This window comes from Rhamphochromis sp. 'chilingali', assembly GCF_963969265.1.
Source record: "Rhamphochromis sp. 'chilingali' genome assembly, chromosome: 10".
Taxonomy (NCBI): Eukaryota; Metazoa; Chordata; class Actinopteri; order Cichliformes; family Cichlidae; genus Rhamphochromis; species Rhamphochromis sp. 'chilingali'.
In genome coordinates this window covers 28,934,615-29,186,412 of record NC_137937.1, presented here as the reverse complement: position 1 = coordinate 29,186,412, position 251,798 = coordinate 28,934,615, and the positions used below count along the sequence as shown (strand labels likewise).

At 40.2% G+C, this 251,798-nt stretch overlaps 6 protein-coding genes across 11 annotated transcripts; 5 read left to right on the top strand and 1 right to left on the bottom strand.

The window, feature by feature from the left end:
• The first annotated feature begins 3,021 nt into the window (after window positions 1-3,021).
• lipg (lipase, endothelial) lies at window positions 3,022-8,989 on the top strand. Its single transcript, XM_080893281.1, has 10 exons — window positions 3,022-3,938; window positions 4,857-5,047; window positions 5,260-5,439; window positions 6,178-6,289; window positions 6,382-6,600; window positions 6,730-6,972; window positions 7,180-7,300; window positions 7,746-7,973; window positions 8,074-8,178; window positions 8,288-8,989. The coding sequence occupies exons 1-10, from the start codon at window positions 3,848-3,850 to the stop codon at window positions 8,298-8,300; spliced, it is 1,503 nt and encodes a 500-aa protein (XP_080749407.1). The 5' UTR covers window positions 3,022-3,847; the 3' UTR covers window positions 8,301-8,989.
• Window positions 8,990-46,898: 37,909 nt separating this feature from the next.
• Window positions 46,899-58,130, top strand: LOC308404038 (uncharacterized protein). 5 transcript variants are annotated; one of them, XM_080893873.1, is made up of 11 exons: window positions 46,899-47,088; window positions 52,039-52,161; window positions 52,284-52,416; window positions 54,369-54,398; window positions 54,487-54,636; window positions 54,750-54,870; window positions 54,959-55,171; window positions 55,282-55,365; window positions 56,971-57,112; window positions 57,312-57,474; window positions 57,604-58,130. In XM_080893873.1, coding segments are annotated over exons 4-11 (1,149 nt in total). In that variant the 5' UTR covers window positions 46,899-47,088; window positions 52,039-52,161; window positions 52,284-52,416; window positions 54,369-54,396; the 3' UTR covers window positions 57,878-58,130. The 5 variants fall into 5 exon arrangements, with proteins under 5 accessions (XP_080749999.1, XP_080750000.1, XP_080749998.1 ...); XM_080893874.1 differs by having other exon boundaries at window positions 52,039-52,411; XM_080893872.1 differs by having other exon boundaries at window positions 52,039-52,416.
• A 1,053-nt stretch (window positions 58,131-59,183) lies between these two features.
• On the top strand, window positions 59,184-67,655 carry LOC308404360 (uncharacterized protein; the record flags this gene model as incomplete). The annotated part of the gene is made up of 9 exons (XM_080894387.1): window positions 59,184-59,189; window positions 62,755-62,791; window positions 64,778-64,847; window positions 64,977-65,097; window positions 65,230-65,433; window positions 65,667-65,750; window positions 66,412-66,553; window positions 67,045-67,207; window positions 67,333-67,655. 9 exons carry the CDS (start codon window positions 59,184-59,186, stop codon window positions 67,565-67,567), a joined length of 1,062 nt encoding a protein of 353 aa, XP_080750513.1. The 3' UTR covers window positions 67,568-67,655.
• A 1,365-nt stretch (window positions 67,656-69,020) lies between these two features.
• cspg4ba (chondroitin sulfate proteoglycan 4ba) lies at window positions 69,021-96,173 on the top strand. Its single transcript, XM_080893064.1, has 10 exons — window positions 69,021-69,293; window positions 72,732-72,895; window positions 76,626-80,195; window positions 80,474-80,947; window positions 81,436-81,612; window positions 87,217-87,415; window positions 88,624-88,755; window positions 91,227-91,399; window positions 91,816-91,999; window positions 92,461-96,173. Exons 1-10 carry the CDS (start codon window positions 69,203-69,205, stop codon window positions 94,500-94,502), a joined length of 7,206 nt encoding a protein of 2,401 aa, XP_080749190.1. The 5' UTR covers window positions 69,021-69,202; the 3' UTR covers window positions 94,503-96,173.
• Window positions 96,174-118,037: 21,864 nt separating this feature from the next.
• snx18a (sorting nexin 18a) lies at window positions 118,038-140,806 on the bottom strand. Its single transcript, XM_080894662.1, has 2 exons — window positions 138,948-140,806; window positions 118,038-119,781 (listed from the first exon to the last, which is right to left on the bottom strand). The coding sequence occupies exons 1-2, from the start codon at window positions 140,455-140,457 to the stop codon at window positions 119,528-119,530; spliced, it is 1,764 nt and encodes a 587-aa protein (XP_080750788.1). The 5' UTR covers window positions 140,458-140,806; the 3' UTR covers window positions 118,038-119,527.
• A 6,785-nt stretch (window positions 140,807-147,591) lies between these two features.
• On the top strand, window positions 147,592-251,299 carry LOC308404561 (ADP-ribosylation factor-like protein 15). Of its 2 annotated transcripts, none has more exons than XM_080894663.1 (5): window positions 147,592-148,001; window positions 188,723-188,867; window positions 190,268-190,327; window positions 204,948-205,156; window positions 250,613-251,299. In XM_080894663.1, the coding sequence occupies exons 1-5, from the start codon at window positions 147,990-147,992 to the stop codon at window positions 250,763-250,765; spliced, it is 579 nt and encodes a 192-aa protein (XP_080750789.1). In that variant the 5' UTR covers window positions 147,592-147,989; the 3' UTR covers window positions 250,766-251,299. The 2 variants fall into 2 exon arrangements, with proteins under 2 accessions (XP_080750789.1, XP_080750790.1); XM_080894664.1 differs by lacking the exon at window positions 147,592-148,001 and adding an exon at window positions 157,808-157,876.
• The last annotated feature ends 499 nt before the right edge of the window (window positions 251,300-251,798 follow it).

Below are 251,798 nucleotides of genomic sequence, written 5' to 3'. Positions count from 1 at the left end.
TGTAGTAAAGGACAACATTGAGCGGGTTGGTGTGACAGATGACTGGGTGTTAGGGATAGTTTGAGATGGATGCAGATGAGGTGTCGTGACCTCTAATTATTGCTCATTCCAGTTCTACCCACTTTATTTAATTTTTAGCATCATCAAACAGCCACAGCATTAGAATAACTGACAGATTAGGTGAATTTTCATCATTGCCTTACAATGAAATGTTATGCTGGGTCAGGATATCAGGTGGAATAATCTGCTCCCACCAAACCAGATCCAAATCTCAAAGGATCCTCTTCCAACGCCCCCAGATCCCGGGCCATCAGGATCACTAACGACTCCAGCCATCCTGCTTACAAACTGTTCAGGCCACTGAGGTCAGGGAAACGCCTCTGTAGCCTGAAAACAAGAACTGAAAGGTTCAGGAGGAGTTTTTACCCACAAACAGTGAGACTCCTCAATCAAAACACAAATCGGACAACATGATGGACAATTCCATACACAGTATATAATTTTCCTTTGAGTTTTATCCTTATTTTTATTTGTACTTTATCATATACATCTGTATTTATGTAAATACGTACACTATAGCTCTTAACTATTACAGCGTGCGTAATATTTTGCACGATATTATACATTTTTATACTTTTATATAGATATTTTTTATTATAAGTTTAGTAAGATGCACAGTCGGGGGGGGGGGGGGGGGGGGGGGGAGTACTTTTTAGCCGGAAAAAACATTTCACTGTGTGTTGTACTAGTTATAACTACATGTGACAAATAAATAAAGAATTGAATTGAGATCATACATCCCTGTCCTGGTGCCAAAGCTTGTTTGGTGGGTGCCCATACAATATTAGTTGGGAGGCTTGATTTGATCATGTCAGCTACTGTCAGATGCTCCCTTATTCACAAATGGTCACCACAGCGGGTTGCTCAGCATGATGATTTGGCAGACGTTTATACACCAGGTGTTGTTCCTGATGCAACTCTAAAGGGATCTACTCCCCAGACCAAACCAAGGATGACCACACATAACGTCAAAAGGTATTTAATCTTGGAAGTTTGTTATTTAGTCATTTATTTTTATTCAACACACCAAGACTGAGACATCTAAAAGCTTTGTGTGTGAGTTCTGCTGAGAAGCTGCTGCTGCCAGGATGTCATCTCAGTGGTCTGCCAACACTGCAAGCTTTGTTCTAACTTCATGGCTCAAAATTGAAGTTTTTGACAGTAATTTAAGGAAGGAGTAACGGCTGCACTAGATGAAGATGTTTAAATTATACTGGAGAACTGCTGATTATTTTTGTATTTCACAGTGCCTCATTGTTGCTTCTTGCCAGGCAGACCTTGTAGAGCGAAATCAAGACAGGTCAGCAAAGTGCAGAATCAAACTGGCTCACACATTTGGCAGCTTGCTGAGGTATGTGGATGGAAAGAATAACTTTAATTGTGCATGCAAAGCTATTTTAAATTTGACGCAAATGTCCAACATCAGCTTGATTCTGGGAAGTCCACAAGCTTTTCTTTTCTTTTTTTTTAATTTTTAATAAGAAGCAGAAAAAAATAAGTTTATCTGGTAAAACATATGTTGACCTCTAAACTACAATCTTTCTAATTTTATTATTTCCACAGCATACAGAGAAATGTTTAGTTTTAGACCTCAAACACCTTGGGGAACTCTATAATACCCCATGAAATTGTATCTCATATTTACTTATTTGCCAGAGGTGAAAGAACACAGGGCAATGCTCTACTACTGGAAAGTTTCCAAACATGCACAGACGTCACAGAGGTAATCATCTGACCCACGCCTTTTTTTCCACATAGATCTCACACAGCACAGTGTGATACCTATATTAGCACAGTATATGGGCTTGGAAAGTAAATAAATACTTTGCAGATCTGCATATCTATGTCTCCAGTCTTACCAAACAACTTAACAACATAATTCCAGCCAGACTCATCACATGCACCTGAAGTCCACCAATCATATTATATCTATTCACATCCAGCGTTGCTGGCTCCCCATTCCCGAACGCATCCAATACAAGATTCTGCTCCTAAACTTCAGACCATTTTGGCCTTGTCTTTTTAACTTTGTCATCAAAGCGCTCAACTTAAGCTATAGCCCTCTGATATAATCATTTCTGATCCTGTACATTCTGGTCATTTTCAGGTGAAATCTTAGCATCTTCAGCTTTGCCACCTCCAGGTTTACTCCTCAATTTACGACTCACAAAGACAGTGAATTTTTTTTGTTATAAGGCAACCTTGAATGTTTTGAAAGGCACCTGGAACCCTCAGGGGATCAAGTAATGTAGTATTGAGTCAGTCAGGTGCATTGTCTCATCTTATCACTTGAACTTTAGTGCCCTACTGAAATCAAAACATATACTTTCCTATACATTTTTATATAAATGGGTGTTAAAAATACGAAAAGTTACTTTGGACTGCCCTTTGTCACACAGTGTCACGCTCCTCCATTCAAGAATACATTTTAGTGTGTCTTCTGATTTTTTTCAAAATTGTAAAAAAAAAATTCAAAAAGGACATAATTTCTTGGTCAATTTGTGCAGTGAAGCACTATGAAGGATATGGGTTATTGGCATTTCCATCACTGCTTGTTTCAGTGCACTGATGGCTCATTGTTAGTTTTTCATTAACGTAAAGCTGTACTGTGTGTACCCTCATTTGATTGCACGATGTGATAGATTACACACGCAGTGACATCTTAGACAGACAGACAGACAGACAGACAGATAGGATCTGTGTAGTTATAGTGCCTTAAGGTAGTGAAAAAAGCAAAATAAAACATAAGAAATTGCGCTGTAACTATTTGCAGAGATGCGTAAAAACTTTTTTAGATGTCAGGTATCAGGCGCTGTTGGGGTAGCAGATGACACTTCCAGCTGGTGATGTGTGCACACAAAAAACAGTGGTGTCACTTTAACAGGGACCTTTGCGTGAGTGCACCCATTCTTCGTCTCATCAACTGAAACTGGCTTGCGAGCTAAGCTGATGATTTGGCAGCATGCCAGGCAGGGGGAGAGAGACCCCTTCCTTCTCCATACAACCAGCAGCCTTTTAAATATTCCTATAAGAGCTCCCATTGGATATTCTTTGTATGACTGGATTTTTTTTTAATGTTGGTATTGTAAAAACGCCGTCTCGTTTCAGTGCGTCTTTCAGCGTTCAACTGTTTTTTGGTTTTTGTTTGCTTGTTTCTTTTTTGAGAAGTAGCGCCTCCTGGATTCCTGGAACATTTCTATTTGAAGTGCTCTCTGGATGAGCAAAACATAAAAAATAATTTAAAAAAGAAAGAAAGCGTATTTTCGCATTCTCTTTGGGTGTCTTGGAGTTTTCTTGAATTTTTGTCTGCATATTCCTTTCGCGTCTTTTGTCATATGTTGCCTATTTTTACCCTCATCTGTCCGGTAAGAAAACAAAGACGGGAATTGTATGATCTTCAGACCAATACAAAACAATTAATTGCGTCTGACGCCTATACACCCTTTAAGGGTTAAAGTGAGATAGGCTACTACGATTCATTCAACCTTTCCACGCCCTCAACGTAAACAAATGGGGGCTTGACCAATAAGATCCGCCATAGATCAGCCGATGATCAGATGACCGAAAGGAGAAACTATTTAAAACTGTAATGACACGCTTCATTCACAGCTTACACATTTCTGGAGCCGGTTCGTAACAGGCGCACACGAAAACGCATCACCGGCTCTTTTGTTACCACTGAATTTCAATCGCTCACCAGCGCACCTCGTTGCCGGCAGTACTACCAAAAAATATTTTATATCCTAAGAAAGCTTTCATTTCGTCCACACTCATCTGTGGCTGAGAAATGAATCATAAAAGCGTTTTAATCAGGATTTTCCTACTATGTGCTTATCCGCTTTTTTCATCAGCAACTGAGGAAAACGCCGTTCTTAAAGGTAAGAAATGGCTTTTTTGTCTATTCATTCGCTAATTGCTCTCTAAAATAAAGGGAGAGGGTGAAAACCTCACGTCTAGCATACAGCGGGGTATATATCATACGCCTGAGAAAATCCTAAAATTCTCCCACGTCTCGCTTGATTAATGCGCGTCATTTTTAGACTAAATTACACATTTGAACAAGTGTGGCGGGCAGAGCAAAGCAGAAAAACTGGAATGGATTTAAAGGACACGAGGGCGACGTGTCCTTTTTGGAAGGAGTCTTCAAGTAGAGCCAGGACACAACGCCACGTCTGTGCGCTGCCCTTGGAAAGATGTCCTGCTGAATCCGCGTTTTACTGCAGACTTCACGAGATCGTTTTTATTACCCAGCTCAGCTGAAATCATTTTGGTCTGTGTGGCCCATTGGGGCGTTGAGTTCATGTTGAGCACACTGTGAAGTTCCTTGACACAATGTGCGATGTTGGCTATAACTAAAACTGATCTTTACTTGCTGCGAGGGTAAACCAGACTTCATTCGATTCATTAAGAGCGTAACACAATGAGACTAAATTAAAAGTCCTATTCAAAACCAATTCGGACTGTACATCTTTAAAATCAAGCACGGCTGCAATTATTTTTAAACTTGGAAACAGTCGGCTTCTTTCACCAGGCGTCTTAATCTCAGGCTTGAGACAGGTATGCTAAGTTGTGGCATAATTATGAGCTGTAGCTGCAGATTTGTGAAAAAGATGAACTGAAGAAGCATAGCGATGACTTTACTGCTTCTTGAGTCCAGCTTGCACCTAACCGTTGTTCAAGAGCAAATCTTGGCAGCAAAAGCAGGTTTATTTTGTTTTTCAGCCCCTAAAGGCTGAAAATAAAGACAATATAAACAGTCGATTTTTATATTTATTATTGTGCATTTTTCTCCTCAGGTGAAGACAGTGGGCAGAATGACTTGTCAACAGACAGCCACTCTGTTGCTGGCATCATCAAGTACAACATGAGAAAGAGCTTAGATCTGGAGCAGGAGGGCTGCTACCTGAAAACTGGCAAGAATGACTGTCTAGAGAAATGTGGCTTCAATGCTACAGCCAAGACTATCTTCATCATCCATGGCTGGACGGTACATATGAATGATAATTTATATCTATCTGTTAATAAGCATCTGTGTAGTTTAGGTTATTTCTTTGGCTTCCTAGGTCACTTTCTTGACTTCAGAGTGAATCAAGCTTAAATGTTTTAACTATTTATTTTTGATTGTTGGGGGTAGCAGAAAGATGCTTACATAGTTAACAGTCTGACCAATGACTGACTTCTGCTGTCCTTTCCTCTTAGATGAGCGGGATGTTTGAACACTGGATGCACAAGCTCGTCTCTGCATTAATGCAACGTGAAAGTGAAGCCAACGTGGTGATTGTTGATTGGATATCAAGGGCCCAGCAGCTATACCCTGATGCAGTCAACCACACTTATGGTGTTGGCCTTGATATTGCAGCGCTGCTCAACTGGCTTCAGGTATGTACAGTAATTTAAAGAAGCTCCCACCCACCCAGAGTACCAAAACTAAACATTCAAATATTAGTAATGCTTCAGTGGGTTTCTATTCAGCCTTTTCTTTTTTTAAACTATAGAAAGTGAAAACTGATGTGCAACTACTTAATTGTAACATCCCAGTGGACACCAAGGTGCACTCGTGCATAACTTTATCAAAGGCAAAATGGCTTCATTTGCAGAACTGATGTATAAATGGCTTTCATCATAGCCTTAAAGTGTAACATTGTGCTTCTGATATAGTACAACATGGTTGCTCCATTTCTGAAATCTCTTTTTTTTTTTTTTTTTAGCGTAATATACTTGTTTTGTTTTTTTGCTTTGAGTACCTTTTTGTTTGTATGGTTCGTTTTCCCAATTTCCAAATAAGATCAGTGCATTTAGCACTTCTAAGGCAAAGACAACAATTCCCATTCAGTGGGACTGTTACAAAATTTTATCAGTAAATAAAAGGCAATTCAGAAAGCGTTCAGGCATCTTGCCATGTAGTTGTAAATGTAGACAAAGAGTGTCACTGAGACAGAGGGTGGAGGCGCTGCTCCATGGAAGGAACTATCAGTGGATTCTGTTCGGGTTAACTGAGCCTGGCTCAGCTGCAGGCACAACTCATCATTGGCTGAAATCCAGGCTCTGTCCATTTTAGGCCACTGTGGCAGCAGCTGACATCTTTATATATATTTTTTTTATTGTTTCCTGAAACAGGATGAGCACCAGCTCCCTCTGGAGAATGTCCACCTGATTGGTTATAGTTTAGGTGCTCATGTGGCAGGCTACGCAGGAATGCATGTACGAGGGACCATTGGCAGAATCACTGGTAAGTTGGAAGTAATATGAGCCAGAAAAAATAGCCCTTTAATTTGAGGGTTGCCTCATTTGCTTGACCTTTCTAATCTTTGTTCTTCATAGGTCTAGACCCAGCAGGACCGATGTTTGAGGGCGTGGAGAAGGAGAAGCGCCTCTCACCAGATGATGCCGACTTTGTGGATGTTCTGCACACATACACTCGGGAGGCTTTGGGTGTGAGCATTGGAATCCAGCAGCCAATTGGGGACATTGATATCTATCCTAATGGCGGTGACGTGCAGCCGGGCTGTGGACTTGGGGACGTGCTGGCAGTGGCAGGAAGTAAGTGGCTGAAAGTCTTTACTTTTGCATGTATCCCCTATGTTTAAAAAAAAAAAAAAAAAAAAAAAGAAGAAGAAAAAGAATCCTACTGACCTTTAAACTATAATCTACTATACTCAACTTTTCTAGATTTCATGGAGGTGATGAAGTGTGAACACGAGCGCGCTGTGCACTTGTTTGTGGACTCTCTGATGAACAAGGAGCACCTGAGCTATGCCTTCCAGTGCACTGGGCCCGACCGCTTCAAGAAGGGAATCTGTCTGAGCTGTCGCAAAAACCGCTGCAACAAAATTGGCTACAATGCCACAAAAATGCGCAAGAGGCGTAACAGTAAAATGTATCTGAAAACCCGGGCTGACACACCTTTCGCAGGTGAGATACAAGAAGAATGAAATGTGTGAAATGTTATGATGTGTACTTCCTAGAGCAAAAGTGATAAGCAAGTACTATAACCCAATCTGTTTTCATATCTTTAACCTCTATATCTAACTTGTTTTATGATTTTACAGTTGCAGTGTAAACTACTACTGTACACACACCTACACTCGATCAAGTATTAACTCTTGCTTTTTGTTCAAGGCTACCACTACCAGATGAAGATGCACGTGTTCAACAAAAAACAGTCTGATGATGCTGATCCCATCTTCAATGTCAAGTTGTATGGCGAGCACAAGGACACAGCTGATATGTTTGTTGACGTGTAAGTTCAAAACCTAAACCCTTCCTGCCAAACCAGTCTTCTTTCACAATGTCTCAACATGACAACGTGTAAATCGCTAACGGCTCAGTTACAGTCCTTCTGTATGCACAGTGTGGTAGTTGTTTTTGACTGAATGTTGTACTGAGAAACAATCAGATTATTTCTATACACTTAGAATTTTCAACTCGAGTGCTTGTTCTGAATTTTTTCAAAGTGGTCTTGGGCTGTACAACAAATTTGGTGGCAGACTGAAGCGAACAGCAGTTTTCATAAATATACAAGCGTGCCAGGGCAATATGACAGCTCTCTGAAGACTGTTTATTTTAGAGGTCTACTTTAGTTGCAAATGCTTGATCTTAAAAAATGGTGGACTTAAACACAGCTTCCTTTTAACGTGGTTTTTTTTTTTTTTTTTTTTTAAACAAATTTCTTACTACTTGTGCAGCCGCGATAACACCATTGGTCTGAACATGACAAACACCTTCCTGGTTTTTGCCGAGGAAGAGATCGGTGAAGTGCTCAGGATCCGTCTGAGTTGGGAAGGAGAATCCGACTCCTGGAGCTCTATGTGGAAAAACATCAAGAAGAATTTCTGGGGCTGGAACGCCAACCCTTCCAAACCCGTGCTTGAAGTTCGTCGGATGCGTGTGAAAGCTGGAGAATCACAGAAAAAGTGAGCTGAAGGGTCAAAACTGCAGTTGCCAGTCTTAATGGTGCAGAATTAATTTTAATTAATCTGTTCAGACACTGACTGATGCTTTGTGGTGTTACAGGTATGCTTTCTGTGCCGAAGACTCTTCAAAAACAGAAATCTCTCCAGGGGAATATATCAATTTTATTAAATGCCCTGATGGCTGGGATGCGAAACCGAGAAAACGGTATGAAAAGTTGAAAAACTGGAAAAATTCAAATTTATCATTACCTGGTCCTGTAACTTAAAGTTGTGTTTATGGTGTATGTAATTATTCTGCTCTTTCTGATCAACAGGGTGCCCATGTAACAATTCGGCTCTCCCAACAACCAATGCACCATCACCATGGGGGAATCCAACATGAATCAGGAAGAAGCTGTGCCCTCTGTATTTGAGCACTTAGGCTTAATCAGCACGTGGTGAAGGGGGAAGTGGGCGGGGGGGTTCAGCTCTAGTGGAAGGTTTCCACTGACTTCTGAAAATAAGAACGATGGGTTTCTCTCAGCATGCGGCGGTTGCAAAACGGTGCACAGCCTGGAAGTGGTGGCACTCTCAACTGTGTGGGTTGCCTGAGAAGTTACAGAAAGTTCCTCTGTGTGGACTAGTGAAGTAGAGATTTCTGCCAGTGGACACACCAGCAGTTATAGTCACTGTACTGTACAATTTTTAAAATATTTATTTATGAATAAATGAAAGCACTGCAAGACAACCTTATTTATCAGAGCACACCCCATAATGGAGCGCATGTTGAATGAGTTTCTTCGAGATGCAGTATTTGTGTATTAATGTGCGTGTTTGTACCTGTGAAGTGTGCCTTTCTGCTGAAAGAGATTACTGATACACTGTTTAATTGAAGGAGATGTCAGTCTTATTGGATCCTACCTTTCTGTGCTTTTGTGTGTAGTTACTGTATGTGACTGACTTTTGAGGGGATGTGTCTGTACATAATGTAAATACATTTGTTTCTTTTGGAGAAATAAATTCACACTTTGTTTGTAGCAGCTTGTGCCTTGTCCATCATTTCAAGATTAAATCGGTGTTGTGGCCTACTCACAACATAGAAGATGAAACTATTTAACCTGAAGATTCACTTTGATTTTTCAGTAATCAGAGCATGTATATTTGTCACACTGTCATGTTCATGTGACATTTCTGTATGACTCAACTTTAGAAGAACGCTGAAAGTGAATGTTTTCTGAAAAAGACTCCACTACTGCTTGTGAGAACATGCTTTTACAGCTCACACTGCAACTGATGCTTGAACTTCAAGTGCGCCTGTTACCTCCTGTGAGGATTCACTTTATATTTGAAATATGCTGAACACCTTTCATTATAAAAGGAGTTTGATGCTATTCTGAGAAACTAGAAGAAATGGCTAAATGTCATGGGGTAAATTTGCAGTGTAGTACACTCTGATTTCTGCTCTGCTTGTAAAATTAGTTTTTTTTTCTCAGGCCTTGAAAGATGTCAGGAGAAACGTCAGCATTGCTTCCTCTAAGCTATAGTTTCTGAATAAACAGGAAAACCTATGACACTTCATGGTTCATAGCATACAGTGGCATGGTTCAACCATGGCATAGGTTGAGCTGAGCAGAATTTTTTTTTTGTTTGTTTGTTTCTTGTATACATGTTGACTCACTTTATTCTGCTGTAACACAACACGCAGTTAATATCCAACTGGATGTGTTCCTTCCACAAGCTTTTCCAGTCTTTAATGAGACATCCATTTACTGGAGCAGGACCCCCCACCCACCCCAAACACACACACACACACTCACTCACTTTTTTCCCATCATATTACTCCTTCACAAACATCTACGTCACAACTGCTATCCTGTGATGTTTCACTGAAATTCTTTGAATACATTTAGACCCTTGATATCACTCGGTTGCCTTGACTAAACATGGGAAAAGAGTGTAATAAGCTGACAGATGTGTGTGAAATAGTGTACTTGAAGATTTCTAGGTCTAGTAATGCCTTCAGATGTGCTGTATGTAACGTGAGATGGGTCCTTGTGATCGTCGCTGCTGCCTGGCAGCTATTTACGTATGATCTATATCAAGACTTCCTATCTCTGTCAAAGTTTTAATTGTTTTCCTGTTCTGCTGTCTGATTGCTATCTTCAGTGGTTACTTTTGCCTGTGTACAACTCTGCTGACCCATTTTCACCAAGACAAACAAACATCTGCTCAGAAAATGTCTGTGGTTAAAGGCATGAAGCTGGTTTTACCACCACGCTAAGCTGACCACACAATATTGTTTCAGTGACTCACTCCAGTTTCATAGTCATAGGGTATTTTAATGCCATTAATGTCCTCTGCCTCCAGAATGGAAAACAAGCCATAGCCTTTAGCTTTTAGTCACTGTTTGAAACATGTCTTTTCTATAACTGGAACTTATTGGCATCTTGACTTATTCAGAAATGATGAAAATGCAAAGGAATCTTAACCTCAGTACAGACAGAACATTTTCAAAACCTCTGATGGTTAAATATAAAATGCCAAACAAACCTTGCGGTGGTTAAACTTCTGCTTTCTTGGTGTTTTGTAAACTGATGTGTTTTATTAAATTTTTATTTAATTTAATGATAAAAAACTGTCAGTTTTGTCATTTTGTGTCCACCAATTTTCACCATCACACCATCACCATGGTGGAGCCATAACAACCCATGATATAGAAGTTTTAAAACAATTGAACCTGAGGATTCTCTTTGATGTTTTGTTAATTCAGATATTTTCTGTTCATGTTTGGATTAAGGCATCGAAACAAGTACTTCGCACGCACATTTGAAACTCCTGCACGACCCATCGTTATGAGAAATTTGCAAACGAAAGTCATCTTGAAAAGTGAATCTGCTACCATATAATGCACTTGTGAGTGTATGCACGTGCCAACTAGCAAAAAAGAAATTGTCTTTTTCTTTGAAGTTTATCATCTTTGTCTGTAGATTCTGTTTCTGAAAGTATCAAGTGTTTACAATTTCCATGAAATGTATTTAACGTTAGCATGCTTGTACCCGATATCGTCAAATAAATACCACAATTCAGGGGATTTTCCACTTACAAAACTGAAACCATTATTCTCAGAACACGAAACTCCCAATAAGCCACTTCCATGCAGTGAGTGTTTTGCAATGATGTTTTTGAGACTTTATACAGGACTATTGAGAAAAAGTTCTGGATCCATACTGTTTCCACAAAGTATAAGTTACAGAAACATTCAGACACAGCTTCCCCACAGCTATTTGACATCGGTCATGGCCTTCCAAATAAGCATACAGGCAGATTACATACTACCTCACAAAGCCACTTTAACTGGTTAAAGTAGCGAGAAAATGAAAAATTGCTTTTCATTTCCTCATACACCTTCTCTCCTCTACACCAAAACAAAATAATGTGCTTGGCAGCTAAGCACATTATGCTGTGACAGATATTAAACCCTCTCTGGGTTTGATATCTGTCACATCTAAGCAGTGACAGATATCAAGCTGGTTTCTTCAAAAGTGCAGAAATGTAACCAAGCATGATCACAGTGACAGTGGTACCAGGTTAATGTTATGTCAGTGAACACCTTATTAAGCATGTTGGCATGTTTCCCGGCATTTGGATGAGAACATCAATGTATGCACCAAGTTTGTGTTTATCCACTCTCAAACTATTAAAAACTCTCACTCACAACCTTGAACGTAAAGTCAGAGGATTACCAAAGTCAGCGGGATTTGGGGGAATCTCTTCCAAATTTCACGTCATTTTTAAATACAAAGCTGTTCTACTGTCATGAAATTAAAAGACTCAACAAGAAATAGCAGAACAAGATGAATAATCAGCCACAGACCACATGCTTTATGTGTGTGTTTATATTTCGCCAGTGTATGCTTGTTTAAATGGGGCCTGGTCTCTGAAGCAGAAATGTGATTAAAATAGGTTTTAGGCAAACCTGTCCTACATCTGCAGTCCAGCTGTAATTCATTTGTGCATGTCCTGGAAAATCTAAATCTAAATATTTTTATTGCAAGGTCCTGCAAGCAGTGGCTCTGTAGTTTCTCCCAGCAACACAACATGAGCTGTCCTGTGTTGTTGGTTGCCCTGGAGCCACGTGCCTTGCAGATTAAAGGGTGGCTGTGCGTACATTGCCACATGTTATGTTGTTGGCAGTGACTGCAGTGCGATCAATAGCACAGAGTGGTGGCGGGAAGCGGGGGAGTTCACCTCACATGACCCTATAGCCAGGAGGGAGGAACCACTTTAACCTTGTTTCTAGGGCGTTCAATGACATCACAGTGGTCAATTAGAGACACTTTGAGCAGAAATGAATGTTGACCTCTCTGGGTTTACGGTACAAAGTGTGCTGACGGCTCACTGGTTTTGGCAAGCCAGCCTGGCATGAGCGGAAAGCACTCTGAGGTCACATGTACTAACTCTGTTTCCAAGGAAGACATCTGCTACATTTTCTAGGAGATGTTACAAAGTTGGTGAAGTTGGGCCTAAAGCTGTACCATCTCCGAACAAGTAATTGTCTACACATTGAAGATGCTATAATAAAAGGCTGGCAGGTTAAACTAGATTAGACAGCCATAAAATATTCTTTACTTTACCTGTGACAAACTTGCAGTTTATTTTCACTTTTGGCCATAATACAACAAAGTGAAGTGAAGATGGAGGGATATTTACTTGATTACAGCTGCTGCCTTGTATGAAAGACACTTTTTTTGTTTGTTTGTTATGAAATAGGCTAAATTTTATTTTCCCACCCCACCTTATCAAACAGAAAATCAAGATTATTCTCAAGTGCTATGCTAAGCAATGAGGGGAAGCTGTGACTGGGCATTCATTGCAACTTTTTGAACTGCTTTTAACCCCTTTTCTTGTTACAGTGTTCTTGCAGGTTCACAGAGACAATGAACTCTGATATCCCTGAACCAAATCCCAGATCAACCCCAGAAAAAAAACCAATTACCTTACTGTGTCTCAAGAAGAGGTTATGGACAAAGTTGCTGAAATGTACAACACAAATAACTCTTTTTTTGTTTATGTTTTTGCTGCCAGTTGACCTGATAGAAAGCTGACATTCTGAAGTGACACTGCAAACACAACAAAGCTGATTTGTGTTAGATCGTTACCATCTTTGTTTCTATGGTGACATAGACACTGTAGTTATGAGGTGGATTATGAAGACTGTGGTCCAGACTTTAGGTTGTCTTTTATGATTTTAGTGACCTTTGGTTTTTTGCATTTAGTGCCATCTTCAGGTTACAGTAGTAGATACTAGGATTGACATGTTTAATGTCAAAGTTATTGACATGGTTATTAGCATTACGATAATGGCTGCTGTAATTTTATTTACAAAACCTCACTGTAAATGAATTAACAGCAACACTTTTTGATGTAAATGATATTGCAGAAAAGTTGCTGTAAATTATTTTTACATAAACTTCATCTAGCTGCTAGTATTTAAAAATGACAAATTTGATGGAATGTCCACTCCCAGGAATGTTGCAGTATTGTCATACATGAATGCTCCAGACCAGCAAAGTGCAAAAACCTCTGCTTTTATAGTGCAAGGAGCAATGTGGCACAGCAACCGGCTTCTACTTACTTTCAAATTAACATGCAGTGGTGTTCTTCACAGGACTGTACAGGACTTCATATGATCATATCTTTAATGCTGGAAGAGAACGCAAATATTTGTAAATTGTTTTCATTGAGATTTATCGGATGATTTTTTTTATGTATAAAATTTTGTAAAACAGTAATTTCCCAACTTTTGTGGTAAATAAAGTGTTTTTACTTATTTCTCCTTCTTCTTATTCTCCTTCAGTAATAAATGTGATCTTGCTTGGTTCCAGTTTAGAGCATTATGACAGTCAGCAGAATTCTGGTGACAATAAGTACAAAGCTACTTTCCCCAAAATCGTCTTCTTGCTGTATTTATTGTTTTGCCCATGGACAGTGGTGCGTGTTGTGCACATGCTAAATATATTGACGTCAGATGGAAAAATGTGTTCACATACAAGAGGAAAGTGTTGTTTGTGGGTGGGAAGGTGCCACCCACTATGACTGTCATTAGCCTATCATAAATTGCCCGAGCACCCAGAGGCTACATGGTTTAAGTTCAGTGTTTATGCTTTGCAGGTACATAACAAGTTTGTTTAAGAGGCTGTAATTATATACCCTGGTCCCTATGTTGATATGTGTGTGTGTGTGTGTGTGTGTGTAGGATGGGGCTGGTGTGATGGGGGGAATTTTCCACAAGTCTCCTTCTAGTACTTGAGAATGTGTGGGTGGCATCAGCACCGTTATGCCATGTTGTGACAGACCAAGAGCGTTTTGAGGGTTATTAATCACCTGTGATTTCAAGTGATTTTCAGTAAATTTATGTGGGCAGGTTTTATCTCCAGGATCATTTTACTCTTTTTAAAGATGTTTTTACACTCACTAATTTCAAATAAAAGTGAGTTGCACACCATTCAAATCTTATTTGGATCATTCTGTCCACTTTTGAGAGCTTTCCCCATGAAACCATCTCCAATTTATATAAAAATGTTATGGTACAAAGAAATTTTAGCTTCATATAAATACTTTTCAAGATGTATTTTTTGAGAAGTGGTGCGAGAAAGACCAGGGAAAACCTGGAAAGTTTCACAATAATCATAAATGTTCAAATTTTCATCCTGTCACAGTGTGCCAAAGCAGACTGTATGAATAGTGAATAGTGGACCCAGAATGCAGACACGAAGGAACGTGGAACAAAAACTTGAATTTGCAAAAAGGGAGCCGTTTAATGTCCCTGATGCAGAAATACAAAATAATGCATAAGGCAAGCAAAGACGAGAATAAACAATCTAAACTGAGGAATCTAAAGATACACAAAACCCTAAACATGAAACCTGGCGTTGCTACAAAGACACCTTGTACATGGAGACATAGCGCAAAAGACAACAGACGATTTGACACTGAACAAAGGAGGACAGAGGACTTAAGTACACAGAAAGATAATAAGGGGATGGGGAACAGGTGGGAACATAGCTGGGACAAATCAGACCCAACGAGACAAGAGGAAGCAAAACTAGACACTGCACACAGGACAGGGACTTTCACAATAAAACAGGAAACAGCATGGAACCCAGACACGACAACACAAACTCGACAATATAAGACATAAGATATGAAACACATAACAGGCAAGGGAAAATTAAACACAGGGGTAGAAGACACAAGCGGAATCTAAGAAACTATAATGGTAACTTGGGCATAATAGAATGAACTTAACTATGGACTTAACTATAAACCAAAAACATCAAAATAAACTAAAACTCAAAACGCTGGGTCAACAGACCCAGGATTGTGACATGGCCTGGCTGATTAAAATCAGAATAACCAATTTGTAAAAATAAGATATTACTTTTTTAAAATACAAAATTTGCCAAAGTCTTGAGCCATCCACCATTTCTTTATATTTTGTTTCTAATAGTATTTTTGCACCAGCAAATTGATTTCGCTAGAGCTATTAGCTGCAGTGCAGTGTGTCCTTAAACAATTTTTGCAACCTGGACAAGTGGGGAACACTTGTATTATTTGCAAAGTCATGTCCTTAAGAAATAGGAAATAATCCAGCAAATACCTGACACAAAGCTTAAAAGCTGCATGTGGCCCTTCAACTGATCTATCTACTGTTTGGAGATGTAATTCAGTCAGGTGCACATGGAGAGCTTGTGAAAATTGATGGAATTATGGTCATCATACCAAATATTGACTTTTAAGCTTGTTACATTTGTGCAAACTCTGTTATTGCCTTATGTACTGTGTTTTCATGTTTGCAGATGTTTCGATATATGTTTGCAACTATTTCCCATTTTTTAAGAAAATACATGGCTCAAGGATTTTGACCAGTACTTTATAGTATATGCTCCCTTTTTATTTAATACCAGCAGCACATCTAAACAAAATTGTGAAGTGGCATTTTGTGCTGCATCATCACTTCTTTTAAAAGCACTCTTTTCCTTTTCAGGAACTGATGAGACTTTAAATGTCCATCTCTTGCTTGATATAATATTTTGGCTCCTCAACAATTCAGTCCCACTGTGTATTTTAGCTAAAACCATTCTGTAATCAGATTTGTAGTAAAAATATATATATACTGATGGAAACAATTAAGAGAACACTCAAATCAGTAATTGGGTTTTGAAGAACAAAATAATCAAGTTGACAATCTTTCTGCCGTGCATGTTTGTTAAGAACAAAATCCCATAACAATGGCCAGTGGATACCAAAATAATCTATCCTCAGAGTGCTCTATTCTAAATCCCACCAGAAGTCAAGGTTAGATTGTCAGAGTATTCCCCTAACTGTTTTTGAGCAGTACATATTTCTGGAATCATCACTCATCAGTTATATGAAACGGAAACGGACTAAGATTGTCAGGTCAGGCTTCGGGTCATTGTCCTAATGCAGAGCTCCAACACAGCTGGACTTGTGTCCTCACTGCCCTCTCAGATGATGACTTACTAAGTAAACAATGTGCAGTTATCACCATGATCCTACAATGACAAAAAGGGCATGTTGGATTTACTTAATTCAATAGTGTACATTGGTTGCACACAAATGTTTTGCTTTGGCAGAAACTTAAACAACTGAGTTAAATCAATATAACTTTTCCGTATTAACAAACCTGTGCATTTTGTGTTCATAAAACGTGATTGAAACATGTTTAGATGAAGTAAGTTGAGCTCTTGGAATATTTTAATCCTTCACAATTTTGTCATTTTATTTCAACACTATTCAATAGCTTTTATCCCAGGTCACTTAAATATTACATGTTGTCTTCATATTACATAATGTTCAGCAAAATCTAGAGTCTGGTTACTATAAAAATCAAATGGATCTACAACAGCTAATCCTCCTATCTTTATCCTGGTTGCAGGGAAATAACCCTGAAGTGATAAGTTACTTGGTTATCACAGAGACAAACAACCATTGGCCACTTACATTCACAGGTAATTTAGAATCACCAATTAACCTAACTCTAATAACTGCATGACTTTTAACTGTGGGAGGAAACCAGAATGCCCAGAGAGAAACCTGCAAACTAGCCGAGATTGTGGATTTGAACACAGGACCTTCTTAATGTGAAGCAACAGCATTAACCGCCACCAATCCATGCCTTTGTCGTTGACAGGTTAAACCACAATAAATAGCAATAGCATACACATAGTGTGTGTGTGTAGTTGTCTGCCTCTTATAACTCCAGTGATTTTCCTGAAGTTTGACATCTCGTGCGATCTTGTGAATTTCATGAGTTCAGCAACTAACCACTCTTACTAGATTGTATCATGTAATCTAAACAAGAACAAATTAAGTTGTTGAATTTGTTACAGATCCTTCATGATTTAATTAGGTTCATAGAAACATGAAATTATTGTGTTCAAATTACAAGTTAGACTTTTTTAATGTAACAACCACCAAATTTATTTACCAAGAAAAGTAGAGGAGGCTGCTCGACTTGACTGAGGGGGATGCCTTCCTGAAACCACGATCCAAAGCGCGCGAAACTGAAATACCGTGCGGTGTCGCGAGATTTAACATTGCTATATTATTGACTTACTTCACTCAAACATGATATAAACAATTTACAGTTTTTCTCAAATGCTAAAACACATTTCACAAACGTTACCACCAGGTCCCCCAATGTCCAAACACAACACCCTTCTCTAAAGCTACATAAACACAACCACACCTTCCCACTGCAAAACTCAAACTCCCACACCAAGAGAGCAGCTCGAAGCTGTCAAAACTGTAAACACTATACACAGCATTACACACTACAGCAAAACAATTGAAAACACAATGCTCAATTTGTGAGAAGGTTCTTTGTTTCATAACTGCCAATGCATATTTTAGAAACTATACAGTAACGGATCGTCGTAGATCCCTGCAGAGGATTAGGCATTTAGATTTGTGAGTTTCATATGAGTAGTATAAATCTATAGAAAATCCTGCATGTACGTACACTACTGTAACACAACTCAATGCAAAAACAGAATCTATTGCACACAACAGTAATCTTGAAAACATGAACAGGGTGTGAAGTTTTTTTATTTACGTTATTCACACCACACACACACCACAATCACTGTGCGGCATCATGTCGCTGAGCTGTTGCTCGCATCTCGTCCGTAATGATGGTGCGAGGTTGTCTTGCTCTCCCTCCTGGACCTTCTCCTCTCCCATGTTGGCCTTCTCCTCTTCCTCGTTGGTCGCTCCTCTTCCTCCTCTCATTTGAACTCCTCTTCCTCATTGGCCTGCTCCTCTTCTTCCAGGGCCAGCTCTTCTCCCTCCTCTGCATCAAATTCCTCTTCCCCTGACTCTGCCTTCATCCATTGTGTTTGTTTGGAACCTTCAGCATACTGTGCACTCTGAACTTGCTTTTACATGTGGGTACAGCATTAGCAACAAGTGTCTTCAATTTTGAGTCATTGTGTGTAGTGAATGACGCCAGGTGTGTTCCCTGTGTTCAAAGATTGGTGACTGTGGCAAGCATTTTGCATCACATGGGCTTTCATTTGAGGATATGAGCAGAGTTGTTTTGCAACATGTGTTTTAGCAAGGAAAAATGTGTTTAGATTTATGAGTACAGAGGGTTGTGTTTTGTGAATTGTGTCTTCATGTGACATGTGTTTATGGTACTGGAATATGGTGGCTACATTTAGTAAATGTGTTTAGACTACTGGTCATTTGGGTTACAGGATTGGCTTTTGTGTTTTAACATTTGAGAAAAACTGTAATCTACCCTCTCTGCATATCATGTAGTTTCTACACTATATAGTTACACTTAACTTTAAAGCATGAGGCACATGTGTTAAATACACGCAAGATGCTTACATAAATCCAAGAGCTGGCCAATCCCTTTTTTTCAGTGTACCACTAAGTGCCAACATAAGCAAAAATGGAGAGACCGGTGAGCCAGCGGCGTTGGAATGGACATCAATGAACTCTTCCGACCTCGTCAACTGTGAGCCGAATCAGCTTCAGTTCTCATCCCCTTTTCTCATGGAAACTCCCTTTGGAAAGAAAATAATAATCGGCTGTGTCTGAATGTCACATATTTGCCACGACTTCTGAAGTAGTGCCAAATCATCTTGCAAACAGGATCTTGAACAATGGAAAGATATAATAAACAATGGGACTGGATCAGTTTTACAGTGAAACATCTTAATGACTAAATTGCAGGCCTTTCTTTTTTAAGGGGAAATCCAACATCAGAGGTCATTTACTGTTAAAGCTCAGTGTCAGCAAAGCTGTTTCAAGCGTTCTAATGAACCAGGAAGTTATATCTGTTGTATGCTTATTTCTGCTGATTTGCGCATCTTCGTAAAGTTCCATTTTCTTTTCTCGTTTAAAGAGTTCTCTCCCTGCTGTCTTCTGTTCCCCCTCATTCCCAAACTGCAATGGCAGATGGCTGCCTCTCCCTGAACGTGGTTCTGCCAAAGGTTTCTTCCTGTTAAAAGGGAGTTTTTCCTTCCCACTGTCTCCAGGTTCTTGCAGGGGTTGTATGATTGTTTGGGTTTCTTTCTAATATTGTAGCATCTTTACCCTACAATATAAAGCGCTTTGAGAAAGCTGTTGTTATGAATTTTTGCCATATAAATTGAATTGAACTGAACTGAACTGAACTGAACTGAATTGAATTGAATTGAATTGAATTGAATTGAATTGAATTGAATTGAATTGAATTGAAGTGAATTGAATTGAACTGGTTAACTTAGATCACTATATCTGTCTTCCAGGATTAGTTGGTGTGGCTTAACATAAAAACTGATAAAAATCGGCTTAACATGCAGCCAAATTTAGCCATAACCAATCCCAACAGGTTCTAATGCTACTGCTTCCAAAACATGAATGTAAATGGACTGGTACTTTTATAGTACATTTCTGCACAGTACTTGTAGTAAGCATGTCCAATGTTCCACAAGTCTCATCAATAATTCACAAAACATTCATAAAACATTCTTTAAAAGGCAATGTTTCGATATGATGAAGCACTTGCCTGAAAACATCTCTCAATTCAAATGTTGCCTTTATAAGGATTCAATTATTAAACCAGACCCGAGTAGAATATGGAACATAAATGTAATGTGATCTGTGTAAAACACACATACACACAAACACACATTTAAGCTAACAATATGCGTGTTAATGTTGTTCCTACAGCTCATAATGTATGTTATTCAGAGCTTTGTGAGTCAGTGTAGTTAACCTTCAAGGTTATCTGCCTCATATCCTTTCTGATAGAAATATTTCTGAACCTTACTCACACAGGATTAGTGTTACCAGGGGAACGACTCTCTCATGAGCAGAATTCTCATGAAGTAAGAAAAATCTGTTTTATTTCACTGACATCTGTGACTGGTAGTTACAAACATAGCTGTTACATCTGCTACATAACATTTGTTCTGTTGAAGTTAATATCATTAATGACATTTGAAATCTTTTACAAATGACTGGAATCAACACTAGTCCTGCGTGCGTAATACTTAACACATGGTGGCTTGTGCAAGAGTCTAATTTAATCTAAACCTTGATATTATCCCAAATCAAAAGAAATACTTTTGTTGTCTAAATCTAGCCAAACTGTGAATGAAAACCTAAAATAAGGAAAAGGAGAGAAAAATGTAGGAGTCTAAAAATATCTGAGCCTTTAGTTTTGGTTTAACACTGAACAGAAATCCCAACCACCACATGTGCTTCTGGGTAAAGTCCCATGTTTCAACTGTTTCTCTGCAGCAACTTCATCATAATGTCATGGGTCAAGGATCAGTGATATCTTTATTATCGCAGATCAGCAAATTATTGTACAGTCAGCAAAACACACACAGCCATTAAGCAAACATGTATAAATAAACAACAATTGTTACACAAGGACACACTGAGTCCAGATTTCAAACAGTAACTTTATTAGTTATTTAAAATGTCAATGGGAGCCTGCAGAAATGATGTAGACTTTATCTTTCTTCATATCAGTTAGTCATATTAAGAGCAACCAAAGCATGATGCTGTAGGATTAACACAAATACATTTAAATCAAATACTCTTTACACATAATCCTTCAAGTCTTTACTGAACACACCATCACCAGTGTTGCTGATAAAAGTAAGTGAACCCTTGAATTTGAAAACTGGTTTTAGCTCTTCTGGCCGCAAACCGCTTCCAGTAACTACAGATGAGACGTGTGCAACATTCACAAGGAATTTTGAATCTCTACAAATCTGTTTAATCTCAGCCATATTTTTATGACATCTAATATGAACAGCTAATTGATTTAGGTTTGTTTTTGTTCATGTTTGCGGTCTAACCGCCATCATGCAATAGTTTTATTTTGATGCTTATGATTATTGTCGTGCAGCATCATCACGTTCCGTTATGCTGCATCTGATAAACTTTGGAGCTAATTTTTCTTTTGATGAAACACCTCCAGACTCAAAAACATTTTTAAGCTATTCGGACTGCAAAGAACTTGACAATATCAATCACAATAAATGACTATTCTATTCTGTTCTATTCTGAAGAGTCTAAATACACACACAAGCCTTTTAGGTTGACTAAGATTAAGCCTTTACCGCACCACTGCAACTACAGGTCCAACTAAAAACGTTTTAACCTTAGTGGAATTCTAATCTTAATCATTTTAAATTTAACCAGGTCTTAACCTCTTTGAAGAAGGAAGTACAAGTGCAGATCTTGACCTTTCTAGATTTGCATCAGTAAGGCAATATATTTCAGTGAAACTGGTCTTTTCCAGAACACACATGCTTCTTTCTTTCAATTTCTGCCGATTTCCAACAGTTAAAAACTAACAACCTGATTACCCCACATACATATTTTATGAGTTTGTTTTAGTCAGAAGTACCACTGCAGGACTTGGTTGTGCATTAGCAACAAAAAGTTTAATTTGAGCCTGAGAGGGTTAATTGAATTGTATTTGATTAAAAACACAGATTCACTCTGTTGGGACACACAGTGCCACACAAAGAGCCTCTGAAGCTGGTCGTTTCTTGTGTTCCCATATTTTATGGTGTCAGAAGTGTAGGCTCACAAGTTCTCGTGGGAATGAGCCAGACAAGTGTGACGGAGCCACAAAAATACCCTTCTAGCTGAAGGAACGTAGAAAAACAACCATAATCTGCAGACAATGGGACTTATGTAATTCTTTCATGTTACAAAAGGATATAAGCTCTGAATGTTAAGAATCAACATTCTGATTTGGCCTTATTTCTCAGACAACGTCTGGGATCGGTTTATACAGTTAAAGTCACAAATGACATATGGATATGATAAAGCAGTTAGTTTTGTTTATAATCAAACTACATGGCAAAATCATTATTTTTGACTGTGGCAATACTCATGGTTTTTCTTTTGAAGGTTTTTGGGTATTTTCTAGATTTATATACTTATTGTTTTGGGAAGACAAGCTGCAGTTGGACTTATCTAAGTGGGTGTGTATCCACACATCAGCCGTATCAGCTTTCTAACTGTTGGTCACTCGTAGAATAATGTCACTGATGCCACAAGTTTGCTATATAGTTATACAACAGTGCTTGGGTTATTTAAGACCAGTCACTTCTTTTAATAGCTGTGTGCACATGACCTGTTCACTGCTTACATGATTACCACACCTCTTTGCCTGCATAACACAATCAAACATGACACCTAAAAGACCCTTTAGTTTTCTACTTTAATATAATCAGCATTGGTAGGCAAGTTAAATAACACATGCATCACATTGCTCTATATTAAAAACAAACAAACAAACAAACAATCAAACAAGCATTTTGGAAAATGCTTTTTGGTGTTTTATTGTAAAGATTTCGGCCATCGTGTTGTTGCTGAGCCGAGTCCTTGTATTGTATGTGAAGGTATTTGGCTTTGAAGTCACATGGTTTGAATCATATGATTTGAAGATTGATTTGTACAGTAGATCAAATACATTACACTGTCTCAGCTGAGCTCACTGCAGCAGCAGACAAAACCAACCTCAAAGGGAGCGTCACTTTTCATCAGAGCTGCCCTGCTGTGGAATGAGGATTTACTGTTAATCTTTTAATACCAATGAATCACGTTTTTTTTTCTCTTGGGGAAGACAGTCCGCAGGGGCACTAAATCCATCTATAAAAGGCAAAATCCTTAGCATGTGGATGTTAATGCATTTAATGTATGGCTCCACCTTCCTATTGTTTATTTAGGTTTGTACAGTTAGTTTTACACTTTGTTTCAGCGTCCTTCTGAGTGAACATAACATAACAGACCTTACAATATATAGTGTTGTTTTCTAACAATTACTATATAATTACTCTTAAATTATGGGGGAATTTGTAATGAGTCAGTAAAATGCCTTGTGGTTCTTACATCACAGCAACTATACTAAACTACACTATGCAATGCTAGACTATAGGACAAAAAGCTACACAAATGCTCTGCCTAACCACGTTATTAGGTACACTTTGGTAGAACTGGGTTTCACACAGTTGATCCAGATCCAGCCCAGAACCAGTTTTATTGTCGGGATAACTATGGGAAAGTCAGTGTTGTCCTTTAGAGTCTGTGGGAAAGGACCCGACAACAGCAGCGTTGCAGGTTTACACATTTTTATTGACTGGCTTTCCAACGTGCAGCTTTCCAGCTGCTCCTCTTCTGTGGCGGACACAACACAACCCTCTCAGGTGCCAGCAACATCTTTGACAGGGGAGACATGATTAGATGATGGGGTCAGGTGTGTGAGTCAGACACCACACCCTCAACCCACTGCTCCACCCCTCCCCTGCAGCTGAGCCACAAACCACACCACGCCATAGAGTCATTTACAGATGCTCTTCTTGGTTATTCAAGCAGTTATTTGAATTGCTGTAACCATCCCATCAGGCCGAAGCAGTCTGGCCATTTTCTTCTGACATCAACAAGGCATTTAGTTTCACCCCGAGAACTCCAGCTCATGGTCATGTGATTGGCTGATTGGATATTTGCATTAACAATCAGTTTTTAACATGTGTACACAATGAAGTAGCAAGTGTGAGTCTGTTTATGAAGGTTGATCAAAACTGACATATAAAGGGTAGGACACTGTATTTATTTAGTAGAAATGTCATAAAAAGAAAGTTAAGCTATTGAGGCTAAATTTCACAAAATGCAATAGAAACTCACTTGCATAAATCCTCACAGCAAACATATGAACTAAAAAACACATTAACAAATATTACATGTGAATCAGCAGACAGAGACAGATGGCTATTTTCAGCTGCTCCCTTATTTCCCAAGGAGTCACCACAGTGGACTGATGTGCATGGTGACCTCTACCCAGATGCCTTTCCTGACACAACCAACTCATTGAGTCAGGCTTGAGACCAGCATGAGGAGTAGACTAGCTTGTGACCCCTGAGGTTGTGTTTTTGTCTCAAACTAATTAATAACTGATTTAGGACATTTTAAAAGAGGCTGTCTGTTCAGACTGTTCTGTGCGAGGAATTTAAACAGATGTAAAATAAAGTAATTTACTAAGGGATGTTAGATACAAGGTTTTCTGTTCTCCCAAAGAAACGACTGTCTTTCCAAACATCCTCTTATCGTGAAGTGAGGTCATATATTTTACCAACAGTAATTCTTATTAGTCCATAACGGATGAGCAATAGCCCAACAGCCAAAAAACAAGATTAGTATTAGTATCAGTTTCACAAGAACTTAATCTTATTTGTTGGTTTCACAGCAGATCAAACAAGAAAGAAAAGGCCATGTAAAGGGTACCTTTGATGATAAAATGGTAACAATTATCACTGAATTAAAGAAGAAAAAAACATCTGCTCTAAATTTCTCCCCCCAAAAATTAATCACTATCATCCCGTATTTCCTGGGCTGCTTGCCTTAATCAGAAGCATAGGAACATGGGGGAAACTCATGATCAAAATGTGTTTTTGCCATTATAAACACAATTCTTGGTGCTGCTCACTCAGGCTTTTGTTCTTTTATATATACCCATCAGCCAGGTCATTAAAAGTCCAAAGACAGACAGGGTGTGGACCCAAATTCAGGACTCCAAAGCAGAACTAAACTCAGAATCTTTATTGCTGGAACTTATCAAAATAAAGCTGGGCTGAAGACACACTAGGAAATTAAAGGGGAAACCAGAATACCGGGACACAAGAAAAACCTGAGACAACTGAGGGTTAAATATGTGCATGAGGTATTTAAAGAGAGAAGACACAGTTGGGGAAAACAAGACACAGGTGAACAGAATCTAATTACCGACTGCCAAAATACAATAGGAAGTAACAGAACACAGGAACAGAAATGCAGACTTGACACAAAGACAGAAAGTAAAACACACAGAGACAAGACTGACTTCATACAGGAGACACAAGGGTCAACCGCAGAGATAAGACCAGGACAGTCTGGACACAAAAGAGAATTCACATTAACCAAGAACTGAGAACTAGAAACGCAATTAGCAAAACTCAGAAGTGCTGGGAAATAGTACTATACTCATATACTCAAAGGATGAAAGGATATAGAAGTAGAACATAAATGACTTCATAAACCCAAAAATAAATCATGAACACACAAAACTCAAACCTTGTTTATGGAGCACAGACACACTGAGTACCTACCCTATAAAAACTGTGGAATTTGCTGTCTTATCTGTTGTCTTATTAAAATTTTTTTACGAGACTCAAAATGAATTATCAGTTTAACCTAAGGCATTTCTAGGAGGGCAGACACTGCAGTTTTGGAACTCATGGAAGAGTGGCATTTTTGGAGCTGTCTTGACATGAAAAGCTGAAGTTTTGAAGATGAATTAAAGCTCATTGTTTGCTTTCCAGTGAATCTTCTTCATCAATATTCACAACGTATTTTAGAGCCGCATTTTACATACACTAATATTTTTGTAAATGGGTATTTTGTAATGATGACTTTGAATTATCAAAGAAGAAAAGACACCAAAAAACAAACATATATATGGAGTTTTACAGTGATATTTTTCTTAATTAAAAACCCATTTCCTTCTGACACCAACTATTTATGGTATGACATACACATCAAAAGTGAAAAGGAATAGGGATGAAGCAGAAAATGTGGCAACCTCTGACTCCATCTCACCCTTACAACAACCCTCTGCATTTCTTCCTTCACTACATTCATTTCTCTTATCTGTGGTGTTTCTCTTTTTTCCTCCTGCCTGGCAACTAATCCACCTTCCTTACCTTTGCTGCTTCAGAGAAACTTTCATTCAGGCACACATATTCTGTCGTGTTTCTCCTGACTTTCATTGCTCTTCTCTCCAGAGTATATCTCCACCTCTCCAAGCCCTCTTCCAGCTGCTCTTACTACAGGTCATCTGCAAACATCATAACCCACATAATCCACCCTGCCTGATCTCCCCAGTCAATTTGTCCATGATCATTGGAAATAAGCAGGGACTCAGAGCACATCCCTGACGTAAGCCACTGTCTCACTGACCTCATACATGTCCTGCACAACCTCACAAACTTCTCTGCAACTCGAGACTTCCTCATGCATTCCCACCGTTCCTCTCTTGGCACGCTATCAAATGCGCTCTCTAAACAGATACACAAAGTCACAGCATAACTCCCTTTGATCTTCTCTTACTTTACAATCAACACTCTCAACCCAAACGTCACATCTATAGCATGAAGCCATACTGCTGCTTACTGCTTGTCAGCACTCTTCTTAGCCTAGTTTTAAAAAGACTTCCCCTTATGGCCTATGGTATGGCTCATCAACTTTATCCTCTTGTAGTTACTACAGCTCTGCACATCTCCCTTGTTCTCAAAAACTGGTACCAGTACACTCCTTCTCCATTCCTCAAGCATTTTCTCACTGTCCCAGAATGTCTTAACCTCCTAGGACCTGGCGTCCACATATGTGGACATCACATTTTGGGATGTCTAGACCAAAATACTTAATTTTTCTTTACAAGGACCTGATATCCACTTACGAGGGCATTATACTGCCACTGTTCTATCAAAATTAATGCAACACCATTGCATTAATCTTGCTAAGTGTAAATAACAGTAAATACTTAATATTGAATGTTGTTGTGCAGCGCGCAAGACTGACAGCGCACAATGTGCTTTGAGGTAGCAGCCAAGAAAAATGTAGTTTGTGTCTATGAACAGTGAACACCTGTGTGCACACCCATGTGGATCAGCGTGCTTGTATTCAAAAGGTTTCTCCATGTATCTGCTAGAGCAGGGGTAGGGAACTCCAGGCCTTGAGAGTCCCCAGACATCCAGAGGCCCCAGAGTGTGAGAGCCCAAGAAGGACCACCAGAGGGGCATCACCCTCCTGGGAAGAGCTGAGGAGAGCCCCAGATCACCCAGCAGCCATGGGGCAGAAGCCAGAGGGGGCTGCAGTGACGTGCCCGTGGGCTCTGCCGGCAGCCAGCACATGCAGTTTTTTAAGAAATGAGTTTCAAAGGAATGTCCAAATTGGAGGAGTCTGTAGATCATGGTTGGAACTGGCAAGACAAAACAATACCCATCTGTCACTCAAAGGTCAGACGCCTTCTATTATTATGCATAAATCAAAGCTGAAATACAGTTGAAACAGTGTATAAAAATTTATTTCACTTGCAGCAGTACAGTTGTCATGAAATGGAAATAAGATACAGAGACCAAAGACCCTTTTTTTAAATTACTATTATTATCAGATTTTGTTTATTTCTGCTGTAAAGCTTCTGTAACATGGGAACCTTCAATGCTTGACTAGCTTTGGAGAAAAACTATAAAGCCTGCATTTTTTGGCACTTTATTGCAGGCTTCAGTTTTCTACCCTGTAGCATTATCTCTTTCTCTACTGTGCTCATCCATGACCAGAGTATCCAACAGTGCATCCCGAGTTGAAGAATTTCATCAGATTAGATTTCACTTAAAAAAAAAAAAAAAAAACTAAAAAAAAAAAGAAATCACTCACCCAAGCAGTACACCAAGGTCATTATAGTTTACTAAAACTGCGGGGGGAGGGGGGGGGATTAAATAAAAAGGTGTGGAAAAAACATTGTAGTTAACTTAAATGAAAATAGGATGTAGACTTTTGGAAAAGTAATTGTGGTCTTTTTGGAAAAGATCACAATTACCAGAGGTTATACAGTATGCTTAAAAAGTAAACTATGAATGAATACAAGCAAATGCAAGATGTATTTTTCAAATTGTAAAGCTTTAAGGCAAATGTATATCTTGCAAATCTCATTAAGTAAACCAGACTCGGCTTTTTCTATGTTCTTATTTTTCCCCACCACAGGTTCTTGCATCTGTATCAGATTAAAATACTTATTACAAAAACATTATTTTATCCCAAAGAGCTCCTTCAACTAAAACAATGACTTATTATTAGGAGGAGCTCATCTTACAACATTCCCATCATCCTGACATATGGGAACAGACCACCTGAGCTTTCACTGCATGTTATGGTATTCTGTGGGAATCTGTGCAGAGTAAGAAGCAGTCGTGTCTTTACTTGACATGGTTTATGCAACGGCTGATGTCAGATGACGGTGTCCCAGCCTCAAATTACACTTTACTAAGGACGTCTGCACACATGCCTCTGTACACTCGCACTCACACACAGCTCCCAAACTTCTCCAAAAACGAAATGATCAAATGGGATAAATGTCTGTCCACTGAAAACACAGACATGGTCATCAGCAACAGACTTAGGGATTTCCCCTTTGTATTGTCTACTTTGTCAATGAATGAGTAGCAGAGACCATACAATGGCATGCAAGCTTAAGAGGCATAAGAACAAGGAGAAAAAAAACTGCCTGAGTGGCAGACACCAACAAAATGGTAACGATTTCCGCTAGGGCGTTTAGTTGTTAGTCATAAAATACTATTTCTAAAAGAATGACAAAGAACCAGAGAAAAGTGGGGGAGAAAAAAACACAAGCGTGTTGATTGGCTGAGTCCAGGGTGCCTGATCCTAGACCCACTGTGATTGGCTGAGAGGTATGGCCTCACCTTGAAAGAGGGTTACTCCAGTTCATTGACACTGAGATTTCGTGTGTGTTGGTGTGGCTGAGAACCTACATTCACTACAAAGACATGCCATTCTCATAAGCAACAATCATTGTGGCATGTGCAAACGTTGATCAGTTCATACCTGAATATTTACTCACTATTATATGCCCGTCTTGTTTCATCATACATCCAGTACAAACAGTTACTTATTTCCCTGAAACTCTGATTAAGTAATAAAATAATAATAAAAAAATAAAAAATCACATTAATCTTTAGATTAAGGCAGTGTGATGCCCCCTGTTCTCTTGTTTCACAGACAACCTCTCTCTCATCTGCCCTATCAGGCACTCAAACGTGACTGACCATGTGTCAGAGAGATCAGTAATGGCAAGGAAGCTAATCACTAGGAAAACACTACCAAGGAACCATAAAAACAGCATTCAGGCTAAATTCATTTGTAGGCATATACGCATTCCTGCTCTGTGTAGTTGAGCCAACCCCCCATGCCAATTCTAACCTTAACCCCCTTAACCCTCTCGCTCCTCCATCCAACTTTTGAAATGACCCTAATCCGGGAGCTGTGACACCGTGCTCCCTCTGAATTTTAGCCATTGAATATGTGGCACTTGGTCAAACAAAGGGACTTTGTGTTATATCTAGCTGGAGTGCGTGGTGGGAAAGTGGCTGTGATCAGTTATTTCCCCACAGAACCTTTTTTTTTTTATCTCAAAACTTACAGAAAAATGTAGCGTGACTGCTCGAGAAAGAAGTTCAACAATGAATCACTGGGCACTGTTTCAGAGTAAAACCTTTGTCCTCGGTCGTTAAACTTTTAGTTCACATTGTGAACAGAGCATATAACAACAGCACAGCAAAGACGTCAGCTGCTGTCAAGATGTTCTTGAGCGCATTGTTTTGTTGTTTTTGGGGGACCTTTTAACAATGGAAATATGATCATTTTATATTGCAGATGATGAACACTTGAGACCACAATGACTTGACATTACTACGTACGAAAAACAGATGGCAAGCTAGTATCCGAATAACAAACAACATAACAGCTGTTTACTCTTTAAAAAATAATACTTTACATGTGCGATGAAAACTAAAATAAAAAACACATTTCAAACAAAAAAATGTCCTGATATGTTGATATCGATGCCCATCAACCTGCCTGCCTTTTTATAAATATATAAATTATATAAAAATATATTTTTATTGTTTTATGAACTTTGTAAGGAATCTGTTGTCAGTCTCTTCATCCTTTTTGAGAATTGCTTTATGATAGGTGGACTATCAAAAAGGCTTCTTGCTGTGTTTGTTGTTTGGCTTTTTCTTTCTTCCTTGTTTTTCTGGTAGGGGTGGGTTTGGGGGGTGGGTAGCAAAAGATTGCAGTCAGAAAAAAACTACACACACATCTAGATTACAGTAGTAGCTACTCAAACAGTGTTTTTCTGTTTTTTGGTGGTGATGATAATTTAATAAGATTCTAATTATCCTTGGCTAAAGGTGCCCTTAAAAAATGCCCAATTCTTATACAATATTTGGAAATCTGGTTTTCCTGCCAGTTGAAACCTGCATTGTTTACTTGCATGTGAACTAGTTTGTAGCCTTCTTCTGACCTACTTCTACTGGCACAGTGCTGTATTTTGATGCAGTGCCAGATGCCACAGAAATTGTGCGACACTATTGGTGAGAAACTGTGTTGCATCAGCTGTGTGCACATATACGTGCATTTGCAATGTGGGGGGCTTGAACAAGCAAAGCAAAATAGGAGCTCTACTGTTGAGAAACATCTCAGTGGTGTATTATAGGGTGAAGCTTTTGCCTTGCAAGGTAGCTACATTCTTCTGCAAATTGCGAGATCACCATTATCCAACAGCACATCTTTACCAAAGATGACATGCTATTCTACCCACAATTATCTCAGATCAGAACTATTAGTCAATAAATTTGCAGTTACAGGCATGTTTTAGGTGTGACCATGTAGTGCTCATCAAATCGCTTTCACAATTCTTTTAACGTGACCGTTTGTAAAAACTTCTTATGCCATGAGTAAGCCATAGATAGTGGATCTCTTCCAAACACCTGTGCTGCATTTTAATGTAGCATTATATGCGTTTTGGGTAACTTCAGGTTAGGGGAAGAACTTAAACCACAGGTTTGCAGATTTTCAGACTTCCTGACATGTCTATGAAGGCTTCACATCCTTAAAAAGTGAAGCTTGTCCGACCATGCTTCACACATGAAGACTCTGAAGTGGACTATGTCTCAAAAGCAACAGGAACATAGTCCACTTCAGATGGATCTTCTCCAAGATGCTTGTAAAATGGGTCTGAAATAACACAATCTTCAATGCAAGCTGAATCATGCCAACAGTTGCAAAGAAAAAATTTACTTGCCTGAAGCCATGCTATCAAACATCAATGTTTCCTTCAAAACTGAAAGCGAACACTGAAGCATAGGCTCAAATTTACCCAAGGCTTATTTTTATTAGATAATAAACACACCCTAATCTGAAAAGATAACCCTTGAAATAATCCATAATTAGGTTTATTGCCCCCCTCCTCAAGTTACCAAAGAAAATCACTGTTTTACACACATCTTGGTCTAGGGTATTTCCCATGATACACAAGAAGCCCACACAAACAGGATGTCTTTACAATGACTTTGCTCGTGCAGGCAAACGTGATCCTGTAGTGTAGCATTCATACCCAGTGATTCAAACATCAACACACCTATGTGTGAAAATGCGAAGAGTGTTTGATGTCAGGATGTCATCTGAAGTTTAGAGAGAGCTGCAGGACCTTTCAGGGGGAGCTAGACAGCACAGTTAGACAGCCTGCTGCTGCCGATCTCTGCATATGAATGATCCCCACATTTCACACACGAACACACACTTCAACAAACAGATGGTGCTAAAAAAAAAAAAAAGCAGTACGAAAAGGATCAGCTATTTGCAGCTTTCCTTCTGGGCATGCGGAAAGGGGACTAGCTGAGCTTTCTGCATGCCCAGAAGGAAATGTTCTTACATGATTAAAGCATTACTTTAGCATTACATCCATCTTTACTGTGAAAGCCCCATGTATGCAACAAAAGAAACATAGTAAGGAAATAAAGTTACACTCACAGCTGCTTAGGTGGGATAACGAGTCAGGAAACTGAACTTCATTCAGCATTTTATTCATTCATTTACAATGGGGAGACCCTTAAACACACTGAATGACGTCAGAAATTATTGTTTGAGAGCAATTCAGTCACAGACTTGGACTTCACAACCCTTTGGATCCACTTCGGGAGCCAGTATTGCAGGAAGATGTCTTAGCTTGTCCAAGAATGCAAACAAACACACAATAAGGTGTCAAAGCTCTATTCAGAAAAGCCTTTTGTCATGAAAGGGGCCACTTTAGTTTGAAGTTGAATCAGGTACTTAGACCCTGTCACTCCTATCTGCTAGTGTAGCTGTAGGTCAATACACAACCAGTGCTTCAGTCCTTATCATGCCGTTGAATGGCGATTAACAGTTCTAATCACTTCCACAGATACAGAAAATAAACACCCTTTTCTAATTAACGATTAACAGAAAGCTTCCCAGATAATGCAAATGAATACAGTTGTTGTGTGATATGTGTGAATATGGGGATTATTATAATTGATAATGGCCAATTAGTAAGTTGCTAACATTTTAAAACATTTTAAAGGGTTGGGGGGGAAAAGTAATAGGCATTACTGGAATGCCTACTGAATTAGTCTAACTTTGCCATCTTCCTAGCTGCATGGAGAAGAAACAATAGTCAAAATACTCAAGTAGTAACAACATGTAAAAAAAAACTTGATTGTCATAAATGTTCTGGCTTCTTTGGAAATCCACAGAATGTAACTGATCCACCCTGTTTAGTGAAACACTACAAGTTTATATTTATACAAAGTTTTATGTCATTTGAAACAGAAACAAACCAAAATAAAATGCAAATGTTTTAGACAGGCTGACTCACAGCAAGTCATATCAGATGTCAGATAATTCAAAGAAACTGCTCCAAAACGAGATGATCTGAAATGGGGATCCAGTTCAGTGAGTCCAGTTATCAGAGATCAGGGCTAGCAGACCAGCTGCATCTGTTAGCATGCTTGAACACCTCTAGAGGAAGTAGTTTCTGGCATGTCCGCATTGGCTTTATTTTCCATTCCTGTAGAGGTACTGCTTGTAAATGACAGAAATATCTCGAAGTCATGAGTAAAAAAAGTTACCAAATGTTTAACTGGAACGAAAGACTGAAAATAGTGGCAGAGCGAGTAACACTGGATCTTCATGTGCAGCAAAAAAAAATCTTTCAGCACACATTCACACATACAACCACAAACCTGTGAACATTCAGAATGTTAAAAAATGTTACCAGTTACTTTTGAAGTATTATCCTTTTAATGTTGATTTTACAAATGTCACTACGTGTTTAGAGATGCCAACATAGGCTGCAAGTGTAAAGTGAATGAGATAAACTGAGAGGGTTTATATGGAGTGTAGAGTTCATTCTGGGGTCATGCACTATCACATACATGTAGATCTAACCAGAATGCAAACACACAGACGACAGACCTCATTAAGGTTAATGCATGCACTTTGAGCTCCTGGTGTTTTCTTCAGTGCTATAATACACAGGAGAGGAATTTCACAATAACTGCATGGTAAACAAAGCCTGGCTACTTCTGCCTGAAGGAAAGGTGACATTTGCCATGTGGACCAAAGGACAGTCACTTTGGTTTTAGATCACCTGAAACACAGCTGAGAAAGCTCAAACATCCTTTTCCCCAATCAACTTCCTGTCCTCTTCCTGGGGAGACTAAAGACAAACAGGAAAAATGCAGCACTAAAGGGATGGAGCAACCATGCTCAGGCTATCAGCTCAGCTCTTGCAGGAACTGACTTAGTTGCGCTAAAAAGAGAGCATTCAAATATAAAATATAAGACAGTGTATTAAAAAAAAGAATTCTCTTGTAGAGGCATGAAATGCATTAATATATATAAACACACAATAGGTAGAGGTGTTACAGTCAGCCGTCCTTTGTTTTTGTGTTAATGACCACGTGTTCTAATTGAAGAGCCCGTGACCCAAAGACGACCACGTGGCCTAATGGATAAGGCGTCTGACTTCGGATCAGAAGATTGAGGGTTCGAGTCCCTTCGTGGTTATTTATATGTCTACAAATTTTCCCGGAGGAACCTACCCGACGCATTATTAAAACTTTATCAAATTTAATGGGTTAATTTCCTTCTCTTTTCTCGTACTCTTCTATATCATTGTCTATAGTTCCTTGTTCTATTGTGGGATTAAATTGTTTGAAAACTTTGCTCATGTGTCTCCTTTCACAGTGAATATAAATGAACAATGTAATTAATGGCGTAATCAGCTAAGGTTAGAACATTCCACAATCCACAAACACTAAATAACTGCTAATTAGTGCTAAGTAACATACTAATGCAGCAGCAGAATTTCACCAAGCAAAACGGAAACAGAAACTGACAAATTTTTAGATTCAGCCATGTACCCAGAGGAACTGCAGTTTTTGACACTTCAACTGAATGGCTTCACTTTTTCAGCCCCAGCAGCTGCTGCTTGGTTCATTATTTGTTTAATATTCTGTGTTCTTATTCAGTGCTTACCTTGTTGCTTGTTATCGGTTTGTTCCTCCCTCACTGACCTCGTAACACATTCCTGTAGCATCCTCGGACGTGTAACACGTCGCTGAATAATCATCTGGTGATATAAGTCAGCTTAACCTTCCATAAACATGTTATTATCTATTCTGTACTTTAAAAAAAGAAAGCTTATCACTTTCCAACCTTGCAGTCAGCCTTTTTTGTCTGCATTTGGGTTCTGCTTGAATTTCCGATAACAGTATGTCTCCGTTATTAAAGATAAGCAAGATATAGGTAGACAGAAAAAAAGACGATGAATTTAATAATCACACTGCAGACTTTTATAAGTTAATTTGTCCTCAGTAATATAGTGAAGGCAGTAACCGCAGCAGAAAGGAATGTACTCATCAGATCAGACTGTTCTGGCTTACACTTTTGTTTTGTGCGACAAAAAGTTTGGCTTCGGACGAGAGTTCCCAGGAGGCTGGTTATCAGAGCAAGCAAATGGGTGTGAGTGTGTTCACCCATCTGAAAGATAGGCTTGATATCACACCACTGTCTCTGTCTGCCCTTTAATTAGATAATGCAAAAGCCCGTCTGAAAACACACACTGCAGTCACCTCATCCACATCACGCCACCTCTCACCAGTTGGAAGTCAGGAAGTCCCCAACAACAGCTGCACCACTGTATTGAGCCGTTGTACTACAACACATATCAGAGATGAATAATACACAGCTTTGCTTTTGTACTTGACACTCTGGATAAGACCAGCCTGAAACTATTGATTTCAATTTACATGGTGTGGTTCTTGTGGTTTTTCTTGTTATGATGATTACTGTGTTCATTAAACCTTTAATCTGCCCATATCGTTTAATCCCTCTTTGGAAATATTTATACACTTTTGTTTTTAATTTTGTGAAACTTCAAGCTCCTCCAGCATTTCTGAGATGTTATGTGTAGAAAAAAACCCATCTTGCTAGTATCACTGTTAAATTCTCAGAAATTGACTCAGTCTGTAACCACAGTTGAGACAACAGCGTCATCATTGTCCTCATGTGGTTGCAGACAATAGCTGGACTTAGAATTCCTTTTAATATAGTTCCAAGCGCTCATGTCTATTGTCTGGAGGTAAACTTTTATATTCAAGTAAATTAAAGAAATTAAAAAAGAAATCATCAGCCTAGCATCTCGTAGTTTTTCGAAACAACAATAATATTTCAAATTAGTTCTTTAAAATGTTCCCAGAACACAGATTACATAATTCAGAGGGGCCGATTGGAAATCATTGACAGTTAAGAAACAAATAATTCAAAGGAAGGGAGTGGTGCACACATGGTGAAATGGAGAGAACGAGCGGCAGTTGGGCAAGAAGAAGGATGAGGTGATGGGCTGGGGCGGAGTTCTTCCAGACCGACGAGGTGTACTGTTTCTACCAACAAGAGATGACCTAATGTGAATGACAATCTGATCACGTGATGCTGCCGAGAAAAGCCCCTTTTTTAAGTTTCAAACTTTGGGTTTGAAACAAGAAAAAAAGACCTAAAAAAAAAAGGTGTTAAAAGCCTAATACAGTTATACAGGTTTTTCTAACACAACTTCATTGAGCTGATTGTTCTGGGTGAGTAAACCTCTGCAGGAATGGAAAGGATGTAATGGTTGAGTAAGATGTAATGAAGCTAAAATCAAACTGAGGTAAATGTCTGTCATGTGCAGTCAGAACAAGAGGTGCAATCAAACATAATAATTGAAATCTTTTAGGGAGGTTTTCATGCAGAAGCTTAAATTGTTCTGCCTAGATGCTCCTTTGGACATTTTTTTGTTGTGGAACAACATTTGCATGCACACAGTGGTCTGGAAAGTTCATAATAAATGCAAAGTGAGAGTGGCAGTCACATAATAAAAACAAAGGGCATAATGACTGATCGCAGAGTAAATGAACTACTGGTCTTGGCAAACTAACAGTTGTCTGGACGAGTTCATATTTACTGTTCATTCTGATCTGTCTGGACATCTTATCACTGTGAATCTGTCAGCAAAGTTCCCCAGAGTCCCCCAAAGTTTCCGTGTTGCAGGATCAAGCTTATAATGGTGCTTTAAGATCCTTTAAGATCCTGCTGTGAGGGACAGCGACACTGTCCACCACAGTGGTGGTAATAGTATAGAGTAGGACTGTAGTTACTTCTTTTGATTTGTTTTACAGTGTGTTTGTTCCTCTCCCCATGTTCACACCACCTCCACTGGCACTTCACAAGTGCACCTGTGATGGGGATGTGGAATCCGACTGAACGTTCCTGTCTTGTATCACCTTTAAAAAAGAAATTGAAACATTTTGGTTTCAGATCTTTGTTTTTCATTTATTTTTCCACCTGTGAAAAAACAACCCATTCTGCAGGCTTGTATTATGTGTAGTGATATATTTCCATCAGTTAAACTGGGAAGATTTCACTGACTGCGATAAAGGAATTGTTGAAAAAATGTTGCTATAACAGCGACAGTTAAGCCACATTGGGAGAGTTGAGATGACAGAGACATGGAGTTGATCCCATTTCACATTTACTTTTTAGTGGCCTTTAGCTGACACACATCCAGAACAGTTCAAGTGAGTGAAAGGTAAGTGGGGACCTCAAAATGGTCTCGTTAATGACCGAAGTTCAAACTTATAAATGGGGCAAAGGGGATATTTTATCAAAAGGCTAAGCTGTGCTGGATGTGTGTCAACTGAAGGTCAAAATAACTGGAGGCAAAGTTTAGAGAGGCAGAGTTGAGAGGGTTTGGACACATGCAGAGGAAGGATAGTGGTTATACTAGACAAAAGATATTAAAGATGGAAATCCCAGGCAGGGGGTACAAGACAAAAACCACAGAGGACCTTCATGGATGTGGTAATGGAGGACATGCAGAGGCCTGGTGATAGGGTGAGACGCTGTGGTGACCCCTAAAGGGAGCATCCAAAGAAAGAAGATGGCCTTTGATAAAACAATAAACAAATCAAATGAGTGGCAATGCAAACACCTCAAATAAGCTCGTATAAATATTTCTTTTTTCATTTACATTTAATTTATAATTGATATTCAAATTTTGTTTTCACTGTATTATTTCTCCATATTTACAGTTTTTCTCAGTCGCTTTGGTGCGTTTCTCAGAACACCATTAACATTTGCACAGCAGTTAGTGCATTTCCCAAAACAATTAGTGCAAACTGCAAAACCTAGTGGATAGCCTGCAAAAGCACGTCACATGCACAGAATTGATTATCCATACCTCAAAAGCAAGTATCCATGTCAATGAAACTGTCAGTGCCATCAAAATGAAAAGTCTTGACACCATCTTTATGAACAAGATAGTCAAATGGCATTGTCATGTTTCCACTATGACAGTTTATAATTTCAGTGTTTCCCATTGCAAAAACAATTGGTGACACCTGAAAATGCTGACGACAGCACTATGGCCTACCTGTACAGCCATCTGAAATGTGCAGTAAAGTCACTGTAGATGTTATGGGAGTCTTGGGAGTAACTGAGACACTGAATACGTACGTTTCACATTTCCATTGTGTAGAAGTGTTTGTAATCCTACAGAATTGTGCAAAAGAAAAATATGCTACAGTCACTTGTGCACTGTATGTAAACATAAAATCACCCATTTGGTAGAGCTGTGCACTAATGTGAACAATAAACAGCACATGTAACAGTACAGTAAATCATTCTGGCACATCCAGACGTTCCTGTCTGTCTGGCCACATATTTTCATCTACATCACAACAGATGTTATCCCTCGCAATGCAGCGAGGAAAGTATCTCCTGGAGTGGCGAATCCATCCTCTGCAGGACCCTGCTGTGATGTCGTCACATGCTGCATCCATGGCTGCTAGCAGGGCCATTTGCTCATGTGGATTTCATTTTTCTTGAGTACTCTGTCAATTGTTGAAATTGGAACAGATTCAATATTGCCAAATACCGTGTAATTCTCTATGACAGCGCTTTGTATGTCTCTCAGCTTTATTGCATTGTTTACAATGACCATTGCACAAATGGCTTCTTCTTGCTGTGGGGTAAAAAGGGGCCCTCTTCCGCCTCCGCGAGGTTGTCTTACAATCCTATGTGGTGCAGAGTAAACTTTTTGTGAAATTGCAAATACAGTACAGTAACATGTGATGTGTCTGAGATGGCACAGTACAGTACAGTGTATTACTGTTTGCATACCTGTTTTCCCTACGGAATGTTTGAATGATTGAACTGACAGTAGTTCTTCCAATATTGGGTTGCACCCTTCGACCAGCCTCCTCCATGGTGAGGCCGTGATTGACAACATGGTCCACAATTGTAGCCCTTATTTCATTAGGAATCCGCCTATATCTGCCTCTTCTCCCTCTTCCCCTTCCCCTTCCTCCCCTCATCCTCACCCCTCTTCCATGGTGCTGACCTTCCATTTTGTGTCACAGAAGTGTAGAAATGGTACACACTAGCTCCTGCGCAGTTTATATATGCTTGCCAATTGGGGATTCACAGGATTCATCCATAATTGACAGTGAACAAGTTGTTTGTCATTGGTTACAACTAAACTTTCACACGCCTCCTCATGAGTGACAGCTGTAATTCACCTGAGATCAATTTTTCAATTTCGGAGACATTTCCAGGAAAAATGATACAGAAAGGTATAGGATTTGCTTGACAGATGGCCAATATTTGGCATGTGATAACTAGTTCAACAATTTTGTGTGTGATGACTCAAGCAATGGATGTATGACTATTAGTTTTATTGGGAACGACTATTCAGCATCCATAGGTATGATTACTTTTGACTGACATGACATAAGCAAATGGAAATGTCAGAAAGCAGCAGGGAAATGTATGGAAGCAACTGATTCATGTCCAAAATCATTTGCAGTTTGTTCAGAGAGAGGAGAAATTGCTACTATGATGTGCACAAATGACTGAGTGTTGTGGAGGTTGAACTAATAGTTATGAGAATTTCAATTCTGATCTGAGAAACGCACCAAAGCGACTGAGAAAAACTGTATCTTCCCAAGCTAATTTCTGTTTTGTTTTCCTTTTTCTTTATTCTTTATCCACATCATTCCCTTATAAGAAGAATAACTGCCCCCAGACAGGAACTGAGTCTCATAATTCAGTAGACTAAACAACTAGTGAGTCATTCATTTGTTTATTTATCCATAAGGATGTCTTGGTCCTTCATACTACATTCTTTGTGGCAAAGAATGTAAAGTTTAACCTGTGAGCTATTATGAGTCAAACATGTTTATACAAATCAAACAGATAGATAGATAGATAGATAGATAGATAGATAGATAGATAGATAGATAGATAGATAGATAGATAGATAGATAGATAGATAGATAGATAGATAGATAGATAGATAGATAGATAGATAGATAGATAGATAGATAGATAGATAGATAGATAGATAGATAGATAGATAGATAGATAGATAGATAGATGTGTCATCAGAGAACTTCTGCAGGTGGCCTCTCTGATAGTGAGTGAGTTTGCTGCAGAAGACAGCTAACAGCATCATCTATCCCCACAAGAGGCTTGTAAACAAACTGAAGAGGGTCGAGAGCATGTTTCACCTGCAAGCTGAACCAGGCAAGAACCAGTCTCTTCAGCATCCATCGTCAAACTCATCCTTAAATCTCATCTTAATCACATGCGATTACGTTTTTTTGACTGCAACTCCGTTTTGATTGACAATTGTGACATACCGCATAGACACACGTCAAAGTACTCAAATGTGCCTCAGTTGTTCGTACAGCAAGCATCTCCAATAAATATTTTGTTTCAGTGACGCACACAGATATGCACAACACATAAACATTGTGTTTACACCCCAGATGGATTCACGAGGAGAAAAAAATGTAGAAAGAAGCCACACGGGCCTCTTTCTACCTTCCTGTCTTTACAAAAACACAGGTTACACCCATCTTTGATCTCTTCATTTTTTTTCTTCACCACTTTTTTTTTGTTTTTTTGTACATTTGTGATTTTGTTATTTTTATAAAAACCTGTCTGTAAACATTTAAAAACATCCCAAAGAACTACAAGGAAAGTAGTGATACTTACCCGCAGCCTCCAGATTAACATGCCTTGTAATCTTAGATAAGAATGTTGCAAAACATTTAAAAAAACATGCAGGTAACTATTTAATCTGGGAAGTGAACTCGCTGTGACATTTCCAGAGGTTTCTCAGAGCTTTGGAATTTTACACAATTACTCAAGGCCACACATTAAAGGGAGCGTTATTGAGTCCTGCATGTGCTTGGTAATGTTCTAGTTAATTAGGAGTGAGAATGTTACAGAGCTGCTTCTAAGTACCTTTATGTGTTTCACATAGTTAATAACACAACAAGTGTACAATGGTGTTAACATGAATCGGGTTATGTCATTCTCTACAGTATGGGCAGTGCCTGCAGTGAGAATATCAGAGCAGTTCACAGATGGTGCTGTAGTGAAGCTTGCTGGATTAATTAAAAACAGAAACATTTAGTGAGTCAGAAAATAGTCTTAATTGTTTAGTTTTATCTTTGTTAATAGAACTCAAAATATTAACACAAAGATGAAATGATCCAGTGGCTGATGTTTTGCATTATACTGATATTGAAGCATTTGCCCTTTGATCTGCTACACATTGTCTTTCTGTTAAATAAATGGTGTAGATTTGTTTTACCTACTGATCTAGAGAACTGGACCTCCATAGGAAAATGAAGCATCTATAATCTATTATCCCTCTTGTGAATTGGATCAATGTGTATTTTCTGACCTATAAGTACACTAGTGCAGTAATCATTAGTGCAGTATTACTAGAAGTTGCAGCTTACCTGGTATTGCTTTAAGATCACAAGTCTGTGCATGTGTGCGTCACTGAAGCCTTGGGACACCTACAGTAGCAGGAACTGTTTCACAAGTAGGTTTATAAACATGCAGGTTTTCCTAAACAGGCAGGAGTTATAGAACTATAACTAATGGGTAAACTGAGCCCTGGCCCTTTCATAGATGATCATCCACATCAGGAAAGTTGTGCACATGATGAGTCTGTTCTGGCATAAAATGCACCCAGACATGTTGGTCTGAGGTAGTATTGGTTATTTAATATCATTTATTTCTAATGTATCTCAGTGTTTGGCCAACTTGGCTCGTCATATATGCACAGTGGCACATTCACCACTGACATATCAGGTCCATAAGGGTGAGAGGTTGGGTCACGCTGGCCCTTTAGGTTACAGCAATTTTATGAACGCTTCTGATGGTGTTCATATTAGCAATGTATGCACAACACGAGCCGGTCTGATGTGTTGCCTAACAGTCATATCAGATACGGTCAGCTTGTGGAGCATAATTTATCCTGCAAATTGGTTTCCTATTATATCGAGATTGAACCCTCAGCTGACGATCAACAATGCAGTTCCTCCCATTTTGTAAATATCACCAAAGGTTCTTCACATCCACTTCCACACCTTCTAATTGCCACAAACGCCAGCCTGTCGCTCACCAACCGACTATACAAACCTGCTTGCAAGAGCCACTTCTCGTTTCCCCGTTGTGCTATCGTTTTCTTCCAGTGCAGTGCAATTACAAACATTCATACTTGTGGTTGAGGCTGTTTACATTTTTTTATCACTTGAAACTTTGATTAAAAGCTGTATCTTTTAATCAGAGTTGTTCATTTTTAATGAGTCGCTGAGTTTCTTCTCTACTCTGAAGGGATTTCATGTATCTAAATGTCGGCACACCTGAGGCAGTACACAGTCAGTGAATTGCTAGCGCTGCCTCTCATTGTTGACCTGCCTTTGCCATAGTGATGTACAGTTGATTAACGAGTACCGTGCTGGAGTCATTAACTTGCTCCTTCTGTGCACCTCCCTAAGGTTTCTGTTCCTTTGTGGTTCAACAAGGAATCTACTTGACTGATCAACATTTAGTAATAATAACTTTATTTATTTAGCACTTTAAAACGGTCACAAAGTGCTGGACAGTCTGGATAAAACACATTAAAAATAAGTGTTCATATCTGAACATACAAACACACAGTCAGGCATATGGTACTGCATTCTTTTATTGAGACACACTTCCATATGCACATTTGCTATGAACTATATCCAGAAATAAGGAAAAGCCGGCAGCTATTTAAAATAAACCACTGATTCAGCCAACCCAATGGGCTGACAGAGGCTGTTCCCAAGTTTAAGAGCCACGACCTCAAAGGCTCGATTGAAGTGAAGCCTCAGCAGGTCTGCTACCATGTAGGGTTTTACACATAATAATACAACTTTCAAATTCATCTTAGCTGCTGCATTCTGAACCAAATGAAGACAGGCTAACGAGGACAGAGAGGTGCACACGAAGAATTGTTTAAAGTAATTGAGACAGGAGAAAAGGTCTAACTTTATTGTTACTTAGATGAAAGAAACAAAGCTGGATGAGCCTAGAGAAGAGAGATTCAAAATTCAAATGGTGGTTGAAAATAATTGCAGATGATTTGATATTGCTGACAAGGAGGTCTAAGTAATTAGTCACTACCCCAGAGAAGCAGTCAGTATGGTTTGAAATAAATTACTGGATTTGAGGCCATTTGCTAGCCAAGCCCAAACTGTTTTTTCTGGACGTAAAACCGGTATTCAAAGAAAAATTATATTCACAAAAAAACTCTTAAATACATTAGCTTAGCCAAGAGTGAGAACCAATGTTTATATACCTGTATTCCAGTCCAGTAGGATCTGATACTGGTACAGGTTGTGGAAAGGATTATCATAGCTTCACACTGCATGGAGAGAAACAAAAGGTTCTGAATTGTAAACAAGCCAAGTTATCCTTTTGATTTTCTCAAATTATTATTAAACCCAGTGTGAGTGTGTAAAACTAAATCTCTCAGAAATGCTGGCAGTGTCTTGGTGGGGTGAGGAAAGGGGCTGGATTTATTCCCAGTATAATGAAGCAAGCAGCGGGGTCATCATTTTTTTTATTTTTACCCTGGGCAACCAGTTCAGTCTCCAAATACTTGGCTGTATGCAGTAACATGCTGCTGCTTCCATGTGAGGCTAGAGTTAATGGCCATATTCCTGTCACACAGAAAGGTGTTTTACTTCATAAACAGCTCGATGATGAACTATCATATTTCATATTGCAGCTATAATAAAGCTTTACACCAGTAAGTGAGCTCTTAAATGGGCAGTAGTCCTTAAATCTAGTGTATAAACTCTGGTTTGTTTTTCTGTTTATCCATCAGAATCATTATGGCGTGAGTTCCTCTGTGTTCAATACCTCAGCTGTAGAGAAATCTGCCTTCTCATTAAAATATTGGAGCTACAGTGGGGCAAAAAAGTATTTAGTCAGCCACCGATTGTGCAAGTTCCCCCACTTAAAATGATGACAGAGGTCAGTAATTTGCACCAGAGGTACACTTCAACTGTGAGAGACAGAATGTGAAAAAAAAATCCATGAATTCACATGGTAGGATTTGTAAAGAATTTATTCGTAAATCAGGGTGGAAAATAAGTATTTGGTCACCTCAAACAAGGAAAATCTCTGGCTCTCACAGACCTGTAACGTCTTCTGTAAGAAGCTTTTCTGTCCCCCACTCGTTACCTGTATGAATGGCACCTGTTTGAACTCATCATCTGTATAAAAGACACCTGTCCACAGCCTCAAACAGTCAGACTCCAAACTCCGCCATGGCCAAGACCAAAGAGCTTTCGAAGGACACCAGGAAAAGTATTGTAGACCTGCACCAGACTGGGAAGAGTGAATCTACAATAGGCAAGCAGCTTGGTGTGAAAAAATCAACTGTGGGAGCAATCATCAGAAAATGGAAGACATACAAGACCACTGATAATCTCCCTCGATCTGGGGCTCCACGCAAGATCTCATCCCGTGGGGTCAAAATGATCATGAGAACGGTGAGCAAAGATCCCAGAACCACACGGGGGGACCTGGTGAATGACCTGCAGAGAGCTGGGACCAAAGTAACAAAGGTCACCATCAGTAACACACTACAACGGCAGGGAATCAAATCCCTCAGTGCCAGACGTGTTCCGCTGCTGAAGCCAGTGCATGTCCAGGCCCGTCTGAAGTTTGCCAGAGAGCACATGGATGATACAGCAGAGGATTGGGAGAATGTCATGTGGTCAGATGAAACCAAAGTAGAACTTTTTGGTATAAACTCAACTCGTCGTGTTTGGAGGAAGAAGAATACTGAGTTGCATCCCAAGAACACCATACCTACTGTGAAGCATGGGGGTGGAAACATCATGCTATGGGGCTGTTTTTCTGCCAAGGGGACAGGACGACTGATCCATGTTAAGGACAGAATGAATGGGGCCATGTATCGTCAGATTTTGAGCCAAAACCTCCTTCCATCAGTGAGAACTTTGAAGATGAAACGAGGCTGGGTCTTCCAACATGACAATGATCCAAAACACACCGCCCGGGCAACAAAGGAGTGGCTCCGTAAGAAGCATTTGAAAGTCCTGGAGTGGCCTAGCCAGTCTCCAGACCTCAACCCCATAGAAAATCTGTGGCGGGAGTTGAAAGTCCGTGTTGCTCGGCGACAGCCCCAAAACATCACTGCTCTCGAGAAGATCTGCATGGAGGAATGGGCCAAAATACCAGCTACTGTGTGTGCAAACCTGGTAAAGACCTATAGTAAACGTTTGACCTCTGTTATTGCCAACAAAGGTTATGTTACAAAGTATTGAGTTGTATTTTTGTTATTGACCAAATACTTATTTTCCACCCTGATTTACGAATAAATTCTTTACAAATCCTACCATGTGGATTCATGGATTTTTTTTTTCACATTCTGTCTCTCACAGTTGAAGTGTACCTCTGGTGCAAATTACTGACCTCTGTCATCATTTTAGGTGGGGGAACTTGCACAATCGGTGGCTGACTAAATACTTTTTTGCCCCACTGTACATCTCATCATATGATGCTCAAAATGCCAGCAAACTAGAAAAAACAAAACCCAGCAGTCTCTTATTAGAAACTGTGACCCAGATGCTTAAAAATATCCAGAAACCTTGATGTGAGTAGTTTCGTGCAGGAACAGTATTCTTCCTGCTGTCTACATCCAAAGTAAACATACAGGTTGATATCCTCACAGCTCAGTCAAGAGGGGATGCGTAAATGTCTACATCAAGTTACGCTTTGACTAGCGTGACCATATCATCACGGATGGGCGGAGGCTGTCTTCTGCAGTGCGATGCTTTTGCCACACGTAATTCAGAAGTTCTTATATGAGCTGTTATATCTGCCTTTCATTTTCTAGTTTACAGGCTTTTGATCTTGTGAAAATACACATAGCTGTTTTGGGGGTTTTCTCAGTTTTATGTGGTTATGTCATCCAGAGAGAAACCACATGCTGAGCTGACTAACATTTCTCACAGGGGGTCAAGACAAATGCAATAGCACCAGCGAGACATGTTTCAGTTTGAGCACAGAGCAGACCTGTGATCTTAAACCTATAAACAACCCAACTGACTGTAGTGGCTTATTTATGGCGCGCAGTCACTGTTTTTATTTGCAGCAGCTTAACTTTTTCGTGAAGACTGTGAGAGTTTACAGTAAGTGAGGAAAACAGGTGTGAATGCAAGTGGACCATCACATTACACACTAATAAAGTTTCCCCTCAGCGCTTGAGTCAGGGCTTTGTCAGCCCAGCTTGTGCAAAATTATCTTTTTTGTTTTCATTTTTTTCATGTAATGACTTGACATCCATCTAGCTTGTTATGCAACAGATACTTCCATGGTTAAGCTGCACTGCTTTACAAGCAGTTTCTAAGGTTTTTTTTAACCTCCTGTTAGCTCAGTCGGTGAAGGAAAGAGGCATGACGCACTGACACTCGACTCTTCGGTCTCTACGCCGATCTGGGACTATATAAAGACCAAACTGTACAGGCGGAAGGACCAACTGAAGTTCCCCCAGGCTGTGCACACAGACACGTGCATGGCCACACATCGTTTATTTTCTTTGCCAGTTTCCCCATCAAATACTTTTCTTTCTTTCTGGCAACCCTCGGCATTCTTTTTCTAAAGCAGTGGTTCCCAAACTTTTTTTTGCTAGGCCCAAAGGGGCCTACCAAAGGGGTTTTACAAGAAAAATGTTCGCGCCCCCGCCCCCTGCGCGCGTGCACGCACACGCACAAACACATCCTCCAACCACACACACCCTTCTTTTGCTCCATTGCGGTTTATTTCACACCTCAGACATTTAGTAAACAATTAAGCAAATACAAGTAATCTGCAATAAATTACAGGTAGTAAGTAAGTAAACTCCTAACTCTTTTATGCTATGTCCGCACCTGGTATTTTTGACAGCTGTTTCGTCCACACGTAAACGGCGCTTTGAATCACCGAAAACGGAGATTTTTTAAAACTCCTTTTTTGCGTTTACGTGTGGGAGGAATACAGAGTTTGTCACCCAACGTCAAAGGTATGTGCCTTTTTTCACATCACGCTATGCGCCACGTTATTGTTTCCGTGAGATGAATAGCAGAATGGCTGATAGAGACGAAATACTGTTACTGTTAATCTGACTATCTTCAGGTTTTACACGCTTACATATATGCACGCAGTTACTGTCCCTCCATTTACAAAGGCAGAGGCGTCACGGTGTGATTATTTTACGTGTAGTTGGGTTTTTTTTCCTGTGTAATAATATTCAACATTGCTATCAATACATTTTTGCCAAAAAATGCCTCTCTGTGCAAAATGGGTTTAAAAACATAAACAACTGTGGGATACTGTTTGTCCCTGATTTAGACAGGGGGAACAAATCCTGGCAGGATCAACCTGATATTATTTGTATCCTGCTGTAACTTTACTGTGTAAAGAGCTAACATCTCCAAAATGTCAGGAGTAGTTAGTCATTACAACAAGTGTTTGTGAACTAAAAATCAAGAATGTGGGATACTGTTTGTCCGTGATGTGGAGAGCCCAGCGCTGCTCCTGACAGGGGACTCTAATTATGCAGGGGAGACCTACCTTGGATCTTGTATAGGTGAAGCCAAAGGGAAGACCATATTTTCTAGTGTTTGGCTTAGAATGAAGTTGGTTTGGAAACATATTCAGCTATGCTTCATCTTCTGCTTTGCGTTTCTGTGGCCGCCCCGTGCTAGCAGTGTCCGAGCGTTTTTGGGTTTTTTCCCCCCCTTTTCATACCGCGCCTAACCCTGCAATGGGGGCGGGCCCCACACTTTGGGAAGAATGCTGTCTTGAGCATCCTCACAAACTTGTTAACATTCATCCGATGCATCTGACAAGAATGGTCACTCTGTTTCTCTCCAGTCAGTCAGAGGGCCCACTGAAAATGTGCATGAATGCCAGCACCTCTGTCTTCAGTGCTCGTCTGGCGTCTGTGGGATTCCGGGTGTATTTCCAGGTTCTGGGATACCTAGAAACTGGACCTTATGGTCAGTGCCAGTTTCCATGGTTCCCACTGTGAAAGGGATGTTCTTTTGGGGCCCTGGCATGTTTGTGAAATCCCAGTGAAAAGATGGCTCTGAGTCTGGAGGTCCTGAGCCCACTGAGAGCACGTTTCGGAAGGAAAAGCAAGCGAGAGAAACACAGAAGTGGCACGTTTGGGTCCCGGCTCAGTGCCGCACATCGGTTAGGAGCTCAAGGGACTGGGTCAGAGCAAGGGTTCACTGGCGGGATATAAACATACTGGTTTATCCAAATTTACAGCAGTAAACACAAGTTCAGCTAAAGATATACACAGAGAGACACGCACATACAAACATTTAATGAGGAAAACTAAATGTTATCCCTAGTCTCCTTTTTTTTTTCTTTTTTTTTTTACTGAATTTCACAAACAACATCCTGTTTTCATTATTAGAACTCACCCTAAGGTGATTTGCACACATTGAATGTTCTTATTTTCATATTTTAGACATAAGCTAAGAAATTTGAAAATGGCCTGTTTAGTTTACATGTTTCAGACACTTAGTTTACACGTGACTCATCTTTTGAAAATCCTCCCAACACTCCCTGTGCAAACAATCATATACACAAAGAAACTTCTGTTTATTGAGGAACACCAACAATGACAAACACAATACTGGTTTTGCCATGAAAATATGAAATTAGTTCAAATGTAACCGGTAAACTGAACTTCACTGCTGTGACACTGTGAGAAAAAGTAATTAGCTGTAGCCTTCCATCGAAACACAAAGTCAGTCATCAGCAATGAACATCAGTGTTAGCAATGTATGTGCTACAAATACAGAAGAGTGATTGGCTGTATTTTTAGATTTGAAGTGAATAGACTGTGAGAACATGTGTGAAAAGGACAGATGGGATTTCAAAGGTACATCCAGTACTACAAGCCTTTCCAGTTATAATGTGGACAAACCCTTCTGACTATGACTCAGCACCGGTAGCACTTGTCACAGTAATGAGCTGATCACGTCTTTTAAAATGCATGGGGTTATTATTTTCTCTATACATCTGAAATGTTAGAGATTTATCTATCCTGCTTTTACAACACGTTTAAAAACTGCTTGAGATTTTTGCGATGCTTTTGCGACACTCTGGACAGGCACTCAAAAGCATAACGTCATAAATCCTCGGGCTGCTGACAGATCAATCAATCAATCAATCAATCAATTAATTAATCAAGGCTTTATTCACCACGTGCAGGTTGCCCTGCAGTGAAATAGTGCCTGAGACAGTGACAGTTGCAGTGGAAATATCTGATGATCACATTTTTTATTTTGGCATCCTGTCTCGTTGCTGTACCTGAGTTACCTGGAAACAGCAGGTCTTCTTCTCCAGCATGGTCACGAAGCAGCTGTCTCCTCATTCCCTTTGGAGATTTCATTTACAGATAAACAAAAATGCGCCAATTATGTATTTCAAAAACAGCAATAGAAATATTTATGAAAATAAAAGCACTGATATAATTTAAAGGAAAAGAGGCAGACTACACATTCCTGCTACAGAGCAGTTTCCATGCGGATGGTAGAGATTCAGCATTTTGCACTGAATTGTAATTCTGTGGCATGACAGGTGTGAGGTATTAATTTCTTGTGGAAGGAATGCAGTGAGATGGTGCATTGTGCCTCCCCGCGCCATCATAGAAATCACAGAGCTGGTTTGATCTGAAAAAAAAAAGTGATGACTCTGGCATTTTGCAACTGGTTTCACCATTTTTACATTCCCCTTGAATTCAGGTCAGCAAAAATTTACAAAAATTAAAATATATCAAATCCAGCTTTCCCCCACAGAATCAGGAATGAATGTCAGGTGTTATTATCTTAATATCGCTCTGCATGAAATAATTACTTTCTTGAGGATAATGCAATTGTTAACCAGTAAAAGGAAAATGTTGTGAATAGTTACCACAGCATTCAGAATGGGCTGACTGTGCTCTCAGTGCAGCTGAATGGCTCACATTCACTAAGTGGCTTCATTTCCACTGCGGCTTTACAAAAAGCACCTGGGACTCCCCACATCGTGGCAGACGGAGGAAGAACCACACGTCAACTCAAGGCTTGAGACTCCGCTCTGTGTGGCCAACTATAACAATAACCCTCAGGCTGGACAGTACTCGTATGTAGCTCTGCTTTCCACGAATTGGCAGTGCTGAAGCCAAGGTTTTCCATGGTCAGGGCCAGCAAAACCCCTGAATTTATAGAATTTATGTTGGTTTAGATATGCTAGATGGACATTAATACAACACAGAGGTGTAACAATTGGTTGCATTTGTAGGGATAATTATACTGCTGGACTGCATGTTTTCAAACCATTTACTACAGACATATTACATTAGCGCAGAGCATTTCTGACAGAGCATAGCATGATCATTTAAATGCATTTGGGGCTTCAGTTGGTTTCATTGATTTTATACATTGAATGCTGCAAGAACAGATAAATTATATCACTATCCGAGATTTGTGAAGTACTTAAAAGTTCAAAACACTAATATTGATCCTAAAAGCATTTTATCTTTGCATCTTAACTCACTGCTGTCTCATAGCTTTAGAGTCCTTGAACAGATTTGATAATGTCTGGGCGATAATTAGCAGCAATATGTTAAAAATCAATGAAACAGTTCAGGATGGAAGTGACAGAATTCTTCCTCCCCCTGGTGGCCATACACTGCCAGTGCTACTATTTTATACACTATAAAGTTACTCATGGACTGGTCTCTAATTGTTGTAATGAGAGCAATGTGATTATGAAGTGATGGCTCCGGAATAATGTATAGTCAAAAGCACTGCATCGAGTTGGATAGCGTCCAATAAATACTGAAGTTATAAAACACTGTTTAAAAAAAAATGTTTATAATGGACGTTCTTTAGTAATCTGAGAGCTGTGGGATTGCTGTGGGATTTGGTATTTTGGCCATAACACACAAACTGGAACTGGAACCAGGGGCATATCAGTTTTGAGCAAAGAAATACCTTTGTAAGCTTCATTTTCATTGTGAAAAAGTCTCCAAGTCAAGATTTTAATGCCAGGCGCCCCATAATCATCCTATCAAAATCGTCGCAAATTATTAGTTCAAAAAACCGCCTAAGGGGAGTAAGTAATGCACTAAAATTATATGGGCAGATTTTATCACTGTCACCGTATCCCGTATCTGAAATGGAGAGAAAAAACAATATAATTAGTGTGTGTGGTGTTATGGGTTGAAGCGCGCGCGCGCGGGGGCGGGGGGTATCCACGAGTTACATTAATACAAACTATTTCAGCATATAACCCTGAAATCTGGTGAAACAGCTGACCGGAACCATCTGTAGAATAAAATCCGTATTTACCGTCAGATCATGAGTCTAATAAAATCCCGTTACTCTGCCACACGCATGCGTAAACGCCCTCGCCGTTTTCCCTTTAGGTAGCATACTGTTGACATACTGTATTGGTCTGACATTAATCAATCACAGTAGCACCGCTCGATCACAGCTCAGCGACCTTCTCAACAAATGGATTATGAAAAGATAAAATAAAATAAATCTATGAAAGATCAACAAAGCCCTTCCGCTGAATCACGGTTGAAAGCTTCGAGAAAATACATTTTATTGTATTGTATTGTATTTTATCACCAAACTATTTTAGCATGTGTTTCCGGAGTATCACTGCAGAGATGTTGACAATGAAGAGATAGAAATCCTCCATGTCCGCCATCGGTACGTCAAAAAATGTATGCATGCAAGAAGCTTCACGTGTAAGAAAATAAATAAATAATTAAAACGTTAGAGTAACAAATGACCTGCTATCTCTATTTTGCTGACATATAACGTTATCAATGTCACAAATTAACTATAAAATGGTACTTTCAAACATCAACGGACGCTCTTTGGTTATCATCGCAAAACCGGAAGTTAATAGCAGACTATTTCCACTTCGCCGTATTTATCTTTGTGTGTTTGGTTGTCAGGACAAGCCCCAGGACAAGAGGGCAGAACACCGGTCCTTTGGAAGCTCGCTTCATAAGCGGCTACACTGCAGTTACATGATGTACATACAGCCCGGCCTTTTACAGAAAGTACCCTTTTATTTGGTATGTTTGTTTTGATAGTCGTTTATTATTATTATTCTTTTTTAAATAAAGATATATGCTAGCTTATTAGCAACCAACATACTATTGCTACAAAGAGTCAAACGGTAGGAAACCGTTGTCAGAACTGTTGTCTTCTAGCAACTTAAAGAAGTCCAGACGCTTTTCTTTGCAAGCTCCTTTGACTACGATGACCTGGATGACTGAGAACCTTCACAGACACACCGTTGTCTTCATTATCTTCACGATTCAAGTTGAGTAAGTGGTACTGCTAACTTTACGTCAAAGCTCTCTAAGAAAGAAAGAAAAAGGGGGCACAATTTTGCTTAGCTGTCTAGGGTGATTAGATGTCTGCACAACATTTTTTTATTCCTTGTCCTCCTGCCCGTCTCACATCTAAAGACAGTGTCACACATTTTGACTGTATCTGCAGGACAAGCACTTTGTAAAGTCTATTTTTTACTCAGAAGGAAAGGCTTTTTTGTATTTATTGTAATTCTAGTCAGAACCAAGAAGACATTGTCTTGAATACAGTGGAAACAACCACATAGAAATTGAAGCAGCCAGTATATTCTAAGAAACAGAGGTTTTCTCTTTTTTTGCTAGTTATTTTTTAATTTTGCACAGAGAGGGAAATATGGTGGTAACAAAAAAGTTAAAATTGTCAGATACAACAGGTATCTGACAATCAGGAAAACAGGTATGCCAATCCACCAGTACATATGAACTGAAAACCAAAAAACAATTAGCAGCTGCAACGATGGTGAAATTGAAAAGAATACGACATTAAGCATCCTTTTATCTTCATCTTTTATCAAGAGAGTTGAAACTATAATATATTTAGCATATACATGATAAATGCCAGTGTTGTAAAATTGTTTTTTCCATTTGTTTGTTTTTTATTATTATCATTTTAAATTTAGATATGAACATTTCAAGCTACAAAGCTGACATGTCCCACTTTGTCCCACACAACAAACCCCATGTCTGCCCAACAACCAGTTTGGCGGGATCTGGTCAACCAAAGTGCTGATATTTTTACTTATATAAAAATAATAATAATACACTTATCTTCTGTTCAGGTATGTAAGTAAATAACTATAATTTGGAATCATAATAAAAACAAATAATACTATTTAATAGTAAACAGCAAATTTGTAAATTCATCGATAACATTGATAATTACATTTTAACGTTAAAGTATAATTTTACTTAAATAGCTTGCACATGCTGGTGGATAAACCATTACAGAAACATAATTACCAACACTGTTAATTTTGGATTGGGTGGTGGTCTAATAAATCTTTTAAGCCGTTTATATGTAAAAATCATTTGATAAATGAAGTATTTCTCAATGCATTTCAACCTATGATCTAATGTTTATACATGGTCATATGATTTTAATGTTCCAGTGTGGGTGACACTCAATATATTTGATATACTGACTTATTAAATGGCTAAAAAAAAGATTTTAAACACGCCTTTCTGAATGGTGGCGCTATTGCATAAACATGCCATTAGAGGGCGCTTTGGTAGAAATTCTTGATACTCAGGCATGACGTCGAAGTTTTTTTTAATGTATTTATTAGTGACCTACACGAGTCACGACCATGTGCTAATGTTCTATGTATAAGTCATAAGCTATCGTTCTAAATGGCCAGTCTTGTCCAGAAATGTCCTAGTTTCTAACTGACTTTCAATAAGGCATTTATAAATTCTAATGTAGTTTATTACATAGGTGAGGAACATTAATCGTCTCATTACCACGTGATTTTCTGCTGTCAAAATATGGGTCCTGGCACTCATGTGGACGTTATTTTGGCACGTATCACTCACTTAAACCTTGTTCTGAGACACACAGATGACTTTGCTTTTGTGGGTGATGGGTGTAAGTGCAATGTTAGCGAGAAACTTGTTTTATCCAGATGTTCTGCACCATGTTTTTTCTCTAAAGCTGGAGCAGGATGAAGGCAGCCTTCCGACTTAACATTGTCAATTATTACTCACTTATACAAGTTCTAAAACAGTATTAAGCATTAATTAAATTAGGCCAGTGGTTACAACTGAAAGGGCTTTACAAAATGAGCCTTTATATGAAATGCTTCTGAAAACGACATAATCATATCTTTGTCCTGTTGTGTAACTGAAAACAATTTATGCTGTTTCCTGTTGCTTATATTATGTTACTTATAATCTTTCTATGCTTGCAGGTAAGACAGACAGACTGAGACTAAAATAATGTAAGAGTCTGTCCAGTATATCCTCTTGAAGAACACTATCTGACATTACTTTTAATGAATTCTAACCTGATATATGTTCATGTTGAAGGTCTGATCTAAAATACTACATGTCACTGTCTGTGACTGTGGGTGTCATGTTGGTGGGCCTGTCGTACACAATCTGTTTAGCCTCCCAGTGGATTTATGGTTGGCCTGACAAGCCTGGGTATAAGAAGTACATAGAAGCTCTTAATCCAAGGTAACTTTTAAAATACTTTAGATGTGTTCTCTGTTTTTATTTTGCATTTTTGTTCCACTCATTGAGCAGAGTCTGTTTTTAAGGTTTGTTTATGTGTTTGTGTTCTTAATCAGGCGAATATATCGTCTCAGCTTTGTTACGCTGGATCTTCTCAAATACCTGCGGTATGCCAGACTTTACTTTCAACTGAAGTCATGGTATAACGATGAGAGGAACCTTAAGTATTACGAAAAGGTATTTTAAGGATAACTTGCTGAGAAAATCTACCTGTTTTGTTGAAAAATTTGTCAGTAATCAGTTTGTTTGTGTGGACACTTAATAGGGCATCACATTTGGTCGCAGAGGCAACAAGCTGGACTTGTACCACCCTCCAAATGTAGACAAGTTAGAAGATATGCCATCACCAGTTGTAATATTTATCTATGGAGGTGCTTGGAGTTCAGGAGAAAGGTCCACTTACTGTTTACTGAGCAGGCAGATGGCTGAAGAACTGAAAGCAACTGTAATTTGTCCTGATTACTGCACATATCCAAAGGTGAGAGCTTCTGAACAACACAGTAAAAGCGGGGGGGGGGGGGGGGGGGGGGGGGGGGGTTATTCAAATATTAAACTTCTAAACTACGCTTGGCTGACTCTCATCAACAGGGGAATGTTTTAGGGATGGTCCAAGATATCGCTGACTGCTTGATTTGGGTCCACGAGAATGGAGAGAAATTCAACTTTGACAAAGTAAGACAGCTTAGTATTATTTAAGTATTCTTTGGAACATGAATAATAAGCTGCCTATATCTGTACAATCAAACAAACCTCCTGAAATATAATTAATCAATAACAATAGCTACCATGACCCAAAATACTGACTTTTACAAATGTTACATATTCATATACATGCGTTTTTACAGATTAAGTAAATGTTTTATTTATTTTGTAGAATAATTCTGACAGCTTCTGCATCATGTCTTTTCCTATTTTTTAATTTTTGACACTGTTTTGGATTGTGACTGGTGGTTGAAGTGAAGTAATGTAACTTATTTATCATTATTTATTCAACATAAACTGGAAACAGATTTTTAGGTCTTGTTTAACCCTCTGAGCAGTAAAAATCTTCTTTTTGGTGTCGTTTCCACATGTTGATTAAAAACCACATCATCATACAGAAGTAGTTTGAATGATTTCCCGACCCTAGAAACTGAGCCGTGTAAGGAGGATTCAGCAAAATCTCAGGAGGGACACTCAGACCTTTCTCTCCATGCAAACGGCCCCAGTACAAGCTGGAGACTGTGGTTTGATAAAGTTAACAGAACCAAATTAATCTGACACCGTCCACCCCTTGGCTGTGTCCAATACCTACTGGTAATGATTTATTGCCAGCAAACCAAACCAAACTCTCGATATGGTTGTAAAGGGTTTGGATAACCTGGGCCAGATACACCATACTCCCAAAACAAACCCAAGAAAGACACCATGAGGAATGTGGTTGAACATGGTGAAATCTCATAAAACACTTCTAGGCTAGTTGGGCAAACTCCCACATTACTTTCAGTCCTCAAGAGAATAAAGAGCTCTTCTAGTCTTCACAATCAGGATCAAAACCACATTGTTCCTGTAACCAAGGTCCACCTAACTGGCTCTCCTCTCTAATACCCTGGGACAGTCCTTCCAAGAAGCCTGACGGGTGTGATCCAGCAAGACAATTGCATAACCTGCAAAGCCTTAGGGAATCGTGGGTGAATCTCTACCACCAATGAGTTTTTTTTAACTACATCAGTGACCTTGCCCTCATTAATGTCTGAGTCCTCCTCTTCATTCCCAAACTCTGCTTTCAGCACCGAAGCAGTCAGTGGGATTGAGGAGGTCCCACAAGTCAACCAAGCTTCGGACTGCTTCTTCAGCTTGACTGGATTAAGGGTTATTCCTGTGACAGGTATCAGCCACCTTACAGCTGAAACCCTTTACAGCAGCTTCAGCAATGGTTTTGCAGAGCGTGGTTCACTTGGACTCAGTGTCCTTAGCATCTCTCAGAATGTTGTCGAAGTTCTGAAGTTGCCCCCAACGTACCTTCACTACACAAAGCGTGTGCAGCATGCTCCTGCATCACCTGATCCTAGTCATCACCAGGTGATCAGCTAATAGCTCAGTTTCCCTCCTCACCTATACGGCATGCTGCCACAGATCTGATGATACGATTACAAAATAAATCGCAGCGCGACCTAGGATGTCCTGGGACTAAGTGCATATATGAATGCTTTTATACTCATTCACAAATTGTTTGTTATAAACGTTAAAAAATACATATATCTAATCACATACAGCATGCTGTTCTGTTTTTTATAGGATAACATTGTATTAATTGGGCATTCAGCAGGTGCACATTTGTGTACACTCACCACACTGTTTCTTGTTGATACAAGAGAGGAGCTTTCCATAGAGCCAGACAAGCAGCAGGAAGTCTTCCTGTTAATAAGAGGAATTATTGGTAAGAAATGAAGTTCATCATCTAAAGAAATGTTTTTTAATTTTATACTAAACTTTCATGATGTAATATTTGCCACATACATAGCTAAATTATTGATGGAGATTGTAAAACACATTTTGAGCATTTTTAGCTAATCTGTGGTTCCTCTTCCTTTATTTATACTTTATAAGTTAGGTTAACTGTTTTATATTCTGGACAGGTCTGAGTGGCGTCTACAACACTGTGGAACATTATGAACATGAACAGAAACGAGGAATCGAATACCTCTCTGACATGCACAGAGCAATGACTGGTGTGGAAAACCTTCCATTCTACTCACCAACACACTTACTGAAGAAGCTCAGCCAAGACAAAGTCAGCAGGTGAAGAGAAAAGGATAAAAAATGGGTTTAAAACCAATTATAATTCTAAAATCTAGTGCATCAGTTATTTATTTGAAATGCAAACACACTACAGACATTTATTTACTACAGTCCTTTTTATTCTGACAGATTGCCTCCATTCGCCTTGCTCCATGGGACCAATGACATTGTCGTTCCTGCTGAATCTACCATGAGATTCTCTGAGCTTCTCACTTCGCGCTCTGTTAAGTTGTCATTGAATCTGCTTCCCAGAGCGAGCCACACTGATATCCCCGTTGACCTCATGGTGTCAAACAGACGCCTCTACCATCCAATCTACGGATACATCAACGAAGAGTTCAGAAAACTTCGGGGTACTTGCACATCATTAGAAAAACATTCAAAAATCTGTAATACATACTGAATGATCCATACATTTACGTTTTAGATACTTGTTCTTATACCTCAAATGAACCATTTAACTTTGAGTTTGATTTAACACTTTCTGAGTTAATAACACTGTCATTATATTTTAACAATACTGTGATTGTGTGGGAGAGTTGTTCTCTACGATGCTTTCAAATAAATAATCACAAAGTAAAATAAGTTGTGGAGAAATGTGCGCTAGTAAGAATTGCACTGATACACAGTATTAAAAGTTGAATACAGTTAACAAATCTGTAGCTGTTGTTTAATTATCAAATTTGAGAATTTTCAAGTGTTTTATTTGATACTCTAAAAGTACGTGTATAATATATTGTAACAGCACATTAATAACCCAAGTTTTATTGACAAATGAAGTACAGTCATCATTTTTACACCTACTTGAAATTATTATGCCTAATATTCCAAAATTCAATGTTGTTACATCTTGTGATAGTGTTAAAATCTAACCCGTCACTCTTTTTGATATACATGTATTTACAGAGAGCAAAATATTTTGGGAAGTCTTGAATGATTAGCAATTTTTGAGCCAGTATAACTTTGAAACAGTACATAAATACCATCAGATTTTCACTGCAGAACAATAGTAACCATGTTCTGTAAAACTTAATTGCTTTAAAATGTTTGAATTTTGAGCATTATTTACAAAAAATGTGTGTCAAATGTTTGTACTGCAAGTAGAATAGAATAAAACTTTGGTCTGTATCAACTGTGCAGGAAATCAAAATAGTAAGACAAGGGGAATAAATAACCAACAAGAGGAATATGTACAAAACAAGGGGAAGGAGTTGGTTGGTGTATGGAGTCTGTGTGTGAGTGACCTGAGGGATGAGGCCACTCAGATCATGAATCAGACCATAGCTCAGATTGGTGGGTGGGTGGGGTGGAGGTGTGGGACTTGATTCACCTGAGGTATGAAATCTCTACACATCATATTCACTGTCTGGCCTTTGACGAGATAAACTGATCACGTTCTTGTGTTTGCAAAAAAACTACTCGAAAAAACACCTAAAGAAATAAAAGCTGTTGTGAGAAACTCCTGCCAAATATCAATGTCCTATAGTTTCAGCTGGTTTGGGAATATCAGATGACCTCAGGAGCTGGCTTGATTAATCCCTTGTTGGAGGGAGTTAAGTAATGCCAGTACTGTGCCAAGCAAGCTAAAAGGGCAATTAAAAAACAAAAAGCACCTTTTGAGAAAGACTTTGCCTTCTTCAAAATAATAATAATAATAATTGCTGGATCTGAACCACCAGAGGCAGCAAGACTGTTTTCAGATTGTGTGAATGGAGGTAAGTTTTGGGCTAGTAGAGCGTAGCTCACAAAGATGGCTTCATCTGAAGTGTAATCTGAAAAAAAAAAAACTTTCCAGGTTACATAGTATATTCCTGGTAGATATGAATAAAACTGTAACATATCAAATTTCTTGCCTCAAGGTGCATTGTAAGGTAAGGTAGACCCTACAATAATAGATACAGAGAAAAACCCAACAATCAAATGACCCCCTATGAGCAGGCACTTTGGCGACAGTGGGAAGGAAAAACTCCCTTTCAACAGGAAGAAACCTCCAGCAGAACCAGGCTCAGCGAGGAGGGGCCATCTGCTGCGACATGCTGTGGACAAGAGCCAGAAATTAACAACAAGTGTGACTTAATGCAGAGAGGTCTATTAATGTTGAGTGAGAAAGGTGACTGAAAAGGAACTACTTGATGCAGCGTGGAAATCCCCCACCAATCTACACCTATTGCAGCATAACTAAGGGAGGATTCAGGGTCACCTGATCCAGCTCTAACTATATGCTTTAGCAAAAAGGAACGTTTTAAGCCTAATCTTAAAAGTAGAGTCTCTAGAGTGTCTGTCTCCTGAATCCAAACTGGAAGGTGGTTCCATAGAAGAGGGGCCTGAATTCTAAATCAGTTGTGGTAATGGACTATATATAGTTCTTTTTTTTTTTCTTTTTTTCTTTTTTTTTTCTTTTTTTTTTTCTTTTCTTTTCATTTAAGATAAGACTATATATAGTTCTACTATCATGAGCATTTTCCAGAATAATAATTGTAAATCCTATTTTAGTTCAAATAGATCCCCCCGGGTTCCTGTATTTGGCTACCTGGTATGTCATTCTACTAATAATAAAAGACCAATAATTTTAATGGACTTAATGACAAAACAAAAGCTAATGTATTCAGCTTACACCCACACAGAATCAGGAATGAATGTCAGGTGTTAATATGTTTATATCACTCTACATGACATAATTCAATTGATGATAGTGTTAAACTGTAAGTGACAAATGCTGTGAATAGTTAACCACAGCATTCAGAATGGGCTGACTGTGCGCTCAGTGCAGCTGAATGGCTCTCATTCACTAAGTGGCTTCATTTCCACTGCGGCTTTACAAAAAGCACCTGGGACTCCCCACATTGTGGCAGACGGAGGAAGAACCACACACCAACTCAAGGCTTGAGGCTCCGCTCTGTGTGGCCAACTATAACAATAACCCTCAGGTTGGACAGTAGCTCTGCTTTCCTTGAATTGGCAGTGCTGAAGCGAAGGTTTTCCATGGTCAGGGCCAGCAAAACCCCTTAATTTATAGAGAATGTCTCTGATGCTAGATGGACATTAATACAACACAGAGGTGTAATAAATAGTTGCATTTGTAGGGATAATTTACTACAAACATATTACATTAGCACCGAACATTTCTGACAAAGCACTTTTATACAAGTACTCCCCCCCACGTCTAATTACTTCCTCTCTAACGGATCAGAGAGTAAGGCAGGGTTCAGTGTTTTGCCCGGTACTTTGGCTAGAATATCCCTGATTTGTGTAGTCCTTAAAGCTTTAAACCACTAATGATGATACTTCCTTTTATCTTTCCATCTTAACTCACTATCGTCTTCTAGCTTCAGTCTCTGAACAGATTTGACTGAAAATTTTTTGTTGCAAGTGACATAATTCTACCCCCCTCTAGTGGCCATACACTGCCAGTGCTCATATTTTATGTACTGATAAATTACTTATGGACAGTGGCCGATTAATGTAGGAAAGTTACCACAAATACCTCTGATCTTTATTATGAGTTATTGTATGGTTATTAAATGGCACCTGCAAGATAATTATACTTCTGCTCTCACTACTTTATTTTGGGATTTAGTATTTTGTCCAACAAACAAAGGACACATTTAGGATCATTAAAAGCTGTATCAGTTTTGAAGAAAGACCACAGATTTTTTTTTCTAATTGTCAAATATATTCATTCAATTTAATTTCAATTTTATTTTATTTATAAAGTATACATATACTCTTCATAGTAAACATTTGCCAGTCGTTTACGTGAATCAGCATTGATTCACACAGAAATGAAGAATGAAAGTTGATGAATGAATAAAAAACTGGATAAATTAGCCAAACATTACCAAACCAAAGCCAGCTCCAGCAGTTTGGAATGGTTGGAGCTGCAGATGGAAGAAAATACATTAAAATTTGAAATGAAACACCCTTAATGAATTTCCAACAGCCTTTTAGGGAGGAACCAACCATTTAAAAGTGGCTGTTCTCACACCCCAAACAGCACTGGAAATGAATACATTTCAATGTTATGATGTGTGATGTGAAAAAACAACAACATTTTAGTGACCTAAAGTAAAAATTAAAAAATAGACCTTCGGAAAAAATATAACTGAAATCATTTTGAGAACTTAAGAAACTAACTAAAATAAAGTAAATTAAAATAAAGATGGCGTATCCTCAGTTTTGATATTTGTTCATTTGGAAAAATTTGTTTTCACAAACTGCAAGATTAGGGTTTTATTGATATTTCAAGTGAGGCTTTGGGTGTCTAAACGCCTGTGAGCCAACTGCTTTCTAAAATTCTGCTTAAACTGTAATATCTATGCTCATTTATCTTGCCTCTGGTATTTGTTAGAAATAAAATAATAAGTAATAAAGACTAAAACTAAGTAAAGAAACAAAAAGTCAAAATAAGATTAAAATAATGGTAGGAACATGCAAAAACTATAATGCCTTTTGTTTTTTATATTAAAATAATTTAATTGTTGTCTGAAGATAATATTGATCCATTTGGGCAGGAGATGGGGACCTTTTTTATTTTTATTTAATGCCTAAGTCTTTAATCTTGTCAAACTGAATGACGCACTGGCAGACAGACAGAGCTGACCGCTCAGTGAAAATGACGAATCTGCGGATGCAACATCTGGAGCACGGGGAGTGGAATCTGTAAATAAATCTAACGACCAAAAACCAGTTAACGTGGAACACCCTGCGTGAAAACGGGGCACAAACGTGGGGCAGGTCTGTAAATGTAAATATGAATTGTAACACTTTTCCCATTTCCATAATCTGCTGATATGATATGATTGGGCTGTTAAACCTACAGGGGAACTACGAACATTATGGTGCTGTACTATCGAGTTGTCTTGCATGAAGACCACAGATAAGCGCAATAAATCAAACTCATGTCAGGTCTAATGGGTCGAAGTGCGTTTAAGGTTCGCTTACATTACCCTTTCTAAAATCTGTTGCCGTGTTGCGAGCCTTTTGAATTGTCGTGAATTGATTTACACTTCGGGTAAGCTGGGACAAGAAATGGAATTTCAACTTTTGCATTGAAGTTGTTTGTTTTTCTTCTGTGGTTCTCGTTTACTTGACCTGCATGAAACAACACAGTATGAACGTTGACATGTGCTTCAGTCATCCGCAGTGACATTATTAAGTGCAGGTGGGTTCTCTTCACTGCTCTTCTTCTTTTTTTATATATATATAGAGAGATATATATATTTAGTTTTTGTTTGCATTTGTCCTCCACCTCTACTCATTCGCCCAACGAGGTCGTGACAGAGAAGACAAACGTACTTTGGCAACAAAACGTCCAACGGTAGGAGAACTGCGAAAATACGTGACAGAAAACTTATATTAAATTCCATACCAGAACTATTTGATATACAGATCGCGTTTATCAGTTTATTATCAAGAGTTATTAAGTGCTCATATGATTTTTAAAATTATTCTCGAGTGAAAGCGCCTTTCTGAATGCTGGTACGTCCTATAAAACCCCACTAGAGAGTGCTGTGGTACAATTTTAAGGACAACCATCACTAAGCTATTCCAATTCTTTATGAAAGCTATTCATAAGTAAATGGTTTTGTGTTTGTGAATTATGTAAAAAGCCATGTACTAATGTTCTGAAAGTCCTAAGCCATTAAATACAAATATACACATCAGCCAACTTTAATAAGTGCCTTCAAATTTGCCTTCAAATGGACCAAGCAGCCAAGAACGTCCAAGCACAGATATAATCTTTAAATTATGTTTTTTTTTATTATATCCCAGAAAAGATAAGAGGTTATTTCAAAAATACACAATAATAGAAATAAGCTATTTTAAGAACTATGTAGGCCTATAAAAGAGGTAAACTAAACAGACTTCTACTCAAAAAATATCATAACTCAACAAACTGACCTATTTAGTAACTGAATAAACCTTCTTTTAGCATCAGATTTTGTTTTGGGGTATTTCGGTGGGCCTATGTGAAATGTAGCTTCAGTTTCCTGTTCTTAACTTATGTGGTCTGCTGCTGCTGTAGCTCATCTGCTTCAAGTTTCAACCTGCTGTGCTCTTCTGCATACCTTGGCTATAATGAGTGGCTATTTGAATTACTGTTGTCTTCCTATCAACTCAAAGCAGTCTGTCCATTCTTCTTTGACCTCTGACATCAAGTAGACATTTTCACCCAGAGAAACTCAAGACTTTCAGTCTGCCTTGAAGCATTCCAAGGGTGTATAGTATACCCAGAACATGGTTGAGACACATCTCTTGGCTGGCCTGGGAACAACTCAGCGTTTCTCCGGATAAGCTGAAGAAGGTGGCTGGGGAGGGGGAAGTTTGTGCTCTCTGCTTAGGCTACTGTCCCCACAACTTGACCCTGACTAAGCAGAAGAGGATGGATGGACGAACAGATGGAAAAATATTCTCTGCAAACTCCAGAGAAACCCGAGAGATTGTTGTGTGGAAAAATCCCAGTAAATCCCAGTGAGTCCCCGGAGTTTTTGAACTTCTCAGACCAGTCCTTCTGGCACCAATAACCAAGCCGCATTCAAAGTCACTTAAATCACTTTTCTTCTTCATTCTGATGCCCAGTTTTAATGTTGTGGCTCACTTCATGAGCCACAACATTAATTAAAACCCTGTGAAAGATGTAGTGAAAAATGTCATCATCATCATCACATCACGATGCAGTTTTCTGGTGTCAAAATTTTGGTCCTGTCATTTATGTGGATTTTTCTTTGAATGTCCACTCCACTCATCATGCACTCAAGCCTTTTTGCCTCTGATGCTTAGTTTGATCCTTTGTGCACAGAAGGAGGGTGAATGAAGCATCAAATAACTCGTTTTTATGTGCATGTGAAATGAGACTAAAGCAGAAAGCCTGGGTTAACAGAAAAAGACCTAATATTGTTAATAATTACGGCTTAAGTAAAACATTATTAAATTAAGTAGTTACAACTAAAAGTCTTTACAAAATGAGCTTTAATATGACACACTTCTGAAAACTGCAATCGTAACTTTGTGCCATCATTTCTCTGAAAACAATTTATACTGTTTTCTATTACTTATGTTTTGTTACTTATAATTTATATTTTTTATGTTTGCAGGTAGGAAAGATAAAGCCATAAAGAATGTAAGATCCTAAGTATAATGCAAAAGTTAAGTATATCCTCTTGAAGATCACAAACTAAGTGTACTTTTAATGAATCTTAACATAATATATGTTGCTTTTAAAGGTCTGATATAAAATATTACATGTCACTGTCTGTGACTGTGGGTGTCATGTTGGTGGGCCTGCTCTACTCCATCTGTTTAGCCTGTCAGTGGATTTATGGTTGGCCTGACAAGCCTGGGTATAAGAAGTACATAGAAGCTCTTAATCCAAGGTAACTTTTAAAATAATTTACACATGTTCCTTTATTGTCTTTTGTTTTGTTTGATGTTTTTGTTTTATTGGCCCACTCATTGAGCAGTATGTTTGTAATTTTCATTTACGCTTTTGGCCTCTTCGTCAGGCGAATATATCGTCTGACCCTCACTACACTGGATCTTCTCAAATACCTGCAGTATTGGAAAGTTTACTTTCAGCTGAAGTCATGGTATAACGATGAGAGGAATCTAAAGTATTATGAAAAGGTAGGTTAAGGATAACTCACTGAGAAAATCTACCTGTTTTCTTGATTATTATTTACAATCAATGACGTTATCAGTTGAGTTAGTGCTGAAGAACGTGTGAATAATCAGTTTGTTTGTGTGGACGCTTGACAGGGCATCACGTTTGGCCGCAGAGGCAACAAGCTGGACTTATACCACCCTCCAAATGTAAGGAAGCTGCCATCACCGGCGGTAGTATTTGTCTACGGAGGTGCATGGGGCACAGGAGAAAGGTCCACTTACTGTTTACTGGGGAGTCGGATGGCTGAAGAACTGAAAGCAACTGTAATTTGTCCTGATTACTGCACATATCCAAAGGTGAGAGATTTTAAACAACACACAGTAATCACAAGGATGTTATGAGTCATAACATCCTTGAATCACAACTTATGAATGATAATATTTTATCGCATATGTGTGTTAGTTGATAAAATACATATTGAATTTAAATTAGGTAAACCAAAAATGTAAATTTACAGGACAAAGATCAACTTTCATTTTAAATAATAAAGTTGTTTCTAAACTGACTCTTGGTTGACTGTGATTGTCAGGGGAATGTTTTAGGGATGGTCCAAGATATCACTGACTGCTTGATTTGGGCCCACCAGAATGGAGAGAAATTCAACTTTGACAAAGTAAGACAGCTTAGTATTATTTAACCTCCTAGGACCTGGTGTCCACATATGTGGACATCACATTTTGGGTTATTTAGACCAAAATACTTAATTTTGCTCTACAAGCGCCTGATATCCACTTACAAGGACATTATACTGCTACTGTTCTATCAAGATTTTAAATGAATATCCTCATATGCGGCTCTTATTTTTCTTAAAAACAAAAATAAGGTAAAAAAAAAAATCTGGTAATTCTTTGTTTTTACATTCATTGGGCCCCAATATGCCCAAATATCAAAGAAAAATTAAAAATGCATGTCGTGGAAGAGTTCGGGTCTTAGGAGGTTAAGGATTCTTTATAAAAATTAATAGTGAACCAGTTACCTCTGTGCTAGGCACAGAGCTAGGCATGCAAGGACTCCTGATATTCTGATATTTACCAACTTCCTCACTGCCCAGGGAAAACTCTAAAACACTGCTGCTCAGCTGTGTCGGTCTAGAATTAAAGCAGTGCTAAGTTTTGAGCCCCTGTATACAGACTAATCATGCTTGTACTTTATCTTCGTCAGAGCCTTTTTAAAAATAAAATCATTGTGTATCTGTGCATTAACTTAATCTTCAGTAGGTAAAAATGTATAATCACGTACAGCATGCTGTTCTGTGTTGTATTTTTTTTTTATAGGACAACATTGTATTAATTGGGCATTCAGCAGGTGCACATTTGTGTACACTCACCACACTGTTTCTTGTTGATACAAGAGAGGAGCTTTCCATAGAGCCAGGCAAGCAGCAGGAAGTCTTGCTCTCGATAAGAGGAATTATTGGTAAGAAATGAAGTTCATCATTTAATATTAGTATTTGTTTTCCATAATGGTCTTCCCCTACAGTGATTCAATATATACACATTTCAATATTGTGATGTTTGTCTCACTCTTTGTATATTACCAGATTGTATTATAGTCTACCTGAGCACTCAAAGACTTTGTGTAACTTGCCTCATTCAAGCACTCCCACAAACATTATTTTTCTATGTCTAAGTGCTTTTTTATCTAATATTCACACTGTGATGAACGCATCAGAGATATTTGTGCAGACTGAGCCAACCAGGGATCAAACCACCAACTATCTGATTAGCAGATGACCTGTTCTGTCTCCTAAGCTACAGACACATTTACTCATATTACTATTTTATTATAAGTACTTCATATTTTCACTTTTAATAAATATGAAAATTAACAACTTAATCAAAAAATGACCTTTTTCTTTCCTGTTATTCTTAATAAGGTAGACTAATTGTTTTATATCCACCGGACAGGTCTGAGCGGCGTCTACAACATCGTGGACCATTATGAGCATGAACAGAAACGAGGAGTTGAACGAGTGTCCCCCATGCACAAAGCGATGAATGGTGTGGAAAACCTTCCATACTACTCACCAACACACTTACTAAAGAAGCTCAGCCAGGACAAAGTCAACAGGTAAGTGGAAAAGGATAAAAAAAATGGGTTTAACACCAGTTCTGAAATCTAATACGTCAATTCTTTATTGGAAACACAAACACACTACAGACATTTATTTACTACAGTCCTTTTTATTCTGACAGATTGCCTCCATTCGCTTTGCTCCATGGGACCAATGACATTATGGTTCCTGCTGAATCTACCATAAGATTCTCTGAGCTTCTCACTTTGCGCTCTGTTAAGATGTCATTGAATGTTCTTCATGGAGTCGCCCACACTGAGACTGCTGTTGATCTCATGGTGTTAAACAGACGCCTCTACCGTCCAATCTACAGATACATCAAAGAAGAGTTTAGAAAATTTCTGGGTACCTGCTGACTGCATGTGATTAGAAAAGTATTCACACAGCTCCAGTATGTGCTGAATTGTACTGTACTGTAAATTAAAATCAACCATTTAATTATGAGTTTGACTTGATTCTCTGAAGCTCTGATTTTATAAAACTAATATGATATTTTTAACAGTACTTTAATTATTTTGGAGAGATGCTCTTTATAGTGCTGTCAAATAAGTAATCACAAAGTGAAATCAATTATAGAACAGTAGGGTTTATTAGGAAGCTACACACAATATTCAAATCCAGTTACAAAATACCTATTATTGAATTAAATATTACATTCAAATGTTATCTTGTGTTAACATGTCATTACTTATTATTATTGCTTCACTTGCAACCAAAAACATCATAAATGTTTTAAGATCTTCAATGCAGACTAAAAAACCCAAACTTGATTGCCTTAAAATGTAAAAGTTCTAAATCTTATTTACAAAGATTGAATGCTAGATGTATATTATGTGTGTATTTACATGTAAGGACAGTAACAAGCACTTGTTACATTCATGCTTAACAGCCTTACAAACATTTGAATCTCACTGAGTAAAAACCGGGAAAGAAAACACAGAGATGATGTGTGCTAAACTGCACATTTTACAACATTCAAAGTTTTTTTTTTCTATGGACTCATGCTTGGAATACCAAATAGCCATAATTTCCCTCAATAGTTTATGATGTTTAAGTGTGTCTGCCTAGTGTTATGTTAAGCTGAGTCTTGTGAGCTAGTCAAACAAAGAAATGATTTAGAGTAGCTGTTCCCAAATACTGTGCCATAAGGGAAGTCCAGGTGTTCTCTGGGATTCTTCTGTCAACCAAATATTATTATACATGGGGAAAAAAGTAATAACTGGCATTTAAACACACTATATTAGTACACCAGATTCCCTGACATATAACCAGGAGGTAAAACTGATCACCTCCTCCTGTCTGTAAACACGCACACAAGCACAAGTAAAACACCTGAAAACTGTCAACAGAAAACACTTGGCCATATTAAGCCAATTTTCTTTAGATATTAAAACAGTTGTGCCTTGAAACTTTTAGCCCTTTAAGGTGGCTTGGGCACAAATGTTTAAAACAAACAAACAAACTGATTCCAAGCGCTTTGCAAATGCTTTCCCCCTTTTGGCAATGGTCATTTAATTCTTTAGTTCTCTTATCAGCAGCATTTTCCCCAATAATTAGTTTAAATTAGGCTTTGGTTAAAATAGATTCCCAGATATTGGGTTAAACGTGACTGCATTTTAATAACGGCGAATGACTCTAATTCAGCTTCACTGTGTGCTCACCAAATGTCTGTTTACATTTTCAATCTTTGTTTCCACTTGCCGCCGTTTGCTTGAATAACCCTGCAGCGTTTACCCTCGCTCCTGGCTTTTATTTTGAAATTCCCCGTGCACGCACGCGCACGAGGCGGAGTTTGGCGAGGGTCAGTTGGAGCTTCAGTTCGGGATCTCCTGCTGACTGTCCGGGCAGTGCACACATTCTCTGACTGGTCGGACGACCAGCTTCTAGTCGCTTTATGTCGCGTTAGCGAAGCGCGAAGAAGTGAAAACCAGTCTGTAAATATGTGACTCCACTGCCGGCTAAACATTAGCGTTTCTACCGAGACGAGGAAGATGGACTCTGTTGGGAAAAACACCCAGAAGAAGAAGTTGTGGCTCTGTGGTCTGCTTTGGTGGTCGCTTCTTGTCCATTTGGCGTCAGGAGGTAACAACTGCAACTTCTCTGACTTTATCAAATGAAAACGACAGCGATACATTTATTTAATGATGCGTTCAGTGGCAGGGTGTTTTAATCTTTCCCTTGTTAAATTTGAAGAGTTGTTTCGCTGTTTTTAGTTTGTAGTCTCTGGCTGTGATTAACAGTTTATAAATACCTCGTACTTGTGCGTGCAGTTCACCATATTTGTTGGCGGTGATAAACTACAGCACTAATGCTTATTATCACTTAACAATAATTTGTTGACGGATTTCGGTACATAATATTGCGTTACTCTGCATCACAGGTCCTAAAATGTTGACCTGAGTTTAACAGGATTAAACACGATGTGATAGAGGGTAGGCTGCAGGGTCTTTTGGCTGCAGTGTCACGATTACTCCCAGCAACAATAGCAGCTCGTTTAGTCTTTAAACAGCACAACCCTGTGATTACCTTTATATTAACTCAGCTGAAAACATCAGTATACCTCTCATTTAAGTAACCCCCACCCATTCTTATAATCTGTTTCTGTATGGACGCCCACAGTAGTCTGATATGATCAGAGACAGCAGCAGAAATAGGACTGTGATGCCCACTGCAGTGGAAGAACTATCAGACTGTGACAGTAACACACTCAATTAAATTCAAAGAAATGGACAGTTGTTGCTGCCTTAGGAGACCTAAAGGGAGGGAGATGTGATTTTCAGTTTAGCTGTACATTATTTGCATTCATGTGAGCATTCCTTAGCCCATTTGAATAATTTGATCCCAGACATGTGTCATCTAAATTCAGAGTTCATCCAGGCTTTGGCCTCAGGAATTATTTCAGAGTGACTCTCACTTACTATATCCTTCTTTGCACATGACTACTGTATAGATATTTGCCTTACTTCAGTGGATTTCTGGATGTTTTCTTTTTTTTTTTTCATCTCTACTGTCTTTGCATTATGAAACAAGCAAGGGCAACAGAGAGTCCACAAAAAACCCAAACAGGCACTTCAGTCAAGTTGCATTTCTGATTTGTTGTATAAACTGAGCACACAGGCAGTGACAAGCACTGCTGTCGCCCCTAAAATTAACTGTTAGGTGTTCTCTGGCTTTGTTGTTGAAAAAGCAGTTTGTGAAATCTCTTAGAAAATGTCCTTAATGCACAGAAACTAACCCTGCTGAAATCTAGATTATAGAGCAACATTCAAAACATGGGAATTGTTTTCTGGTTAGTCTGCAGTGCTCTTTAATTAACATTCCCTCAAAAATTCAAACTTTTGGTCATGTCAGAATGCTTGTTTACTTTTTTTGGGGGGGGGGGGCATCATTCTTCATCTGATCCAGAATCCACTTCCTCACAAGCAAACTGGGAGATGCAGCGATGGGGAGGTTCTGACCCTTTTGTTTTAACCAAACATGACTTTCAGTCATATGACTTAAACGTCATCTTGATGACGCTAAAATACAATTGAGCATGCATGTCCATCCTTGTGAATTTAAGAGAAAAATGTTCGTGCATTCCTCTTGAACAGTTTTGGGAAGTGCTTATTCCTTGTTATGTACACAGAACCATGAAGATGAATGGCACGGGACAAATAAATAGAGATAAGTAAGGCTGGATGCCTTTGTGGATATCAGTTTTTGTTTACTTCCAGCTACATTTAACAGTTCCATCTAAACAGGGTTTCAAACTTAGGTTGGTTACTGGTCAGTTAATTTCATTTCAGCTTTGGAATTTCTGCGTGCTTTGGAATTTGTAAGTGTTTTGGAGTTTGTACGTGCTATTTGGAACTTGTACGTGCTTTGTCTCTAGGGGCCACCGTAGTTCTGGCTTCACAATAGGGACAATCATTTTAGTTTCTTTTGAGCTATTAAATAATAAGTAAGTATATCGTGGTTGTTTGTTTTGGTTAAACGAAAAAGTGTTTTTTTAATTACTAGACATTATATTAACCAGATGATTTAGCTCATGGTTGACAAAATAGCATTAGTTGACACTTAAAGTCTGGACTTTTGTTTGCGGGGAGTAAATAAGAGTTGGCTGTTAACATGTGAAGCAAGCCAAAATTGTATAAATTTAGGTTAACAAAATAAGAATGTGTATGATTTTAAATATATCTATGTATAGAATTTCTAAATGAAGCAACAGCACGTATGGCCTAGATGTGTTAAAGCTCCATCTCAGTTATACAAACTAAGTTTTATTTTGTTTTCCTTTCTCTAGTTGTTTATATTTTAAATTCATTCTCATTGATTATTGTATCTTAATGTGCCTCAAGGGCTTATTAACATGCTTAACTGATCGAATTGCTTAAAAAGAAAATATTGCACGGTCCACACAGAGTGGATCAGTTTAAGCAAACTGCACATTAGTGCATTAACCCTTTTAGGAGGCGGAGTAATGCATGAGCAGACATTAACTTTATCTAGCTTCCCCCACTGAGCACTTTTAGCTCATTAGCAGCAGGGGGGGGGGGGGGGGGGGAAATCAAATGTAGAATGGGCACATTTCTTCAGTTTGTTAACCATTCAATATGCTGGGGACTCTGGAGCTCATTAAAAACTGAACTGGTGGTGCCCGGGCATGGAGGCTCAGACAAAAACGCTTCAGAGCATGTTAGCCCAGATTACAGGGTGATGTGAAATGGCAGGGAGGTGATGTAGAAGAAACAGCTGGGTCCGTCCGCCACGCTGTTTCTGGAACATGGGGCCACAGACAATGTGGGGACGTCAGAGCCTTTCATGTTCAGGTTGAAGGTTCCTGTTAGGGCAGGGCATGCCCGAACATGACGGACTTCCCGCAAGCCTCCTCCACATCCACTGCCTCAGTTGGTACACTGCTGTTATGGCATTAAAGTCAACATATGTAACTGCTACACATTTAAGAGAAACCATGAACAACTTTCTCCTACAGCTACTAACGAGAGATAAACCTGCAGTTCTGCAGGCTTGAGTTTAGTTTCGTCTTAAAGGTGGTTATTATTCTATAGGTAAAGCTTTAAAGCTACAATAATTGTATTCTTGTTGTAATTGAATGCATGGAGCCTTTTAAGTGTAACTAGCCCACCGCGAAGGCTAAACTCAGTAGATCCAGAGAATCTGACAAGTCTTTGAAATCAGGTGAGGTATAATTTGTGCGCAGCGTGTGGTGTAAAGCTCTGTGTGTGCCCTTCCCACTTATACACAGTCTGCTCACTTGTAAAGAACAGCTTTGATGATAATTATGCTGGCTTTTATATCTAAATGTCACATGTCGACTATATTGAGACCACAATGCTTGACTTGACTTGCTCTGTTTGTTGTAGTCACTGCTACTCTACTTCCTGTCCCAGTTCTCTCTTGTACTCGTCTCAGTTTAAATAATTGTGAGTTAGCCTGAAAAAAGACACCAAAATTGAGGACATGTACTCTTCCTCTAAGTCTCTAGGTTTTTTTTTCCAATCCCTTTTCCTCTCGCAGCTTCCTTCTATGGTGACGGCTTTGTACAGCTCAAGGCGAGACAGTCGTCCGACCGTAACGTGCTCCGCATTCGCTTCAGAACCTCGAGCACAAATGGCCTGCTGTTTCTCGCCGCTGGACAGACCCACTACTTTTTACTAGAGCTCCACACAGGTCGCCTGCAGGTGGGTACATCCATGGCTCCAGGACATGAGCATATGTGTTCAGGCATATAATTTCACACGTTCACGCACACACACACACACACACACACACACACACACACACACACACACACACACACACACACACACACACACACACACACACACACACACACACACACAGTATGCTATATGCACAACATCCAGTTTTTACTTTTTGTGTCTGACTACATGTATGTGCATTTTGGACAAACAAACATTCGTCACCATTAGCTGTGGCTCTGTCTCTGTTGACAGTGTCAGTCTCTGAACACGTTGACACAAGCTGACAAGCCTGTGTGGTGTGAGCTGAGTCTTAATGCCATACCAGTCACTTCTTGTCACAGTGAACACAACGAGATGAAAGATTTTTGAGATCATGGACAGATTAGTCACTCAAACCACATGATTGAGAGGCTGGATGACAGTGAAACACACGTCTGTTACAATTGTGGATGCTCATATTAAACATGGCCAAAGTAATGAGGCCAATATATGTGCAAGTAATCTCTGTGAGCCAAAAGTTCAGACTTCAGACTCCTTTAAATTCCCCATTTCAGACAGTTTTATTCCCTCTTCTTATAGCTCTTCATGATATACCCCCAAAAATCTACTTCCAACTGCTTCCATGTAACAAAGGACCAAAGGCACCAAAGCCCAATATGTAATAAATATGGATTATTTTAAACCATCAATCATGCAGACCTATAGTAGAGTCCAAGAATAAAACATGAAATATCACAAAATTGTTTGTCATTGCAACTATTGAATGAGTTAGTCATCCCATCTCTAAGTAGTGTATTGTTCTTTACCTGATGTTCTACAGTATAATAACTAATGTAATGTAATATAGAAGGTATGCACAGTTAAATGACCTAAACATTGTTGTTCAAATATTGTCATCAGTCTAATCTTAAACTTATATATCTACACTCCAGTGGCTTTTGTTCTGTTCAATCATGAGCTGTCCTCTTAAACTCAGCCTACAAAGCTCAGTCTGTTCAAAATCAAACGCTTTTATAAATAAATTTGTGTAAACTGTGAATGAAAGTCAAATGTATTCAAACATGTATCATACAGATTTTTTTTCACTAATCTGTTATTGTAATAATGATTATTTCACAAAGTTTATTGGTTCCTGTTTATCTGGGTTCTGAATTTCATACTAGAATGAGCCTTAATTAATGGAGTGGAAAACAATGAAATATCATGTTTCAGCAACAGTTTTATATTAAAAGGAAGCTGTATGTGGTTAAATATAGCATTCACTGCCACCTTTTGAGATTTATTTTGTATTTATCAAAATGTAGGTGTACAGTAGGTTTACACAGGAATTTAGTAATTAAAGATAAGCTTGTGCCACAAGCATTAAAGTCCTGTAACAGAAGCTTTGCATGGAGAATTTAAAGGTAAATCAAAATGTCCATTGAAGATAGCTTCTAAAGCATAGGTGTCAAACTCTGGCCCGCGGGCCAAATTTGGCCCGCAGTCTAATTACATTTGGCCCGCGAAGCCATACCAAATTACTATTAGAGCTGGCCTACTGGTATTATACAGCTAATATATATATTGTTTAGTATTAAACTTTGCTTGTTCCATATTCAGTTTTTCAGCTAAACTTGTTTGAGTCCATAAGAAAAGATTCATTCTTATATCTGGAGGAAGAATTTTTTTTCAATAAATATTAATGTTAGCCTGCGACTTTGTTTCATTTTGAATTTTGGCCCACTGTGTATTTGAGTTTGACACCCCTGTTCTAAAGCATCTTGTAAGCAGCCCTGCCAGGCTAAATCAGCACACAGAATGCACAGATATACTGCCAGAAGACTTTTTTGTAAGTAGACACATTCATAGGAAACATAGGAAGTCATCAGATATGCATTAGAGCTTTTCTGCTTCAGACTAGAGAAATCCCTGTGACTAAGCATCTATTTGTGTTAGACTTTTGCTGCTGGGAATGAATCACACTGACAACTGTGTTGCAGAGTTGTACCTTAGTAAGCACGAGGAGTGAACTCCGTGTTCATAAACTGGCACTGGTTACCATTTTAGGGTTTTGTTTTGTTTTATTTCTTCCGTCACACAAGTTTTCCTCTGGCTTGGGGTCTCATTTCGTGTGAGTCAGGCATGAGCGTCGCTTCCCGGAAACCAGTCCATGAATAGTGGCGACTGAACAGCAAGCCTTGACAAGCACATCATCTAAATGGTGCATTAGTTTGAGAAGGTGATGTGATTCTCTGAGGACATAGCTGAAGGCAAAAAGATAATAGTGCTCTTCCTGCTTTAAACGACAGACAAAGCTCACTGTTATAATCACAGGTGACATCATGGAAAATAAGCAATTTAAATCTTGCTTCTCCTTCGGGGTTCTCTACTTTTGCTTGTACAATGAAAATATTTCAAGAATTATTATTTTACATGTGTACCACTGTATAAACAATTTTAGATTGTATTAAAATTATATTTTCTGTATGATCATACCAAATAACATGTACTTGAGCACAAAAGTGGTTTTGCATTACTGGATAAAAAATTAAGGAGTCACTAAAGTTATCAAAGTTCATCCATGAATGTCTGTTTAATTTATGTTAAACTCCTGATGGTGTTCAATTTACCAAAGTATTCTGGATATCACTAAATATATCAAGATCCTTGTTTTAAGAACCAACAATGTTGGTTCTGTTCTGTCAATCTGTTGTTGGGTCATTAAAGTTAAGACTTTATATGCTGTAAGTGTTTGTGTCACAGTGATGTCAAACTGTGTTAAACTAAACAAACATAAAATAAAGTCCTTAGAGAAAAGTTGATAGGTCTTCACAGTCGCTGAAGTCCGTAGTGTCAACCTTCGGGGACCATAAACCAAATTTTCATGGCAGTGCATTCAGTATTTCCTGAGGTAATCGGTCTGGAGCCACATGCTGGACCTGCATACTACTACTAGCATTCCTAGCAATGAGTCATATTTAATGTGGGATATATTTTTTTTAAAGGGTATTGGAAAAAGTGAAAAGTTAGAAAAAGTATTTTATACCCATCCAACTTTTTTTTTTTGCATATTTGTCACACTTAGATGTTTGATGTCATCTAATATTAGATAAAGATAGCCTGAGTAAATGCATAATGCTGTCTTTAATTAATGGTTTTATTTAAAAAGCTATCCAAGCCATATGTGATAAAGTAATCGCCCCCTAAACCTAATAACTGGTTGTGCCACCCTTGCCAGCAAAAAGTACAATCAAGCATTTGCAGTAACTGGCAATGAGTCACATCATTCTGGGGGAATTTTTGCCCACTCTTCTTTGCCGAATTGTGTTAATTCAGCCACATTGAAGAGGGGTTTTTTTTTATTTAGTTTTGTTTTCTTTAGCTATTTCTGAGGTAATATGCTTCCAATCATTGTCCTGCTATATTATGCAATTATTTTTTAACATAGGCCCATGTAAGTTTGAATATTTTTTCCCCTTAAATTATCAAGATTTTCATTTAAAAACTGCATTCTATTTATCTAATAGAAAATACTGTTTGATCAGGAACATTAAAGTATAGCAAATATTTAAAAAAGAAATCAGGGTGGGAGCAAATACTTTTTTATTGTTATGTAATAATAAGCCTAAATTTACTTAATTTCCTCCTTAAGTTGCTCTGTGCATTTGCATAATATTTTATAAAATATCATATTTTGTAATCCAGTTGTTTTTGTTCTTTCTCCCAGCTGAAATTGGATCTTGGATCGGGGGAGCAGATGTTAGAATCAGACCGGGGAACCCATCTCAACGATCTGGCCTGGCACCATGTGGAAGTCCATCATGTGCAGCTCAACATCACTCTTACTGTTGACTCAAACTCTCACAGCAGTGTAAAGGTGCCAGGTCCCCATTACAGTCTCAACACAGATGGTCTCTATGTTGGAGGCTCAGGGGGCTTGGATAGACCTTACCTGCCCAGAGACCCAGTTTGCTTCCGAGGCTGCATGGATGATGTACTTTTCAATGAACGTGACTTGCTGTCATCACTGAGACCATATACCGGATACAAGAATGTTCATGAAGTGTCTTTAGGCTGCAGTCCCCAGTTCTTTGCCACTGAAGAGGACCCTATCAGTTTCTTCAGCTCGAGGGCTTACATTTCTCTTCCAACCTGGATTACTGAGCAGGAGGCTGCATTTGAGTGTGTTATGCACACTTCAGCTAAAGAGGGAATTATCCTGTACAATGCAGCCAGAGAGGAGAAGTTTGTGGCTCTGGAGATTCAGGACGGTTTGCTTGTGGCTGTTGTTGGAACAGGTGAAACCAAAACTGAGCTTCGTTCACTCACGCTCATCAATGACAGAAAATGGCATTCCATCAAGTTATATTTCAGTTCCAAAAGCCTTGAACTAACTATTGATGGAGAGATGGTGAAATCTGGCATTATCCCTCACCCAAAAGCGCTCCAGCTTAAAGGTTATCTTTTTGTTGGAGGCATCGATGATGGCACAAGATCTGAAGTCAAAAAGATGGGGCTTGTCTCTATATCTGGAAAGCGTGCCAGGGGAGGTTCCTTCAAAGGATGTCTAAAGAACATTGCAGTTAACAGAGTTAAGATGGGTCTCTCTAATGCTGTAGTCACCAAAGATATATCAGTTGGTTGTGAGCCAGAGAAAGAATCAGATCCACCAACTGCTTTGAATCCAACAAATACTCCAGGATCTCTTTTTCACTTGATAACACCAACACCATCGATTGATATGTCCACACTTGCATGGGGCTTGGACAGAAGGTATGGTTTCAATTTTGTGCAGCTTAAGAACCTTATAGTCCAAGAGGGTGGTCGAGCATCTCTTGAAGCCAAACACATCAAGGTTCTCTTGGACTTTAGAAAACTTGGCATTCGACAGTCTCAAATTATGTTTCGGATAGAGGAGCAACCACTTCGAGGTCAGATAAGGCTTGATGTCGATCAGGACCAAGAGGAGAATACTTTCAGCATGTTGGACCTTTGGCATGAGCGAGTAATGTACATCCACGGAGGCTCAGAGGAACCGGATGATTTCTTCATGTTTTCAATTTTTTCTAGTAGTCGAAAGCAAGTTCCTGATTATTTAAAGGGCACCAAACTGTACCGCTACAATATTTCAGTGACATCCACTAATGATGCACCTGAGTTGAGTCTACCTCAAGGAAATCTCTTTGTTCTGCTGGAGAACTCAAAGAAACGCCTCACCACTGATGTTTTGATGGCAACAGACATTGACAGCAATTACACAGACCTTTTCTTTTCTGTACTTGGGAACTTGAATGCTGATGCAGGATACTTGGAAGTTGAAAGCAACCCAGGCAAGGCAGTGACCTCATTTTCATATATAGACTTAGACGAACTGAGGGTATACTACGTTCACACAGGGGTTCGAAATTCAAGGATAGTTCTGAGAGTTAGTGATGGGGAAAAGGTCAGCAACACTGTAGTTTTACGAATTATGGCTGTAGCACTCGAGTATAAGATTGCTAACAACACAGGCCTTGATATCATTCAAGGAGAAACTGCTATTATTGGCTCAAAGCAGCTGGCTCTGCAAACAAATGCTGTGAACCAGGTTGTAGACATTCGATACGATGTCATTGAACCACCTCAGTATGGAGAACTCCAGAGACTTCACTCAAGTGGTGAATGGAGGCATACTGATTCATTTTCACAAAGGCTTTTAGAAAAGGAGCGCTTGAGATATGTTAGTACTTTCCAAGACATCCAGACATCTAATCCCACTGATTACTTCAAGTGTAAAGTTAATGTGGCTGCAAGGGAAACCACTGAAATCTTGTTCCCAATCACTGTGAAGTGGGTAAAGTACCACCTGGTGAGAAACACTATGATAGATTTGGATAAAGTGAGGAAAGTGACACTAAACTCAGAGTGTCTTTTTGCCACAACTGAAGGTGTGACTCTCTCAGAGGATGACCTATATTTTCGGGTTCTCACTACACCAAAGAAAGGGAAATTACTTCTCAACACCATAGTCTTAAAGAAGAACTCCACCTTTAGCCAAAGAGATGTAACAGATCTAAAAGTGCATTACGAGCTAGTTGACAGACCTTACCAAGATACAACTGACAGATTCAAATTTCATCTGGTTTCTAAACATGCTCAGTCACAGAACTATGATTTTCAGTTTTCTATTAAGGCTGATGTTAACAGCGTGTTTATTAGAAATGCAGGACTCTCACTTCAGGAGGGAGAAAGTAAGCTTATCACCAAAGATGAGCTCTTTGCAGAGACTCTGAGCACGAAGGATATGTTTTATACAGTTATAAACAGCCCAAAACATGGAAAGCTAGTCCGTATAAGTCAGTCAAATTCCAATGCTAGCTATGACAACATCTTAACCTTTAGTAATAAAGATATTTTAGAGGAACGTATAATATATGTCCATGATGACAGTGAAACGACTCAAGATGAATTCACTTTCATAGCCTCCACCACCCAAGGATTCAAACCTTTTATTGCAGAAGATGAACCTGGCTCCAAGGAAAGTGTTTTTAACATATCCATTCAGCTGCTAAATGACCAAAAACCAGTACGTGTAATTGATAAAGTTTTCCACGTAGTAAGGGATGGACAGAAGTTACTCACTACAGAAGATCTGCAATATCAAGATGCCGACTCTGACTTTGATGACGGTCAATTGGTTTACACTCGACGTGGTATCCCAATGGGAGACCTCGTGCTGGTAAATGACACCACTTATCGGCTGTTCCAGTTTCGACAGAAGGATTTGGAAGAAAAGCGGGTGCTGTTCATTCACAAAGGTGTGAGCTCTGGCAGATTTGTACTTTTTGTCTCCGATGGAAAACATTTTGTGTCAGGCCTTTTACACATCAGTGCACATGACCCTTTCTTGAAAGTCGACAATAACACCGGCCTGCTGGTCCAGAAAGGTCATTCAGTGGTCTTTTCCACCAGCAATTATAGTGTAATGTCAAATCTGGACATCCGAGATGACAAGGAGGTTATCTTCAAGTTAGACGATGGTCCAAAGCATGGAAGTCTTTACTGCAATGAAACAACCGTTGTGACATTCACACAAGCTGACTTAAAAGCAGGGCTGATCCGCTATCGGCACAATGACAGCAAATATCTGACAGACTATTTCAACATAACGGTGAAAGCTAAAAGTCTTCAGCTCACAAGCAGGGTCAATGTGAAGGTTTACCTGGAAAGTCATCAGAGACCTCCCATTGTACAGCATCATGATACTTTATTGGTGGAAGAGGGAAAACCAGCAAAGATTGATGAAACTAAACTAGAGGTGAGTATTTTCATTTAAAGAACTTTAATTTCTTTGAAGCATTCAATTAAAGTTTTTTTTTGATAAATGAGTGAAATAAGTACCGTAATCTGAATTGAAGGAAATATTACATCAACTGCTTGTATGCTGCTGAAAGGCTTAAAACAAATCTTTGACCAGTTTTTGTTTTTATGTTTTACTATTTTGCCAGTTTTTGTTGAGAATCACACGACAACTAAACCTCAGTGACACAAGAGACATTTCAAATTTAAGGACCAAATGTTTTCTGATTCTTGCAGGTCACCCACGAGGACAACCTGCCATCTGAGATTGTGTTCACCGTAAAGGTAGCCCCATCTTATGGCTTTCTCAGGCGTTTTGTTGAAGCGGAAGAGCGCTACATCGGAACCAAACAGTCCCCTGTCAACACATTTACCCAAAATGACATCAACAGCGGGAACATTCAGTATGTGCAGGTGGAGCCAAACAAAGTCAACGACACCTTCATCCTTGATGCCACCAACGGGGTCACTGATGTCACTAACATTAAAATGTTTGTAGACATCATCCCCCTGCTCATCCCACTTCAAGTCTCCAATATCACACTGAACGAAGGTGCGGCCAAAGCACTGACGCAGGATGTGCTCAAAGTCACCAATCGACACTTTTTGGGAATCAACTTCTTTTATAATTTGACTCAGCCCCCGCAGCATGGTCACATCGAGCACTCACGACATCCTGGTGTGGCCATAACCACTTTCACCAGGAGGCAGGTGAGATATTCTGACAAACTCTCTTACAGTTACCACAGAAAATAGCATTAGACTGGCAGTTGGGTGGGTATAAAACTGCTTTGATTTAGTGTCGCAGTGACATTTATTTTATTTTTTTTGTTTGGTTTTTTTTGTTTGCATCAAGTGTTTAGAATTTAGAGGATGCATCCATCAATTACTCATTAATTGACTGGACTAATTATTTTAAGTAACCTTCGTAACCTTCGATTTGGTTCTCATTAAATGCTTTAAAGAAAAATCTTTCCCACCCTATCCCAATAGGAATATCATCATTTTCCTAGTTTTTTTTTTTAATCTTGTCATTATGCCCTTAAGTATTTTCTGAGAGGTTTCACATTATTATCATGTGGAAATTATATGCAAGAGAAGAGATTGTGACCTAAGCATCATAAGGTAGTTTTATGCACTGCTGTGTTTTGGAAGACCCTTTGCTATGCCAGTCTATCCTTTCTGTGATCATTATTCAGGTGGAGCATGAGTTCATTTACTACGTCCACGACAGCAGTGAAACCTTAGCTGACAATTTCACTTTGGTGGCCAATGATACGAGCTTGAGGAAGCAGAGTGCAGCTCAGATGGTGCACATCCAGGTTATACCCGCCAACGACGAGCCTCCTGTTATTATAACCAACAGGGTCCTCAGGGTGAGTCTGCTCTATATTTAAACTTCAGACACTTTTTTTTTTACTAGGAGGTCTGGCACTAGAGCTTACTGTCATGTGGGCAGTGTTACAAGTTGCCATGGCTGGCTGGCAGGGTGGATGGGGGAAACTATGTTTGCTATGTGGAAGAGGGTCCATAGGGGTTTGCAGCATAGAATAGCAACTTAAATCAAGCATAAAAAGAACTTGCAGGAAAGTCTGGTATGATGTTCAGAAGTTAAATTTTCAAACAACTCTAACCAGTATTGAGATATATCACAATGACTTGAACAATGAGCTGCTATTTTTGGGGGATCTGGAGTGGCTGGAAATGATTTCTTAGGCTTATTATAAAAACTTTTAATTAAGTCAAGGATTATTTCCGAGCATTACAGAGACAGTAGATCCAATGGTGAAAATAAATTTCCATAAATAAAATCTGTTCAACAATATTCAAGTGTTGAGTGTTTAAAAATGGTAAACATTGTGACCACGCTGCCTCATTTTGGTCCACTTTTGCTCTACTTCACCTTTATTTTTGTCCTTTTCTTACCAAAGGAAAATGTTCTGGTTATTTAATATATGTTTAGTATACTGTATGTGAAAAGCAATCCCTACTCAGATATGTTATACATATCTATACTTATAAATTAAACAAGTTGTCTTTTGTGTATATTTGCTGAGCAGTGCTGTCTTGTGCTACTCTGTAATACAAATACAACTCTGGCTGGAGTTGGAGGAGATCCAGCTGTAAGGAGAGTTTGAAGTATAGGTCTTTGTAGTCTGTGCCCCAAATGCCTCAAATTCCTCTGGGATCCTGCAGACACAGAGAGGAGCAACTTCTAACATTTACTGTGCTAAAGAGTAGCTGGCAAGTTTTACATTTTGGTGATGTTGACTGACAAACTGATCTGCATGTGTGCTCTGTTAAATTTAAATCAAATGAGCCATTTTTTCTTTTCTTTTTTCTTTTTTAAATATGTGTTAAGTTGGAGGTCAAGGCTTTTAAGTCTAGGGAGCTGATTCATCAGTGGCCACAAGGTGGCCCTGTCTTACCTCTAATCATTGGTCTTAAAAATGCCCTGCACATGATTTTAAGAGAGTGAACTTTTTTCTTGCAATCATGTGTGTATATGCATTTGAATTATTTTAGAAAAAACACTTTTTATGCAAATATTACATTCTCTGTTTCAGTTTTTTAAAAAGACTTGCTATATTTCTTTTTGCAAGCTGGAATTATCAGTACACGTTACCTGCCCTTGGAAATACTCCAGTATTTCCAGAGAGAGAGAGATGGTGGCTGAGTGGTTAGGGCACATATCACATGGTAAATGTGTACCCGATGTGACATTAGCTGCTGGCTGTTTGCTACAGGTCATAGCCCCTACTCCTTTTGCCACATTTCAACTCTTTATTTACAGAAATAAAGACCAACAATTGTTTCTTGAAAATATCTTGTGTAACTGAAACCAGTATTGTTCATGGCGATGCTGCACTGAGTTGTGAGGACTCTTTCTCATAGTGCAGCGTTCCACCTTTTGAACTTGCCAAGAGAATAAAGGCTAAGACAGACACATGATTAAATAAAAGAAGACATCTTATTAAAAACATGTTAAAAAGAAGCATCAAGCAGTTTAGGTTTTGCACTAATGACTCAAATAAATTTGTCTAATCTGTCATCTCTATTACTAAAGCTGTAGCCTGATAAGCAGCAGCATGAGGTCTATCATATCTCATGTGTGCTGTTCATCAGTCCTGCTGTGACTTCCTGTTAAATAGGGGATTATTGGAGGTGGAGTCATTTCACACCAGAAGAACGCACACTCACCTAAGATGTTCTGCTGCAGGGCTGATGTGGAGTGTGTGTTGTCCCATTCCAGAGGCTTCTATTTGATTGGTATACATTATGATCCATTTAAATAATGTAACAATTTAAAGTATAAGGCCAGCTCATTGCTAATTATCATTTGAGCTTTTCAGGTCCATTCACCAGTGTTTAGTGTTTTATTTAAGTTCAGATCCAACTTGACATATTTAGTTCTATATTTTTAAAGTAAGGAATGCATTTTTTTTCTTTTTGTTTTTCTTTCTTTTTTTGTTTCACTCTTGTTCAAAATTCTCTCTTCTGCAAACTGTGATAATTGTTCACTTTGCCCACCTTTCACCAAGCACAAACCTGCCAATAAACAAGAGTCTGCTCGGTAAGTGTGTGAAAACAACAGTGATCACACCTTCAACACAAAAAAGCACATGATGAAACTTAATTCTGTAAAACATACAAAAAATATTTTTTAACAGGAAGTGTTTACTTGTTCTCTTTTTAGAACGTTATATCTGTTGATTAAGTAGAAACCTAACTTTTTTTTCTTTCTTTCTTTTTTTTTTTTTTTTTTAACTCATTTAGAAATGCTGTGATCATGTAGTTTGTGTGATTTGAAAAAAACAATTTATAGAAACTCAAGTTTGGAAGAGTGTGCATCACGTGTAGCATTTTTAGCGTCTCAGCTGAACAGACAGTAGTGCAAGGTGAAGTGATGTCTTCACGCTAAGTTGTTTACTGATTAATAATTACGTGGTAAATAATGAATCCACTACTATCCACTGCCCCTAAAATTAATGTTTTTACTTTCTGGCTCAGCTTTGGTTGTTTGGTTCTCAGCATTCATACCAAAAGCTAAAAGTATGAATCTTGGTCCGTATAGAGTTATGTAGATACTCGCTGACAGTTTTCTAGTACTAGTAGTAATTTTCACATTTGATGCGATAGGAGCTTTGTGTCATGGTGCGTTATCCTGCTGGAAGCAGTCATGAGAAAATGGGTACACTGTAGCTATTAAGAGATGGACATGTGGTGTTTAAATGATGCTCATTTGTACCTAACGAGTCCAAAGTGTGCTAAGAAAATATCCCCATTACCATTACAGCATCATCACCTACCATACTTGTTGGTACAAGTCAGAATGGATTCATTCTTTAATGACACCAAATTCTGGCCCTGTTATCTAAACGTTGCTGCAGAAATCAAGACTCATCACTCCAATCTTCTGACATCAACATGGGCTTTCCACCCAGAGAACTGTTGCTCACTGAATATTTTCTTTCTTAATGACCATTCTCTGAGAAAATCCCAGTGTTCAACAGTTTTTGAAATACACATTTAGAGTCGCTTAAATCAGGTTTTCTTGACCATGTATAAACCTAAATGCAGAGTTGTTGCCGTATGATAAGTTGATTAAATATTTATGTTAGGGAGAAGTTGAGGAGGTGTCCCAAACAAAGTGGGCAGTGAGTTTGTCAGCACTGCTATTTACTGATTCTGTTGTTAATATACAGTTTAGCTATAATCTGTTTTCTTTTTGAAACTGTTGTATTGGATGATTTTTGACATTTTGTTTGGCCTATTTTTGTGCTCTGTCATTAAAGATTCAGCTCTGTAAACAAACAAGTTCAACACAATTGCCCAATAGCTCCATGGCACCCCAGTGTGTTGAGCTAATGTAGATGGTTGAACACAAACACTGCTATGGAGATCTGGCATTTTAGGGTTGATGCTAGATATTATAGAACTGCAGTCCCCAACCTTTTTTGCGCCACAGACCAGTTTAATGTCAGACAATGTTTTCACGGATTGGCCTTTAAGGCGTCACAGAAAAATACAACAAAATAAAATGATACAGCCAAGACAAAAACTGTGGTATTTTGTAAATATAATAATAAATGCGAATTCACTGTGTAATTGTGTAACTTTATTAGCGGCATCCTCCTGAAATGCGCCAACAACATTTCAGAGTAGCATCCTCCTCTCTACCCCTTAATGCTCTCTGGTCGGTATGGTAACGCATAAATATTTCTTTCAAAATAAGACACACAACTACAACACGGGAAAAGACCCAGGGAAACCAAGTTAACGATAAACACCCGAGCCTCAACTCTCGCAGCCCGGTACTGGTCTGTGGCCCGGGGGTTGAGGACTGCTGGTATAGAACAAAGCACCAACCTCTGACAAATTTCTGAGCTTGCAAGCTATCCTGAAACTTTGGATAAGCAAGCTTACTTACAAGGGACTAGTTTTTCCACCATTACCAAAAGATACAGGCTGTGCACCCTGAACACACCTACCCAGATGTATCAGCCACTGCTGGTTATTAGACTGAGGGTGGCCAGTGGGAAAATAATAAAAAAAACACCCAACCCTAGTTTGTATCAGCGGAATGTTTAAACCTTTTACTTATAGGTAATCTATACGGACTTTTACAGTTGTGAATGTTTAGGGAATAACAAGATAACATTTAATTTCATAAAATCATCGTTTTATGATTTTCTTTTTGTAGCATTTGACACAAGACTAAATAAAAATAAAATTTATTTTTGTCCTAGGAAGTACACACAACACAATTATCATCTTTAATATTGCTGGCATTGATCTTCTCATCACAGAAGACAGGTTTGTGCCAATATAAAAAGCACAGATGTTAATAGAATTAATGATGGCTGTATTCCTTTGAGCTGCTTCAGTTTCAGGGATCTGTTATTGCTGCTGCTGGTGACCTGACATGTTATAAAAGCAGAGGTGTTGTTAATATCATATGTGACACGTGTTCTTTGACAGCTCAAAATGTCTTACAAGGAAAAGGTTTGTGCAGTTCATCGCATTTTACAGGCCATACATTCACATCATTCTGATCACAACATTGCATTAATTACTGTGGAATGACAACCTGTCCTAACAACAATTGCTTGTTATGCAATCGTTCTTCTGGACTGGACTGTAGAAGCTCATCTTTTGTTGTCAAGTGTCTGCACGGTTCAGTAGTTTCGTGTTCTGTGTGTGAATGAGATCCTCTGTTTCTTCGTGTTAGCCTTGAGCTTTTGAATTTACATGGAAGCAATACTTCACTGTACCAAACCAACACTCTGCAGAACACCTAACTGTGTATAAAGTTTACATGGCTATATTTAGTCTTGAAATGTCCTTGGTTTGAGTGACAGTTTTCCTGAGGTTTTTATTGTATTACCACCTATATTTGCCTGAGTTAGAACATTTTTTGTAGCAGTCCTTCTGTGGATGTTATGTTGCACAGAAGCAAGACAAAAGAAAGAAGAAGAAAGCCTGTGAAATAGCCTTATAGCTGGATTCGCACTCAAAGCATCTTTGTCAGTTGCATTAGCTAATGAATGACAGGAACACATGAGCTAATTCTGTGGTCTTTTATGTGCCTGGCTTTTATTTCATTTGTATGCTATTATATTTTTGCAGAAAGTAGGTGTAGCTTAGCTGTGGTGCAGATACTTTTAATTCATAAAATGGCACATAATTTTGCTCTACCTTACAGACTTTGTACTGCATACTTCTTCTACACTGCCTAGATTAAATGGGAAAAGATTGGCATTTACAAATGTAAATAAGCTTTATTTTAGCAAGTTTTGTGCCCCAGTTTCATGATCAGATGTGGCAGCTTTTTATTCCAAATACCACAATAAATGTCAAACTTGGGTTTAGCTGTCATGCACTGTGAGCCTCTACATTATGAGCCCTGTCAAACAAAATCTTGTAGATTCCTTGAGGTCAGATGGTCTCTGCTCTGTCCTTGTCTGCCCCCTGTCCAGGTGTGGGTGTCCTCAGTGACAGAAATCACTTTGGATGATCTGAGTGTGCAGGACCAAGACACACCACCAGAGGAGCTCCACTTCATGGTGACTCCACCCAGCAATGGACACCTGGCCCTGAAGAGCGCCCCGATGAAGGCAGTGCTCAACTTCACCCAGGCCCACATAGACCAGGGGCAGCTGGTGTTTGTTCACAAAGGTAAATGTATTTTCCATGCTATATCAGAGAGAGGACTACTGAATTTAATATTTTAATTTGAATTATTTAAATATTTAACTAGAAATAGCAAACTTTGTCCAGCCAATTTCATATTAAAATAATTTTGATAAATGCTAACTACCAAACAGGAATGTAATTAATAATTATTCAGCCAGATTACCATCATAATATTATTCAGTATGTAATTTTTTATAGTCTGCTGCCCAAATTAATTTGTATAGTCTTTAATCAGGTTCTATTTCATCAGTTAAAAGGAACATTTTGTATTAAAATTGTGTTTTTAAACACAAACTCACACACAAATATAAAGGTCATACACTAAGAATGAGTGAACACAATATTTAGCTCATAGGCAATACAAGCTCAAGGTCTAAACAAGTACAGTTTCAGGTCCTTCATGTTCTAGAAGTAACTCAACCCAGAGTCGATACTCTAAACTGGAAATTTCCAAACAAAAGCTAATGTTCTGTGATGGACACTGGAGTAGTTTCTGTTGCTATAGGGTATTCAGCAGATATACTGTGATATATTATATTCTTTTCATTCTCTTGCATGGTTTAAATGAAATAATTCCAAATATTTTTAAATCTTTTATTTTTGCCATTCCTTTTTGTACCCACTAGAAGGTGCTGTTAGCAATTGCTACAGTTTGATGTTCTCTCCAGTTTCTCTGTGAATTAGAGTAATCTGTAGGAACGGTGTGCAACCTTCTTTCTTATCCATTGGCTTGATTGCATAAATGAGACCGGCCAAGTGGGCTGAAAGTCAGATTGAAGGTGATAATACTTGATAGTCTGGAACTGCTGTGACGTAGTGAATAACTTTTGTCAACATTTAATGGTGACTCAGATCAGGGTTCTGCTTACTGTTTTGATTTTTATCTACCTTTTTCTTTGTTTTGTGCCACCATGAAAGCTTGTCATAACAGCGTGCAAGACTAAAAGAAAGTGTTCTTTTTACATGCGTGTACCCACACGTACATTATAATATTTATGTTCTATACTCAGAGGTTACTTAGACGTTTGGAATTGTTACATTTTCTTGAGCTCTTTTATATGTCTGTGCCAAGAATAAAGTAAAAACTTGTACATACAAAACTAAATGAAGGCTGTTTTTTCTTGAGTAAAGGAAATGCCACTTATCCTTTGATCTGTTAATATTAGTGTTTTGTTTAATTATGTTTCCAGGTGCTATGTCAGGAGGATTCAACTTCCAGGCCAATGATGGTGTGAACTTCACTCCCAGACAAATCTTCAGTATTACTGCTAAAGCCCTAGCTCTCAGTTTGGAGAAGAGTCAACCACTAAAGGTCTTTCCAGGTAAACCTGTTCTTTGAGAAGCTTGTGATTATTAAAGTCTAAAACTGGCTATATATTTTTAATACTGTTAAAAAAAAAAACTATTTGTTTATTTTTTAATATTTGTCCTCTTCCCTCTTCCTTGGTGCTCAGCTCTCAGACAAAGGGTATGAAATATCTGACTTTAAGATGTCCTAAAACTTACGAACAGTGCAATTCTAAAAGAAAAGCAGACCCAGATTTGTACATCAGTGCTGTGTTATTTTTGAGAATAATGGAGCTCAGTGGAACAGTGAACCAGTATGTGGTCTCACTGCATACTTCCACCAAGCAAGAAAAGTCCCTTCACTCTTTACACGAAGCAACTCCCTTGATCCAGAAGCAAATCTGGATTGAGGTTATTTTGATATTTTCTTGAACTGAGCTGTTGTCTTATGTAACTTTGATGTGTTTTACAAAAATATTAAATTCTATTAAATGTTATGCTAAATGTTGAATTTTACCCTCCTTGCATCAGTAAGGAATTCTTCCAGAAATCCTTGGATCTGGATCTAGGTTTAGATCAAATCCATCCATAAGTTTCTGGGTCATCCTCCTAACAAACAAACCAAAACCAGCTGTATCACCTCCTTGACAGAAGTAATGAGCTTCATCTGGCCGTGGTTAAAACCAAATAGCTTTTTTTTCACATGATTTGTTGACAGCAAGAAACAAAAAGACTTGAGTCTAAACTACTAACTATGCTTCCCATTGTTTTATTTTCCCTTCTAATAATATGAGGTTTTTTAAAAGTATTTGTGTCATGATCAAGTGTACAGCTGCTTCCTGAAAAGAACTGAAACGGCATATTTTTATTCGCCTCAGTCATCAACTCATACAAGTTTTCTGTGGTACTAGTAAGAACCATGAGCACAGTATTGGTTTCCTCTTTTTATTTTAGGATTTTTTTGGGGGTGGGGAATTTTTTTTTCTATGAAACATTAACTGTTTCTGACACCATCAGTCTCTACTTAACTGTATTTTGCATCAAAATTTGCTTGTATGCTCAGCCTGACCGCTACCAAACACCACTGAATTCCTTTAGTTAAATAATTCAGCACATCTACAACAGCTGCAGCAAGCACTTTTATCCCCGAATACCAGACCAGTGAATCAGCTTTTGCCATGTCCTAATGTTTTGATATTTTTTACTGTTAATATTTTGGAGATAAAAATAGGCCAGCTGGGTGTTAACTGTGTCTGCAAACATGTTTAGTTTTCTGAGATTTTCAGTAGTCTGTCAGTGGTGGAGATTTTCAGTGTGAATTAGAAGGAACGGATATGGTGAGGATAGAATACAGCCAACTGGCACGCTCTGCTGAGCTTCCCAGCCACAGGGTGAGTGGGTACTTGAAAAGCTGTGCCACTGTCTGCCTGAGACAGCCCTGTTTGTGCTTCGTGCCAGGCAAGCCGGAGAGAGAGAGTGAGATACAGAAAGGGCGGGATGGGAGCTTTAACTGACAATGAAGGGTTTTGATGGGGTGAGGGGTGACATGAAACACTTTCACAGTGTGGAGGGAAGATAGATTTATTTATTTTTCCTCTTTCCTCACAGACACCTTAAATGTCTTGGTGCTTTCTGGGAAACTGTGCAAACACTTCTTGCTAAATGGTTGCAAATGCTGAATTTAGAAACCACATTTACCTGAAAGCATTCTTACGGATAGTCGTAGTGCCAGTAAAGACATTTACACTTTTATTTTATTACACAAAGCTAATTATCTAATTGGCCGATACAGTTACTTAATGGTGGGAATACTGGATATTATTAGAAGCTTGTTTTTTGTCGTTAAAAGATAAGAAACTTGTTGCTCTCTCTTCTTCCAGGCAGGAAATTTCCCATGATAGATATGGATGGTGGGAGCACTGCTTAAAAAAAGTGATGAATGGGTTACACTGTGCTTTCACCCCTCTGTCTCTCTATCTTTGATTTCCATCATTCATCACCAGACTTTTAGGATCCCAACAATATCCACAGTGACAGGAGGACTGTGGAAATCTATGTAATCCATCTTAAGAAGAAAGAATTCCTTAGAAGTCACCTATTACTCTCAGTGGACACTTCTTTTTACATTTTCCCCGAGCGGAAGATTTACGTCTGCAAGGAGCCGATCTACTTTTAAATTCTTGTTTGGATTTTATGTAACACCCGCACTGCAGTTGGATGTGCTGTAAAAATGTCTCTGATGTCTGCAGTGCTGCTTTAATTTGACACATCAAAGGAATCTCATCGGTCTATTCCAGACCTTGTTTTGCATAATTTGGAGTCAAAAAGATGTGGAACGCATTCAAAGGGGAAAACTTACAAAATGTAGAAAAAAAGGTTTTAACTGCGTGGTTTCAGCTAACTTGATACTCAATTCAATAAAACAATCTTTTTGTTGACGGATGCTGAAGCAGGCCACTTTATCAGTAAAGCTACTATTCTTATTTAATTTCTCATTTCTGTACAGGCTCTTCGAGACCAATCACAAATGAGTATTTACAAGCAGTGACCAATGACATGAGCAACACCTCAAACCGTGTAATAACATTCAGTGTGACACGGCATCCTAAACTGGGGCGTCTGGTGATGAGGCAGCCTAATAATTCAACAGCAGACATCTCCACTTTCACACAAGATATGGTAAGTGTGAGGAGCCAGAGGTCATGCCCATACTTATCACCCTTATGTGCTATGTAATATGAAACAGAGAAAGACTAAACAATAGGCTTTCTCCGCTGATGTGGAACACTGCCAGATTTCCTCTGTATGAATAAAACATGTAATGCTTTTATGTAATCAATTATTACTGGTGGATTATTATGTGACACAGACACAGTTGTGATGGTTGTCCTATATTTACCGCTGAGCAGAGCAGATTTAAAGTAATGAATAAATATTATGCAGACTGCAGAAACATCTTTAAGAATGAGGCCGCTGCACAGATTACACAGTTGATTATGTTCATTTTGAGGATGGCTGATTTCAGTAACTTCATAGATGTACATTTCTTTTGTAACTTGGCTTGCCTGACTCTTTGGAGTGTGTGTGTACCACAGGTGGACAGGAAAGAGGTTTTTTACATTCAAACTCCTGTTGAGTCAGTTGGCTGGGAAGCCATGGACTCGATGACCTTCTCTGTAGCATCACCACCTGCTTCAGTGGACAGTCTGACCTTCAGATTTGACATCTCATATGAGAATACTGGACCAGAACACAACACAATCCTGCTTGCAAACACAGGTATGAATATGACTCTACAGCTGTGTTAGCAGCTCTGGTCAGACACGCTGCTGCTTTGAGGTAAAAAAAAAAAATTAACTTCATCATGTGAGCATCCTTACAATATGTGTGTTCTGAACCGGTGTAAAATTCAGATGAAATTGGGAGACGGCACAGATAACAGAGTTTAAGAGAACCAACATTTGTTTAATTAAATGAAAGTGGGAGGAGAAAAAGTCAGTGCCTAAGTGTTTAAAAGAAAGAAAAGTAAACCAGAAAAACACCCAGACAAGCCACACGCTTGCCTGCTGGGGAGAAGCAAGAGAATATTAGCTACCAAGCCCTCCTTTTTTAAAACAATTAGTCAAGTGGCAGGTGTGCTTTCTCCTAGGACCCACCTCTCAAACTCTTAAAACTGTAGATGATGGCACTAACATTAGCACATTGTTGGGACTGACTAATTGAAGTTTGCTTGGTGACAGGTGCTGAGGTGACAGAAGGGGAGAGTGTCATCATTGACGAGTCCAAGCTCGATGCCACTAACCTGATGTCCAAGCTGCCTACACCTCAGCGTAGCTCCTATGAGGTGTGGTTTCAGGTAACATCTCTGCCTCAACATGGTGTCATCGTGGTTGGTGAGAGAAACCTAACCAAGGAGAAACCTAATTTCTCACAATTCATTATTAAAAAATATGGTATCACCTATAAACACGACAACTCGGAGACAACTCAGGATTCTTTTATATTCAGCGCTTGGCTTAATCCTAAGGGAAAAACTGCGCAACGCCCTGAAGATGACAGTGATGTTGTTGTGGAGCATTTTAATATTACAGTCATCCCTGTGAATGACCAGCCACCTTTGCTAAAAACCAAAGCTCCAAGTCTGAAGGTGGTACAAGGAGATACAATAGCCCTTGGGCCAGAAAATCTCAAAATTGAAGACTTGGACAATCCTCCTGATGATATTAAGTTCTCCGTGATAAGCAAGCCAAGCAATGGTTACTTGGCTCTCAAAGGAAGTTTGAATGAGTCAATAGTGGCCTTTACCCAAGCTCAAATCAATAACAGAAGTGTCTGTTTCGTCCATGATGGAAGTTCTGTCTCTGGAGCGTTCTACTTCAGTGTTACAGATGGCTATCATAAACCAATATACAAACTCTTTAACCTAGAAGTGTCAGAAATTACCATCACTCTTGTCAAAAATACTGGATTAGAACTCCAGCAAGGTAGGACTTTAGTATCTCTGACCGAGGACAACCTTGCTGCTGAGACCAATGGGAAAAATGTCACAGTTTACTACCAGATTACAAGGCCTCTGAGATTTGGCAAACTTTTGAGAGACAACCGAGAGGTTACGCTGTTTGACCAGGAAGATCTCCAGACAGGAAGGTTGTCCTACCATATGATCTCCCTTTCTTCTGTCGAAGACAGCTTTGAGTTCACTGCTTTCACTTCAGAGGCAAATCTGACTGACCAAGTGCTTAACATAACTGTGAAACCTTTACTCCAGACTGGTAAAGGTTTAAGGATTCCCAATGGGATTACGGTCAAATTCAATGTAAACTTTCTCAATGCATCTGAACTGGCTAATATAAGTGACAGTGACCCCGTCTTTGAAGTATTATCCCATCCTAGGTATGGGAAAGTGGTTCGACCAAAATTAAAAATGACCATAAAAGCTATCCCAGTGGAGTCCTTCACCTTTCAAGAGATCATGCAGGCGAAGGTAGCCCTAGAGCTGAATGCTAACATGACTGGAGTTGAAGAGCTAAACGATTCAGTAGTATTTGTTCTGAAAGCTGATAGCGTCCAACCTGCTAAAGGGGAATTACATTTTACAGTTGTGCCATATGATCCAGCATTTTTTCCACCCACAAAGAGTCCTGTTTCAGCTACATCATCTGTGCCTCAGGCATCAATCAAGACTGCTTTTCCAGTCCTGTCTACAGTTTTCCTCTCCACCCAACAACCAAGCATAAACCAGCAAAAGTTCAGAGGACGCAACCGCTGGGGAAACTCCAACAGAACTAGCGTTTTTGGTACAACTCTGGGCAAACCATCTCAAACAGAGGAGTTTCTCTTCAAAAACACACCAGTTCGTGTCGAGTCCTACCCTCAAAAAACGTCTAATCCACTCCTGATTATCTTACCACTGCTTGCTCTGCTGCTGCTTGTAATCATCTTTGTGGTGCTGGTTGTCTTTCTTCGACACCACAGGCAAAGAAAGCAGAGCACTGCTACAGCACAGGAGCAAACATCCACCGGTCTTCCAAACAGTTCATCTTACCAAGGCCAAACCCAAAGGAGCCCAGCAGTTCCCACTGTGACTGTCACTCCTCTAAACCATAACTGCCCAGGCAGCCCAGTGCTTGATCGGTTATTGACACCAAACCAGGGCACAACTTATAACGCAATAGATTCAAACATGGTTGTAAGTTCATGGAGTAATGGCTCCCCTGTTACATCATGTCAAATGATTAGAACCGCTACTCCCACTTTGCAGAAGAATCAATACTGGGTATGATCTTTTATAGCAGAAGTTGTCACTATTCAGGTTTTAGAGTTACATGACCACTGACGGTGTGACAATAACTTGTTCACCATTTTGGATGTATGACGCAATTTGATGAAATGAATAAGGCCCTAGTCACACAGGCTGCAAAGGAAAAATATTTGTTCCCTAGCTGGTTGTCGAATGGTTGCTGGCTGTTACCTTGAATCCAATAGCTACAGTCCCAGTCACACGGGCCTAGAGACCAGTCAGCAACCATCTTGGGTTGGCAGAAGGAGAATAATTTAGCAAGGAAAATTTCAAGAGTTTTTGTAAAGAGCTAAACAAGAGTTAAAACATGCCCTTAAATGCTGTCCCAACAAGGTGATAACAATATTCTGTGTCTGCTGGATGTGAAACGTCCTTTGCGATATATTTATCAGAAGCAGGACAGCTCATTAACTCATTGTCCATCACCACAACCACTGCTGCACATTCAGTTAGTGGGACAGAATCTGTTCACTAGAGCATTTACAAAGTGGTAATTGTAGAGAATTATAAACAATGTTTGTGCCTCATGTATATGTAACCAACAATGTCCTCATGCATGTTGCAGTTTCTCCCATTAAGAGTTATGAACAGCAGAGTGGAAGATGATTCTAATAACTGTGAATTACTAAGACTGACACTGGCATTTCAACTGATTGTGCAGATTTTGTGTAGATATTATAGTTTAGAAATGTTGTAAACTCAGGAAGTTTGTCATTCACCTTTATTGAGGGTTACATGTGTTGTTGATAACTGAGGTCCATTTAAAATTATGGGACATAACATAAAGGAAAATCTGCCCGAAATGTTTCCCAGCATGGCTTTGTACCACTCTCTTCATAGACCCGATCAAGTCATTGATAACACATTTGGTTAAATGATGTAATTTTATTTTACTCTTTCCAGTATTTTTATATTTAAAGAAGTGCATACAAAAAAATCAAGGTAGAAATCTTTTAAATTATACAACTCTACTCTTACTCTTCACATCTTTACCTCAGTTATTAAATATAAAACACAAGGATTATTCTATAATTTATTAATAGGCTCATTGATCTACAACTCACCTGAGGTGTAGCATGTTTGCTTTTTATTGAGGAGTGACTTTTGTGTACAAAACGTCACTGTACTACAGCTGCTGACAGGGCTTTCCTAGAAAAAGAGCAGATTTTCTGTGACTGAAATGAGTCCTTGAACGATATATAATTATTATTTATCACTGATAAACCAGTTCTAACTTATGTGGTCAAATTATTGAATACGTCTGGTGTACACTGTAATGTAACTGCTGCAAATGAATGGTACTGCTCTGGGGGATGAGACTGCGGTCAGATAAAATTACCATTGGCATGAAATTATTTTATACTGAAGAGAATTGTCCTTTTATTTTATGCTAGTCTCGACTCAGTTGTGTAACTTGCCATGTAACAGAAGTGTCATATTTATTTATACCATATTTTAAATAAACCTAATGTTTGTAAACAGCTTATTTTTATTTTAGTTTCTGCAGTAGCAGTGTAATATGCGTGTGCAGTCGTTGTGGTCAATTATTAGTTTACTTCTCCTCATAAAAAAATGTTTAGCAACCAAATTATCACTTATTTCTTTCCTTCCTAAATGGGTTTTTGGCAGTTTCCGCTATCACTGTAATTTAAACTATCTTGCTGCTTGTTACCCTCCACTTTGTGGCACTATGCTTGCTACAAAAAAGACGAATTACACCATTAGATAAAGATGTGTTGTGATCATGAATTCTCACAGTTTCCTGCAATTACTTTAATGAATGTTCATGCGATGTTATCTGCACTAAGATGTGTTTGTCCCCTCCATAAGAATGTCTGTTCAAATACCTAATATGTTCACAGCAAATGCCAGTGAATCTGAGTGGCTGCAAACCTGGTTGCCATGTAGTGTGATTTGCAAAACCAAGTGAGTCTTTTTTTTTTCTAGCTGAAGCTTCCCTGCTGTGAGTCAGTCCACATGGCTGATGGTATCATGTGAAGAAAGCAATTACTTGTTTTCTTGACCCGAAGCACACAAACACAGGGGACGTTACAGGTGTTAATTAAAGATGACAGTGAGTTCATGAAGTATGCAAGAAACACATTCAGCTCAAGACTCGTACACAATCAGTGCTGGGCAGCTGGGGGTGTCTTGTTGACTGTAAATGAGCTAATGGCGCTCATTTACAGAAAGCAGTGAGCAGCTGCATCACATGCGAGCTGGAAAATTAACACAGTGATGTCAACTGCCCTTCACGGGGATACTGTTGCTAACCACAATAATGACATTCAGAAAGTGAAAGTGCAACAAAGCACAGGAAGACCTGAGTTTATTGTTGCCATGGCCGTGTGTAGGGTCCTTAGAAAAATAGAGAATGTACGCCTAAGCATAAATAAGTTCTGCTGTAAATTGAAAACGTCTTGCATCGTTTCACCAACAGATACATAGCTGCACGATGTTCTATACTGCAAAGTGAATACTTTAAAAAAGGTAAATGAAACTTTAAATGTATTTTTATTTTTTTGCATTCCACAGCTTTTGCAATTTAGAAAAAAATTAGACACGATGGAGGAAAAAAACGGGACCAAAGGCACTGTAAAAACAAAGAATTCACTTTATCTTTTCTTGGTGTTTGACTGCTTTTCGACAAAGAGGAGCTGCCTTTGCAACTGCAAAATGAATACAAGATGGAAGCTGCAAGAAGTGCAGTTTGTCGGGACTGCAGAAGGGAAGCAGTCCCCACAGGCTCGTATTGAAATGTCCAACTTTACAACATTAAAAAGCATGTTTAGATCCTCGTAGCAACTGTCCTTGGGCTGATGATGATGATTGTTATTATTATTTTAATAATAACTCATATACCTGGATAATTAAAGGGGGTATGATAGCTTTGATTGTCAGGTGTTCTGACTGGCAGCTGGAGCCACTGTCTGCTAGGCCTCATGCCCCACTTAGTTATTAAACTGGAGCTCTTCAGTCTGTCTTTAATGTATTATCTGTCTTGTATTACGGCTTGCTTTGTATTGCTGACCATCCCAGAAGTTTGTGCTTCAGTTTTGATGACTGATCTTTTACTGTTTTATTAGTCCTTCAGTTACCACTAACTACCCAGTGTTTGTGTCTGTATGTTGCACATTTATAACTTATGAATGCAGCTTGGTAACCAAGTATAGCTAAAGTCAGCTGTAAAACTAATAATGTGACCCAAAAGTCCAAAATCAGTGGGAGGCAAATCCATATTTTATACTCTGTTTTTGACACAAGCAAGGTGTCACACGCTTTTGACCAGGAGATCTTCAGGAATAATTTTGGCTCCCTTGGATGTTATCTTTGGATTAGGTAAGATGGTCTTTCTTGGCTAAGATGTATTCTTGTATTATTTAGAAATGCTGCCTTCACCACTTACTGCTTTCAGCTAGGAGCCGTAGCATACTGTGACCTAGTCAAATAATGTCAGAGCGAAGGATTGGCATGATTTGCAGGCTAGCATTTGTTTCCATATAGAGTAAGCTTTAACCGTGAAATAGTTTTACATTTCACTAATCCAAGGTACCTGAGTTTTATTACATTCTTAAAGTCTTCTATTTCAACTGACCATTTATTGTGTTATTATTCCATTGACATTTATCCTTTCTTCTTGCTGCCCAGCCCTAATCTGTTTTCATTTAGCCAGTTCTTTTATTGATGTGACAACAATTGCGTCCTTAGATGTGGTCTTTGAATATCAGTTGTGATCCGGTTCATGCAGAGTTTAGACCGCAGGAGCACAAAAGCCAAACTTTTTCAGGACACCAACACGTGTCGTGAAGAACAATAAGAGTCAAACATGGTTTGTACCGTGTTGATGGCACTCCTGTTGAGGAGTTGGATTCTGTATACATAAGCTTCTCGGAATGCTTTACCAGATTAGCTCAAGTGAAATCCTGTCCTGAACACATTCTTGTTATTTAAATTAATTAAACATCTGGATGGGGCAATAGTAGGAGAACTCAAAAATATCCCCTTTTCCTCTCCAGATTGGTACATTAATGCTGGGAATCCTTGCCTTGGACTCTCATTTGGACCGTTTGTTTCCATGCATAGTTTATAACATTTTTCAGAAATTCCAAGAAGGTGTGACAATAAGAGTGTTCCAGGGGAAAAGAAGACAAAGAGCAAACATTGCATATTACATATTACAAATATTATTTGAAAGAAATGACTAGGACAACAGAAAAACTTGTGTTCTAGGCAGGAAGGGTTTAAGTGGAAATTAAAAAGGTAAAGCAAACCCACTCCTTTACCCAGAGAAGTAAACAACGGCACACACTACCCAAACGCTGCCAGGATAATGACACAGGAGTCGGGGTGTCTGCCTCTCCCCACCGCAGGGAAAAGGGTAACACCACCTGGGTCTGGGTGCAATTCCCCCCTCCAGGGGCAAGGGTACCTAGACCCGGTTTGTAGAGTACGCTTGGGGAGTGTGATTGTGTGTACAGCGTCTCTTTATGTCTGTCTCCACGTTGGTTGAGTGTGGAGTGAGTGCATATGAGAGCATGAGGGTGGGAATGGATGTTTGTGTCTGTGTGTGCCTGTATGTCTGTGTCTATATGTCAGGTTGGGTATCAGACGCCACCTCTCTGGGGACACCTCAGGCCCTCCAAGGTTTGGAGGCCTATCTCCACCCACCACCACTTCCCCTGCCGGTGGCGGACTCCCTCAGGTGTCGGTGTGTTGGTGGTTCTTTGTGTCTGGGGGTGGGCGTCCGGGTACACACCGGCTCACTCCTTGGCGGCCGCTTGTCGGGGCCTGGGGCCTGGGGCTCGCTCGGGCCCCTTTGGAGGTGGGGTGCCCCCGGCCTCTCGGCCTAGGGCTCGGTCACTCAGGCGCAGCTGGGGGCCGGCGGAGCTCACGGGCGCGTCACTGCAACTCCCCCTGACTTCTGCTCCGCGGCTGCTGGGCGAGCCCTCATCTGGGACTCTCCTCAGCTCTTACTGGGACAGTGGCGCGGCTGCCCCTCTGTTGGTCTTCCATGGTCTCTTGTGTTCTGGGGGCCTCTGGATGTCTGGAGTTTTGATCTCCTCCATACCCGCTTCACACCCTGGAGGACGGGGCTGTGGCCCCCCCACACTCCCTAGCAGATCATTACATGGAGAAACCTTTGGAATGCAAGCATGCTGATCCACACAGGTATGCACACATGGGTATTCACAGACGCGGACTAAAGCTTTCTTGGCTGCTGCCTCAAAGCACACTGCGCGCTGTCTATCTTGCGTGCTGCACAATATCGTTTATTATTTAGTAAATATTGATATCTATGACTAGCTAGTTTATTGTGATGGTGCTTTGTTTTCTCTATTATTATGTTGCTCTTTGTTGTTTGCTGTCTCCTCTGTTTGTTTTTGTTTGTTTGTTTTTTTTTTTTTTCTCCATACAGGTGACCCAGGAGTTTTTTTTTTTTTTCTCTCTCTTCCCCCCCCTTCTCACCGTCTCTTCTCCCCTTTGGTTTTCTTTCTTTCTCTCCCCCTCTCTCTCTCATTCATTCCCCCTGTCCTATTTATTTAAAAAAAAAAAAAAAAAAAAAGACAAAGGATGAACTGAAGCTCTGCCATCACGTAATGTCGCATACTGCTGTTTCTGATGTCATTTAAAAAAAAAAAAAAAAAAAAAAAAAAGGATAATGACACAGGGGAACTAGATACTTCCTCTCACTCCTAGACTTTGCACTCCTAGGGTGTTTTGCCAAGTAGAGTCAGCTGTGTGCAAATCATTGCTCCACAGGAAGAGTGGTGGTACCTAACTCAGAAGAGGAAGTGAGAGAGCAACACTACACAGAGATGCACAACAACCCACAGTGGACCTGCTGGGACTGTAACACCCCCACTCATGGTGTAAAGCAGGGTTAGATTCTGCTTGCAGAGGGACGTGTTGGTTAAAGCAGCCGTCCAAACACTCGGTCAGCTGAGGCCTGTCGCTGTCGAGTTTACATGGTCTCCCTGGGAGTGTTTGGATTCTCTCCAGCCTCTTGGGTAATTGGTGAATCTAAACTGACATAATCAGAGAGTGTGAGGTTGCCACTCAGTGTTAACCCTGTAATGGACGAGTGACCTGTCTGGGGTGGACAGCTCTGGATTGAAAAAGCAGAATGGCTTAAAAGATGTTTAAAGGATTATTATTAACTCACCACACACTGTGCCAACAATTAGGAGTCATCAGAAGCGCCCAGTACTTTTTTAGTAGGTCCACCATACTGATAAAAATGACTGAACCAGTTTCAAGTGTCACAATGTAACAAATCTCACATTTTCCCAGGACCAGCTCTGAGCAACAGTATCATGGGTTATAGTCTGTAATATAAAGTAACAGAAACGGGCACAGGCACCTTGTATTTTCTATTTATTTTTATTTATTCATTTATTTTGTGTTTTGATAATTCAATAGAGAAAACTTGAATTTTGGGTAAACTTCCAAAGGTCACATCATGTCGTGGGAGAGTAGGCTGCTCAAAACAAGTTGATATGTGAAAGGTTTTCTATATAACTGAATTTCGATATTAGGATAATCCCCTAGCTGTGCAGCTTTCACAATAAAAGCACCATTCACGATACTTATTAAACTGGGACCACAGTACTAGGAGTTGTTGAGGAAGTTTGAAAAATACTAGCGTAATGGTTTTTCAGTAGAGACGGGGGTAAACAGCGGACACACACACAAACATAAACAAACACACAGGCATGTCATTGTCCTTTCCTGTACTTCCCCGTATTTTAATCCAAACCTCCAACCTCAGTCCCAAACTGTCAAGCCAACATTTTTTGTGCCAAAACCACTTTGTTTGAATTCTTTCATCATCACAAAAACCAAAGATAAATCATATAAACACACATATTCATAGTGAGACCACCCGCAAGTGTTATATATGATTAGATTGCCTGTTTGGTTTAGGAATGCAGACGATAGGAAGGACTGAAGTAGCTGTTAACAAACCACTCTGCCTATATTGTCTGGAATAATTTGCATGGTTTGTTTTGTGATTTACACAAATGATTTACAATCTTTTGTTTGGCAGAGCCGAGCAGGGTGTTAAAAAAGAGAGGATACTGAGACACATGTGAAGTTGGTTGGATATAAAGTCAGTGTTTAACCATTAATCTCACTTTTAAAAAATATTAAAATTATTAAATTACAGTAGTGTCCAAAAGTCTTGAGCTGCCCTCATTTTCTTTTTATTTTCATAGTAAAATGGAAAATATTTTCAGCATTTTATTAAAACTTTCCAAAATGCAACCAAATCTATTATGAAAGTTAAAAAGTGCTACTGAGCTTAAATGTCGATATTTTATCTGAATACCTTAATTCTTCTCTTAGGCAGCTTTCCTGTAGTTTCTTTAAGTAGTAGTTCTCTGGGCTTCATGGAAAACTTTTAAAGTCTTGAAGGACTTTAAAAGCTTTTCTTTGATTTTTTTTTTTTTTCCCCAGCTTTTTTTCTGTTCAAAATGATTGCACACAGCTTCAGCAATGTTGAGGTACAGGCTCTGGGGAGGCCAATCCTTGATTGATAGTCCTCAATTTTCTGTTTTTTGTCCAGGTATGCTCTTGCTGCCCAAGCTATTGCCAATAAGACACATTCCAGATAGTACTCTGTGGTGAATCAAAATCGGATCGTACTTTTCTGCATTCATAAATCCATACATTTTGAAAAGATCCCCAACACGCCTAACTGTAGTGTAAACCCAAACCATGACCAAGCCTCCACCGTGTTTCATAGATGGCCATAGACACTCACTGTTCTACTTTTCTCTTGATGTCTTCCATACATGCTGAACCAAGAATTTTAAATTTGGATTCATCACTCTTATCAGACCTGTTGCCAGTGATTTTCAGTCCAGTTGTTGTGTAATTTGGCATGCATCAGCCTTTCCTCCCTGCTTCCCTTTCCTTTTCATCTTTTAGGTCCTGTGTCAGTTCTTTACTTACTTTACTTTTTCCTATTTTTCCTATTTCTTAAGTGCATGACTTTCAAATGCTGTTCATCTGTTGCTTTTTAGACCTGCCACTTCTTAGGGGAGTAGTTCTCGAGATCATTTAAAATATAACCTCATTGCCCCAGAGTTGTTGCTGCCTGTTTGAATTATGTACAGTGGATGATCCAATCAAATTATACTTTGTAATTAGGAGTAATTTGGTATTTTAGATGACATGTTATCAGAATAAATTGGGGCTATTCAGAAGAGAACAACATACAGATTTTGATTGGGCGAAAGGTTTTTGTGTATCAGTTACTGTTGCATATCCTTTCAAACGTGTGTGTCCCAGTTTATGAGAGGATTCTGTGGTGTGATGAGATTGATCCAGTTTTGCAAATGAAAGCCAGGTGGTTCCATGACAGAAAAAACACATGTGACTTTAAACTCACAATTAGTTTTTATTTGCAAATGTATCACTTTATAATCTCAAAGAATAATTAGGATTTTTCATGAAAACATGTAAATGTTTTTTGTTTTTTCTATTTACCACTTTTATCTCAGGGATATCATATATATGTAAACTAGTAAACTGTCAGAGAAAATAATGGACAAGGAGCTTTCTTTTACAGTTTCCCAGTGGCTCTGTACGGTTGTATTTTAGAGTTTCTTTATCCTTGCTGCTAGTGTTGTTGTGTTAAGAATGATAGTGTTAATACTGGCACTAAATCACAGTTCAGTGTTCCTAAAATTCCCCTGGAACAAAGGTCTACAAAAGTATGTTCCAGCATTCATGCATCGATCAGGTCAAGGGATTATCTGAGGAACTGTGAGTTGGAGACAAAGAATCTGCCCCAGTTTATTTAATTGTTAAGTTTCAGTGGGGAACAAAATGGTGGAGTAACGTCGCTACCCCAGTCATGCCTCTAGCAAGTCTCATGGGGTTGAGAAAAGAATGAGTGTGACATGCCACGTCACTATTGACTGCTTGTCATGCACGTGTCATCAGTTCTAATCTCCCTTTGACTAACTTTAACACTGATGTACCTATTAGAAGTTTGAGCTAGTTTAACCCTATAAAGCCCGAACCATGAAATAATTGCCAAAAAATTACATTGTTGCTTGTTTTGTCCTCCCTGAATTGCCACCTCATCATGGTGGAGGAGTTTGTGTGTCCCAGGGATGCCAGAGGATATGTTATCAGGGGGCTTTTACCCCCTGGTAGGGTCTCATGCCAAATTGATCCTGGGTGAGGGACCAGACAAAGAGTAATTCATAAACCCCCATGAATCACGACATTCGAGCTTCAATAGCATTCCGAGGGAGATTGGAGACACTCAGTCCGAATGGACCATATTCAGCACCTCCGTTGCTGAAGCTGCTGCACTGAGCTGCGGCCACAAGGTGGTTGGTACCTGTCATGGTGGTAACCCCCAAACCAGATGGTCGACACCGGAGGTGAAAAGAACTATCAGGCTGAAGAAGGAGTCCTATCGGGCTTGGTTAGCCTCTGGGATTTTGGACGCATCCAATAAGTACTGACAGGCCAAGCAGCGCGCACCTCAGGCAGCGGCTGAAGCAATAAAAATTTTGGTGTGGGAGTTTGGAGAGGCCACAGAAAAAGAGTTTCAGACTGCCTTGAAGAGATTCTGGCAAACGGTTTGACAGGTTACGGTAGGAAATCTGTGCTCTGTATAGTGCTGGTGGAGCACTGCTGACTTCGACTGAGGCTATTGTTGGGAGGTGGAAGAAATACTTCAAGGACCTCCGTAACACACCAGCACCAGGAGGAGGCCCCGTGGCAAACCCAAAACACACCGGAGAGATTATATCTCTCTCCTGGCTTGGGAACGCATTGGTGTTCTCCTGAACAAGCTGGGGGAGTTGGCTGGGGAGGTGGAGGTCTCAGCTTCTCTGCATAGGTTGCTACCCCCATAACCCAGTCCCAAGTAGGCAGAAGAAAATGGATGGATGTTTTTATAAATAGTTTTTGTTTATTGAACCTTATGGCAAATTAAAAGAAAAAGTGGAATATCAGTTTGCATCTCGAATAAACATGACACTGTCTCTCTTAACTGTGCCAAAGTTGCAACAGTACAGTTCAGTGCAGTACTAAAATTGCAGCTCTGGGAAGTAAAAGTGAGCTAATGCCGATAACATATTGTCCCTTTGTACTTATGGGCAACTAAATGGAGCGATTGAGACTCTGAGATGATGGGTTCTTGCCCTCTGATATTAGATCTCAGAGTAATCATTGTAATTTAAGGGTTGGAAATTATGGGGCTGAAGGTTAAAGAACAATAGCACCCTGTAAGACAAGACTAAGAGAGACAATGGTGTCTTGGCTCATTTGGCTTAATAAGGTTCCACATAGACAAACCCAGATGGTTAATTGAGTCTCTTCCCTTTACAGTTGGATTTTACAAAGACTGTGTTGCAGTTTTGAAAAAGACTGAATATTCTCTCTAGAGTAACAATGTCGCTGCCTTGAAAAAGCCACAAAGTGTCATTTAGTGTATTCGTAAAAGCTAATCAAGGCATGTAAAATACTGCAAAAGCTTTCAGAATCTATCATGCTGGTGCCGAAAGCCAAGATGGTTTTCTTTTAGGAGAAAGCACTGCTGTGCAAATGATGGGGTAAAACAAAAAGGCCTCGCTGCAAGTGATCTAATTTTTTCCTTCCCAGAGTTCTTTACCCATGTGGGATGAGTATCAGGCGCCCTTTTTTTAATCTGGGCGCTTATACATTTCTCCTCTGCTGGGGAAGAGATTAGCTGCTTGATCCACAGACATGACAGGCTTTTTCCTCCCTATGTTTTGGCATTGAGTGGTGCTTTTCTCCCTTCTCTGCACATGGCTGATGTGATCTGAAGTGGCACTGAAAGCAAATAGATGCACACTTTAAAAGAAATCCCTGGCCAGGAAAACTGTACTGTGTAATCGTGTAATTTACATTGATGTCAAAAATAAAGTGTGTGTGAACCACTTAGCAGACCCGTATTGCTGGCATAGAAATGAACAATTTGAAGTCTTTAATTGTGGAAAATATTCAAGACACTTGCCAATATTCCCAGGAGTAAATGGTTCTAGGTTCTTGGTTCTTTATTATTTGTCACATGCATAGTTATACAAGTATAACACACAGTGAAATGTAGCCTGACACGCTCCTCGACATGTGCAAAAATATGTGTATATATATATATATATATTAGGGGTGCAACGATATTCGTATCGATATTGAACCGTTCGATACAGTGCTTTCGGTTCGGTACGCATATGTATGAACAATACAACATTTGTAATTTATTTTATCAACTTTCCTTCTGACGATGCTGTCTGTGTTGAGCGCTCAGTGAATCTGCGTTCGACTACTCCGCCTAGGCTGCACTGTCGAGCGCAGATCCACTGAGTGCTCAACACAGACAGCATAGTCAGAAGGAAGAGCGCAGGGCAAGCTAGCAAGACAGAAGTTAAGCTCTCCAGATCTGGCGTTTGGAATTATTTTGGTTTTCATGTGACGTATGACCCTGAAGGTAAGCGAGTCATGGACTAAAGTAAAACAGTATGTTGGATGTGCCGTGCAATGCTCAATTACATGGGTGGGAGCTAGTGTGTTAGCGCAGTTAGCTCGTTAACGTGTTGGCCGTCTAGCCCCATGCACGGGGCGATCGGCGGTAGCTCGTTAACGGAGATTTGCCGTGTTGTGGCGTTAAGGTCATTTCAACGAGATTAACCTGAAATCACTAGTGGGAACACAACGAATATGACTGCACATTTACGCCGACATCATCCTAGTGCAAAGACAAAAACAACAAGCATGCTACTAACTTTAGCCGAGTCATTTAGACAGCTGTTAGCACATGATTCTCCTTATGCTGCTGAGAATATAGCCCGGAAGAAGCGGATAGTATAGCTTTTATTTTGGAAAGAGACATTTCTCTGTAATAAACTCTCTTTTCCAAAGATGAGTGATTCCTCAATCAGATACAGGGCTTGCAATATCGCTAGCCCGACGTCCTGGGGCTAGCGATTTTTTTCAGTCGGGCTACCAAAATCTATCTCTTCCCTGCCCGTCGGGCTATTGTAGGAAGAAAAATATATGTCAATGCTTTTGCATTCTTTCAGAAATGTAGCTGGGTAATTATGTCATTGGCATCGCTGAGCCACTGTCAATATGTGACATATTGAAGTCGCGTTTGAATTTGCGCTTGTTTTTTTGCTTTCACTTTGCAATCGCGCGAACTGTGTATAGAGAGCGACAGCACTGATCTGTGAGTGATGAAAATTTGTGCACCAATTCCTCTGACATCGTCTTATTAATCATTAGCTCACTATGCAAACATGACAAGTGAAATCTCCCGCAGCAAGCTTAAACATGTGAGAGGTTGATCGCGCAGAGAATCGCTGAGCTTATGTGAGTGCGTGTGTAAAAGCAGGAGGATATATATTTCATTTCTTCTGAGCCAAATAAGACAGGTCAGGGTGAAGAAGTGACAGCCAAAGAAAAGCTTACCACAAAACGGAGAAGTTATGACAAATCAGACTATAAGGCAAAAAGAAAGTGCAGCTTCATGGTTTCATGGACAAAAGAATTTCTGTGGCTGCAATATGACGAGCTAAATAACCAGGGCTGCACATAAGTGGTCCGCAGGTGCGCATTCGCTGTCAAAATAAAAAACACGCACAAGGGTTAGGGTTAAATTTAAAAACTGTACTTTTGAGTTAAAATATATATTTATAATTTTAATAAATGACAAATTAAAAAGCCATGAACATTTTTTTTGTATCGAAAAAATATCCAACCGTGACACCAAAGTATCGAACCGAACCGAACCGTGAATTTTGTGTATCGTTGCACCCCTAATATATATATATATATATATATATATATACACACACATATAGTATATACACTGGGTGAATGTGCAGTAGTAGCAGCAAGCAGGTGAATTCTGTACATTAATATGAATAGACATCTGACTATTTTACAGGATAGACAATATAAACATATTTAAAATTAAAGGAATTGAAATGTACATTGTGCCTTGGTTTAGTGTCTGGAAGAGAGTCCTGTCTCAGTCAATTATAGATGATGTGAGAGGGCGGGTGTGTGTGTTTAGGTGTGTGTTTAGGGCACGGATGGCTTGGGGATAGAAGCTCCTCTTGAGTCTCTCTGTCCTTGCCCGGAAGATGCGGAACCTTCTACCAGATTGCAGAAGTTGGAACAGTTTGTTGCCAGGATGGGACGGGTCCTTCAGTATCTGCGCTGCTCTAGTCCGGCATCTCCTGGTGTAGGTGTCCTGAAGCGGGGGGAGAGCAATCCTGCAGCAGCGTTCTGCTGTACGGATCACTCTCTGGAGAGCTTTTTGGTCCTTCACACAGCTGTTCCCGAACCACGATGTCATGTTCTGTGTGAGGATGCTCTCCACAGCGCCTGTATAGAAAATCCTGAGGATCTTTGGAGAGACCCTGAACTTCCTCAGTTGTCGTAGGTGATACAGGTGCTGCCTAGCCTTTTTGGTCTGGACCTGAATGTGGGCAGCCCATGTCAGGTCTGAGGAGATGTGGACACCAAGATACTTGAAGGACTGCACCCTCTCCACTGGAGCTCCATTGATGATAATGGGCTTGTAATGCCCCAACATATTCAGGCCTCAGTTAGCATGTTAAATTTTAAAGTTTAGAAAACAGCTGCCAGGAGAAAACCACTTCTCTCTTAAAAGAACATGGCAGCACAATGGCCTTTGGACGCATGAGACAAAAATGGATATGTTTGGTCACCTTTCATGAAAACCAAACATCATATCAGCACAAACACCTCAAGCCAACCGTTAAGCATGGTGGTGGGGGGATGATGATTTGGGCTGTGACTTGGGCACCATGCAGTCACTGAGTCATCGATGAACTCTTCTGCATACCAAAGTATTCTGAAGTCAAATGTGAGGCTATCGGTCCAACAGATAAAGCCTGGCTAAAACTGGGTCATGCAACAAGCTCACCAGCAAGCTGAACAGCAAACATAACAGAATGGCTGAAAAAGAAAGAATCAAAGTGTTGCAATGACCCTGTCAGAGTGCCTCATCTGATTGAAATGCGGTGGCAGGAACTTAAGAGAGCTGTCTATTAACAAACACCTGCAGAGGTCATCCAGAAAATTTTCAGCAACTGCTAAATCATTCAGGAAATGATTACTACCGTACAAGTTATTGCAGCTAAAGGTGATTCTGCAGTCTACTGACTCATGGGGTGTGCTGCTTTTTTTCATAGCACCTCATAAAATCCTGTTAAAAGTTTCTTTTTTCTCTGAGTGTCTGTAAGGATGGCTCTGCATGTGTAGTGATTTTTCTTGGACATACATGCGTTGCTCTTCTATAAATTTGTCAACACTTATGCTTAATAAATAGCATATGAGAGCACTTTGGGGCATGTGTGTATTTTCGTTCCTTTTTACTTGTCATTGAATGGCTGCATTCTTTGCCAAATAAGCCAGCACCGATTTTAACTTATTAGATTTAACCAAAAGCTGCTTGAATTGTTGATGATTAAGCTGCAGGACATTTTGTTTTTAATATGATCTAAATAACATTTTTTTCTGTGTCAAATTTAAGGCTACATTTTAGTGATTTGGTCCTGCGAGTATGACCTGATTTGGATCATCAGCTTTTAAAACTTTTTGGGATTCCAACAACAACAACAACAGTATCTCTATGCAAACACACGCTCATGCGGACAATTCCCACGAGTCCGACTGTCCACTGACAGGACGACTCCCTGTCAAATCTTGTCAGTAGATTCAGCCACAGTGGGATATTATCACATGTCATGCAACAGATCTTTGGCCTCAAATGCTCTCTCTCTCTGTAATACCCCGAGGAGCATGTTCTCGACATTAAATCATTTTTGAACAGTATGGAGAGGATGTGATAAATCTGTAGTCATCTTGAAACTGATTCACTGGTCACACACATTCACTTTTTCCTCCCATTAACACGTATGCTTAGGCGCTGATCTTGGTCAACTGTCAATCAGTTAATTTCTGAGCAGTGAACACGTACAATGGGAGGAGTGTACGTGCTGAATTTAAGCTAAGTCAGACCACCAGTAGTCACTCGGTAGGCCAGTTTCCTGTCAACTGAGGTCTGTGGGTAGCAGTGGACAAAGATGGTCAAACTGATGGGGTTGTTGTGTGAGAGTAAGAGGGTGGAAAGGAAAAAAATAACCTACGATTTTCCAGTTTTTACTTCAAAGTTACATTTGAAGTTTTTGAAATGTGCAAACTCAGTGAAGACAGACACGCCCCGCCCTGAATCCTGTGACGTTATCAAAAAGTATGCAGGGAAATGTAATTTGTTTTTAGTTTTTATAATCCAGCTTGTGTAAAAACTGGCAAATGCAACTTGAAAACCTATGTTTGCTACAGGAAACATTACCGAAAAACCCCCGCCTAATTCAGAGCAGACAAGAAATATTAAAAATGCATATTAAAACTTGTGAGCTAGTATTTGATTAACTGCTATCACTGAGAAAATCGTTGTTTAAGCTGCCTCTTTCCCCAGTTCTTCTTGCTTGTTTATTGTAATTAGAGCTATAAATGAAACTCTCTGATGGGGGTGGGGGAGGGGAGAATCCACTGTGGCCCACAACTACAAAAATGCATGTTGTGTGTTGTCTGGTGTGTGTGTGCATGCATGCGTGTGTGTGTGTGTGTCTTGGAGAGCGGCCAGAGAGGTGGGGGTGGGATGGCAGTCAGCGTTTTTCAGACAACATGAATGAGGCCCTGCTGCAGTGAGCTTCCTGTGTGAGGGCTATAAAAACAAAACCGGGGCTAAAGAATGCAGAGTGCTCCCACATTCCTGAACCTTCTGCCAGGTACAGGACATACAGCATGTCCTCCACTCTTCCCTTGTATCAGCTGAGAAATAAAACAATTCCCATGTTGCATTTGTATGGATACACGCACATGTATACCCCTAAGGAAAAACAAAAAACCCTACATATTTTTATCCAGGGCTTAACTTAAAATCTCGGCTGGTGGTCCATGAAGGTTGTCACAGTCATTAGAGACTGCAATAAGAAAATGTTGCACACAGCAGAGAAGAAAAAGATTCTTTTTCTGTTTTTGTGGCGCTACATGTGGTTTAAACAAGCCCATCAGAAAACGCGTTGTCTTTCGTGTCGGTTTTACTCAAGCTTTCATGCAAGAGGTAAACTATGAGGAAGCAAAATAGGAAATGTTCATCATCAGGTCCCCAAGTATTTATGTGGGCTGATGGTAGCAATAGAGGACAGGTCAGAGAGGTCGCCAAAATGGGGGTGAAATTTAAAATGCGATTCTGTATTAAGCTGCTGACTGATGAAAGGCAGCTCTAAACGTTTTTGGATAACAGTTCCGACCCTGCAAGCTCTCTAGTACAAATCTGAGTGATGTCCACATATGAAGATAGTGCAGGTTTTTGTCCAATGGCTTACAAAGAGGTGCTCGGTTTCTTCCTGCCTCCTCCGTGCACTATACAGGCGCCTCCATTGCTTAAACCAAACACAGTATTTTAAGTAGCAAGAACAGATCTAAACTGCATCATGTCCTGCTGTGTGTTACATGAGTGACTTAACATGTTTCTTCAAACAATATCAAGAGTTTCTAACTTTTTTCTGTCCTAAGAAAGAGAAAAAGAGCACCTCAGAAAATAATTCCACAAGCTGGTCTCTTTAAGTCTTTTTAGCACGTAGTATTTGGACATTTTCCAGTGGGTGTGCCTCTGGCAGGATGTTCATTTCATGATACCAGTACTAAACAAACCCAAAAATGAAATATTTTGTTGTGCTTCTAGTGCTATTTCAGACCATAGCCACCTACAGAAACTATACTGTGTTCATTCCAAATCAGATTAGGAACAGTGAAAGATTTAGAAACAGCAAATGCGATTTTTAGCCTACAATAATGTTTTATAAGCAGGGTGTAGCAAATCTGAGCCTTTTCCAGGAGGACTAGCCTCGCCCTAGCAGTGGGCAGGGTGCTGCTTGTTGCTGAGGTCAGTGGATGATCTCATGGGAGCTGTTGGCATGTTTGTCTAATCACACTTCCTGCACAAAAAAGAACTGCTTGCATTGGATTTGAGCAAAATAACATTAAACCACGAAAATCTCTAAGCACAAACAGATCTACTTGTAGAGTTAACCGTAATAGATAAACAAAGAAGAGAAAAGTTTTCTACTGTCAGCTTGATTGGGAAGAAGTTGAGAAGATAAAGACTTTAATTAAAATCAGAAAATTCCTTTGGTTTATTCCGCCAATGTTCTCTGAGTTCAAGTATGTGAGCAGTATCCCTGTGGGCTAAACAATCAGACTCCTGGGAGTAACACAAGCGCTTGATAGACTTAATTAACACCTCATTAATCATTCACACCAATAGCTCATCCTGTACTCTCAAACTGTTTTCATAAAAATTAGGTGCTTTCGTTTTCTTTCAAAAATACGACAGGGTGTAAATATTCCAGGCACGTTGCACGATGAGCTAACAAAACAGGACGGTATTCAGATGTAGTGTTTGTTGAAAGGGAACAAGTTATACGTCATCCTGCCATCTACCTTCAGATATTTAAAGCTGTGGGAACAACCCTACTTAACAACCTTTCCAGCCGAGTGATGTCACCACGTCTCACGAGACACTGACAGCAAAGAATGTAATTGTAATTTTCCACTGCCACTGAATATGCAGTAAGTGAATAAAAATAACATGTGGATGGTTTTGATTTTATTTTTGTGAGAAATAGCAGAGGTGTTGAAGTCTATACACTTAGGGTTCAGTTTAAAAGAGAAAAAAGAACTCCCAGGCGAACATGAAACATGCTTCTTTGATCTTCATTCACACTTTTTCATGTAGACATTGTTCCACTGAGACTGCGATATGAATCCTGTGCTGGGAGGAGTGGTTGTCTGTTTTTCCCTGGAGAAAGAGAATCGGTTTATCCCCGAGATTCGGTGCTCGATATCGCCTTTGCACCTGAATCTGCCGGCTGTGTCAGGACAGGATCTCTCCCCTGTGTCAGATCAAAGACCAGTAACTGAAAACAGATCCAGCTCGAATCCCCCCCCACCTCCAGCTAGAATATGCTGAGTACAAGCAAACACATCGCATTCCAAAAGCATGAACTCTACAAGAAAGAAAGATGTTCAGCTACGCAGGCAAAGAAGCTGCAGGGTGATGCAGACGCGCGATTTTATAAGCAATAAAATTTACAGAGCTGAAATTTCTGAAATGAGATCATCATTTTCAAGAAGGTAAAATTGACTGCAGTACACCTGATAGAGTCAAGCCTGAGGAAACACTGAAGTGTGCAGAAGTGATCTTTTCTATCTATGTGTATTTCTTTCTCTATGCAGACTTGGAGAATTGATATCTTTTATATCATTTTCATGACATAAATTCTACTCTGGCTATTAAGAAAAGTAGTTTGGCGTTTTGGGAAAATCACATAAGCTAGTGGCTAGAACTGCTTATTGATGAGGTGTTTGTAGTGATAAACTTGAAGAGTTAGGATCCAACTGTGTCAACAACTAAATGTCACGGCAGGGTGCGCCGGTGTGACAACGAGGTAGACCCAGATGCAGACACGGTGGAGACAAAACGAAGTTTAAAAATAAAGCGAACCTTTATTGTGGCTGATGGCACAAGAAACATGAAACTAGGGAAACTAAGGAGACTATAAACCAGGGGTGCCCAATCCCGGTCCTCGAGAGCTACCGTCCTGCAGCTTTTAGATGCATCCTTGTTCCCACACACCCGAATCAAATGAATGGCTTGTTATCAGGCCTTTGCCAAACATGATGGCATGCTGAAGAGGTAATTAAACCATTTGATTCAGCTGTGTTGGAGTAGGGATGCATCTAAAAGCTGCAGGATAGTAGCTCTCGAGGACTGGGATTGGGGAGCCCTGCTATAAACACTGTGTTAACAAAGGGCTGTGACACCCAGTGAAAAAACTATGAACACTGAGTAAACTAGGAAACACAGTGAAACAATGAGGCACACCTATGAAATCTGCGGTGAGGATAACAGACGATCTGACACTGACTGAGCGGAAACACACAGACTAAATACACATAAGAATGAACAAGGGAAGAGGAATCACATGGGGAAAACAGCTGACAACAATTAACATAATGACAGGACAGGGGACGTGAAACTAAATAAAAAATAAATAAAAAACACAGGGCTCTTTCAAAATAAAATGGGAAACATAACGAGACCCAGAAATGACTCGAACTTGACAAACAAAGAAAACTTGGACATGAAACATGACAGATAGACACACGAAGACTTAACATGACAATCTGACACAGAAAGCTTCACACAGGGATGAGACAAATGGGGAGCTTGATAAATCATGAACTAAAAGTGTAACCTAGGCATGACAGAATGTAACTAGATAAACTGAAATGAAACTAGACTGAAAAGAATAACAAAAACATCAAGAAACTCAGAATACTGGGTCACATGACCCAGGACCTTGACAGTAAAAGCATGCAAAGCAAAAGACTGAACGCATATGGCTTGCTTAGAAGGGCTATCAGAAGAAACCCTCTCTAAAAAGAGTGTGGCAGAACTGTTGGGTTTGCAAAGTTGCATCTGGACAAAGCACAAGACCTCTGGAAAAATGTCCTTTGGACAGACTGAAACAAAGTCTAGATGCTTGACCATAATGGACAGTGCTATGTTTAGTTAAAACCAAACACAGCATATCAGCACAAACACCTCAAACCAACTGTCAAACACGGCGGTGAACGTGTGATATTTAGGCTTGTTTTTTGCAGCCATTTAGTAGATCATGAACTCTGTATACCAAAATATTCCCGAGTCAAAAGTGAGGCCATCTGTCCGACAGCTAAATCTTGGCTGAAATTGGGTCGTCCAACAGGACAATTTTCCCAAACACTCCGAGGAATGCCCGGCAGGATGATTCTTTTCCATTTCAGCCAACGTGTTGAAGTGGCCCAGTCAGAATCCAGACCTCAACCTGACTGAAATGCTGTGGTGGGACCTTAAGAGAGCTGTGCATAAACAATTGATCACAAACCTAAATGAACTGAAGGAAGAGTGTAAAGCTGAGTGGGTCAAAAATACCCCACAGTGATGTGAAAGACTGATAAAGTCATACAGAAAATATTAGCTTCAAATTATTGCTGCTAAAGCAGGTTCTACAAGCTACTGACTCACAGGTTATACTACATTTTTCACACAACTCTACATTCATGGCAGTTAATGAGACACCCACAAGGATGGGTTGGGTTTATGGTCTTGTAGTTTTAAACCAAGTTAAACTGAACTAATCTTTTAAAATGTTTTCTGTATATGCTGCACCTGATGAAGAGAAAAAAACTATTTTCTATCCTATAAGCATTAGTTGGAGTGTTAAAATCTTCACAAGTTGTCCTGTTCTCTGTGCACATTTGCAGAAGATGAAATTATACCAGAAACCTTTTGCCAAGTACAAGCGCACAGTCCTGGATTACACAGATGAGATCATACGTTACTGAAACAACTGAAGCCACAAAAGCAGTTTCAACAGGCAAGCAGGAACAACATGTTCTGTTATTTCAAAGTCGCACCTTAGCTTCAAAATATTGTACTGCCATTTGAAACAAGCCATTTCCTTAAACAGAAATCCGGTGTTTGGTTTTGTTGTTCCTCTTTGAATTCTGTAATATCACAAGAGGAAATATAAGGGATGAAATCATTGCGGTTTGCCTTAGGGCATTTCCTGGTATTATAATGTAACTTTTGGAAGCCTTTAATGAGCTGGAGTAATAAGAGGAAGCCAGGGTCAAACTCACAATGGCACTCAGGGTGAAATTATGTCATATGAGTGCAAGAGCTCTCAAGAAGGAAGTGATCCATTCAGTTCGTACGAGTTAAGAGTAGCAGATGTGAAACGTTGCACAGGTTTTTAGGGTAAGTTCCAGTTATGGAGGATTCATTGAAGAGGGTTGTGTTTCAGTGTTTTTTGTCTCAATTGAATCAGTAGAATCTGACCTGAATATTGAAAGATATCATTTACACAAGCAAGGACCTCGAGACACTGATTCAGTTTTAATGACATTAATGTGGTTAAATGCAGCGCCGGTGCCGGCTCATATGCAGGAGAAATGCCTTTTAATTAACTGATACTCTTCCTCCTGTCAGCATTACTAAAAATCTGACAGAGTAATATGGTTTTTTTTAATAAAAATACATTTAAAAAGGTGAAAACAGCTGTTCGCTGATGAAAAAGGTGAAAGCATGCTAAGTATTTCTTTTTTCCTTGTGTGAGAGCAGCTGGAAAGGGTGCCGAATATATTTGGGGTTACATTCAGAGAATTCCAGAGATCCACTGCAAATCCAAAAGGAAGACAGCCAAGTCTCAGAGGAGCAGCGCTAACTTATTTCGGACACATGATGTTTTTCATTAGTGTTGAAATGCAGCGACTCTTGCTCCGTGTTTTTTACTCACCAGCATTTACGCTTGCACCGTGCTATGCTGTAACCCCTTAACCCCCCCGGCCGGTATTTCCGGCGCTGCTCTGCTTGTTGTTGGTTTTGCACACTTGATGTTTTTTCTCTGTGGAATGTGGCCAGCTGCTGACACTGTTCTGTCTCACAAGCAATCCAAGTGTCAGTTAAGAGCTGTTTGTTTCCTGCAGTGGCTAGACTGCGGTGAGTGAAACACCGTCACCGCCCACCAGCGCCACCAACCCTTTTCTTCAGATCACATTTGCAGACTTTACGATGACATTAGACAAAGACACACTCTTGCAAATACACGATACAATCGTGTGATGATAAATGTGTGTGTACGGAGGATTTGAAATCATGCCAGTTTGTACTTTTCACAATCACAGGTAAAAAGAGTAGAAGTGCTTAAGCTTACTCAACGAACCTCTTTTGCCTAATATTTGTGAGTTTTACACACTGAGAAACCCCAAAGCTTCAGGCCAGCCAGAACACAAATGTAAAAACAGGAGCACCCATTTCCTCAGGCATTGGCAGACTGACAGAACGCCTGAAGGATGAGCTTTCCAAAGGCTGAACGGATCTTGTTGAGTTTGTGCTGGAGAGGAAAGCGATTTCAACAGAAACTAAAGAAAACAGGAAAAGAGAAGGCGAGTGCTCCCACATGTCATTTTGTCCCTCACTTTGAAGTGAATTGTCTCAACAATTGTTTTGAAGCATCACCACAAAAACCTCAGAAGAGGAAGTCATGTTTTAATTCCTACTTCAGTATGACCAGTATCTTGATAAGGACTCTTGTAAATCTGGATAAGATATTCTACTATGTGAGGATGAAACCTTCAGCGATCCTCTGATTTTTCATCTATCAACATCATTTTTTTAAAATATAAATCTAACTTTTATATAATGTCTTGTAGCTGGGATACAACCAGCTAAGACCCTGATAAGAATAAGCAGTACAGAATGGATGCAATGGGGTGGGATATCGAACTGAATTGGCAGAAATATCCACGCCGCGTTCATGCGGTTATGGCGTTAACATCATTTTAACGAGATTAACGCTGACAGCACCAGTATATCTGTAGATTTTGAGAGAATGTTTCAAGACTTTGTAGACAGAAGTTAGACATTTATGTCATGAACAGTATAAAAGATGGATGTCGCCCACTGGTTACTAAAGTCAAATTGTGACGCATTTGTTGAGCATTTTCAGCGCCATCATTTTGAGGTCTCGAAACCAGAAACTGAAAAGTTGTTAGCCAGCAGTCACACCCTGGATAATTCCCCTTTCAAACTCTAATGAGGCAGCTACTTTTGGCCGCTCCGGTGTCACAAGGGGTTTCATTTGCTAAAGTTTTACATCGGATGATCTCCTTCCGCAACCCCAAAGTGGATTTTGATCACCAGATTTTAACTATCAAACATGAGGTTGCTAAACAAACATGCAGGTAGTTCCCTTTGCACAGACCGTAATTTGCAATTTAAACTTCATGTTTTTGCAAGTGTGACCTGAAACTAGCAGCTGAACCCATCAGCTCATCAGAAAATTGACACAGAGAAAGGGAAGCGGGGGCTGTTTTTCCACAGACTTCTATAAAAGCACGTGCCCTTTTGCAACCAGAGAAGTCGCCACCCGCTGGCTGCTAAACATATTGATGAACAAATATTACATCGTGAACATGTTATCGCAGGGAGCAATTACAGTAGAGCACAGTGACACAGCTGCTGGCACGGCTGCAGACACTTTTAAAAGTGGCCAGATGTCCCATATGGCCACCCAGGCTCCTGTGCTGTCAGCAGATCTGTCTGTGAGCTGAGCATGAGCTTAGCATAAAACAAACACAGCAGCGGTCCTCCGGGGACGCGGCCAAGGAAACGTACAGAGCCGTGCAGTTCGCTCCCTTTGTTATTTTGCTGTTGTGAAATGCTAAGCCGGATACATGACACTTGTCTGACCTGTCTGTCGACGAAGGACCGCTGGCAGCTAACTGTCAGGACATACACCATTATCTGCTGGCTTTTAACCAAGTAAGATTAAATGATTGAGTTTTGTCAAGTACTTGAGAAATGCAAAGAACCAAACAATATTTCTGTGAAGAAGGAATTTATTTTTGCCTCTCTGCTTCTACATTTATCTCCTTACGATGCAGCCAGCATCGTAAATGTTAAAAACATCAGTGTGCTATCAAAAGGACTGCATTATTAAAACAGGTGAGGAACCCCCGAACCCCCTTACAGCCTGCCTATGAACACTACGCCCAAAAACTAAGGTTGAAAACCGGTGTTGTGCCAAAAAGTGATTGCCTGCCAAAAAGTGATTTCCAATGTTTCCGTGTATTTTTTATGTGTAATATCTTTACGTATGTTGGTAAATAGACTTCGGTGAACAGCGTTTACAAAGGGGTTATATATAGAATTAAAAGATTATCTGTTTTTTCGCTGCCAAAAACTGATTGCGGCTTCTACCTTGTTACACGAATGTTGTTTGTGGCTCAATATGACTTTGTGTCATCCATGAGGGATGCATTTGACATATGTTTCACATATTATATGCCAACAAGTTACTTATAGCAGTTTAAATACGAGCAATCAGTTTTTGGCAAATACCGGAAATCAGTTTTTGGCAGACAATCACTTTTTGGCACAACACCGGCATCCGGCATGGTTACAGTAAGTGTCCATCATCATCCTCCCCTAAAATCAGCTTGCTGTGTAGGTAAGTAAAGCATGATCATTATCAGAGCAGGTAATCTTTGATCCTGATGTCGTCACACTGCAAGTGTTAAGAAACAAGTCCTCAAATAATCATCTGATATCATTTCCCAACAAAGACTGCAAAATTTGTAGCTTTATAATAACAAATACAATATATTTCTACACAATCAGTATATAAAGCTTTGAAGTAGCTATTAACAAAAATAACCAGAGATACATGATCAGAAGGCACAGCGACACAGTGGTGACAGTGAGGAGACTGTAAACATTTTGTCCTGTTTGTCCAAGAAGAAGTGTAGCAGGAAGGGCTCGAGTGTTTCCAGAAGGCAGTGTGTTGGCCACGACAGCACCGCTGCTGCTGACGCGGCAGCCACTCCAACAGTTCAAACCTCAGTTTTAAGGCTAAAAACACTTAATGTAGGAAATCTCGCACCAGATGTTTAGGCAGCAGTGAATACAAGGTTATTTAATTCACCCACATACCAAACTGGTGCACCATCATTTTTATTGATTCTCAAGAAATCTAAAAGAATTTGAGTGTTTTTTTTAATGAATTAACCCAACTCCCAAGTACCCATCGTCTCTAAAACAAGGACATCCAGTGCCCAAGAAAATGTGGCCCAACATACACTGAAACCTGGATTTGGTTGAAATTTTGCTGTTACTGGACCATAATCTCCTTTAAAATCCCTCCCTGCTGGATAAGCAGCATCAGCAGTGTGTCTGTGTTTGTGTGTATGTGTGTGTTTGTGTGTGTGTGAGGAACTGGCTGTTGTTTGCCAAGATGCCGCAGGCTGGCCAAAGGGAGCGCTTGGCCATTAATCAGCGAGGTCTAAACCGACGGATCGAGACGAACGATCCGTTACGCGTTGTCGTACTTCTGCAGAGCCTCTTCTAGCTTGCCCGTGATCTTTTGGAAGAAGGTGATCTGCTGCTGTAGGTAGTGCTGCATCTGCGCCTTGAAGTCTCGCACGCGGATCTGATGGAAATGCTGGATCTCAGCCAGCGTAGCGAAGGAGATGATGTTGCAGCGCTCGTTGATTCCTTCTGCCTGTGCCCGATCCATTTTTCCCTCCTCCACGTGCTTTTGGCTCTCTTTCACCTTTGTCAGCGCTCCTGTATGGGGGATTAAAAAGAGCAGGAATTTTTGAATTTCTTTTCTAATCAAACTAATACATATTTTTCTGTTTTCTAGTCCACGAAAAGCACCCACACCACTAAACCTGCAGTACAAAATTAACAAGTGGAGCATTAACTGACCTACTTGTGTTGTAGAACAAAATATGAAAGTGTCTAAATCACCTCAAAACCCACCGACTTCAACATGAGGAAACCAGAACTGCAAAATGCAAATTTCTGGCCACTATATATCCCACTTTGAATATTTACAGCCTGGAACAAGGAAGTAGTTTCAGTATTTATAGCAAATGTTCACCTTTGTGACATCAGCACTTGGGGTAATATTTTTTAAATAAATGTATTCAAGGTTAGGGGTGTGTCTGTTTTGAGTCACTGTGTGCCACATCTGGGCACATTTAACCACAGGACTGGGAACTCCTGCAGCGCGATCCCTAGAAGTACCCAAGAAGGAAGTCCAGTGGTTCCCCTATGACTGTTACCTCAGCGAAAAATCACAGTTAAAGCACGTGACAGGACCATATGAATGACTTCATGTACAATACAAGTGCAGACCAGAGGTGGAGTTGGGATGATTGTGCTTGGTGACTGTGCCTACAGAGTGTACACTTAAAAAAAAAAAAAAAAAAACACTCAAAGGAGTTGGTTATTCAGTTTCTCTGGTAGGCCCGTTTTATTTCAATCCTGTTGTTTGCTACCCATAGTTAGTGTCCCTTTTAATAGTCACAATAGAAAGGATGAATCACTGGGTGATGTCATGGTAGCGTCTATGGGTTTTCCACCAAGTTCCAAGTTGCTGTTGTCACTACCTGATATTGGCCACACCTGTAGCCTGGCTCTCTGTTGCTATATTTGGGCAGTTATTTATTCTTCAGCAATGGAAAAACAATAATTGGTAGTTGATGTAATATGCTGCTCAGTGAGCAAATATGTTGCTAGAAATAAAATGTAGAGAGAGCATGTATTTAAAACTTCACAGCACGGAGGTCTGTTAAGTTAACTGGTGATAATGGTGGTCTATGTTAGCCCTGTGACAGGAGGGTTACCTATCCAGGGTCCACCCCATCTGAATCGGATGAGAAGATAGATGGAATAAAAGAAATTCAATTTCAGTGTTAACCTTCATTTTTCCTACCATTCTGAACTAATAAGAGTTCAACCGCTGTACAAATTGTTTATTTACACAAAACTCCAGAAAGTCCCAGATTTTTGTTAGCATACACTGCACATATAAGTTTTCCAGTCAAGTTAAAAAAAAAAAAAAAAAACCCATGCAGACACAACCAGACAAAACAAAACCACAAGTTTCTTTTTTTTCTAACTCTTTTTTTTTTTTTAGCACAAGCCCCCCTAAAAAAACAAAACAAAACATGACCTATCTTATTTGGTCAAGCTTAACCTTTAACTTATCAAACTGACCAAAAATAGTGGGAACACTTATGAGCAAGACAGGCTCTCTGTATCTATATTTAGGAGCACAACTCTAAAAATATCTATTAAGTCATTTCAAAGCCTCGAACCATTTAAGGGATTTTTCTGGCAGTTTCTCTCAACTACCAGGGCTATTTAGGAGTGCACTCATTTTAATAACTGTTTGACATCAACTGTTGGATGTTTGCAGTGCATTCGTGTAAAGCGTAAAAAACTAAGATTGCACCTTTACTAAACTCCTAACGAAAACCCACTGCAACAAATCCACAGAATCATACTCATACTGAAAGTTGCACAAATGCCTGCTCGAGTTTGTCACACATGCACAAAGAGCTACTTTCTATCATCGCTGTGGTGGGGTCTTGTGGCATTAGAGCACCAGAAATGATGGTTTACAGCCCTGCATTTCTGCATTTCATGCTTAACTGACACTTCCTTTACAAGAAAGTACTACCTTTTCAGTGCCACAAAACAAGCCTTCAGTCAAAAGAGACAAAACATAAGAAATTAGCCTCCGGCTTTCCAGACAGATGGTTCAATGAGAGCGGAAAGCAGAGTCACAACAACAGGAGCTCGTGGCTGATGACTTATCAAACTGCTGACCAGCTGAAAGGAATGAATGTCGTGAGAAATTGATGTTAAGCTGCACGGCGCGAGAAAGTGGTGGGAAATGATGTTCTCTCTGAACTCCCTACTTAAATATGGTCACATATCACAGCTGGTAGCAAACAGGAAAGCCACAGACCATGGACCCACTGGTGAGGATGCGGACATGAAAGTTATGTGTGCGTACATCATTTTTTGATTCCTGGTTCTTAGAATTTGGCCCCAATGTTTCAGTTAGACTTTTAAACAGCATGAAATCAGCTTTACAGCTGAAGTATGCTGTCAAAAATCCCTGAATGTGGTTCAGGTCTCTGATTGTGAAGACTTGCTCGTTCCCTGTGTTTTCTATGGATTGTTGAGTGGACAAAATATGATGCTGTGTTTGGAATTTTTGTTCGGGCATTTGATGGACCAAACACTTAAGAAAATTATTCACAAAGTAACTTAGCCCTGAATAGTTTGAAGTAATAATGTGCTCTAAACATGTGTTTCACTGGTCCTTGCTGAAACACTGGTTTGCCCCATGCTTTAAAACGTGGGAAACCAGTGTAAGACGTACTATATGTGGAAGTTACTGAGTGTTGACACTGAAGAGATGTAGCAAGAGCGGTGAAATAGCGTGAACAGCATGGCCAATTATAATCCTGGCTTCAGAGCAGAGTCTGGAGGTGTGATTTGTGGCCTTAAGGCATGCAAAACGTCCTGTGTTGTTGTGTCATGGGAATTTTTTTTGTCATTATATGAGCTGAGTCACCAGCACTCAGCAAGAACTCAGAGGCAGCCTACTTGTTTCCTGAAATGTGACACCACAAAGGGCACACTGACCTAAGTCACTACCTTTTGTGTTTCCATTAAGTTTCTTTTCTTAGACTCGAGTTGTAAGACCAAAGACCAAACTTGATCACACTGAGAAAAAAAATGCTGAAAATCCTCCCTCAAAAAAGACAACGCGTTGCCCTTCCCCCCACCAAAATCTGCTCAGTTTGCCTTCTGGCTATAGTTCCTTCAGCTGAAGTTTAACCCAGATCTTTGACATTAGTGTGATGTACAGCGGACTGAATATGACAGAAAGAGAGGTGAAAGGGTATGAGAAAAAAAAAAAAAACAGATCAAGTTAACCACAGATGTTGAAAGTATGGATGCTTGTTTCCACCACTGAAAAAAATGTTTGCAATCTATAGGTCAAAATTCCAGGTCGTGATCTCAATTTTGAAACATTTTAAATAAGTAAACTGAACATTTGACTGATGGACGGCATGATAGCGGAAACATGGTGTTTACCTGCACCTTAAAGGTCTCCGGCTTCCTTTGTTTTAAAGCCCACTTATGGATTAAGACAGAATAACTGTTACCATGGAGACTTTGAAAAAGACAAGAGTTTGATCACAGAGATATGGTGTCAATAGAGTGTAATATGGAAAGCTACATGATTTTCACAGCTGCAAGTAAGTTTTGCAGACCTGTTGCACAAACAGAGCTGCTGATCACAGAGAGAAGCTTTTTTTCAGGTGTGGAAGATGCAACATTGCAAACTTCATAGGTCTTACAATAACGTTGGTACGCTGGGAAAATTTGGGCTTGATAAACTTTGACCCAATCATGCAACAAGTCTATAAATGTGACTGTATGCAGTTCAGGCTAATACTGTGTTAAAAATGATATGAAAATGTTAAGCAGGTCCAACTTAATGGGGATCTATGCTTCAGTGCAAAACCCCTCTGAAACCCTACCCTGTAAACTCTGCCACCTACTTAGAAATGTCAGGTCAGGTTGGGTGGATGCAGCCGGATGTAGGAGGGGGAAAAAACCTGGAATTTCATTTCCTTCTCTGACTGGCATCCTATATAAAACACTGGGACATGACCTTGAGGCAATCTGCATTTAATGTATCAGCACAAGCATAAATGCTGGCGGCGACGTGGGCCACTTCCTTAGGTTACATCGTAGGCTTTACAAAGCTTCCCCGCAGAAATAAAAATCAGGTCTTAGTGTGATTGCTGCACGACTCAGACAGAAAAGTCAGCAGGTTCTCAATCAGACATGAGGCTGGCATGCTGAAATGCCATCAGATTAATGGAAAGCCATGCATGTCTCAAGGAGTCTTGAGCAGTCTTCATGTGACTCATTATTATTGCTCTTAATCTGTCTTTTTATTGCCAGCACTCATACACTGGCTACTTATTTAAGTGCTATAAGTTACACCGGGTAAAATGAGTCAATCATTAAAAACCTGAGAATTTCTTTCAACGCATCAACATTTTTATGAAGCTTATTTGCTTCTTATAGTTGAATCTCAACCTTTCCTCTTTAACTTTTTCTTCAAAGCACTCGACCTGAGCTGTCTCTCTGATATACTCATATCTAATCCTGTCTATTCTGATCACGCCCAATGAAAACTTGGCCACCTCCAGCTCGGCCTCCTGTCCTGTTTATCAGTGCTACCACCTCCAAACTATACACCACAGTAGCTCTCACTACCATTTCCCTCTTGCTGCAACCCTTCTGTCATGCATCACCCCTAATACTCGTCTCCACCCACTCCACCCTGCACGCACACTCTTCTTCATTTGTCTTGTGCTCGGTCTGCTGCTCTGGTTGACCCCAATTTGTGGTTGTACATATAGTGTATTTATTGGAACAAAAATAGTGAGCAGGATGATCTTTCTTTAGTTATTTCTTCAACACTCGGTTTAGTTCTAAACTCTAATATTCAAATTGTATGTGATGTCTTAGTTCTCATTAGTTCTTATTACTTCCTTCTCCTTATGGCTTCTTTACCTTCCAGTTTTAAAATCTACTCATTATATTTGAGCTGAAGCTTATTTTATATTTGCTAGATATATAAATACAAATAGATGCACAAACCCAACATCACAGATAGTGATGAACGAGGTTAGTCCTGATATTCGCTTGTGTAGAAGTCCTCCCCGCATGGAGGTGGCACCCAGCCCTCCTGGGCTCATTGCAGGAAGCCGTTTCAGGTCTTATATAATCACCAGTTACACAACACCAAGCTACAGCGAGCCTGTGACCTGCACAACCAGCTGCAATGCCCATCTCATCACTCTGTCACCCACTTGCACATCAGAGGACATTTAAATAGGCTTTAACAATATATCAGAACAGACCCGCAGAGTTTGCACAGGAGTGCACGCTGAAAGGCTGACTCAGCAGGAAAGCCTGACATCCTTGTAAATCTATGCTTTCCTTTGCACGCCTGCCATTGTTTTATAACACCATGTGGTGATAAAAACTGATGAGAGCAGAGAAAATACTGATCTTAAGGATGTGCTGAACTGGTAAAATTAAGGAGGGAATAAAATGCATAAATAAAAAAATGTGAATAAGGATAAGGAGGCAAAAGAAAATGTATTAAGGGTTCAGCTTGACTTCTAGGTTCTCCCTTACTGAATTTGTGCTCTGCAAACAGTCTGTGGGATTTAATATAGATAGATAGCATACACCAGTAAACTTCCTCTTTACATCGAAATACAACGATGTGTTATCTATAGTACTACTCCTCCTTCATAAACATGATCAAAACTTTGTGACTGAGCATTTTTACTGACTTATTACTGACTATATCACTGTGACTACACAGCTCAGAGCATAAAGTTGTGCTCTTTTGTGTTTTCCTTAAAGAAGCACCAATTACAAGATCACTTTTTTTCACACCAAGCTTTATCTGAACAGAAACTTTCAGCAGCAGAAGCGTCTTCTGTTTAAATTTGGCTAATGCAGAAGGTCAGCACACAAGAAAAAAAAAAAAGATGTGCTTTCACTTCTACATACTGGTGGCAGCTGAACCAAATTTAGACTGAAACATATGCAGTCAAAAGTTGGGTTTTTTTCTTTGTTAATATTAATATTCATGTTTCCTCTATTTTGATGTTATTTAAACTGATCAAAAACATTTGAATTGTTCTGTCTTTGTCATGAATCGCTGTGTGGCAGGCAAGCAGGAGTGGTGGACCCAAAATGCAGAACTCAGACACGGAAGTGAAACTTAAGGCGCAGCTTTATTGCTGGAAAAAACCTCGTACAAACTAAACTCACCAAAAGAAAACCAAAAGTCAGAACAGAGGAACCAAGGACTGAAACACTGGAAAGAAACACTAAACTGGAGCAGGAGACCAAACACTGGGAACATAGAAGCAGAACACACAGCTAGTTGAGGGTACGACGCGACAGAGAGCACAGGAAAACACAGGGCTTAAGTACACGGGGAGTAATCAGGGAATGGGCCACAGGAGGGAGACACAGCTGGGAGCAATAAGGCTAACGAGACAGGGGAGAGGTAAAACTGAACACACTGACATGAGACATGAACTTTCAGAATAAAACAGGAAACTGACACAGAGAATCAGACAGGACACTGAACATGACAGGCAGACTCATGAGCAGACACAATAACACCATGGACAGACAGAGGGAACACAGAGAAGTGGGAGCAGGCAGGCAAAGAACAGAAACCTAACAAATGGCAAAATCACAACAGAATACACACTCGGAATGAACAAAAGCATAAGGAAACACAAAACACTGAGTCCTCAGACTCAGGACCATGACAGTACCCCCCCCTCAAGGGCTGGCACCAGACAGCCCAACAGAAACACAAAAACGGACCAAAACCAAAAAAACCCCCCACGAACCAAAAAACAGAAAACGACCCGACCAGGGCGGGTGGTGGGGGTCCAGGACGGAGGGACACAGTCCGAAAAGGCCCAGACGGACAAGGTCAGGGGGCCGACCCGGAGGCCAAAACAGTTCAGTTCCGGGGGCCGACCGTGTGAAAGGCAGCGGCAGTGGGGCAGGTCCGGAGGCCGGCCACGCAGTAGGCAGTGGTGTGGAAACAGTTCTGGGGGCCGACCGTGCAGACGGCAACAACGGCGTGGAAACAGCTCCGGGGGCCGACCGTGCGGACGGCAACGGCGGCGTGGAAACAGCTCCGGGGGCCGACCGTGCGGACGGCAACGGCGGCGTGGAAACAAGTCCGGAGGCCGGCCACGCGGAAGGCAGTGGCGGCGTTCAGGAGGGCGTCCACGGTGGCGGAGATGCCCAACAAGCGGCCTGGCAGATGACCGACGATGTGGAGGTGGTAGTAGGGGACCTGAAGGCTGCGTGGCCCCTGCAGCCCCAGGCGAGGCGCAAGCTGAGGCCGGACCAGACGAGGCGCAAGCTGAGGCCGGACCAGACGAGGCGCAAGCTGAGGCCGGACCAGACGAGGCGCAAGCTGAGGCCGGACCAGACGAGGCGCAAGCTGAGGCCGGACCAGACGAGGCGGATGAGGATGCGGAGGCCGGACCAGACGAGGCGGATGAGGATGCGGAGGCCGGACCAGACGAGGCGGATGAGGATGCGGAGGCCGGACCAGACGAGGCTGATGAGGATGCGGAGGCCGGACCAGACGAGGCTGATGAGGATGCGGAGGCCGGACCAGGCAAAGCAGCTGACGAGGATGCTGAAGCCGGACCAGGCAAAGCAGCTGACGAGGATGCTGAAGCCGGACCAGGCAAAGCAGCTGACGAGGATGCTGAAGCTGGACCAGGCAAAGCAGCTGACGAGGATGCTGAAGAGGAGGCCACTGCAGGTGATGCGGAGGCTGGACCAGGCGAGGATGAAGACACGGGGGCTGGACCAGGCGAGGATGAAGACACGGGGGCTGGACCAGGCGAGGATGAAGACACGGGGGCTGGACCAGGTGAAGCGGATGAAGCCGAAGCATGCGCTGGACCAGGCGACGCTGAGGATGCTGAATCCGGACCAGGCGACGGCGTGGAGGATGCAGCAGAGGCCGGGCCAGGCAACGGCGTGGAGGATGCAGACGGAGGCGCTGCAGCAGGTGGCGGCATGGATGAAACTGCTGCTGCAAGCGTGGATGAGGCTGCTGGTGGAGCAGCTGGAGGCTGGATGGGCTCCTCGGGCCCCCCAGCTGACGAGAAAGGAGGCTGGACGGGCTCCTCGGGCCCCCCAGCAAAAACAGTCTCAGAACCAGTGGGCACTGGAGCCCCTGGCACACACAGAACAGAACCAGCAGGTGCGGAGACTTCTGGCAGGAACGCAACAGAACCAACAGGCGCGGGGGCCTCTGGCAGGAACGCAACAGGACCAGCAGGCGCGGGGGCCTCTGGCAGGAACGCAACAGGACCAGCAGGCGCGGGGGCCTCTGGCAGGGACAGAACAGGACCAGCAGGCACACGGGCCTCTGGCAGGGACAGAACAGGACCAGCAGGCACACGGGCCTCTGGCAGGGACAGAACAGGACCAGCAGGCACACGGGCCTCTGGCAAACACATGGCAGACTGCAGCTGCACAGAGCATTGAGTCTGCTCAGGCAGCAACGGCCGGGTGCGGTCCTCAGCTGGCTTCCTAACCGCCAGGGGTCCAGAGTCTGCTGGGGGCTGAAACCCAGCCTCTGGGGAGGCCCTGGAGTGAATCTCAGTCTCAGAGCTGGCCAGCTTTTGAGGACTGATAACAATATTGTTTGGTTTGTCTCTCTGATTAGAATTCAAGGTTGTGGAACAGTTCTGTAAGGGTTGGATAGACATAGCTTGCTGTACCGGAGGTGTAGGTGAAGATGATGGCTGTATAGGTGGCTGAGCTGAGGGCAACTGAGGAAAAGGTCGGGAAAATGATGGTTGTGAAGTTTGAAACCGAGCTGACGATAAGGCTGATGATTCCTCTACCAACTGAGCTATTGACTGGGCTAAGGATTGAAATAAGGTTTGTAGTAAGTCAGGCTGTGGATGTGACTGTGCTATGGGAAGCGAGGCTGAATGTGGTGGAGGTGGCGACTGAGCTTCGGGCCGGGCGGCTAACAGAGCTTCGGGCCGGGCGGCTAACAGAGCTTCGGGCCGGGCGGCTAACAGAGCTTGGGGCGAAAATGGTGGTGGTGGAGTTGGTGTCTGGGCTACAGGCGGCTTCTGAGCAGGAAACACAGGACACTGAGCTACAGGTGGCTGCTGAGCAGGTGACACTGGAGACTGAGCTACAGACGGCTGCTGAGCAGGGGACTGAGCTGAAAGCGGACGGGCAGCTGACTGAATAAACATAGCTCCAGAATAAACAGTTCCAGATGAAACAGTCTTAACTCCTGGGTCCGAAGGAGCATCAGAAGCACAGTCTTTTGAACCAAAGTGGAAACGATCGCTCTCAAAATGAATACTGTCATTTTCTGGAACAGGAGGAACAGAAGATCTAGAGTTCATGAAGCCGACGTTAGCGGCCTTGGGGGAAACGGTACGTTTATCCCTCGACACAGAAGGCGAATGTAGGGGGACTTTGTCACTCACCCTAGGCGGTTGGTCGAGAAGAGTCCCAGGCTCCTGCTGTGAAGTGGAAACGCTGGGTGAGTCGGGCGGCACGATAATAATCCCTAACATCTTGTAGAAGGCTTGTGCAGGCGTGAGCTGATTGCTTGCAGGCTCGTAGTAATCCTCCCGGGACCGGCTGGAGCGTTTTCTGCGAGACCTGGGCGTCCGCGGAGAGGAAGCAGGTGAGTGGACCGAAGGGTAAGCAGCTAGTGAGGAGCGGCAGCACGGAGGCCCTCCAAGCGCTAGCCGAGTCCCGTCAAAACGGGAGCTGCGCTTCCACGGTGAGTCCGCTGGATCCATTACTGGTCGCGTCGTTCTGTCATGAATCGCTGTGTGGCAGGCAAGCAGGAGTGGTGGACCCAAAATGCAGAACTCAGACACGGAAGTGAAACTTAAGGCGCAGCTTTATTGCTGGAAAAAACCTCGTACAAACTAAACTCACCAAAAGAAAACCAAAAGTCAGAACAGAGGAACCAAGGACTGAAACACTGGAAAGAAACACTAAACTGGAGCAGGAGACCAAACACTGGGAACATAGAAGCAGAACACACAGCTAGTTGAGGGTACGACGCGACAGAGAGCACAGGAAAACACAGGGCTTAAGTACACGGGGAGTAATCAGGGAATGGGCCACAGGAGGGAGACACAGCTGGGAGCAATAAGGCTAACGAGACAGGGGAGAGGTAAAACTGAACACACTGACATGAGACATGAACTTTCAGAATAAAACAGGAAACTGACACAGAGAATCAGACAGGACACTGAACATGACAGGCAGACTCATGAGCAGACACAATAACACCATGGACAGACAGAGGGAACACAGAGAAGTGGGAGCAGGCAGGCAAAGAACAGAAACCTAACAAATGGCAAAATCACAACAGAATACACACTCGGAATGAACAAAAGCATAAGGAAACACAAAACACTGAGTCCTCAGACTCAGGACCATGACAGTACCCCCCCCTCAAGGGCTGGCACCAGACAGCCCAACAGAAACACAAAAACGGACCAAAACCAAAAAACCCCCCCACGAACCAAAAAACAGAAAACGACCCGACCAGGGCGGGCGGTGGGGGTCCAGGACGGAGGGACACAGTCCGAAAAGGCCCAGACGGACAAGGTCAGGGGGCCGACCCGGAGGCCAAAACAGTTCAGTTCCGGGGGCCGACCGTGTGAAAGGCAGCGGCAGTGGGGCAGGTCCGGAGGCCGGCCACGCAGTAGGCAGTGGTGTGGAAACAGTTCTGGGGGCCGACCGTGCAGACGGCAACAACGGCGTGGAAACAGCTCCGGGGGCCGACCGTGCGGACGGCAACGGCGGCGTGGAAACAGCTCCGGGGGCCGACCGTGCGGACGGCAACGGCGGCGTGGAAACAAGTCCGGAGGCCGGCCACGGTGGCGGAGATGCCCAACAAGCGGCCTGGCAGATGACCGACGATGTGGAGGTGGTAGTAGGGGACCTGAAGGCTGCGTGGCCCCTGCAGCCCCAGGCGAGGCGCAAGCTGAGGCCGGACCAGACGAGGCGCAAGCTGAGGCCGGACCAGACGAGGCGCAAGCTGAGGCCGGACCAGACGAGGCGGATGAGGATGCGGAGGCCGGACCAGACGAGGCTGATGAGGATGCGGAGGCCGGACCAGACGAGGCTGATGAGGATGCGGAGGCCGGACCAGGCAAAGCAGCTGACGAGGATGCTGAAGCCGGACCAGGCAAAGCAGCTGACGAGGATGCTGAAGCTGGACCAGGCAAAGCAGCTGACGAGGATGCTGAAGAGGAGGCCACTGCAGGTGATGCGGAGGCTGGACCAGGCGAGGATGAAGACACGGGGGCTGGACCAGGCGAGGATGAAGACACGGGGGCTGGACCAGGCGAGGATGAAGACACGGGGGCTGGACCAGGTGAAGCGGATGAAGCCGAAGCATGCGCTGGACCAGGCGACGCTGAGGATGCTGAATCCGGACCAGGCGACGGCGTGGAGGATGCAGCAGAGGCCGGGCCAGGCAACGGCGTGGAGGATGCAGACGGAGGCGCTGCAGCAGGTGGCGGCATGGATGAAACTGCTGCTGCAAGCGTGGATGAGGCTGCTGGTGGAGCAGCTGGAGGCTGGATGGGCTCCTCGGGCCCCCCAGCTGACGAGAAAGGAGGCTGGACGGGCTCCTCGGGCCCCCCAGCAAAAACAGTCTCAGAACCAGTGGGCACTGGAGCCCCTGGCACACACAGAACAGAACCAGCAGGTGCGGAGACTTCTGGCAGGAACGCAACAGAACCAACAGGCGCGGGGGCCTCTGGCAGGAACGCAACAGGACCAGCAGGCGCGGGGGCCTCTGGCAGGAACGCAACAGGACCAGCAGGCGCGGGGGCCTCTGGCAGGAACGCAACAGGACCAGCAGGCACACGGGCCTCTGGCAGGGACAGAACAGGACCAGCAGGCACACGGGCCTCTGGCAAACACATGGCAGACTGCAGCTGCACAGAGCATTGAGTCTGCTCAGGCAGCAACGGCCGGGTGCGGTCCTCAGCTGGCTTCCTAACCGCCAGGGGTCCAGAGTCTGCTGGGGGCTGAAACCCAGCCTCTGGGGAGGCCCTGGAGTGAATCTCAGTCTCAGAGCTGGCCAGCTTTTGAGGACTGATAACAATATTGTTTGGTTTGTCTCTCTGATTAGAATTCAAGGTTGTGGAACAGTTCTGTAAGGGTTGGATAGACATAGCTTGCTGTACCGGAGGTGTAGGTGAAGATGATGGCTGTATAGGTGGCTGAGCTGAGGGCAACTGAGGAAAAGGTCGGGAAAATGATGGTTGTGAAGTTTGAAACCGAGCTGACGATAAGGCTGATGATTCCTCTACCAACTGAGCTATTGACTGGGCTAAGGATTGAAATAAGGTTTGTAGTAAGTCAGGCTGTGGATGTGACTGTGCTATGGGAAGCGAGGCTGAATGTGGTGGAGGTGGCGACTGAGCTTCGGGCCGGGCGGCTAACAGAGCTTCGGGCCGGGCGGCTAACAGAGCTTCGGGCCGGGCGGCTAACAGAGCTTGGGGCGAAAATGGTGGTGGTGGAGTTGGTGTCTGGGCTACAGGCGGCTTCTGAGCAGGAAACACAGGACACTGAGCTACAGGTGGCTGCTGAGCAGGTGACACTGGAGACTGAGCTACAGACGGCTGCTGAGCAGGGGACTGAGCTGAAAGCGGACGGGCAGCTGACTGAATAAACATAGCTCCAGAATAAACAGTTCCAGATGAAACAGTCTTAACTCCTGGGTCCGAAGGAGCATCAGAAGCACAGTCTTTTGAACCAAAGTGGAAACGATCGCTCTCAAAATGAATACTGTCATTTTCTGGAACAGGAGGAACAGAAGATCTAGAGTTCATGAAGCCGACGTTAGCGGCCTTGGGGGAAACGGTACGTTTATCCCTCGACACAGAAGGCGAATGTAGGGGGACTTTGTCACTCACCCTAGGCGGTTGGTCGAGAAGAGTCCCAGGCTCCTGCTGTGAAGTGGAAACGCTGGGTGAGTCGGGCGGCACGATAATAATCCCTAACATCTTGTAGAAGGCTTGTGCAGGCGTGAGCTGATTGCTTGCAGGCTCGTAGTAATCCTCCCGGGACCGGCTGGAGCGTTTTCTGCGAGACCTGGGCGTCCGCGGAGAGGAAGCAGGTGAGTGGACCGAAGGGTAAGCAGCTAGTGAGGAGCGGCAGCACGGAGGCCCTCCAAGCGCTAGCCGAGTCCCGTCAAAACGGGAGCTGCGCTTCCACGGTGAGTCCGCTGGATCCATTACTGGTCGCGTCGTTCTGTCATGAATCGCTGTGTGGCAGGCAAGCAGGAGTGGTGGACCCAAAATGCAGAACTCAGACACGGAAGTGAAACTTAAGGCGCAGCTTTATTGCTGGAAAAAACCTCGTACAAACTAAACTCACCAAAAGAAAACCAAAAGTCAGAACAGAGGAACCAAGGACTGAAACACTGGAAAGAAACACTAAACTGGAGCAGGAGACCAAACACTGGGAACATAGAAGCAGAACACACAGCTAGTTGAGGGTACGACGCGACAGAGAGCACAGGAAAACACAGGGCTTAAGTACACGGGGAGTAATCAGGGAATGGGCCACAGGAGGGAGACACAGCTGGGAGCAATAAGGCTAACGAGACAGGGGAGAGGTAAAACTGAACACACTGACATGAGACATGAACTTTCAGAATAAAACAGGAAACTGACACAGAGAATCAGACAGGACACTGAACATGACAGGCAGACTCATGAGCAGACACAATAACACCATGGACAGACAGAGGGAACACAGAGAAGTGGGAGCAGGCAGGCAAAGAACAGAAACCTAACAAATGGCAAAATCACAACAGAATACACACTCGGAATGAACAAAAGCATAAGGAAACACAAAACACTGAGTCCTCAGACTCAGGACCATGACAGTACCCCCCCCTCAAGGGCTGGCACCAGACAGCCCAACAGAAACACAAAAACGGACCAAAACCAAAAAACCCCCCCACGAACCAAAAAACAGAAAACGACCCGACCAGGGCGGGCGGTGGGGGTCCAGGACGGAGGGACACAGTCCGAAAAGGCCCAGACGGACAAGGTCAGGGGGCCGACCCGGAGGCCAAAACAGTTCAGTTCCGGGGGCCGACCGTGTGAAAGGCAGCGGCAGTGGGGCAGGTCCGGAGGCCGGCCACGCAGTAGGCAGTGGTGTGGAAACAGTTCTGGGGGCCGACCGTGCAGACGGCAACAACGGCGTGGAAACAGCTCCGGGGGCCGACCGTGCGGACGGCAACGGCGGCGTGGAAACAGCTCCGGGGGCCGACCGTGCGGACGGCAACGGCGGCGTGGAAACAAGTCCGGAGGCCGGCCACGGTGGCGGAGATGCCCAACAAGCGGCCTGGCAGATGACCGACGATGTGGAGGTGGTAGTAGGGGACCTGAAGGCTGCGTGGCCCCTGCAGCCCCAGGCGAGGCGCAAGCTGAGGCCGGACCAGACGAGGCGCAAGCTGAGGCCGGACCAGACGAGGCGCAAGCTGAGGCCGGACCAGACGAGGCGGATGAGGATGCGGAGGCCGGACCAGACGAGGCTGATGAGGATGCGGAGGCCGGACCAGACGAGGCTGATGAGGATGCGGAGGCCGGACCAGACGAGGCTGATGAGGATGCGGAGGCCGGACCAGGCAAAGCAGCTGACGAGGATGCGGAGGCCGGACCAGGCAAAGCAGCTGACGAGGATGCTGAAGCCGGACCAGGCAAAGCAGCTGACGAGGATGCTGAAGCTGGACCAGGCAAAGCAGCTGACGAGGATGCTGAAGAGGAGGCCACTGCAGGTGATGCGGAGGCTGGACCAGGCGAGGATGAAGACACGGGGGCTGGACCAGGCGAGGATGAAGACACGGGGGCTGGACCAGGCGAGGATGAAGACACGGGGGCTGGACCAGGTGAAGCGGATGAAGCCGAAGCATGCGCTGGACCAGGCGACGCTGAGGATGCTGAATCCGGACCAGGCGACGGCGTGGAGGATGCAGCAGAGGCCGGGCCAGGCAACGGCGTGGAGGATGCAGACGGAGGCGCTGCAGCAGGTGGCGGCATGGATGAAACTGCTGCTGCAAGCGTGGATGAGGCTGCTGGTGGAGCAGCTGGAGGCTGGATGGGCTCCTCGGGCCCCCCAGCTGACGAGAAAGGAGGCTGGACGGGCTCCTCGGGCCCCCCAGCAAAAACAGTCTCAGAACCAGTGGGCACTGGAGCCCCTGGCACACACAGAACAGAACCAGCAGGTGCGGAGACTTCTGGCAGGAACGCAACAGAACCAACAGGTGCGGGGGCCTCTGGCAGGAACGCAACAGGACCAGCAGGCGCGGGGGCCTCTGGCAGGAACAGAACAGGACCAGCAGGCACACGGGCCTCTGGCAGGGACAGAACAGGACCAGCAGGCACACGGGCCTCTGGCAAACACATGGCAGACTGAGACAGACTGAGACAGAGAGCACAGGAAAACACAGGGCTTAAGTACACGGGGAGTAATCAGGGAATGGGCCACAGATGGGAGACACAGCTGGGAGCAATAAGGCTAACGAGACAGGGGAGAGGTAAAACTGAACACACTGACATGAGACATGAACTTTCAGAATAAAACAGGAAACTGACACAGAGAATCAGACAGGACACTGAACATGACAGGCAGACTCATGAGCAGACACAATAACACCATGGACAGACAGAGGGAACACAGAGAAGTGGGAGCAGGCAGGCAAAGAACAGAAACCTAACAAATGGCAAAATCACAACAGAATACACACTCGGAATGAACAAAAGCATAAGGAAACACAAAACACTGAGTCCTCAGACTCAGGACCATGACAGTCTTTGCTTAAAAAAACAGCTGCAGATTCTTTGATAATCAACACAAATTGTACTCACTGCTAATCCTGCATGGTAAGACCCTAAACAATAAACTTTCTAACAATAAACTTTCTGACAATAAACATTTTCTTCTCTCAAGAGGTTCAAGTTATTAGAAACAACACAATACTTAGGGTGTCAATATTAGATTACAGTAAAGCTAAACAACTTTGGAAAGCAAAGCCATATATGATGTCAATAGTGTGAGCTAGCATTATAGCTGCCAGGCTGCACTCTAACAGCTAATCTGGTCCCTGCGGAGGTGGAGATCAATAGGGTGGTGGTCAATGTCCCTCTGTGGGAAAGCTCACATTTCACAAGTCACTTGCATCCAAACCTGTCTGGAGTCTCTGGCCACAGTGAGACAGGAACAGGAGGCTAAAAATGGAATGCAGGTATTGATAAAGTCTGACAAGCAGCTGCTTTGGTATGCTTCATTTCGAGATAGAAACCATCATATCAGTGCAAGACTACCTCTGGAGATAAGCTTCCAAAAAGGGAGTCAAGACACTGTGATTTGTCTCTCTGTGTGCGATTTAAAGTTTACATGTCATTATTTCCCTAAGCTGTTATCATGTGGATGCTCATAAATATGTCTAAAATTTCAAATAATGGGGTTAGCGTATGTTCAAATAATCCCTGTGTGGCATAAGCTCAGGCTTCACCGTGTTCTAGACACTCTATTTCAGAGTTCACTTCAGCCTCTTATATGCTATAACTTTGCCTTTCTCCATGGCTGGCTGATGGACCAATAACACTGCAGACTGTTTGCACCATATACTTTGTATACTGCCTCCATCTGACAGCAGAGCTCTCTGCAGGTAGACAGGCCATCCCCACACTGCCAACAGACTGAACATGCTGAACCATAAATTCTGCTTAATACGGATATACCAGGCATAAAACGTCTGCAAGCACAGAGGTGTTTTAACCTTCTGTTTACAAAATCCAGCCAATCAGAAGAGAGCGGGCTTTAAAGGAAGTAGAAAGGAGATCAAATGCGTTGCTTCAGACAGAGGACGAAGAGAAGGGGCTGGACAAAAGAATTATTTTGAACATGTGAAGCTACTCTAGTGGAGTCTACACAGAAAAATGCAAACAGGAAATGAACATGATATAGATCCTCTTTTAACTTTTTGTCTTTCAATCCCAGCCAATTTCACTTGTGCACCACTTCTCCAGAAACGTGCAGTTTGGCTTCAGACAACAAAGGATGTGGTCAGTCCTCTTTTCAGGTGTGGAGAGAGGCTAACGGGAAAGAAGAAGCACACTTCCTCTACATGTGGTGACGATGGTTGTAAACAGAGCAATAGATAGAAATGAAAAATTGAAAAATTATTAAAGAGTATTACTAATGAGTATGTATGTGGCTGGTGTACCTTTATGTTCCCAGCCCCACAGCTGTGTCTTCAAACAGTGATATGACAGTGAAACCTAAGCCCCCAGTTTTTATACCATATATATATATATATATATATATATATATATATATATATATATATATATATATATAGACAGACACACATATATGTGTGTGTATAGATAGATAGATTTTTAATTTTTTAATTTTAGTGCTTTGCTGCAGCAGTAGCAGTTGCCATGTGATGGAAAATTATAAAAGATACTAAAGTGAGTAGACATAAATATACACTGGAGGCTGAATATAATGATACCTGCGTGAATACTTTTGCAGTAGATATTTGCATTTAATGCTCCTCAGGCAGTCTGAGTGACAGGCTTCAATTCAGGTGTCATAAACAAGCACACGTTTGGAAATACTGGCTGTACAGTAAGCACGTCAACTGTTCTTCTATGTAGGATTATAAATGTTTACAGCCTCTAACAGGTATGATAAACTGGAACAGACTTGTAATTTTGTTTGAAATTGATTATTGGCTTAAAGAATGATTACAAGGAAATGAAAGCTCATGTGGAAGAAAAACCCAAAAAAACTGGCTGAACTGGACTCAGAATAAAGGAACAAGATGAGATCAAAGCAATTTTAGATTCAATATGCTCTTCCTTTAATCTCCTGCATATCGCGGGTTTTCCTTCAGCTTTATTTTTCGTCTACCGCTGTGTGTTTGTACTACTCCTTGATCTTTTCTCAACATTGTGCCTGCAGCAAGGTCTTCCAAATATCTTATCTGTGGAATTGGGCTGGGCTTATCACACCAGACTGTGTGAATGGCTGTCGCCTTATTTGGAGCTGTATGTGGCCTACGTGGTGATCTTGATTTGAAGTGACTGGGATGTTTGTAACCCACTGCAGCCACTACAAAGTCTGTCCTGTTTCCTCACTCTCTGTCATCGACTGTGGAGTGAAAGGGCCCAGTGGTTTGGGGGCACAGGCAGTGGCACTGGCAAAATGCCATTTTTAGCATCTTTTGTAAAATTGTATGTCTTATCAATGAAGCACAAGTAAGATGTTTTTAGTGGGATTGTGGAGAAAAATGAGAAGGATTAGCCTGTGAGAGCACACTAGCCCGTGTCCTCTGTCATGTCCCACATTGCACTGTTTGAGGCAGGACTTTCAGTTTGTATCTACAAAGGCGGAAAGCAGTCTGTCAGGTATGACCTACAGACCAAAGGTGTGGTTTGCTTTTTGTTTTTCTCTTGCATTAACTGTACCGCATATATGGCAGCGATTGTGAGAGCAGTTCCACAGTTTCTTTTGTATAACAGTGTATCCTCTCATGAGTGACATTTTGCCACACAATGAACAATTGCTGGGCCAGGGTACTGTAGGAGGATGGCCTAGATTAGTCTAACAATTTACTTAATCTGTGCAAAGACTGACGAGGCTTCACCGTGGAAGGACATTCTCTCCGTCCACTAACACGTGATGCTTCACCAGCAATGGAAACTCAAACATAGGCCGAAGGGTTCCACCCAATCAACAGGTGGGACAAACAGAGGCAGCAGCATGTAAGCCAATTTCCAAATGCAAACAACGGCTATTTGTTTTGCAAAGTGCAATAGCCTGTGTAGTAACCTGACTGCAGTTTAACAACAGCAAATATGCCTCAGACAAAATGACCCTGTTTATCTTGTCACAGCAAGAAAAGATGCTTATTTCTCTACTTTGAAACCTCAGAAAAACTTGTGGTTGAAACTGAAGTCTTAATGATCCCACAGCTGCCATATTGCTTTACTTTAAGTGTATATGTGGGTCACTGGGATTATGAAACATTTTAAGCACATTCTTCTGAATTTGAATTGTGTGTATTTGATAATTTTCTGCCTTTGTAGTTCAGTTTGGTCTTTATGCTTACTGCGTAAAATTCATTTGTAATCATCATAAATTCCCCACTGACGTCTCAAGGATCCAAAGACGTAAAGCAAAATAGCTGAGGCTCCTCAGAGGGCACAAATCTAGTAAATGTGTATGACTGTGGTTACCTTTCTGAACATGGATGATGTCTGGGTAGTTTGCCAGATGTCCTTGGTAAAGAGCTAACAAATCCATGATTGGGTCGAGATCCTTGTTGGGCTGCTCGGCGAAATATTCTCCGATGGTTTCAAATGTGTCCCCAGTGAAGGAGATCGCCTGGTTGAGTCCTGCAGAATACATCTGCTGGTCGATTTCGAAGGCTTGACTGAGGACCTTAAATGACATCCCTACTTTTTGATACTCCTTCTTGAAGCCACTGATCTGCTTTCGGGCAAACTCACTGACAGTGGCATTGAGCTGCAAGGTGCTGTCGTCCATTCTTTTAGTAAAAGTCTTGAATCCATCTATTTTGCTCTCCACCTCCTGGAAGTCTAACGGAACCGGCGGGGGGCTGATGGTGAGGAAAAAGTTGGCTCCGACCATCTCGTCCTTCTCTGCCTTCCTCTTCCCCTGCTTCCAAGCCTTCTCGTCTGCGCTGTTGCACGTGAGGAAGTGCTGGAAAACATCACACCTGGCCAGGACAGGATGACTGGTCATGTGGTTCATCCACCATATGAGGCCTTTCCTCCTCTTGGAGATAAAATCCTCTTCAAACCGCCCCGTGGCCTGCTTCTCTGGAATGTGTGGCACCGAGATTACGGGAAACTTCTCCACTAGCCGAGCATACAGCCAGTCAAAGTGCTTATACCTCCTGTTCACCGGGTTCTGTGTGTGGGTGGGTGTCAGTTTATAGGAAATGTAGCTTTTCATGCCCTTGAACTTGGTCTGTTTAGTGGGGTCATCAATCGCACAGTTGAATGGGTAAGGGTTCTCTTGCCACTCTGGACCATAATTACCCATCACCACGCAGATTTTATCCCCATCCTTCACAAAGCCGGACGCCTCTCCGAGCACAAACGCCTCTCCCCCTGACTTCACAAAGGTCGAAAACCTGTTCAGGTTCCTGCTCACTGTAGCAGAGCTCTTGGCTTGCTGAGCATTACCTCGTGGCACTGATGATGTTGTCACTCTGTAAGTGGACGGTCCATTGCCTTCATAGTCATGGTACCGTCCCCCTACAGTACCTGGCTCATCTGCCACAGTAGAGCTGTCATCCCAGTCATCATCCCAGTCATCATCGCTGCCTTGGCTGGGCTGCTGGTAGCCGTGCTGCTGCTGCTGTAGCGGCTGTGAGAAAGCGGGGAAACCAGGAGGAGACGGTTTAGAAAAGTTCTCAACTTTAGGTTTATAAGAGCCGTCAAAACCTCCGGATGGGATGTTGGCGTATCTAAAGTCCGGGTTAGCGTCCCCAGATGTGTTGCAGCTGTTGTTGTTGACAGTGGTGCAGGCGGCATCGTTCCGCAGGATCTCCACGTACGAAGCGGGGAACAGTCCCCTTTCCCCTTTGCTGTTCACCCCTTCGAACCAGCCCTCGATGTCCTTTTCGCTGTACACAGTCAGGATCTCATTCTCCTTCACCGACACCTCTCCGGGGTTTTCAGAGTTGAAGTCGTACAGCGCTCTGGCTCTGAGCGCCATGATTCACCACAGCTGGAAGGAGAGCAGGACAGCGGGCTCACTTACGGCTGGCTGGCCGGGACAGAGGAAGGCACAGCGGGCAGCCGGGCTAGCTCGGTCAGTCCAACAGTAACTACTCTCAAAACTCCGAGCACAAACTTCTACAACAGCGTCTTCAAGCAGATCCTCTCAGCGCGGTCCTCCGTGTTGGGGAAAAAAAGCACTGGGGTGTTTGTAATCCTGCAGCGTGCAAACCTGGATTAGTGGGTTTTTTTTCTTTCCTCTCTACAACAACACTAATCTGAGCTCCAGCAGTCACCCTCCGATCCCTCTCGTACGCTTCTGTCTTCACAAGCTGCGCAGCAACCGCACGTCAACCAGGCTGAATAATCGAGGGTGGAGCAACAGCACGCCGCGATCCGCCCAGACGACACAAATCAACCTGCCGTGAGCGCTGCGAGTTTCTCTAGACTCGATGACTGATTGATTCCAATCGGAAACAAACCGTTGCGCCTGCGGGGAGCAACGGCAGAGACATAACAGCTGATAAGATGAAGCCTCAGCACATGATTTAAGGCTTAAAGTATTCGCTGAGGTCACAGTCAGGAGTTTTACATATTGTGTTAGTGAATAAGAGGCGTTCCATACGGTTATAACGCTCTAAATGCAGTCTACAAATTCCAGAAAAGTAATGACTATTATAGGCATCAAATCCCAGAGCTTCACTGCATAATTACTTCAAATTAAGATTATACATAATTATTAATGATTTTTTTTAAAGAGGCCTGACTGTTGATGATGTTGACTCTAGTTAATAATTAACAGTGCAGCGCAAGAAGAAGAAAGGGGTCATTCTCCTGCATCAATTCACATTTCATAAGTACTTTGATCCATTTCTGTATATGAAAATACAGCAGGAGTCTTAGTTCTGCATGTTTTTATGGCATACAGCTTAAGCTTAAGCTGTATCTTATTGTCAGTGATTATAAATACAAAGTGTTCCCAGCAAAACTATAAGTTTTACTTATTTCTCAAAATATTAAGGAATTAACTTCACTATCCTTAATCGTAGCTATAATCGAGAACAAACCAAGGAGTCATTGAATTTTCCAATGCTTAAAATTTTACAGTCTTATCAAAGGAAATGGCAAATATTTGCACACAACAAGACCCGCTAGTCTGAGATAAGACCGCAAATGATGTTCGGATATCAGGAGTCAGGCTCGGATTTCGGTGGTTTCTCAGTCAAAAGTAATGCCAGCAAAATACTGATATCATCCTGACTTTGTTCGCATTCTAAACACTCATACTTTCAGTTAAAGGCTCAATGGGGAAATTACTTCTGTGTATTTTAAGTCAGTTTAATGTCCAACTTATAAGTTAATAAACTACAAAAAATACAATAAGTCTTTGGATAATTTAACCGAGACATAAATGGTAAAATTTCCTCTATTTTCTCCACTGATAACCTTGCATGCCTCAACATAGCCACCTATAAAGGACACAGACAATAAAGTGTGGGAGAGACGGGATTCCATTATTCTGATGATTAATAACGCGATTATCGAACTTATATTCCTAGTATCAGAAAATTGTTACATGCGGTCGCTCCACTTTCCATCCCAAGTACTGTTTATCGATTCAAAATTGAATAAAAGCTGAAAAGCTTTGTTTAAATGGTGTTACATATAGCAGGTAAGCATTTCCTTGGGAAAGAGGTCCATAAATTCACTTTGCCTGGTAGACACTGCCCCCATGTGGCACATTTTTGTTTTGTCTCTCAGTGAAAGTGTGTGAATTCTTTACATTACCCAAAGTGCTATTGGTACAAATAATATAAATGAAAACGATTAAACATCGGGGGGTTCTTAATAATAAGTAGCAAAGATAAGGGGATGTTTTTTAAAGTGTGCATCTGTGTCACAACTCAATTCACTCAACATGAAATGAAAATAATACTATTTTAGTGAATGGCCTTATAATAAAACAAATGACTTTTTTTTTAGTTCAAAGTACGGTAAGTTAATCATACGTGCGGGTTTATGTGGGACTACACAGCATTTTTATCCCTTGTTCTCCTGTCCCACATTTTGACTCGTCTCATATTTGGACTGACTCTGCAGGACACTTTTCTGAAGTCTGACTACTACCCAACGCGTGTGAAGAAAGCAGGGACAGCCTTTTTAAATTACATTCAAGTGAAGGATAGCATATCTGATGCTATATCCATCAAAACAGTCACCCAATCCACAAGCTTTGCAGATGCTGATGAATATAATGGCATTTACCAGAAAGAAAATAAAATGCCAGCATTTACTTTTTCAGCTTTTCACTGAAAACACAACATCCAGATGAAACGAATCAGCGTTTGGTTCATCTGGCACAGAGTTTTCTTCTCTTTTTCTAGAACGTTTTCAAAATTTTGAGAAAAGAGATGGATGGATACGAAAATATGGTGTTAAGTGACAGTACGCGTCTGTCATAAGCAGTGTTGGGTAAGTTACTTTAAAATAGTAACTTAGTTACATTACTAGTTACTTCTCTCAAAAGTAACTCAGTTACTTCAAGTTACTCGTTACTTTCAAAGTAACTAGTTACTAGGGAAAGTAACTTTGGTTTTACTCAGAATTCTCTTGTTAATGTGTTTCTTCCATAACTTTGCCAGTCTTCTAGCTTGCTCACTTGCCACAAGTGCACTGTGCCACCTACCAATAGAAAGGAAAAGATAATGTGCATATTTCCACGAGAGAAATCCCACGCCTGGACCGTTGACCGCCGCCATGATTCTAGCCTACGTCACAGCGTCATGTGCGCCTTTTACATCCAACACAAAAACTGCAGTCGTGATGCTTTTGATTGTACTCAGAACTCGGAAATTCTGCCTTCTGAACAGGAAGATGTAGGTAACACCAGACTGCAGATGAGCTGCTTACAGAGCTGGACTGGGACAAAAAAATCGTCCCGGGCATTTTGACTAGAGACCGGCCGCCATTATAGCAAAAATCATAAAGCCTTTGAATGAAAACAAACACTGCTGTGACAGTGATGTTCACTGTTTTGATGCTATATATGTATCAATCTATCAATCGTTTGTTGTAAGATTCAGATAATTATTTTTTAAAAGCGAGACATTTTAAATGAGAATAAGAAAGAAAAGTATTTCTTTGTGCCCCCCTTTCCCTGTTAGTGCCCTACATGCCCCCCTGGCCACACTTTGCTAGACCCGCCCCTGCACAGTTACCAGCTGTCAGCTACTTAGAAAAGGATCCTGGTGTTATTTGTCTCTCAGAAACAATTCATAACTTCAACTCATCCATGTCACCTAAAGGGTAAACCTGTTTCTCCATCACCTGTTCAGCTCTGATGATTCAGTAAGGACATCTCCTGGTTTCATCTTCATGTTTCCCTCTCACCAGATAACCAAACCATATCATGACCAGCAGCTTTACAGCTGTGGCTCCAGCAAACATCAGCTGATACTAGAAATTAACCCTCTGATGCATAGTGGTCACTGGAGTGGACAGCTACTAAAACGTACATATCTCTTTAATGCATTGGTTTCTATGGTGGAACTGCATATTAGCCTCTAGAGTGCTCTCTGCTGCCATGCTCCATTGAGGTCAATTCAGTGTTCAGTTAGTGCAACTGCAAGTAAATTTCCTCTGAATCAAAGATGGCAGGCAAACTGTCACCCCTGCCGACCACTGCTGGCATATCCTGTCAATCCTTCTATGCTAAAAGAGCCCAACAGGTAAAAAAAATATGATGATATGCAGTAACATCTAGGGAAGGATATTATCTGTTTGGAATAAGAAATTGTTATGTCTAATATGTAGAAAACTACGATTAACCATGTGTCCACTGTAGTGGACATCATGCATTACCCACTATATTTTTTTAACATAAGTCATAAATTGTCTCACTGTTTTTTGGGACTGTTTTGGTTATAAGTAAGCATATAATTGTTACATTTATAAGCTACTCATTTAAAATGTATATTTCTGTGCAGATCAGCTGTAGTTTGAGTTACTATAATAATTATTTTATCATATTTTGTAGACTTCAAATGCAGCAAAGAATAAGGCAGCGTACAGAATAGTCCAGGAAATTCCATCCAGCTCCAGTGATGATGATTTCATTGATGAGTGCAGTGATGATGAGTTCAGTGATAAGTCCAGTGATGATGAGAGTGGCTGCCAGAGCAGAACAGAGACATAGGAACTACGGACAGCCTAGGTGTGATGAACACAGAAGTGTTTGGAGATGCAGAGACTAAGATGTCAGTTTGTGTTTTCTTCCAGCATGCTACTAAGGGCTTGGTAATACTGTCCTGCATCGTTATAGAACTGTGTAGACTCAAAAATGTTGCTCTTGTTGGAGATAGTTTGCCATATTCAGGTGTAGGATTCACAGCTAGGACTGTTGATTGGTTTTGTTATTTACGTCTAAACATTGGGGCCTTATGAGTTGAAAGTTCCAAAAAAATTGCTGAGATGTTTTTCAAAGGATACAAGCAAACAAGTGTTTGTATATTTACAATAGAACACAAGGTAATTAATTTTTATAGTAAATTCACAGTATTTCATGCTAAGTGCTCAGGCGCATGTAGTCCACTGGAGTGGACAAGTTTATAACTTTATAAAAAAACATATTTTTGGGGAAAAAAAGAGTTGAACATTTTTTTTCATGTCCTGAGAAGAATAAAAGCACTTAAGAAAAAAATCTTGACCAAGGCTTTCATAATTCATGCATCAGAGGGTTAATATTAAATAAATTCTAACAACAGCTGATCAAGCTTAAACGTGCTGCTGTTGTTTAGCGCGACATCCGCTGGTTTCCTCTTTCTGGGCAAAGTGAGCGATAAATAAACAAGAGAGCCGATCAGCTGATCATTGATCAGTTTTCATGATTGAAGTAAAAACGGGAGAAGGAGGGGGAGAGAATGAGAGAAGAAGAGGCAGCTGTGCAGCGTAAACACAGAATAACTCCAGCTTTGTGCCTTTTTCATTGTAGCTGAATTACGGGACAAACTGTTCCTTTTCACCCCAATAAGAAACGCGTAATATTTTCTCTGAATACCAGACGGGACGGTTGACAACTCTAATAACTTATGAACAAAATAAAGTTAAACATCATTAACTTCATAGCACCACCCAGCTGTATAGAAACTCCGTCATGCTAGCTAGCACGCAGTACGGAAAAAGTCAGAATAACGAAAATAAACTAAACTTGGTTCATATCTGACCCAGAGAGACTGCAGGTCATAACTTCTTACCTGAAGTTCAGTTCACACTTGGACCGGCGGCCGCCTCGGGTCTCTTTTCCTTCTGCATCCCCTTTCCTTCATCCACCTGCTGCCCTCCACCACTTGCTAATGTTACTGAATCTGTGGAAGCTCTGCGACAGCCACCACACGAAGTAACGACCCTATCTAAATCCCAGTAACGACTAACGCGTTCCTGATTTTGGCATAATAACTAGTTACCGTGCTCGTTACCACAATAATAACGTAGTTACTGTAACGCGTTATTTAATAACGCGTTAGTCCCAACACTGGTCATAAGTGGCTAAATATCCCTAATATTGACACATAAGCCTCACAAAAGGTATGAAAATCTGATAACCTGCAAAGTTTGTTGTCTTTTTATTTTAAAATGAGAATTCAAAACTCGGACTTGTCCCATATTGTCTTTCACAAGCAGTGCTTGTTCCACATTTAGATTTTTGATCACTCTGAGCTCAGGTAGTAGAGTAAGTCTGTTTGTGATTCTGGGTTTCTCTCCTGGATGTGGATATGGATAGGTGTCCTTGAAAGTCCTGATGGGCTTTACTTCTGGTGCTGTGTTATCTCAACCACTATATACCTACAGGCCACCAGGGGTCTCTCCACTGACATTTGAGTGAGCCAAATTCCAGAAAAAAAGAACATTACTAGACACGTAGCCTATACGTTTACACGTTTGAAATTCTCTGTAGATGAGTTCAAAAGCAATGTTATCCTTTGGACTCTTCTTACCACTTTTCCACAATTTACAGACTTGTCCACGGGATATCCATTTCACCTTACTTTACTGACTTCAGGGAGGTTTCCTTAATAGCACATCACATTAAATATTGAAGAAGGATGTGGTCTCCAGAGATATAAATAACTTCAGTATTCAGCTTCCATCACATAAGCAGACTTTTTACATTGATATAACATAACTGCATTGCGTGAGCTCTAATCGTGCTTTGCTCTAATCTAGAGCAAAACACGATTAGAGCTTCATTAGAGCTTCAAATTAGCGGGATAAAAGTAGTAAGAACTATCTAGAGTCTAGATAGTTCTTACTACTTTTATCCCGCTAATTTGAAGTTTTGCCCACGGATAGTTTTCTTTGCAGTCTTTTTGGGGAAGGTGATGAGATGAAACCATATTTGCATAGGGTGCCATAGTAGTAGCTAGCAATACTCTGAGGCTTCTTGATCAAAGTTGTTTTTTTTTGTCACCCTTTGCGTGAAAGCTGTTATGCACCTGCATATGCATTCTTTCTTGTTCTTCTTCGGATTAATAGCCACGTTTAGGAACCAGTCTTTCACTCTCATGTATGCTTATCATGTGATCTCTTCTCGTTCATTATGCATAGTGTGCTATATTATGCCAGAGTTTGTTTTAGTCTGCTCGAAAGCTCGATAACATTGTAGAAAACTGCAGCTGAAGCTGAAAGATGTGTTAGATCTGCGTGAACACCAGTAATCTGGTGGAATGTAAATAAGTACAGGATGTTTTTTTTTTCCAGTTGACATGACATTAATATTCCATGCTCGATGCTGCCAGAACTGTCCGCTTCCTTTGAAAAGGACATGTGAGCCAAATGTTTAATGTTACATAATGATTTAATAATCTATATCTCTCTGTATATTCCATAATCCTTACTTTGGCGTGTGGCTGTAACGCAGATTATGTGAGAAAATCTATTCATCTTCAGTGTCAGGGGAGTATTTACTATTAAATCATATGATTCGGAGTGAAAACATAAACAGAAATCATCTCTGAAATCTACTTAAAAGTAAATAATAATAAAGAAACAAAAAGGCAAATTTAGCGACATTCAGCCTCACAGTGAAAATAGACAACCCATGTGTTTGGTCATGTGACCGCGATGCGTGCGCAAAACGACGTGCGTGACGTAGCGTGGAAGGCTTCGTAACAGTTTCCTCAACCAAACACTCAACTGATATTGTGTGATAAAAACTGGAAGTCTGCCGGTGGAAGAAGGAGCTGTTTGTTGAGAAATACACTCACCAACCCGGCGACCCTCGTCTTCTGAAACAACCGGAGACTCTGCTGCACTGAAAGTTGGTTCAGTGGCGAAGAAGGCGGCTACATTCTGCCTGTAAACCCTCCGAAAAGGACTGGTTTTTATTTTGCTTTGACTGTCGAAAGGCGGGGGATACGAAGCGACGTACGGTGAAAATCCGTAACATTTTCGACTCACTGAAGAAAACAGAAAACAAAAAACGGAATTGCTACAGAGCCAGTTCGTGCTGCTGTGACTGGTCAGCGATAGTACATGGATTATCTGGTAAGCACGTGAAATGAAATGCCGTGGGGTTCCTTGTGCCAATAAGAGACCGCTTTGAACGTTTGTTTTCCTGGCAGTTGGGCTCCCAGTGAAGCTGTTGGTGTCACGCAGGTGTGTGACCTTTTAACAGCCAGGTGTTTGTTACTATTAACTAATTTTGTGTTTAACTATAGGCGTGGTGACATGTGTTGTTTTATGCTAATGTCAGGTTTCTGTTGTAGCCTCTAGGTTTTGCCTGGTAGCGGTTTCTAGCTGTTCGACACAAGTCTAGGCATCTAGGTACACTCTTCAGGTGTTTCTAATGTGCCACGAAGCTGCCATGCTTCACACAACTCGCTGCTGCTGGGGATAAAGCTGCACTATGTTGGATTTGGAGTCAAACTGTCACTCGAAGTGACAGTTTGTCACTGGGTTGAGAAATTAGTTCCCCTGCATACTTTTAATATTTGTGATTAAAAACAAAAAGAAGAGATTTATTTCAATCCGGACTAGTGCACCAGCTTTAAACCGTGAGATTATGTTTTTTGGGTCTTTGCCCACATTGTAGGAATGGGATGGGTGCTGGTGAAACAGTGCAACAATGGAGAGGAAGCTGTAACTGAAGGCTTTCCCTGGGAATTTATGAAGCCGGAGGAAAAAGTGTACACAAACAATGTGCTGTCATCTCACATGGGGGACATGACAGTGTGAAATGCAAAGGAACTTGCCCACCCAGTGTTATCAGCTTGTTTATAGTGGGCCTCCCAAGATGTGACCGAAGAGGAACTTCGAACTTTGGCTTCGCTGGGACATTTCTTGAGCAAAGATGACAAAGTCTTATCCAGCAGCTGCCACCACAACAGCTGTACTGTTAATGTCTACCTTGCTTGTGGCTTCTGTGACACACTTTTAGTTTACTTGGGTTATACTGTAAACTCTGTTAGATGGTAATGGAAAGTTCTTGGTATCAAAGGGTGAAGGTACAGTTGTCAAAAATAGCAACTGTGTGTCATGAAATTAATGTAATCTGACTTTCCTTAGCCTCCTTTGTTTTTCTGATGTAAGGTTTTTTCTGCAAATAAGCGTTTTTAAGTGCTGTTTAATGTACTAAAGCTTAAAATACACTTTTTTTTTTAAATCAAATGTGCAGACTCCTCTGAAGTCAGGTAACACAGACTCCTTGCCTCAGCTATATGAGGACCAGTCATCCTTGTATGTGTAGTAATCCCCTCAAAATGACCATTTTGAGCCAACAAAAACCCAGCAGGTGCTTCACAGACATGACAGCATTTACAACGATTTCAAATCATTTTGTAACAACTGCACAAAAAACAGGCTGCCATATATTCTCCTCATCATAAAGCACAAAGTAAAATTACCCCTATGTACATATTGACAGGAATGTAAACACTTTCCAGCTTACGTGCTTGAAGGATTTAAGATTTGGTGTGACAAATAGTTTTGTGCAGAAAGCACAGCTGTAACTGTGGGCTGTTGGAGCTGAGTGCTTGGCTGTCCTCTGAGGTCAGGCACTCAATAGGCGCAGGGCCTCCTTTCCTGCTGTGCAACACTGGAAACCTGGCTCAAGCCTAGGCCAGAACTGCGTCTCTTTCGCTTTCCTATATTAATTTGAATGTGTTGCTAAACTTTTAATAAGTTATTCTAGTCTTGCTTCCTGTTCAGGCTTTTTGGTAAGGTTTTGCATCAGGTTTCGTGCAGAGCGGTAGCACAAATAGGAATGGAAGCTGACAGTTACTGCACATTGCTGGGAAATAACTGTGGTTTGAGCTTTGACAGTAGTTGAGATGTGGTGTATTCAGTTGGGAGCTGGAGCATGTTGAAGAGGCTGTACTTCTGCGAGGTCAGCATTGTGTTTTTAAAAAAAGGCCATACTGACCTGCTGCATCCATGTAGGAATTTGGTGCTAGTTGTTGCCATGACGCAGTCTTACCATGGTACATTTGTAGTGTTTGGCAATGTCTTTGGTTTGATTGTACAGCATATGTCTTTAATTACTTTAAAATTGAGAATTTCATGGACAAGTTGGAGTTTATTTTGGATTTTCTCTAATCCACACATGTTTAAAAAGTAAACATGCACTCTCAAATAAATACGTATCCCCACTAATATTTGGTTAAATGTCCCTTAGCAAGTTGTACCTTAACCAGAGGCTTTTGGAGCCATTAACAAGCTTGTGGCATAATTGTGGCATAATTCTAGATGTATATTTAATCACTTTTCTTGGCACATTCGATAGAGTTCATTTAAATCTAGGACCCCCCCCCCCCCCCCCCCCCCCCCAAAAAAAAAAAAATTAAAAAAAATTAAAGTGCATAATAAAAATCCTAACATTACCGTGACATTCATTCCCACGATGAGTGTGTGGAAAGTTTTGACCACAGCTGTCTGTGAAAACACAAACATGGCAGTACTGTTAGTTGGTTCATTTCTATAGCTCACACAAGAACATATAGGGTTATTTATAATGGTATTCTAGCAGACATGACCTTTTTAAATAGAAATTTGCTTATTAGACTGTAAGGCTTTATGTATTATTCATATAAGAAATATTTTATCCCAAAAGTTGGGAAATTGTTGTGTTACATCAGCCAGCACATTAAATACAACTTTTAACAACAAAGCTCAAATAAAGTATATTGGCTCAAAAAAATTAAATGTATAATAAGGCAAAGTAGCTCAAAAAAGGGTTTAATGAAGAAAACTCTTAATATAACGAACTAGGGAATAATGGAGAAAAATCAAAATATGTGGTGTGAGGTAAGAATTATTTTTCTGTTTTTGTCCTTGTGACAGCGGTCTGAGTGCTCATTCGTCTCATTTATGGGTGTGGTGAGATTTACAGCTTACACATTTTCCCTCAGTCTTACACAATATTTGCCTTTTGTGATGACGTATTTACTTCCTGTACACGAATGAATAAACCCTCATGGACTGACCTTCTGGTGAAAACCTTGCTGTGTACTTTACAAAGACAGATCTGTAATGTTGTAATAAATATCGACGTTGTTTAATGTCAAACAACCAGCACTTAAAAAAAAAATTTAAGTTATGCAAAGACTCTGTGACAGTGACTGCCAGACATTCATCCAATATTTTATCCTTTCATATATGTAATGTTGTTAATGTTATGTTGTTGAGCTGATATGATTTTGACACAATTGGATTTAAAAAAAAAAAAAAAAAAAAAATCTGTAAATTAATTGTGATGGTTGTCGTTAAACAGTTGTTGCTTACCATCCTTATCAAATGGAAAGCCTTGATGCTTGAGTCATACAGTCCTGATCCAAAGTAACAACGTGCCAAGTAGAGCTTCAATGTGAAACAAGAAGAAATGGGAGTGAGAAAAATATATATATATTTTTTTAAGCATGCAGTTTATCGAAAGCAATGCTTGAACCGAAACAGGCTGTTTTATAGCCTTCAAACGTTTAAGACCACATGCCTTTAAAAGGCCAAATTTGTGCAAAAATGTGGATTCATTGTCATTTTCTGTCAGGTAGTCACACTGTCATGACTTTCTGATGGCAAAGGCAAAGAAAGTTCCCTTTTTGAACATAGTTGGGCTATTAAACTGCATAAGCGCCTGTGCGCCATCGCTGCTGAGGTGGGATGCAGTAAGACAGTCATTTTTAATTTTAATTTTTTTATTTTTATTTTTTTAAATGATCCTGAAGGTTATGGAACAAAAAAAAGTCAAGTGGAAGACACCCAAAAAATTTTACCAGCACAGAGCCAGAGGATGCAATTGGCTATCCGTCAAGACATTGGACGTTCCTCGACCCAAATTAAGGCCGGTACTGGTGCCAATTGCAGCCCCATAACCATCAGACGGCATCTGAGACTGAAGGGCTTCAAAAACAAAAACGTCTTCAAAGGCCTCGTCTCCTCGAACACCACAGAACTGACCGTTTGGCCTTTACAAGAGAGCACCAAACATGCGACATTGAAAGGTGGAAGAAAGTTTTATTCTCTGATGAAAACATTTTTATCTTGATGGTCCTGATGGTTTCCAATGCACGACAAGCAGATCCCACCTGAGATGTTTTCTACGCGCCACATTGGAAGAGGCGCCATAACGGTGGGGTGCTTTTTCCTTCAGTGAAACAATGGAGCTTCAGGAGGTGCAGGGACATCAAACCGAACGGCTGCTGGCTATGTCCAGATATTGCAGAGAGCATCCCTAATGACTGAGGGCCCTTGTCTGTGTGGTAACGACTGAGTCTTTCACCAGGACAAGGCTACAGTACATAATGCCCACAGGACAAGGGACTTCTTCCAGGAGAATAACATCACTCTTTAGGACCATCCTGCATATTCCCCTGATCTAAATCCAATTGAGAACCTTTGGGAGGGAAGGGAAGTTTACAAAAATGGACAACAGTTCCAGACAGTAGATGCCTTTTGTGCGGCAGTTTTCACCACATGGAGAAATGTTTCCACTCACCTCATGGAAATGTTTGCATCAAGCATGCCGCAACAAATTTTTGAAGTGATCAACAATAACAGTGGAGCTACTCATTACTGAGTTCATGTTTGGAACTTCGATTTCTGTTTTGGGGGGGTTTACGGTTTTTTTGGAGGTGTGGTCTTAAACTTTTGATCGGCTGTAAAACAGCCTGTTTCAGTTTAAGCGTTGTTTTCAATAAACCACATGCTCAAAAAATGTTTTGTCCCACTCCTGTTTCTTCTTGTTGCATGTTGAAGCTCTACTTGGAACCTTGTTTTAAAATTTGTTTGTTTGTTTGTTTCTTTTTTTTCTTTTCTTTTTTTCCCAAGTGGTCTTACACTTTTGATCGGGACTGTATTTGGTTCTTACCATAATTAGAAGGTAACACAAAGTAAAACTTAAGGCCTTAGTAGTAGTATTTGCAGTTTGTAAAACTAAACTACTTGTGAGATGGGCACAGTGGCATGGGAAAGTTTCTATGAATACATAACCTATAAAAGATGACTTCATGGAATAACCTTTGTCTTTTACGATCTCAAAATAAAAAATGTTAAGGTTTGGTCGCCCTACACTTGAACTGGCAAGTGTCATACAGTTTGAAAAGAGTTTTTGTAAATCAGCTAAGAAGCTCTCTGTTTGGGCAAAAATCCATTAAAAACAATCTTCATGGAAAAGACTTCAAGTTATGTGAAACCTTCCCGCTATCTTAGATGCACTCCTCTTTAGAGGCCTGTCTATATACTTCTGATAATATTTAGGTCAGGGGACTGTGGGGGCCATGACAAAACTTTAAGCCACTTGTGATGCGTTTAAGATCATTATCCCGCTTTATAAAACATACTGTTGTGATGTTTGCTTCCATAGTTAGCTGGTATTTAACCGAATACATTCTTCCAACTACCAGTAAAACATTGTCTGTACTACTAGCTGCAACACAAGCTTAAACTATAATCGATTGTAAGCTCACTCTTAAAAGTTGAAGAAGTGTTCTTATTTCAGCCACTAAATTCTGTTTTAATTTCATCAGTGCACAGGAATTACTTCCTGTATGCATCAGTCTTGTGTAAATGTTAATTTCCACCCTTTAATGTTTAATTTTGCAGTGAGATGCCTTCTACTTAATGGGTATACACGACATTATATATAATATAAAGTCATGTATAATATTGTATTTATAAAGCTTTGAAATGTTCATGCATTTGCCTTTCCTTGTGTAAATTCATTTCTTAATGTCTCACAGTTTATTAAGAGTTACCCACAGGGTACTTTTTCCATTCATTTTTCATTCAAAAATTCTGTGAGAATTTTTTTCTTCTTCCTTTTTACCTTTTGGAGATCACTTCATCTTATGCTTAGAAATTTTGAGCAAACGTTTGCATTTTACTGTTAATACACTAAAGGATTTACTGAAGGACTAAACACCTGTATCCATGTTTTGTTCGCAGTCCGACCCACTGCCATTATCTTTCCCTGACAAGTTACTATTTGACATGCATAGCCACAACTGCAACCTGGTGAGTGAGCCAGTCAGTAGGGAAATGGTGTGTGTGTGCATGTGACATGGACATTAACTTTTATTTTTCTTGTATTAAAGGTCTAGGGAGTAATGGATATGACAGAAACAACCACATTATACTGCTAACACAACTGGCTCTTTGCAAGCATGTGCACAAACAGCATGCTAACGCAAAGCTAGTGAAGAACGCGAGTAATGATAACTGAGTGGATGCCATCCCTAGCCTAGCAGTCAGAATCTAAACTTCCACAGGCTTGTAGCATTGTAGCCTCCGTTTCTAACTGTGTGTGTCAGTTCTGCTTTGTGTCGTTGGCTTTTCAAACAAACGCTAAAATAAAAATCGATTGTACGTCCTTCAAAGGATAGGGACTTCTGTCGGTGTGTCTGACTGAAGCATAAGGTTTATATTCTGAGATGGTCATAAACAAGACAGTAATGTTTAACTGTGTAACTGATTACTTTCTCTGGGGAGTAATGAAGTAAAATGCTGCATTACTTTTAGGAAAGTTAATGTATAATATGTTAATTTTTGGTCTGGAATAAAATATCGATACGATATATATATATTTCCTGTCACATGTTGGGTAGGTAGAAGGGAGAGCAGGTCATCTGTTAATTGGAAGGTTGGTGGTTTGATCCCTGGCTGCTTCAGTTCAGGCCAAGATACCAACCCTAAGTTGCTTTCCAATGCATCAGTTGGTATATAAGTGTGTTTAAATGTTAGATAGAAAGCACTTCTCCAGAGAAAAAGTGCTTGTATGAATGGGTGTGAATGAGGCATGTTATATAAAGTGCTGTATAAGTATCAGCCCATTTAGATGTTTTTGTAAACTTTTCCAGAGTTATAATGACTCCTCCAAGTCACTGAGGTTAACTAACCTGCAGTGAAGAACACGAAACTCACAAATGCAGGCTTAAGGGAAAGCTATACTTCCTGTTCATTGTATTGTGATACCATGGATCACATGAGATGTCTTCTGATGATTGCTATCGTTACACTGAAAGCATTTTGGTACATGATCCCACTAGCTTACAGGAATTAAAAGCTCAAATGATGCCTTGGGTGTTTTGGAGATTTCACCAGGGTACAACAGGCAACATTTTTGAATAAAACATTTAAAATAGCCATGCTTTTGTTGACGCAGTCAGCATTAGGATCACACCTTTGTGAAAATATATTGAAGCTTGCATGTGTTTTGGCTCAGAAGAGCTCCTTTCCAAGGGCACACAGCAGGTGCTGGCAGATTGACATCTCACAGCAGAAGCACAGAGGAAAGAGAGCTGATGGGAAGTTGTTGGCAGAATGAATATATCTTGTTGGCATATGGGACACAAGGCTGATGTTTTGTCCCCTGTCTGACCGTGTTACACACCTCACTGGCGCTGGCAAAGATCTGTGCCAAGTTTTTTTTCTTTTCTTCTCCAGAGGCAAACAAAAAATGACCTATTGTATCCAGATAAGAAAACTCAAAATGTTTCAGTAGGGTATATGCTTCTTTTATTGTTTGGTCGATATTAGGCTAATCATTTACTTGAGCCAACAAGTTTGAGTCAGGTTTCACTTGGAGGGTTTAAGTTTGATTACGGTGTTCACTGATTGTAAACCTGCATGTTTTTTGTCCTTCCCATCTGCTGTTTAGCTCATTGTGTTATGGAGAGGACCACTGATCAGTATCTTGGAATGGATCAAGATCAGTGTTGCTGTTAAGATAATGGATCATAATCCAATACTGGCACTTTGACTTCCTTTTTTATCTTGACTTCCACTGATATGTTGTCTTGAGTTCCACTTCCTTTACTCTGTCTCAGTCCATAAATGATATCATAGCGTTGGGTACGACGAAACATTTCTTTACTGGGGAAAATACGCTCCTGGATTAAGGAAATGCAAATGAGTTTGTTGTTTGATTTATACTCATTTTACTTGAAAAATAAAAAAAATGGCTTGGTCTATCAAACCATTAAATACAGCTTTATTACCAAGATTTCGATTGTACAGTTCATCTTACTGACCTACAATCATTGGATAAAGTGCTTTACAATGGGCCATCATAGACTGTCATATAACTAATCCCAATACAGAAGGTGGTGTCTGCTATAAAAATTGTGACATGAATATGATTTGAATATACTGTATTCAATAGGATTTTGATTTATTTATTTAGCACTTTTTGAAACACTTTACAAAAAATCCGATTTCTGATCTAAAGTTGCACCATTGCTTTGGTTTTTAAATTAATGAAGAAAAAGGACATTGTAATTTGAGAACAACTAGATGAAAAGTTGTTTTGTTGACTTTGGGATTGTTTGTAGGCTTAAAAAAAATTCCATGACAAAATCAGCCAGCCACTACTTGACCCTCTAAAATTGATTATTTTTGTACAATAACTTCATGTTATGAAGCCATGCAAAATTTTGCCTTGAAAGTAAGATATTTTTTTTAGTTTGTTTGAATGGCAGGACCTTGAAGTACAGATGTGGGTCATTCTTAAATTTGACAGCATCTTTTATTTTTTCCAGAATTTGTGAACCCTCCTAACCTCGTAGCCGTGTTACATTTTCAGGGCTGAAAAACATTTCTTTCTTTTGAAAGAAATCCAGTCTAAGCAGTTTTACTCCAAATACCACAGTCTAATGCCAGAATCTTTTCCTCAGCAGAATTATTTATCTATAATCCCTTTTACACGTCAAAATGAAAGGATATATCATCGTTTTTCTTGAAAAACTGCACCAGTTTATCGTTGTGAAAAAAAAACACTGTTGCTCACTCTGCTGTTTCACAATATGAACTTTGCATGATTTGATAGGTATGCTAAAATGATTGTGCTAAGAATCAGATGATTTTTGAGAAGGTCAGGTGGAAACAGTTTTCAGATTTTGTTGACTTTAAATGGAATGACCCAGAAATTCTCAGATTATATAAATCAGTGTTTGTTCCCAAGACGCACTAAAGAGCATGGCAAAAATTTCTATTCATAACTGCAGAAAAAACATTATATGGAATAATTGGAATTACAGTTTTGATTGTCACTTTTAAGTGTAACACTTGCAATTTTATACTTGGCAATAAGTTCCCCAGACATGACTTTTCTTCACTCCTATATCAGATACTTTCACTCAATTCAATAAGTGTTCCTGCCTCCTCCTGGTGAAATTATTCATCATGTAGCGTATTGAATTAATATTGAGCATTTTATATTTTAACTACAAATTTGTGTCAGTTGATAGTGGCAGCAGCTAGAACTAGACTGCCGAGCTGACCAAAGCAAGCAATTTGAAGATGACTCACAGTTAACAGACTTCCAACAAAACGTTCCTCAACAATGATTGAAATCCCCACGACCGCTGCAGACTCAAGTGGTCGATCCTTTTATCCTCCTCCATGCATGGAAAGCAATATATTCTCTTCTCCGTAAAGCTGTGCGTACAGTATGGCCATAGTGTGTGGGTGTGTAATGGTGACTAATCCAATTTGCAGTCTTATTCTGGATCCCTAGTTGTCAGAGAGTCCTTAATCTCTGTGGAGAGAGAGATCCTCACAAACTAATCTTAAGCTTGTGTCAGTCTGCTGATCCTTGTGGTAATAGTTTTTTTCTTTTCTTTCTATGAATGACTGTAGGGAGTAAACACTGGACAACCGTCAGTCTTGCTCATCTGCAGTCTTTCAAAACTCAATCTCAAGTGTTAAAAAAAAGAATTGAACTGTGGCTTTGGGCTGCTGAACGTGACACGGTGAAGAACAGGACTCATGGTGTTGACCTGGCACCGCTCAGCTATCCCTGATCCTCCTCCACCCATTCACTTACTCCAGAGGCTTGGGTTGTTTGTTGCCGCGGGTTACACTTGTTGTTGAACGCAATGTCGGAGCACATGCAGCTGTCCCTTGCCTTGTGCAGGATTGGGCTTTACACGGTAAGAAGATGCAAACATGCTGGTATTTGTTTGCTGGAGAACAGGAGGGATGCGGTCTGTGTGTTTATGTGTTAGATTGAACATACTACTACTAGTTTTAGTATGCTTTTAATCTTTCCTTGCAGTGCTTTACAGCTGGTTGATCACTGAATATAGAGTGCGCTCTAATGTGTATGTTGGCATAATATTAAGCTGGAAAAGGTGGATACAAGCAAAAAGACAGATTATTGTCTCTTTTTCTACCTGAGCTCCTAGCAACTGGCTTCAGGCAGTCTTAAGTGCATCATAGTTTTAAACGAATCCATCCATATTATTCAAATAGTGATAACTGTCAAATTTGTTTTTGAGTTTCTACTGCCATGTGACTTGTAAGAGAGATATTGGTTAACATAAATAGACAAATAGACGTATTTTTAGAAGCACTGCAGTATTTGGTACATGTTTTGAAATAGTTGTATTTTAACAGCAGCTGATGACTCACATTGCATTTTGTCTGCTCCTCTGTTACTCTCTCACCAGCTGGTAAAGCCTTTTCAATGAACATAAACAGAAAGGCTGATTCTGAAATAAGTGTTTAACAGTAAGCGTTTGTTTGATTAAAACGTCGTGCCTCATCGTTGACTCATCGTTTCAGCCATTCTTGAATCAAATGAGTGGGAATAAGTAGATGGGTATTAGGTGTATTGGAATTAAACTAATAGACCTTGTAAATTAAAATGTAGCAACTGTTGCTGATAATACTTTTTTATTGCTGTTTGACTGGCTTTTAATGTTTTCTTCTGTCAGTTTGCTTAATTCTTGAGGCACCATCAACATCCAAACAACAATAACAATGCTGCTGGGCTCTTAGATCTCTAGTTATATTAAGTGGTGCAAATTGTCCGTTGTACTCTTAGTTATTCCTGTAACACAGATTATGAAAAGTTTTTATTATATTATTGACTGAGTGGGTTGGGACTAACAAAGGGAAATCTGTAGCAAAATGAAGTAAACTGCTGCTTTGTTTTGTTTTTTTCCCACACAGATTCAGCTACATGTAAATTAAATATTTCAATAAATAATGCCACTTGCAATATATTTTATTTGCGAAGTAATTGGAGGAATGTAATCAGCTGCCTCCTCAATAAAGCTGTTCTCATATAAAGCGTTTATCTCGTCACAAATCACTTTGCAGCTGATTGTTAGATAAGCTGTACTTATCTCAAAATTTGAGCATTTACTGGGTCGCAGCAATCAAAACATTAAATATAACCCATAACAAAATAGCCTAAATATAGTAGCTCAGTAAAAATGATGCAATATGAAATGAAGAAATCGCTCAGTTAGGTTAAAAAAAATGGCCAATAACAAAGAGGAGTTACATAAAAAAACAAAAATTCTGAAATAGTGTAAATTAGTTGAATAAAGTTCTTAATAAATAAAAGACTATCTGGATGGGTGGATGAATAAACCACTAGGAAAATAAATACAGGTATTGTAGTGTGACAAGAAAAGATTTCTTGGATCTAACCAAGATCATGAACCACCCTGCACACGACCCCCACAGCCACCATGCTTCAGTCCTTGTTCTGCTCTGGAGAACTGAGCATAGCAGCTCCAAAGCCAGAATTCAACAGACGTAGCTTTCAGGTCAGAAAAACAAAGCCATTTCGGAAGCGCTTCAAACCTGCATTCTGTGACAAATCCACTAGGTGGCAAAAGCTAAGTCCTGTCAAAGTCTTTGGGGAAATTGTGTCCGTTTCTGTCTTTTGGGTCATTCTGAGTCTATTTTGTAAATCTGTCATATTGTGCTTTAAAAAGGATGATTATCAGTGGTATGGTCATTGGCTAATGATTAGTGATTGATAAGCTGTGAGCAGTCAGACCTGCCCTTTCTTGTCATATCTACTTTTTAGAAACCAAGAGGGAGATAATGAAAACGCTGATCTCAAGGCTTCAAAGTGCAACTTAAGAAACCAGTGATTGATGTCTCAATAGCTACGCCCTCGTCTTATACTGTCTGTGAGCGGCACATGAACTCGTCCAAGTAAAATCGAGCTGTGAGAAAGGTTGAACTGAGGTTAAACTATTGTTCTGGGTCGCAGAGTTTATGTGTTGGGTTGTATCTCCTTGGGAAAGTTAGTCCGATGATCCCCTTCCTCTGTCAACACCGCTGTCCTGCTTTGTACCTGAACTTGAACCTGCTGTTGCTGTCAGCAGGGCGATTATGTTGAACCAAAATGTTTTAGTTAGGCCAACAAAAAAGCGAAGAAGCTGACTCCAAATCACAAAATGTGGGAAGATAACAAATTAGAGCAGCTGCACTTTAATAAGAAATGTACTCATTGTATTTCATTAACCAACAGTTGTTTTTTTTTCTTATTGATCTTGATGGAAAATCAGGAGTACTAACACATCTCACACAAAAAAGGAAAAAACACATTTATGTAGTAGGCTTAGCAATTCTACAGACAGTAAGTTGGTTCGTGCCATCATGGATACTTGGAGCATATTGTTTGGCAAAATTTGTTAATATAGCCCCATCTGCCTTGGTCTATGGGGGCTGTGTGGTGGGACAGGAAAAACTGACTCCTTGGACTGTGTGTGTGTGTCTGTGTGTTGATAAAGGAATAATAAAGCATGTAGAATTATTTTGATTAGGGAAACAGTTGTTCTGTTTTCTCCTTTTTTTTTTTTTTTTTTTTTTTTTTTTTTTTGCATCCACAGCTGATAAGCTGATAAGAGATGGCTGATGTGAAATGCTACTAATAGAGTTGACAGTGCATTATGTTATTGTAATCATAAATGCTCCTCAACAAGTATTACATCTACCCAATGTCCTCATAGCTTCTGCTGTCTCTCACTAAACACGAGAGGTAAAAAGAGAGGGAGAGAAGCCCACAGTCATCATCTGATCTTTTCAGTCTTGTCAAAGAGGTCGTTGGCATGGCAGGCATGAAATACCTCCAAACTGCTGACCCTTTGCTGTTCTCTTCCTCCATGCTTTGCTAGGTCTCCCACTGGCATCTTGTGCACAACTGCTGATGTGTGAGCAGTTAAAAGAGAATAACAGAGAATTTCACAGAATCAGCATGTTGTCACTGATACCGGATTCATCTATTTGAGAACAGGTTTAGACCGATATCACCCAGCTATCAGCTCACGCCTTCCTTATCTCGAGTTACCTGTTTCTTTTGAATTGGACACATTTTCACTGAAACCTCTGTGCTGAGTCACTCTATGTCCATCTGCTTATTCAGTCAAACTTTTCCAATACAAACCATGTATCTATTCTGTTTTTATTACAGCAGTGCAGGTAGATGTTGGTTAGGTTCTCTGTAGCAGCAGGTGCCCTGGGATATTAGTATGTGGCCACGTGCTATGGGTACCATAGCTACTGCTCTTTGGACCCTTAACCATTAAGGGTCTAAGTGATCGCATTAGTCACTTCGTGGCTAACTCATTATGTTTTTAATGGAGTGGAAAAGTGTTTCTCATACATGCTGCTTCTAATTTTCAGACTCAGGTCACACTATTTAGATCAAGATGCTCAAGACTGCTTTGAGCTTAATTTGGAAAGAAAGGCTAGAGAGTGTGCACAAGATAATGGCAGCTTTACACCCAAGGTGGCCCATATAAGAAACCTGAAGCAGCATACTAATTCTTTCACATTAATGCAGGACTCACTGAACCAAAGTCAGAAAATAAGTCTTTTTATTGGATAGTAGTGAAAACTGTTTAAGGTGCTGTGTAAGAGATGTCTTTGTAAGACGCAGTAGATACGTTCAGTTGTTCAGAATCAAAGTAAATAACTTTATAAAGGCAGATAAATATCAGAAAAACATCACTATTTAAAGAGGGGTTTCTCTTAAACTTTACTGATTTGTGCAGCTGTCACCACACTGGTAACACATGCATCGTTTTTGTCCCGGTAAAGATGAAATATTTTTTTTGAGTATTTTTTCCCCATAAACCAAAAGTACTTTTCTTATGGTAATATCATTTAAGTTATCTGCTTTGTGTTTTTATGCACAGCAGCACATTGGCTCAGTAAACAGCACATGCACATCATAGAAAGAAGGTTTTAGGTTTAAACCCTCCTGGGATCTTTTCTGTATTAGGGCTGCCACAAACGATTATTTTGATAGTCGACTAGTCACCGATTATTTTTGCGATTAGTAGACTAATCGGATCGTGCATCCATTGGACGTAAAACGTACAGCTTATTGCACCAGCATGCGTCTGCTCTTATATAACTATCATTAGCTTACAGCTTTAAGTGTGTAAGGTATGTGCTAACTAAAAATAAAGACAAGATGATAGTTTGTTAAATTTTAATGAAATTTGTAGATTGTTTCGGTGAAGTTTAATAAACTCCTTGCTATCTAAAATATAACGGGACACCGGAGTATATTCTCGAGCATCTCATACTTCTGATAATCAGTTGTCTTCTTGATGTTTATTCAGCTGTGTAAAAACTATAACTTTAATCTCAGCCAAACCGATTTACTCAGGAACAAATAAAATACAAAAAAAAAAAAAGCCAAACAATAGCATTTTGAAGTTCTCTAAGTGACTTATATATATTTAACCTGAGTAGTGAAAGATTGCAGTGGGTTTGAAAACGATTTGCAGGGAGTCCGGTGTTCTCACGGGCTCCAGTGAGCCTTGCCCCGGGCTAGCTATCGAGCTAGTGGGTAACAGACGTCTCTGAAAATATGTGGTGTCTTGATAAACTGAGCAGATATTTTCAGTTTCCATAGCTACATTCTCGCCTGAAAATATGTTAAACGTTTATTTTGTGACCCAGAAATAATAATAAGAGTAATATTAAAACTAACTAGCTGCCGCCATTGTTGTAAACTGAGCTGGGCTGCGCTATGAATTCTGGGACACAGCTTCTTCTTCTTCGGGGTTTAACGGCAGCTGGCATCCTTGTACATGCAGTGCTGCCATCTTCTGTTTCAGTCCGTTATTACACTCTTAAATCCTACTACTTATTCCTGCGTCTTTTGTGATCTTACAAAGCTTCAAACGACGCGTCGACTATTAAATCAGTCGTCGACGATTTTGATAGTCGATGTAATCGTGACTAGTTGACTAATCGTGGCAGCCCTATTCTGTATGGCGTTTCTATTTTCCTTATATTTGCTTGGGTGCTCTGGTTTGCTTGACACAGTCAAAAGGCATCCACATTAGGCTGGCATTCCTAAATTGGCTGAAAGTGAGGATGTGAGTTAGATTTATCATCATTAAAAATGATTGAAAATCTTGTTGTGTGGTTTTTGTTTTTTTTTTTAAATTCTTCCTTTTCCTACCTCTGTACTAGGGCGATTATTTTGATAGTCGACTAGTCACCGATTATTTATGCGATTAGTCGACTAATCAGATCATCATCCACTGGACGTAAAACTACAGCTTATTGCACCAGCAGCATCTGCTCTTATATAACTATCATTAGCTTACAGCTTTAAGCTTTTAAGGTGCTAACTAAAAATAAAGACAAGATGATAGTTTATTCAATTTTAATGAAATTTGCAGATTGTTTCGGTAAAGTTTAATAAACTCCTTGCTATCTAAAATATAACAGGACACCGGAGTATATTCTCCAGCATCTCACACTTCTGATAATCAGCTGTCTGCTTGACGTTTATTCAGCTGTGTAAAAACTATAACTTTAATCTCAGCCAAACCGATTTACTCAGGAACAAATAAAATACTAAAAAAAAGCCAAACAATAACATTTTTAATTTATCTAAGTGTCTCATATATATTTAACCTGAGTCGCAAAAGACGGCGGTGGGTTTGAAAACAATTTGCCGGGAGTCCGGTGTTCTCACGGCGCTAGTGACCTAGCCCCCGGCTAGCTATCGAGCTAGTGGGTAACAGACGTCTCCGAAAACGTCGGAGCGCTTTTGAAAATATGTGGTGTCCTGATAAACTGAGCAGATATTTGAGGTTTACACAGCTACATTCTCGCCTGAAAATATGTTAAACGTTTATTTTGTGACCCAGAAAGAATACTAAGAGTAATATTAAAACTAACTAGCTACCGCCATTGTTGGAAACTAATAGTGATGGGACGTTCTGTATCGAGGCTTCGGAGCGTGTGTCGAGTAATGGAGGGGGCGTTTCCGCGAAGCGCGTATCGAGGCTTGCTTCATTTATGGGAGGAGCTGAAAATGATGACGTCCGAAGCCTCGCTGCCCGGCTGTACCACGTGACTGGTTCATGAAGCGGTTCGAACTTTGCCGCAAATAATCATTTTCCATACTGCCAGCATAAATATACACAGTATACTGCCATCACTACACTATAGGTGTTTTACACACTCCTTTTGTTGTTGACATTTACAGGCTGTGTGCAAAATGCCACACTCTTCAAATTCATGCCAGCTATTATTTTTACGTCCAGTAGGTGTCCTGCTAGAGCAAATGAAGCTTCATGAAGCTTCGCGTTGGGGTGAACCAATTGGATGAAAAGCTTCAGTGCTTCATGGGGCTTCATCTGCCCATCACTAGAAACTAAGCTGGGCCGCGCTATGAATTCTGGGACACAGCTGCTTCTTCTTCTTCGGGGTTTAACGGCAGCTGGCATCCTTGTACATGCTGTGCTGCCATCTTCTGTTTCAGTCCGTTATTACACTCTTAAATCCTGCTATTATTCCTGCGTCTTTTGCGATCTTACAAAGCTTCAAACGACACGTCGACTATTAAATCAGTCGTCGACGATTTTGATAGTCGACGTAATCGTGACTAGTCGACAAATCGTGGCAGCCCTACTCTGTACTTAGATGTACTTTCTTTTGCATCCTTTGTCTTCTGGCTTTTTGTTGGTTCAGTGCTGACAGGTTGATCTGGCAAGGGTAAACAGCATTATTTCTTTTTTTCCACAAGGCTATATTAATGTAAATGAAGTAAGTGAATTGACACACAATGAATAAACCTAAGCAGAGTTGGCGCTTTTCTATGTAACATTTATTCTCCAAATTTATTTTGAAGAGCAGATTTTAGGGGGAAAAATAATTCCCATCTTGCAGGAAATCCCAATTCACATCTTAGTTCTGGAGAAAAAGTCATCCTGTTTTCTGGAAGACATATTTTAAGCTCTCTTATCTTGAGATATCTTACTTTTGGATGCAATCAACTTGTGCAGCAGTTAACATAATTTCATAACATATATTTTCACGTTTTGTTTTTTGAATTTATTTGAATTGTGTCAGAGTGAATGAGAAACTTTTAAAAGTTGCTTTGACCTTTTTAGAATTCATTGCAATAAGTTTCAGGATTAACAAAACAAAACAATTTCTTGAAATGTGTATTGTGTCATATGCCAGACAGATTTATTTTACCATAAATAAACCTTTCTTAACACAGGGTGTTCGCAGTGTAAATTTCCATACTGCTTCCGTCCTTTTAAAAAGGCAGGATGGGAGCAGCTATTGCCCCAGACTGGGCCATGAATACACTTTAAAATAACCACAGTACCTACTGGTCACTCCCCAATGATCAAGTACCATTTCCTAAAAACGGTCTGCCAGTCCTTATTAGTTTGTTTTGTTTTTGTCAAGGACGTTTTGGGCAGGAATTTGGCTGCACATGTTTGAGAAACAACAAAGAAAAACTTCCTGTATGAGATGTATTGGCTGACAGAGCAGGGCGATGCCGCATTCGGCCTTTGTGTACCATGTGCATCAGGAACTAGAAGAATTTTTTTTCAGGCTCACATTCCTTTTGAAGCTGGGGTGGTTCAGGAATGTTTTGAATATTGTTTGTTTTTTAAACATAATTTAAAAAGAGTAAAAAGAAATAGCAGTTCCACAAAAGTAAAATTATAGCCCTCCACCTCACTGGCAACACCCTAAAATGGACAAGTGAAAGAAAATGGGTGGATGTAATATCAGTTCACACAATTGGATAAAAAGTGCTCGTCATAAAGTCTGATAACATGCAGCTAAAGTATGTTTATTTGAATTACTAAATTATTTATTCTCATGTATCTGTTTTTCTTCACCACATAAATCTGTTCTGTTGGCCTATATTTGCAGAAGCCTCCCTTACATCGCCCTTGAATCTGAAAACACTCCCCGTGGGCTTTTTGTTAAGGGACGCCTTAAAGCGTCTTTCTGTTACACAATAGTCTTTGTCCACCTCACATGACAAGGACCCATCTTTAGCCCCAGCTCAGACCCTAAAGCACATATTGTAATATGCTTATCCGCAAGACATTGTAATACACGAATGGGTTGCAAATTCCTAATCCAAGCCAGAAGGGCGCTTTCTCTTCTATCATTTTTTTTATCTAGTATGCATCATTGTTACTCCAAGTGAATTCAAGAATCTCTACATGCAGACTGTAAATTCAACAGGACATATTTTTCTTAATCCTTCCACAGCTGGAGTAATTTGTGTTTTGTCTAGTGTAGTGGAACTATTTAGTTTAGCTACAGGGTGTTGTTGGTAGTGATGTATTTGTCTAAGTTTTGCATTGCTTTATTTATTTTGTTTTGTTTCCTTCCCCCCCCACCTTTTCCCCCAAGTCAATCATACTGACTGATGATGTTGATGATCATGATGATGAAGGTGTTATGGCATTTTTAGTCACTCAATGCATTACTAGGTCAATACATTGAGTTTTTTACCTTTAATTTGCAACAGGTCTGCATGTGTCATTCATAGTTCAGCTCGTGATTGACAAAGATGTGCCATCTCAAGCTGGATGTAAATCTAGCCCACTCCTTTCCATCAGTTGGATTAAGCGTCCCATAGTTGTATCCCTGCCACCCACTTCTGGTGCTTCCATTTATAGCTGTGTTGTTTTCCAAATGCTTTGTAGATTTTTCAATACAAGTGATTTATTTAGAAGACATTAACTTAGACTTTTGCTCAGTCTTTTTTACAGAGACTTCAGGTACATTCACAATGCGAGAAGAAGTTTCACCGTGATTATCAGCATCACAGTCTGTGGAATCTCTGAGGGATTCCTTATAATGAAAATTGCGCTCCATTTACTATTTCTGACGACTCTTTTATTGCAGCAGCAGCTTAAACAGGACATCTCTCCTTGAGCAATGAAATCAGTTACTGCTATACCACAAAAGTGAAATTAGGTCATCGTTTTGCCAACCCCACAGTTGTTGCTGAGGGGCTTCTGTATTGTTCGCTATCAAGTCTGTGAAATGAAGATATTAGACAACACTTGTAACAAACAAATGTTGTGTCCACTGAAGCCTTATCGGCCTCAGATGTAATCCTCTTTTATATGAGTGATGAAAGCGGCACAATCCCATAAAAAGGGGTTTCCTGTTCCAATTTTTTTTTTTCTTTGAGGACAGATATTTCTGTCCTCATGTGGAGGAAGTGTCAAGTGATTTTGGTAGCTGTGTCTTTTTTTCTTTTTCTTTTTTCTTTGTCTATGTGGGCATACACATATGCAAAAACCCACATTTGATCATTTGTAAAGACAGAAAGCTTCCCTCTATAGGTAAAAATCTTAAAAATAAACTCTGGACTGACAGCTGAAATATTCACACAGTGATCTGGAGGGACAGCCTGCTCCTTGGCCACATCTTAGGACATTCATGCTGACTAAGGCCAAAATAAATCTGTAGCACGGTTTTCAAAACTGGTAACAGACCAAATTTGGAGATACTGAGATGTTTTTCTGTTTTGATGTAATTTCAAAAGAATTAATGAAAGGAAAAAACATGCTTTATTTCTTCAAACATTGCAGTACAAAACTGTTTACCCATTTTAAGTGGAAAAAATGGAACTAAATACATGTACAGTGTTTGGGATGGGTCTTTAGGTCATTCAAATGTAATGCTAGTGGAACCCATGTGACCACAACATATGTCAGCTGATCTCAAATCATCCTATGGTTTTGTGCTGGTGAAACAATGCTGTAGATCCAGGATCCATTCTTTGGTCACACGGGTATCTGACTTGTACAAGATCAGTGCACTTTTTCACCAAGCTTTATGCTTTCCACCAGTGATGTGAAAAAGAGGTAAAGGACTCTTGTCTGGACATGCTGTTTGCTTGAGTTGAAGAAAGGGTAATGGCGCCCTCTATTGCTATTGAGCAGACATTGCTGTGGTTGACAAAGACTATCCAGGGATCTGCTTTTGGACAGACCCTCTCTCTCTTAGACATTCTTTAAAACGCACTGCATATGCTCAGGACACTTTACTAAAGTTAAGTTGGGTTATAGCTTGACTTGCACGTCTCTCTGAACTCACAATACAAATAATTTATTGGTCTTTGTTTTTGCACTACCACATGATAAAAGGACAACCTTTGTAGTAACTACTTCGCTGTTACAAAAAGAGTAATCTATTGACCTTTTTACTCAGTGTTGGCACATGTGATAGTTATCACTTTTTTGTTGTTTTTGTTGTTGTGTTTTATTGTAAGAAGATGGCAGTTAACAGTTCAGTGGTCAAACCCACATTGTTGCTTTTCCGGAGACTAATGTTCCAAAGCTGTTTCACATAGCGAGGTGGTTTGCAAAGTTAACACTGCATTTTATAGTGAGGTATTGAAACAGAATAGTACAGCTTAATGAAGACTAACTGCAACAACATGAAAACCTCAGAAGATAATGACTTAAAAACAAGTCTATAAAAGTCTGCCTTTGAGTGATTAAAAGGAATGCTCTGCTGTTTTCTGTAGGAAACTCTCAAAGACAGCGGAGACAGAGACATTCTAACTCACTTAATTTTTCAGGTCTCATTGCAAAAGTACTCTGTTTGTGTCCATTCATGCATTTTGTCACTTTTGTTCATGACAGGTAGCATGGTTTATGTTGACTAATGTATTTTAATAGGAAGCCTATTTTGTGTCCTCTTTCCTGTTGGGCGAGTTTCCTGTTGGAGTGTTTAACAGGGATGTATCCCCCTGGCAACCAAGAAATTAGATCCATAAAAGAAGTGGCTACTGTTGTTAACCTAAATCACCAGCCTCTGCAGCCTCCAGCTGTGAATGTTGTTGCCCTTTAAAAGTGAAGCAAAAATACCCATTTGTGTATGTGGGCATAAATCATAGTAAGGGTTGAATATTTGTGTCCATGAATATGACAAATTGGGGAACTGGAGATTCTGATGATGTCACTGTACTGCTATGAGATACAGTTTGAAGGTGATTACTAAACACTGAACTATAAGACTGAAAATTAGCTTGAAACTTCATTAACTGTGAACCAGAGCTAACAAAAAAAGTTTGAAGACTTTTTACCCAATCCTGATAGACTTCCGCAACCTGGTGTATGAAGCATAAAACCGGCATGTTTAACAAGTTGCATTGCTTGAAGAGTCATTTTCAAAGCTTCTTCATGGAAATCATGTCAAATGCTGCTTTGGAGCCATAATGTCTAATTGTGCTTGCAGTCATTTATTAAGTTGGTGTAACATGACTCCCTGCTTGGTCCGTGTAACTGCCTAATAAATGCCATAAATATGAGCCCACTGTGAGGACTCTCTTCATGATATTTTAGTTTTTTAGGTTGAACATTTTTCCTTAAATGTGAGTAGAGGAAATCAGTATTGTTTTTATGAGACTTCCCAAATATCTTTAAGAAGACTGGATCTGCTCTTCACAGAAATCTTCAGGAATATAGTTTTGCACAACACATTTACTGTCCAAATCATTTTCACCTATCAAAAGATGATTTCTTGTGGGAAAATTGTGAAATATCCCAACAGAAGACACAAGTCGACCCATGAATAGCAGCATCTCAGCGTATATTTCAACCTTGTTTTTGGAAGCTGCTGCTGCTTTGTCATCCAGAATAGGATTCAATAGGAATGCATTAATGTATTAATAATAGAAATCACAGGACATGCTTATATTTGAAAAACTACTTATCTTGCTTGACAAACAAATTATTTACTTTAAGCCAACAAACCTACAAATAAAATAAACATACAGTCAGAATTAAAAATATATTTAGAGAATTGTGTTCCTGTTGACCTGAAATACAATTTAAATGTTCTTTGCCTTATATCTGTTGAAATCTGAAAGTAAGTAAAGTTTATTAATATAGTGTCTTTGACAGACACCCAAGAGAGAGTCGGCCATTGCTTTTGAAATTGCACGTTTTGATGGGTTTGTAAAAAAAAAAAAAAAAAAAAATGACACGTTGTTGTTGTTTTTGTTTTTTTAATATATTATTTAAACACAAAAAATCTGTTAAATTCATTTGAGACTCAAGATTCAATTCATAAAAATTTACTGCTGTGTCCTCTGGGTGGAGCCATGCAGTCACTCTTGTATTAGCTCAATTGCAGATTTACTACTATTGAGTTTGTTATGGTAATTTCCCCTGATACTATTATTTCTGAATATGAAATACACTACATCCTACTTTATCATTAAATAGACACATAAGCATGAGCTTCTGAGTAGCTCATTTGCTATTACCTGAATTTATACTAATAATAATATGGAAAGCAAAGGACAGGTTATTAAAGTAGTATTTAAAGGGGGACCTGGGGTTATTAAACTTATTCTTTTGATTAATATTTTAAAGAAAACACTTGACTTTGATTTCCTTGAAGAGAAAATTGGTTTTAAGAGGATACATGGAAAACCTCTGGGCTGCGGAGGGCAAACTGACAGGGTCACTTTTTTGAGGTGTTTGTGGCAAGATGTAACAGCATGCGAAACCACACCAAAGACGTGTGCTATTCAAGAAGTTTCATCTATTACACACACTGTCTTTTGTTCTTATTTATTTATTTGTGTGCAATCGTTTTCACTCATTTAAAGCAGAAGTGAAAAGTTCCAAAAACACGTTTTCATGACCTGTTGGATGTATTTGCCAAGACTCTACTCAAACCATTACCCATGCTTTGTGTGTGTGGGTGTGCATGGGTGGGTAGACTGTTTTTTTGTCTTGTTAATGTTTTCCTTTCCTGTTAATGTGTTCCTTTCCATCTTAAGCCCCTTTCACACTGGACTTAAAGCCCACTAACACTCAATAACATCTGGCTTTTGTCTTCGAGGAAAGGGTACACTTGTCTTTCATTCTCTGGTTAAATGACTCCGCTGTAGTTGCGTGTATGTAGAGCTGGGCGATATATCGAGTTTTTAAAACATATCGATATATTTTTATACGAGATATAAGATGTGACAATATCCTTTATATCGATATAGTCTATGTTACGTTATAACTATAGTTGTGGAGCCGCAAGTTTGCCTCTCTTTCGTCCACTTTTGTCTCTACGCAACGTTACTCCGCCTCGCCTTCACTGAAGACAACTCCCCCTCCTCCCCCATCGCTTCACGTGCAGGCAGCGACAAGACGGACACGGCAAATCTCCGTTAACGAGTTACTGCGCATCGCCCCATGCGTGGGGCTGGACGGCGTCAACGTGCTAACGAGCTAAACATGCTAACGAGCTAACCGCGCTAACCCTAAAATCCTTTCATTCTCTCAAAAGTTGATAGCGCGCCTTATGTATGAATTCTGGTTGTGCTTGATGGCCGCGAACCGATTTTATGTGGTACACGGCGCTCAGCAATCTGTCAAAAATGTTTGAGTACGACTTTGGTAAGCTACGGAGCTGCACCGCTTGATAGATTGTCGGCGCATTACGGCTACCGAGGAGCTTCGCGGAGTGATACGTACTGTGCATCAACGTAATATTACCGTATTGTGTGTGTATAAGGACCATAAATGGCACCTGTAAGAGACGTGGTTATGAAGCGGATTTCAAACTCCAGGCTATCAGTCACACAGTAAAACTTGGGAACAGAGCAGCTGTAAAATCTGTCTGTCTTTGTTATTACGCTCAGCGTCTTTTAGTTTACATTTTGACTGCACAATTGTGAGCTCTTTGTTTAGCACAAAAACAACCTTGTTTTCTTTTATTTATGGAGCATTATTATTTAATGAATTCTCATAATTTAATTTTGAGTAATTTTTCATGTACATCTGTGCTGTATGTTAATAAAAGTGCCTGTGTGACATCTGGGACACAGCTTTGACTAAGAACTATTTTTGTTCTTACTTTATGGCTTAAAAAAAAAATCGAGATATATATCTTATATCGCCATCCAGCTAAAAAATATCGAGATATGAATTTTGGGTCATATCGCCCAGCCCTACGTGTATGTATCAGCTGCCGCTCTGATCGGAGGTGATGGAAATTTCCTCTTTCCTAGTGTGATGCTGTGGCGCATTTTAAGTTTCACCTCCATCTGTAGTTTCTCAGACTCCTGTGTCTTTTTCGTGACAATGTCATATGTTCTGTCTGCATTTGAAAAGACTGAAGTGAAAGAAGTGTGTTTACATTTGTTTATGGGGCATTTTTGACAAGCAAGATAAAGAAAAGTATTAAAATCTGCTTCCTTGCACTCGGTTTTCTGAAGACTTTACAAAAGCGAGCACTTGAAGAGTTAGATGACCTGACCTGGAAAATGATTTAATAATCTCTTCAAGATTATTTAGCATCTACAGTCTGAAATCTATTCCCATACTGTTCAAAATTAGAAACACCTTGAATTCCTCCCATCTTTCCTGTGGCAGGTTAACATAAGGTGATTTCTTTCAAGTCGGACCCTTTAGATCTTTGCAGTATTTTCTGACATGCTGATGTTTTCCCTGTCCTTTGTCATACACATTCATCCAAAATTGGTAGGTTGGATGTTCTCTCTTCTGGGGGCCAGTCTCAGGAAGGGCTTAGGCTACCTTTGAATCAGGTTGCACTGTCATACGCAGGCCTGTGATGGATCGTGGCACAGTTGGCCTCTGACTGTTCTTTCCTGCCTTTGACTAAGTAAACGTTTCCCTCTGTGCACAGTCATTTATGAAAGCTTCTTTGCGCAATACTTCCATACGCACAACATCTGTCCATCAGCCTTGGCTCTTAGTGTGTGTGTGTGTGTGTGTGTCTTTTCCTTCTTCCGGTAAAGTCTGATTTTATTAGTAATGCTGAAACATTCTTGATCAAAGCAAGATGTTGCACAGTCTTTTAACTGGCTTTGCTTTTATGAAATTATTTATTAGCCATTTACCAGGGGCAATTCTTCAATGATTGCTCACAATTTAGTTGCAAGGAAAAAGATTCTCGTTTGTCTGATTAACCCAATTACTAGACTTATCAGTAATAGCAGAGAAAATCTTTGAGCCTAAATATGATGACTGCTTATCCAGGTGACCCCAGACTTGACGTTGCACTCTAAGCGTGCAGAGGACTGGATGAACAGAAAGTAACTCAAGCATATAGAGCGTCCTGATTTTGTTTAATCACTATGTGTACTGTGTGTCAGCAAAGTAACTTTTTTTTTTTTTTTATTGTAACTTGTGTGGCATTGACAATTTTTAGTCATCCAGTAGGTGTCAGGATAATGCAGAGCAAATATAAGCTGAAAACAAGACTTGGTGAAGAAGTTCACATACAGTTAACCCTCCATTTACCGAGCTACTAATATATTTAACAGTGTCACAAAAGTGTTGATGCGTGAAACTGTTTATTTGTGTGAGCAATAATGTTAGCTTCATGCACCAAGTTTTTACTCTGTACTTGGAGATGATGAGAACGGGCTTGTATGACGTTGTTTTCTGTTTTGTTTTTTGTTTTGTTTTTTGGGAGGGTTTTGGGTTTTTTTTGCCCCCTTTGAAGTAGGACAGACATGTGGAGTCTATTGGCTTAAGTCAAATGCTCCCTGTGTGGGATTTAGTTATACAGTTTGTATAGTGGTAGCCCACACACACACGCGCACACACGTGCGCGCACACATGCATGTGCACGCAGAGACACATTTCCCTCAGCTCAGCCCTTAGCTTTTTCTATCTTAATGTTTCTTCATGCTGTTACACCTGTAGAAAGTATCAGCGGCACATGTTTAGGGGTGTTGATGATTTTGTACTCTAGCACTTTGGATTTGAAATTAAATGGTGACTGTATAGTAAGTAAAATGTTGACGATCAGCCTTATTTTAAAGCGGATTAAGGTTTGTCCTTGTGCCATATTAGCTGGTTTTGATATAACCCCCTTGTATTAGGGGATCTAAAATCACTGGGCAAATGAAACATAAAGCCATTATATTAAATGTTTTGTTGCCCTGGTCATGAACCTCTAGGCCTGTTGTGCAGCCTTCTTTATTTATTTATTTATTTTTCTTGTTGAAAGAGCTCTTTATTTTCAGTTTCTCCAGCAAGTGAAAAACATAATCAGTTCATCTGAGGTCAGGCACCTAACTGGACTAATCAAACATGCTTCAGTTTGCTCGTTAAAAACGAATAATGGGGGGGTTACTGGGAACAAAACAAGGCTGTAACATAATAGCTTAGTTTCCAGATCACTGTCCTGAAGCACTGTCTTTAAAGTTGGACAAATCCATTATAATTTGCTATTTTATTTTAAATCGATTGTGCTATATTCCACCAAAATGATCACAGCATGAATGCATACCACTCAGTTAGGTGGCAATGAATTGCGCAGACCCTTCCTGTCTCCTGGCCCATGCTCGGTCCTTTTGGCTCACCTTTTGGATTCACTGTATGACATCTTTACATTGGACCAAGCACGTGTTTAGCAACAATTTTGGAACTGGCTGTGTAAGCAAGCCACTGGATGAGCCAAATGACAACCAGTAATGCAATCATCATTGCTCAACCTGGCGTTGAAATATCTACCGTGATTCAGGAATAGACTGCTGTGGGGTTATGGGGTTCTTGCAAGATATTCTTTCCTGTAGCCACAAAAATATGACACCTGTATCACATGGTGAAAGAACAGAGACTTGCTCCCAGAGCTTCACTTGGTGGATTTGGACCAGTGTGGTTTACAGTCTGTTTTTGATTTACTATTACATAATCACTCTGAGACTGCTGTTTTTGAGAAGTTTTCTTTGCTAGGGAAAAAAGCAAAGGCAAACAAAATAACAAACAAGAGACCGGTTCCAAAAGGAACTGTGGTGTTTGAACAGTTTTCAGTTCACAACGGAGGCCGTTTCATCTAGCCACCCTTTTAAACCCCCCAAAGACCATATCTCTCCACAATTAGTGGGAGGTGAACGGGTTTAGATGGAGGCTTCAGGGGGAGCTGGTTACAATTGGCGCCCATAACAATCCCCCTACAATGAAGTGGAGCCACTCAAATGGCTGATAAACAATGTACATGAAGCAAACAGCAGGCAGTGATGGATCCATTTGTGAGGGAGATGGACACAAACTAGCAGTGATGGGATGACAAGAAGTAGGTAGATGTGGACTGGAAGTTTTTTAGCCCGGGCCTACAAAGAATCCGCCAGTCACAACTGAGGGGCCCGAAGCGTGTGACTATTAATTACTGATGGCTTCCCACCATTTGAAAATCAGGGGGCCGCAGACATCAGATGTGTGGATGGGGCCTGTCATTACCATCACAGAAACAATGCTCGAATTTGGCTGTCATGCATTTTTGCCTAATTGACTGTTTTGATGCAGTTTTTTTTTTCTCCCCCATTTTGTTTCTGAGGGAGCATGGATGCCACCCCCCACTCACTAGCCTTGATGAGGAGAACTTGGTGGGCTTTCAGCTTCACCCAGCAAGAACCTTCCGGAGGTCCTTTGATGGCAAGAAAAGCCACTGGAGACCTCAGGGGCCTCATTGGCCTCCATTTATATATCAGCACATAACACTGCATTTTTGATTCCTGGCAAGAAATGAGTGAGGAGGAAAAGTAACGTGTGAATGGCATACTGTGTGTATGTGAACGTATGTGCTATATGAAGTATGTGTGTCTGCAGGGTGGTGCTTTTATTTTGTGTGTGTGTGTGTGTGTGTGTGTGTGTGAGGCTGCAATGAAAGGGGGAGCCCAGGGACCCACAAACCACATGAGGGGTCCCCTAATTTGCATAATTAACTGTTGACACTAACTGTGCTTAATGAAGGCCTATTGAAGTCATTGACCCTTTTATACAGCCAGCCCCTGGGAATGAGACAGAAGCTTCTCCGGCAAAGGTTAAAACAATGTGTCTGGTTAACGTCCGACAAACGTGCCGAAACGCCCCGAACTCTTATAGATTCACTCGCTGGATAAGGTTATGGCATAGAATGACCTGTGATTTGAAATACCTCCAGATGGTTGGCTTTGGCGTCTCATCTCGTGTAGTTTTCTTAATTTTATCCTTTTAAAATTTGTTTTCAGTAAATATTTGCACATGTTCAGGAATCACTGCCTTATAGGCCTTTGCCACACTTGACGGATGGCATCAAACGGTCACTGAGCATCATTTCATTTGTTTCTTTCACAAATATTCAGGTCTGATTACCGTTCTTACGTCTTCATCTGCTCATTTGTACTAACAATTATACGGCTGTTTTCTTTTTTTCCTCTCATTGTCAAGACTCTAAGCAAAGAAATTCTGAGCCTCCAGACATTTAACTAGTTATATTTTCATTTTATTTCCAAGGACATGCCCAAGTGACCTCAATAATTTCATAGTCAGTATATTTATGGGAAACTTGATGTGTTTGGGTTTCTCACGTCTGTTATCACTATCCAGGAGGACGACAAGCTGTGTGAAACTAGTGATAAGCCACTGTTTCTCTCAATCTTTGTATGTTAACCCCGTTTTTTCTAAAATAAGGAAAATGGATTGGATTATTTGTTTAGTGTTTTATGTTTTCACTATAGCTCAGGTTTCTTATTTAGTACTGTTCATGTGTGACTCATAATTAAAATAAAATCAAAATTAGAGAAGATTCATAATAGCAAATGTTCAGGTATTAAATTGCCTGAATTGCATGCTTACAGGCTTTTTAGCATAATGTTGTCATTCCTTTGTATAACCTTGTAAAGTGGATGATTCACAACTTCTCTTCATAAAAACCTATAAAAAACCCTTTGAAAACAAAGAATAAATAAATAACACCAGCATCTTAAATAGTTAATTTTTTCCTATAAATACCACTTCTTGTGTGAGCTGTGCCAGTTAAACACACCTCAGCGGTGGTGAAGTAAGAGAGAAGAGTTGTATAGAATGAAAGCTTGGCTCTCTCACTTCTAAAACCATAGACAAAATCAATTAGCATGAGCTTTGTTGCTTCTATTAATAGGAAGGATGTAGAAGGGAATCACAGGTGCATTGACATTTTACATCAGAAATGACATTGTACACTACTGCAGTTTTTTCTTATAGTATTTGCAGTATATAAAATGTCCTATTTTTTCCTAATGATGCTTTATCTTGAGGTTATGCAAGGAAAAAGGAACCCAAGAAAGCCAGGCCATTTTTCATTGTGTATAAGACCGAATGGGATTTTGTGGTCAGCTTGTACCTACTTTGAGGTGGTCAGAGATGCATGTAATTGTATAGTATATTGTGTATGCATATGTGTCGTGTCAGAATTTTGGCTGTAATGTGTAGTTCAACAAGATGTCTTAACCAAACCCAGACAGAATCAAAGGGATTGTACTTGCTTTCTGCCTTTCACTATATTGCCATGTGCAAAAGTTTTTGTTGTTGGGCAACACTTACTTGGATAAATGGAAACTGCGAACTTCTCAGTTTGTCACTGCTTTTAAGACCTGTTCTGTTGACATGTGTGAGTTGTAAGCTCTGTCAAGCACACACACTCAATCTGGATGCAAGATATGAAAGAGGTCTTCCAGATCTGTGACAGCATGAAGTATGGTTTTCACAGATGTTAAGTTTCCACATAAATGTAATGATGTTAGTGTCCTCATTTGTTGCAGTACTCATCATTCATGATCCTTATCTCAGTGAAAATATGTCTGTTTTCTCTTTGGCATCACTGCTAGTGCCACACCTAGGGTTGTGATCCGATAGCACTTCCCATTTGGATTCTGTTCCTGTTCAACAGAGTACAGAGAGTTGTGTCTTACAAATCACAAATTTTGTAATAACTTTACTGAAACTCTCTGTCCAAGTCCCCGAATGAACTCTGGCAAAGATTGTTTGCGAGTGAAAGGGCACATCACTGCACGTCCTACAGTGGAGTTTAACAAGAAGGAATTACCACAGCTTAAAGTTCCATTGATCAGCTTCCTATTTTAAACTTCTTAATCATGTCAACATTTCGCATCATCTGCCGATCCACTCAAGTTTGGGCTGTAGGTTGTAAACAAGAATTAAACTAAATAAGAAATGTCAGTATTGATTAATATAGCCAGAAGAGTAGATAGAATCATGAGTTTTAGTTATTTGTAAATTCAGTTTCTTGCAATTTGACTTTAAGAAGATTTGATAACGGGTTTCAGAAAGCTTTGGATTGCATACTGAGTTTAGATTACATCATTAGCCACAACTATATTCATAATAAGTAATGTCTTTTCTGTTTTGTGGGTTACAACACCTCCATTTACCATCTTTGGTAGATCTCCCAAACACTAATCCACACACTTTGTTATCAACAGGGTCAGGCTGTTAATATCATCCCCGTGGCTGGGCCTTGTTTGTATCTTATGATGTGAGGACTAGTTCAGTGAAACAATATTATAGATATGTTATGATTATTGTTGTGTTACATACAGTCTATATAAAAATCGTCTTGTTCTGATGGCTTTTAGTTGTTGTTGTTTTTTTTTTTTGTCAAACTGGAGCCATGAAATGACTAATGAGGAAAAGTCTTTCACATTTAACGACAAACTTGAAACGTTCCCACACGTTTTTCAGGGAGAATGGGGGCCCTAATTTTGCTTTAATCAACAATCGATTGTCATCGATACATAAATGTTGTATGAAAATGAGCTTTAACTGATGAAAGTGAGAGGAGTGCCCTTCCCATCCACCCATCCTTTTTATGTCTGTGAGATGGGGCGCCCCCCACCCCCCTTGGTTCATGCACACTAGTTTCAGGGCCTTCAAAAGGGGGCCCCTTAAGCTTTGATCCTCTATATGGGTGCAGAAAAACATCTTTTTGCCCTACGCTGTGCCCAGGATACCAAAGTTTTTGCCGCCGCAGTATGCTAATGCAGCCAAGCTAATCGCTCTCCCCAATTTAGGAGATTTATTTACCGTAATGGCGCCCAGTGGAACCCCTTCAACCCCCTCATTTCTGTGGCCTCCTTATCTACCCTCTGGATGTCCCATGGAGTAAAGGTGTCCACTGTGAATGCAACTGCCTTGCCACCACCTCACCCTTATGCTTTCTTGAACAAAAAGAGAAGAACATGAAAACAGTCCCGTGGGTGGGCCCCTTAATGCTGTCCCTCTTATTCTCAACCTAATGTAATTTTCCAGTAGATGTCATGAAACACAGAAGCTCCAAGGTAGGCTCCAGACAGATAAATGTGTCGGCTGGGAAGGGGGCTGGGGGTCTAGAGGGACACGCTGTTTGGATTATATTATTCCTACCAAGATCTTACAGATCATCAGATCTTTCAGACAATCTTAACCCGGGTTTTGATACGAATTTAGTGATTCAGATTCCATTATCAATATCACTTGGACTTGACTTTGATTCCTCATCAAGTCTCGTTGGCTCCATTTTGAGAGTCGCCACCATTTCTAAGCAGCAATAAAGAAATTATATTCATGTAAATGAATTGCTTGCTGTGGGTCAAATGTTTGTGCATGTTTGTTGAGGTATTTCCTCTCTTTGTTGTGAGATATATATATATATATATATATATATATATATATATATTATTTTTTTTAATTTATTTATTTTTTAGTCATTACTCAAAGTTATTATTAAATATATTACGCAGAACACCTTTTTAAAAAGTAATGGAGTACATTAAAAGTCATTTGTTATGCTACTCGTTACATTCCTTTCAAGCATGAAGGCATGAAGATTAGGAACTTTGTTAATGAGGGGACACGTCTGTATTCATCAAAAACAAAGTGTAAGTATTAAACTGTAGAGTGTTCACCTCAGGCTACACTGTGACCCACGCCTGGGTCAAAGTGTGGAACCCGTGCAGTGCTGATCAGTCCCAGATTCTCCTCAGGTGAACTCTTGCCCAGTTTGTTGAGAGAGACTCAGAGAGGGAGAGAGAGGAGATGTTTTTGTTTTTCTTTCTTTTCTTTTTTTTTTTTTTTTTTTTTAAAGTAGTTCGGTGCCTCAATAGAAAATCTTTGATAAACTAAACAAGAGCTTGTTTTTCAAGCTTCGTTTGTAGAAAATGAACATAAGATTTTAGGCAGGAAACGCAGGCTACAAAAAGCATCTGTAAGAGCTGTGTCACAGTGACTCTTGCAAATGTTATGGATGCTTGAAAAGCATTCAGCACTGCAGAACTATCATGCTTTTGTGTTTCCATCTCTTGGGAGATGGTGTTTTTATGGGGGGGGGGGTTAAACTTGAGAACATACCTTGTTAATCATAGCGTGTCTATGAGGTAATCTGTATGAATCACTGAGTCACATCTTCCTCAACACAGTTATTAGAGTGTAGACCACTCAGCTACAACATTAAAACCACTGACAGGTGAAGTGACTAAGAGTACTCATTTTGTTGCCATGCAGTGTTCTGCTGGACATTCATTCGGGTTTTATGTGACACATGCCACCCACCTCATGGCAGCACCACTTCCACACAGCGGCTGCTTCCTTGAGTGAATACATCCTGCCAACAAGCAAAACTGTTCAGGACCGTGCAGCCTGCGGCGTATACCCAGCTTTCAGTGCAAACATCCACCACTGTGGAGTTCTCGTGTTCACAACCTTAACGGTTTAGTGTATGTGGTGTAGATTTGCTTTAATCTAACAAAAGTCCTTAGGAGCCCATTGAATAGTTAGCTACCAATTTATCATCCACAGAAGTTCACAGTAACATTTTAATGCAATAATTATACAAGAAAGTTGACCACAGAACTTTGATATTACTTTGATACTGTGTGTAACCTGTTGTTCTAGAGTTTCTGTCAGTACACTACACAAATAAATTGTGGTTATTGTTTGAGATACAAAGATCAGGGCCTTTGCAATGGCTATGGGAATGGTGCACATTGTATACTTTGTGTTTGTTTGCATATGTGAACCACAGCAGCGGGTACTTACTGCCACATCCAGATGGTGCTGGAAACAAACAGGGCTACGCTGTAGGACCCCTCAATAGGACCGTCTAGACTGGTCCCTGACCAGACAGATACAGCCTCCCATCAACTTAGCGTTTGTCAGATTTATGGTAATGGTCCTGCAACAGTCTTCCTGTCAGTGACATCAAGATTTACAGCACTGACACCCACCCCCCACTCCCTGCCACACACATACACATACACATATATGCCATCCTCATTTTGAACACTCCCTTTATCCCACACACTCCTACAAATGCTCCCTCCCTGCCCCAGCCTCTTTTCTCACTGCATCCTTCTTTTCTTAGTCCCTGCTCATTGCTACTGGAAAACCGATAGCCACCAGCAGGCCTCGTCTATACAGCTTGGAGTTGTGGAAGTTCTTGTGTGTGCATGTCATTGATGTTAGTAAGAATGCTGAGACATGAAGTCCTCACGTCTCCTTCTCTAACTGGATCAGGAACCCCAGTGGATAAAAAAGACCCTCTCGGGGTGGCAAACCACCCAAGCCCCCCTCTGTCTCCTCAACAAAAGGGTGTGTCAGGGTTTCCTGTTAATCCTCTGTGATGAAGCTTGAGTGTTTTCGGGGTGTTGAAGCAGGGAGAAGTGGTGGTGTAGAGAAGCCCGGGGGTTGTATGGGTAAGTTAAATTGGTGTGGTTTGGCGGTGACTCAGAGATACTGAGCTGTGGAGATTTTAGAGGGTAAGGAGCAGAGGGGACGAAGGGATACATTATTGGTGGTGGAGTGCAACTGGAGGACAGACAGAGAGCCCCATGTATGCGGATTAGCGTCTCCCCCTCTTTCATGTCGGTGTTTTTGGGTGGTAACCTGATCCCTGGGCTCTAGCACTAGTGAGCCCAGTGGGAAAGGCTTCCTGACAGATATCCCGTCCATTCTCAGCCCAAGTGTTTTTCCAAGGCTGCTCCTCTGCCTTTGATCTGGCCTTCTCCTCATCCAGGCAGGGTCACAAGCTACCATGTCAGGCCAGATAGGAGAAGGCTAACATTGGAGCTGCTTACTGAAAAGGGGAAGTGAAGTGGGGGGGGGAAGCAAGTAGATGCTTCAGTTTGTTTTTCGAAGTTGAGATTTATAGTCTAGACATATCTTGGTTGTTTTAAAACTGGATTCAAGGTTCCAAAGAGTCTGTCACGTTAACTTGTTTAGCCAAATTAATGAAGGGATTTCGCTTCTGTTCGATAGTGGCAGGCAGCACCAATTTGTTTTTCTCTTTCTGTGTTTGCTGCCATGAACGTGATTCTCAGAATTGGTGGAAATTTGATACATGAAGGTTTTTAGAGCCATTTCTTGTTACTTAAGTTACATTAAATGAGTTGGAGCAAAGCTTTGCCCTTTCCTTTGCAGTGTAAAAGATGTGGTATGTTCCAGCAAAAAGCTGGGGGGCGCTCTAACTTCACTCTTTCTCTGTGTGTGTGTGTGTGTGTGTGTGTGTGTGTGTGTGTGTGTGTGTGTGTGTGTGTGTGTGTGTGTGTTCTAGCTTGTCTCCTTGTCCAGACATCTTAGCGTCAGGGCAATAGTGTTTGAGCTCTGAAACGAGGGCCAGACAGACAGAAGTGGGATGAATGAATTGGGTAGCGGGGGTGATAGGGGAGAGAGACGGAGAAAGTGAGAAAAAGAGTGGTTGTTGCTTTCGAATAAAGGGATGATGTGCCTGCAAAACGGTGACAAGCAAATCAGCCTTTAAAACAAGACCTCCCCGTAAACACAGAGACAAGCAGGCATAATGGGTTGTGGGTTGTTTTGTCGACTTAAGTAAGACACGGTCTACTTCACCAGACGGGATGTTGAGCTGGCGCAGACAGGGTCATCTTCTTATTGCTGTATGTCTGTCATTTCAGTTCAGCAGCCTTCTGCGATATTTTGTTTTAAGCTGTTGAAGTCAACAGTAGACATATTCAGCATGCCCTGCATCAAAAACATTCCACACAACTGGATGTGTATTGTCGAGGCACATGGAACGGGAGCGATGCGTATCCCCCAAATGTTCCAGTGTACTCTTTCAGTGTGTGTGTGTGTGTGTGTGTGTGTGTGTTTGTTCAGGGATCTATTTCTGATGCGGGATAATGAATGGCACCTGTTTAGTGTCCTTAACTGGCCATCATTTTTGAAGTGCAGTAAATCTTGTATTTCATCACCTGTAGCTACAGTTGAAAGCATATCAGAGTTCTCACTGCCAAATCCACATGGCATTTGTTTTTACTTGTAATTAAGGTATAAGAAAACAGTCGTTCGTGCTTGTGCCCATAGGCATAATACTGGTAGCATCTTGTCTGCACCAGTGGAAGAAAATCCACTGCTATGAGAGGTATGTGTGGTTAGAAAAATGCCAGTAACACTTAAGCATGCCCAATTAATGGTCAGAAATATATGCTATGTTACGAAGCAAAATAAAGGGTGGAGCATGGTTTGGTGTGTGGTGGTGCAGACCTGGGCCTGAAGCAATCTGTGATTTTGGAGTAACAACAGTCTGCAGTAACCTAGCATGGGAAGAGTCCATTGAGTAGCCTTGTGTGTCTAGCACGTCTATCTCGCCCCTTAACGAGAATGGCATGCAGTGCGCCCCACACCCCCCCTACCCTCACTGTACTGAACCACACTGTGTCCCACTGTTCACCCCCCATCCAGCTTCAAAGTGGCAAATAACAACAACTGAAGGGGGGAGAAGATGAATGAGGATGAATGAATGCAGCCATCCACCCACCACCACTCCCATTTTGCCTGCACACCCTCTCCACCTCCCTGCTTCGCCCTACACTACCTTCATACCTCACAGCCTGCCTCTCCTCTCCACTGCAGGCCTGTGTTATGACTGTAGTTGGTGTGTTATTACACACATAGCTGTTAGCACTGCTCCTCCATGGGGACACCCATATAAAGGACTGTCATTTCCAAAGGTCAGGAGTGAGCCCTGCACACAAGTGTTGTCCCGACACTTAGTCTGGAGGAAAGAAAAAAGAAAAAAAAACTGCTTGCCCGTACTCTTTGTCTGTCTGTCTGCAGTGGGCATGACTACTGAGGCCAGTGTCTTGGGTGTCCTTTCTGTTTGTTTTTTTTTCCCTCCTCCTCTCTTCTATCCTGTCCCTTCTGTTGTACCGGAAGTCAGTATGTGCAGCTTATGTGTTTGCAGCCAAGGGGGAGGCTGCAGTTACTTCTTGGTATGTCTGTGTGTTCTGGAATACCAAAGGCTAAATGTGATACAGCAGTTTTTAAGCGGGCATTATTATACTCATTAGCACCATGACTGTGATGAGTGCAAATAGTTCCGACTTACTCACTGATGAGTAATCTACCTTTCAACATGGTGTTTTACATGCTTAATGGGCAGGACAGGGGCTAAAAAGGGCACTTATGCATCAGCTTGACAGATTTTCTTCATGTATAATTTGCTGCTTTTTCAGACACTTTTTTTTTTTTTTTTTTTTTTTTGCAAAATGTATAATGTGGTGAGGGCAGTTGACTCAGTCATCTGGCACTTACTCCCTATAAATCAATCTTATTTCTTATTTTATCACCTTATTTCCAAAGGTTTACAGAATTTTCGTTCTTTTGTCTCCCCAAACTGTTTTTATTTTATTTTATTTTTTTTCCAAAAACACTAAACACTGGATAAACATTTACAGTTACTCAGTTGCTGAAGTTGAAGTTTCATCTCTTACTGTATTTCTGCAGAATAATATTGTATCTGAACTTTTCTGGAAAAACATTTGTCAGTTTTAGTTAAGTTTGGGTAATGTTAGCCAACCATCCTGATAAAAAATATTAAGACTTAAAGATCGTAAGGATCCAGAAAGATTGGTAACCATTACTGGGTAGTATTTATTAGAGGTGGGAATCACCATACATCCCACAATACGATATTATCACAATACTTAACGCACGATACGATATTATTGCAATTTTTAAAAAAATATTTTGCGATATTCAGATTCTGTACATAAAGGTAAACTTTATCAATATTCATTTTATCTAATATCAAAGTCTCGCACTCAGTCTTTCTCTCATTTCAGTCAGTTTTATTGTTGACAAACTGAACGGTTTGTATTACAGTCTAGTCCAACTTAACTGAATGCAACCATCTGGTACAATTATAGCTATTCTGAACTATGCAATTGATGAAAACTATGCAGCCCATTCAGCAACTGAAGAATTTGAAAGTAAATTAAAACAAAATATAATTTTACATTAAATAAAAAAGTTTTAAACTTAATTAAAATAAAACATGTCTTAAATTAAAATAAGTAAACTGTCATGTTTATTACTGCCCAAAAAAAAGTTAAACACATTTGGACAGTGAAGGAATGTCAGGATTCTTGCTCAGAAAAAGGAGCTGATCAACATGCTCTGAAGTCAGAGTTTTGTTACAAAAACTTTTTTTGTAACAAAATATCGATTTCTGCTGTCCCTGTATCGATACATTATTAGCAAACAAAATATCACGATACTACACAGTATCGATTTTTTTCCCCCCCACCCCTAGTATTTATGTAGCTGTCATGAGTATTTCTGTAGCAGAATTAGTTGACGCTGCACACCTGTTGAGATGTTTTAGCAATATGCAGAAACCGTACTTGTTATGTTACCGTTTCCAAAGATCCGGTTGAACAGAATAGGTATGAAATCAGCGTTTCCAAGCTGGCATATTTGATTTCTATGTTCTCTGTGTCTCCTTTGACAACACAAAAGTTAAATTTAATAACTTCAACAAGATCAAAGCTTGTCCATACAAACTGAAAGCTTGTTGGGAGCCTCAATTTGGAACATGCTGTCGTGCCACTGCCTATTTTCCGGTCCTGTGGTGTCTCGACAGTAGCAAGAGAGTACGAGAGTGAAACGTGAACTAGTCTTCTGTGGGTATAGCGGCTTCCCTCTATCCCACATTTATTACCTCTAAAAATACAAAGTCATTTTCTAAAAAGAGCCTGGCTCTTTTTCCATCCAACCACGTCAGGTGAATTTACACCATGATAGTTTATGTGTCACTGACAAAAATGTTTTCATTTATTAGTTGTTTTTCCTTTTTTTTCCTTTTTTTTTCTTTTAAGTCTATCTGAATCCTTTAGTCAGTGGGACCCTTTGCCTTGATCTTTTTCAGTCCCTAAATCCATGTATATATCATGTGTTAACCATATGCAAATGAACAAACTTGAGGTCAGGAGGGTCTGTGGAGACATTGTTGGAGTTCTCGCTATACCATGTGGTGTGGCTTTGAGCATTATGTGAAGTAAAACATTGGGAGGAAAAAGAACTGCAGCAGTTTTCATACATCATTGTCCTTTTAAACTCTTGATATGGGAACCCCCCCATTATTTAGATGAGGCTAAATGCTAATAAGCTCAGTGTCTACTTGAGCTATGCTCTGCTGTCAGGAGGCCTAATTGTGTCACCCATTAAAAGTCTTGGCATCTTTTTAAAATTGGAGGCCTGGGGAGCGTGGTGTTTCTTTTTCCATTTTTTCCTGTCATGCATCTTTCTCTTGAGGAGAAAATGCAGCCTGGCTACATCTTCTGTGATATGATTCTCATTTACATAAAGCCTAGCTAATCAACTTTCACAACAACAGTGAGGTAATGTCTAGGCAGGTCTTTCAGGAAAGCACAACTAGAACATGTCCAATTCTATAAGAGGCAACTAATCAATAGAGTCTATATAAAATGCTTGTCATTCCCAGAGTCTTTTGGCAGGATTGACAAGTGGCCTCATAGGTTTTATTTTTCATGAGTTTCCGTAGATGTTTTCCTATATCAAAGTACAGGTTACTGTATGGGTCAAATACAACTAAAAACTCAATTTCAGCTGTGTGTATAAATAGCTTGGAGATTTATGGAAATACTCATCATTGGACAATCTCTGTGATTGTGCTCTTGGTCTCAGTGACACATTGAGTATGTGGTTGACGGGGAGGGGCATGTCTCGAAGTAGGCAAAGGCCTACCGATATATTTATTTTTCTCCTGTGAGCCTTTTGAGCAAGCTCTCCTCGTCAATCTTGACCTGTCAAAGAGGGCCAGAGGTGGGAGCTGCCATCTCTCTCTCACAGGGGCCACTGTGTACATGGGGACCCCAGGGTCAGGGCCTGGATGCTCCTTTAGTAACTGTTGTGAAATCACAACTCTCTGGTGGGAGTAGTCCTCTCATTCTGCTCCCGCAATGGGGCAGCACCCTGATTCAATGCCTTTTTAAAAACAATGTTTACTCCTGGTTTAGCAATTATTTCATAGGGCTCGGAACACTCAAGTTATTCAACTCAATATCTATTTGTACCTGGTTGAGTTCTTCCATCTTCACTTACCTCAACCCTTCTTTTTAAACATCAGCTGTCAGTCCTCTTGGCTGACAGCTGGGGTAGTTTTCACCTTGTACAGAAACCTGTACATGTGGCTTCAGAGAAGAGAAGAAAATAACCCAATCAAACCAAGTTTGTACATGTGCTCTTCCATCTGACACGCGTGTGTTTCTGATCTTACAGTTTTTCTGGAAAAGGAGAATGTTTCCTGTTTGAGCAGACTGGTGGGTTCACCAAGGAGTCGGGGGGGCTCGGGTTGCTCAGCCGACGTCTGGTTCTGCTGAAGCAGATTCCCCACATCTCCATCAAACGGCAGTCCTGTTTTGGCATGACTCTGAAAACTGACCCCGGTAGTCATTGATGTCTTGGGCTCTGTAGATGAACTGAGGCTGAAGCACTTTGTTTTGTTCTCCTCCAATTTAAAAGTGGCAATGGATGCATCTTGTAAAATTGCTCTTTTATTGGATGTTCATTTGATTCTTTTAACTTGAGATAAAAAGTATTTTACAACGACTTAAAGCCGGAGTATACAAACATACAGACCTACTTGAAAACTGATGATGAATATTTGTTTATCCTCTCATTAGTTTAACTGCTTCTGCCCACCGAGGTATTCTTTTTCTGATGGCACACCTGGACAGCGTGCACACAGATGTGCAGCAGTTCATGTAGACTTGCGCATGTTTTTACTTCTTGTTAAAGTCTCTGAGCGCAGCAACAGTGTGTTGAGGAGGGTCGTCCTTTGACATGAGCAGTAGGAAATCTTGTGTTGATGTTCTTGTACTTGAAATGTGATATCGTAGATGGGTAGGAGACTGTGTGTGTGTGCGTGCGTGCGTGCGTGCGTGCGTGCGTGCGTGCGTGCGTGCGTGCGTGCGTGTGCGTGCGTGTGTCTGTCCTGCCATGTCCAGACTGGTTCCTGTCTTGCTAATAAAAGAGATCTCTTTTTAGTTTTGGATACTGATCTCCCCACACAAGTTTAAAGTTCTCATTCACGGTTCACACTGCATTTGCCCCTTAATGTCTCACAGCAGGCCCTCAGTCCCAGGCCGTGATTCATGGAGTGACAGGTCTGCCTCTGGCTGCCATAAGGGCCCAATCAGACAAGGTTTACATGCAGACAAAAACGTGTTGGACCAGCACTTGGATGCATGCATCTAACCCCCTGATTGAATATAGTTTGTCAATGACATTTTCTCTATGTGGCATGATTAAATTAGATCGTTCGTACATGTAGAAATCATGGTAGTATCATTCTTTGTCATGGTGCATTCTTTTTTTTTTATTAAGCTTTCTGCTCAATCATTTGTATACTTTTTGCTCCTTGTACATCAGCTGCACGTGTATCCTATACTCAGCCTGTTTTTTCACGAGGTGTGAATTTTGTTTTGCCGTATGAAGACAGAAATGCCTGTGAGAGTTGTCATGCAGAGTTATGGAGGCAAGAATTTATCCTAAGAATTGTTTTGATTGCAAATGCAGAATTATAGCGGTCCTCCCTCCAATTCCCTATCCCCCCCCCCCCCCCCCCCCCCCCCCCGCGTAGAATTGTCTTCCAATGCATTCATTGCTTTGTATGCTTTGTTTTAGTGTTTTCGGGCACTGTGCTGTAAAGGACCCCCACCGCCGAGACCAGAGTATGATGTGGTGTGCATTGGCCTGACAGGTGCTGGAAAGACCAGCTTGCTCTCACGCCTCTGTAGTGAGAGCACCGATGGCATAGTTCCTACAACAGGTATGTGGTTATAAGACATGGATCAGTGGAAAAGAAGGCATAAAAAATTAGGTACAACAGCAGAGGGTGCATGCTTATCTCCCTTCGCTCACATGTGTTCTTGCAATCTTTCTCCTTTTTAGTCCTTTGTGATTCGAATCTGAAGGACATCATGTTCTTGAAACAGATAGATAGTACTATCCAGGTATTAGTTTTCCAATAGAGGAAGGACTTTTTCCAGTCCCAGTGTTTGTGCCAGAATAGATGTCAGGATGTCACCTGCCAATACTTGTTTTTTTTTCTTCTTCAATCAAGTGGCAGGCTGGTGTTATGTCCAGAATAGAAGGAGTTTTCAGGGTTTGCACATCATTCTTGTGGTAGTCAGCACTCTGCTTTCCATATATGCAATCCCTCAAGAACCCTGACATTCCTGTCTCCTTCGCAGGCTTTGACAGCAGCAGTGTTGAGCTGTTGCAGAAGTCCCACTTTAGATTTACTCTTTTTCCAGGAGAAGCTAAATATAACGTAATTCCCAAATGTGCTGCCTGTAACAGTTAGTTTGCATTTTTCTGTGTCAGGGGGTGTGTTAGGTGAGTGAATAGCTCTCTGCGCCTGCTGATGAGTAAGCCTTAATAGATAAATTAGAAAATTAGTGTTCATCTCTGAAAGCAGATTTAGCTGTCAGCACTGTCCATCTGCCAAATGTACAGAGGGAAGAACAGGAAGGCCAATAAAGGGGGAACTCTCCTGCTAATATTCTTACTTCCTGCTTTATAATTGTGCACTGTTGTAATGTACATAGTGATTAATTTAGATGCTTGTAAAATCATAATCTGCTTTCAAATCTCTCCTCCTATTTGTAAATGTTGTCAGGAAATGAATTCCCACCAAGACAAGTTAGCATAATTTGAGCAACATTAAATTTGCCCTTTAGTGGGTTTCTCCACTATTTCCCGTACGCAGCCGCATAAACAAACCACATAATACACAATAGTACTTAGTTGTATCCTCCGCTAACCCCAACATAGAACAAAACACTTTTCTGTTTAGCTCTTCTTGTTTTTCTGTTTTTCTAAAACTGGACCACACAAAGTGTTTTTCTTTCATGTTTATAACACAAATATGTTGTCAGTCCTGTGTGTGTTCACCAGCTGGTTTGGAAAAGGTACACCAAATATCCCGGGGAAACCTAATGATAAAATTGATTTCTTTTTCTTTCCTTTTTTTTCTTTCTTTCTTTAAAGAAAAAAAAATCCACTTTCTCACTATTGAAAAGTAAATGGAGCCAGCATTCCTAAAAGCTGACTCTCATCACTCCTAGCATGTGCTGGACACACACACACTGACACGGAGGGAAGTACAATTTTTTTTTTTTTTAGGTGATTGCAATGATGGATTTTCATTGTTTTCTTTCCTCTCAGGTTTCAGCATCAAAGCAGTACCGTTTCCAAATGCCATCTTGAATGTAAAAGAACTTGGAGGTAAGAAGTAAATGCAGGAATTCAAGTTTGTAACGTCTGTATTAGATGAAACGGAGTGACCCAGCAATGAAATGCTGTGGGCCATCGTAGACATTAACAGGTTAACTGGCCCCTGTAACAGTAACTGCATCATGTGATTATTGGGATTTTCTGTTTTCTTTGTATTACTGTAGGGTCTTTACCTTACAATATAAAGTAGGCAACGGTTATTGTGCCATAATGAATGTTTTCTTTTTTGAAATCCGTACTTTATGATCTGTTTACCCACCAAACTATGACCAGCTTCTTTTTCCAATGACATCATTGGAATATTTTGTTCCTCGATTACAAAACACTCATATGTTGCACAGGTATACAAAAGTCCATATGTGACCTGTTAGATATATACTTTAATGGTTTGTCTGTCTTTAATCTGTATTCACCCCATCTCTTCAATTGAAATTTACACAAGCGGGCACAAACATCAAGAATGGGGAAAAATGTTTCTTTTTGTGTCCTGTAGCATGACATCTTTCAGACACAGGCGTGTGTGTGTATAGACGTCAGATGTGTTAGTGTGTTTGTTTTTTGGTGTGTTTTAAATTTCCAATGCTGAACAACGTGCACCGTATTATTCCTGGAAATGTACAACCCTCGAGGAAGCTATTAAGTTGAGATGAGGAAACCTGAGGTGGAGGATGGGATAAATAAACAGAGCTAATGCAATCGAAGTCCTTAAAGAGAGCCTTGAGAAATAAAAGGAATAGATTGTTTTGTAATTTCAGTTTCCTGTGCATGACAGGTGCAGTGCATATTTTCAAGGATCACCCAACTTAGGCGTCTGAAAAGATGAAGCACACACACTCTCACAAATGCAAAAAGAGGCACTGGGGGGGGGGGACCACCAACGAGGGAGCTACCAAATTTGGACAGAACGCATTAGGGGTTTTGTTTTTTGTTTTTTCCCCCCCCAAAAGAGGTTTTTCTGGATTGGGTCAAAGCCAGTCTGGTGGTAACAGTGGTAACATGATTGTGGTTGGAAAAACACTGGTCCCACGGATGACACACTTGATTTAGAGACGTTAGTATAGGCTGCCACCACAGAAAAGCGTGATGAAATCTGTTCTCTCTTTCTCTTAGCCCTCCTACCTGAACACTTACTCCTCTGCTCCTTTCCTTGTAAATACACAGAGCACAGGCAGTTGAGTGATTTATGTTGCCATCCGATATGGATGTATTGGAGACGGTGAAAACAAGCACGTTTTGATGCCTCTACTAACTACCTTTTCTTTTCTTTTTTTCTTTCTTCTTCTTCTTCTTTTTTTTTTTTCTTTTTTTTTTGAGGATATTGGATATTGTGTGTGAGAAAAGGTGTTGATTTGCAGCCATTATGTTTTCCCTGCACAGGCATCCACCTTTTCTTCCAGTTGTATATGACGCAAATATATAATTGGAAGAGTTTGTGTTCTTGCATAATTTTCCACTGGTCAGTTTTCATGCAGAGACCCTCAGAGTGTCTTCTGATTATGGCAGGCTTGTTCTGCAGTTTGAAACTTACTCAACACTTCCCACTTCTGTCAGTATTCTTTTATTCCTCCCCTTTCCCTATGGCTTTAAAACAAGCAAACATGCCTGCTTTAGTTTTATGTTATTTTGCACTGCATCAATGATGCAGAAAAATGATACAAGATGTGACGCACAGACATCAGTGTTCCTGACCCCGAAACCCTTGTTTTACACAATGCCTCTGTGGCTTGTTCTCTTTACTCAGCCCTGACTAAGGCAAGAGAAGACGCTCTTGTTGAGAAGTGTCAGGATGTGAAGCACTTCCCGTGTATTTCCTTCCCATGCCACCGGAAAGCCTATTGAAGATCAGTGAGGTACTGACGCTTAACAGTCAGAAAGGTAAAGCTAGTTTTGCGTATTTAGGTGACGTATGTGCCCTAGGTCAGATGACCTGTTTGTCAGTATTTGTTTGTTTGAGTAGAGCACACAAACCATTTAAAAGACACAAAGTCACATAAAACTTCCTCACAAAAGCTCAAGCATTCAAGCATTTTATTTTTTTATGTGCTGTTCTTCATTTCCTTGGTTTTGTAAGTCTCATTATTGCTCAACCTTTTACATCTGGGAGACAAAGGTAGTTTCAGCTGAACTGGAAGCGGGCATATGGGAGTATGTTAAGGTCAACATTTCTGGCACACAGCAAAATCTTTCATAAGTTGAACTCGTGAACATATGAGGAGAATACAAACTTGACATTATCAGAAATTGTCCTTTGTCACGTGTATCAAGCAGCAGGAGATGTTTTGCATCAGTTTTGTTTTTCTTTATTTCTATAGTGCCAAATCACAACAACGTTCACCTCGTGGTCCTTTTATATTGAAAGGTAAAGACCCTACAATTACACAAAAAACCCCAACAATCAGGTTAAAGATATTCCATGCAGCTGATTCTGACATTTGCACGCACAATCACCTTCATTGGGTAATTTCTAGGAAAATTTCTAGATCTGGCATAAATTCGAGCATGGTACAGCAAAAGGAAACCAACCAGCAACAAGTCAGTTTATGAAAGCTTTTCCTACATAGATATTCAACAATTAACTATAAGTGTTACTGCAAGATAAAAGCGCTTATGAACCAAATAACTCCGACCATGTAAAGTTAGAGTGCAGTTTCACTGAGTGCTGAGGTGCATTGTGTGAAAAAGTCACCAAGACTCTGCTGAGACCCAGTAACTGCTGAGTTAAAACCTTCTCTGCCATTCACATCAGCACAAAAGCTGTGTACTGGGAACTTCATGACATGGGTTTCTATCGCCAAACAGGTCCTCTAGGAGCATATGTATAGGTGACCCTGTAATTTTGATCATATGGTGTTGTACTTGGAGTTTGCTATAAAAATATAAAAGGACTGGAATGGTTGTGCATTGGTCATGCACAACTAGATCCACCTACATGGTGGATCTGTGTATTGTCACCAGGGGATAGTATCAAAATATGCAGAAAACAAATGAGCTACGCTTATTTGTTTGGGCTGTTGTTTGTGCTTTAGCTTAGCCTCCACTACAGAGAAGGCAGAGGTCATAATGTACGTGTGTTGTTTTGCGTGGTGAACTCTGCTCTTGCGTTCCACCTATGCAAGCTATCTGTGCCTTCAGGCAGCACAGTGTTGTCTTTATTTTTTCTTTGTTTATGGAGTACTGCACATAAGCATGTTGTTATATTGAGCTATACTAAGCCAGTAAATCCGTACTTAAAGCATAATTAGCTTGTATTTTACTTGACACCCGAATAAACTTTTTTTTCCCAAGGCTTCGGTGCTTCTGCATATTGGCGAACTTAACTATAGCATTAAACTATAGCATGTGAACTGCATGTGACCTACAGTTCAGTGCTGTGTCTGAACTCTTTCTACACGTAGCATGGGGCTCTGGAGCCGATCTATCCTGGCAATGTGCTGCTCACGCTGTAGATTCTGTGTAGATGCCGCATAAGTCTGGTTATGCATTTTTAAATCGCCGTGCTTTGAGTGCACTGGACCAGATTATCATATCTACAAAATGTCCTATAGACTAAAGACACAAATCAACCTTTGGGAAGGCATGCCCTGATGGATGTTACCAGGCGGGGCGATATGTTTGTCTGAGTCATGCATTTGTTACTGACTTATTTTAATTTGTTCTCCTTTTCATCCTTAACTCTGATTTTTGTCTTTTCCTTCTGCCTACCATACCTTCTGATCTTTAAAGTTGTGTCTGTGTTGTGCTGTTAGATGTTTTCAAGAAAAAAAGACCAAAGAACTCCCCAAAACAATGCCTCACTTTGTTTTACTCCTGTCAAGCTTCCCTTATTGATTTAGACACATTGTCTGGCCTTGATAAAACACCCTGCTCGTATCAGACAAGGCTTGTCTGTCGTGCCAGTCAGTGTATTTAGCTTGTAAATAACTTCGTAATTTCCACTTCTCTGCAGGATTGACAAAACTTTGCTGAGAGAAGAGTATGACAGGATGAAAGGACAAAATAAACACATCCAAGCCTGATTTAACTCTAACCTGGAGAAGATGAATCTGAATAATTTGGATTCCACCTCCGAACAAGTTATTTGTAAATTAAGATAAATGTGCATGGAAAAAGAGCAAAAGTGTGATCTCACTGCAGAGTCTGTCTGCTCTCAGAGGCGACAAAATCCAAATAATCTTCTGCTCTGTCTTAGCTTTTTATTTAAATAGTGACACAGTCAATCAGTGTCATCAGTATGCCATGCTGTATTACCCTCTCAGGACTAATTAGAAATTATAATCAGGCGTTAAATAAATAAATACCCAGAGAGAACTGTGCCTTTTTAATTCTAGGATGGAAGCATGAAGAGATTGATACTGTTCATTTATTCAGTGGACAACAACACTGCAGCAAAACTGCATCATTTTTTTGTACTTATCTTCAGTCTGACACACATTAGCTACTGTGCCAGGTATGAGGATTAGGTGGGAAGGGCACCTCCAGTGTGTGTGTGTGTGTGTGTGTGTGTGTGTGTGTGTGTGTGTGTGTGTGTGTGTGTGTGTGTGTGTGTGTGTGTGTGTCTACATGTGTGGACAGTGATGTGACGTCAAGTCTAGACGGGCCATTTCACAGTGTGCATTCATGTCACGCAGGGACAGCTGATGAAGTGACCCTAATAGTCACAACACACTGCTGTTGTTCTGTAGCGATGTGGCTGGAGTTAAGAATTTAGACATTTGATTTGAACAACAGCGGTGCATCTTTGTACATGCAGAGGTGTTGTTAATACGGGCTGTAGACTATTTGAAACAAGGCTTTACATTACTTTGTTATTTTTCATTACTATACATACGCTATTGGTGATAGTTAATGAATATTGATTTGGTGTATGATGTTTAAGTTTGACCTTTTTATTTCTAGATTAGCATGTGTGTCTGTGTGATCATGTTAATGACTGTATACAGGTGCTGCATGCATCATTATTATCATATAGTTGAAAAAGAAATCTGAAAAAAGGCCTTAATTCTTAAAGTTCCTCTTTCCAAGGTAAAACATAGTGCAACCATAACATCTTAGTAAGTAATAATAATGGTTGTTTATTTAAAAAATACTACAAAAGTAGTTTATTTAAATAGCATTTGGAGCCTTGCCCAATTTTTTTTATGAGTAGGATTTATCGGCTTAATCATTAGAGGTGGGAATCACCATACAACTCACAATACAATATTATCATAATACTTAACGCACGATACGATATTATTGCAATTTTTAAAAATATTTTGCGATATTCAAATTCTGTACATAAAGGTAAACTTTATCAATATTCATTTTATCTAATATCAAAGGCTCACACTCAATCTTTCTCTCATTTCAGTCAGTTTTATAAACTGAACGGTTTGTATTACAGTCTAGTCCAACTTAACTGAATGCAACCATCTGGTACAATTATAGCTATTCTGAACTATGCAATTGATGAAAACTATGCAGCCCATTCAGCAACTGAAGAATTTGAAAGTAAATTAAAACAAAATATAATTTTACATTACATAAAAAAGTTTTAAACTTGTTCCAGTCCACGAAAAAATTGTTTGTAACAAAATATCGATTTCTGCTGTCCCTGTATCGATACATTATTAGCAAACAAAATATCACGATACTACACAGTATCGATTTCCCCCCCACCCCTATTAATCATGTGTATGAATAAAGTACAGTTACTCATTCAATTTTTGCCATTTGCCAATGCACATTTGGTGCACATAGGTGAAGATTTAGTAGTTAATTAAAATTACACAGTTTCTGTTTATGCCTTTAATCGGTAAGATGAGGAAAACGATCACTGCAAATAAGTAGAATTTAGAAGCACTTGTAAGTGTTTTCTCATTTTAGAAGCAAGTTTGCGTTCATTTATCCCTCTAAATTCAAATCAAATTCAAATTTTATTTGTCACGTACACAGTCATACACGGTACGATATGCAGTGAAATGCTTAGACAACTGCTTGTGACCTAAAGGGAAATAAAAAGGAAAAGGCTATGAATAAGATAGGAAATACATATGAAAAATTAAAAACGGTAAATTTAACTAGGAAGGAATAAAATATAAATTAAGGTTAAAAATGAAATAACTGTACAACACAAATTAGAATGAAGGGTAAATTTAACTGGGAAAGAGTAAGATAAAATATATAAATTAAAGTTGAAAATAACTGTACAACAAAATACACAGTATAGAACTATATAAGAATGTATGCAGAAATATAAATAAATAAATAAATAAATAAATAAATAAATAAATATATACACAATAACAGCAGCTGTACAAGTATTAACTGGAAATGAAGAATATAGTGTCCAGTGTTGTGCAATCCACATTATGTCTTGTGCAGTGCAAATATGCTTAAAGTGATTTAAGTGATGAAGTGAAAACAATGTCCAGAATGTCCAGTGTGTGTGTAAGAACTATATGTGTGGGTCAGTGCTGTGTGGTGGTGTGATTGAGAGACCGTATCGCCTGCGGGAAGAAGCTCCTCCTCAGTCTCTCTGTGTTGGTCTTCAGGGAGCGGAATCGCTTTCCTGACCTCAACAGAGAGAACAGTCTGTTGTTGGGATGGCTGAGGTCCTTCACGATCTTCCTGGCCTTGGCCTAGTGTCAGTAGCCCCAAATAATTTAATGTTGCACTCAGTAGCACCCACTTGGAAAAGCTGTGGAATAAACAAAAGTGATTTGCATTGTTCAAAATATTTTGTAGACACATTTCTGCTAAGGACAGACACACTTCAGTTTCAAGTGAATGTCAGGCTACAGCAGTGGGATAGATATGAATCACTGTTAACTTCCTTCACAAACAATAAAGGATTCAGCATATCATATTAGTAAAATTATATTCATGTCATAACATTATATACATACTTTGTGTGTGGGGGGGGGGGAAATCCAACCACAGTGAAGTAATTTGCATTGCATTTAAAGCGGATGATGGAAGCCACAGACTGTTCTGGTTTTGGAGTTCTGAAGTCTGGAGTGTAACCGATCTGCATTTGAAGCCTTATTCAAGCATATTACCTTCCTTCATGTTCATTGTGGTTAAATGGTGGATCAGAAAGAACTCATTCGCATCCTCAGGGTGCTCTGGGAATGCCAACTTTTGATGTTGAAATTTCTGAAATATTGAACATTTTCAGTATTTCAGAACCCGTAGATCAGAAACAAGCAAGATCATCTAAATATTTTTGTTCATATTAGTGCAGGAAACTGTTTGTGTAAGAGAGGTGGGTAGTGTCATATAAACATCAGTGGCTTGGTGATTGATTATTACACTTTGAACCACTCACATTACTTTTCCATAACCGTAAACAGCTGTGTCAGTTACAGTGGCGCATGATGAAAATGGCTCAGCCATCGAAGACCAGGGTTACACACCCAAAAAGGAAAAGTTCTGCCAAAATATTACATATAATAACACCAGTCAAATGATTGCTTATAGTAACATCTGCCAAATTATTGCATACAGTAACACAGTCATTTAGGATATTTTGTGAAGCTGCATTTCTATAAACAATTACTGTTAATTGTGTGCATAAATGAAAGGGATTAATGTGTAGGCTGACAGATGTACTGACAGTGGAAGTGTTTTTTACTCCTCACTCCAGTTCCAGCCAGGTCATTCCTTAGTGAAGTAAGAAAACTTTATTACAACAGCTTTGCTCAACAGTCCCAGAAGGCTCGCTCGTCACTCTGTTGTAGCAATTTTCCTCAGTCTCTGGCACTAGCATAACTTCAAAGAGGATTGCTTTCCGGGATTTATTTTTCAAAAGTTTAAGACCTAATACTGAGTTTTTGTTTAAGGTGAAAGCTGCCAGAAAACTTAAACCAAGAAGCAAAACTATTTAATAAGTTATTGCTAAACCTGACAGTAAATCTGAGACCAAAACAAAAAGATCAAGCCCTCACAGTAGTCTTAGTTATACCAAAGGAAGTATAGGGTGGTAGGGTTTCAACTGTTGAAATGTATTGTTGAAATATAGAGCACGGCATGCTGTTTGAATTTGTGAAAGAATTCATAAACACAGGCTATTGAATGCAACAGAAAGAGTCTGAATTCAAGCTGCTTTTAATTTTTGCTGCGTATTGACTGCTTGACGTTTTTCTGGCATTTGCATCCAAGTTTTGTTCATTAATTAAAAGTCAAACACAAAATCAGAACATGCTGTTACATGTTTGTACAAATGGCAAATGTCTGCTTTTCCCACTTTCTCCTCTAACGGGGATCGTAACTCAGACAGAATCTTAATTTTGCCGTGTTTTCACCTTCAGATGGTGTCCGTAAAGTGTAACCACTGAATGCTTCAAAATAAACTGAAAAAGTGCACTACTTTCTGTCACATTGAGACTAGGGTTTTACAATATTTTGTAACGCAAGGAAAGTTAATTGTTTAAGGAAGATGGAGATTACTACGGAAGGAACAAATGTGTATTTTTACCCTCCACTAATCTACAGATTCTTTTTCTTTCTTGATGATGAACTAACTTTAATTCTATGGTCTTTGAAATATTAAAACTAGTCAAAATGCCCTTTTTAGAATATCTTCAAACCCAAACTGGCAACTTAAAATAGCCTTGTTTTTCACCACAAGCAGAACATTAAGTATCACTAGTGAAAAGTTAGAGAAAAATTTGCAGAAATATGACAGAAAATGGTTTGATTAAAAAAAAAGTTATTTATTTATAGATGATTAACTAATTAACTAAGCAGCAGACCTTTTCAGGTGGAAAAGTTCTGACATTTCAATAAATTCAAAAGCCTAGACCTATATCAACGTTCATTGTCAATAACTTTGAGAAAGAATGTGAAAATGTTTTATGCGTGTGGAGAGTTGGCTGCATTAGTAATGCATGATAACTTCATAAGTGTTTCACATAAGTGTCCTGTTGCAGTTGGCTGTGCATGTGCAATGAATCATCAAATGCATGCAAAACACAGCAAGTGTTCATACAATATAAGTAAGATTCAGATTCAAGGTCTTTGGGGCATGAATTTAAGATTCATGGGTCCCAGACCTCAAACCATGCATACTTTCATATGTTTTATTATTTTATGCAGTACATGGAATGTGTTAGTACTTTCCTTCCTTTTTGCTTTAGCCTCACATGCTGCAAAAATGTGCACTCGCCAAACAAAAAAAATATAACGAGTCAGATGTGTTATCCAGCCATTTAATTTCTGAGAAGTGACTCTGATGTCAGACTCATAATAAAGCTGTTTCACTAGTGTAATTTATTTTATTTATTTGTTGTTGGGTTTTTTTTTAGAAATTCTGAAATCTGAATGCTTGAGGTGTTTAGGGAACATCTGTAATTTTAGCTGCACTCCCCACTACTACCAGAAAATTCCCAACATGTGTGAAATTGCAGCCAAATTTGGGCAGACTAAAAATAAATGAAGCGGTCTCCCCAGCAACTCAATTCCTGTCTGTCAAAGCAAGTGACTAATACAAGGTCAGTTTCCATTTCATTATTTAGAAATGAATGTCTTGGCTAGCATTTGTTTTTGTCCCCGGGCCCACTTCAGGTGTTTTGCATTTATTACACACAACTACATGCACGCCATTCACTAAATGCATCCTTATGACTATTCTCTTTTAAAAACCTAAATGTTATGTGCTTGTTTCTGTCTGTTATGCTTTCATAACAACCAATTGGCTTCATATGAGGTGTTCAGGGAACACTGGTAACTTGGAGTGTCTGCCAGGTGATTAGCATTTATGATTTGTAAATTATACAACAGAAAATTGCAGACATTACACTTTCCCCTGTGCATTGCATATCTATTTGCATGAACATTGGTCACACACGATGTTTGGGCACAACAGCTTGGATCATTAGCAAATGTAATTCTATTGCTATCAGCAAGTGTGCAATCAGCTCTTCCTGAAAGGGAACATTTGAATGAATAAGAGCTGAACCAAAAGATAAGTGTGAGGGCAAGTAGAAAGGATGTTGAACATTCATAGAAATGCAAATTGTAACTTAAATTAGAAGTAAATGGGAGGCATTCAAGGGAACACAAATAAAATTGAAAAAGGAAAAAGTGATAGTATTCAGCTGTGAATTCTTCTTCTGTAGCACCCAACAAAGCATACCATAAGATTTGACAGCGCTATGTGAGATTCTTTCAACTAGCTGATTAAAAGGACTCGGTTCAGATGTATTGTTTATCCATGTAATTTGTCATGTTCAGGCAGGGAATCTGTCATATTGGAGGCAGGCATTTTAATGTTACTTTTGTCAGGTTTTACACATGGAATAAGTGAGGCAACAAGCAGTCCAGTTCATGAGTCAAGACTTGACAAGTTCACTAGGAGCCGTGACTGTTACTGACATGCTATTTTTAACTTCTCGTGATACAATTTCCAGCTTGTTATGTCTGCTTGCAGTCTAAAACTATAAAATGTGTTTTTAAATTATTATTCTACGTTCTTTTTGGTGGATATAAATAAAAGCGATACATGAAAGTTGTCAAAAACAGAGGAAAAACAAGCAAAGAGATGGTCTGGCGCACCGATGGTGCACTTTTAAAAAATTAATCATATGAGTAACTTCCTCCAAGAATCATGACATCATGTTTGCAAATCCTGCTCACAGACCAATAGGTGGCAGAAGCTGCCAACAAGATCCGACGAGACATGACAGACATTCCACCATTTCCAGGCAAAGTTGAGAGAAGCTTCCTAGTCAATCTCTCAAGTGCCACTTTGTCTGATAGCTTTCCACTCTAGTGAGAGGTGTGAGTAGAAAGAGTGGGGGAGGAAGGAAGGAAAGAAGAGAAGGAGAGCATGAGAGAAAGGAGGTAAATGTCACTGAGAGCAATTCGTGATTTTTAAACATTTGCCTGCCTCACAGTTCGTCACTTCTTGGCAATTAACTTACTATGAGCAACTATAACAAAATAACAATTCACAAGATTGCAAAGGAAGGAACCTCACCAGATGGAGAGGGATAATTTTAACCAGAGAAAGTACGTCTTCTACAATCAAGTGAACATACTTGTGTGTATAGTGTACATAGAGACAACAACTTTATTGAGCGTGTAAAACAGACATTTAGTACCTGTTAATAGAAAACATGTGGAAAGGGCAGTAATCATTTGAGTGAATACATTTAAAAGTGTGAAACCAGACAACAGCTATTCTTTTTATAATGTGATATGCAGTAAAGTGTTGGTGGAACTTCAGCTTTTTATAGATTTCATATAAGAAAGAGATTTGTTTAGGAAAAACAACAACCCTTATGTGCACTTTGAATTTGTAAAACTAAACTTTTTGTTTCAAAATTTTGTTGGAAATGTGTACTTTCCTCATACATTCCTCGTGAGGATCAGCAGCTGTTCTCAGTTTGGATTCAATCAGTTAAAATGAATTATTCTTATTTCATAAGACAAGACCCCTAATGCTGAAGGACCAAGAAATGAAAGAATATTGCCAAGATATCACAGTTATTGGTTATTCCTTACTGACTTTAAGAAAAGTGTTGTCAGAGTAAAAAATGATGCACATGGAATGGCATTCATACAGTGCTTTTCTAGTCTTTTGATTCCTAGCCACATGTTACCATACATTCATACAATGCTTTGTTCTGTGCCTTTAGGCACATTATTTGCCTCTCCTCTATGCTCGATTTAGAATCACAGTTTAACCTAAAACGCATGGGTTGTTTTTTGTTTTTTTTTTTGGGTTTTTCTTTGCTGTGAGGCAATAGTGGTAACTACTGCAACACCGTCCCACCCATGGTGAGATTTGCCATAAATAACACCAATTAGACTTGCTGTAATTACAAAGGTACATTCAAGTAGTGTAGATGGGTTTGCAAAAGAGAGGTTCAGAGATTTGACCAGACTTTGTGTTGCAGCTCTTAATACATAACAGGTTGATTCTTGTTTGTGTGGTGGACACTGCTGTTTGAGGTTATTTTTGGCAGGGGTTTGTTCAGTGAAGATTGTAAACCAACCTTTTTCCCTAAAGTAGCCCATCAGAAAAAGTCCCAAGAAAAAAAAAGACAGAAGTTATTAGCTGAAAATGAATATTTAAATCATTATAAGTGATTACATGTCTGAAAAGACACTCCCATAGATACAATCATATAACACCTATACTCAGACTTTCCATTTATACAGTTTGCGTTAAAGATGAAAAAAATTGTATGCTACCCCCTGTTTTTAAAATTCACCAGTTCCTATTGGGAAAAAGTGCAAGTTTGCCTTGAAGAAGTGATGTAGGTAAGATGATCCAAGAATCAGGGAGAACCTGCCACAGTTGTTTGGTGGATTTAGGTGATCTCAATTGCTGCTTCTCTTCTTATAATCTCAGATTGACTCAGTGATGTTGAGAACAGGACTCAGTGGTGGCCATGCCATCTGTTGCAGGACTCGCTTGTCCTTCTTGTTATTGAAGATGATTCTCTAACTGACAAGCATGTTGATGATGATACTTTGTGGCAGTGATTAGGAATTATTTTTCATAGCGGACGTCCAACAGTTGGTGCTGTAATTAAGGACATTAACCATTTATTTAACATGTTCATTTAAAAGTAAGCAAAGATGACAAATGACCTTTAAACTATTTCTAGAGTGGGAAGTTAATTTTCCCAATGGGAAACTGGGGCTGTTGTGCAGGGTTACACCAGTAAGCTGAACTCAGTTCTGCTCAGTGTTAATTTATTAATATTGATTTAATTTTACAAACTACTATCACTGTAGATTTTAGAATTAGTCAATGAAAATGTGAAAAAGACAAAAGTACCAGCATTTTATCGCTGTTTAATGAGTATGTGCAGTTTCTACTAAATTTCAGACTTAACTTTATGCAAAGTGCTGTTGCTGTTTTGTTTGTAGTTAGTTCGTTTTTCTTATTCAGTTATAGAAATCTAGTCTGTTTTGGACTTGAACAAGTGTATTGAATTCACATTGAGTGTCTAGTAAATTGAAGATCTGCCTTCTATTCTGCATCTGAGAGCTCTGGAAGCTTTACCTACCTTCTCACAAAGCTCTCAAAATTGCGTCCTCGGATCCCATTTCTTTTTAGCAATTTACCCAGGCTGAACCCTCTGTCAGCTGTGTGGTAGTCTATGTCACTATGTTCAGTCTCATGATCCTCCAGAAGTGGAACAAACTGTCTGTGATTGTCTTGCACTGATGAAGTTGCACTGATACTACGTCAACAACATTCATTTTAGAACTGACTTTCACAACACCTCCTGAGGTGTAATACATTGCAAAAATCTGAATTTCAGTTCTGGGTTCATCTTAAAAGTTGGAACATTTTTCACTGTCAGATTTGGACAGCCATTGCTTGAAACACCTGCCAGTTTGTCCCATTTTGAGCCCCAGAATATCCAGGTGAACAAATCACTTCCTGTTGTTGTCCCGAATCACTAAGCTGGTCTTGATGGACCAAGCCCCATCCAGGGATGAACCAAGCTTTTTCCTTGTTGCTTTTGCAACTTTGCTAGCAAAGGATCAGATGTCAGTTCCTGTTCTGCATCAATAATTTGTTTGGTTTTGGGTTTTGTTTTTGTTTTTTTGTTTTTTTTCTGTGTTTAGTCTCCTAATGACATTTTAAACTGTAATATTTAATAACAGCAATCCGCCCTCTACCAAGTAAGCACCCAGCTTTAACTCAGACTTCAGTAAATAAATATTTAGAAGTCCAGGTCTTGTGGAAAAACTCTACGTTCTTCATCAATTTTTCTTTAATGTGAGCTGATGTCTTTCAGAGCTAGTATAACTTGCAGCTGTGAAACATCTGGTCCAATGCATTTACAGTGAAGCTGCAGTCACTTGCACACGAATATATGTAAATTAAAAAAAAAAAAATAGCATTGACCTCCAAAATAAAGCAACAAAGCTGTATTGTGATATCCAAAACATAGCAAAATTATTAAGCCATTCACTGATGAGGATTTTATCAAAGTGTTTGGTGGCTGAAATGGGACAAACTGGGTGACGTATACTTATCTATGTTTGCATCCTAGTTTCCTATTGATCTCACATGGGCCGCTCAGGGACAGTCAAAGAGCCGGGAGTGACCTGAGGGCCGTACAATGCTCTGCACTATATGGACAAACGTAATGGGCCACACCTCTCTGTCTGTTTTCAATCCCTTTGCCTCAGGTGTAATAAATCTAGCACCTAACCATGCAGTAGGCCTTTAGAGACATCTGTGGAGGAATGGGTCATTCTAAAGAGGTCAATGAATTTGAGCATGATACTGTAATAGGATACTATGGTTGAAACACTAAGGTTACATTAAAAGCTTTTGTGTGTGTTTATTTTGTTATTAACTAATTATTAATGTCTTTTCTCAAATTTGTTTTTACAACTGCAACCTTTGCTGTGAGTGAAAATTAGAATGGAAGCAGAGGAAGGTGGCGGTCATGTCTGACTCGTGTTGTCAGCATCTCTTTGGTTGTTTTGGTTTTACACCAAACCGATTCCTTAATCCATAATTTATATATTTGAGTGTTATGTATATTTTCTTTTCATTAAAGTTAATTTACAAACACAACAATTACAAGTGTCATACTTTCTAATATAGAGCTCTAACAGTGGCTAAATTTAATAGCATCACATCCGTCCACAGGAGCTGACAACATCAAGAAGTATTGGAGTCGTTACTACCAAGGATCACAGGGTGTAGTCTTCGTACTGGATAGCGCATCATCAGATGAGGACCTGGAGGCGGCACGTAATGAGCTCCACTCGGCTCTGCAACACCCACAGCTCTGCACACTACCTTTCCTGATCCTTGCAAATCATCAGGACAAGCCTGCTGCAAGAACGCCGAACCAGGTAAGTTAGTTTGTTGTCAGTGCTGCTGCTAATGTTTCCATTTGATGTTTCTCTCAAAGTTCAGTTTGTCTTGCAGATGTAAACACTGCCCCTTACACGTCTGGGTTAGTAAAGACATCATTTTGCAGAATTCATTGCACACACTCATATAAATATACACATACACATGGATGACCCTTTTCTTTTTACACTGAAATAACTTGTTGTATACAATAGGCCCATTAGGGCTGTCACACAGTTTACTGTGGACAACATAATGACTTTTGGAATGTTAACATATTGCCAGATATTGAAAATTGTGAAACCTAAGGATGAAATTTCTGTGTTTTTCATAGTAGTGGAGTTCTGGCTTTTGTGTGTCAATGGACTTTGGGTTTTTTGGGGGGGGGTTTCCGAAGGCAGTCTGGTCCCCAGCAAAGGGATAAACTCAGATTATTAAAGACCTCTTTAGATTAGTTTAGTAGTAGAAAATTCCACCAGACCTGTGTCTTTTCCATTTTTTTTTTTTTTTTGTCTCTTTCACATTTTTGTTGCTGAATAACTTGGGTGGGGAGAGAGCAGTTAAGGAGATAAGATAAACTTGCATCTCTATAAATGCATATATACATCACACTCTCAGTTCAGCAGTCAGAAATATCCATCTGTTAATTTAATTTCAAAGCATGCCCAAGTCCAAGCATGAAGGTGTTGGGTATATACAGTATGTTGCTGTGAAATGATCCTATAGCAAGGCATTCTGTGTCACCTATCTCATATAACAAAATTTAGCACAACATAACATAATTAGCAGCATTATATAATTTCCCCCAGGTGTCAGTAAAGTATTCTGATTCTAAAGATCTTAATGTAATCAATCAGAACAACCCGTGTGACACCCTCACCTTGGGACAAAGTTGATGACTGCTTGTGTTTTGGGTATAAAGGACAAAAAGGTCAAAAAATTCAGTTCTAAGAGACTCTAAGAAGTCTCTTAGAGTAGGATGTTATATCTAGCATTTCTTATCCAGTGCTCACTACATACGTTTTAAAATCGTGGACACTCGCTCTCAAAATCACAAACACACACAGAAATATATACACACATACATCATGTTTAGGGTCCTATTTGATGTTTCTAAATGATGACAAAGATGAATAGTTAGAGAGAGCACCATCTGCATTTCCTACCCTGGACCACCAATGTTGCTACTTCAGGGATGTGAAATCCACTGTGGGAAATGAAAAAGGGATAAGCTGTGAGACTGATTCTGTTGTGACATAAAGTAATTGTAACTAAAGCAAAGATGTTACTGCTGGGCTTCAGAAAAATATTGCATTTAGGTGTGCGAGCAGTTAATTTGAGAAGCAAACCATAGTCTTTGGTGCCACAATAATAACTTTTGTGTTGTGCTGCAAGGACCTCTAACTAGGTTTATTAAATATTACTTGCATTCGTATTTAGTGGAGCAACTGGCTTCACTCTTCCAAATATAATCACACTTTGTTCATAGACAATGTTAGAACATGATGACCTGTCTCTAATTAGGTACAATGTTTAAAAGGGATATGAACAAACGTCACAAATACAATCAGTACTCGATATTATGACGCAGGAATCGAACACCAAACGCCAGCGGTTCAATTTTAGCCACACTTGTGAGTCAAAGTGCATGAAACAGGAGTGCAATTTTACAGATCAGCTTGCGGGTGTTGATCGCACTCTGAGCAGCAGAAATGAATAAAAGAATCAGCTGCAGCAACACACAGAGCAAACATTTAGTGTTCTGCAATGGAACGCAGAAAAAAGCTATGCACACATGTCAGGCAACCAATGAAAAGCTTTAGACTCTGTACAGATTTTTTATTTTTTTTGCACTCTGGAGCCCAACACCACCAGAATCAGTTTTAACTTAATGTAACTAATTAGTATGGATTGGATGCACTTGAGCATGAGCCACAATAGTCACGGAAACCCACTCATCTTATTGATCATTTAAATGGCAACTGCTCGCTTTGAGCTCGACAACACTGGTCCCCTTGTTGGCCCTCAAATCATAGCAGATTAATTAATCTGCCTGTGGCCTGCCCATATTCTCTGAGCGGTCTTGGCGTGATGTGTCCTTATCAGTCAGTCATCAGTTTCTGATTTGGCTGAACTGTGTGCAAACACTGATGACACATGAGACTGACTTATGGGGATGGAGGGGTTGGATAAAAGTTGCCTAAAGGCCTTTTTTGCACCCCGTTGGAAGGCCCTGTTTAGTTCATCATGAAAGACTTGCATAAAACTAGTTGTTCAGGATTGATGCAGTTGTTTTGATACTATGTCTACTATCAGCTGAACGTCACTGGGAATTTGAACGTTTTCCATGTTGCTGTTCTATGTGTGTTTGTCATAGTATTTCTGACTTAGTTATGCATGCACTTGAATTGATTACAGATCATAAGAAACTCCAGCTGCAATTTTATTTTAATTTCTATTTACTTTACCTTCTATGCTCTTGTGTATATATACATCGTGTCTAGCACGTATGACAAATTGGTGATTAACATAAAGCACTGGAATCTGCTGTGAGTGATAACATGTATTATTTAATTGAATTATTCTTATGGTTTATTAATATACTTTGACAGAATTTTTCACAATGGTTAATCCAGTTTAGATACCAAAGAAATGCTATTTCATGTCCATATTTGTATTCGTTGTAATCTGTTTGTGTGTTTGTATTTCTATGGTCATTATGAGTGTTACCGTCCCTGTGTGCACATATCTGACTCATGCCTTGTCACTGAAGGAGCTTAATGTTCAGTGACTCATAAATAATCTTTGCATAAGACAAAACAAAATTTTAGACCAACTGTTAAAGAACCCTTTGTTTCTTTGTCTCTGTGTTATATATAGAGCTAAATATCTTTGATACTGTAATGGAAAAGAAAAGTGGAAACAGAACGGCTGAGAGGAAAACTTCTCTATACGTTAACTAAACATTTGTTCAGCGTCCACAGGGGTCTCTTCCTGGAGTTTGTTTCCATTTCTGCCAAGGTTCCCATGATATTGGTTCTAGTTGGAGACATAAGATAAATTATGTGTGTTTATTTATTCAGCATTTTTATGCAAGAGGAAAATAAGTATTGAATCTGAAGGATGAACCATGGTCCAGTTCTGATGCGTATGTGTCTGTCACAGGTGCCTCAGGCAGTGGACAGCCCAGATGTACACAGCAAGATGATGCATGTGTGTTCTGACAACTTCCTGTCATAGCCAACACTGAGATTTTCCGAAAATTGGGCTGTCTCACCTCTTATGTCCAATGAAGTCACATGGGCCAGCTGTTGTGCCCCGTGCCAGTCAGTGAGCCTTTGGCGCCCATGACGCCACGCATATTCAGTTTAAAGGGGTAGTGTGTCTAGATATTAATGTGTATAATTAGGATGATTAAAAAAACACACACCAGCCACTTTATGAAGTACACCATTAGGGCTGCCACAAACGATTATTTTGATAGTCGACTAGTCACCGATTATTTTTGCGATTAGTCGACTAATCAAATCCATTGAACGTAAAACGTACAGCTTATTGCACCAGCAGCATCTGCTCTTATATAACTATCATTAGCTTACAGCTTTAAGTGTTTAAGGTATGTGCTAACTAAAAATAAAGACAAAATGATAGTTTATTCAATTTTAATGAAGTTTGCAGATTGTTTCGGTGAAGTTTAATAAACTCCTTGCTATCTAAACTATAACAGGAAACCGGAGTAAATTCTGGAGCATCTCACACTTCTGATAATCAGCTGTCTGCTTGAGGTTTATTCAGCTGTGTGAAAACTTTAACTTTAATCTCAGCCAAACCGATTCACTCAGGAACAAATAAAATACAAAAAAAAAGCCAAACAATAAATTTTTTAAGTTATCTAAGTGACTCATATATCATGTTTAACCTGAGTAGCGAAAGACGGCGGTGGGTTTGAAAACGATTTGCCGGGAGTCCGGTGTTCTCACGGCTCTAGTGAGCCTTGCCCCCGGCTCGCTATCGAGCTAGTGGGTAACAGACGTCTCCGAAAACGTCGGAGCGCTTTTGAAAGTATGTGGTGTCTTCATTCATTTCATTTTCATTTATTTGTTCATTTTCAGGCACAACAAATACCTATATTGAACATAAAATGCAAAAAACAAAAATTGCCTGAAAAAGGAGTGGGACGAAGAAAACTTATTAAATCCCACCCCTATACTCACTCATCAACAAAAAAAAAAAACTTCCCGCAGCTACGCCCATCATTGCATACAGACCCATCAACAGCCCCGGGCACATACAAGCATCTAAACGGCAGCTCGCAAACAACAATTAGAGCCTTCATAACTGAATACAGAATATATAAATTATAAATTGCATTACCACAGGTAACAGGCAGTAATAACTACAAGTAACAAATACATATACATACATATATATCTACACACACATGTACATATATGTACATACATACGCACACTTTTTTTTTTTTTTTTTTTTTTTTTTTTGAATCCATACCAGCAATGGTAAGAGAACAGACATTACAGAGCACACTAAAACCATCATTGAGTATACTGTGACCAGACCAACTGTTTGTAGAGAAATTTAAATCTATGAATATTTTTGCATTGTTTCAATTGTAAACTCAGACTGTTCCAGATTTTCACACCACATACAGACACACAAAAACCTTTACGGGTTGTTCGAGTTCTGGGTAATTTGAATTCTCCAAAGCCTCTCACATTATAAACCTTTTCTCGAATTTCAAATCTAGTTTGTAAATTTGCCGGTAAAAGTTTAGTAAAAGCTTTATACAAAATTATGGATGTATTGTAATTAACCAGATCCTGGAATTTAAGTAACTTTGCCTGAAGAAAGAGTTTGTGAGTATGATCTAGATAACCAGCCTTGTGAATAATACGCAGTGCTCGTTTCTGTACTGTGACTAATGGATTAGTTGTATTTTTATATGTGTTTCCCCACACTTCCACACAATATGTAAGATATGGAAGAACCAGAGTACAGTACAGAGTACGAAGTGCATCTTTATCAAGGTATGGTTTCACTTTGTTCAAAACTGCGAGGCTTCTGGAAATTTTGGTTTTTATGTGTCTGACGTGGGGTTTCCATGAAATTTTGTTATCAATTACGACTCCCAAAAATTTGTTTTCACTCACATTATCAATTGGTACACCTTCAATGATAATTGGTAATTCTACATTATATTTTAAATTACCAAAAAACATTGCTTTAGTTTTATTTATATTTAATGATAATTTATTTATGTCCATCCATTTTTTAAAATTAATTTTAGCTCCCTGTTTACGGTCATTACAAGATCAGTATAATCATCGCTACTGAAAAATATGTTGGTGTCATCTGCGAACAGTATGAGTTTAAGTACTTGAGAAACATCAAAAATATCATTTATGTATACATTGAAAAGTTTTGGTCCCAACACTGACCCTTGGGGAACACCACATGTAATACCAAGTTTCTCTGAGTGGTAATGCCCTATGCTAACATATTGTTCCCGACCCGTTAGGTAACTTTTTAACCAGTTACCAGCTTTCCCTCGAATACCATATCTTTCCAATTTATCCAATAATATTGAGTGATTGATTGTGTCGAAGGCCTTTTTGAGATCAACAAAAATACCAACTGCATATTTATTTTTATCCAGTGTATCAGTAATTTCTTCTACTGCCTCAATTATCGCCATTGAAGTGGTTCTTTGCGTTCTGAAACCATACTGACCAACATTTATTATTTGATGTTTTTCAAGGAATTTTTCTAATCTTGAATTAAAAAGTTTTTCTAGAATTTTTGAGAATTGAGGCAGTAGAGAAATAGGCCTATAATTGGTAAAACTGTGTTTGTCATTACTTTTATATAGTGGTATTACTTTCGCAATTTTCATTTTTTTTGGAAAACAACCAGACTGAAATGATAAATTACAGATATATGTTAAGGGACTAGCAATATTCAGAATAACCTGTTTAACTACAGACATATTTATGTCATGATAATCCATTGAAGACTTACTTTTACATTTCAATGTGATATTTATTACTTCTTGCTCATTTGTAGCTGAGAGGAACAGTGAAAAGGGATTTGATTTTATATTACTGATATTTTCATTTTTATGACACGGGATGTCTGCTGCTAGTTCAGGGCCAACATTTATGAAGAATTTATTGAACCCATCGACAATATTACTCATGTTGTGATTTTCACCATTTGCATCAGTAAAATAGTCTTGATAAACTGAGCAGATATTTGAGGTTTACACAGCTACATTCTCGCCTGAAAATATGTTAAACATTTATTTTGTGACCCAGAAAGAATAATAAGAGTAATATTAAAACTAACTAGCTGCCGCCATTGTTCGAAACTGAGCTGGGCTGCGCTATGAATTCTGGGACACAGCTTCTTCTTCTTCGGGGTTTAACGGCAGCTGGCATCCTTGTACATGCAGTGCTGCCATCTTCTGTTTCAGTCCGTTATTACACTCTTAAATCCTACTACTTATTCCTGCGTCTTTTGGGATCTTACAAAGCTTCAAACGATGCGTCGACTATTAAATTAGTCGTCGACGATTTTAATAGTCGACGTAATCGTGACTAGTCGACTAATCGTGGCAGCCCTATACACCATAGTAAAGTGCTTGCTGGACCTCTGTCTGCCTTCAGAAATGCCTTAAGTCTTCATGGCACCAATTTTTGACAAGATCATGGAAACATTCCTCGGAGATTTTTCATCCATATTGCGATGATGGCTTTACACAGTTGTCAGCTGCATAATCATGATGCAGATCCCGTTTCATTTCACCACAGCCAAAAGGAGCACTACTGGTGACTGTGGAGGTCATGTGAACAGAGTGAATTCAAAGTAATGTTCAGGACATTAGTTTTAGATGATCAAAGCGTTATGACGTGGTATATAGAGACAGCAGTGATAAAGATGAGTAGACTGTGGTCATAAAGGGATGGACATGGTAAGGTATCTGCTTCAAGGTTTGAACTGTTGTGTATTCAGAGATGCTCTTCTACATAGCTTGGTTGCAACAAGGAATTTTTCTTCTCTCCCTATCAGCTCGAAGCTATCTGAGCATTTCCTTCTGACATCTGACATCAGCAAGGCATTTTCTCCTAAAGAACTTCTGCTCACTGATTATTTTTTCTCCGTAAATGCTAGCAGTTGCGTCAAAATCCCAGTAGATCAGCAGTTTCTGAAATACTCAGACCAGTCTGTCTGACACCAACAACCACACCATATTAAAAGTCACTTATATCACTTTTCTTCTGCATTCTGATGGCCTGGTTCAATGTTAGAAAGTCATCTTCCTGCTTAAAGACATTGAGCTGCTGCCATGTCAGTGTTTGTTAGGTACACCTGTTTAATTGGCAGTCATTAACATCTAATCAAATTGGCCTCTGAGTGAATATTTCATAATTTTACAACTTTTCTGGAAGCCTGCTGAAAAAGCAGTATCATGATTCTGTCATTGCAGGGCTGTGATCTAGATTGCAATATTAGATTATAGCCACAGATGAATATAATTAAGTAATGCTGCAAATTTTTACTGGAACTTGTAAATGTGCTGTTGCAGACCCCTTACTCCTCCAGCAGGTTTTCATTTGAACTCTACAAACCTCCAAAGACAGCAGCTGCATTGCAGGTTCTTGCTTCTTGTGAATGTTTGACAAGCACCACCCATGAAACAGTCCCAAATTTAGTTGGTCTGAATTCTATTGGCAGCTTTTCTGGCGATGACACTATACACAAATTACGTCTCCTTGTTGACCTTTTTCTCACAGCAACCACACTGTTGACAGAACAAGGATCATTTCCTTAACACACACATGCTTGCATTTGTTAGTGCTGTTTTCTGGGGCACTCTTTGTTTATGGTGTCACATCAGTGACTTAGGGTGTTTCTGACACTGTAAGAGCAAGGGGTGAGAGTAGGTGGCAATGGGGTAATATAGCTTAGCCAGCCTGTTAAGGCCTGACTGAAGCCCTCTGTGCTGGAGCAAGTGTTTTTGGGAGCAGGTTGGGTCTGGAGGAGGTAGAAGGAAACATGGGATAAAATTCCTTGTTGACATCAATCTCCTGCCATTGGGGGGCCCAAGGAAGCTAGGGAGGTGTTGAGGGGAGGTCACCCTGTTGATATAACACCTCAACAAAGCAGGTCTGTTTGGATGGCAGGCCTTAATGGAATGCATCCATGAGGTGCTGTTGTTTTAGAAAATGCTATCAGTGTCGTGGATGTTGGTGTTTTTTAGTTGTAGTCTGAGGAAAAGACAGAAGTAGAAATAAAACTGATGATACAGCATATGAAGAGTGGGAAAACCAGTGGAGGTCTGGACTGAGTCATGATGCCTGGTGTGGGAACTAACACAAAAAATACGGTAAACAGAGGAAGAAGGAACAGGCTGCAATATCTGACTTTGGGAGCCATTACAAAGGCTCCCCTGCAGGATTGAAGACAGAGGCGTTGAAACATTGGGGTCAGCTTCCCTGGATGATTGAAAAGCCCACCCCACCCCATGCACATGCCCGCATATGCACATGTACGCACACACTGTACTGTCTTTTATTTTCTTCCCCATTCTTGTTCTTTCTCTTTTTCACACTCTCATTCCCTCATTTACTCACTCCCTCACTTATACTCACACACTCAAGCTCAAGTGAATCCAGACCTGAGGAGTCCATTATGCTTTTCTTCATTTTGAGCATTTTGTAGTCTGGTATGAATTGCAGCACATCTGTTTTCAGTGTACCATGTGAAATCTCATGTTGCCTTTGCAGAGTTGCACTGCACTGACAAGCATCATAACTGGACAAGTGGAGGGCATTTTAAAGAGGAAAAACAATTTTTGTTGGTCTGTTAATTATTAAATTGTTTCTTAAAAATGATTTCTCAGTCTGCCTTTCCTTCTAGAACAGGGGTCAGCAACCTTTAAGACCCAAAGAGCCATTTGGACCCGGTTTCCACACAAAAGAAAACACTGGGAGCCGCAAATACTTTTTGACATCTAAAACGAAGATAACACTGTATATATTGTTTTTTACCTTTATGCTTTGTGTGAACAACTAAGGTGTGTTGCTTATGAAATCCATGAAATGCTACAGAGAAAATTACATTTTATTTATGTAATTAACACATTTTGAACTATTAAAGAACTATAACAAAAGGAAAGAAACCCAGCTGAACTAAAATGATCCATGTATCAAACAAAAACTGTTGTGAGCCGCCACCCTTATATCGCCTTTGGGATTTTGGAGCCTTGACCTGACTTTTAAAAAATAATTGGAAAAAATGCACTATGCTGCTAAAAGATGAAACACACTGCTTAGATATGTATTTTACCAGGTTAATGTGTGTGGTCAGGTGCGGTCTGCAGCACCGCTGCAGGGGAGGCGGACGCACCTGAGCGGCACCCGCAATCATGCCTCGCCGCCTTAACGTCTGTGCTATCTATGCTGTTGTAGGTATGTGTCGGGCTGTGAGCTGAAAAGCTGCAGCCGACTGGATGCGTACAGCAACCGTGTGTGAAAAGTGGTCAATAAAGAGATGCTGAAAAGCGTGTTCATGGAAATATGGTCGGGTCTGCCTTGATATGTTTACAATGGGACTTCTGCTCCTGAATCTCTGCGCACAGCGTCTGCAAATCGGGGCTGTACTTTCATCTTTCGGCGGGTATTACCGGCTTCCGCAAGTGTGACGCTTATTTTGAGCGATGAAAAAATAATAAAATATAATTTTATTTTTATATTTCAATATCACAATAATCTTCCAATTTAGAACTACGAGTTAAAAAAAATAACTAACATAAATAAAATACACTTCAGCTAAATACTTCTAATTTATTTTCCCAAACCACGCGGAGCCGCACTAAAAGGACTAAAGAGCCGCATGCGGCTCCGGAGCTGCAAGTTGCCGACCCCTGATCTAGAGGATTAAGACACGAAAGAGGACACAGATATTGACAGATTCCTCACCAAACATGCAAACAATCATTGATCATCAATTGGCCATGTTTTGACTAAAACAGGCTGGCAGATGCAAACATACACAGAGACACCAGTGGGCACACAGACGCAGACAATGCATTATATGGGCTGTGGTTTCTGCCTTCAGCTGATCCTAGCAGGAGTACGTTTAACTGAATGAACTTTTTTTTTTTTTTTTTTGCATCTACTGTTAACCAGTATGCTCCCCCACAAATTTTCCTTGTCCATACTTAAATGTATCCAAAAAAGTTCACTTTTTTTTTTAAAATATCTTGGTTTGTGACTCTGTGAATTCTTTATCTGAGTCACAAAATTTTAGAGTGGTTACTGTTTTAGCTTAAGCTAATGGGGGAAAAAGGGGAAATCCCACTTTTACATTTGGCATTTTGGACTTGTTTTTGTTTTTTGCATTCGTATACTACGTTGTAACACATACTGCATATGTATAAATGAGAGACACGCTCATTTATAAATAAAAAAATAAAAATTACACATCGTGAAATGCCATCTGATGAGTGGTCAAGTGAGACTTTGCATATGCATTGCACAGATTTTCACCTTTATTTATTTATTTTCAAGTCTGTTGAGGGATTCCAGCTATTAAAGAACTTAAAACTGAAAATCAAATTGAATCTCTACCAGTTCATCGCTCACAGTGTAAATCTGACTTTATGATGTGAAGCTTCTTAAAATTTTAGAAACTAAGGCTAATTTCTGTCCTCTTTTCTGAGATCTAGAGCGTCTAAATCTTGACAGTGTCACTGCAAAAGCACTAGGGACAGGAAGTTTAAGACCTCTGGCCCCTCTCTTATTTGATGCTCACTTACTTTACTTTTAATTTCTTGTCTATTCATACGTGGTTATACCAAAAATGTATTTGCAAGTCCTTACAAAACTGTGTGGCGTCCTTTCTTTTACAATCCAAGTATGCTAGAAAAATGTTGAACTTACTCCAGCATGTGAAAAGCTGTAACTGAGTGGGAGGCAAGTTTTCTGCAGGGAACATCTTCAGCAACCCCACAGCTGAGTGGGGTTCTTCGCAGCCAGTTTCTGTTCTCCTGTGGTCCCCAGGAATGTGGCTCACACAATGATAGAAACTCCACAACTAACATTTTTTTTCTTCCCATGTAAAGAGGTTTGTGGAAAGTTCACTTTTAAAAAGCCCAGAATTGCATTTTGCTGTATTGCATTAGTTTATTTAAAATGTTAGCAATTCAAACTGTGTTTGAGACAAATCTTTTTTTTTTTTTCTTTTTTTTTTCTTTTTTTTTTTCGGCCCTCATTTGAATTTTTTAGCTCATATTTGAGACTCACACAAAATAGAAATGTTCTAATCACTGATTGGTGGAAAGTTCAGTGACAACTATAGGTGAGGCCACCTCCTGAGATTAAGAGGGTGGCTGGGTCATGGTGTAGGGAAGTAATTGTTAGCCAGCCTTTTTGTCTTTATTATCAGGCTTTCTGAAATAAAGTGGGTGGAGTGGGGGGTATGGGGCCTGTCCCTGGCTCTCTGTTTGATCATTGATCTCCATGACCCCATTCGAAGGGTCTTAATCTCTCTGTTGACCTCCTGAAGGATTTTTTTGAGGAAGGGTTTCAGGGGTGGATCTTGACTGGGAACTATCAAGAGAGTGGAGATGCTGTAGGGAGAATAGGGGGTGGTGCTTTTTCCCTTGAGTGGAAAAGGTTTTACCAGCATAGTCAGTCATATCCAGATTTTTATAAAGGTCACACTTTTAATTATAATTATGTGCCCCAAAATTACTTTTAGTTTTTTTTTATGCCCCAAGTTTTCAAGCCACCACTTTCATTGACAGTAATAGAACAATGTTATCTCAGTCTTCAGAGCTGCACTCCTTCATATATATGTGGTATCTTGGTTAAAAACGTCCACGATGGTTCTTATTTTCCCTATTGTCAGGTATTTGCTTGGGTATAAGAGATATTGTTTTATAAAACAATTTAGTAATAATTATCCATTATAATTCTAAAAATGATCTAAAGGCTCTAAATGCAGGGGGGGGTTGTATAGCCATATGCATTATTATAGTTTTCTGACTGTCTTTTATCCGATTTGTCAACAATTCTTTGATTTAAGAGAAAGAGAGGTTTTTTTCAAAGTTGGTTAATGCTTTTACACTAATTTCATGTATTTAATATCCAGATAAAAGCCATGTAAAATGTATGCAAATTCAATTTAAATATACAGAAGTTTTTGTTGGCCAGGTTATATTTATGCTCTCTGATGGCTCACGGATGTCACAAAGAAATCATGGTTATCAGTTTTATTATTAATAATTTATCTCTTTAGTCTGCAAATAAATCAGGTGTGACTATTGATAAAACATGTAGAAACAGGAGGAAAATGAGGCAGGAGTATTCCTAGATGATAGCTGTGGGATTGCTCATTCTTTTTATTGGATTTAATGAAGTCATAAAGCACGATGACACAACATTAACAGACCACAGTTTAAACTGCTTTTGACTGACTGATCAGGATGAAAAACAACACATTCAGGCGCTGACGTGCATACATGTTACTATTTTTACACAATAACTTGTAACGGTTTGTGAAAAATTCATTGATTGATTTATTGTTAAGCTTTTTTAAATCACAGATGCAGAAAATCACAAGTGCGTTTGGTACATTTACTTTAAGAGAATAGATGAACTCATGAATATGTTTACAGACACTGTGGGAGGAATAATGATCAGATATTGTGTGCTTCTTAAAAAGACAGATGTATTTAGACAGTTATATCTGGCTTATAACCACACTAGAATGCACTAATTCTGTGAAAGTAGTGGATATGGTGCTTTATTTTTTAAAAAACAATTTGGCCTCAGTTTGTTCTAGGCACTGAAAATAAAAAGACATTTTGCCTTTTTATTTGCCATGCAGTAAACAACAGTACAGTGGTGCTGTTTCAGCATCTTTGTCAGCTTAAATAAACTTTAATGCAAAGTAAACCAATTTTACTAGTAAAACGGTAATGGGAGAAATGGGATATGCCTTTGTATCTTTGTAACTAAATATTCAAATATGGATACACTGAATGCCATTAATCTAAACCTTTTGCCTTTATATTAAGCTAATGTTAGTTATTGGGGGATAGCACGCGACTGTTGCTGTAGTACAGTGCGTTTTACTAAAACAGCCGTTAAGAGCAGGGTTTGTCTATTTCCAACACAGTTTGCTTAGCTTAACATCATCATCAGCCCTTTGTAGAAAAGTTAGATGACTTCTTGTGAACTGATATATTTATTAGTTCATGTAAAGCCCTCTGAACTAGAAGGGAAGACATGAATTAACAGTGTCTCAGGCCAAATAATTTTTGCAAAAACACCCAAGGTGTGAAGCAACTATTTCAGGTGGTCCATTTGATTTGATTACAGTGCATAAATCCCACAAAGTTGTTTTGAAACCAGTTTTGGACATAATGACATAATGAGAAAAGGTTGAAGTTTCAGCTTCCTCTCTTTGATTATTGTTTCGCTGACATAAATCACAGTTTTGCAATACAGTTTATTGAGGTCACTGTTTTTCCTTTCTTCGTAAAGCCTCCTTCCCAGTGCAATTAGCAGCTGATGATAAGGTGTTTTGGGCCGCTCTTTACTTAGAGGCTTTAATGTGGATAGCAAACATCTACTTTTATGGAGAACGAGCAACATGACAGGAAGAGCAGGAGAAGAAGAGATGGGAATGTTTTCATTAGAGTGTCTTTGGTATTCAGGCCAGATAATTAAGTCCTTCTTTTAAGTTGTCTCTTCTTCAAGACCTCCAGATGCGTCTGAGTGTTGTCAGACAAGGTGTGTTGTAACACGCCCATCCTTGGGCAGCTGTGCGGATGTACTCATTTATGCATGCAAGCGTGCACCGGTGGAAATCAAACAGTTTTACATCAACAGTCCTTTTCACTGTAATCTCCTTCCTCATTGTGTTTCCCACACAAACACACGCACGCACCATGGTGTTATGTGGTCAATTCACTGCTCAGCCACTGGAATGCAGCTGCACTCTGAATAAACCGCAAGTAGATACCCACACACGCAGACGCTGTGGTCTCACTCTCCTTTACTGTCCTCAGCTGGAAAGGTTTAAACCTAACTCACACAAAGAAGGAAACCATAAAGAGTGGAATTGATGTGAAGAGGAAAACCACAGTCCTGGGTGAATTGTGATAAAGACAGACGAAACACTTCCTGGCTTCTTGTTTTGAAAGGAGATACTGATCTCAAGCAGTGTTACCTAAGATATTCAGTGTAGCCAAGCACTGAGTTTACACTGACTGGGCTGAGGAAAAGCGAGAGGACTAAGGAAACACAAAGCTGCAAATGAGACTGGTTCTGTGGCAGAACGTCAGTGCCCCAGACCTCCCCTTCTCCTTATCTCTCTGCCCATCGTCTGGGGCTTTTTTCCCCTCCTCCTTCTTCTTCCTTCTTTTTTTTTTTTTTTTTAAATCAGCACACCAATTGTAACCATCCCACAGTTCTTGCTTGTGGTTTTTATATAGCACAAAGTTGTAGGTATGCTGGAACCCTTTTCTATTTATGTATCTAATTTTAACAGAAACATTAACTTTTTGCTTAGGTGACAAAAGAGAAGTAGGATTTCTTTTAGATTTGTAGGGCACCTGCCTTCTTGGCCTTTCTTGGCAGCTGTCTGGTTTGTGATTATTATCCAATTGATCTTTTTTTAATTTAACTTTTTTACATTTTCATTTAGTATATCTAACTGGCGTGTGAGTTTATGACCACAAAGTGACTGAGGCAGCTGATCTTTCTCTTTTTTTTTTCTTTTTTTTTCCCACAGCAGCTATACTCCTGTTGAAGTTTTAGTCGCGTTGATATGATTCGCTGCACTTTCCAAGCCTTTATGTTTTGATATCTACATTCCTTTATGGCACAACCACCTCCAGATGTCTTTCTATACTGTACCCATGTACCCATTTGTGTGTGTAAAAGCAGCAAAGCCTTGCATGGGTTGGAATTCCCCCCATAAAGCCACTTTATTTGCAAATGTTTTTCATCTCCACAGAGGACTTGAGATATGGAAGTCCCTCAGCTGAGCATTCTGGATAAAACATTAAGAGAACTAGGCCTCACAAACAAAATCTCTGCCTGTCTTAAAAGGCAAATGACAGCTAAGGATATATGACTGTCCACTTTTATAAAAACCGAGAGTAAAACTTAACAAGTCCATTGCACAACCAATGCCTCCTCAGGACTGTTTTTGTACCTTGCTGTGCAGCAATATGGTGAATGTACTAAAAGCAGTGCTTTTTTTAAACTGAACCTAGATCATGTGCTATAAAGTTGTTTTATTTCTCTGCTACACGTTGAACTAATCTTTCACCCCAAAAGTGCTTGTTCTGTCACTGACCTATGCAGGTACATGGCACAATCTGTTTTGTCTGTGTTTTCCTGTCCTTCCAGCAACCATGACAGCTCTGTGGGCTTGTCAGGTATCATCAGTGCAAAGCTGGTCCCATGTGACACCCTTGGCAGCTTGCCAGAAGCTAATTGTGCTAATTGGCGAGCGCCAATCCTGCAACAAGGCTTTGAGGGGTGACCCACCGACACTGATCAAAGCGCTAAGATTTGTCTTCTGTCAAGGTCTTGCGGGTAATCGGCACGTCCACTGACCTGAAGGCCACAAGGGCAGGACCCACAATGATGTTGTTAGCTTGTGTGTATGTGGAGATAGAAGTGGACACGGACATGAATTGAAGTACCCACGCAACGGGTGTTCTCAGACATCAGGGTAAAGATAATAAAAACATGTTAACACATAAATATGTATCGATTAAACACATAAAAGCTGCAGTGGACCCTTTTTCAGGTTTATTTGGTTGTACTTTCACCAGCTACTGTTTATTCATGGCACGATTTTTGGTAGCATTTACTCAAATACCTAAAATCAACAATCAGCACTTACCAGAAAGCTTTTTTTGCTAAATCAAATTATGTCATTCTTTGAGCTGTGTGCAGCAGAAGTCAGTTCTTTCTTTTGCTCTGTGGAACAGTGTGTGTGTGTATATATGTATGTATGTATGTGTGTATATATATATATATATATATATATATATATATATATATATATATATATATATATATATATATATATATATATATATATATATATATAAGCTAGTCTAAGGATTGATGGATGAGCCCAGAAACCAGACAAACTCTCTCAAGGGCTTTAACAGTCACCAGGTCATTTTACTTTTGCAGCTTTAGTGTCTGATAGCCTTAGCTTGAAGTAGTAGAGGGTGGGGGGATATTGGGTGCTGTCTACGATAGAAAATCAGTTCTAAAAAGCTGATTAACATATGCCTCTGTTTGCCCTTGTCTGTTTGTTACTGTCTCAAGCTATTTCAAATGAGTGTTACATCCTATTTACAAAAACCCTTTAGCCAATTTTTATACTGTCTGGGAACCTGTCATGGATTCTCACATTCTGTGGGTGCATTATCTGTCTTTAAGCCCAAAACACGTCTGAGAGAAGGCACCCAGTTGGCCGTTATGAAACATTGACATGATTGGAAAGTTAGGTTTGAAAAAATGTTTTAGATTCAAATTTGTCAAATAGATTAGTTTTTTAAGCTTAAATTGAAATTCAGATAAGTACTAGCATTTTAGCTTCGTTATTGATGTAGACTGCAGGGTAAGAAAGCAGGGTATTCCAGACAGCCTCCTCCCCAACAACACTTTACAGTTCCTCCTGGAGATCGCGAAGCATTCCCAGACCATCTTAGATAAACTTTCTAACAGGTTCTGAGACTATCACAGTGTCTCCTCCCAGTTGGGCCAGAAAACAGCTAAGGGAAGCCTAATCAGAGGCCCGAATCATCTCAATTCATTAGAAGTATACAAGTTATATGTGATCAGCAATGTCTGTTTGTAGTTACACTGGGACTATCCAGTCCTTCCAAAATACAGGATATGTTTACAGTACTACTTAAAAGGTCAGGCTACATTTGCTGCTCACTATGAATCATTTAAGAATATAATGCATCTGAAAGCGGCCGTAAATTTAAAGGTCAGTGACATTATGATTCAGAGCCTGTTTAGTCATGCTTGACATCAGGTGAGACTTTTATGCCTCCACAAAAAGAACAGCTGTAGTTGGAGGCGTGATATTTTTGGGTTTTATTTTTGCCTGTCCTGTTGTCGTGAACATGGCATCTTTTGAACCCTTGAGGAAGAACTGATTCAATTTTATTTTTTTATTTTTATTTTTTTTTGTTCAGAGGTGAGGGTCACTGCGACGTCATGTCGGTCCCATTCTTGTGAATGCAATACCTCAGGTACATCTGAAGGGTATTTCATTACATCAGCTCCAAACCTGAATTCATTGGACAAATGTCAAGAACAGTGTGACATCACAAAACACGCTTTTGGCCATAACTCAAAAATTCATTTAGTAATTATGACAACATTTTACGCAACTGTCTAGTAAGATAAAGTAATGAAGTGATGACATTTCATATCCAAAAAGGTCATAGGTGAACCTTACTGTGACTTCATAATTTTCTACAAGAATGTATTTTTGGCCATTGTTCAAACACTCAAAGGAGATGGATACTCTGGTGCCTAACAGTTAAACTACTGTATGACAGACATGAATGTACCCTGCATGCATGTAGACGTGCTGGTGGAGGAATACAAGTGCAAGGTGATAATTCTGGTGATAATATACTTGACACTCATTCTTTTTGTAGCAAAGTTAGCTATTAGCTACCTTCCATTTAAGCTCATCTTCCCTTTAAGGCAACATTCTTCTAAGTGGCTTTGCCTAGGTTCTACCACCAGAAGCTTGTATGTGTGGGAACCGCCTCCTCTGCTTGCCATATTAGGGACATCAACTGTATTTGACATCATACAGAAACGCAAGTGGGGGGGAAAAATATTTTTCTGAGGTTCTGAGTCACAGCAAATTCTTGCTGATATACTGACCTTACAACTTGTTAAATATAAGCATCTATGAGTATAACTGTATCAGTATGAAAGAAAACAATGAAAACTGTAATAGACCCCATTTAATATCTGACTTCTTCTGTTTAAGAGTACCTCTGGAATGTTTTCTCCAGTGCATTTATTCAGCTGTAACTACACTTCATTTTAACTTGTGCAGTGCAGGTAGGATTATACTTTTAGTTACTGTAAGTTACTGAAACTAAGCCAGAGTTTTTGCAGTCTTTAAAATGAATTGTGCAGTTTTTATACTTTGCTGTATTCAAATGAAATCATGCTATATTTCAACACCACTTAAAAGAAACCCCAGCTGTCAACTATCTGAAGCTTTTGGCATGTTTTGGAAGTTTTAATTAAATGTTGACTTTAGGTGATTGAAATGTATATAACTGGTTTCCTTTGTACTGTAATGGAGTGTGAAATGGTATAATACCTAATTATTGTGGAATTTGATACATCTCTGTACCGCAGAGCCACTCAGTCATGTATTATATTCATTTCTCTGCTGCTTTTCATAAAATTGAGATATTTTAATACATTTCAATTACAGAATACAATTATATAATAAAATATAACAAAGGAGAATGTGCATTAATAACTCAGTAGTGTTTGAGTTATTTGTATTCTGAGCCGATAGAAAGATTGAACACGCTTACCTTTTGACTGCGCTTCTGACAGCTCATGTTGGAGGGGTTAAACCGTGTGTGCCAGAAATCAAATGAATGCACAGAATACTTGGCAATTCATTCTTCCACAGTGCAATGTAGCTACATGAACATGTAAACTGTCTGAGTTTAGCAGACATGGCTGCAGGGCAGAGGGAATTACACTGTCACACAGAGGATATGGAGCTGCCGTGATATCCTCTTGGCACATAGTTGAAGACCATCCAGGTGGAAATTGGTATGCTCTGCCAAAAGGGAGGTGGGGAGTGAGGTAAATGGTAAATGGCCTGTATTTATATAGCGCTTTTCTAACTGGTAACTGCTTGGGAGGTGCTCATCTGCATCAGCAAGCATCATCTTTCATGTAAACAGTATATGGCCATACCTGTCAAAGAGAGAACAGATTTGTGATGCTGGATGTGGAAACAGGCTTTTGTGCATGAGGGTTAAGCTTTGCACACCTGTACATTTTGGGGATTGATAAAGTTCTGTGTACATCTGTCAAAATGTTTTGTATTAGAGCTACACGACCTCTTCAGAGTCACCTAGAACCTGTCTGTTAAATATCACCTCCTAAAGTATAATTTCTGATTTTCTTTTTTTAATCATTTGTTTCTTTTGAAGCTGTTAAACTTAAAATGAGCCATGTATTTTTTTCCCCATACCATTGGACTACCGTTCATGTTATTGCACTAAGATTCTACCAGTGATTATACAAATGAACACAAGTAAGCTTCATAATGTGTAAGTATTGGGTACTAATAGTAGGCAAATGGATGAACAATTAAAAAGGTCTGGGGTCTTTAAGCAGATGCATGGAATTTTAACAAGCTAGTCTTCTTCGTAGTCTTTGTAATCTCAGTCTTGTCTACGTATATATGTTTAAAATACGATCTGAACTCTGAGGTACAATTCAGACCAGACACACTGGGGTTCAGATTACATGTTTACTGCTTTTACATTATCGGTGCTGTCAAAAAGAACAGGCCAGTAAAGTAGCTAATATTTCCTTTGAGCAGTGTTTGAAGAATGAAATGTTTAAAGTGTTCCTAAAAGCTAATAATATGTTGATTTTACTCTTCTTCTTCAGAAAATAAGAGCATAGAAAAAGGTAGTCAGTCATGTCTGGACTTTGCAAAAAACCCATCTGTTTGTAAATTCCTAAACCTAAAAACAAATGACTCTAAGATGAATTGTAATAAAATCTTGTCTTTTGTCAAAAGCAGCATTCTTTTGTTTCAGTGCTGTAGCCAAAGCTGGTAAACAGCCATAGCCACCCTGTCTGCAGACGTACACCGAGGCACCGTTAATGCCTCTAAAAAATGTCTACCAAAAATGGAGATGTGACGGACAGGATTTGGAAGCCAGGTGTTGTGAGCAGCACAAGCCTGCCTGGGTATGATTAAAGCTGCAGCATTATCTCAAACATTCTTCACACAAGATAACCTATCATGCTAAAAGGGTTACTGAACCATACTGGCTGCTTTGTACTTAACCCAATCTGTACGCCATTACACAGTCCTCACATCATTTCCAGTTAGCGAGCAGGCTGGTTGCATCATGTACATCTGATTAGAAATAATTATAAATATTTCTATGGATAGGAACAATATTGTTGTGGTCTTGTTACACGTGTTTTAGTTTTTCATTAGTCGGTATCCACAGACCCTACACAGTTATGGGATTAAATATGACTTGCATGCGGTTGTCAACAACCAAAAACAAAACTTTAGGCATAGTTTCACAACTGTTCAGAATATTTCTTTAAACAAAAAAAGTATTCAAATCGAAATAGTTTCCAGTATTTTACTTCTCAAGGAAAAGCATTGCGTTCTTTATAATTCTTGACGTGAAGCAACTTTAGTTACTTGAACTGTTTGACCAAAGGGTTTTTGAAGCATCTTACTACCTCAAGTCAGCTCAAATCCATCACCTCCACACACAACCTAAAGGTCTTACTTTAGATTGTGGCAGTTCGTAGTGTGTGTTGCATTGGGCAGTGATACTGTTCCAGCTCAGTGTATGTCTTAATCACATCCGATGACAGATGAATCCCCTGGGCTATCTGTGCCACATGAGACGGTCCTCCTCAGCTCGCTGTGATCTAGATTACCCCCCCAAAGTGCTTGAAAGCAAAAGAAGACAGGAAAATCCTGACAGTTTTATCCTAACGGATAATTTGAGGTTAAATAATCTCTTAACATTTTGAAGCTCTGTTTTGTGAATCAGTCATTTTCACTCAGAAAACATAAACAAAAAGGGCTTTGATTATGCAGTTTAAATGCCTAGAGAAAGTAGCATGTCACGGCGTGTTTGTTCATCTTATTTGTAACTCCTTTATTTTTGTTAAAGCAAATCACATTCTTCGTATACAGTACAAAATCTTTTGCATTTCACTTGGCGGCTTACACTGAGTTTGACCCTTTGTTTTGTTTTCTACATAAGCTTTCTCCTGCGGGAACTGTTCGATGCTGTTTGTTGGAGCTGAAGTGGGTGGTGTCAGCGATGCAACCCTGCCACCCTGTTCCAGTGTCCTCGTATGTCCCTGTCTGGTTTACCCACCCTGCCACTTCCCTCCTGCAGAGTCCTTTCTGATGGCCAGCTTCTCTGAACTCAAACAACAGCTCCATTTGTTCTGCCAGGGCTGGGAATGCACTCAGCCATCTTTAGTTATGTTTCTGCCAGCCACAGTGAATGCCAAACCTGTGGACCTTACTTCTGTGCCAGCTCTTCTCTTTCTCCTTCTTTTCTTTCACTGTGCCTGTCTGAGTACATGACACCGGCAGGGTTTAAGTCACTGGTAAAAGGTCCTGAAAAGGTACTGTCCACGTGGCTGTTGTACTGTATTAGCCTAAGTCAAAATCGAAAGAGTAGACAGATGCAAATTGTAGATAAGCTTTAATCAGTATCGAGTTAATCAATGTCAATATAAAACTCTTAGCTACAATATTAAAACAGACTGCCTGATGTTGTTTAGGTCAGTCTCATGTCGCTAAAACAGTTCTGACCTGTCGGGGCATGGACACAGATTGCTCTGAAGGTGTCCCGTAGTGTCTGGCACCAAGATGTTGGCAGTGGATCCCTTGGGTCCAATGGGTTGTGCCATATCCTGTGGCTGCCCAAGGAGTTGGGTGGCCAAATTGCACTTTAAGCTCTTTTTCATGTTTCTTGAGCAGTTCCCAAGCCCAATGTGGACACTTTAAAATTATGTGGCGTGCTGCATTATCACGCTGGATGAGACTGCTGCCAATACTGTTTGGGTGGGTGGTACGTGTCAAAGTAGAATCTGTATATTTGTAAAATACTCCAGAGCTACCTTCCTCTTGAGGCACGCATGATGAGAATACAACTACTTCCAGACAGTAAGAGAAAATACATGACATTTTTCTTTTTGCCTGGTCAATCTTTAGTGGGTTGTCCTTTATAGCTACTTTTGTAATATGGAGTTTTATTGATTCCGTTCTACAAGTTATTGTAGACAAGACATTTGTTTTATTATTTTAATTTCTTTTAGTGTGTCACACCTTACATGGCATAGCCAAGAAACATGACTATATTTTCAGCTATTTGCATTTAAAAAGCCACCGCTCATTGGGGACAAATAGACCGTGGACAAGATCTGAACGCCTCATTGCCCAACACTCCTCAGTCACTGTTGTGTGAGAGATGGATGAGTGAGTGTATGTAAACACTGCATTGGGTCCCAGGTCTTCTCATAGTGCAAAGCCAGTGTGGAACTCTTCAGTTCGCTCTTGAAGGACTTAAGAAAACATAAGTCGCTGATAGCAATCACTCAGTCACAGAAATCCAGTTGTAACCATCACTTCAAACAGTCCCTGTGGCTGAATTGTTGCTTCAAAAGAAACAGTGGGCAGAAGTCATGGAGCAAGAACAAATAAGCAACTGAAATGGTTTCTATCCTGTTTAATTCAAACTAAGTCTGTTTACTTCCCATTTCTGATGCAATTGGTTGAGTTGCATTGACCTATTTGGTCTTTATGAAAAACAAGGTAGGGCTTTCCAGAATTACTACTGGTGTCCCTGTCAGCCTGACTAAGAGGACAACAGAGAAAGTTGGCAAAAGGAAATGGGCAGGGAGAACTTCCTCAGCCAAGCAGAGAGAATGAAGAAAGGCAGTAATCTGCTCTGTCTGGTACATTACCCGTGAATGAGACCAGAACACATCAGTAAACTCAAAGAGGATGCAGTCCTAGAATAAAGAGAACTCAAAGAGAAAATAATTCTGGCCACTGATGCTGTAAATCTTAAATTCAAATGCAGTTTACTGTAGTTATTTTATGCGAAAGTTGAGTATATGGTATATGTCATATCTCTATTTTTGATATGTTGTCCTTCAGTAAAAGGTGAATTGAAAATGGTGACATTTTGTTTTGTTTTTATTTACATCTTATAGTATGTCCCAACACTTGTGAAAGAGGGCTGTATGTTCCCCTTTTCTTTTTTTCCTCTGATCCTAGTGTCAGGGCAAGGTCAAGCATCACCTGCTTTCTTGTCAGTTCTTATCTATGTTAGTGGGAACCCACCTTGTAAACAACTGGCCATCTGATCCACATGGCCCATCTCTCTCCACTTTTAGAAGCAAGTGGCCCCTTAATGGGGATGTCCTGGCTGGCATGGATATGCCCAGACTTGTTGTACATGTCCCCCCCTTCTCTCCCTCCCTGTGAATCACGGAGATGTCTTAGAAGGGATATGCTCATCTTTCAAATGATTTAGGCAGTGTTATTTTCTGGGTCTTATTCTTAACAACAGTTACCATGTAGGACATCTGATTATAGCTACATCCTAGGTGTTCACGGCTTATTTTGTGGTCATGATATCATGAACACAAGAGATATGCATGACCTCAGTGGAGCATGTTTATGTGCCTGGCTTAATCCGGGGCACCAGTGGGGAGACTAGGTCTGCATTCCACAGTATAACAGTGTGATAGACATGTATAACATGTTTATCATTACAGTTGGAAAAAACAAATGTCTCAAACTTCCATGGACCAGAAAAAAACACAGATAACGGCAGTGGTAATTATCAAACACAAGTACAGTAAGAAATAAATGTCCTATAATCACAGAGTTAAAATGTAATCTATAAGATGCTTTGATCTTTTCCGCTTGTAATCTCTAAGGAAATGCAATACCACAATTCAGCGGAATGATTAAACCTTGTTCCCTCATAGTCTAAATAGCTTTTTTTTTTTTTGTCCAGCATGGTAATAATTTTCTGCATTAGTCAACCTGTAATAAAGCGGTATTAAAGTCCAGAGCAGTGCTTCATATTGTACTCTTAGCTTTTTTTTTGGGTTTGTTTGTTTGCATGCAGAACTCCTGCCATTTGTTTAGTAATAATTTAACAGTTTTAACAGGGGGGGGGGGTTCAGGTGAATTTGCAGGTGGTGATGAACTTTTGCCATTTATATGAGCAGTTTTGGACTGTTGCAGTGTATTTGATCTGCCTTAAGAAGATGGACCCAGACATTTTAAGATATTTTGTTCGGCAGTGCAATACAACTGCAGCACAGACACTCACTGCAGACAGTATTGTGTGGGACTTGGCAGACACCCCCTGAAGCGTCTTTTGAAAAAGGTTACCTTGTTTGCCCCTAGAGCTATTTTCGCTCTGCCTCTCTGTCTGGACTTGCCAGTCTGTGAAAATACTCCTCACTAACCTTACCTCCTCCTCTCTCCCTCCCATCCCATGTCTGTCATGACATCACAAACATCAGGTATCCAAAGCAGACAGCAGTAAATGGGCGTTAGTTTAATAAGCATTATTAACACACCTGCTTTGCAGTGCATTCCTGATTACATGGTCTAATGGGACTGGCACTCCAAGTAGGATTAGTCAAGCCTCGGGGTCTGCACCTGAACCTCAGTGAAACTCTTAAATGCAAACATCTTCTAACTCAAATACAAAGAACTGTGAAAAAGTAGCCTAGTCGTGACCGTTTTACTTTTCTGCTTGTTTACCCATACACACCAAATCCTGTGATCCACCTTGTTTATCTAATTGTTCTTTTTAAATTCAAAGACTGCAATAACTCAAAAGAATAATTAACTGATAAATCAAGATTTTGTCTGTATGTAGATGGTGCTCTGTAATACACAAGTTGATTAATGTAGTTCCAGATGATTTAAGTTCTCCATCTTTTTTAAAGGATATCCATCAGGTGGATTCCCATCTGTGAACCATTGTAAACCAAAACAAATAAAATGGCAACAGTAACAGTTGTTTCAGTCTGAATTGCCATGACAGGAACATTTGTGTGAAGGTGCAAATCTGGCTTAAATCAGCACAGATCCATATATATTGATCATTTTCATGTTTCAGTCAGAAGGAATAAGTTGGTTTTGGGACTAATATGGGTCTTCATCCAAAGACAGTTTTAATTCTCCACATTTGTGTCTTGGCTGTGCAGAGGGACAGGCTATGAGGACACAGCCAAGACAGAGGATATGGAGTCATGCTTGTGTACATCCAGCAAGGTGACAATTTGTTCATCATTTTTGTTGTATGTTGATTAGTTGAAGAGTTTGCTTCAGGATGAAAGGGAATGGCCACGGCAAAGTTTACCACAAAATGAAGAAGAAGAAAAAAATGACTTCAAAGATCAAAACATTCAGAAGAGAAGCGCAGACAATGGCTGCAGTTTTTAACTCTTGGTTTTACTCTACCGCCGAAAAGCTAAGGTTAACAAACGTCACCCCACATTAACAGTTTTACCACAGATTTTTGACACTGTTACCAAGTGGGAGTAGACACATGGAACATCCTTGTGCAGGACTATAAAGCTCCATGTTTCACCAACACAGTACCATGCCATGTATACATGGTACTTAACTCGTCCCTTGTGTGTTTTCCAACCATTAAGCATTTCTTTACAAACAAAACCAGGTAGACGACTGGATTTTAGTGATCTTCTAAAAGGGGAAAAAAAGATTCTAATACAGGTGCGTTTGAGAGGCAGAGAGTTTGAGCGTGTGTTTGAACAACGTTTTTAGAGGCTCTTATTGGATCACTGCTAAGGAACATGGACACTGAGACATTTCTGTACATGTCACCCTAAGACAGTCTGCAGTTCTGATGCACAGATGGTAACAACTTTAACCACAAAATGTTTATAGGGTATAAAAATGAAAAACGAAAAATAAGAAAAATAATACATGGTACAGACAAACAGTAGACTAGAATGGCTGTGGTTTGTTTGTTAAAATGGATAATAAAAAAAGTTCTGAAACTTATAGACATCCATCTATTTTCTGCTACTGGTCTTGATCATAGCTGCAGAAGTCTGAGCAGGGATGTCCAGACTTCCCTTTTCCCACCACCTTCCTCTGGGGGAACACCATCATCCAGAGAGCAATAATCTCCACCACATGTTCTAATAAACTAATACACATTTTTGCCAAAAAACAAACAAAATTAATATCAAGTGATAAAAATAAGAATGTTGCGCCACATGTGATCAAAGTAAAGATTGGTGAATGTGTTTTATTGATGTATTCAGGAATTGCCTCTGCAGTTTTTCGGCCCAAAGACTGTTTACTTCATTCACTCTGCAACTTTTGCACCCATTTAGGAATATTTCATAAATGAAATTATGAAATATTCTTGAAACCAATTAAACCCTTCTTAGTGCAGCATTGGTGAAATGTTACATTGATCTGTGCTAAACATTTGAGAATAGTTGTTTTACCAGTGTTTCATATGCATTTGTGTCTGAAGTATTAAGTGAGATTTTAAGGTAGCTTTTCACACCTAAGTTGTTATCAAAGTATTGCTGACAAGTGTAGTGTGCATCATAGTCATAGCGTCACGATGCCATGTCTTGTGTTATTAAGTACAAATATAGAAGGAAATCTTTCTCATTTCCCACTCGGAACAGTATTATTTCCAGTCCCAAAGTGGGTGGTGGTAATTGTTTTCAATTTGCCTCCTATACTGTGGGCATAGCACAAATCTGTGTCTGTACCATCAGCATGTACCAGATTTGCAAGCCCACATATTTGTTTTTTGTAGTCATTGTGGATACGTGAGCACAAATTTAAAGCATTAACGTCACTGTGCCATGTTGCATTATACCATGAAGGAATTGTGGGCTGGTAACATGGCTCGTTTTTGGTGTTGGTTGGCAGAGTGGAGGCAGTTTTGGAAGCAAGCACAGAAAACTGTTAACTTTATTAATTTTTAACCACGATTCTTCTCTCTTTTTGTGAATCAAATTACAAAAAACATTTGATCAGTGAATCTGTATGACTACATCCTGTCTGCTTGCATGTGGCAAGAAATGTCAATCATAAAGCCTAGTCACTGCCCCTCAGGTTTAACCAGTAATTGTGAGAGAATAAACAGAATGTCTAAGGATGTGACTAAGCCCCCTAAGACCTAATGGGAGCTAATAGTGAAATGTTAAAGGTCTCCAATGACCATATGACCAGAAGGACTCTACGTGGGCTGCGGCATGACCAGTCCTCAGTGCCAACATCCACTCAGAACACAGTGTTTCTGATGAATAGTTTAGGGCACTAACTGTCTGGAAGTGAATCAAATGATTTTGGGTGTCATAGCCTCCAGATGAAGCCTGTGGTAGCTCTGCTTTCTGAGCATGTGGAAGTACAAACGGGATGTGTGCCATGTGCTGTTAAACTGGTAAAAAGCCAAAAACCTTTTATTTTCTGAAATATGATTTCTGCTTCTTTCTGTTCTTTTTAAATGGCTTCTTTAGCATCTGTTGTGCAGAACGGGCTTTCTGCTAAGCATGTATGATATTGTTCCCCCTTTTCAGTAGTAATCCTAGCCTGTAGACAGATGGAATCTGTTTATCATCTGTGAAAATGAACTTCCAGTCATTGACAATAGAGAGGATGGGATTCCAACTCTCACGATTATTGTTGAAATGTGTATACATCCGGATAATGGCATGCTTAACGGATGCGTCGAAATAATCTTTCGTAATTGATGCGTTTTAAAGTAATCCGCGGGTGTTAAGGGATGTTATTGTTTACCTGTCATGCACACCAAACGGTATAGCTGACACCTCAGATGGAGTCAGTCTTTCCCAAGCCTATTTTCTGCAGTGTTTGGGGCAGTTGCAGGTGATACCCCTCTAGTATTTCTGTGCAGACCAACTCACTTGAAGAGACAGTCCCAAAGGGTCTAAGTAAAGAAAGATGAAAGCTTTGGAAAGACAGCCAGACAATGGAAATGAGAAGTACTTTGTGGAAATAAAAAAAGTTACCGGTAAGTTTTGGTGCAGTTCCAAGTGCCACAAGTGTTGCTCACTCAGCAGACTTTGCTTCATCTTCTCTGATTAAGTTTTTACTTCAGTTATCTGAAAAGTACTGTTCATTCCCTCTGGTGATTGTGTCACTTAATCAGTTAAAGTTAAGTTGCTTGTAACTCTTCAGAAAGTAGCTCATTTTCTAGGTTCTCACCTCTAATTGCATATTAGATACTTTAATGTTGCACAATAATATATATACAATTTCTAGTAACTAATAACCTCTGCCCTTGCAGGCATTTCATTATCGTCATTAACGCCCACTTAATCTGACAAGAGTCATTTGATAGCAGTATTTTCTATTTAATTAACTGAGTGAAGGTGTGAAACGCGTGGAAAGTATTCCTTTCTCATCTTTTTGTTTCATGGATGTCACAGAAACCTTTTTTAAGGTGCATCAGTTATTAGTATTTTTTTTCTACAGCACTGATACAGCATCCTTGTTTTCTCTTCAGAAAAACACCGAACAGAAATCTCTGTACTGGTGACGGTTGTTTCTTTTTGTTGTTGTTTTTTTGCAGGGAAGCGTTGCAAGCCTCCCTGCAAAGCTCTGACAGTCTGCTGTTTATGTTTCTTATGAAAACCTACGTGCAGTCATAATTACCTTTTTTAGATGTTTCATCATACTTTTTGAAATCTGTATTTTTTCTAATGTAGTCGTTCATCGCTGATCATTATGATAGTGATGACTCTCTTCACTGTGCGTATTCTTATTTGTATGTTTTTCTGAGCCAAACTTAGAAAAGCATGCTAAATTAATTCAAGTTAATTACAGTCGGGTGTTTTACCACTGCTGGTCAGAGAATAACTGCCAGACATATTTTCATGTTGTTTATTTCACACAGTAAATGAAACAAAACAGTACCCTTGTGTATTTTTTAAAGTCATGTCTTCATTTTATTATTTCTTTTCAGTTTAGTTCATATTTTATATCTTTGTTCTGGCTTAGTGCAGGACTTTCTCTGAAGTTATCTTTACTTTAAACCAGTGATGTGATGATGCATAAATTTGAAGTAATGTACTGCACTGGTGTTCTTACTAGAAATTCTAAAACCTTTGTTTTTGTTTTTATGGTTTATCTGTTTATTTCTGTGGGATATCTCAAACACAAGTCATCTGTCTGTCTTTACAGGGTTTATCTTTATGTGAGCAGTAAAAGCACAAAGACAAGCACCGTGTGCTTTCACTGAAATATATTGATCATTTCTTTTACCATTAGAAAAATGACTATGACGTTACTATGCAACCTTTTTTGCTATCTATACCTGTTGCACAAGATAGAGGTTGGATTTAATAAATCAGTCACGTGAATGCATCACATTTTGTGCAAAAACTGAGGTTACAATTAAAAGTAGAGAGACACACATGATCAAATGGCAAAAGTATTTATAAATAAATTAATCTGTAAATTTAAAAATATGCCCTTTAGCAATTGTAGTAATGGACAAAGTTTGTAAAATCCACTGACTTGTTGTTTGAAATATGACACATCTCTTCCTAGCCACATAATGCTCTTACTCACCCTCGACAGGTGGTAGACATCCAGATGGCTACTTGAATGTTACATCCAGTTGATCGCTTGTTTTTAGCCATTAATTAGTTCATAAGTTATCTCAGCATGCAGCATGTACGTAGGTGCACTGCGGGGTTAGTAATACATTTTTGCAAGTTGTACCCTGCACAAACTATGTCGCTCTTGCACATGCTGAATCTTGCCTACTCTTTGCTAATTGAATATACAGTGCATTAATGTGATCCAAATGTGGAGAGGTTCCTAATAATTTGTGTTGGCATGCGATCTGGCAGTTATGACCAAAACAGGTAATTTGTTAAAATTGAGGCTTTTAAGATGACTCACCATAAATTCTCACACAAAGCCCAGGAAGTATATATATCCGGATGTGGTTATGATGGAACTGACATTCCTGAAGTTTAAAAACATTTGTTCAGTTAATATAAAACCATCAGAATTCTATTTTAGTTTGCAAATATGACTTAAAGGAAATTCAATGCAGACCAAATTAGGCTTTCTATAGAGGGGGGAAAAAGCAGGGTCCTCAGAATAACATTTCTGCTGCATAAGACCCCTAATTTACTAAACGGAGCCTATAGGTTTTTGACTCTCTTATGTGGCTGGAACAGTGTTCTTTTTTTTCTAGTGTCCGTGACAGCAATTTAACATTGCAGAAAGTCCTCTCACAACTTTTGATCAAACTGTGTTGGGAATAGTCCAGACGGAAGTGGCTAGTCAACCACTGTCCTCTGTCACATTTTGCACATGGTGAACTTGCAGGTCTTGGCACACATTGGGTGGTGGCTGTGCTCAGTGACTCATGTGGCGCCCAGTGTCTGAAACTTTCGTCAAACGTCTGGCACATGGTGTGTGTGTCATTGTGGACTGTGACGCTGGTGGCTCAAAATTCCCCAGTGGCTGCTGATTGGTTGTTTAGAAGATGAGGCACAGGTAAGGGCCAATCAATGAACCTTAGAAGGAAACAACACAGCGTGAGCAACGCCTTTACCAAATGGCCATAACTAAGTTGTTAAGATCACCCTTACAATACCTTGCATTTGCGTCATTACTGAGTGCAAATGTCTAATAATTGCCAGCTCATTTAGAATAATCATCGGGATAAAAGTTGTGCACCACATACGTCACATATGAGACTGAAAAGTGACAATGTATTTTATTCAGTCCTCCCCTCTATTAGTCTATTAAACAGGAGTTCACAAAGGCTGCCACTACCAACCTTTTTTCCTCCTTTTTGTCCTCTAGAAAATAATTATTAGCACAAGCAAAAAGGGAGGTAGTAAATCCAGCGTTAAGAGCTTTTTTGCAGGAGTGACCCGAGTAGAGGAGGGAAAAGACACACAGTCACATTGAAACACATGAAATCACGTCTTCAAAAGAGTGAAAAATGAAAAAAAAAAATGTGATAGGCTGACCTTAAAAATGTCCTTCAGTAAAATGCTAAATTAGTCATTTGGACAGCAGAGCATTAAAGTCTTGATCGTTTTGCAGAATACAGTCATGTTTAGTTAAAACGCGGTCGTGCAGTTGAAGTGAAGGATCATAATTTGACTTCTTTGAAGGTAACTTCAAAAAGACATGGTTTAGGGCAAAATCTGTGAGATTTGGTCTCACTGATTTAAGTTTTGGAGTGGGGGGGCTACTCTTATTGTCCTCACACACACTCACAAGTCTTAACTCTACACAGACACAAGGCGTTGAAAAGGAAACTTTGATCTAATCACATGTGTTCTGTGCTATTTATTTGTTTATATGATGATGTTAAATGTCTCTCCATTGACTGACTTTAATCTATGAAAGGTCATAATGGATGTCCTTTCTCAGTTTGCCTTTGATGGAAAAGGAAGGGGCGGTGATATCGAAAGGAGTGTTTGCACAACTCAGCTGGTCTGTAAACACTGATGCTCACGACAAAAGTGATGCTATGCTTAACGCTGCACGGCATGTATGTGTTGCGTGGCTTGCCCTTTGTTCTTTCACATACCTCATGGGCAGAAAAAGCTGCGGTCAGTGCTTAATCACCACAAGGGCAGTCTGAGAGCTATGACCTGTCTTAGTCTTTTCATCTAGATTTAATCACGTACGTTGGTAAAGGAGTGCTGCAGCCTCGTCAAATGATTCAGCAGATGTCGGTATTCTTCAGCGGTTTGCTTTCGCCTTAAGAGAGTTAAGTAATGTTGCAAAAGTAAAAGTGAGCCAATTTCATCTTTCTCCTGCTCTCTGCAGAATAATAATTAAGACAAATTCCAAACGGGCTCGTTGCCAGTCTTGTAAAGATGAGATCATTGTGCAATGTCAAATAATTTTTATCAGCTTGACTGCCAAAAATTGGGACTAATGAAAACTGCAGCTCGAGTGCAGTCAGCATTTCTAACAGACATTCTTTTTGAATTCTACTAATTTCCCAATAAAACCTTTCTCCACAATGCCAAATGAAGATGAATGGGCTCCAAACTTAAAAGGTCCAGCTGTTGCATAAAAATTTCTGGTGCAGAGTTAAAAACGGCATCAGCAGGGAGACCATCATAGTGTTCACAGATCTGGGGAATCGACGGGCTATTTCATGCGAAAAAGGAATGTATTCAGATGTTAATCGAAATCATATACAGCTGTTTTTGCCTGGGGTGTATTCCCCTTATCAAACTAAGTAAATAGAGAAATTGTAAAATACATCCCGTATAATGACAGCTTCACTATAGAATTTTTTTTTTTTTTGCAGTCACTTAGATCAGATTTCCTTTCTGTGTGCTGAGTGAGCAGACAAGACTGATGGCGGTACTGAGCAGGAGGACAGGGGATGAACAGCAGGAAAGCAGACAGGCGGCGGAGGTGGTGGTGGTGGTGGTGTGGGGGGGGGGGGGGGGGTCAGGTGGTGTGACTTTTTACTCTGCCACTCACTGACCTTGACAATGGAGCCCCAGCCACTGACTGATGGCTCTCTCTGATAGTGTCTCTTGCTCGCTCTCTCTGCCCCTCTATCTGTTTCTCTTTCGCTCTCTTTTCCTCTCTTTCCTTTTTTCTTCCACCCCCCCTCTTCTCTCCCTCTCTCACTCTCTCCCTCTGCTTGTGCCTAGTGAGTTTAGCCCGCTGGCTATGGCAGCCAAAATGCACCACCACCTCTCTGCTGCAGCTCACCCCCCTCTTACCTCACGTCTGCTCTTTTCCAGACAAGCGGGTTTAAAAAGTCAACTGCGTATTGAGCCGTCTAGACTGAAGCCGGTCAGCAACCAGTGCTCCCCACCCCCACCTCCCTCTCTCCAACCCCAGACTTGTGTTGCTGGCTACAGGAGAAAAATGGATGAGGAGCAGGTGCCCTTGCTGAGCTCTGTCCCTTAATTCTTGCCAAGTGCAAATGACTCTGTGGTCACATTATATAAACATATTGACCATAATGTAGCAACATCCAGAAAGCCGAGCTTGAGTTAGCCTCCGGACACGTTGACAGCATTGTAACAGCAGTTATCTGTACAGATGATAAAAAATATATATATATTATTTTCAGGCCATTTACATAAACGATATGTTGGTGATCTGTTGCTTATTAGAGTAAGTTCATCCAGTGTCTTTTCTTGAAGGTGTTTTTTTAATAAGAGTACACTTTTCTATGGATTTATAAAATGCACTCTTCCACTCTGCTGGCTGTTATTCGTTTGACTTTCAGTTTTGTGAGTAATATTTAACTACTTCTTGCAGACGCCAGTAGCATCAAATGTATTCACTTCATATTTGCTCGTCATAATCGAGGTCCATGCTGTTGTACAGAGCACACAAATATCATTTGGTTGGGGAAACATACAGTAGGAATGAGATTACAGTCCTGCATTCCTTTGTGTTCCGGTAGCACTGAAACACTAGAATAGTATGTAACTGTAACTGAATAGCGATGATGAAAGTCTACAACATGCACTTAATGGTGGATTTTTATCTCACACAGATATGCTTGCTAACACTTCACACAATCCGCACACGGTTCGGTGTAGTTTCTGAGTTCAGTTCCCTCCCGTCAGTTGATTAGGTGAACCGCATGGCACTCCGAAGTGTGACATTCCATGTAAAGCAGCGCGTGATATTTTTTTAAGAGGTGTCTCCAGCCAGTGGCCCCACCATGTGCACTTAGATGACTCTATCTTCTCTGGTAAAACACGGCGTTGACAGCTTGATTTTCCAACAGACTCTTGCAATTAAGCTGTCTTTAAATGTCAGTGTCTGCCTTTACGTCTTCTATTACAATTAATCAGTCTGTGCTCTCATTTTTCCAATTCACTCAGGTAGTATTGTAATTTAATGCAGAGATGTTTCAAGGTGTTAGAACTCTACAAGTCCCGTCAGGTTTTTGGTTCTTTTTACACTTTAAATTGATACTTTTGATTTCCCCTCAACTCACACTGCATTTCAATATGATTTTTTTTTCTATCAATATTTCTTGGTGACCGTAATAAGATGGGCTTGAGAAAACACTTTTGTTTCTTAACAACAGGACAGAGGAATTTATCCTTGGTGATAGCACCGGCGTGACCGTCCCCTTTGCATTTTGCATGTGGTACACTGCTCCTGACTCTTGCTTGGTCATATCCTCTTACAGATGGTGGAACAGACATAGCAGGATGTTGTCACTCCTGGTAGTGATAACCAGAAAGTGCTTACAAAAAAAAGATTCAGAGCAGACTGGGCTGATAAACTCTGTCTTTCTTGGTGGTCCCATGTGAAACTGTACTCCTGAGAAGGGAAAAGTTGACTCCAGATGTTTTAGCTGATAGATATACCCGAGTCTTTGATAAATGATGAGCCACTTTTAGGGGTACTGTAACATACATTTCCATGTTGCTATTAACCTGTTTCCATGTGCTGTAGTCTGTGAGTGATTACAAAAAAAAGCACTGCAAATCTCAAGAGAGATCTTACAGACATGTAACCGGGGCTTCATCCAGCCCACCTTGGGATGCAAAAGTTGGAAAATCAGTCAAGCAGCACATATTGATTACCCCCTGGAGAATGTGTGCTAGACCTTGGAAGACCAGTATGTGAAGTTACTTAGAGACTACTTGTTTCTTTGATGTTTTATCTCTCTTACATCTTTGTCTCACCCACTAGCGCAGCCTTCCCGCCCACCTTCATTTCTGCTTTCTTTCTTTTTCCCACCCATACCGCCTTTCTCGTCCTGTCATCCCTGGGCAGGTGGTCTGTCCCTCTGGGAGGTTAAGGGGCACTGTGGGTGAGAGGGCAGTTGGCAGGTTGTGTGGGCACTGTGCACGCATTTTCCCATAGCCCACGTCAAATGCCTCTGAACCCTGACCCTAGTGGGTCCTCACTCTCAGAATCCGTTTGGAGCGCAATTCAGACAGCCAGACCCTATTCAGCACCGTACTTTCCTCTGTAGGAGAAAAGAATCCCGTCTTTCCCAATTGTGGTCAGTGGCCCTCCCTTTGTTTTCGGTCAAGCAGGGTCGGACGACCGGCCGTCACAAGCCAGGACAAGACTTCCGAAAAGCCTATTCAGTATGCGATTTGACCCCAAAGTTCCCTTGCTGACTCACATGGATCAAACGCTGGGAATCTCGGGGGGGTTCCCTTCCATTGAGTTTTTCATCCATTGAAATGTACCCTTTTTCACAAGTTTTCTAAAAGTTTGATGGGTATAGCACTGTTTCACAAATGTGGGGCTCCTGGTAGATTTATATCCAGGCTTCACAGAAGTTTGTTCTTAACTTCTTAAATGCTTTAGTGTTAAAGGCCATTATTGGCTTTATTGATAATTAATTGATGCGATAAGAAGAACAGGATTGGCTTTCATCCTTGCCTGTTGTGGTATGAAAATGATCGTGTGTGGCTATGGCTGCTTTTGTTTGTACTGATCCACAGTTTTGGGTATACACTACTGATTTCTTATTATGGAAGAGATTAAAACCAGACAGAAGCAGTTCTCTAACTAAGGGTATTGAACCATGCATCAAAAACAAACACATTTCTTAAACTACATCAAACCTCATGTTTGATGATGAGCTTCGGAACCATGCATATCCACAGAGACACCACCGATGTGTAAATTTCCCGAAAATTGGTTTCATAGAGTGGCGTGCACTTTAATTAGTGAAATTTGCTTGAAGCAGCTGGAACACATGTTGGGAAATGTGTGTTTTGAACAAACAAGCCTTGGTTTCATCATAGCTTTTGTTTTCTGATTGGTCTTTCGTCCTTTTTGCCTGCCAGTTGGTTGTTTTTAGGGGGGGGGAAGCTTTGTTGTGGTTAGTTTACACATTACAAGCAAACATGTTCATGTATGCTTTTGATTCCTTTGATTATGTGATTACGATTATAAATATGAGAAGGTATCCAAAGCAACAAAAAAAAGTATGAAAGCCTGCAACCTTGAATGAAAAAAATTTGATAGCCTTTGATTTGCACGTCTGTGTCTGTGAGAGTAAGCGTTGCAAAGAGAAGTTGCTATGTGAGGGTGTGTGTACAGACTCCAACTTGACGCATGGTTTAAATCTTTTGCAGGAGTGGAGCACTTTGATTCTATTGCCGCGTGCTGTGTGCTGAAGCGGGGGCCTGCTGCAGCTTTCAAGCTGGTTAACTGTCAGAACTGCAGTGTGAAAGGGGGGCTTCAGAGTGAAAGGGGTGGACAGTCCCACTAGGGGGGTCCTGGAGAAGGAGGCGGTGGCTTGGGACAGACCTCCTGGGCTTTGAGAACCCTCTGTGTGGGCTGCTACAGCAAGGCAGCCCCCTTCCCAAGAAGAAGAGAGAAAGTGCGGGCTTAAAGGAAGGTGCTGGCACATTGGCCCCTGCAGCAGGGAGCATGGGCAGGACGCCAGCTCACCCGTTTAAGTCCCATAGACCAGATGTTCCTTGTCAGGGAGCCCTTGGCCTTTCATAAATTGAGATACTGTAAATCTTTAATAAGGCAAGCCAAACATGCGCACGCACCCCCCCACCCACTGCACACACTTCCCAAATATTCTACCCTCGCAGACGTTTCTTAGTGTCCTGCAGGTCAAACCCTGGTGAAGGGGCCTTGTTCCATGTACTGAACCTGCCAATTATTCTCCAGCCTGCACAAGAGGGCGGATGTTTTCCTTCCCCTTTGCCCCCAGCCCACACTCTATAGCAAATGCCATTCATGCTTCTGGCCTGTAACATCACCTCATCTCTAAGCTTCACTTAACGATATATGCCAGCGACCACAACCAAAGAGGTCTCTTAGATGTTGTGATCTAAATATATATAGCATCAGAAGCTTATGAAATTAAGTGCGCCCTGTTTTTCAGGTATGATTTTAGCATGTTATCTTTTCCTTTCTCAAGTGATCTTCTGGACATCTTTGTACCAATATCAGCATATAAACTAATCAGCCACAGCTTTAAGGCCTCTAATTGCCCATTTCATGACATCAGCTTATTAAATTCAGAGAAGAACTTTTTCATTTTAACTTTGAAGCACTAATGATATCTTCCTTAGTTGTTCCATTCCAAGAGGGGAATAGAAATTAATTTGCAAACGTTTGCCAGTCTGACTCAGAGTGACTGCCATTAATCCAAGTTGGACTGCGATTGTTTGGAAAAAGGTTTTCTTGCAATCAGTTGCTAAAAATAACAAAATCTAGTGCGTTCACCGGGACACCAAAGAGGTTGCCATCCTGGTTTTTTTTCCTCTGGTGTTTTTGAGTCATTACTTATTTTTCTGTTGGTCAGATTGCTTTAGATATTTTTAGCCTGTCCTCTAGACCCTTGTCTCACTATGCCACATACCATGCCATGTTTTTTTTTCTTTTTTTCCCTTTTGTCCTATGTAGATATGTAAGGATGTGTTCTGCAGAAACACTGCATCTGATGTTGTCACTACCAAATTTGAAACATGCATCATTTACCCATGAGGAAGCCAGACATTTTTGGAAGTCATATGACTTGCTGCAAGAAAAATAAAAGCAAATGCCTCTGTGCTTGTAAAAACAAAGCAAAAAAAAAAAAAGATCTACCTGTTCATTGTCCAAATGGGAATTTTCTCATGCACATCTTCTAGATAAATTTTCAAAATGCTTATATGGAAAGAACATTATCACTGTATAACCTCTTAAAAGCAATAACATTGTTCCAAGGAGCACAGTGAAGGAGTCTGTAAGAATGTCCCCTGTGCATCCTTGATTTACAGAGCCTCTGAGGATAACTCTGATCTGGCAGTGGTCAGTTGGCTTTGAAGAAAAGTGTACTGCAAGTGAATCACTTTGAACCCGCGCTAAGCTGAGCCCAAGGGAAGCCCTGTGGTCTCACCTGAGTGGAACACGACAGTAAATCTCAAGGCTGCTCAGGTTTTACATTGTGACATTGGGACTTTAGACATTTTTTGCCTGCTCCAACAGTTCTACAACTCTGGTCTGGTTCCAGGGTGGCCTCAGCGCTTTTACATGCTTGCTAGACCTGGATTGTTTCCACAGCAAATGAAAGGATTTAACTCAAAGTCCACATCTTTGTTTGTCCCACTCACTCCTGTCATGCTCAGAATTCAGGTTTAAAGTCTTTGCAATATGTCTTTTTGACACCATTGGTGTGTTCTTAAACCCCCTACATCCATTTTTCTTTATTTGCTTCAAAGTACAGCTGTAGGTTTCTTCATGGATCTTTGCATTCCTGAGTGCGCCCTAAATCTACTGCAGCTTGAAACATCAAGGTCTTCAGCTGTGCACTGCTTCTTATTGATGATTGCTGTGGTCTTTAGTATACAAAAGCTGATTGCTTCCATTTCTGTATCCCTCAAAAATATAATTGCTACCAGACAGCTAATGTGTTTTTGTGTATTTGGCATTTCACCTCTGTCTGTTGGTCAGTGTAGAGCGTAGGGTAAGGCAACAAACGTCCGCTGGCCGGGAGTCAGAGTATCGATTGGTCCACTGGGCCACGTTAGTCAGTTTATGTACACAAAGTTGAACAAAATGCATCTAAAAGCAAAGCTATTATTCTGCTGTACAACAGTGGAGGCATGTAAATCATATCACTGCTCCCTTAAAATGGACCCAAGCTTGGTTGATGACGAGATTCGTAGTCCATAGCGTTTAAGTGGGATTTGACTGGAAACATACAGATGCACAACAAAACCTCAAACCTTTTGTGATGTGGCAGCTTTGACATGTAAAGACTGGTGTCTGCTGTTATTAGATGAGTATATATGATTTGCAGGCAATTTAAAGTTTTGGATCTTTCGGAGAGGTAAAACCCCAAGAATATGACATTTTTCCCTGTGATTTAGCAAAGCATCAACAGTGTTACCCTTTGTAGTGTCTCTTCTGGGCTCAGCAACTCAAACCGTTTTTAAAAGAATCCCAAAAATATAGTTAAATGTTTTAATTAATATCATCAACAACATGCAATGACTACGCGACTAATGGCTGGGAAAGTCTTTGGTTGGGGGAAGCTCTTGTATATATATTGCTGTGCACACACAATAGGAAAGGGTTTGGTATGGAGATCCTGTTGAGCTCTATTATTGTATTCTCGCTGTGCTGTGCCAGCTGCTGGCTGTCTCAACTATATTCAAAGAGGGATTCTGCAGTGCTCACTTCATGCCCTACTTACTGCTAATACATTAACCAAACAAGTGATCAGGTCATGATCCACCTTTACTTGCCCACCTTAGATGCAAAATCTTCAGTCCATTACTGAAAGTGTTATAGCTTTAAATAGGTGCTTACATAGGCTTTGGGGTTTATTTACTGGCCAGTGGGCTGTTTAGATTCACACCTCCCTCAATTTGAGGCACAGTGTTTGTTTATTCACAGGCTTCCCAGGTGTTCCTCTCTTGGGGACCTCCAGGCTTTCTCATGTCTTTAAGGCTCTTTAGGTAAGGCGGAAAAGCAAACAAAGGCATATCTATTATATGGTGAGTGGATCTCACATTACCCTCCCGTTTCAATGCAGTCGCCAGTGTGGGCCATTTTCCAAGTGACTGATATCTTCACAGGGGCCAACATGTCAAGGGATGGTGTAATTGATTGTCTTGGATATTTGAGTCTGCCACTTTCCCTGGTTAAGAGACCCCCTATTGCTTCCCTCTCCAGTTTTGTGCCTGCTCGTGTGGTGAGGTTTTGACATGTGACAGTGACGCTTCATAGATATGTTGTCATGGTAAATATTAGGAGAAGGGCATCGAAGGCCATGTTATTCATTTATTTGCATAGACATAATAAAAAGATGTGTTTTGCTCACATCCTGTGAGCAGAAGTGATGCTCTTTTTGTTTAAAAAGGGTTCTGCTGAAGTTTAGCCTAATTAAAAGCTCTAGGCCGAAACTGTTGGTTGACCAATGAGCACTTCTTGTTTCAAAAAACAGTTTTGATGTTGTGTGGAGGAAATCATAACTTGTCTGAGTATTTTTAACGGCTTCTCTTTAGGTTTTGACGTCTTCTCAGATTAACATTCTGTGTTCTTCTGTTTATGGTCTTATTACTTAAACAGTAAGATGTTATTAGTATTATTTGATAATACTCTATTTAATTGAATTGTTTGTTTTTCAGGCTTTTATAACACGAGGAAAGTGTTAACCATACATGAGAAATGGAAAGCTTACAGCACAGACCATTTAACTTTCTTTCGGTTCTAATCTGCTGTAGGAGTGTATCCAACAAATCTAAATCTGTTTCATCTGGCTTTGTTGTAAACCTCTGCAAATATGTTAAAAACGACTTGAGATTTCTTAAATACGCCCACATAGCACCAACCTACTGAACCGTAGTAAGCTTTATCAGAAAGATCCTGAACATGTTAATGTCACCGTGTTAACTTGGACTTCTGCCATCGCACTGTTGAAAAGGTGCTTAACCACAAATTACCCAGCACAAATTCAACAACAGAAATAACTACAAGGAACACTGCGTACCAATAAAATAATGAAAATGATCCATGAAATTGACTTTTTGGAGGTAATTACTGCTGTGGAAACACTACAACAAAAGTGAGTCACATTAGGTTACATACCATTTAGTTATGTATCAGCTCTCTGTGTACTCTGTCTGTGATGCTGTGTCGGTTTTGTCTCAACAGTGTGATGGTTTAATACATTTCGGAAGGGTTTTTTTTATGGTAGGAGCTGTGTTTTTTGGGTTTCTTGATAGTTGTGGTGCAAGAATGAACAGGTAATAATCAGAATAATCAGTAAATCACAACCGCATCGTCTACTTTCAGTACCTGAATGTCTGGCCAGCCTGACAGAGAAGCTTAGTATCTGTCTGGATTGAGTGGGTGCTGCTTTCTTTCTTCCTCTTCTTCTTTTTTGGTTGTGTGTGTGTGTGTGTGTGTGTGTGTGTGTGTGTGTGTGTGTGTGTGTGTGTGTGTGTGTGTGTGTGTTATCCAGGGCATGCTGGGAGAAGCTGAAACTGTACTGGTGTACCTAAATATATGATAAATAAGCATACTGAGAAAAAACTTCTGACAGTTTTTGTTGTTTTTGTTTTTTCTCTGCTTTATAATTTAAAATATAGACATCTGAGCCCACTGCCACCTGCTCTACTTTATGCCTTTTTAGAAGGTGAAGACAACTGCAGAGGAGAGGATATAAATTTGTTAGGGGTTTTTTTTCTTCACATGTAGTATCAGACAGCAATATCAGGTATCTCCATAGCTGCCCTGCCCCTTTAGGTGGCTCCACGGTTTGTTTAGTTGGTCAAGAGGCCAGAGCAGAGCTCATTAAAGCTCTTTTATTCTGCCAGGAGATCCTCTTGCCATGGCATGATGCCAAGAGTGGCCATACATGCAGTAATCTGGCACAGGTCAGGGAGCAGCTGGATGCACGTGCTATATATGCCCATTGGGTATCTTAAATAGCCCAAAGTAGGCTTGCCAGGTTTGGAGCTTAAGCTTAGCTGACTATATTATACAGCCACTCCTTGCGGACACTGGGTCACAAATTATACAACCTAAAAAATAGATCTATAATTCATTTACTTAAGTCGAGGCTCATATTCCAAAAAGAAATCATGCTTTAACATTATTTTATATGTCTGTCTTCTGCCCCTTGGGTATGTTAGATTCCTTACACATTCCCATTCTTTAGACTTTTCATAGTCTCAGAAGTTACTAACTATTCAGGGCTGTTACCAAAGAGTTCACCTTTCCTGGGTTTCATGTCTGTCCTCCTGAGAGCGCAGACTGTTGGCTAGCATGACTAGGCTCGAGCAGCAGGAACTCGGCTGACACAGACACAAGCGATTAAAGAATTTTTGACACCCTCATGCATGTATAAGCTGCTTTCTAACATGCACAAGGCAAGACGCTCCGGTCTGTATGACCTAGAAGAAGCTAGACTGGATGACCCAGTGGTCATCCTTGGAGCCATCTGGCAATCCACGTCTTGTGTGGCTTACCCATACCACTGCCTCACGCAATTCCTTAAGCAAGCATAAGTGTGCTTAGGAGGATTTAATCTCAGAGAAACTGGTTTGGGCCACACTGCTGATTGCATTACATTGCTGATTCTTTCAGTAATGTAATACTGAGGAAGTGTTTTTAGCAGCATATAATGGCTGAATTGTGTGATTAAAGTCTCTGGATTTGATATGCAGTGTCGATGAAATGTAGCTCGCAAGAAGGTGTTCATATCAGTTGGCTATTAAGTAAAAAGGGGATTGTTTGAGATCACAGATTAGTGGTTTTATCATGCGCACATTAGGGCTGAACGATATATCGCATTTGCGATAATATCGCGACATGATCAAGTGCAATTTTCTAACCGCAAAGGCTGCGATTATACTGCGATTATAAGGCTGTCCAAATTACTACCATATCCCAGAATTCATAGCGCGGCCCAGCCAAACTCCAGTTTCCAGCAATGGCGGCCGCTACTAAGTTTTAAAATTACTCATACTAATCTTTCTGGGTCACAAAATAAACTTTTAACATATTTTCAGGCGAGAAAGTAGTTGTGTAAACATCAAATATCTGCTCGGTTTATCAAGATATCCCATATTTGCAAAAGTGCTTCGACGTTTTCAGAGGCGTCTGCTACCCACCAGCTCGACAGCTAGCCGGGAGCTCGAGGATTACTGATGCGGCCGAGAACGGCACAACTCCCGGCACATCATTTTCAGATCACCGCGGAGTTTCGCTGCTCGGGTTAAACGTAATATTTAAGTCACTTAGACAACCTAAAAATGTTATTGTTGGGCTTTTTTCAGTGTTTTGTTTGTTCGTGAGTAAATCGGTTTGGCTGAGATTAAAGTTATTAGATTAGATAAAATAAAACTTTATTAATCCCCCGGGTGGGTTCCTCCTTGGTTTTCACACAGCTGACTAAACGTCAAACAGAAAACTTATTAAACAGAAGTATGAGACAGTCGAGAATTTACACCAGTGTCTGGTTATATTTTAGATAGCAAGAAGCAGACGGCCGAGTTTATTAAACTCCACCGAGACAGCGGTGACGCTAATCAGAACTAGCCTTCTGATTAGCTAATCAGAAGGCTAGACCGTCCAATTTCACGCCTTTAAACTTTAAAGGCGTGTTTGTGTGTGTGTTTATACAATTGCTATTATGTTTGCACTTTATGTGTAATGTTACTGACTGCAGAGATCAGTAAGATGTGTGTATTTTTTATTTATTAGTTTTATTTATTTAATATTATTTTTTAATTGAATGACTGTCTAGTAGTTCACAGATGTCGAAAAACTGAGTGTGGTAAAGCCACTGATTTTTTTTATGTATATTTCTGCAATCTGCACATTGTACTGACTTTCATTTTAATGTTTACACCAGGGTTCCTTGTCAGCACTTTATGCTCAGATGTTTGTAAGCTAAAAATAAACTATTGTGTATGTTCAAATATACTGTTGTGATTGAAGAAGTTAAATAAAAATGTCAGTCATCAATTCATGCATCACCTCATGTCATCATAACAGAGGTCTGTCTTCCAGGAAAGAACAGTTTAAAATTAATGTAATATAGTATTGGCCATACTATATGATGTATTGCTTGTCTTTGTTTAATAATACAGAAGACAAAGACCTTAAAAAATAATCGCATATCGCATCGCAATCGCAATATTGGGGCAAAAAATCGCAATTAGATTATTTTCCATAATCGTTCAGCCCTAGCGCACATAAGTGTAAAGCTGCACTGAAAACTTTAGAAGTCATCTGCCGTCGTTGGTAAGGCCGCTCATCTGTCGCACAGTGCTAAAGAAGGTATTTGCCACACTATGAGATGCCCCTGGGTGTGTTCTATTGGCCCGTGAGGGGAAGTGAGAGAAGCTTGAGCCTGTCTGCACTTGCACAGAGGTCACTTCTGGACTTTTGACTGTCTGCCAGTGCAGGGGCCAAAGTCTTCCAGAAGAGGGCCTTGGCTACAGGCTGACAAGTAAGCCAGCCAGACAGGCAGCCAGCCACATCGTCTACAGTCTAGGTCTGGGGCTAGAGCCTGGGCTAGGGCAGCTCAAGTTACCCAGACAGATTTGTTAACACTGTTTGGGTCCACTCGGCTTTCTAGCCAGGCCTCTGAGCCAAACGCGGCTGAGGTGACTTAATCTGTCATTAAACTCACATTACACCCGGACAGAGACTCGGCTCAGGGGGGCAGAGACGGCACTCACTCTCCCACTCGCTGGCATGGCTGGCTGGGTTTGAGCAGACACAAAGAGTGCGCACCCCCTCCTCCTCCTCTCCGTCCTCTTCATGCCACACACCATGGCACAGCTAGACAGCCCAGCACGGTCTAGACAAAAGCAATTTCACTTGAAGTTGAAAAGTAATTTGACTGTGTGACGATCCTTGTGGACTTTGTGGTGTTTATTTGCTGCACATGTTTTCTTGTATAATTCAGAACACTGAGGTTGTCTGCAGTCATTAATCTCGGTTTGATATTTGCAGAAATGTGTAGAAATGAGCACTAAAGAAATCAATTAAATTGATAATAGCTAATGTAATGTTTTAAATAGCTTCAGAGCATAGCTTTGTGCTGTCCTCTTTCCAGCCAGTCAATACTCAATGTGAATATTGCATTCGAAAAAACGCAGTAGTTTAGCTTGTAGCTTAATATTCTAATAAAGATGAGTGTGAAATAGAGATGCCTATATTCATATATTTCAACCCAGCGTCTGTTACACATTGTGTACATTTCTGCAAGTCTATACACCATTGTCAAACTGAGCATGAAACTGACTAAATTAGTTAATAAGGTGGGAAATTGTGTTTTTATTGCATCTGTTACATTTGAAGCTTTGCATTTTTCTCCCAGAGCTGCTGACAGTACACATTTGGTTTTGTGCATTCTTCACTGGCTATAAGGCAAACAGGAGGAGATGGCTGAACTGGGTTCACATCGGGCAAAAAAATTGTTTCCATATCTCTCAGCTTGAAAATGTCAGAAACCCTAACAACCTGCAGTACCTTCAGTGGAGGTCTAAGACATTGTTTCCCTCTGCTGAGATTTGTTTTTACGTAACAGCTGGTTCTGGTTCTCCCCTGAACCTCACAGCACCCCCACTGTCAAGAGCAGCCAAAAGCCAGCATATGAACTTTATAATAACTGTTACAAAGAGCAGTGCCAACCCTTTTATTCGTCAGATGAAGAGGCTGTTGTGTTTCATTTAGGTGTGTGGGGGGGGGGTCGAACAGCAGCAATTACTGGATACCGGTCTAAAAAACGTACTATGTCTTCAGTCTTATGTGTTACTAAAGCACAACGTTATACAGTTACTTTCTGCCACATGTTTGAGGGTGACGTAATGTGTGAACTGACCTAGTGTGGTGAGGATATGAGATGAAAATGTGCCAGCTTACATGCCTTTACAAGCTGTAGTTTGACGATTGTGTTTTTGCTTTATTTGAACTTTTTATACTTTGAATTTGATCAGAGATGTTCTGGGGGGAAATTAAAATGTTGATTCATATTTTTTTTATTCGTATTGAAAACAGGAGCTGTTGTTATACGCTAAATATAAGATTTTACTTTTTTCAAATGATTATTTTAGCTGATTGCATCGTGTGTTTGGCCGCAGATCAAGAAGTACTTTGAGCTGGAACCGCTGGCCCGAGGAAAGCGCTGGATCCTGGAGGGCAGCACCACTGACAGCATGGAGGCGGTGAAGGAGAGCTTCGGTCAGTTCATTAGCCTGTTGGAGGACAAAGACACAGAGCCGGCAAGGATATGATGCTAAAGCTGCTAATGCTAGGAGACATTAGCGGTTAAACACCAACACATCCTGCTGGTGCCCATGTACATGTGCACACATGCACTCTCACACACATGCGCGCACACACACACACACAAGAAAATACAGCAGTTGTTGGTTTCTCTCTGTGAGATGTGTATTGTATGTTATCCTCCCTTCACTGCGGTCTCATTTTTCAAATTGGAAGAGCGTGCACAAGCGACAGTCAACTACTACAGCCTGACAGAGGAGCGCGACTGTTAAACCCACCCAGCGTAAAGCAGTTTGTCAAAAGAAATCACTGAACTTTGCCGACAACAGAAATCTTGTTTACTGCTGTTTGTGCCATTGTGATTAAATCAATGGCATTTGGAAGGTATGGCATTCCTTTGGTCATTATTGAGCACTAAGACAGACAGACACACACACACACACACACACACACACACACACACACACACACACACACACACACACACACACACACACAGTGGAGCCCAGGTTGTCTGTAGATATGTTTAACATCTCCACTAATTACTTTACAGGATGTTTGGGTGGGCATGGTTGAAGTTCTTTCCACTGAGAAGTACTGTATGGCTGTCAAGTGTGCTTCTCCTTTTGACTCGGTAACAGCGAATGCCATCATGTGATTGGAGTGCATAGTCCAAAGCCTTGTGTTATGAACGGTAGTTACATATCGGTGTGTCACACCGTGTCTGAATATCTAATCTGAATAGTGTAGTCTGAGTATCTCATGGAGTATCTTATGTACATGCAGACAAGTATATTGCTGTGTACCCTCCTGTGCAGCCATATACAAGTACTACTAATCATGTGACTAGTGTTAGGTGAGTTTATGGAGACATTATTCTTTCAGAGAAAGTGGAAATGAGTTTGAATGCTTTTGTAAATGTGCAACTTAGGATATATTTTCTAGCTCTGTATCTTAACCTCTTAGAGCTGCATTCAGATTTTTTTTATATGTCATACACACACGAGTCACACTTAGGAATTTTTTCAAATCAAAGAAGAA

Bases quoted from the DNA above. Each gene is read 5' to 3' on its own strand.
- cspg4ba (XM_080893064.1), top strand. From the start codon at position 69,203: ATGGACTCTGTTGGGAAAAACACCCAGAAGAAGAAGTTGTGGCTCTGT. The intron at 87,416-88,623 runs GTAAATGTATTT...TTATGTTTCCAG, and splicing joins GCTGGTGTTTGTTCACAAAG to GTGCTATGTCAGGAGGATTC. The intron at 92,000-92,460 runs GTATGAATATGA...GCTTGGTGACAG, and splicing joins AATCCTGCTTGCAAACACAG to GTGCTGAGGTGACAGAAGGG.
- snx18a (XM_080894662.1), bottom strand. From the start codon at position 140,457: ATGGCGCTCAGAGCCAGAGCGCTGTACGACTTCAACTCTGAAAACCCC. The intron at 119,782-138,947 runs GTAACCACAGTC...TCCCCCATACAG, and splicing joins CATCATCCATGTTCAGAAAG to GAGCGCTGACAAAGGTGAAA.
- lipg (XM_080893281.1), top strand. From the start codon at position 3,848: ATGAATCATAAAAGCGTTTTAATCAGGATTTTCCTACTATGTGCTTAT. The intron at 5,440-6,177 runs GTATGTACAGTA...TTCCTGAAACAG, and splicing joins CGCTGCTCAACTGGCTTCAG to GATGAGCACCAGCTCCCTCT. The intron at 7,301-7,745 runs GTAAGTTCAAAA...CTACTTGTGCAG, and splicing joins GCTGATATGTTTGTTGACGT to CCGCGATAACACCATTGGTC.
- LOC308404561 (XM_080894664.1), top strand. From the start codon at position 157,823: ATGTCGGAGCACATGCAGCTGTCCCTTGCCTTGTGCAGGATTGGGCTT. The intron at 157,877-188,722 runs GTAAGAAGATGC...GCTTTGTTTTAG, and splicing joins GCAGGATTGGGCTTTACACG to TGTTTTCGGGCACTGTGCTG. The intron at 188,868-190,267 runs GTATGTGGTTAT...CTTTCCTCTCAG, and splicing joins TGGCATAGTTCCTACAACAG to GTTTCAGCATCAAAGCAGTA.
- LOC308404038 (XM_080893876.1), top strand. The intron at 54,637-54,749 runs GTAACTTTTAAA...GTTCTTAATCAG, and splicing joins ATAGAAGCTCTTAATCCAAG to GCGAATATATCGTCTCAGCT. The intron at 57,113-57,311 runs GTAAGAAATGAA...TATTCTGGACAG, and splicing joins GTTAATAAGAGGAATTATTG to GTCTGAGTGGCGTCTACAAC.